Consider the following 271,231-nt stretch of genomic DNA (forward strand, 5'->3'; position numbering starts at 1 on the left):
GCCATTTGGCACGAGCACCGGCCTCGCGCATCCTCGCGAACGGTGGCTTGTGGCACAACTGCCACCTCCTTGCAAGTGGTCCCAGGAGGGCGAGGGGGGCTGCTTTGTACCCAGAGGTGGAAGTTTGTCCTCGCCAACTCACTTTGAGCTGCGCCTTCACCTCTCTGACACCGACCTCGTGGCCACAAAAGCAGGGTGGATGCGGATGGCTTAGCCAGGAATCCGGAGCGGATTGTGCCACCAGCTGACACCAGCCCCACTCAAAACCCTCCCGGGGACAAGCCCCGCCCTGCGGCAGGCACCGGCCCTGAGCATCTTCCTTGGTCCAAGCAGCTCCTGCAAGAATAACGCGGAATAACGGATACCTCTGAGGATATGGCACAGCAAAGGAACAGGGTACTCCGGGGCGGGCTGGCACTCGGCTCCGCTTCCCGCTCAGGGCTGGAGGTGCGGGGAGAAGCAGGGTATTTATGTGCTGCCTTGGAGGGATTAATTTTCATGGTTATTAGGGGCACCAGAGTTTTTCACTCTTTGTTGGTAGAGATTCAGTTTTGCAGGGGTTTGTGGTTAGTTTACGGCTTGCCCAGGCAGGAGGGCGGCTGGAGATGTGGTGTGGGCAGCATCCCCCGGAGCGACGCTGCCTGCAGCCGGCCAAGGAACGTGGATGGTTCCTGCAATATCAGCTGAAAACGGGAGCCCTGCGCAGCTCATCGCAGCTGTGCCCGGGGAAGGCTCTCGGCACAGCTCTCTCGGGTCAGCGCTTTAATGCTCTCGTGCCATTCTCACCGCACACACAACGCCCCTGCGCTCCCATTCCCGGAGCCCTTTCCAACTTCGCCAGAGTGGTTTAAGGAGCATTTTTGATTCCGTACATGCCTGCCTTTCCACCGGACCTCCCCTCCCCCCTCCCAGGGGGACAGCCGAGCCCATCCGATCGGGCTCAGAAATAGTTGGTGGCTCCTACCACGGCTCACAGCCTCCTCCCCGAACCCGCAGCCACAAAGCCGGTTGCTCAAGCGTAACATTCCTGCTTCCCTGCGTCCCGGGAGCAGCTGTACCGAAAAGATGCCGAGAATCCCTGCGAGGCTCCAAGGAAAAGATATTAACTCAGGAGGGGAGCAGCAGCGATATAATAAAAAGTCATAATAAAAGAGAGAAGCCACTGAGTAGATTAGCAGCCCGAGCGCTGCTTGGATTTGATCTCCTTTCCTCCAGCTTTTCTGTGCCGCACGGTGATCTGCTCAAACTCCTCCACCCCACCGATGCTCGGCTCCTGAATTTCAGGGAGATCTCCTGGACGCGTCCACGCAGAGAAGCCTGAGGGCATGGTTGAGAAACTGAGCTCGGTGTGAGCGCACGGGAGGGCAGGCAGGCACGCGTGGCGGGCGTCCGACACTGCCTCAGCCCAGCGCCCCGACGCCCGTGCTCCGCTAGGGCAGGGCCACCCGCTCCAGGTCTGCCCTCGCGGGAGAAATAAAAGGCAGATTCGGAGCTTGGTGTGTATTTCTCAGGTGCAGCAAAGGCAGCAGGATACGTCCCCCTACTTTAAAACCCTCTGGTACCTGCCACATACCAGTTCTTCCCTACTCTGTGCCAGCACGGAGCAGCGGATGGTTGTTCCCTGCCGGGCTGCTCCAGCAGCACTGACCCGCGGGGGCAGCGGGATGCAGAGGTGGGGTGTCCCCGTGGGGAGCAAGCAAACCCGCAGTCCTCACCCTCCGCACACCCCGGTCCGACACCCAGCACAAGGCGTGCAAGGACGACACTCCCCTTCGCTCCTTTAGAAACACCCGGGGCGATTTCGGGGGCACGGAGCATCTGCTGCCGGGAGCTGCCGGCTGCGTCAAGAATTTTGCTGTTGGTGAGAGACAGGAGCGAAGGGGGCGGCTGCGGCAGCGGCAGCTGTTCCCTGCCCACATAGGGCATTTAAATTTTAAAGCACACTTGCCACGGCTGTTTTCTCCACTGTCCTCATCCAGTTCGCAGAGACCCTGTCCCCGGGAGCCGCTGGCCCGCGAGGCACCCATGGGTTCACTGGTGGCCAAGCTCCTTCTGCCCACCATCAGCACCTTGGTCTTCCTCCCCACCATCAGCATCGCGGCCAAGCGGCGCTTCCACATGGAAGCCATGGTTTACTTCTTCACCATGTTCTTCGTGGCGGTAAGGTGTCCCCCTACCCCCCCTGCATGTTTCCTTCCCCCCCGAATACCCGCTGAGCCAGGTCTCCACCGGGAAGGGCAGCTGGACCTCACCCAACAGCAGTGAGCACGACCCCCAGAATGTCCATTTTCAGTTATTTCCCCACTATGTTGCAGTGCTGAGTAGCTGATTCTTCAGTTTAGGATGTCCTAAGGGGTGGCCTTACAGAGATTTAATGGTCTTTTATGGTTGTGAGGCTGGGGAGAAGGTTTGGGTGCAAAGCCACTTGATTGATGCGCAATGTTTTGGAGCCGGTTTTCCTCTTTGTTTTACAGCTGGTGAGTGGCCACGCTGAATTTGGGGTTTAAATTGTATCCAGAGCCTCTTGCTATGCTTCTGTTGTTTTAGCCAAAAGCACGTAGTCAAATTATTGATTTTGCAATTGCTAACTGGTGATGGGAGCAATGCTGGAGTCAGGGGAGCGTCTGCACTGGGAAAGGAAAGACTGAAACATGCTGCTGAGTTATCAAGAAAAATAACGATTAACCCTCCACCCTGGCAGAGCGGTTTGAAAACGTGTCTTTCACCAGGCTCGGAATCACCCTGCCTTCCCTCCTGTGGGAATAACGGGTGGAGAAAGTCAGTTGTCCGTACTTATACAAAATAATTCATATTCCTTCTCCCAGCAGTATGTGCTCTGTACGTCACGTCGCTGCTGAGTGCCTCTGCACACACACGGGCTGGGGACCTAAAGCAGCATCTGCACTGGAAAGTCTCCTATTTAACGCCATGGCAATGCTCTGCTAAAGGATACGAAGGAAATAGCCCAGCAACCCAACAGATATTGCATTTACCTCTTCTCCCCACCCATCTCAAGGCATCTCATGAGGGTTGTCGTGTCCCTTGTACGGAGTCAGAGAAACTGAGGCAGGATAAAGCACCTTCCCGGTGTGAAAAGCTCATCCGCGGCAGCAGGTTGGGTAAAGGAGGGCTCTGAACCAGGGCAGGCTCTTCTTCCTAAGGATCCACCACTCAGACCTCCAATTAAAACACAATGAGGGGGGGGAATTCTGCCAGTTCCATAAAACTAGTTATTAAAAACGTCCCAGCTGAGCGCCCCCCCAGCACCCCAGGGAAGCCAGACATCTAGGGTTTCATTTTGCACCAGTTTTGTGTCTGCTCCACCGCCCCGAGAAGCCAATAGGAAAATTGGCACGTGTTTTGACGGAAGGTGGAACAGGTCCTTGCCGAAGAGGTTGAAGAGACAAAATATCTGTGCGTGGGGAGGGGAAGGGAAGGGAAGGCAGCTGCCAGCATGGCCGGGGGGTGTCGGACGGGCAGCAGCTGCTGCTGTTGCCTTTCTTGTAGCATCCCACTTCTGCTCCCCCAGGAGACCTCATCAGAGCAGTGAAAGCATATGTCCATCGCAGACAAGTGCTGCGACGCCAGCCAGAAACACGCTCTTTGTCTTCCACCCTTTCTTCCCTCCCTCCACCCCCCGGCCCCGTCTCTGGACTCCCCGAACCCAATCTCAAGCAGAGAAAAGAATTACGGCCGTGGTGCAATCTTTTCGAGAAACCGCAGCGAGCCAAAGGACTCGCAGCAATTCCCATTATAAATAATATCAGCATCCCCGCTGGGCCGTGACAGCCAGGATTGTTCCAAGGGCGTCCTGCCAAGCGGCGAAGGGACTTCTTCAGAAACGGCGAAGGACGGTGGTGCTGCCACTGGAGAAGTCGCCGGGCTGAGTGCTCGGAGGAAAAGGCGAGCGCCAGGCAAACACTGGGAGCATTCCTCTGATCGCACTGGAAAATTTCTCTTGGCTTGGTCTGCATTTGTGTTGCATGACAATGGAGGGTTTTTTTGCAAATAACCTAATCAATGAGCTAATGGGCAGAAAGCAGCGGCTTTTAAGGGGGTGCACTAATGAGTGAATTCCCCAGTATTCAGTCTGGCCATATAAACCCTATTTAGCCTGGACAGTGACCTGGCACCCAGGCACATTTCATCAGGACACTCATTTTGAATTGTTTTACAAGAATCTTTCGCAATTAGACCCGTAACCCCAGAGTCCTCCTCCTGCTGGAGAGGACGTCCCTGCGCCGCCCGCGGCTTGGCTTGAAGCAGCTTGGCCATCAGATTGCAAATTCTGGCACAGACCAAGAGGCAAACTACAGCTCGTCCGCAAATAATTCTACTAAGAGAGAAGAATGCTGATTCTCAGGCAATTTGCAATCGGGAACGGTGACATTATCTCTCAAATACATTCATTACCGCCTATCGGTGACCCTGGCGTATTGGAGGCTGTTCTGTTCTGGCTGGCCATCCTCTCCACAGCCACGCAAAGGCTGTCTCAGGCCAGTTGATAAGAGCCTTTACCTTAGAAGCACAGAATCACAGAATGGTTCGGGTTAGAAGGGATCTTAAAGATCATCTAGTTCCGACCCCCTGCCACGGGCAGGGACACCTCCCACCAGACCGGGTCGCCCAAAGCCCCATCCAGCCTGGCCTTGCGTGTAAGGAACTAGTTTTCTAATGCTTTTTTCTCTTTTTTTTTTCTTTTTTAAAATAGTTTTACCATGTATGTGATGGCCCCGGCTTATCAGTGCTGTGCTTCATGCGCTACGATATCCTGGAGTACTTCAGCATCTATGGAACTGCTCTCTCCATCTGGGTGTCCCTGATGGGTAAGCACCGCTCTCTCGGCGTTCCTACCGGGCACCGACGTTTGCAGGTCGGGCAGGATCTCTTGGCATCGCTGCCGGGACGGTTAGTGGGTACAGCCCCCAGGAATGCTGTTGTCTTTGAGCTCCCGTCTGCAAGACTTTTAGCTCTGAGACAGTCCTTTATGGAAGCCAGCCTGTGCTACGGGTGAATCCATTTTTGTCTCGCTCATGCCTTGGGAAGCCATTGCACTCGGTGGGGCCCAGAACACACGTGAAAACTGTCCTGAGTGATGGCTGGGGTTTTGCTCTTGGAGACAAACAGAGCTCTGGCGCCGGGTGTTTGTGTCAGTCGGGTGTTCCTCTGCCTTCACCAGCGCTTACGCGTGTCCTTACAACAGCAGAACTATTTATATCAAATTGGCAAGTAACACGTGCAGCCTTGTGCTTTAGTTCAAGGCAGGACAGCACTATGAGATAACTCAGTCATAAACCTCGTATATCAGGGGATCTCCTGTTCCTCCTCGTTTTCCCCACACTGAGCCCATCAGCTCGTCCTGTCCGGGCTCGGGGGCATTAAGAAATGCAGAACCTGCCACTTCCCTCGGTAGCATGCAAACCAAAGTGCTTTAGTCAAAACAAATATATCTTCCTAGTTTATCAAAAGCCTAGTCTGGGCTGACGGGAAATATTAGATCTGCTTGGAAAAAGCAGAAATATATTTCACTTCCTTTTTATTAAAAATCTTGACGCTTTCCCTATTACTCGGTTTTCCTTTTCCCACATTCCCTTCACTTGCTTTTTTTCTCAGTTTGTTCCTCACTTGCCACTGAGACAAGGTATAAGAGAGGTGAAAAAAAATATGGCAGAAGTAAAGAAGGGGATGCTGTCCCAGGCACGGGTCTGTCCCTCCTCCGTTCTCTGCCAGGGAGCGCAGACAGCAGCATCCCCTTCCAGGGCACGCGACCGCATAAATCTTGCATTCAGGGAAAAAATGAGTGGGGGAAATATTAACTTTAAAAATGGCTCTGCTCCCCCAAGGCGCGAGACCCATGGTGGGCTCCCACACTGCCCACGGCGCTTCGGTGTTCCCTCTGCTCGGCTAGAAAAGGCAACGAGGCAAATCCCCTCCGAAGGGCGCTTTCAGTGGATAACGGCAGTGTCAGGGTAGGTCAGAGCTGATCCAGACACTTTGGCTCCTTGCAGCAAAATTCAACTTGATTGCTTCATTACTGCATTCAAAAACCTTGCGAAAAAATACAAATCCTGGACTACGATGTTTAAAATATTGACCCGCGGGGAAACAACAGAGATTAAAATACGGACATTATCCCTTAGCCAAACTCCCTATAAAACCACGATCCAAGGACATGGAAGGTGTGGTGACTGAAGCCCAGGGAAGCCTCTCGCCGTGGCTTGTAAAGCCCGAGCGCACATGTGCGGACGCAGACCCTCGGGCACGCTTCCCGGAATGCAAATCCAGGACAGCCATAACACAGCTGTGCGAGCTGGAAAAGCATGGAGCCCACTGGGATCCATAACTTTTATCAGTTATTACCCCATTCTGTGCTAAACAAAAGCCTCTAATAATTTACTCGCACTGGCGACTTCCAGCTTGCAAACCTCAGGCAGGTGCCGGCTCGGCCGGGCAGCCCGCTCCCCGTCGCACCGGCGAGCGCGGTCCCACCAGAGCGGGGTGATGGAGGCAGCATCGGGGTGAGCCGGAATGTTTGGGAGGGTTGGAGGTGTAGGACGAACCCAAGAGCCAACGGCGGGTGCAAGTCTTTGCAATCACCTCCGACTTCTTGGTCAAGGCAGAAAGGGGAATATGGGTGGGACATCTCCTTTAACTTCCACACGCAACACTGAGTGTAAGACCTCTAAAATCAGCTCCTCGACCTGCCACTCCGATTCCTCGGGACTCTTCGCCCCTGTGTGCCTCAGTTTCCCCAGCTGTGAGGCATAAGAAGGGCAAACGGGACCTGGATGCAATGCTGAGTGTCCCCAGGGCACCCAGACAGCCCCAGAAAGGCTTTAGGGGAGCAGGCGAGGAAGGGGGTGGGTGAGCTGATGCTCCCTGTGCTCGGTGCCGTGCAGCCCTGGCAGACTTTGACGAGCCGAAGAGATCGACCTTCGTCATGTTCGGCGTCCTCACCATCGCCGTGAGGATCTACCACGACCGCTGGGGATACGGCGTCTACTCGGGACCCATCGGGACGGCCGTCCTGGTGATAACCGTGAAATGGGTACGTAGGGAAGGGCACTGTGCCGGGGCTTTGCAGGATGCTCGTGGTGGGGAAGGGGCTGAGCCCTGCACAGAGGGCTCCGACATCCACCAGAGGTTTCCTCCTCGAGGACCAGCTCTCGCAGCACAGGCCATCGCTTCTCCTTCAGCCCGAGCAGAAAGCAGGCAGACAGCAAGCAGCCTTTGTGATAAACGCCAGATTCGATCGGTCTGAGCAATCTACCACATCTGTCCCTGCGTTTCTAATCAGGAGGAACGTATTTATGGAGTTTTTACAGCTACTCAGAGGCAGAGGGGTCTGCTAAACTGCCCCGGAGCCGGTGGAAGACGGGGATAAAACACCGTGATAAGGTGGGAAGGAATCTGCCTGTAGTCTGCCTGAATGTGGCTGGCAGCTCCTGGGACAGTGGGGCACCGTGCCACAGCGTGTGCCCCACGCGCAGCAGATGCTGTGACCTGGGTGGGAGCACGGGTGGCAGAGCCATGGGCAGGAATGGGCATGGCAATAAAAGGGAAAAGAGAAGTAATGGGGCAAAAATTGCAGGAAGATGCTGATGAGCATCATGGAAATGCAGCGATGCAAGTCCTGGCTACGGACTGTCCCTAAGCCCCGTCTACCACCTGGCCGGTAGCTAAAAGCAAGTGGCCATGACAGAGAGGGGATGGGCAAGGAGGGGACCAAGGCAGGGGACCACCCTGCTTCCCCCAGCCTGAGGATGCTGTGCTGGGATCCGCTCTCCCAGAGACTGGGATTGCGAGGGCACACGCTCCCTGAGCTGGGTTTGGGGCTGAATATTAAGAAAACGGGAACGAAGCAGGAGCAGCCCTGGCAGGAGGCAGGCAGAGGTGCTTCCCACGTGCGGGCAGGCCCCACAGCCTGGGGGGGCGGGTCTGCGGGCTTTGCGGGCTTTTATTTCAGCATTTATGGGATCTTTTGTATGCGGAGCAACCGGCTAAATCCAGGTGAATACACTTGGGGTGCTCTCTCTTTTCCTTCCAGCTACAGAAGATGAAAGAGAAGAAAGGGCTCTATCCAGACAAGAGCGTCTACACCCAGCAGATCGGTCCTGGCTTCTGCTTCGGGGCGTTAGCGCTGATGCTGCGGTTCTTCTTTGAGGTACCCGTTTGCGCACGCAATCCCTCTGACTTTACAAGGTGTAAAGGACGTTACCAAGACAGGAGACCTCCGCCTTCACACTGCCGGGCTGCATCCAGCCTCGGACAAAAACCCAGCTCAGACGCGGGTCTCCGGGCTTGGCGTGCCGGGGTCTGGTGGCAGGGACAAGGGCTTGTCCCCATCCCAGCCCCTGGCCCGTTAACTGCAAGTGACGCGCAGGGTGACGCTTGCCCTCTTTCTCCCCCGTTAAGTGAGTCACAAGGACAGAGGCCACGCTTTCTTCAGCCGCATGTGGTCCTCAAAATGGCTTTGTCAAATGCGAGCGGGGTTTTTTTGGAAACCGGGCGTGGGTGACTTAAGGACACCTCACAGAGCCACAGCAGGGACTGGATGTGACCCAGGCATGGCCGGATCCAAAGCTGGCTCACGCCAGAGAAAAGACTCTCCGTTGGCTCCCAGGGGCACTCGATCCCTTGTTTATAACCTTTTGCTCTCTCCACTTTGGCCAGTCCGCCCGTCCTGCGCAAAAGCGTCCGTCTGTCCCGCGCGGGGCCGGCGACCGCCCCCGGCAGCGCTGCCGGTCGCGCCTGCGCTCAGCCCTGCCGTTACGGCTGCTCTGTGCCTTGGGAGCTGCTAGATACAACCTCACAGTCATCCCCAAGGATTATTTTTCAAAGCATTTAGTAATTGCAAATTCTAGCAGAACATAAAAATGTCACTTAGCAGAAACCGCCTCCCCCCGCGCCCCGGCCTCGCCGCCGCGTCCTTTGCGGGGTAATGAAACACTTCATTCAAGAATTGGGAAATGTGCAAATTGGAATGTGTTAAATCCACTTTGACTTCTTTTTTTTTTTTTTTAAGGCTGGAAATCCTTTCTTCTTTGACAGCAAAAAGAGGCAGAATGCTCAGGAATTTTTTTTATTTTTTTTTTATTCCTTTCCTTTTGACTATGTGCAGAAACTTAATGTTTTGCACCTAACGCAGATGCCTCCCCAGGCACCGCTGCTCCCGCGGCCCCGGCAGGTCTCACTAACGCTCTCCCCGCTTGCAGGAATGGGATTACACCTACGTGCACAGCTTCTACCACTGCGCCTTGGCCATGGCCTTCGTGCTGCTGCTGCCCAAGGAGAACAAGAAGGCCGGGAGCGCCGGGACGCCCGCCAGGCTGGACTGCTCCACGCTCTGCTGCTGCGTCTGAGCCACCCGGGTGAGGGGGGCACTTGTTTTTCCGCTCCTAGGGTGATGGAAGGGCGCAAGCAAAAGCAAAATGCCAGCCCGTTGTGTTTTCCTCTGGGACACCGGCATCAATTCCCACCAGCTCCGTGCACACCCCGGGCTTTTCTTCCCTTTCCGCCATCAGCCCTAGCAGAGGTTGCGCTTGCAGTTTGCCATTTATCTCTGCTTCTCTCTGGAGAAGCGCTTCTCTGGGCTGCAACCCTCAGGAGACACTTCGCTCTCGGGCCATGTCACCACCTGGGCTGTCCCCTGCACCGTCCCCGGAGGACGTGAGTTGTCCCCCCTGTGCAGATTCTCCCAGCCTGAGCACACAGGGCTTCATTTTTCATGCCTGATTAACAGAACCTGTTATTTTTTGTGAGATGTTCGCTATTTTATTTATGCATTCTCTCGATGTAAATAATATATACTAACAAAGACTTTGCAAGTGTGCTGTGCCAGTGCCTCCTGCGCGGTGCAAGAAACTTCCCAGCTCAGGTCCCGCTCGGTCGAGGGCAGATGCCAGCCCCAAAGTGGAGCTCGGAGCACGGCCACCCCTTCCCCTGCCCGCAGCCATCCCCGGCCTGGCGGGACCTTCAACAGCGGGCACTTTGTCCTTGCAGACCTGCCCGGGCAGTGCCGGCAGCAGGTGCGCTTGCGGAGAGCCTCCTTAGTATGGAAAGTACATGGAAAATTAAAGGCAGAGAAAAGAAGCTCCTGGAGGGAGGGGGGAGGGCTGTAAGCCTATAACATCTCCTCTAACAGACTATTTACTATAGCAGAAGTGTATGATTTATTTAGACTGTCTGGGAAAAACGCCAAGACTATATGTCATGGACAATTAGAGCAGTATTGATATACAGTGATGTCCACAGAAAGCCCACATTAAGCCTGGGTTCCTCTGGAAGAGAAATCCACCCCGGTCATTCATCAGAGAAACTTCCTGCGACGGGGCAACAACCAAAACTGAATGAGCTTCCAACAAAAATATAAATGAATTATGAACCCCCGAGCATCCAAGAGTCACTGGCTAGGGGTGGCACAGCCGCCGCAGCTGCACGCAGAGGCAGCACTAGCAAAGAGTTTTCAAAGGGTTCCCCAGCACCTAAACCAACACAGCGCACCGGGGCTTGTCCAGCATCCAGCCCCCAGGACGTTCTGCAAGATGCTCTGAGGGTTTGTGTGCAACACTTCCCCCATTGCTTGCACGATACTGGGGTACTTTGCCACACAAGGACTGCTCAGGGCATCCCCAAAAAGCAGTCCCAAGTGCTTTGATTCCTAATTCAGAGCTGAATGCAAGAAGCACCTTGGCGCTATATGCAAGAGGCGGCTCCGAGGGTGCGCAGATGCTTCCCAAAGGGTCACCCACATGGGCGTCCCATAGCCAGGACCTCGCTGGCTTTCACTGAGTCGTCTCTCAGCACATCTCTCAGTGTGCGTTACCCCACGGTGTGCATTACCCCACATGCAGATCTCAACACTGACCCCCCCCCAGCAGCCTGACCAGCACCGCCAGCAGCCTCCATCCCTCCGCACACCCTCTGCTACTTGCTGCAGCGGCTGCTCAGAGGCACCCTGACCCCCCGACTCATTTGGTGACTATTTGGTCCCTCCAACGTGCCTGACCCTGCAGCAAACCGCGGCGGCTGGTGGGCGGCGTGGGCACGGGGGGAGCCCAGCGGATGAAGCGCTGGGAGGAGAGGCAGGGGGTGACCGCGATGCCTTACTGCGGCTGAGCGGGAGGGAAAACAGGTTGGCAAACCCCTTGCAAACAAGGAGGGCGCGTTCGCTAAGGCCCAGCTGAGTAAATGAAAGCTCCTGCTCCTACCTGCCATGCATTCAGGTGTGACGCCAAAAAAAAAAAAAAAAATAATCAAAAAAAGTGTATTGCATACAATAAAATCCCAGGCAAGGTTTGCTTTTTTCCCTCTCCCCTCTGATTCCCCAGGGCACCGCTCCATGCAAACCATCCGTCCCTTTGCACCCGCTGTGGGACCAGCGCCCGTCCTCGGGGCCGAATCGCAGCTGGGCACGTCCGCGGGGTCCCTGCCCCATCAGCCCCCGCCGCGGCAGCACCGGGCACCCCGGCACCCGGGAGGAAGGTGGACGGGGCTGAATTCGCTATCGCAGGGGCAGGATATCCCCTGCAATACAAACTGGGGGGGGGGGGGGAATATTATAAACATTTACAGCAACGTAGACAAAACAGTCTCTTGTAACCTTTTAGCCCTGCCGAGAGCTTTGCCTGTAAGAGCTCTTGAGCCCCTGCCAAAAATTCTTGCTGTTTTCATAAGAGTAGGTGTTTTCGTCTAAGGTGCAGTCTGAGTGCTGTGACCTTTGTCATGTCTGCTACTGAAATTTCCTGCTTCTCTGTTATTCTCTTCTTTGGTAAGACGATATGAAACCCAAAACTTTTATTGCCCCTTTTAAAGCGCCTTTATAGCTCCCCGTCTACTTCATATACTGTCTTATTCTCGAACGCTGGGATATTACTTATGGGATCCGGGCTTGATGCTGCAAAAGGCATTTGGGTTTTGCGAAGCCCAAACCGCCCAGGCTTTTTTTAAGATCATCCTGGGGGGGGGGAGGGGAAGAAAAAAAGAAGGAAAAAAGGAAAAAAGGAATGAGAGAGGAGGGACGGGGCTTTCTGCTCCGGAGGCATCGGCATCTGCTACCAGCGCAGCGGCAGAGAGCGGCAAGTAGGGCAGGCAGGAGCCTGCCAGCCTCCCCCCTGCTCCACCATGTCTCCCCAAGCACAAAAGCCCATTTGCCTCGTGTCTGGGCCGCAGTGACAGCGTGGGGTGCCCACTGGCCCCGGAGGGACGGCATCACACGGCCCCCATCCCCTGCCGGCTCTGCCCCGCAGCCAGCCGCTCAGATGTGGTGGGGCCCTGCAGCCAGTGCCGGACCCGGTGCTGGCACTGGGGGACGCCAGCCCTGCTCGGGGGGGCTCCTGCACACCCCATTTGCCCCCTGGGTTTCAGCGTCAGGACAGACCACATGAAGGATGCGTGTCCCCAGGCCAGGGCTGATGCAAAGCCACAAGAGCCGGGCGCCGGTGCCGAGGCTTCGTGCTCCCATCCCACCCCTCGGGCTGCGGGGCATCGCCTCCGCCACACGCAGGGACTGGGCTTGGAGGGGTCTCGCAGGACCTGGCTCCCCTCTGCGTGCTCCCCAGCATCCCCACGGCTGGAGGAACGGGGACCTGGCCTGCCGAGCGGGAGAGGGCTGGCCCCACTGGGATCTCGCAGCAGGCGCAGGGGCCAGCGCACAATGATGGGGTGGAACCGTCCCCTCTAGGGGACACACGTTCCCCCATCCTTGCCTGCAGCAGGGCCAGGATGAGAGGGGAATTAGGACCTACTCCTGCTCCAGGGGAGGCTTCCAGAGATGTCTAGTCGGGCTCGGTGCCAGCTAATCTTCCAGGCAAACTTTATCCAGATCCCTTTGGCTGCAGAAAGTGAAAAACTAGCCAGACCAAAACATAAAAGCCTGGTTTCTGCTGCCAGCTGTATGGGGCACTCCAGAAAATGCCTTATCACCCCGTGATTTTGAAAGACCGCTTCGGGTTATTTTCCACGCGCTGCTCTTCCCTCCTCACCCTCATTCCGCCGTTCCTCCATGCACACTCAAGTTGCGAGACAGCCTGGCCAGCCCTCCCAGGTGAACTCACAGACCATGGCTTTCCTTCCAACCATTTTTATGCCCTTTATGCCGTGCTGATGCTACCCTGCTTCAGAAAGTGCCGTTGCTTCAGCTTAAGGCAGATGTAGCTCATGGGAAGCGGAGATGGACAACCCAAGGAGATGCATCCACCAGGACTACCAGTGAAGTCCTGCCTCCCCCCAGGGAGCACCAAAGAAACCTGATTTCCCTGGAAATTCAAAACCGGTGATTTTTTTTGTGCAGGTAGAGGCAGGAGCTCTGTGGGGAGCCCAAGGGAGAGGTCTTGACCTGGGTTCCTCCATCACCCTCCAGTTGTGATGTGCAGGAGATGTCTGTCCTGTAACAGGGATGCAGGGGTGAAAGGGACTCCCCACCGATGTCCTACACAGACATTGTGGAGCCCTGGGACATGCTACAGATGCACTATGAGAAACCAGCCCCATCCATCAGCCTGGAAAAAAGGGGAGATGGAGCAACGGAAGCACCTATCTGGGACCACTCGGTATCTCTCAGCTTCGCTCCAGCTGCCCCAGCCCCAACGCATATCTTTTTCGGGGTGCACAAAGAAAATCTCCTGCACTTCAGAGGAGTCGGGGGGCAGCCAAGAATTGCCGGGTGGGATTTGCCATGGCTGGTGCTGCTCTGCAGAAACAACACCTTTCTGCAGCGGCGCAGTATGGAGTTAGAGCAGATGCAGCCGGGGGGTCAGTACAGCGGTACCTCCTGCGTGGGTGCAGAGCTGCCCAACCCAGCACCAGCAAGAGAAAAAAAACATCAACTCATCGGGATTTTGCTTAAAACAACGCCATACAAACATCCTGGGAGATTTTTCTTCTCCTCTTCTTTCCTCTCAGCCTTTCAGCAAGATTTCCAACCAAACTTTCCAACCAAACTTTCCAACCAAACTTTCCCGCCTGGTTGGCGCGGGCAGGGCAGCCCCATCCCGGAGCAGCTCGGCAGCCTCCAGCAGCGACGAGGTATTTTGGGGGCAGGGGGGAGCTCGGCTGCAGCGCCGCAGACGGGCTGAGCCGCTCGGCTCCCGGGGGGTCGGCCAGGGAGCCCCTCGCACACTCGCAGGTGTCCGCTCCCCCCCGGCAGCGCCGGAGACGGATGCGGATGGTGGACTCGACCCAAGCGAACAAACCCGAGCGCCGAGTCCCCGAGCCGGGGCAGGGGAGATGCGAAGCAGCCGGGCTCGCTCGGCTCTTGCGGGGATGCTTTCGCAGCTGCAAAAACTCGCTCCGGGTCCAGGTTGGGTGTCTCCAGCCTCCCCGCTCCTCCGGCGGAGCGGTCCCAGGGAACGGCGGTCCAAGGTTTTTGGTTTAGGCCAATCTCCCAGAAATTCTGTCATCATGCAGTGCATCACGCACACTCCCGGATCCGCATTACACAGAGGATGGCCCCGGTCCAGCGCCTCTTAAAGTCAGTGGAAAAACCCTCCCTCGCTACGATGGGAGCTGGCTCGGGCCGTATACGATCTGACAGACACCATGGAGCGAGAGAAGTTGTTTTAATCTGGGAATATCTTGTGGCCCCAAAGCTTCTTCTGGAGACAGACTGGGCAGCGCATCCGCAGAGCGGGTGCCGCTAAGAAAAGTTCCCAACCTTAACAACCGCCTTTAACGAACCGTCGTTATCTGATCCGCGTGCTCCGAATGCAAGGGAACCGCTCGGGTTTCCAACTGCACACATCATCTGATGCTCATAAAACGAACTGATCTGTCTGGAAGCCCCAGACCCTAAGAAACATTATTTCAACAGGGGGGAAAAAAAAGTCAATAATGCTTCATAAAACACCCGCGTGGGCAGACGGGGAAGGGTGGCTGTTCTCCCCTGCTTACCTGTGGTTTTCCAGCAAAGCAAATGTTCGCTGATAAAACTCACAATCTCCTTATAAAGGCAGGATCTGTTTTGCCTGTAAAAGGGAAGGTTTGGGGGAAGTTTTACACGCGTCTCTCCTCTCTTTCTGTGTCTTTATTTGCATTTTCGTTTCCACAGTAGTTGAGCTAATCTGAACGGAGCAGGAGCAAGGGCCCAGGTTATAACCAAAGTATCGGGTAGCACCTTCACATCTGGAAGGGATTTTGACACAAGTTCTCCCAGACTGTTACAGACAGTTTAAAAGCAAAATCTGATAAATAGCAAATGTTTAACAAGTCAATAGGAAGCTGCGTTTAGCGAGAACATGTGGCTCTAAAAACGGTCTAGCACCGCCGCGTTGCCAAGGCCCTCCAAACGCAGTCGCACACATACCTGCAGCAGGCGGCGAGGGTTTGCTGTGGCTCTGCCCGGACCCGGTCTCGCTTACAGAGGGAAGGATTAAAGACAGATGTGTCTTTGTACGTCCAGACATGTCCAACAGCCCTCCTCAAAGCCCGAGCGGGTCCGGAGCCTCCCTGCTTCGGTGGTAAGGGGCTTGCTTCTCCCGCCCAGCCTAAAGCCAGTCCCCTTCGCTTTCTGTATGCCCCCAGCCTGGGGTTTGGGGTGGGAAGAGGATAAAGGGAGCCGAATAGCTCAGGAAAGCCCCACAGAGCCCGTCCCTGCAACCCAGGCACCACTGCCCCCGGCACAGGAGTTTTGGGGCCCATGAGGACCCTCTGGGGTCGCTGCACGGAGGGTCAGAAGCACGCAAGGTCTCACCCTAATTTTGCACAGATTGGGGTCCATCAGAGCCCCAACCCAAAAACCAGAGGCATTTCCACCTTTGGAAAACCTTTGTCATCCCTTGAGAGCCGCAGCCTCCTCTGGGCAGAGGCCGGGGGCCGCCCGGGCAATGCCCTCCCAAGGAAAAGGGATGGTGCCAGCAAAATATCCCGGCACAAAAGCTCTTGCAGTGTTGCAACCCTGACTGGTTCAGGGAGACTTCATACCAATAAACAAATGACTACCCAAAAAGTGGAAAGAGGCATTAAAATAGAGAGAATTATGCAAGGAGGGGGGAGCGGAGGGGGAGAGGGAGGAATAAGAAGTGACCAGGAAAACCACCAGAAACCCTCCGGGATGCCTGCCTATATTTAAAGATAATGTGTCCAGCCGTCTTGCCAAGTCCCACTCATTTGGAGCTGGGCTCATGTTTTGGATTAATTTTAAGGCAGTTCCTAAAGCATCTCACTCGCGCAAGGAAGAATTTTTGCCTCCTTGGCCAAGGTGACCTTTTAAAAAATCTCACTCGCTATTTTTCAACATCTCACTCATTTAAAATTGTCATCGCCGGGGCGCTGCGGGGCACTCGGTGCAGACAATTCCTTTTCTGGTGCTCACCGGCCCCACGGTCCCGGAGCATCCTGGAGCGGGGCTGGGTGCGGGGCTGGTGGGGGGGACCATTTCCCTGCAAGTCGAGACCCTTCCCCTCCCCTGTGAGCATCACCCGACCAAGCGCCGAGAGCAGAAATCGCCCCTTCTGGATACGCGAGCCTCTCCAGGCCCCCCACCATGGGCTGCCTGAAAGTTTTCCACGGAAACTAGTCTTCCACAGAAAGTCAGATTTTTTTTATTTTTTTTTTTTCCTAAAATATTGTGTGGACGCACGCACACGCTCTCCAGACTGACGCCTTTGTTCGAGGAAGGGAAAAGTAAATTGCGAATATCGCCCCAGCCTGCGACTGCTCCATCGCACAAGGGTTTTCTGTGCAGCTCTTTGCTCAGAGCCGCCCCAGAAGAAGCCACCGCAAGACGTGCCCCGGTCTCCATGGGGAGGATGCACTCAAGAGGTGTCACCCCCTCCAGTCCCCCCAGCTCCCAGCCACAACACGGGGAGAGTTTTTGAGCAGAAACGTGAGAGCGGTCTCTCCCAGAAACACCACCCGGCCCACCTTCTCGCCCAGGCATCTGCAGCATCCTAATCACCCTGGAATCCAAAGCACGTCCACGGCAGGGCCCTCAGATGCTTCCCATTTAGCTTAAACGTTCGCAAAATGCTCAGCCACTGACTCACTGCAGGGCCCGGGACGAGCTGGCACGCCGGAGACGCTCGGCTGCCCTCGCCGCACCGCGGCAGGATCGTGTCCGCTAAAAAAAAAAAAAAAAAAAAAAAAAAAAGGGATTTTTCCAAAGTCGAGCATCCCTTGGTACTTTGCACCTGTCCCAGCACACCCAGAGCGCTACCAGTGAGCAAGCAGGATGTGGGACGTGCAAGCTGCTATTTGTGGCTGATGATCCCAGATGCCATGCTGGGGTTTTAAGGGAGCGATCGGAGCAATGGAGGAGAAAAGCGCCGTCTGCAAGGGAGTGGGAAGGGGCAGCCTCAGGGGCCCGGCTGGCAGCGGAGCGTGGGATGCGGAGCCCCTCAGCCCTGGCACCAGCGCTACGGGGAATCCAGGGGTTGCGGGTGGTCGGGAGCAACTCGGGATGCAAGATGCTCCGCCGCTGCCTGGGCTTTGGGGAGCCTAACAGGTAGGGCCAGATATTGTCTTTCCCTCACACCTCATGTCCTAAAGTTCCAGTGGCAGTATCGAGTGATAGCAGTGACCAGAACTTGTCCCTTTGGCTGGAAAAAAATAAATCACAAGATCTTGCTGCTCCCCGGGTCCGAAGGTACCAGACGCAGCACGAGGACATCCTTCCTGCGGCAGCTTTGGTACTTTAACATCCAGCCCTGGGGAACCAAGACAGAGAGAGGCAGCCACGAAAATGAGACAGACATTTGGGGTTTCAGTTAAGAAAATTTCCTCCAACCAGCAAGAAAAGTTGAGCTTGGGTTTGGCTGGATTTGGGAGATGAAGTTTTTGGGCAGCTCCGTGGCTTTATTTAAACCAGTTCAACCAGCCATCGCATAAGCTCATCCCAGGAGGGGAACTCAAGGTGCCTCTTGTGCAATAGATGCAGCTCTTTACCCAAGCAGGTCTGGGATAGCGCTCAGAGTTTTGCTCCATCTCTGTCCAGGCTAAAGGAAAGACCACACACAAAACGGTTTCAGGATGCCAGCAGCTGTGCACAAAGCATTTGGTTTACATTAATTATGTCTGGACAAAAAAAAAAAAAAAAAAAAAAAAGAAGAGGGGGGAAGAGAGAAGGAGAGCAAGCCGAGAAGAAAGGAGGGATGGAGGGAGGCTTCTGCATCGTCCTGATGAGACCTGCTCCCATCCCAAACGCAGACGGCAGCACATGCCGTGTGTCTTAACACCTCCTGCCCTGAGGGGCTCCTGCCACCCAGAGCAGCGCAGTCCTGCCCTGCGCGGTGCCTGTAAACGCCTTGGTGAATGAGAAGGACAAACGCAGCCCATAACGCTCTCAAAGACCCCAGTGGGACCCTTTCCTCCCAGCTTTGCTCCTCGCTCCGCTTCCCTCTTTCTCCTTTCCTGAGCAGAAATGGTCCCAAGAAAGACTGGGGAACATAAAGCAAATTCTGCTGCTGGCAGAGGGAGAGATGCTGGTGGTTACTGGGAAAGGAAGCAGCAAACGAGAGAGGAGAGTAAAATGTGGAGGAGGCGGATGGTAAGGGGAATCATTAAAACCAGAAAAATCCCCTTGGTTTCCCAGCAGCGCAGAGACCCCAGGAGTGGGCGAGCAAAGCCCGTCACCTCACTGGAGATGACCGTGAGCAGCAGGGACTCTTCCAGGGTCGGGGACTGCCACCCCCAGGGATGGACACCCTATACTGGCACAGCCCCATGAGCCCCCATCCCCTCCCCAAGGGCAGGAGGAGCCTGGTGAGGGGCAGGCTCAGCCTGAGCCTCAGCAACCAGCAAAGGGACCAGATTTCTGGGATCTCCACAAAGCAAAGCCCCACCGCGGCGGGTCCACGATGCCGCTCATCATGGGAGGGGGTAAGCACGGTTCCCACCATGGACCGTGCGCTGGGTTGTACCAGCATCACCCCACAGGCCCAGTTCCCAGGTGGGACACCCAGCCCCGAGCTCCCAGGAGCAAAGACCTGCCTGCGGGGACTGCGGGGAGGGACTGCAGTATGCTGCCTGTCACCTGCAGCAGCTGCTACGCCCTGCACATCTCCTGCACGCCGCACATCCCCGTCCCACGCAGCCTCCCCCGGGCCCTGCGTGCCCCCTGGCAGGAGGACTGCAGCAACCCCTGACCTCGCTGTGCCAGGAGCTGTACAAATCCTAAATACATCCCCATCTCCCAAGGGCCAGCAGCGTGCAGCATCCTGCTCCAAATCAGGCGATGAGCACTGTCAGGTGGCGGCATCGGCAGGCACACATATTTGGCAGGAGTCGTGCCACCGCATCTCCCGCAGCCGGCCATCCCCGGGGATCACGATGGCCGAGCCCCGCTCCGGCAATGTCTGCCCTCTCCCAGCCCGACCAAAACCTGCTCCTTCCCAGGGCAGCTGCTCCCGGCCCCGCTGCGTCATGAACTTTCGTGTTGCAGCAGCACCGTCTCTGCTCGGCGGCTCGGGGGGCCCAGCCCGCGCACACCAGAAGCTGGACTGACCCATGTCAGAGGTGATTAATTTATCAGGCTTTTGGCACCCACCGCTCCCCGCCAGAAAAACAATATCCCAAATTCCAAGCCCTCCCGCCCAGCAGATGTGTCTGCGGCGAGGGCGACCGTTCCAGCCCGTCTCGCAGAAGCCGCTGCAGGGGCACAGCACCCGGGGGCTCCTGTGCCGCCGGCCGCTGGCCCCATCCCCGCTGGGCATCTGCAGAAAAACCTCCCCTGGGACCAAAACCCCCGGCTTTGTGCCAGGCTGCCGTCCTGCTGGGTCCGGCTGCTCGTCCCATGTTGGTGTCCATGCTGCCGGGCCACCAAGGAGAATCAGGATGGGGGAACGGCCGGGGAAGGCAGCGGGTGCTGGGATGCCGCCCCTCTGAGCCCCTGCATCCCAGGGAGGAGCGGTACCATCCTGTCCTGGCGCTCAGCAGCCTGGGATCAGGGACCGTGTCTGTGTTTGAACCGAGCAGGCACTGATTAAGGCCTAATTAATGTATATCATCAGGGAAACACTCCAGGCCCTTAAGGGACAGGTTAACTAAGTTGTTATCATTAGTGGAGAGGGTCAGAGGACAGGGACGGGGCACAGCATGGCTGCAAATGCCAGCCGAGCCCTGCAGCTCGCCCTCCCCGCCTCTACCAGGGGTTTAAAGCGAGAAACCGAGAGGCCGGTGATATCACTCAGATACTGCAGAGCGCTCGGACATCGGGCGGCCAAGAAACGGGAGAGATTTTTCTTCCTCTCCCCCTGCCCCGCCACCTCCCCCGGGGTTTCGGAGGAGGGCTGGGAGCCCACGGGATCGCGGGGTCAGCCAGCCCCTCCGCCGGCCACGGGGAGACCTGCTGCCCGGCCAAGGCCAGCGCTCGCCCTGACGTCAGGGTGAGGGGTGAAGCGGGGGGAGACACAGGCAAACAGCCTCTTATTTATCCAAAAAGGTCACAAGCGCCTTGGAAGAGGCTGGAGCTGGATCCCCGCAGTCCGGAGGAGGCCAGCGTCTCCTAGAAGGAGAGGTTTCACAATTCATCTCGTTTGTTCGCTGTGGCATTTTCATCACGGTAGTTCGACTTATGCAATTACATAAAAAACATCTAATGAAATCTCGGTGACACAAAACATGAACGTTTATATTGGCCTCCCCGTGCCGTGGAGTTGATCTTGGCCGGGGCGTCCAGACAGACATTCTGCATTCTTCAGAGATTAAGCACTGAAACGCTCCGGAGAAACCCAGCTGCCCGCTCCCCCTGCAGCCGCGCCGCTAATTCCAACCACATGCTCGCCGGCCGGGGAGAGGGGAACACGTACCTTCTACACACACACGGGTACCGGCGGGGACCCTGCCCGGCGCCTCGCGCACCCCCTGGCTGCATCCCCATCCCCCTGAGTACTCACGGGTCTCCGTGAATAAATACACACACAGCAAGTGCGAGGGAGCCAGTGTTAGGTATAATTAAGGTACTGCAGCAAAATTGTTGATAAATAAGAAGAGCAGTGAGTAACCCCAAGTCAGGGATGGAGCCCCCGAGCCCGACCCCATGGCCGTGATGCCACGCTGCAGCACCTCCCCGATGCTCCCGGTTCATCACCCCGTGATATGTCAGACCCCAGTCAAAATAAAAGAGCCTGGGAGGCTCTGGACGGTGAAACCCTCATCCTGCTTTGGTTCCCACCTCCCTCCTTTTAAGAATTCGTCTGTCTCCCATTGAAAATCCCACTGGTCATTTAAAAAAGGAAAAACAAGGGGAGGGCGAGGCGTGGAGGGAAGGGACTTTGTTCTCAGCAGCGCATGGGGAGCCGGGCAAGAACCAGAGAGGCGGGGATAGGGGTGAGGGGAGCGGACACTCCATCCTGATGCTGCCCACTTCACCCGTGCGTGGGTTTCAGGCGTACCAGGGTGCCTTGAGCTGCCCCACGCCCCGGTGCCACCGGGCAATGCCGTCGTGGGTATCTGCAGCGCTGCCAAGCAGAGCCACCTCGCCAGCACCAGCCACGGCGCATCCCGCCACGCTTCCCTGCTCCCACCGCGGCCATTCCCATGTTTTAAGACCCAGGGCAGTGACTTCACTGCAAATCCCCATCCCAGTGACTGGGGAACGCAGCTCCTCCAACAAAAGCACCCGTGGACAAACACACTGTCTGGAAAGCCACCCGTCATGCCGGGTGACACCCAGGTGGCACTGCCAAACCAAAAGCCACCGCAGCGTTGTCTGCCCCACCCCGGTGCCTGCCTGGCTGCAAACCCTCCCTGCCATGGCGGGGGAAAGAGGGCCAAATCCTGGCCAGCACCAGCTCACGCCACCGGAGATTTCTCCAAATTCGGGTTGGTTTGGGGACAGGGACCAGCACCAGCTCACGGGGCCAGATGTGGCCACTGGGCTCCTGCCCCACACCACTGGCTGCAGCTGGAGCTCTTGAAAAGCCCCAAACTGTCTCTCTTGCGAGGATGGGGGGTCCAAAGTGCAAAACCCACTGGGGGACCCACCAGCCCCACCGCCGGTGCCCTCGTCTTAAGGGCTGAACATTTTTGACATACTACAAACCATCAGCAAAACAAGATGTCAGGGCTGTAACTGCTGCTGGCACCGATTCTGCCGGGGCGTGGGAGGGATCCAGGAATAACAAGGGGGGGTTCAGCGAGCAGCAGCCCCCCTCGCTCAGGTTGCAGCCGGGGCTCCGGCCCCGCGGGCGCATCGGCCGGTTGCCCGCACGGGATGTCTGCAAAGGCTCGGGCTTTACCGCCTTGCGCAGAAGGAGGAGGAAAGATGGGAGGAAAGGGGGAAGAGAGAGAGAAAAAGAGGAAAAATAGCCCCTTATTCCATTTTCATCAAGGAAGCATCCAGCCGTCCAAAAAATTTAATGTCATATTTTAGCAAGAAAAACAGCTGTTGTGGTACTTTAAGGCCCAGCATATTTTGGCCAGGGCTGCATGTTGTGGATATTGGCTGAGTCAAGGTTAGCTGTTAAAAGGCAGAAATTCTAGACCCATACGAAGAAACATCGCGTTCCTTTATATTCAGATAATATTTACTCCCAGGCCTGTTTTGTTTTGTTTTCTTCTCCCTCCTGGAGGGGGGCCCGGCCCTGGGGCTGTGGCTGCCCTCGGCATCGCCGCTCCGTGGGCTGGGGGGCGGCTGCGCCCGGGGCACGGCGCTTTGGGGGCGACGGGAACAAGGGGAAGCAGCAGGGCAGGCTCCGCCTGGCACCTCCGACTTGAGGTTTGCCCTCCAGTTTTCAGCGCTGCCTGGCGCGGAGCCATGCCTCGTGCGCAGGGAGAGCCAGCGGGGCAGGAGCCGGAGCTTCGCTGCCTGCTGGGGGGCCACGGGTCCCCCCCCATAGCGCAGGCACCCGGGTGCCGCAGGGAGGGTGGGGGATCCACAAGATGCCGGCTGGTTTCATGGCACAGCACCCACATGGCGTTTGCCATCCAGACTGGGTCAGCCTATTCCCCCCCAGGAATAACGACGCCAACGAATCCATGGCACACAAAGCAAGACCCGGGGGAGCGAGGTCCCGTGCCATCAATCCCACCCCCTGCCCCAGGAGGGGACGCTCTACCCTGGCTAAGGTGCCAGCGCACCTACAAAACCCCCACGAGATTAACCCCCCAACAATTAAGCGCCATTTTAATGCGGTGCTTTGCAGCTTTATCTGTTCCATACTTTGTCCCGTTAGAGCACGTCTATGTTCTTACGCTATCGCCTATTTAAACGCCGGTGTCTGTGCTGGTCCCCAAACCAGCCGTGCCCAGGCTGCCACACTGGGGACCCTCCAGTCCCCTCCAGAGCGTCTTTGTGCCGTGGCTCCTTCCAGCTCCCACCTGCGCTGTGCCGCGAGAGCCAACGGGTGAGAAAGGTGGGGCGGGGGGGTGCATTTGTGCTGCATGGAAATTAAACCCCCCCAAAAAACCCCCCCAAACTGGACACAAAGCCCCCCGGGCTCCACAGCCCTGCACCGAGCGTGATGCCACCCAGGCTGTAAATGACTCATCTTCTCGTAAAGCTGGTTTGCTAAGGAAGAAAGAAAAGCCTTTGCCCTGAAACAATTCCTCCGCGCCTGCCAAGCTCGGCAGGAGCAATCCACGCTGTCTCTCTGCTCCTCCGGAGTGCCCAGCGCCGGCGTCCCCCCGCCGTGGTGCCACCTCCAGAGCCGGACCCCCACCTCCCCCCGCAGCTCCGGGGCTTTCCTCCGTACCTCCCGCCCAGCGCCGTGCCTTACCCAACACGGAGCCACCAAACACAACCCTGCATATTTCACTAACCTCAGACGCTTGGACAGGGAAGGCTGCGGATGTAAAAAAAAAAAAAAAAAGAAAAAGAAAAAAAAAAGAAAAAAAAACTCCAAGGTGGAACCGCAATGTTTATAAAATGGGTCACTGAATTATACATAAAAATATTTTCCTTGTGGATGCAATTACTTCCTGGACTTGTTATTCCACAGATGCTTAAGTTCGCCTCAAGCAACTCCAATAAATGCTTTACAGTCTGCTAGATCAACAGTAGCAGCGCTGGAGAGAATTGAGCAGCGCTGTTTCAAATTTGTCAGAAAACCACACAGTGTTTTCATGCGCACGTTTTAGAAACCCAAACAAAATGATTCCCAACCGTCGTGCTCCCTTTCCTTACGCCTTTAATGGGTTTCACGTGAGCTCCTCCAGACACGGGCAGAGCCCCAGGGGCTCCGGACACCCAGGAAAGTGCTCCCCGAAAGCCAGGGAGCCCCTGGGAGGAGTCGGGGATTGAGGAGGGATGGCACCTCCCATCGCTCTCCCGTATAAACCCTGCTCGTCTCGCTCCCAAATTTTCCCATCTCATCCTCCTGCGAGGTCTGGCTCGCCCGTCAGGTACCCAGGGGGCAGCGGGATGTGTCACCGGCTTAGGAGGCTTTCCCAGGGGAAATGAATTTTGGGAGCGAGGGGTCAGGGCTGCCCCTACCTGCTGTGGGCGGGTGAGGGAGAGTTCAGGGGCTGGGGGGGGGACACACACGCCACGTTGGGTTTAAATGTGCAATGAAAAAACCCCAGAGGAGCTGCAGCAAAGCTGGTGGGAAGGGAAAAGAGCCACGGCAGCGGCCAGACGGCTCTCAACGTGGGCACAGGCCGGCTATAACAGTCTCCCCCCATGGCAGGGACACGTATTTGGGTTTTTTCTCCTCTATCCAGCCACAGATTTTCACAAAACTCAGAGAAACTCAAGGCCGTGGAGATGCGTAAAGATATTTTTTTAATGCATGTAGGGCTTAGGCCAATGGCCCCTGAATAAAATCCTGGTCCATCTGCTGCATCCTGATCTTCAAAAAACCTCAAAGCTCCTTTCGCTTAAGAGCAATTGAAAGTATTTAGTGCCACTTTCAATAGGAAAGCAATCGAGGGCCGGGGTGTTGGAGGACACCCCAGGATCACGGGGCAGAGTACTGTTATGCCAATAAAACAAATCAATATCTGCCCAGGAATACTCGAGATTCACTCCAGGACTAACAGGTGGCTGTAACAAGATTATCCCGTTAACAGATCGCCAGCAGAGCAGAAATGTGCTTTCAGGTCTCTGCTTTCACTCCAAATTTCATCCACGAGATTTTCTGTCGGCAGGATAAACGGGTTAAAAGGTGCCTGCAAAAATGGGCTTATAAAAAGCTCCTTATTCTCCTGCTTCGAGGATGCAGCTGCCTCCTGTCCCCCCCTTGTATGGGAATCCCAGCCCATCTTCGCCTTTTCATAGGCCACCGCAGCAATCCTGCTCCTCTCCTGCGCTTCTCTGCCAGCGGCCAGGTATCGGTGGCAGCTGGACGCCGTGGTGTCACAGCCCCTGACAGGACACAGCCATGTCCTCGTCCCTTATCCCGCAGGGTGCGGGCGGCGGCAGGTGCTTGGCAGATTGTGGACAGCACGAAAATCCCATGGGACCTGAGAGAGCATCCTCCTCCTCAGCGAGGGCACCCCGCAGGCTGCCATCCCCAAACTCCCAGCGAGACAAGTCATTCATGAGCGACCCCCACCCCACCACCGGTGGAAAACGCTTTGCCAAAGGGAAGGATCCGGGTTTCCCTCTGCCCTCGCTCCCAGCCCCGGGATGGGGATGTGTCCCCATGGCCGAGCCGCAGGCGGGGCTGCCCACCTCAGAGGTTAAACCAAGGGTCCCGCAGGGAACACACTGGCATTTTTATTTGGAATTAGGCCCCAGCACATCTTAATTTTCAGTTCAACTGCTACTGAAAAGAAACATGAAATAAAACAAGCGCCAGCGGTGGGGAGGGAGGGAGGGAGGGAGGGAGCAGGCAGCGCTGGGCCTGCCCACGGCCCCGAATTAGCTGCAGAAAAACGTTAACATTCCTGCGCTGGCCCCCGGCCAGGGGCTGGAGCAATTCAGGAGACGGCGATGCAGTCACTGCCCAACACACGCACGGTCTGCGCGTCCCGGTGCTGCAGCCGGCGCGCAAAACTCCGGGGAAACGGCTGTGGCCGAGGGTGGGGAAGAGCTTGGGCCGCGCTGCCCGCTCCCGGGGGCGGCCCCGAGGTGCTTTTAAATGCCACCAGCGCTTTTCTACCCAAGGCAAAGCGGCTGGGAAACGCCATGCAAAAGGTGACCCATACTGTGTGGGATTTCACCGTGGCTGGACACCATCAGGCTCCAGGTCCCCAGGCCAGCGCTGCCCAGGTTGGAGGGCTCAGATCCTGCCTCCAGATGCGCGAGTCGCTGCCATTTGGGGGTCACAGGAGGGACAACACGGTGACAAGCTCCCCCTTGGGGGGAGCACGGCATCCCACAGAGCATCCCCAGCACCCGCTGCCAGCCCTTCCTGCAAACCTGCATCAACTCGCGTGCCCCCCACCTGCCGGCGTCCCACCGCCTCATCGCAGACCCCCAGCGCCCCACCGCAGACCCCCAGCGCCCCACACAGCGTCCCCCCAAGCCCCAGCCTCGGCTGCGCCTGGCTGCCGGCGCAGTCTAATAACACTGGCCCGTACCCTGGTATCCGCCGGCCGCCCCAGCCCTCCTGATTTTGCCATTTGCCGGGCGCTGGAGGCAGCATGCCGCGCTCGAGCGCCGGCGAGGGCTCCAATCTGTTCCTCATTAGGAGGGGCAGACAGCCCAGCGCGGGAGTCTGAGCCCTAATCTCCTTTCCAGTTGGTATCCGTCAGCAGATGTACAACAAGTGGTCGGATATTTTAGTGGGCATGTGTGTGACAGAGCCATTAGGGTTTTTTTTCCAGCTGAGAGGGGGGGATAAAACGCCGTGGCTCGAGCCGAGGCTTTGCCGGTCGCACGCGGAGCCCGACGGCAGGTCCCGGCGCAGCAGCACGGCTGCCAGCTCTGCTCTGCTCCGCTGGCGTGGTGGTTTATTTTACCAAGGTCTTTCTTGGAAGAAGCGGTGATGAAGTTAACAGCCTGTGAGCCATAATTGGCTCACATTAAATCAAGGAAATGATATGTTTTGTTTTGCCCCCCCCCCCCTTTTTTTTTTTTAAATCATATTAAACAGGAAAAACCCACACGGAGCCAAGGAAGGAGCAGGCAGCAGCTCTCAGGAATCTGGGGGGAGATTTGTGTCCCATGCATAAAGAAATCCAGTCCTTGCCATCAAAGCAGAAGCAGCTTCACTCCAAAAATACCCAGCAGAAATGCCCATGGGCAAGGGAAGGGGGACCCAAAAAAACCCAGGTTATGGCACCGCAACAGGCGCCACTTCAAAGCCTGTCCCAGCAGCTCATGGAGTTCAACTGGACACACTAAAAAAAAAAAAATTTCTTAAAAAAATTCTTCTTGGAAGTGCTTTCATTTACCTTGCCACCTCTCAACCAACACAGGGTGTCAAAAACCTTGCTGGTACCTTAATGTGGCTCCCGACGTACAGGGTATTTCAGAAAGGAAACTTCCTTGTGCTTGTTCTTTACATTTGATTTTTAGCCCCTGTGGCTACGTTCTGGTTGTGAGCGGAGCCGGGTGATGGCAGAACCGTCCTCCCAAGGCTGCAGGGCACCTAAGCCATCGGGTCTCCGGAGGGACAACATCCAGCCCCGAACGCCTGCCCCCGAGATGTCCCCACAGCCCGGCAGAGCTCGGCTGCATTTCCACCCCGGCTGGCGCAGTCGCTGCGGTGCAGCCCGTTTTCACCCCTCACTCACCGAGTTTTCCCCCATCCCCACCAGCAGCCAGTGTCCTCTCATGGCTCAGCACAAAAGCACCGAGAGCCACCGGGGCTTGTCCCACCTGGAGGCAGCCGCATCCCAGCTTGTCCTACCCACTGCCGGGATTTGTGGAAAACCCGAGCTGTTTCCAAGGCTGGCCCATCCGAAAGCACAGCACCCTTGGGGATACTCAGCCCCTGCTTTCACGCAGCATCGCTGCACAGATGTGCATCAAGATCGACCGCATCATCCCAGCAAGGCAAGACACAGATCTATGGGGTGCAAGGACCGCGGGGGACCAGCTCTGAGCACCGCTGGCCGCATCCCTCCCTCTCTTGGGGGCCACCACAGCCCTGGGGAAATTTGGGCTCCAGAAGAGCGTGGCTCTGCGCTGCCTTGACACTGCTCGCACACACCGGCCCGGGCCAGCGGCCACCCAGAAGCTGTGGCAGAAGATGCAGCGAGTGACAAAGCCACCACATCGCACGGGAAGGACTGGATCCGCCCCCACATCCCCCGTTCATCCACTGACGCTGTTGCACTTACACCTGCAGGCACTGGAAGTTGTGGGTCGCAAGATTTCACGTGACTTGAAAAAAAAGCCCCACAAGCAGGAAAAACCATACCGCTTTTGGTAAATCCCCTGCCCAGCTGAAGATCACACACGTGTCTTGCAGCTCATCCCAGCTCCTGCATTAGCCAGGTCAGAAACGGGACACCAAAACCCCTTGCTCTAAGCATGGGGGGATGAACAAGTCTCCCATCTGCGTGGCAACCAGGAACAGCCCCCCCCCCCCAAATTCAACCCTTTTTCAACTTAAAAACAACAACAACAAACCTCAATGGGAAATTCTAATTTTGTTTGGAAATGTTATTTCCAAACTGCACATGAGAAATCACGCTCTGACCTAGCATTGCTGACAGGCAAATATTTATCCCCACAAAATTTCCACATAAAGCCATCACTTTTGTCAGTAGGTCTGGACGGCAGAAGCAGAGGGAGAAGGCAGCGAGAGGGGAGCCAGGGGGCACAGGGACCGGCAGCTCTGCCCGGCGGGTCAGAGCCACGGCCGGCTGCGAGGCCCTCGGACGGATGCCTGCAAACACCACGGCTCTCCTTGAGATTCATTTTGAGGCAAGACACAGCCTTTTCCAACACATTCAGAGCGAGTATCTAATATTTTTTTCAAGACTTGTACCTTTTTTTGCAATACATTAAACCAATACAAGCCTCTGCTCCCGCACCCCACAGCACTCCCCCATCCAGCGCCGCTGCCCTCACCCGTGGCGGAGCGGATCCCGTCCGACGAACATTTCTCAGTCTATTCGGCAGAGTTATTCTTTTGCTCTGTGTTTTGATACTTACAAAGCCATTACCATCCCTCGCATGCACATCCATCATCGGGCCTTCAAACTCCAGAAAGTCCCAAAAAACTATTTTCCACTCACCATGCAGCCTGCCAGGCTCTGTTCTTCTACTCTGCGTTGCTTCATCCATCGAAAGACATTTCAGCAAGTTCCGAGTCCAACAAAATAAACAGATGGCAGCCTGAAAAGGTGGTGATTTTTTTCTGTGAGGGGGGAGCCGGGGCAAGGGATGCAGCCGGGAAGAGCTGAATTCTGTCTGCCTGGTTGGAAAAGTTAATCTGGGCTCCGGCAACGATGCCCGTCTGGAGCCGGGGGTGCAAGGCAGCGCTTTGCAAAGCCGTGGGGTCCTGGAAAGCTGCAGGGGGAGCAGCCGTAGCTGCCTCCTGGGCTCAGGCTCCCCCAGGTCTACAAGCTCCACGCCACAGGGGTGCACCCACCCCGGTACCAACCCCCACCAGGCACCCACCTTCCCTCCGCGTGCCCCCAGCACCCTGCAGCCACCGTCCGCCCCCTGAGCGGCTCTGGAAACCCAGCACACGCTGTTTGCCAGCGTTTTGTGAGGAGCTGGTTCACCATCACACCTCTGCACCACCCCGACGGGGACCACACGCTCCCCAGGAATCACCCACAGAGCAGCACCCTGCTGCAAAGCACCAGCTCTGCTACAGCCTTACGGGACGCGGGCGACGCAGAGAGAAGCAACCCTGCCCCAGCGCAGGGCAAACCAGCCCCGGGGCTGCCCCCGAGCATCGCGGCATCCTGACCCAGCAATCACCAGGGCAGGCTTACGGGGAAGATTTATGAAAGGATGTGGCCAGATGAGCAATAGAGACGAATAGCCTTGAGGAGTGACTGATTTCTCCCTTACAAGAGGAATAGAAATTAATTTATGAATTGGGTTAGTTAAGTTGCCAAGTGGCTTTGATGCAGTTTATTTTTTTGCATATGTTCATGATCTATTGCACAGCTGTCAGAGGGGGAGGAAGGTCCTATTGAGCCGGAGAAATGCATCACTCTGGCAGAGGCAGCCAACAGCTCTCAGCAAAACCAGATTGCCCTTTTATCGGCCACGGGTTGGTCTGCCGCTTTCCCAAAGCGGGCGCCTCCTTCCTCCCCAGTTCACCCTCGAGGGCCTGGAGCGCCCTTACTTGCCGCAGAGGCGGGAGGGGGACAGAAGCCCCTTCCCCGTGCCGATGGCCAAGCACAGCCCACCAGAGACACCGCTGATACCGTTTTCTTCCACCTTCTCCTCCCCTTGCGTGTTTTGGTAGGACCTACAGCAAGTCAGGAGAGTCCCCACGGAGATGCGGAGCGGGGACAGGGTGGTGGGTGCTTTATTCCTTACCAAGACTGCACGCTTAGAAAGAAACCATGGAGGGCAGAGCGAGGATGTGGTGCTCAGCCAAAGCGAGCGCGGGGACCTGTTACACCATGGCTGAGGGACCCCCTTCCCTCCGGGGGACACCGTCCCCCTGTCACCAAGGGACAGACTTGCCCAGGGGCTCAGCCCCGGCTCCCCGAGCCGAGAGCAGCGCGGGCGCCGGCTCCCCCGCGCTCCCCGGCGTTACAGGTGCTTGGAGGTTTTTCAAGACACGAAGTAATTTCCTGTTTGAAGCAGTTGACAAATCTGCACAGAAACTGGATAACCCTTCGCGTCTCAGGGAGATCCGACGGCTGCGGCTCACAGCTCCCCTACAATGGACTTTTTTTTCCACAAAAGTGTAAGGGGAGGGAGGTTGGGTTGAACACCCCTCTCTGTCCCATGTCCAAGTGGTTTCAGGTTTAGGAGAGACACCGTGTCCTTCTGCGAGGTCTGTGGCAAGCACACGCAGTGGCCACGTGCCCAGGAGGTGCCCCAGCCCGCAGCGGGTTCCCAGCCCCGGCCCCATCCTCACGCCGCTCCCAGCCCAGGAAACGCAGGGGCCGCTGCCAGCCCTCGCTGCATCGCCCTGCTCCCTCCCGCAAGCCTCCCGCAAACAGGGCTATTTGGGGAAAAACCTGCGTCATTAAATTATCACATATATACAGCAAAACCAGCTACTGCACAGTTAGGGGCTTGATGACTCTTCAGTTAATAGCTGCTTTTTAGCCAGAGGCATGAGAATTAAAGTAGACCTCCTTCGGGGCAGGAGGTGGCACTCGGGGCTCCAGCCCGGTGTACCCCCATGCTGGCTGCACCAGCACGGCCGGGCTCACCCCACTGAAGCAGCAGAGAAGGTCCCAGGTCCCAGGGGCTACAGCAGGCTGTCCCCAGCCACCCAGCCCCCAGCCTGTGCCCCCAAGCACAGCCCAGCCCCAAGGAGCTGCCAGGGCCTGGGGCTCGGCACCCCAGCTCCTGAGAGAGCACAAAGCCGTGGAGAAAGGAGAGATGCAGATCCTGCTTTCTGCAGCCCCTCACTACAGGGTGCATTGGTCTCCAAATACAAACGAAAGGGGGGAGATGAATTAGCGAGAGACGTTGCAGCGCACAGACGGCCACTTCGTGTGGCAGCCAGCTCCGAGTCACCTTCTCCCTCTCCAAGCCACCAAACCGCGCAGCCAGGTCAGCGCTCCCACCCATTCCCCACACCCCGCCAGGGCACAACGTTTCTCCCTGCTTCTGCGTTGGCCTCTGCAAATGGGAAGCTCCCAGCCCTCATCTTTGAAGCATGCGACCATCCAAAGGATGCCCAGACAGCAGACCCACTAACAGGCACAGAAGCCTTTCTCCCCCTCGCCCCCAGGCACACGACAGCCCAGGGTTCACACCTTGGCTCTCAGCAGGGACCCGCACCCAACACACAAACCCCTCCAAGAGACACAAGCAGAGAGCTGGTGTGACCCTGCACAGGGCAGCACCCTCAGCCCCACCACCGTCCCCAAAAAAACCAGCAGCCAAGCAGCTCCATGATGGAACGAGCCAGAGATAACCAACCGGCAAGCCCACGGCTTCTTCCTCACTCGAGATATTTATCACAAAAACAAGAACAAGGGAGAAAAAAGAGAAAAGGCAAGCTCTTACCTTGCAGAAGCCTCAACCCCTGAAGACCTTGCAGCCACATTCCCCAGTGAGTCCCATCCTGCTCAGCACCTGCAGCCACTTTTCACCTGGACCAGCCCCACCAGCATCACCCTAAAGCCCTCCACCCCCAGCCTGCCCTCCCTCCACTACAGCATCACTGTTCTGGGGGTCCTTTTTTGTAACTTGTAGTGCTGAAAGGCAGCTGCTTTAGGGTGGAATGTGGCAAATATTGTATTGTAGAGACTCAGTATACCTGGTTTGGGGGGGGAGGGGGGAAAGCTGAGGCTTGGGAAGGGCAGGGGGGATAAAGAATAACTTTCTCAATGAGCAGCCTTAGGGAATTTGAAGAGGAAGGATGCTGCAAATTCACGCAGTGAATTTGCAGCATCCTTCCTCTTCAAATTCCCTCAGGCCACTCATTTGTAGGTTTTCCTTGGTCTGCAAGGTGCAAACGGCAGCGATGCTCCCCAGCCCCTGCTGCCCCATGCAGGACCATGACCTTGCACGGAGCATTGCCACCGTGGGACTGAACAGGCGCTGCCAGCCCGGAGGCACGGAGCAAAACGCACACGAGGGAGGTGACCGGTGGTATTTGCTGATGGAGGGGGTGCCCAGGGTGCAGGGACCAGCTCCAGGGGGACCAACGTAGCACTGGAATTATTTTTTTTTTTTTTTGGATGGGCTGGCCTGCCACCCACCCTGGCGTCCCCTTGCTCCGTGACCTTTCTTCCCGCAATCACAGCCCCGAGTGCCTGAGTCAGCTGTAAATCCCCAGCATTGATCAGACACTAAATGCGGCGCTTGGTGGTTGCAGAAGGGGAACCAGATTGCACGGAGGGAAGAACGTAACAGCTCCTGGCTGACACCAAAGCGTCACGTGGGCCCCCAGGCAGGCTTGGGGGTGCAGAAACCACCCGGGTGGTCACAAAAGCCCCAGGGACTAAGGTGAATGATGGAAACAAGAGCAGCACTACAGTAGTTTAAGGAAAGACATCTTTTGCTAATTAAATCCAAGTACAAAGCCAGGAGGTATATCTCCCCTCGCTTTCCTACAGGGTGAGTTTGTCCCTTGCAGCCCCCCAGGACCTGCAGATGGCCCGGCACAACGCTGCCCCCTGAGCCCCGTGGGGTTGGAAGGGTCAGAGTGAGAGGACAAAGGCACCCATAGGCAGCCCGGGGTCTCCAGCAGCTGCACCCAATGAAGCAGGGATGCCACCCTCCCCTTTTCCATCCTCATCAGCACTCTCCAACCCCCTCACCTGCTCCCTGTGCCCCCTCCATGTTCACCTCCCTCTTGTTTCCTCTCCTTCCTCTTCCTCGGCTCTGGTCTGTGTTGAAAACCCTTCCCCAGGGTGGCTGTGGAGGCTCACGCAGACACAATTTACCCTTGTAGAAAGAAGCAGCGTTTAGCCATTCCAACGGGAACCAGTGCCTTGAGGGGAGAGACGCGGCCTTGGCAAGGGGACGTTTCTGCCGGTGGGAACAGTTTCTGCGAGGATCATCCCTGTAAGTGCCGCTGCAGAGATGGGTTTTGGTGTCGATGGGGTCAGGGAGGGACAAGACCTGGGCGGGCGTGGGGCGAAGGGCACCGTCGTTTCCCCGTGGCTGTTTGTCTGCTGGTTTTCTGGCCCCACCAGTTTCCTCCCCAGAGGCCGGCTGGGCGCAAGCCCACGAGTCACAGATTTCTCTGATTAGGCAACGCCGGGGCAGCCTCTCCCCTTTCGCTTTCAGCTGCTTCTTCCTCCCCATCCCCGAGGCAGCCCCCAGCATCCGCACCCAGGCGCAGCAGCGGACGGGCACCGGCCACGGCACGGCCATGGAGCCGAGCGCCCGGGAGCCCCTCGTGAGGAAGACGAGCTTCTCATATCAGACCTTCCCCGAGAGGGCTGTCCAGAGGCTCGACAAGGAGTACCTGCGGTAAGGGCCGGGCTGGGACTGGCTGAGGGGTGGGCTGTGCCCCCCATCCCGGGAGCGCTGGGCTGGGGGGACTGGCGGGAGAGCGGCTTCACGCTGCTGTCAGTCCCGAGTTGCCTTGAGACGGGGTCTCATCCTGCCCAGGGCGCGCGGTGCTGGACGAGCCCGCCTGGCAGAGCTGTGGGTGCGCGCGTGTTTGGGCATCCAACTCTTGTGGGAGCATAAGATCCTGCTGGGGGCACGGGGGTCTTGAATGGAGCCCCCTCCCTGCTCCGCTGAGACGAGCCAGCTGCCGGCTGGGTCCGTGGTGCCGCCCAGCTCCGGCTTCTGCTTTTCTCGGTTTGTTCAACCTGCTGAAAACCGCCCGGCGCAGAGGAAACATCGGCGGTGCCCGGGGGGGGCAGGCTCTCGCCCCCCACCACAGGGCAGGAGCGGCTGCTGCTCTGCTGGGAGAAATCCCAGCAGCCGGGGGCTCTGCAGGGCCGTTCCCGGGGAAAATCCCCCCCCCGTGGGTGTCACGAGAGCCTTGGTGAAGGCTGGGGGAAGCCACGAGACAGAGTTAACGTTTCTGGCGGGTGCGATAAGAGCACCCAACACGTCCTTCTTGGTTGCTCCCTCCTTCAGGAGCCTCCACAACAAGCGGCTCTACCTGGCTGTGTTTGCCGCTGTCCTGGGGAATTTCAGTTTCGGCTTCGCCCTGGTTTACCCCTCGCCCGTCATCCCCGCCCTGGAGGCTCACCCCAGCCCTGCGCTGAGGCTGGACCAGTACACAGCATCCTGGTTCGGGGTAAGGAGCGGGGTTGTCCCTGCCGGGGGCCGGGGACGGAGGGTGGACGGGGGGAGCCCGGACCCACCGAGGCCCCTCTCCGCGTCTCCCCACAGTCAGTGTTCACGCTGGGAGCGGCGGCGGGGGGGCTCAGCGCCATGCTCCTCAATGACCGCCTGGGACGCAAGCTGAGCATCATGTTCTCGGCGCTGCCCTCCGTCGTGGGATATGCGCTGATGGCCGGCGCCCAGGGGATTGGGATGCTGCTGCTGGGACGCGTGCTGACGGGCTACGCCGGCGGCGTGACATCCGCCTCCATCCCGGTAACGTGCCCTGGGAAGGAGTTTGCCAGGGATTTGCAGGGCGGGAGATGGGGTGGTTCTGTAGTTGAGCCTGGGGCATCCCGCTGCTTTTTGGAGGCACCAGCAGAGCTCCAGGGCTGGTCGTGGTTGGGAATGGGGAGGATGCACTGGGTTAACGGCCCTGGCACGGCCAGCCCGAGCTGCCCCCATGGTGCTGGACTTTCTTGCCTGCAGAAAAGGGAAGGCAGGTCCTCGATCCCTGCCCTGTTCCACCCCACAGTTATTTCCTCCCATGTTTACCGAATGCGGACCGCACGTTGCACACAGAGGGGAAGGCAGCAATTGAGTAACCCCGGGGCATGTCTTTCCAGTAATGGGAGGCTGACCGTGCCGCTGGAGCACTTCTCCCACACTGGGGTGAGGGAGGGAAGCAGTGGTGCCTGCAAGGTTGTCCTCTCCTCCCACCAGGACCAGCTCACGCTGCTGGACTGGCCAGGTTTCCACCCCGAGAGGAAGTTTCTCAGCAGTTCGGGGTTCCCCTGGCTGCAGTGGATGACTGCGAGGTGACAGAGGACAGGTTTGGGTGGTGACAGCTGTATATTGCAGCTCGGTTAAGCGTGTGTTGTCCCGCTCCAGGTCTACATCTCAGAGATCTCCCACCCCGGGGTCAGAGGCATGCTGGGCGCCTGTCCTCAGATCATGGCAGTGCTGGGCTCCCTCGTCCTGTACGCGCTGGGCAAGTATCTCGGTGTTCGGAGGGCAGGAAACCCTCAGCGAGGCCTTAGGGGAGTTTATTTTAAACAACTTTCTCAGCAAGTTGATGGATTCCGTCCCCTTGCAGCTAGCTCACAACCACCACCGTGGGTGTGCAAAGGGGGTCTGGACAGGATCACCTGTGCATAACCCACCCTTAGAGGGGTAAATCCGTAACCTGCACGGACCCGTGGCCATCACCACGCCTGCAGAACCGGGTCCTGCCAAGGTTTCGTCAGGTCTGAAGGGCAGCACGCGATGGACTGCGTGCGTGTCTCCTGCCAGCATGTGCCCTGGTCGCTGCAGGGTCTTGCTGGATCCTCTAAGATTTGGGGGAGCTCGCTGGGATTTACCCGTGTTGAACAACAGCTGAAAATGCTTCTTTGCTGGGAGAAAAACATGGAAAAATCTGTCTCTAGTTTTTGGGAATTTTCCCCTGTGGATTTATTAAATCTCCACTGTTGGGGCGCCCACGTGGAGGCAAGGCCAGGACTCCTCTCCTAACCGTGCTGCTCCGGCAGGGCTGGTCCTGGAGTGGCGCTGGCTGGCCGTCGCAGGGGAGGTGCCCGTGCTCGCCATGATTGTCCTGCTCTGCTTCATGCCCAACTCGCCCCGGTTCCTGCTCTCCCAGGGGAAGGATGACGAGGCCCTGAGGTCACTGTGCTGGCTGCGGGGCAGGGACACGGACTACGCCCGGGAGTATGAGCAGATCAAGGACAGCGTGAGGAAGCAGGTGAGGAGGGGACGGGGCTCACCTCCAGCACGGGGCAGATGTAACGTGAAAACTGCAAAATCCAGGCTCCTTTGTGCAACTCCTGAGCCATCTTTTGGGTGCTGTGGTGGTGCCCAGAGGTGGTAACGCCTCAGCTTTCTGGCTTTGTCCCCTCCAGAACCGGCGGGTTTCCTGTGCCGAGATCAAGGACCCCTTCATTTACAAGCCCCTCCTGATTGCGGTGGGGATGAGGTTCCTGCAGCAGCTCTCTGGTGTCACCTGTGTCCTTGTGTACCTGCAGTCAATATTCAAGAAAACATCTGTCATCCTGGTGAGCCCTGGGGTCCAGCCCACGGTCGGACTGCTCCGTCTTCAGTGATGGCTGCCCAATGCTCCAAATCCCCTGCAGCTCTAAGACCCCAACTTTGAAGCCTTTTTTAAAGCACCTGGTTGTCAGCACTTGCCAAGCACTTGCCCTGCAAAAGGCTGCATGAGGACGGGGAGCAGGACTGGCCCCACTGTCTCCCCGCTCTCATCCTCTGAGCTTCAGGCTCTTCTCCCGTCTCTTGCTATGGGCGGATAGCTTTGACAAAGTCATCAGCCAGAGTCAAGGCAACGCAGGTAGGAACCTGCCCTGTCCCTGGCTCTCCCATCTCAGCGTCCCCACTGCTTTTGCCATTGCAGAAGCCAGAGTACGATGCAGCTCTTGTTGGCTTGGTCCGTCTGTTCTCGGTGGCGATCGCTGCTGTGTCGATGGATAAAGCTGGGAGGAAGATTCTTCTTTTTGTATCAGGTATGTCTCTCTCCCACTGTTGTGCAAGGGAAGCTCTTATTTAAGGATTTCCAGGAGCTCTGCGAATGTGCAGGAGTGGAAACTTCAGCCATACGGGACTTGGGCAGGGAGTAGGGGAGGTCTCTTTCCTTTGGTGGTGGCTCAGCTCCTGAGCAGAGGCGTTCCCAGGAGCTCAGTGCTTGGCACAGATGGGATCACTCACCCATCGATCCCACTATGCTGTTGCCTATCTCCACAGCTGGTGTCATGTTGATCTCCAACCTGACCATGGGGCTCTACATCCACTTCGTGCCAGCTTCTCAGAATGGCACCATTGCCAACAAGACACTGGTGAGCTTTGCCAACCTTCCTGCTGAGCCGACCCACTACATCACCCTCATCCCACTCCTGGCAACCATGTTCTTCATAATGGGTAGGTGCAGAGAGCGGGAGTCCAGGACCCACAGCACAGGGCTGGGTGCCAGCCTGGGGGGACGTTTGTTACCTGAGGCAGGGTGATACGGAGCAAGGAGATTTGGGGTTGGAGTTGGAAGGCAGGCAGTTGTCCCTGGAAGGCTAAGAAAGATGGCATCTGAGGTCACTTTGAGGAATGACAGCATGAATAGGGGAATAATGATTGACGGGGGAGCAGGGCAAGATTGCACAGGGCTCTTCTGTTGGCTTCGAGGCCTCAACAGTCTCACCTTACCCCTCCCTCCCTGCAGGTTATGCCATGGGCTGGGGACCCATCACTTGGTTGCTGATGTCGGAGATCCTGCCTCTGAAAGCCCGCGGGGTGGCCTCGGGTCTCTGCGTTGTTGTGAGCTGGCTGACAGCCTTCACCCTGACCCGGTTCTTCCTCCTGGTCGTGGTGGGTACTGCCCCAGGAGGGTGTCCCTCAGCCCCTCCTCAGACCCTCCCTGCACCAGCTCATGTCTGCTTTCTGTCCTGCTTCCCAGGAAGCCTTTGGCCTCGAGGTGCCCTTCCTATTCTTCACTATCATCTGCGCCGCGAACGTCTTATTCACAGGCTGCTGTGTTCCAGAAACCAAAGGCAGGTCCCTGGAACAGATTGAGGCCTTCTTCAGGACTGGCCGGAGGTCCTTCATGAGGTAGGAGCTTCCATCTGCCAGCTGCACAGGGCCACCAGTCCACGTGCATCTCAAACCAGGACAATGGACAAGAACGAAAAGGGTTGTGCTGCTGGAGGTGGAGGCTGGAGCTCTCTCCAAAGGCCATAGGAGAGGAATGGGCAGCAATGACCATCTTGCTTTGGATGCTGAAGTTGCCAACTGGAACTTTACCTTCTCCTCCCATCATTCAACACTACCTGTTGCTCTCTGGGCCACATGTCAACCCAAGGTATAGGACCAGGCAACCGGCGCCAGCCTGGGGACGAAGATGTCCTGGGAAACAGAACACGTGGCTGTGGGCAAGAGACCACGTGTGTCCTTCGCTCAGCAGCCACCAAAGCAGCCTGAGAGCCCGAGGGTTCGGCTGGAACAGAGTTAACAGCTGTAGCCATTTTGGCAAAAGTTCCTCATGTAGTTGTGAGAATAAAACACTTTTGCCTCCCAGCTGCAAGGTGTTGCCTTTATTCGCAGAGAAGGGAGCTGCAGGTGGGTGGGCTGGGAGAGGCAGACCAGGGCTGTGACAAGGGGACCACAGCAGCCTCCAGCTTCCCCGATGAGTCTCGGGTACTTGAGGACTTGGAAAGAGGCAGAGCCGGATATTTTGTATGAAAAGCTGCCACATTTTATTGCTCTAAAAACACACATTACACTAGAAGCCTAATGAACAAGACCAAATACAGTTCACAAAGAAAATCCAGGACAAAACAAAGAACAGGAACAGACAAACATTCAGCTGTAGTGCAAGTGATTCGCTGTAGGAAAGACACAGTGGGTACTGCCAATACTTTGTACTGGGATGGGTCCTTCCCACCCCAGGGTTTTACTCATCCACAACGAGGAAGGTGGAAGCGCCTCCGTCACAGCTGTGCCTGGAGCCTCCACCTCCATCACTCCGAGATTTCAGCTGCATAGTTAGTAGCAAATTGCTCTTACCCCTTTCCTGCATGTCCTGCAAGATTAAGGACTTTTAAAAAAATTTTTTAGAGCCTAACCTTAAGTAAAACACAGCTGCAGGAGGTGGCTATGGCTGCAAGGAACAAATGGTCTTGCTGAGTATCACGTCCCAAAAGGGCAGCACAACAAAGGCTGAGCTGGGAGATGGTTTGCCCAAGCTCCTGAAACGCACTTGGCAGCCCGAGGGCTGGTGGTGGTGCCTGTGTCCTCCCGTCCCTGGAACCTTCAGCCTGCTGTGACAAGGAAGCATGGGGTAACATAGCATATTTGACCTAGATCTCAAGATATGCCAGCTACTACTCAGATCCCCTGCAGGAGCAGATGAGAGAAATCACCTGAGAAGATGTGCTTTATCAGAGGATTAATTTAAAGCAGCCTGGGACAGAGGAGGAGAGATGGGCCAAAAATCAAAACGACAGACAAAACTCAGAATTAGACCTAACCTTTGCAGCTGAGACCCATTTCCAGAAAGATGTTCAGCTCTGGCTGGAATATGACTATTTCTAAGCATGGCCTGATTACAAGAGGTCTCAAGAGCCTCTGGTTTCCACTGACCTTCTGAAGATCAGGATCTCTGGCAGCCCTGTGCTAGAGCATTCGCTTTCTCACATGGCTATGGACCAAGTCTTGATATCTTCACTTCAGTGAAACCCTTCCCTGAAGACAAAAAAAATGACAGAGATAAATTGAGCTTCCCAGGGCTTGGCCTGAGGAGGAAATGCCCAAATATGAAATGAGGTTGGACTCTGTGAGAACCTCATTGGAGAAGTACTGTCGGAGTGACATCCTTTCTTCAATATAGAAAGTCTGAGCCTTTTTGCTACAACATTTAGAGTCCGAGAAACCACAGTGGCTCTTTCCAGAGGTAGAATGGTCTTTTTATTCACTGCACACACAGAGAATCAGTCGGTGTTACAAAATCAGCTCCTGCCCAGAGCCGCGAGGTCTGGGTACGCAGCAGAAAGTGAAGCTTCTGCTCTTCTCTTCACGCCCAACGGACACCCCCAGGGGACGTGCACAAGTGCTGTCAGCTTCACGGCTGAATGGGACAGGGAAGAGCCGCACGCTGTATAAATGCCCGTGGGTAAGGAGCGCACGGCTCGGGCGGTGCGTGGTGTAACAGTCCATCGCCAAGTGCACACACACTGCCAGTACCCAGGTGTCTTTCCACACTCACCAACAACTCGCTGCAGTCACTGCATCACCCCCTCTTGAGTTCCCATGTAACAAAACTTCTGTCCCATCGTCTCCCAAGGGGCCTTCCCAAGACCTGGCAAGCAGAACCTCTTCCATAGAGACCCCATGGATTAGCCATCCAGCCTGGATGCTGTCAGTGGGGATTGGGTTCAGCCTGCAAACTCTCTAGAGCAGGGCTTTTAAATCATTTATCCTTACACAGCTCCAAGCACCCTGATGGTGCCTCTAAACACAATTAATAACCACCATGCACTGTGAACGGGCACATTAACTACTGTGATGCTACTACTCTAAAGGTCCTTTCTATCTCCACAAAACCAGTGCCTGGCCCACACGGAGGTGAGACCATCCGCTAACTGTCACTACAACTCTACAAAGCCATAGGTGCTGTCACCAGGCCACGTCTGCCATGATGGCAGCTTCTGGCTTGGTTTCAGCTGCACCAGAGACAGCCGCAATTCCCAAGAGCTCCCACTCCAGACACGCATCTGTAGGAGTCGGCACTCTTGGAGCACGGATCTGAGACACCTCCTGTTGCGGCAGGCACAGAGACACTGAACAGTCCCGGCATCTTCAAGCGTTGCGGCCAAAGGCTCCAGCTCAGCTCTCGCAGAAGCGACCCTGAGGCCGATTTTCAACAAAAGCGTCGAGCTCAGAGCTGAGCTTTGCAACCCGGCAAGGGCGGCAGAGCTGGTGCGGATTGTTCGCTTGCCTTGGCCCCAGTGCCAGACCCAGCTGCCACAAAACACAGCGTGACAGCACTGCTGGCGTCCAAGGGACTTCTGCCGAGGGACCAGAGGGGATCCATCCATGCCCATGAGCCCTCCAGGTGACCTGGAGCAGCGTCTGCCTGTGCCACCCCCAGGGACTGTCCTAATGCCATAGACCAGCAGCACCAGGGCCACAACCTTTTAGGGTCCTACCAGGTCCACGGTTCATCCCCGCGGGCGTAGCTCAGCCTGCGGGCGCTCCTCTGTCGCCTCCGCTTTGCCTTGCGCCTCCTGTCCCTAAAGCTACCGTGGAACTACTCACAGAGCAAAGCAGCCACTACCAAAGACATGCTCGTAGCTACGTGCGTTGGTCTGCAACATTCCTCTACTACACGCTACTTAACGCCCCAAACCCCCCTGAAATCAAAGCAGGTGTCCTGTGTGCCAGGCAGGACTCTGCACGTGAACCACCCGGTAAAGGTACAGCGCAGGGGCACGGGCTCTTTTCACCCTGAAGATGCCGCGGGCTGCGGTATGTTCCTCCTGCAGCACCCCATCGCCGCAGGCAGCGTGACCCACGCAGGAGCCTGCGGTCCCCGCATACACACACACACGAAAGGCCAGTGCCCCATGCATTGCGGGGATCAGCCCGGAGCTGGGGGCTCTGAAATGGCTCAGTCTTTATTGAAACCAGCTGCACCTGGGCTGCGGTGCCTGTTCTGTGTCCCCGACAGGCCGGTGTCAGAGCAATCACGGGCCAGAGGCCTGGCGGGAAGGGGCTTAGCACAACATGGCTACGCAGCATCCAGCTGCACGGGCCTGCGTGTTTAAACAAACCCAAGCCGCGTTCCTGACTGGTGTAAATCCTCACGCCTCCCTGGGCTCCAAGGAAGAAACAGCAGCTAACGCGGGCTGGCAGCTTAGCCCCCCGTCTCCAGGGACCGCTCTGCTCCTGCTGCATCCCTACCCTGCCACCCCCTCCAGCAGCGGCTCCATCCCGGGCTCTGCCAGGGAGCTGCTGGTGTCGTTCTGCTAACGCGAATATGCACCGTGCCTAAAGAAAGGATTATATAGATATTTTCCAAGACAACGCTGCTCAGAAGCCGCAGAGTGGCTGGAGGACGGACCCTTCTGACAGACGGCGCTCAGCCTCCAGCAGCATTTCTCAGGCCACGGCACCACCTCTCTGGTACCCCCGTGATTTAACTGGGACCACAAAACGTTGGTGGCAGCGGGAGCTCAGCTCCCAGGGCAGGGGAGCAAGAACAGGCCGCGTTCCCCGCTGTCACGGCTCCCCAGAGCCGCTGCCTGCCGTGGCTGCTGAGCCAAGCACAAACCTCCAGCCCAGCAGTTACAGCCCGGTTTTCCTCCCTTCTCGGTCCCAGAAGAGGGGGGGAAACAAACTTCGTCAATACACTTTGTCAACGCACTTTCTAAAGTTTGAGAAATGCTCCCAAGGCTGAAATAGGATTTTACAGTATCCCAGTTATAGCATCCCAGTTACCGCAGCCAGGGCTCTCCCTGGGTCCGGAGACCCCCCGCAATGAAAGGAGGTGGTCCTTTGAAGGACAGGGAACAGAGCGCTCCTTTCTCCTGTGTCCGGAGAAAAGAAGTCCCATGAAAATGCTTAAATAACTAGAAATAAATTATTCCCCTTTTTCCTAATCAAAATAAAAAGCAATAATGTAAAATCAAATAAATCAAACCCAGAAGAAGGCATGACAAGAAAAGGGGGATCTGGACTTAGCGGTTTTGTTCTGCACGGTACAAAGCAAACAGAAAATACAATGCGAGAGCCACTGATGGAGCCTGGGATGGAGGCGCGAGACGCCCCAGCTGTCCCCGCTGAAACAGTGCGGACTTCTCTGGGTTTGCAAAGGAAGGACATGCCACCTTCCCACGCAGAACCAGCCCAGGACCGGCGCAAAAAGAACATGAGCCCAAAGAGAAAGGCCGTGCCAGGCAGCAGCGAGAGCAGGTCCCTTGCGCAGAGGGATGGGTCACGGGAGCAGATGCGGGGAGTGAGAGAGAACAGAGCAGAGGCCCGGGCTCAGAGCGAAGGATGCTCTTGCACATCAGTAACCCTTACACCAGTAAAAAGTCCCGCTTGGCTCAAGCAATAGCACAATTTTTTTGCTGAGGTAAAGCAATCCTTCTTTCCCTTCTTCCCCAGTTAAAAGAGTGAAGCTTAAGAAAAGTACCCTTATTAAGACAAATTAATTCTTAGAATTCAAGTAAATTGCAGTAACTGCCCGCAGCTGCACCCAGAGGAAGAGGGGACTGTGCTTCGCGGGTACCAGGATCCGCCCCAGCGCCTCCGGCAGCTCCTGTGCGGAGGCGGTTACTGTCTTTATTCACGTCGTTTGCTGGAAGCCCTTTCCCCTGCAGCGATGCCCCCGACACCTGGCCTAACTGGACCCACAGTAAAACATACTCAATGGAAGAAGACGACCAAGCTCAGGCATCACCACGTATTGTTAAACCCTGGATTAGTGTATTAGACCTGGGAAGGGCCACGCCAGAGAAGTTACTAAAAACACCTAATGTGCAATGGCAGGTTATCCCCAGGCACGAGGCCAGCGGCTCCCTGACTCCCAGGAGACCGGCGCAGGCACGGAGCTGGCACGGCAGCTCTGTCCCTCCTCACCCCATCCGGAGAGCAGATCCCAAATGAGCACCGCATCCTCGGCTCGTTATCAGGCGTCACTCCAAAGAAAGTCTACCTAGTCGGGCTTGTAAAGCAGCACACAAAGAGCCAGCACCTCTGCAGCAGAAAAAAAAAATAAATTAAAAAATAGAGGGACTGAGATATTTGGTTGAGGGTCGAGGAGGATGAGGTCTGGCTGCTGGTGTGAGAAGAGGGCACAGCCTGCCCCAGCCCCTGAGATTTCCAGCTGCTGCAGTGTCCGGGGAAATCATGGCGTAATGGAGAGGGGAGCGGGCAGAGGGAAGGGCGGAGTGGATTTCCATATCTTCACCATCTCAGTGTCCAGAAGAAGTTACCCCGAGCTTTCGTGCTTCAGAGAGCCTGTCCTTCCAGCGCCCCCGTGAGCTTCTCTTCATCCATTTGCTTCTGCTGCTGGTGGATCCGGGCATAGGAAATGGCGTCTCCCCTGCAGAGAGAAGGGACAGCGTGGGGACGTGAGCTCTGGGCACCCATCATGGTGGGTGAGTGCCTGGCACAAAGGTGTCCCAACCGGGGCCCAAGACTCTCCGCACCGAGGGATGCCAGGAATGAAATGAGACTTGCTGGCCCCTGTCCAAGCCCACCAAAGGTGCTCACCGCCACCAGAGCCGGGCCCCCCCATCCAACGGCTCCAGAAAGAGAGCTGGGACCCACCAGGCTGGACGGGGCTCTGAGCAGCCTGGGCTGGCGGGAGGTGTCCCTGCCCAGGGCAGGGGGGTGGAACTAGAAGATCTTTCAGGTCCCTTCCAACCCGAACCATTCTGTGATTCTATGACCCACAGGGCAACCTAGATTGAGCTCCCAAGGAAAAGCTCAGAGCTTCAGCCAACCCTAGCACCTTCCCTCCCAGGGCTTTGAGATGGTGGCAGGGAGATGTTCTCCAGCAGCATTCGCACCTGAAAGCACGGTTAGTACAAGAGGAAAGCGTAGCCTCAGGGAGGAAGATGGGGGTGAGGGCTGGAGGTCCACCTTCCCCTTCCCTCCCCCTCCACAAGCAGACAGGTCTCTCTTACTTTTTGCCGAGCGCGGACATGCCATAAAGCACCCCGGTGGCAAACGCAATGGCGTTCCCAAAGAGCGTGGTGAGCGTCAGGCTGAGCACAACAGGGAACACGGCCATCCTGGAAGACAGAGGCAGCCCTCAAAGCCAGGCTCCGCTCCCCAGGGGATGCGGGCTGCTCGTCCATCGCAGCACGCCCACGGGCACCCCAAGGTGATTCCTGGGATGGCTTCACCACCCACCACACCGCCCCCAGCAGCATCCTCACCCGCAGTAGAAAGCGGCTTTCTGCCAGGGCCGCAGCTTGTCCGCCCTCGCAGAGACGGCGTTTGCAAACTCGATGAACTGGCAGCAGAAGGGGGCTTCGCACAGGAACAGCACGAAGGCGTTGAGCCTCCAGACAGAGAAAACCAGAGTTAATCCTGCCCACAGTGACCTCGGCCCCCCAGAGACCAGCTGCCCCCCATGGCCAAACTCCGGCAGAAGGGAATGGCGGGGCTGGACCCCCCTGTGCTCCCTCCCCGCTTCTTGATAATTCCCAAACCCCGGTGCCCCAGACTTATTTTGGGTAAGTATTTACTGCAACCTGGTCTAGTGGGAGGTGTCCCTGCCCAGGGCAGGGGCGTTGGGACCGGGTGATCTTTAAGGTCCCTTCCAACTCTAATCATTCTATGATTCTATGATAGGGTAAAGAAAGAACACAAATAGAATAAACCCAGCATCTCAATCCACCCGATGGAGCAAAATCTGGCAATTGACAGAGCCTGACGGACGTTTCACTCGTGTCCACTGCCCAAGGGGGGCAGCTCTGCCCCTTGCCCAGTGGTGTCTAATTAACCAAACCTCCCTCCCGGCAGGAAAAAGAAAAGAAACTCTGCTCACATCATCCACACGCCGGCCGCGATATTTAGGGGGTTGATGGTGACACAGTTCCAGAGACCAGCGAAGGCACAGGCTGGAAAGCAAAGAGGCTTTCAGTGACGGTGAAGAATAACCCAGCGGTCCCACGAAGGGGTGGCTGCTCCTCCCGGCTCTGCCCCGGAGCTAGACCTTGCAGCCACACCAGCACGATTTCCATCTCCCGTATTTTGGGCTGTTTTGCAGAGCAAGGGCTGCCCAGAAGAGCCCTTGCCTTGGCCGGCACCTCTTGGCACTGCAGAGCAGCCTCTCCAGACCATCAGAGGAGGGTGGGTGGAAAGGGCTGGTGGCCAGAAGAAGAGCCGGGGGTGCAGGGCAGAGGGCTTCTTCCCAGCTCCTCCGGCCGGGTATCCTTTTTCTATGAACGTTTGGGGTCTCAGCGTGGCACTCGCACAACTATTTCACAACAGACCATTTGCTTTTAACGTGGAGTCATGTACACGGCACCCTAGTTTTTATTCGCTAAGGAATTACTGCTTTGTCCCGGCATGAGCAGAGAGGTCCCAGCAGGCCCCCGACTCGGAGCAGCACAGGGAACGTTCAGCAAAAACATGACTCGCAGCACCAAGGCACACAGGCAAACAACAAATAAAGCAGAGGTGAACCCGGTCTCTGCCACACGCTGCTGGTTCTGCGCTAGAGATGGGCAGAAAAGAGCCAAGTTTGGGTCTCCGCTAATACAAATGGAAGCGGATAAAGCAGAGCCCAAAATAGCCCAGCACTCCTGACTCTGTAACGCAAGGAGAGGAACCAGGCAGCGGCACCTGAGCCGAGGTGGCACACACCTCCCTCCTGCCTCATTAAACTTGCAGAGCAAGTTGATACGCCCTTGATACGGCCCTTTTCCTCCACCGATACCAGCGGGCTGCCACGGCTCGGACGGGAATCCGAGCCCGGCAGGGAGGGCAGCGAGACCCGGGCTGAGGCCACAGCAACCAACACCGCCCCACAGAACTCCAGCTAAAATTATATAGCCCTTAAAGGCTGTCTTGGGGATGTTTAGCAGCGTAACGTAGAGCAGCAGAGGCCACCTCTGGAAAATGAGACCAGCCTGGGTTTGGGTATTTGAGGTCTCTGCTCGTGTTTTGCCAAGGGGATCCCCGAGCAGCGCTGCCGCGAGCAGTCCTGACCTTCAAAAGCCTGGCACACCTTTCAAGGTTTCTTCAAAGCAATCACTGCTGAATCCTCGAAGTTCCCTTAAGGATTGTTACCCTTATTTACCGGATTGGGAAACACAGCTGCAGGCTCACATAAGACCGATCTAAAGTCATCCCACGAGCAAGCGACCCCCTGGTTTCAGGAAACAACCAAACAAGGTAGTTTTTAATGGCTTCCCAGGACTAGTCCACAGGACCCAAAACATTTCGGAGCATCCTGCACGAACAAGACCAGCCAAGAGAGGAGAAATGCCAGAGGACATGTTGCCGGCCATGCTCCAAGGGCACCTCTCATCTTCCCAATGCAAAGGCACCAGTGTCAGTGTCCCCACACTGCAGGGGAAACTGGGACACTGGGGTGGGATGACCCGCTCGGGGTCACGCATGAAAACAACTGGAGAGCTGGAAAAGCAATGGCAAACAGGATTGCTGGGAGCAGCGGGCAGCTCGGAGAGGGGGGCGCAACACGGAGGTTTCTAATTCTTCTCTGACCAACAAACCCTTGGATGCTGGTGGGAGAGGAGCTCAGGGGAAGCACCGCCGGCTTGTGACACTTGCTCTCACCTTCTCACTATCGTATTAAGTGACTTTCAGGCGCTTTAGCAGAAATCAGCTGCATCTCGACTACCCTCAAAACGCAGCCGGGGCTGGGGCAGAGCCCTGCCTTGTTTAACAGCACGGGGAGCAGAGCAGTCCAAGAGCTTCACAGGGCTACAAGCTCACCTCGGCCACACAACAGACCCGGGGAGGCAGGATTCTATGATTCTATGAATATTTTTTTTTTCAAGCAGGTTTTTGGCCCTAGTCTTTTTTTGCATCTAGCCAACCAGGGATAGTTTTGTCAGGGTTCTGGTTTGGTTTTGATTGCAAATGCACCAAAACAACCCCCGAGCACTAAGTCTCAGCTAAGCAACCGCCCTGGTTGCCAATGGACTAATGACCCAGCGAGCCTGAGCTGAGCAAGGCCCTACGTCAGCACGAGCGCCAGCCAGCAGGAAAGGAGTCAAAGGTTTATAATGGCAGGAACACTGCACTCGGTGGCGACTGCCAACAGCCACAGAGATAACGATTCGGTGACCTTCAGTCTCCTTTGCAGAGCAGCACATCCCACAGCAGCCTGGTACAGCCTTGTCCCACCGGGACGGGACCGGCTCCCGCCGCAATAGCCAAAAGGGGCTGGAGCTGCCACGCCAGAGACTTCTTTTTGCAAAACAGAGGCCTCGCAATAGGTTTAAAATGCAGATAATGCTCAATGGCACGTAAGCTATGGAAGACAGACAGTTCTGACATTTGTTTAACTGCTGTCCCATCTCGAATCCCTGAGGAAGCACAAACAACTGGGAGCTAAAATGGGGGGGTAGAACACCACCCCCCACAGAGGCTCTATTCATTTCAAGCAGCTGGTCACTCACTCTCCTCAACACAAGCCTATTTTTGCTCCCAGAGCATTTTACAAAAACGACAGACTCTCCTCGTCCTGTTACAAACAGGAACACAAGGGAGAGAAGGGACTTGGCCGAGGTCACCCAGCCAGCCTGCGCAAGAGCCGCAAACACAACCTGAACCTTGTTCGTCTTGTTCCTGCTCCGGCCCCTGGACCTTTCTGGCTTCAGCCAGTTGTGGGCTGCAGGTGTTTGCATGTGGTAGATGATGTCTGCCGGTCTCACCTCCGCTGACAAAGTTTCTCTTCCTTTTTACTGGGAATTTTTCCTTCTGTAAGAAATAATCCAGCCCCGTAGCAGGACCACAATCCAGTTGCTCAAAATCCTTATAAACTATTTCTGTTCTTTCATAGCAAGCTCTGAAAATAGCAGCCTTGCTGTGTTATTAGTCACCCCCTTCTCCAAACTGGCCACCTTCAACGAGGCGATGCTGAACAAGGGGCGTTTTGAAGAGGGCTGCCACCAGCACGGGGCACTGGAGGGTTGTCTCTTTCCACGGTTCCCCATTTCCCTGCTCGTGAGAGGAGCCCGTGTCTCTCGCTGCCCCATTCTCCGCCTGATGAACCTCATGAAGGGATTCTGTCAGGGCTACAGACCAAGCTGTCTGACTCCCCAAATCATCAGCGATCCTATTAAGAGCCTGGCTCTTCTTCCAAAAGCTGCTTCTCCCAGACTCACCCAAATACGTAAAACTCTCAGCTTTCCTTTAAAAACAAGCCATGAGTTCTCAGAGCTGCGGACAAAAGGTTGGGAAAATAATCCAAGTATAATTCAACTGCTCTGAAACGTGAAGACGGATAAAAAAATGTCTTCAAAGACTTGCACTTTTAAGCCACTCATGGGCTGCTCCAGCACGAGGTGGGCAATGCCACCAATGTCACCCAGGAGCCACCCTTCTCCAGCTCCTCACCCTCCATCCGCATCCCCCCGAGCTCTGCATGGGCCAAAGCCACGTAAAAGGCACCAAGGCTCCAGCTACAGCCCCAGCCCACGGGAAAGGCGCCGCTACCCAAACCCCCACCTGGGACCTGCGCTGAAGACACGTCCCAGCTGGTCTCTTGGCCGTCTGCCGGGACCAGAAGCGCTGGGGCCTCCATCAGAGCATGGCGAGGACAGTACGTTTTGCCCTGTGAGACCAGTCCTACCAAATCCTTTCACACCTCCAGAATTTCATCACCTAAGACGTAAAGCAAGAGCAGCTTGTGTTTGACCAGCCCAGCCAAAAAGGGCTGTTCCGAGCCTGACCAGCGACACCACCTTGCAAGGTCAGCTGCAAAAACGCCGTGGGCCTGTGCAGTCAATGCCGAGGCAAGAGACAGGCAGGGAGAGAGGGGATGGGACGAAAGGCTACAGCCGAGGGAATAAATCAGGGCTGACTGCACTGGCTGAGAAACACTCTTGTTTTACTAGAAGTCGTGGACCCGAAGCAGGAGAAATTCTCCATCCCGTGCTCTGCAGGAGATCAGACTAAACGGTCATAACAGTCCCTCCTGCTTTTAAGAGCTATTAATCTCTCCATAGAATGTAGCAAAACAGCACTACGGGACAGGCTGATTTCTGGCAAAGTTGCAAAGACTCTTTCCCTGGGAAAATTTTTTTCAGCAGCAGGTAATTCCGAGCGCAGCCAACTCGCTTCGCTGTACGCCGGCTCTCTTCTTCTGTCTGTCCAAGACTAAACCTCTTAAAAACACACAACAAAACCAATTCCGTTATTTGCCTTCAAAAAACAACACAGCCAGGCCCTCTGCGATCAACAACAGGAGTAACGGGAAACATGCTCCGACATTCAGGACGGGGAAAGAAAATAAGTTGCAGGAACGTACGAACACCTGACAGTGAAATAGGATGAACCAAATCCCGTGGCCCCTCTCCAAGCCCTGAACCTGACCCCGCTGAGCACCCCGAGCTCAGCGCTCGCAGTAACAGCATCGTCTGGTTTCTGTGCCCACAGCCCTCCCGCAGGAACGGGGCCGGCTGCTGCTCCCCCCACTGCCAGCGAGCGTTCTATATCCCAGCAGGAACTCGAGGATTTGCGGATCCCCCCGTGACGTCCCTTCTCCCAGGTGCCCAGGTTCGGTGAGCGCAAAGCACATCCCTCGTGCGCCAGATAAAACCGTCCCGCTTCAGGCACGTCCACGGCTCTTCCTCCTGCCCGCAACGCGGCAAACTAATGTCTAGAGCAGACGCGACTCCCATAACCCCAAACGATGGTTTCATGGCACAGCCCCCCCGGCACAGACATGACCCCAACACGGGGCAGGCAGGACCCCTGACCCGCGCTCCCGCATGCACGAGCGGCGCCGAGGGGGCACCTTTGGCTGCAAGGGAAGGGGATACTTACACAGGCCCCCGATGACCCCGGCAATCCTGCAGAGCCACCTGTACCACCAGGTCATGCCATCATCGGCGGAGGAAGCCGCTGGGTCAGGGGCTCCTGCTTGGAACTGCTCATCCTGAGAGCTCATCGCACCCCTGCTCCCGGGGGGTCAGGGGGCAGCACCCCGCTCCCCGCCTGAGCCCCAGCAGCGCAGGATGCCACCCCCCCCGTGACACCCCTCCCGGTGTTCCCCTCCGGCCAGCCCAGGGGACAGCCCCTAAACCCAGCCCCGCCGCTGCCGGGCCCCTCCCCGCACCCCCATGCAGGGCCTGGCCCCCGGCGGCCCCCCCAGGGCTGACAATGGAGGGTCTCTGCCTGCAGCAGCGATGCCAGCGGCCGTGGGAGCTGCCTCCACGTCTGCCTGCGTATTGCATTGTGGGTCCCCTCCTCCAGCAGGCCGGGCTTTGATGTCACTCTCATTAAAAGGCCGGTGGGCAGAGCCCGTCGTGTACATATTCATAAGCAGGCGCGCAGGAATGAACTCCACGCCAGGGTCTGGGGGGCACCGGAGCTCAGGGTCCCGCTTCCCCTGGCTAAGATGCTGTTATCCAGGCAGCCGGCGTGTGCTCAGAAGAAAAGGAAACGTGAATTTTTGCATTAACGAGAATTTCACAGTGTTACAAAATTCTGCCCTTGAGATAAGAGGGAAACACTCCCCTTAAATCTGAACGTAAACGGGTTTTCTCCCTAGAAAATGGGAGTAGAACTTTGCAAGTTAGAGATGTCCCAGTTGGCAGCCTGTTGGTATCCAAACAAATGGTCCAGGAAAACAGCCTTAATTCTCTTAAATTATAAAGACAACAGCTGCATTTTTTGCAAATTAACATGGAGCATACAGTCAGTAAGCAGAGCCCATCTCTGCAGACCAGGGACTCTGCATAGCTGATCTGGAACAATAAATAAATAGCAGTGAGACTTGGGATCCAGAGCAGAGTGGGAAGACAGATCCCATCTGCTAAAAGGTTACAAAAAAGGATTAAGAAAAGGATGTCTTTTCATTAACATCTCCTGTTCGACAGGAAATGAAGGCCCAGTGCCTGCATCACCCACGCACTGCAGCGGGATAACCGATACATCCAGCTCCTCAAGGATCTCGCTTCAAGAATCTACTTTCTAGCTTTCCCAGGAATGGAACGTAAATCTGGAGGCTGGCAAGCAAAAAACTCCAGGCTTAACCAGCACAAAACAACCATTAAGAAGACAGAAGAAAATAAGATTTTTGCGGTTGTTAAAAGATGTCAGAGAATTCAAATGAAAGAAAGCAGAAGCAAGGTTAAAACTGCCCAGGCAGAACCACTTACTGCATCCAGCGTGACGAGCGAGGGCAGGCGCGTCCAGCCCGGCTCCAGGTGCGGAATAGCCCCTAAAGCAGTACATTGTGATTTTGAGGAGGATGACAGATTTGGACCAAAGCATGGTCCAGTGTTCAAGTTATTAAATAAAAACAACTTTTAAACGTATTTAAATCAAACTTGAGTGAATATTTGCGACCGCTGTAAAATATTTCTTCCCGCTACAACTTGTATCATGCAGTTTCGACAATCTCTCAGTGCACAGTTCCTGTGAGATGAAGATACAAGCCGATTAATAGCACAGCTACTGTTCTTATCTAAGTAAATAATGACGGGTTTGGTGCCAAGACGTAAGAGACAGAATTATTTTATTTTCCCATAGAAAAGTAGTACTGGTATCACTGACACTTATATGATAGTAGAACCACAGAAGGGGTAGCTGGGGAGGGACCTCCGGATGTCACTTAGTCCTCCCATACAAAACCAGCTGTCACCAGAGGTGTACAGAGGTTTGTGATGGAGCACTGAGCCACTCGGAAATCAAATTACTATCCTAAAAGGTCACAGAGTACGACAGAAGCAGGACCCTGAGACTTCAGCACCCAAGTCACTAACTGCAGACATGTAAACGGCATTAATACCAATCAACGCAGACAGAAAATCCGTATGAGGACCATTTGCTAAATATTTCGTAGTTACATGTCTTTTGCGTAACCTTTATAGCTATTAACTGAGATCCCAAAGGAATCAGTAGGTATTATTGTTCTTACTCAGTAGATGGGGAGGCAGTTGCAAAAAGATTAAATGACTCGAACAGACACCAGTGACTAACTGGATCAAGGCCCTCTCAGCACAGTGGCCCTGGACCCTTTTATTTGGGCTCAACAGCATGATATTCAGCCCAGAAACTGTTTCGGCGATCCTTAACGTTTTCATGAAATTCAATTTCAGCTTGGCTTCCTGTTGATTGCCAGAAGAATTGTTGTTTCCCACGGAACACCATTGTCTTCATGGTGCTTACATCACGGACCTGCATAAGGCAAGATCAAACCATTACATCCTAGCAGCCTGCAAGTTAAGTACCCACAAAATACTGGGGGCTGGCAAATCAGTCACTCGGGGAAAAGCTGCCCTACACAAAGGTCAGAATAAATACAGCAGACATCAGGAGCGCTCGTTCACGTCTACATTTACAAAACAGAGATCAGAGTCTGACCCTCCAGGATTTGTGACTGAACTTTGCATCTGGATGGAAACGTCTAAGGAGGAGATGGGTTCATACCCATGGAAACTAACCCCTTTAGGTTTCTGACTCACCAGGACGTAATTAAAATGCGTGTGGTTGCTCTCATTGCCCAGGTCAATAGATAGGGCGCGGATAGCTATGCGATGCCGCGGGGCCACGTTGATGAAGGTCCGACAAACTACTTCTTCCCTTTGATCGGGCAATTGTACAGGATTCTCTATTTCACCTTGGGGACCAAACAGCTGCTTGTCACAGTCTGAGAGGAGGAAAGGGAGCAGAAAAGAGAATGATTTAGAGAATCAGCATCTCCAAGAAAGAAATCACTTAAATTAAACACAGGCAGAAAAGTTTCTCTAAGGATTTTCATCTGGGAACCTCCAAGCATCAGCAAACACCTGCAGAGGGCTTGCCTTTAAAACAGAGGGGTAATCCACAAGTAATTCCAACAGTCCTCAAGAAGGGGCTTATTAGATGCTAAGGATGAGTCAAGGTTTCCATAGATTTCCACAGGCAGCCATGATCCGTGGAATTCTGCGGGCATTGTCACGAGCGCCTTAATCTAAAGCAATAGCAAAGCTTTCAGTAGGGTACCTTGGTAATATTTTTTAGTTGCAGTTCTGCTGTTGTACTGAAGAATGACTCCATTTCCTGGCACCAAAACGCGCTGTTTCACAATCAGTGTATTCGTTCTGGAATTTATCAGTGACAAAGGGAGCTTCCTGCAGCCTGTCCGCCACATCATTCGCCCGGAAAACAGCACTACCTCACCTGGAATGGATGAGCACCGGGACTAGAAACACTTTTACTTTAAGTAAAAGGCTGGAACCTATTTTACATAGGTCTGGAATCAAGTAATTTCTGCATCTTGTCCCTATCTTATCAAAATCCATCATGAAAACAGCCCAGTTAACTAATCTAACTGTACCGATTCCAGCAAGAGGGTATATTACAGAGAGAGTTTATAACAGGCCAAAGCAATCAGCTTCTTTAAACCCATAAACTCCTTTCATCCAATATCTATCAACAAAACAGGTAGAAACCATTATACAGGGGGAGGAAAGGCATCACCTTCATTTAGTCCTGTCTGGCAAAGACTTGCTGGGACAGAAAATCTTGTAAAATGGTTTCAGAGATTACACAGGCTTCAAAGCAGCGAGAACCATTCAGGGCACCAAAAGCACACGGGCAAATGAGCTGCAGGTTTCCCAAAAGGAAATCCCTGGGCAGTACCTGCGCTGCAGTTGAGGGAGCTCTGCAGGACGCTGACTGTGATCTCCTCCCCGAGAGGACGTCCGATGGCCACAGTGCAGTCGCTGCTCTCTACACCTGTCATGTTGATGACCCCAGTGGCGTTAAGAAAGAGGTTTCCACAGACACCTGTACAACAAGAGACAGATGAGAAGCACATCCAGAAGGAAGGAGAGTTGCTGAAACACAGTTCCCATTTCCCTACTGGCACCGTGAACAGACAAATGCCAACAGCGTGCCCACCTTCCAGGTAAAGCACAGGAAGAGTCAGCTGCTGTCCCAAGGGGTCCCAAGTCAGAAGAACTTTGGGACGCCCAGGGAAGGGAGTCATTATTCCTAGCTCAGAGAACATGGACAGCTCATGGCATGCTGGAAGCAGCAGCATGTTGTCCCCCCTAACCAGAAGTATTCCCTCCCACGCTCCTGTCCCTGAATGGCAGGAGGGTCACCACAATCCAGCTGCATGCAGTAAGCACCCATCTCTACCTTTTGGAAGTGTCCTCCTCACCTCCACTGGTCTCCTTTGCCTGTTCCTGAGTCACAGCTGGCACAGCAGACAGTGGGAGATCCAGGTCCCTGTATCTCGCCTCTTTGGCGGCTGCAGCTGCCGTCAGATGTGCGGCTGGTGTCACTGTCTGCAGTTCTGCTCCATGGGACCCGGTCCCCAGTGCCTGCTCGGGACAGGGCCCTGCCGAGCAGCCACGTACCACAATGGCCTTGGGGAAGTGCCTGCAGAAGATGGGGTTCACGTGCTTACGGGTTAGCGGGTTGAGGCAGAAATCCTGCCGGGTCTGAATGCCATTCCCACACGAAGTTGAACACTGCAGAGGAAGAAACCCACAGGCCTTTATACATGTGTTTCAGTTGGTATTTAGAAATAAATACACTTATTGGCTCAGGCATGATCTGAGGGGCTGATCTTTTGTTCACCGATGGTGTCCTATCACTTGCCCTTTCAGTGGTCTGGTTTCATCGGCTGTAAGATGGCCCGCCTCCCATGGGATCTTCCAAACTATATCTCTGAATTGCAGAACCACTTCCCAAAAATTACAAAGATAGGCATTCCAGAAGAAAACATGCCAAAGACCATTTTTAAACTGCAGCCAAAACCCGAGAAACATGGGAAGCAAACCTATGGCTTCTAAACACAGGGCAGTGGAAAGGGTGGAAAACATCCCTAGAAACAGTTTAGCATTTCTGTGGGAAGTAAACACACAAGGCAGAAGTGGTATTTCTTCACCACGTGCTTTAGGCAAGCGGACGGCTATAAGCCTGCTGCACTAGACACCAAATGCTGCATCTGAACAGGAGCAGATACCTCTGTCCACTCACTGAAGCTCCATTCATAAGAGCACATTCGGATGACACAGGGGACGCTGGTAAGGGGCTTCTCTGCCACAGGACACAAACGCTCCTCCAGCAGAATCTCCTTGCCTTGGTGAATCTGCACGCAGGTGACCAGCTGAACAGCTAAGCCAAGCCCACAGCTGGAGGAGCAGGGGCCAGATGGAGTTACCTTCCATCTGACAGAGGACATGGAGGAGAAAAATTAAGTTAGTGATGAATCCCCACCCTCTACTATCTCTCACTGTAGAAAATGCACTGCATCCTTCCCCCTTCTGCTTCTCAGCAGCTTTCTTCACCCCTCCGACTCACACGCTTTGCTGCCTATGGCACTTACAAGGCAGCCTTCGAAACAAGGCTGGAGCAGCTTTGGAGTTGGACACAAACAGAGGGCACTCACATTTTGCATAAGCCCACAGACTCCAAAAATACATTGATTCTTACTCTGCGTCCATTACAGTCTTCCCCAGGGTGACATACACAGGCTTAACTGCAAAAACAATCTTATCTCCCTCCAAAACACACACCACTGAACAGTCAGATCAGAAACCGACCCGGGGTATTTCACCCTGGGAATGGCATCCTGTAGCACACAAAGAACGTTCAGATGCCAGTGGCTTCCCAGTTCCACAGCAAATTTATCAACCCTGAGCCATATCCTAGATCACACCATACATGTTCACAGACAACAGGGCAAATGTGTCACCATCTTTTGCAGTTATGGATTTGGGGCAATATGGGATCAAGAGGTTTTCAGTTTTTCCTTGGACTCAAACTCCAAAGACTTCACTTACTTCTGCCTAAGAATATACCAGCCCAGGAAAGACTCTCAATTAATTTGCTGAGTATGGATCAGTGTTACTGTTTTTGCAGCTGGCCGTGCTTTCCAAGCAGGGGAGAGGAAGATAACATCCTCAGAGTAGCCTGACCCTTACTTTGCCGTGTCCCTGGAGACAGAGAGAGGAAGGGAAGACCTCTCACTGGTTCGTTGTCTCCTGGTAACTGCTTTACCTTGGTGGGCAGGGACTGAGATCACAGACTTCCATCCTGCTCTCCGGCTTCGGCACTGGATGACAGTTTTCTTCTTGGGTTTCTTCTTTGGTGTCAAAAGCCACACACACATACTGTAGCTGAGTCTTACCTAGAAAGCAAAGTGATCTTACTGCATGGCATGCACGCAAGGCTTGAAAATAAGCCAAGGAGTGTCAGTCACATCTGCGTGCACAAAACAAGTCAACCTTGCCCAAGCCCCAGGCACACTTATTGCACTCATCCCCCCAACTCTGAAACAAAGCAGCAGCCAGCCAGCTCCCTAAACTATTCCCTCTCTGAGACAAACTCCCTTGCCGCTTCCAGACTCAAAAAAATTGTGGGCACAGCTACACATGCACTTAGAACTGTAGGGGGAAGAGACCAGGTTCCTGAGGTTCCTAGGCACTGAGCTCACACCTACAGCCAAGTAACATTTCCCTGCAGCACTGCAGGATCTCACCTCTACCACAGGAGACGGAACACTCTCCAGCTACAGGGGTCCAGACATACACGGTCTGATTTTCCAGTTGGATATGCCCAAGTGACTCCGAAGTCTGAAGTAAGTGTGCATCTTCCTCCTCAGAACAGAGCAAAAAGACCCAGACTGACATTGGCACCTGCTTTCCACACTGGTCCCGATCTAATGAAGGCAGAGGATACTTCCAGATCAAGCCTACAAGATATTTGCTGTCACTGAAGACAGAGGCACATTTAAGCACTTTCTCCATTTTTGCAGAACATATAAGTACCACGAATAGCTAAGGACATCCAACAGCCAAACCCTGTCTAATTCACACTACCTGAAGAGAGATACCTGAGACTGGAGATGCCTAAAGCAGTATCTTCCCCACCTCTAAATGTAAACCTGGCAGTGGCTCCCCAGTACGGAATTGCACCAGTGATCCTGAGCTGAGAAGCCCTTTTCCCTGCTAGCAATCCTCCCCACCATGTCAGAACCTCTCTGTTTGCCAGTGAGGCATCTCCCAGTAGACCAGGGGTTATTTCTGTTTCTGGTTTTGTTGGACTTTGCGAGGAGAAATGAAGAAACATAGTCAACAGCTGCCCTACACAAACCACCACTATGAATTGATGAATCCAGCAGCATAAATTAAGAGGGAAATAGCTGTCTAAAATGACAGGAAGAACCTTTAACTGAGCAGACATCCTTGGTGTAAACCACCCTCCCAGACTCCAGTAATAAGGTGGTTCTTCCTACTGGTAGCCTCCTGTGGATCACAAATGGAAAGCTCCCAGTGAGACTTCCGAAATAAGCCAAGCCAATAAACTCACTTTGTCCCAGCCCAAAGGGCAGATGTTAACCACACACGGCACAACGGAGAGAGGTTTTTCTTCTGCTGGACACAAGCTGTCATCCACAGCAGTCTCCAATCCATCACGAAACTGAACACAGGTCAGATTCTGCTGGGCAACTCCAGTTCCACAGACAGCAGAGCATTCATCTACCTGAGACACCTTCCACCTAAACAGGAAGTAATTGTATCACCCTATTTCTCATCTGGATCATGGAGGTTTATTACTCATGCCACTGATCACAGAATTGGGTCATACAGAGTATTCAGCTTCTCCACTTCAAGAGCCTTATCTGGATGTGATTGAGAGGACAACTGCTGGAATTGTAAGTCCTTGCAATGACAGCTCTCTCGGGCTAAAAGCTAAGGAGCTATAATTTACAGTGTAATCACTTTTTATTAAACACTAAAATGTCTATGAGATCAATGCCTGGGCAGGTTTGGCTCTTGGTTCTCTTTCCAGACTAATTAACACAAGGGTCTCCTCCAGAGTAAGATCAAATCTTTGATGGCGCAATCTTGGAAAGAATGTGAGCAGACATCTTCTGGCCATGCCCTCAAAGTATCTTCATTCAGCAGACTACTGTAGAATATTGGAAGGACTATCTCCCGTTCATTCAGCTGACATCTCAATTACCTTATGCGACCAGGAAAGACAGAACATGGCTTGGGATCCACTAAGCCATTATAATTAGGAAGAAACTACGTCATACCTCTCCTTTTTTTTCACCTTGCGCAGTGCAAATGAGACTGCAGAGACGGGGTTAGCTGCCAGAGAAAGGACACGCGAAGCAAGAATTCAACTGAGCTTCCAGGAACACCAACCTGTACAGGCATGGCTCCATGGCACAGGGCTTGTGCCCCGAAAGGGGCTGTGGGAGCCCCAGACACCATTCATCTTCTGTTGTTTCATTCTTTGTCTGGTCAAAGCACACATGATTCACTGGTCGTGTCCCTGGGATACAAAAGGAAAAGGAAAGGAAGTCATCAACAAAGCGAACAGCTCACCTCTGTTACGCTAGGCCGATGCAGTAATATCGCTTTACTCAAATCACCTGTCTAGGAAAACGGCGTATTTGGGAATACAGACTTTCTATAAACACAGAAGCACCTTCTCTCTGGTATAACTTTTCCTCAAGAGTTCTAAAGTGACTTTCCAAGATGAACACCCCAGAAGATGAGAAGTTTGATGGATAATCCACTGCCAAAATGGAAAGACTGCTCTAAACTGGCCATTTGCTAGAACAAGCATATCAATCATAATTTGGTCCAAATTACTTCTAATGATCTTGATGTCTGACTGATGAGGGACAGGTTGCTGAAAATAAGCTCTAGCAGCGAGCCATTTTCAAATGACATTCAGTAGAACTAATCATGTAATAACATCACGGAGCCTTTGTACCCAGACAGCACCGTGCCCACGTCCTCAAAGTGATCACCAACTTCCAGAACTAGACTAGAGGTACTGGGAGAGAAACTGCAGGCTTGCATCGCCTGTGGCATGCAAAAAATGAAATATTCATAAACTACAGCTATAAACAAGATTTTTAACAATACTGAACTTAACAGGTTAAGTAGGTAAAAATCCAAACTCTAAAAAGTTACAAGTAAAGCCGTAAAGAGTCGCAGTGACTGAGCTACCCACACAGAGAGACAGGCATTCCTGAATCTCAAAGAGCGTGACCCTGAGAAGCACATGTCAAGAATCAATCAGCAACGTTATCTTTTCACTACCCTCCTGGGTTTCGAATAACCTCCATTGGTAAGGAGGGCCTGAGCATCACTTTCAGCTCTCAAGATGCCATTTCAACTTGGATCCTCAACTTTCTGTTATTTTAAGTCCCAGCTTTCATTTTCTTGTTTGTGACCGCATTAGCTGGGAAGCCCTAGAGCATTTTGAGCTCCTTACTTCAGGGTTTCAGCCATCAGTTCACCTGGGGAACCTGCTGGAGAAAAGCTCTCCAGACATAACCAGTCCTATAGATTGACTTCCGTAAGTATTCATTAATGCATTTTCTAAATCCTTGTCACAAAAATCTTGCAAGGCTTGCCAGTGTCATCTGTACTGTCTGGTAAACAAGATGTCAGGCTGTCTACCAGAGTGATCTGTTACAATCTGCATTATGATTTCTTCAGGGAGACAGAAAGGATTAGCCACAGCACAGGAATAGAATTCTAAGAAGGAAGTTTCATAATTAGCTCTGAGGCTTTAGTCAGACACTAGATACCACTCTGGTCTGAGACTTTTGATGTTTAGCCAACTTCAAATTACAGTCTTCAATAACTTCGAAAGATCTGAGAAAATTATTTAGTCTTAAAACCAAAAGTTTGGTTAAAACCTATTTAAAAATCCTCTTCACAATCAAACATTTTCACTATCATTTTGATGATTCGTCTCATTTGCTGACTTGCTAATTCAATTCAAAAGCTGTACCACTCTCTTCTTTGGTTCAGTTTAACACTGGCAACTGCAGCTCACTTTCTGCAATTTGCTTTTAAGTTCAGTTCAGTTGTTTAATAAGTTCTAACGAAGTGTCTATCACTGATGTCACTTTTCTTTCAGTCGGGAAGAAAGAAACGGCTCTCTCCACGAGAGCCCATGGAGTAAGATCTAGGTGACTACCAGCCAGCCAAACTAGAAGTCTGCCCTACTTTTACTCCGTAAAAAGTAAAGATTGAGTACTGCTGTCTCACCTTCCCCACAGGTCACTGAACATGGCCCCTGCTGAGGAATCCACATATAAGTCAGATTCTCTTTGGGGACAAAATAGCTGAAGGTGATGTCTGGGTTGGTGGCATTGCCATATTCTTTTGCATACGTTCGATAGACCTGGTGAAAGAAAAAGTTGTGGTCAATGCACCAATCAACTCAGACTTACTTCTCAGGATGGAGACAGGAGAAAGTAGTCCCCCTTTTCCATCCAATCCTGAGCCTCAATACTATGACTCTCAGTTCTTGCCAGATGCAGTCAGGGCACTCACTCTGTGAATTCTGTGGACGGGACACTGAAAAAAAGAGCAGCCCAAGTAAAAGGTTTAACTCGGCCTGCTTCTCCCCACACAACCATCCGCCAGACCTGCAGAAAGCCTACAGGCAGCCAATCCTCAACCTTTCCCAAGAAGAGCAACGCCATCACTCTTAGTTAGCACCACCTCCGCTGGCCTTGGACATGACGCGTACTACACCTCGATTCTGCACCGCAGCAGAGCTACACAAACTCAGCCCGGCCAGTTCTGACTGACCCCTTTCCAACTCTGCTATTCTAATTTACCTGTATTTCAATTTCTTCTTGTGTCGGTCCATCCACATGGACTTCCTCCAGGCTTGGCAGGTTGTCCTTGGTGAGAAGCACTTTGTATTTGATCTGGCTGTCCTCCAGAACTGACGGATAGGTGACATTCAGCGATATTTTTCCTTTTCCAGCAACCACATATACTCCTTTAACCTTCACAGCTAGAGGAGCAAAAGTAACAGTGAGGTTAAGGATCGCCTCGTGCTGGCAACTACAGACTGCCCATTTGCTAAAAACCAGTTTGATCTAAGTCGGGCTTCCCAAAGAGCATGGCTTCTACCACTTCTCACTGAGAAGTGACAAGTTGAGAAGAAACAAGTGACTGAGAAGAAACAAGTTGTGTCATCGAGAACTTTCCTCCTGAATTCCATTTTCGTGTTTTTACAGGTTTTTTTCAGCCCTGCCTGTAAGTCCCTCCTCTCCTTTTCATCCAACTCACCCAAATGCGTGAAGAGCGGTCTCCGATTGGTAACATGGACCAAGGTGGTATTATAAGGCAGGGAGAGAAATGTAACGTACTCTGGAAGGATGGAAAGAAAGAAGATATGGTTGCCTTCCATTACTGTACCTCTGTTAAAAAGGCTGGGGATTACCGATCAACCCCTCTTTACCTTACTAGCATGCCATCCATTGGAGGACAAGCCTTGCAGGCAGCACTGGTTTAATTGCAGACAGGGGTTATATAACTAATGTAAAAAAAATAAGGATACAACAGCGATGGCCAGCAGGCGAAATTCACACTCACCTTAGCTCTATCAGCTTGGCTTGAACACAGGGCTGGTGAACACAGCAAACAAAACTGAACTGAATTCTGCGTCCCGTTCTCATTTTTCTTTTGTTCTTTTTATGTTCTCTGCTAATATCTGTATGTGTTACTGCAAGAGCCAGATCAGTTACCAAATGGATGTTTAACATCTCATGAAGCATCTGATACAGCTTCCAGCTCCCAGTACTTTGCTGGATTTCCCAGACGGCCACATTTCTGGTCCATGTCCAGGGAAGAACTATGACCAAAAAAGTCCCTCTGCCTACACAACAGCTACCTCCCTGCTGCAGATCTTAGCTGTCTTCTCTGTTGACTCCCCAAACTCCACCACCATATCCTCCATAAAATAAAATCAAGCAGAACCAGAAACAAGAAGTCACATACAGAAGATTATGAACACTGAACATTAACACAAGTATGTATCCTACAAACAGCACCATGACATTGTGCCTGAGGGTAAGGACTACACACCTTTAGCTTTTCCTTCTGTGTAAGATCCACTCACTTTGGTGCAAGTGGTATTATCACCCCCACACACCTTGCAAGAGTCCATTATTTTCTTGGAGTCCATCTGGCCATCACACCCGAAAGCCTGAGCAAAGGGGAGAGTTTGTCAAGATTTGCCTATTCTGAGAAGAAAATAAGTGAATGAAAGCAACATTGCCTGAATTCCTGAAACTGCCTTTTTCATTTGTAATTCGAGTTTAAGAAGCCAACACGGACAGAGATTCATTTGTGCCTAGATCTACCGCTGTACAGCAGTATGCAAGGCCAGGGACTGGAAAGTCTTAGCTGAGAGCACAAGTTTCATTAATTGTGTGACATTTTCCTTCCCATATGAAGTAGCCCAGAAAGATTTCTCCTGTGGCCTAAAACAAAGGCTCTGCACTCCCTCTCTTCTATGAACTCTTTCTGGAGGTGCAGGGGGGGAAAAAAAGCCCAGGAGAACTGTAAACATGAATGGCAGGTTCTAAAGGAATCATTAGCTCCCCAACCCGCAAACCCAAATCTAGCTCACATCCTCCAGCCTGGCCTTCAATCCCACGGAGCTCAGAAAAGAGATTCTACCCTCATTCCCATGAACAAGACTAATTTACACAAAGCTACAGGAGGATCTCAGCAGGCTTAGCAGCAGAACACGTGCAACTGCTGAATTTATGCTAGAGGAACGGATCCCAAGCTTTGGATGCTGCCGTAACATACATATTTATCACTGTCGCCAATAGAACAGCAGAAATCAGAATAGATTATGCCTACACCCTCTGCTGTTCATTAGGTGGAAACGCATTACGAAACATTGTGAACACGAGGATAATGAGAAAAACATAAAACGTTAAAAGTGTATTCTGGGAATGTAAAGAAACAACAGAAAACATACAACCAGGGCAGCATCGAGCAGTTACTAAAATGCAGACAGCGCGGGGGAGTTATGTTCAAGTTCATCATGAAAGAATGCCTTTCTCATGTCCAATCCAGAGGGGGGAAAAGTTAACTTCAGTTTTGATTAGCGATACCGCAACAATCAATTTGTTGACTTACGATTCCCAGGTTTTACTCCTCATTTTGCCACTGACCTGTATGTTCCAATCATGTAACTTTTCTCCAACAGGGTCGGCATTTTATAGGGTTATTTATACCACGCAAACTGAACAGCTAATGAAGTATCCTCAACCACTGCACAAACCAATTGCTTCTGGGATTAAAGATGAATAGCCTTACGTACTTACTGCATAATTAGCAGAATGCCTTATCTAGAGGGCATTGGATGCACAGATAGAAGAGTAGATTGTTAGAGTCCATCCAATAAGCTAAGAACAAAACTCTCTTCATTTAAGAAGAGCTCGATCTGTTGTTTGGGACACTGGGGTTTTTTCCCCTGCTCCTAGTAAACTGACCCCTTTGGTGCAGATTACACCTCAGAGGTTCACGGGGATTCCCCAGTCACTTACTCTGCAGCTTCCCATTACACACAGACTGAAAGCCCCACGGTGCTCAGAGTCATCCTGCTCGCATCTGGTTCCATCTACGAAACTGTCTTCGCGGCTTACCATGAATTCGTTTCCAAGGGCCCTGCACATGTGCTTGCACAGCATGTCCCCTAGAGGAGGCAGACAGAAGAAAGGAGTCACTCTTCCACAAAGGCACGTGGCTGACCATCAAGTAACGGAAAGGGTATCCAGGTTCCACGGGAAAACTAAAACAATCAACGAAACGCCCTTTTGACTTCACAGTACGGACAGGTCCGTGAGCGCTCCCCTTCACAAAGAAACCACAGTTTCTCAGTCTTTCCTTACCTTTGGCAAAGCCAACAGCAGAAGCCCAGGTATAAAAGGATGGTGCTTCTACAGTGAGATACAGTGGCTTTAGATTTGTTGCTGCACATTGTTCATCCATGAAGTCCTGCTGGGTCATCAAACAGGCCTACATCCCCGAGAGAATCGTATGGGTAACGAAAGGAAGTGACTGAGCACAGAATCCCAAACAGCATTTTACCCACTAGCTAAGGGCAGAGAGCTGGTAAGTAAAACACCAAAACAACTGCAAATAAAGAAAACCTCTTCAAAGGGAGGCTGCGGGATATGCAGAGAATTGTGTTTGGAAGCTGATATCTTTGCTATTTATACAAAATAAACGGATAAGAAAAACAGGAACAATATAAGAATGTCCCTCTGAAGAAAACTATCATTAAGTGAGTCACTGTTTTCTCAGTGTCTCTCCTGCTATGAAGGCATAGAAAAAACGCTTGATTACATGTGAACAATGCCATTAAATAATACTGCTGTCTTCAGACACAGTGGAACAAATATCCCTCCTGTTGTCAGACAGCTGGCGGCTGTAATACAAATCTTTAGTCCTCCTTCCCACAGCAATCAGCTGTGAGAAGTAAGTCCCAAAACCATACAGCTCTCAAAGGGTCAAATGGCATTAAGAAAAAAGCTTAGAAGATGCAATCAGCTCCATTACCTGAGTATTGCACATCTCCACTTGGATGCTGGTGCCACGGCATTCCTGTCCCCCAAAAGCAGGCCTGGAAATGACAGGAAAAGTACTCCTCAATAGAGGCGGGTTTGTCCCAAGCAAAGAGCAAGACTCAGACCCTGTGGCCCTGAGTCGGCCAAGAGGCACTGCAAACGCCCAGCTCCCCGCCTCGTACCTGGGGTTGTTACAGAACCGCTGCCTTATCACGACTCCACCTCCGCAGCTGCGAGAGCAGGAGGAGAAGGGGCTCCAGCCAGACCACTGCCCATGGACTACAGCCATTGGGTTCAGTTCTTCCAGAGAGCTGCACTGTCCCTTGGAGCACCACTAAGACCAAGAATATACAAAATCGGCAGCAGCACCACAGTGAAGCCAGCAGGGCTGGCTGGGATCCACAAGGGTGACACAACTCCCCATCTTTTTGCAGTTGCTGTTAACAGAATCGCAAGATGAATGAGGCACCTTCTCTCAAAAGGCTAGAAGAGTCTCCTTCCTAATTACAGTCTAACGTGAGGTTGGGATTAAAACAACGACCTGAGAGGCCATTTCAAGTAGAAAGCAAAGCCCTGGAGGAGAGCTCAGATGTGAGGCTATAGACCCGCAAAGTAACTCCAGAGATACAGACAAGGTGGAAACAGCAAGATCGGCTGGTACTAGTTTGTGACCGGAGTGCCCGGCCTTAGCTCCCTGGCCAAGGCAGGGAGTGCCACGTACCTTCCAGCCACCACCAATGTCTTGCTCTCTAATGAGCTCCACAGCACCCACACCCACTTCTGACCATCAGATCAGCAGCCTCCTTACCTTATTGATTCCACACTCAGTACCATCCAAGAGGGGGACAAGAAGCCGAGTACAGCTGGATTTGTCTCCTGGTTGTACATGGCATGAGAGAACTTCACATATGTCCTGGTGCGACAAGAAAATCAGGGAGTTCGGGGAGTCACTCAGGCTCATCAACACAGCAGTCCCAAAAGCTGCTCCGTTTAAATGGTGCCTGTCCCAGATGTTTGGTTTCCCACAGCTACCCAACAAAGCAAGCAAGTTCCTCCATTTCTCCTGCTATTGGGCGAAAGTTGTGGGCATGTCAAAAGACCATCACTGCCAGCTGTAATACTAGGAGATGATCAACTGAAGCAATTAAATTTTCACCCACCTTAGTGCTTCCTCATTAACAAAACATGTCCAGATGGCAGCTATTAGCCATGCTGCATTGCTCAGACATGGGGACTTGGGCAGTGGCAGGGAAGCTGAAGGAATTCCATGAACAAAAGCTCCCTAAGACAGGGCCCTGAGTCGGTGTACCCAGCACTAGTGCCACCAGGCCCCTGTTCGGACAGAAGGCTCTGGGCACTGTGCAAACCTTAAAGGAGACTTATGTGGATGAAGGAGTTGATGGAGAGAGGGAAGCATTTTAAAATCCTTTCAAAGGTTTGTTTTTTGCCAAGAAATCTGTGTCAGGAAAGCACCTTCCATCCCTTTACAGTAAAAACATTCCCAGCTCCCTCTTCCTGAATCTCAGTTCCAGAACATTTCCCTGCTGCCCCTAGCAAGACAGACCAACTTTCTACCTACAACATTGCTGTCAGCAAAGGTGCATGCTGTGGCAACACTCCCAAAGGCTATTTTACATTGCTCATCTGCTCCATAGTACAAGCCAGGCTTCCATCCAGGGATGCTGCTGTCCATGTCCGGCAGGTCATTTAAGCAGTTTGTTTGGCCTGTGCTGATAGAAACATAAGAAATATCACTTTCCCAGCTGTGGGCAGTAAGGACAATGACATGTTTGCAAACTTGTGCTGAGTTTCATTCTGGGAGTTGGCTGTTGCTTTCCCAGACAACACATGCTTACTGTGGGCTGTGATGGATTTAGCTGCAGCAGCTGCCTGGAGATGCTCACAGTTCCCTGCTGCTGAAGTTAAAACAGAAACTCATGCCTGTTCCTCACCCAGCCAGCTCACAGCCCGCAATGCGTGTTTAAACCTAGATGCTCTGACATTTTAAATAAAATTTCCAGGCTGAGCTAGTGTCTGAGAAGTCCAACACAGCACAGGCATGTTACTCTGTGATTTCCAGTTACTTGAAGCAAAAACTGAGTTTAACCTCAGCAACAGACACAAGTGATAAGAAATAAACAAACCCCAAGTTTTTCACAGTTCCTCATTTTCCAAGACTGTCCTATTTTATTGCCTTTCCCTGCTCTCTCCTAAGCCCCCAGCACAGGGAACCTCTCCCACAGGGGCGCACAGAACTGGACCATTCCCCTACCTGACAAAGGCCAGGAACTCTTCTCGGCTGCACTGTGACCAGGAGAGGTCGATGCTGTTGTGGTTTCCTGCTGAACCCATGATGTAACCGCTGCTGCTGCACCCATTCCCCTCGCCATCGTGGGGAATTCCAAGACTGTAACAGAAGCAGCACAGTGCCCTGAGAAGAAACCCAGAGGCCGGGGTCCCTCAGAGCCTCTTTTCTCTAAGCAAGGGCTGAGCCCCTTCTGCAGCCTTCCCTTCTACCGTTGTCACAAAGGTTTTCTCTCCTCTTTGCAGTTTCTAATTGTCATAGAGCATGCAAGAATGCAAGAAATGCAAGGAACTCTTTCCAAAAGTTTTGCATAATCTATGGAAAGCCCCCTGTTATGTCACGAGATCCTTTAAACTGGGGAATGTTTTTACCCGAGTAAAACATAATGGGCTGCTCTGGGGCTTTCTTACTGACCTGTGCCCAATCTCATGGGCTATGGTGACTCCAAGGTCAAAGCCAGTGTCCTGGGTAATAACACAGCTCCAGAAGGAGGAGCAGACTCCACCTAACTGAGTCACTCCACGTAGCTCCTTGTTCCCATCAGGTAACTCCAAGTCAAACCTAACATAAGTGAGACAGATAACAGAAGAAAACGCAAAGAACCACTGCAGCTAATAAAGTCAGGTCCAGACGTTCAACTGAATTTATTTGCACTTTCCTGACCTAACTTTGCCAGCTACCTAACATGTCTTTTGCCACACGGAGCTCCCTGGGGTAAGACTGTAGCAGTAGGGTCCCATGAGTGCCCACTATTCAAAATTTGTGGTGATTCTACATTAAAAAATCCCCATCACCCAGACAAGCAGAACGGAATAAAATGACCTAATCCTATTTGCAAAAGACAGAGCAGTATCATCATCTCTTTGAAGAAAGAGCACCAAAACAAAGCCATTACACTCATAAAAGTTTGCCTTCGATAAATTTAGCCAAGGCAATTTAAAGCAAGGAGCCTGCAAGTCAGACAAAATGTCTGAGTCAGAGTAGCATTAGAATCTTCCATAGAAAATACCAATGGGTTTTCACTTCCAGTTACTGTTCGCTTCTCTGCCCACAAAAAGCTGCAGTGGGTTTGGCTGTGCTGCTCTGGAAGCACACAACGTCCGCTCAAGTCTGGCTGGTCAGAGCTTGGGGAATAGTCCTGTTCCTTCCGAAACTGAAGAAACCGCACCTCTGACTAACTGCGTTACACTAAGGACAGGAGAATGAACCCCAAACAGGAGAATCAACCCATTTCCAAAGACTCTGTGATACCCAACTGCTGGAAGACCCAGTACAAATCATTGTCACTGCGCTAACAGCTGGACACCATCAGCCCTGTCTCCGGTCCCCTCCCAGGGCAGGGCAGCTTCGGTACCTGGTGACGTAGAGGACAATGTCAGCGTGCTGGGGGTCAGAGTCATTCTGGGGGTTGACCTTCTTGCTCCACTCACAAACACTGATCAGCGAGGAGGTGACATTTGTTGTGATGTTTACCTCTGCCTAGAAGGAAGGCACATGTTTGCGCATTTCATCCAGCTTTTAGCAACCCCTTAGACAACACTTGAACAGAGGCCTCCCTGCTCACCTCTGGTTCTCTCAAAACAAGCATTTGCATCAGATGAACCCTGAAATGAGCACCCAGCGAGGCATCTCTCAGCAGCTCTGCCCCCTGTTAAGAGACAGAAAGGATTCAATAAAGAAGGCACCTCGGTGACCCCCACTACCTGTTCCCAGTAACAGGGCTACATTCACGCCAAAGGTGACACACCTGGTAACCACAAGGGGCAACTGTAAAATCACTGGCAAGTACAACATTAAAGTATGCACTACAAATGTAAATAAATCTGTCAACAGATGAGAACTGTTGATACACTTGTCAGATACACTGAAGCGGAGAGAAAAATCTGCATGGAAAACAGTTTCATAGAGTAGGAGAGTGTATGCTAAAGACTTTTTTGCAATACACACACAGAGAATGCATAAACAAATTCTTAATAATAGCAAAGGGAGACAGAGAAATTCTGTGACAGAAATAAAACATTGACATGTAAAACGTAAGATTAATTCAGTGGATCTGAAAAGGTACAGGGACTGGATCAAGGAAGGCTCTGGTGATAAAACTCTTGCTGCTGGATCTGGCATGTAAGAATATTAGTAATGCAACAAAGAGCTACGTTTTCTACATGGGCTTTAAGGCTACAACCCCAAAGCTTCTAACAACCACTTTACCTCGTGCAGCTCCTTGTACAAGGGAAAGCCTGCCAGGCAGTGCCAGAGGGGAACACCCTGCACATAAGCAGCGCTTGGTACTAGCAGCAGGTAACCACAAACACCTCTGAAAGGGCAGAGAGGCCCGTCTGCCCCTGACACAGCCTGTGAGCTCTCACACTGGGACAGCAACCCAAACAGAAAGCTACTCACAATGTTCAAGTTGGTGAGAATATATCGCTCTGTGTCCTCTTTGTGGTACAAGTAAACATCTGGACCTGCTACGACCATCAGCTCCAGATGTTTGACAGCTCCCTCAGCCCTCTTCTGCAGGCGAGACGGAAACCGCCCTGCTGAACAGCACAAAGGGACACAGAGTTTAAAATGCAAGACAACATAAAAGGTCCTACAGATCCATTCCCTTTTCCTGAAAGACTGGAATAATCCAGCTGGAAGACAGCTCCTCCAGTTGCTTGCTCAGGTTTCCCACTACTCTTGGTTTCTTTTGCCTGCCAGCATCCTTAATAACACACCTATGATACCAAAATAGCAAATACCTAAATGAAAACACACCAGTTACACCTCAGTGAGGAGAGAAACATATTTAAGTATACTCATATATTTGCAGATACAAATTTTTCCTTTGAGCCCATGCAAGCAACCCCATTACCAGGAGATAGCTTTTCCAAGCAGAACAAGCCGGGCTTCCTCTCCACGTACATTACCTCTTGCTGTATTTGTCTCTCTTGCCGCACTTCTGAAGACAACGTGGGGTCTGGAGAAGCTGAGGTCCTTCAGCAGGGCCATATGTTTGCTTCTGACAGGCCTGATATGAATCTTTTCCTCATCTGCAACAACGACTCCTTGCTAAAGGAGATGAAATTCCATCTCTGAGTTATTCCAAAGACATTTGCTATCAATGGACAATCGTGTGCCATATCCTTCCTGTTTCTCCTTTGCAATGCTCAGATTTATTAAACGCATGGTTCACACATGTTTAGTGCATCAAGCTGCAAACCTACAAAGGTTATGCACGCTTGTAAGAATAAGTTTAGTCCATACTCACCAACTGCCCTTCACAGTAAGTGACTCTACACTTGGCCCCGGGAGGTTGCAGTGGGTCTCCACCTGCAAAGCAGCTTCCTGAGAAGCGCTTCAGTAAGCTAAAGGAAGAGTTCACCACTTGACTGCTCACAAAAGAAGAGGAAAGGAGGGCATGGTCCTCTCGAAATTCAAAGGCATAGAGTTCCCCCCAGGCCTCAAGGGAGCAATGTTGAATCCGACAGGACATCAGCCCAATCTGTTCTTCTTTACAAGGACAAGTTGGCTCAGCAAAAACAAACTCAGGCACTGAAAGAAATGAAGCAAGACCAGAACAAGGGGAACAGTTATGAGAAACAATGATACACAGAAAACAAATGCAATGATCTATCTCCCCAGGAAAAAATACTCTCCAAATGACAACTGTGGCCTTTCAGGATCATCATCAACATCGATCAGGTCAACAAAGAACTTCTATGCTTTCATGTATTCCAAAACGAGGGTAATCTGCTTGGGAACAAATAACAGCTTTGAAACTGGCTCCTGATTTATTGGCGCTTTTCCTCTCTCGATAAGGAGAACAGTTCACTTAACAAAGGCTGAGACAGTTTCACTTCCTCAGACGTTAAGTATTACTGAGTGAGAATTATCATAATCCAGACAGAGACACTGGGATGAGCACTTGGTGAACACACAAGTAGACAACATTCTTGCTTTCAGGATTTGAGAATTTAAAATGCATCTTTATTCTGAACTACCATCAACCCAGACCCAGAATATTAGTCTTTCCATGTGTTTATTTAAAAAAAAAAAAATTATCAAGTGCACTTAAAGCTATTCTTAGTCTAAAGCTACCCCCTCAGCAGACCTGAATATGTTAATCTCATAGAAAAATACCAATACAGAGAACGAGGACCGCAGGAGAAATGTGCAAAAAGATTTATCATACCTCCTTGGCAGACTTTAAATACTGACCCAGTTCTTCAACTGCTTTCATGCCGAAACATGGATTGCCTCCCTGAGTAATGTGACTCAGAAATGCTAAATGCTTGTCAGATCTGGGTTCATTAATAAATGTTCTTAGCATTATCAAATGTACAGGATTAGAAATAAACTGACAGATGCGTTCCAAAATCAAGGAAGGAGCCCTGCATACCATCAGACACTGAGCTGGTTCCAAAATAAGAGAAAACATCTTCTGCATCCAAAGCGCTGAGAAATTTCTGCAAGAAGAAGAAGAATAGCTTTACGTTTTTTTAGGAAAAACAAATGGATACAAGACTATCGCTTAACTGAACCTAACCTGGAAGGAACGCCAGCAAACAACAAGTACCGATGCCAAGTTCTCATGGCTTTATTTTGCGCTAAGCATGGGCTGCGCAACAGCCACCCAGAGGAAACAGCTTTATCTTCTTGATTAGTGAGGTTTGATGGATTTTGGCTTAGAACACACTGTGTTGTCTCTTTTCTTTTTTTTTTTTTTTTTTCCTAGAAATACAAAAGGCTTCCTGGAAACTGAGTTTTCTGGAGGTCAGACTCACCTCTTGGAAAGCTGACGGCCAGCAGAACCCCAAGGGGAGCATCACGAGCGCCCGGATCGTCAAGCTGACGACGATCATGCTGGAGGAGTCTCGCCCAGCGCCGGCCCAGGGGTGATGAAGGCGATGTTTGGCCCACGGCATCACGTGGAGCGGAAGGGAAAAGGGTGCAGGGTTTAAACAAACAGGGGAGCTGATCCTCTGCAGAGAGGGGCAGCCGGGGGGGGAACGGCCTGTGAAGAACACAGGAACAGCTGGAAGGAAGGGAGGCTTTGCGCAATGTTTGCAACTTTACTGCAGCCAAAGAGCGCCGGCAATAACGAGCTCTGAGCCAGTCTCAGCAGCCAAACACACGTGGGGCGATCGGCGGGGGGGAAAAAGGGCTCCGTGACCTTCGGCCCGTGCCCTGACAGGCCCCACAACCCCGCCATGGCGGCGGGGTAAACCCCCACCGGCCGCCCGGCCCCCCGCGGCCCCGGAACCCGAGCGCGGGGTCGCCGTTCCCCGCCGGGCCGGTGCGGCGCTGCGCGGTCCCGGTCCCGGCGTGGCTGGGGAGCGGCAGCCCCGGCCCGGTTGAGCCGCGTTTGCCCCGGGGTCGTGCCGCATGGCGAAGCAGAGCCCCGCGGCCGGCGGGAAGGGCGGGAGGAGGAGGAGGAGAAGGAGGAGGAAGGTCGGGAGCGGGGAAGCGGCGGCCGCGCCGAAAGGCCCCGACATGGCGGCGGCGGCGGCTCCCCCCCGCAGCCCCCGGGAGTTCTCCTCCAACTGGAAGGCGCTGCAGGAGGTGAGGGGGGCGGCGGGATGCGCCTGGGGACAGCCGGAGCCATCTGCCCCCAGCGGCATTGGGCCGGGGAAGGGGCCCGGGGCGGGCCGCGGCCATGCTGCCCCTCTCTGCGTGCCGTCCCGTGGTGTAGGTGGTGATTTTTTTAAAAAATAATAACCTTTACGCCAATAAGTAAAGTGGTGCGGGCAGGGATCTGGGATGTCCCGTTGCAGGTTATTCCCCTAAAGCCAGCTAGAGAGTCCAGGGCCATTTAGCACTGAGACAGAATGCCAGGAGCCCTCAGGACCTCCAAAAACAGAGGGAAATAATCCTTCTTTCCTTTTGTTTTTTGTCTCTTTAGCTACTGAAACAAAAGGCAGACAGCTCCAACAAGTCTCTCTCTACGTGTCAAACAAACAGCAAAAAGAAGCACCCACTCAAGGCGGGCAATAGCCAAGAAGTCCCAGCCGTCAATGGGAAGGGGAATGGGGAGAAGGCCAAATCCACAAGTAAAACGGACAATGGTTCTGCGAAAGACAATCCTCCTTCGGCAAAGCCGAAAGCCAACAGGGTTGCAACAGATAAGAATTTAAGTGGCACCAAAAGCGGTGGAAAAGGCTGCGAAGAAAAAAAGAAAAACGGCAATATTTTAAAGGAGAAAGGTGATATAAAACATAAGAGGAGGAAAGCTGAAGAGCAAGCGGAGCAGCAACCCAAAGAGTGAGTACTTGACGCATCGAACACCTGAGTATTTCCTTTCGGAATTGTACCTCAGGAGCACCAACCAGTACATTCAAAACAGCTGCACTCTTCCAAACTAAATTTTGGGAGAAGTAAGATGCATGCTGCCACTGCTCCTCAGATACAGAAACAAACTTGCATAAGTGACAGTACTAGACTAATTTTCACAGAGCTGATTTCTTAATTTAAAAAATAAATAAGCTTTTCCTACACTATAAAGATTCAAGGCAGCTTTAAGACCGTTAAATGTAATTAAATCTGTACTTACTAGGGCTGAAATCTGGTTTGATGACGTCGATCCAAAAGATATCGAAGCAGCAATAGGACCTGAAGCAGCAAAAATTGCCAGAAGAAATCTTGGACTTGAACCAGGGCAATCCAAAGAGTCTGTGGAGCAGGTGCTGGTTAAAGAAAAGGCTTCTGAAGGGTGAGTGGCATTCCAGCAGGAAGGAATACAGCAGAGGCATTGAGATTATCTCCTAGTAACTGTGATTTGCAGGTACACAACGTAAGCTGACATCTCCCTGGGTCTGCTGACAGACAAACTGCCGAGTTTTTCCCGTTTGTATCAACGCGTGAACCTGGTGAATTCCACTGTGTGGTCCCTGTGCCAGAGGTGTCACCAAGCTGTCCTTTCTCTTTCAGGCTGACGCAGGCTGTAGCCATGGACTGTGAGATGGTGGGAGTGGGACCCAAGGGGGAAGACAGTATTGTGGCTCGGGTGTCCCTTGTGAACCAATTTGGAAAGTGCATTTATGACAAGTACGTCAAGCCTACAGAAGAGGTGACTGATTACAGAACAGCTGTTAGTGGCATACGCCCTGAGAATATAAATACAGGTAGGAGCTGGGGGTTGGGTTTTTTTCTGCAAAAATGTTCTTTAAGGAGGGAGAATTTAACAGGCTATCACAGAAGCCTCATCATCTGAGCCTGGATAAGCCTTAGACTTAATGAAAAACAAAATGAAATCTGAATGCTAAGACAAATTGTGAGAAGTAGTCGTCTTTAGAGAGTGGTCGCTAATGCCCTAGAAGAAATTAACTCATGGATTATGGTATGGGAATAATGGTAAGTACATTTCCTTTTAGTGCTGTCCTCTTGTAACAAGCAGAGGGTTTAGTGTACCGTACAAATTCGTGTAACCGCAGGCCCAAGGATACAATTGCTTTCACCAAAAAATGCAGTGTTATAATTGTAGCTTGCTTAGTAGTCTGATGTGTCTAATGCAAAGTGTTTCCTTTGGTATTTTTAGGTGAAGATTTTCAAACCGTTCAGAAGGAGGTCGCTGACATCTTGCATGGAAGGATTTTAGTTGGACATGCTTTACGCAATGATCTAAAGGTACACGGCTGCAGATTTGTTATTTTGAAGACAAGGCTCCAAAAATTTAAGATTGATTAAATTTCTAATACATCTTTCTGGATCAGATGAACACACCTGAACTCCTAGAAACTACAGCTTTATCGCTCTTCCCTCAGTTTCTTGTCATTTCATGCTGCACCAAGTATAGCCCTAGTCACTTGCCCACTGAAGTTATTCCACTTCTAACCTGTGCTGCTAATAGCACGGATCTCCTACTGAAGAGCCAGGAAAGAAACAGAACGATGAAAAACTCTGCTGTTTGCATGCTTTGCTTAGCGCCCAAAGCTCGGCAGTCTGGTCATCGTTACAAGAGACAGGCATCATGTCATGCTGTACCAGCACTGCAGGTAGTCTCTGCAGGTGGCGCCTCCAGATTCATTTCTATTTCTTGTGCAAAGTAGAACTGTGTTTCTTGAATCCAGCCATTGTCTGGATGATCTTGGTCTTGCCCATTCATGGTTTTGAACTATCTCTTATAATGAACGGAAGGAAACAGCAGGAAGTTGTACATTCAGCTGTATGAAGTTTTATGCAACAGTACACTCTGGACTGGAACTCTGATCTCTTCTAGGTCCTATTTCTTGATCATCCTAAGAAGAAAATACGTGACACGCAAAGATACAAGCCCTTCAAACAGAGGGTCAAGGTAAGAAACGGTTGGGAAGGTGCACCTCAATTAACCGAGTCCCAGCTGCTAGCTCTCTCCTCCTGCACTTGCTTCTCTCTGACCCTGTTCCTTCTTTCCTACCTGAAACAGGGACGCCTGCTTTTTGTCCTTTGAAAATACTAGTCGACTTGAATGCTTACTTAGTGTTTGAAATACATCTGTAAGTTACTTAGTTCAGTACAAACATTACCAGTAATACCTGTGCACAAAACTCAGTGGCTCTCCCATTCTTTAGCACTTGCATGGTCTTCATAACGCTTTTCTGGACAGCAAAATAAAACATTAGAGTTCCACTTACAGTAAGGCTTATCATCTTAATGGTATCTTTTCCATAGTGATATAAAAACAGATGGCTTCAAGTTTCTGCTTAGACTGGTGGAGTAAAGGTTCGGATTATAGGGAGATATTTTAAGTTTCGTAACTATATAGTCAGGTTTTCTTTTTCACAACAAAGCACCCCGAACAGAAATCTTAGGGTTATGGTAATACACATAAAATCCTCTCGGCAGTGCATGCATAGATCTCATAATTCATGAGGTATTCTTGCCAGTTCACCAGCAGAAGCTGAGATGTGCTATACTTTATTAAAGAATACACCTAAGCTAATATTTTTTTAAAAATATATATATATACACACACATATATTTATCAAGTAGTGCAAGACAGCATGATTCTATCTTTTTTATTTCTAGTCTGCACGGCCATCATTGAAACTGCTCTGTGAGAAACTGCTAAATGTTCAAGTGCAGACATCAGAGCACTGCTCGGTACGTATCTCATCAGAACATACATGTTTGGGTAGGTCAATAAGGTACGACACATTAGCTCCAGGATCTGGGCTCAATTCAGAATGCTGTGGCTTCATTCGAATCTCGCAATGAAAGTTAGCAGGCTCTGCTTGGACGCCAGCACGCAGCAGGATGCCATCTAAGCTTACTTACTGTTACGTGTCTCATGCCGCTTGGATTTTATCCTTATTTTCATAAACTTTTGCACAAGTCAACTCTATTCTGTTTAAATATTAATTCTTGTTATTTTAAGATCCCCAGGGGAAAAAAAGTAATTATAAAGTATCAACTGCTTACCTTAAAAGCAGCGTTCTGCGCTGTTGTACTACAGCAGGTGGGATAAAATAGCGTGAGCGCCTACTACTGAATCGCGGCAGTTAGATATAATAGGGGAATTGCCTGAAGAAAGAGGGGGAATTATGAGGGTATCCCCAAGATGCTGTATCAAGAGTATTTTTTCATGATGGCTTTCCAAGTCACGATCAGAAAGGGAAGTGCATAGCCTGGTGGTGGCCCATGCATTCTGAATGCATATTCATCCCCTTCCACTAGGCACAGAACCTAAAGCTAGAAAGAGATTATGAAATGTTAATTGAAAGGATGCATTAAAATGATAGAAGATTTAGCTGCTTCTTAACAAGAATGTTCTAAAGCCACGTCAGCTATGTTTCATTAACCCTCCTGTTCTGTTCTTTTAGATTCAGGATGCACAAGCAGCTATGAGACTGTATACCTTAGAGAAAAAGAAATGGGAAGCTGCTGTTAAGAACAAACCTAACAACAAAAATTGTAAAACTTGAATGGTTTTTTTATCTGCAGCGTTTGCTGGTTTCATGTCACATTCCAGGGCAAATGTAGAGGTAACTCTGAACTGACAGCAGCTACTTTGTAAAATCAATCAAAAGACAGTACTTCCTAACCGGGTACGTGAATGCTGCTGACAAGAATCCTGGTAATATCCCCTTTCTGGATGATACCTAAGCCTAATGCCCACTACTGTGTTTAAACAATACCTGTAACGCACACCTGCATTTGTGAAGTACTTCATCAGTTCGATTTCTGCAACGGATATACACACTGAATAAGTTTTAAAAAGTGGTTTTTAATTAAGATAAATGAAGGAAGAAACTGTCATTGCTTTGCTGAAATTCCCAAGACTAAAATCTTTATTTCAAATATTTTAATGTCTACAAAGTAAGGCGACTTCTTAATTATTGCTGTTAGTCTCACAGTTGTGGTATCTAAATCAACAGAATATGTAACTGTTTATGTATTATTAATGGCCCAACTTTAATCTTTCTGGTGAGAAAAATCTTTTAAAGTATTTCTGGAGGATCCAGACTTTCATATCTGAACCAGAAGTGAACAAGTCGTGTTCTTATACAAAAAGTTGTTCTTTTACTGCTGCAGTTTCAAAAGTGCTGAATCCACAAGGGTCGTTATCTCCTGGAGAGAAATGGGAGAATTGTCAAATACAAGTTTACCTTGTTGCTTCACTTATTTTTATATTCCTTTATTAATAAAAATGTTGTGTTTAATATAGGCCTTTAAAGTGAGTGGTGTTTTAAACATATGTGGAGTCTGATTCCTCAAAATCCAAAGCAACTGTAATTACTAGATTGAATATTAATGCTGTGATTTAAATAATCTAAATAGTTGCTGGAAGGTAACAAGGAATGGGTTTCAGAGATTTAGCAGCTGCACATCACACACTGCACTGGCAGAAGAGCAGCGTTCTGGTCTCGTCTCTGCTGTCTCAACAGGGGACAGGGAACAACAAATTACATTCACAACAGAAGAGGGAGCTTTCTTCTCTTTTGTCATTTTTTTCTGCACTACCTTATAGCTGCATGTCCGTTAAAGTGGTGCAAGCAATGCCTGCAGGAGACACTGAGGAACAAGTTTACATGCAGCTGTCTTTGAGGCAAATTAGGTAAGCAGGCTAACTGCGTAACTAAAAAAAGCAAAGTTATAAGACAAACCACTTTCATTGATTTAATGAGAACACTTGTAATTACTGGTTTCTTGACAGCAAGTCATTGCAAAGGAAATACTAGTGTAACACATTAAATAGCTTGAATAACTTTACTGTTTCTGGTGTTTCAACAGTTTATTCCTGTAAACTTTACCCTGTTTTAGTATGAAGAATGTAGTAAATTAATGCAATGCAGTGTCACAAGAGACCAGAACATAGGGTTGTGGGGTTTTTTTAAATTACAGCATAAAGCGTGAAGGAAAAAACCTTCCAACTACTTGTTTCCAGTAGTTAGAAATATTCTTAAAAACTCACTCTTCACCCCATATACATATAATTCTGTAAATTTTGGCACTATGTAATTCCAGATATTTGAGAGTGATGAAGTCCACAACCAGAAATAACGTACTAAGCATCCACCCTTTGTTATCACAGTGACTTCTACATACCATGCTAGATGGAAAAGAGCTTTTTATTTCAGACAGCAGTTCTTCCATTTTCTGGGACAGCGTATTCGGCACAATGTCATCTGTAATGCAAATGGACAGAATAATTGCTGAAATGGTTTCAGCAGGAGCTAAAGTGGAGCAGGGAGGGGACAGATCTACACAAAGAGAAGGCCAGATGAGATGAAGTTACAACATTATAACGTCAGGGAGGCATTTATAATTATTCAAGAACAAGTGGGATAAACTCTTAGTTCCGATTTATCCTCCTTTCTCAGGTACACAGTAAGTCTCCTGAGAGCAACTAACACATCCCTGAGCAGCTGCTGTTATGGTTTTCTTTACTATCTTTTGGGGTTGGGGGAGAGGAAGAGACTTGACAAACACCACCATCATCTCACCATACTGAACCATCTCGTTAATCAGCATACAGATATATTCCACCACTTTTGGATCATCGAAGTGAAGGTGGTAGGCATATTTGATCAGGTTTATTCCACTGCCTTTTGGATCCATTATAAATCTCAAAGCTGATATTTCTGAAAGGGAGACAAACACTGCTAAGCTAAGTGGTAGCTGCAGACTGAATTATCTGCTTTCCAATCCCCTGCTCCAGCTAGCACTACCCATTATTTTCAGTCTTCCTAAAAGCTATTCTAAAGCATATCTGGGCAATAACTAGAAGACCATATACTCAGCTGACACCCTCATGCACGGCAGAAGTGATATTTTAATGTTTATTGTTTTCACATTGATTGTGCATTTCCCTTTTACACAGTTGAAACAACTTCACCGTAAAATAAGTACCAAAACACACTCTCAAGTTATTAATAGATCAGATTATGCTGATCTAGTACTTCTCATACATGCACGGTGGGTCCATGGGAAGAAAAAAATTCACACCTCCAATTTTACTAATTCCTTTTCCAGTCCTGCAAGAAAAGATTAATTTAGGAGAGCAGATGTCAATCCCAATCCCATTATGAACTCTTGAACTACATAGAAACATCCACTTCTGAGCTCATTTGCAATTAATAAAAAAAAAAAAAAAAAGAATTGCTGAATGTTACCAGATAGCCTTAGAAGGCTTGCTAATGCCAGGCAGGCGTTCTTCACCAGCACTGGTCTTTCTGGGTTCATCCTGAGCGCATCCAGTAAAAGTGCTGTTGTGGGCTCATAGTCATTTTCACTCAAGCAACCTTTAAGAAAAGAAAAAAAAGCAAAAACAAAAAAAAACACCCACACAACAAAAATCTCAAAACTTCAATATACTGAAAAACCTTTAAAATACTCATCAGCTTTTCAACTTCTGCCCCCTGTTTCTGGAACAACTTTTAAATTATGTGATAAAATTACAAAGAAAGCATGTGAAAACCTGCATTGCAGTAAAAAAATGCCAAATAAAGTCTTATCATGAGTTGATCCAGGGGTCTAGGAGAAATTTCTCACACATCTTCTATGTCAGGATTCCCTTTCGTTCTCCAAGCCAAAAGGAAGGGAGAGTCCTGAATACTCAACCTATTCTGCTGGTGGGTACTAGAAATGAAATTGCTTGGGGTGTTTTACTCTGCTCTTCCCAGTGGAACGATGGCAGAAGCGCAGGGCAATAGATAAACATATTCTTGCATGAGGAAGAAATAGGACAGAGTAGTACTGCGAGGATACATTCCTTAGTGCACGATAGAGATTTGCGTTTTATTTTTTAATCTGAAATACTGTTCCCAATTTGCAAAGCAAACAGCATAAAAACAAACCTCCCAGGCCGCGCTGCACAACACTAATGCTGTGTTCATTGGAGTAACACAAATGGGATTTCTTGGTCTTAAGAGATAAGCCAGAGATAATGCTCTGCACAACAAGGTTCTTGTAGCCGCCCATTGTTACAGCACCCATCAGCAGCATCTAGTTATATAATTGCTACGGCTCGTCAAAAATAGCTTCATTAGGGAGTGTCAGCGAGCAAGTGTAGGGAAGACTGGTTAAGAGGGATGCAAGTTCCTAACTCTGCTGCCATCTGCAGAGCCTGCTAAGGCCAAGCAGCCTGGATTTCAGGGATCACCACTGACAGACAGACGTGTTTGGCGTACGAGCCTTCTCCGTGCACAAGGGACAAGGGGACTGGGAAAACACACCTTGGAGTGACAACGCCCATAGAGCCGAGCAAGCAGACTCCGTAACTGTTCCATTCCGGAGGTGCTCCTGAAGGACCGCAGAGGTAACAGGGACAGCACTTTTCATCACTGCTTGGTCCACGTTATTCTCTGAATTACCATAACGAAAAGGAAAGGCATCAAGCAGAGTTACTTGATCAAGTAATACTATCATAAGCACATTGTATGTCAAACTGTATCAGTAAAACCTTAATGCATGATGGCATTGGAGTAATGCAACATTATTTTAGTACAGACAACAGCAGAGGGAATGAACCTAATATGTATGAAAACAAATCGCATTTTACAGGACTAATAAATAGTATCATTTATTGCAGAAAGCTGAACTGCTCCAAGAACTAGTTTTCTCTGCCATTCAAATTGTACATGGAGATCACAGCAAGAAACCTCCAAAAGTAGCCACCTTTCTGACAGAATACGGTCTGCAGGATGGCTATTTAGCTGGTCACATAAATCAAGTGGGTGGTTTGTTGCACAGAAGGAATAAAACACACAAAGTGCAATCGTGCACATTTTGTGCTTTCAGCCTTCCTTGATGATTAGAACACCATACACTTACACAAGAACATGTCAAAGAAACAAATCCCCTAAAAACCTCCCAGCGTGGTCTCATGAGAAGGGGTCATCTCAAGCAACCACCCATGGCTCTCCAACACTGTGGGGATGATGCTGGTTTAGTTCTAAGGCAATGGGAAGAGCACACTTGCCACCTTGTCAATCACAATTCTTTTGGAAAAGCGATTCTCTAGGAGATGTCCAACTCAAGATTTAGCCCAGTGCTGCCAAGAGAAGTGTGATGCAAAGAAATAAGATGCTATTCATTCCAAATGCTGTTCTGATACCTAATCTAATATGCTGCTTGCACTGCACTCGCTCTGCTAAGCGCGGAGCAAAACTACGCGACTGACAAAGCAGAAACGTGCCTGTACCCTTTTGTTTCTGACAGTCTTCATAAGACATATCTTGGCCTAAACACTAAAGATTTGACTTTGACACCTTATCACAAAAAGGGTTGCTAAAAAGTCTAGATTAGTTTTTAGTTTTATCTTACTTAACTCTGGATCACTTAAAAGTTATTCTAGTAGTGCTCTGAAGACAGCTCTCCAGAACGGGAGAAAGAAGAACAAACCACTCCCAGCAACAGGAATGTGTGAACTCAATTAGGCACAATACCTGCTGCCTTTCAGTCACATGAACCCAGGCACAATACTTGCTGTGTTTAACTTACCACTCGCAGCCAAGCTCCAGAGAACTCCACAGCAAGAGAGGCAGATCTGTTCATTATGAAGAAAATTTCTTAAAATTGACAGAAGGTCTGGAATTACTCCAACTTTCCTTAGATTCTCTGCAGCAACTTCTGAAAAACACAGAAAAAGAAATTCTATACAATCTGCTATTTTTGTGCCACTCGCTGTTCTCGCAACGGACAGCACTACTAACCATATTTAAACAGTGATTACAAACCAGTAACATGATACCATCAGCTGGACAAAAGAAAGTAAGAGAACAGACTAAATTCTTTAACAAAATGCACTTGAGCATAGTGTTTGGCACAAGTGACCCTTTCAAATGGATGTTTACCCACCCTTTTTCATTACAGACCTGAGATTTAGGGCAGAAAAGGAACTGAAAGGGTATACAGTACTATTTTTCAAATGTTTGCAGTTTAGCAATTCAAGTTACCTCAGCTTCAGAATTAGGGAACGCTGTTTAAAAATAGTTTGGTCTTAGACGGTAAGTTTATCTGTACATGAAACTTGGTACTTTTTTTTTTTTTTAAGATTATCCCCTTGCTGCTAAATACTTCTGTGACCATTTATAAAAACAATCTTCTGATGACTGCTGAACTGACACTGAAAACAAGTAAAAATTACTATAAATATTTGGCAATTACAATCTCAGGAGAAAAAAACAAAGTAGCAAAATTAGGTAGAATGGTTTCAATTCACCATGGCACAGACAGAAATAGAATCCAGGTTCTATGCCCTCATTTTCCCAAGGGCTACTATTTGCATAGTTTGTGCTTGCTTCCAAAACAAAATTAAATACAGGACCACTCTAATAGATATATTTTTGTAAGCACCTGAAGCCTCTGCAGTATGTCTTATACTTTCAGGAGTGTTATCTTGCCAGTATCTAGTCAATCTTACCAATATTACCACTGTTACACTAATACCTACAGACATCCACATCTCTCAGTGGAGACATGAGTTCTGCATTATATCTTGGATTAGATTATAAAAGTAGAAATGTAGGAATGTTCCCCTAAAATGAACAAGGCAACCCACCACTGGCTGAAATCATCATCAATAATGTGCAGACTAACGAAAGTAACTCTTCATTTTCAGAGTGTTGTCTCACTGTCTCTAACAGAGAGCTGGTCACATTCGCATCCAGGGCCACCACCACATCCTGTTCTAGAGCTGTCAAAGGTAAACATTTGAACAGAACACAGATTTCAGTGGCTTTGAATGAAGTCTGAGCCCCCTGATGTCAGCACATATAAAACATTCAACTAACAGCATTTCTTCGCATAACATATCCAAAAGTTACTTTCAGTTTTCTTTTTCTGAAACACAATTCTTGCTATTTTCAAGCTGTTATCATTATCAGGTGTTACTGGGGTAAATTGCCAAGAAAATGACAGCAAGGACCACACAAGAGACCAAAAAACACTTTTATGGTTTGAAAATCAAATACCAGAACACTGAGAGTCTCTTATTTATACATTCTAGCAACGCTCTACATAACATGAAAACAAACTTGGTCGCCTAAGACCAGCGGCCTGTATTTAAAATTAACACCAAATTCACATATGCCAGTCCTGAAGAAAGTCCATGAGAATTCAGACTCTTATTAAAGCTGTTTAAATTCCTCTACTGCTTTAAATTTGTTTCCTAAAATCACCACTGAACCTATTTCAAACCTTATCTACTACATCTAACTTCACAAGAAATAGAATGTACTACCCAGCGTAAGTTGGAAGTCTTATGACTGTACCTTGACTAAGGATTTCAAGCAATAAACTGCAACCATCTACTTGTATCTTGATAGAATCTGCGTGAGTCTTCATGGCAAAAGTGATCAATTCCGTGAACGTTAGCAAGTAGGGCAATGCTGCAGGGAAAAAAGAAGATTTGAGATAACATTCAGTTACACAGCTTAGAATGCTCAGTGGTTATCTATACTCCAAAACACAGGAGTTCCAGTTTCAAATAAATTTGAGTCCCTATGGGTAACGTGATACAGCAGAACAACATTCCTGAATCAAAGAGAACAAAATGGAAGTACAGATGGAACAATACAGAGTGAATTTTGTAGTCTCTATGGGAAATGTCTCTTATTAAAGACAAAAAAAAGCTATGCAAGCTAAGTGCAGCCAGCAGCTTCCTCATTAAGTCACACCGGCATTGTTCACTGGGCATGAAGCAAGTTGGGGGGGTAGAACATTGTGCATGAGTCCAAAACCACGCTTTTCAGAACCTGTGGGGGGAAGTATTTCACCAGATCTCTTAGTTCTAAGAAGACTGTGAGTTTTTGCAATAGCTAATACAGCTATTCAGTGTAACCACAAACATACGGTAAAATGTTGAGGAAAAAAAAAAATGTTTTTTAGGGATCCATTTTGAGCACCTTCAAAGATCTGCGCATCAGTCACAGCAAGCCATGGTGCAGAAGCGCTAATCAAGTCAGATGTGTTCATGGCCTTGTATCACTGTCAATAGGTTTGGAATGAGAAATGACAGACACATTGATTTTGTTATTGATAAATCAAAGCCCACTGTATTACTGAGTAAAGACTTCTTCATGAACAGATCTGAAGATACAGGTAACTCTAAGGAAAAAAACAAATTATTCTTTTTCCTTATCAATTACAGTTATGAGCACCCCTGTGTTTTAACATCTAAGCCAATGCCAGCATTAAAATGCTACCACTACCAAATGGTAGTGCGTTTTGTAACTGAGTTAACACGGTGCTTTGAAAATACTAATCTTGATCTGAAAGAGTAGTCTGAAAAACGTGCAGATGCTGGGAAAAAATACACAGTCTTCACTCACGCAGCTTTACTGGACACACAGAACACAGACACACATAGCTTCCTTTTGCTCTATCAGTTTTATAGCCCTAGGCATTGCCTGCAAGTTGCCCAAACACTGATATGAATTACCTTCTTCAAATGTCAGTTTGCCAATTCACCTTGGTTCCAATTAAAATATCAGTAAGTTTTTTTTCCAGTGCCCGTTTTTCTTACCCAGCAAAACAGCTGCTGTTCAACATAAGCATTTACAAAACAAGCATCAACACAGTCACATCAACTAATGGTCTATTCCAGTACGTTACCAAAATGAGAAATAGCATGAGAACAATTTCATTCTTATTTATTTTCATAAGAATTTTTTTCCTCTTCCCATCATCTCAAAATGTAAGAAACGAGCAGAATAAATACATAAATAAATTAGTGCCTTACCACTTTTATCTCTTACAAAGCTGGCAAGGAGCTGAATGGCTTTATCCTGTGCTGCTTCTATATCCCAGAAAGCCTGCATGAATTCTACATAAACCAAGAAAATTCTTCTGTTTGATACAAACACTTAGAAAAAGCACTAAAATTTTCTGTTTTGTGCAAGATGTGAATTCATATAAATTAAAATAATATAATTTGTGATTGTTGAAAAGAGAAAAACTTCTCCCCTAATGCATCAAATATTTTAATATTACAAAATATTATGATTCACCTCTATAATCTAAGTTTTTGGTATTATATATTTTGGAGACCTGATGGAATATTAAATCAGGGCAGGGCTATGCATTAAATGGATTAAATTTAAATGCATTATTCCAATAGCCTTTCCAGATGAAAAGAATATCTTCCTTACTCAGAAGGAAAATAACGGAACAGGTCCTTTGTTGGCATAAGCTGGCAAACATGTTAGAAGGCCAACCAAGTGAGGCTCCCCGATTTTCTAAGAATGATTTCTGACTCCATTTCACTTCTGCAGTCGGTATGGCTGGTAAGATTACCAGTTATAGAAAAGGCTGCAGAGTGATCCTTCCTCCAAATAGCATCCCATTTTATTTCAAGTAAAATGAATGCCCAACAATTCATTTTCAAGTAGAATATATGCTGACTGGAAAACATATGAGTTTATTTCCTACGAAAATCACCATAATATTAATCTTACTTTCCTTATTACCTAGAACACTTTCGATTCCTCCCTCAAGGAGTGCATCTATTATTCTAGGAGACAAAGACTTTTTCAGTTTTACTGAAGAGGCACGAGCAACAGTCAGGCATTCCCTAATAAATGGAACATCAGTCAGATCCCTAGAATTACAAGAGAGAAAAGCAGCACCAATGAGTTAGAACTGGTAAGTTAGAAAAAAAAATTTCTACAGGCTTTGTTTCATTTTGATATAAAAAGCTAGTAATACTTCTTTGAAGACTGGGTTATTTTTGACAGAACTTAAGCAATTTACTTCAAAACGGCTAATGAAATAACTTACAGTGGAGAAGCCATGCTTAGGCTTCAAGTTAATGGCTTATAAAATTGTGTACAATATGAATTTATAATCTTCAAAAAAGGACATCTACACGTATCAGAATGCCACTTCTGAATGAACACCAAATGTTTGACTTTCTTAATAACTCAATTTGTCAAGGCAGTATATCAGCAATCTTAACTCAATCTCTTTTAAAGAGTAGCTAACACTCCCATCTTTGTGACGGTAGGTGAGGTTTAGGACAAAAAATAAAGGGAAAGCATCCAGAGCTCACTCTGTTGTGGGTCTCATGCTGGGCTCAATCTGTAGCATCATAAGTAGAACTGGAAATAAAGGCAAAGAGCTGTTATCTCCATTTTGTGTTAGTGCCAGAACTCCCTCAAGGCGGCTGGTATCCTGTCTGATGTTCTGCAGTAATGAAGTTATCTCTTCTGCCTGTAAAGAGTAAGTAACAGTAGAGCTTTCACACGCTTGTTTAGAGATATCCTGGTGGGCAAATGACATTTTAAATCTATAATAAAACATTATTACATACATTCAGAACAAAGCAGGTCATCATGTCCAGTAGAATACAGCCTAGAGACCAGATGTCAGATTTCTCAGTAAAAGAAAAACCAAATGTTTCTGGAGCCATCCAAGACTTGCTATCTGTTGAAATAAGAATCATATGGTAACATTGCTGACACTGTACTATACAGTTTTTGCTTGCACATGCATGAACTGCAGGCAATCATTTTACATCTAAAAATAATTTAGAGATATTCTGCAGAGATCAGACAATTTTTACTGGTGATATGCCACAAAAGACTAAGAAACATGCTCTAACTAATGAACAATTTTCTAAGTTGTTACGGCGTATGTATCAAGCTAAAAGGATTCCAGCTGTATCTGTTGCAGAGTTCCGAGACTCACAGACACATCTATAGTTTTCAATTGTGAACACAGTTAATGCTGCAGTCAACTGCCTATGAATATACCATTCATACTTCAGTAGACAAATAGTATAACGCAGAGAAAGGGCAGGGAAGATAATTTTTTTCCTCTTTGGCTGATTTTACTCTGAGAACTAAAAATATTAACCATAAGTGAATCTTTTAAACATAAAGTAAAAAAAAAAAAAGTAAAACAAGTATCTACTTTCTTCCACTCTTATTTTCCATTTCATCTCATCTGTCATAAGTGTTTCTGTACTGAAGTCGCTAAGCATGAAGGATGCTTCACCAGTCACAAGAATGTTTGACGGCTTGAGATTTCTGCAACACAAATATTTTCTGTCAGCCTGTGAAATCAGAGTCTAATGCTACATAACTACAGGTTCCCAGCCTCCTCACACATCAGAAGGTTTGGGGTATTTTGGGGGAAGAGTAGATGGAGTGGTGGTGAGGGGTCTGGGGTTTTTTTTGTTTGTGGTTTTTGATTATTTTTTTTTTATATAGAAGTGATAATCAAGTGCAATACAATTATTTTCTTCTATTACTGTGAAATGCTTTAAAATTTGTGATTGTGACACAAATTTATCCGAATATGGAATGCAATGGCTGTCTCTTACTTTAGATACACCAAGTATACCTTGTCCATCACAGCCACCAAAATGTATGCATTTACAGATACGGTCAGTATCCTAATATTAAAATTAGTATTAGATTTTTAGCACAAACAACAAAAAACAAACAGAGAGAACACCTTGCTCAAATGGATAATCCTAGAAAAAACTCAAGAAACAGATGATCTCAGAAGTCACAGAAAATGAATCTATATATGAAGTCTGGAATTTCTACCTCCTACTCGCCCTTTTGGAACTGTAAAATTCCCTGCCTCCAAACAGCTGTGCTGAACCAACAGTCACTGCAACGAACAATGACCTATCAGACAAAGAGAACAAGATTTCCACTCACCTGTGGAAAATATTTTGTTTGTGTATATAAAACAAAGCATCCACCATCTGTCCCAGGAACTTCAGAATCACCTGTTGAAGGAAATATACATGAAAGTCTAACAAACAGAATAACTTCCAAATATCTTTTGGAAGATAGCTTCTAAAACCACCCTTCACTAAAACACTGTGCTTCCAATATTTTGGGGAGGACTTTGAGAAAGAGGGAATACAAGGGAAAAAATATAAAAGCAGTGAGAGACTGTCAGTTCAGTCAGATGCCTCTTCTGTACTTTTTACCACGTCTGTTATTTTTTCTGACTTCTGCCTTTTTTCCTTGATTACAGATGAAAGATCTCCTTGGCCCGAGTGCTGCATTACCAGACAGAGGAACAGAGATGATATCTGTAATAAAACATTACATCAAAATTGTCTAATTGTTCGCAGGTAATAACATATCCAGTAAGAGAGATAAAACCGAGCACTTGGCCAAACCGATGGGTGTGATGTTCACCAATACCAAGGTGTTCCAAGATGATTAATCTCTCCCAGAGGAGACAATAATTACTTTTTTTTTTATTAAAAATACAGCATGTTTGTTGTTTTTTAAAAGAAACACAAAACATTATCAAGCATCTTATCCGAAGCCATATGGGACAATTCAAGTCAAATATACATCCGTAAAATCAACACAAATTTTACTTGAGCACTGAATAAAACCTGCAAATAAGTAAGTCAGGGCTTTCAGCTTCCTATAGTCTCCCTATAAAAGGGTTTTCATGCGAACATGAAAATCAGTATTGCACACTCATTCACATCAGAATCCGTGAGTCAGGGTGCAATACTGCCATGTGATGGACTCCAATCCATGTATCTTCACAGCTTTTCAGCATGTTTATTCAGGAGTTAAAAAAGCAGGTTTGTTTCAAATCTCACCTCATTATCCCAAGTCACAAACAATTCCTGGTAAGCACAGATGTTTGAATGATGAAGTTTTAGCAAATCCATTGCCTGCATAGGTTTAAAAAAAAAATAAACAGAGAGAGCTTTTGAAATAGCTATACAGTCCTTCCCACTGAACAGGACCTTTAATATCCTAAGCCAGTTCTGACTTGTTCATGTTGCATGTTTGATCAAATCCTTTCAATGTGCAAGCTCTGTTATATATTTGCATGTACAAGTGTCAAGTTAAGGAAAATATTTCAGCAAGACTCTACTAAATGTAATGCCAGAACAGCCTTGTAAGATTGAAGGATATAACTGATCCTTAGGGAGATGATACGTAAACAACCCTCTTCATCAGTTCCTAACATCCAAACCTGAAAACACATCTTAGAATATGAAAGACAAGATGATTTTTCTAGTGTAGACGTTATTTCCAGTAATCCCTATGCAAGCTCGAACCGCAGAAAATATGATGACACTAGTGAGATGCTTATCTCCTTGACACTGGTTTCCGTACGGGGCTCTAACAATTACTTTAACAAATTTGCTGATGATGTGAAAGGTAAAAGGAATTCAACTCACCCTCCTATAGTTGTGTTTGTGGTTGTGCAGACACCAGAGAAAAACTAAGAAGAGCCACACTCCCAGCTGGCACAACTGCATTTATTTCAATAGATATGTACATCAGCAGAAAAACTGAATCAAACTCTTATCAGTAAAGCCAGTCTCAGTGCCTAAAGAGGTCACCTCTCCTGAGTAGGATGAAGCACCTGTACAGACATGTATTCTCATTGATTTTCAACTGCAGACGTCATGCATACTGGAAATGGTGAGACTAATCCATCAGGTGTTACTCCACATATTTTGTGGAAGCAAATTGTGCTATTTTAATGGTATTTCTGATGTTGCATGTTACCTGAGGTATTGAAACAAGTTTGCACAAAATTGTAAAGGCAGAAAACTAGTCAAATAATTCACATCAAAAAATGTCCATCTCTAAGAAATTAATACATAATGAAATATGTTAACTAGAAATCGAGTTATTAATAATAAACTATAAAGAGACGAAGGTTCTCCTTCAGCTTAAAGGCCAAAAGGATGAGCTTTGCTCTTTGTCTTCATCACAAAACAAATACAAACCCTGAAAAAGGGCTATCCTCTGATAAGAGCTATCCATTTGAATCTACATAATCAAATACAGGAACAATTAATACAAAATCCTGGCCTGAGCTCAAGCAGAAGGCAGGGAGAACACCCCTCAGTCCTACCTGATTTACATCTTGACTATTTACTTAGTTAATCCTTGTAGATAAAAGACTTTGTTCTGTTAAGACTTTGGTCTTTGTAAGCAAGGTAGTAAAGAAAAACTGCACTGATACCTCCTTCAAGGCCTCATTTGCTTGGTTTTCTTCAATGCATTCAACCTGCACCAAACAAAATACAAGGATGAGATTGTAATATAGATACAGCCAAACTTTAAGCCAGAACAATCTTGCCAAAATGACTGGAACTGCAAATTGTGTGTGAACTAGCATAAATTTTCAATGATAGCTCCAATGTCTAATGTTTGGAGCTGTCTTGCTGTCGGGAGATGGCCAGAAACAGGGCTTTAAATGAACCCGCAACAGCTAGCCAGTCTTTCTCCTGCATGGTCAAAGTAGCAGTAAGCTAAGATGAAAACACACTGGATGGCCCTAAATAAGCTGCTCCTCTTTCCCCACTTCTAACCTCAATACTCTGATAAACTGATCTGAATCTTCTTATTTCCAAACAGCAGCACAGTAAGATGTAAGCCTACTCTTACCCAGTGGCCAAGCTGCCTAACATGTTTGTATCTGTTTCTGTCACAATGGCCCATAGAGATGACAAACATGCTAATGGACTCTCGTTTTCCTAGCAACCACTCTCTCACCTGCTTTATTATATATTTATTCTCCGCACCCTTTTCCGTTTTCAATTCAACTACCAGCATAGTGCCCAGCGCCCCAGGCTGGAGCTGCTCCAGCACCTGCAAAGCAAAGGAGAGACACCCATCTTTAAGAAGTGGAACAACCAAGGCAGAAAATCCCTTCAAACCACTTTCCCACAGACACCCTCCACACAGCACACACCTCCAGTCCAGCAGCAGCATCACAGGCACCCCCATCTGCACCCCAACTCCAGAGACACACAGGCCTTCCCCTCACGGACATTTCCCCTCACTTCCCCCCTGCTGACCACAAAACCCTCATCTCCCCAGGGCCATCCACAACCCAGCAGTTCCCTCCCTAGGACCTTGTAGGCCCCTTTCTCAGAGCAGCTTACACCCTCACCAAGGCCACACATTCCCTCCTCAGGGCCACCTGCCCGCACTCCAGGCCTATGCGCCCCCCCAGGGGTACCTACACCCCCTCCCAATGGTCGTGTACTACCCCCGGGGGTACCTACGCCCCCTCCCCTAGGCCACAGACCCCTCCCCAGGGCCATATACCACACACACACACCCAGCACCACCCACACCACCCTACAGCACCGGGAAGGGCTTGGCCCTTCTAGCAGCACCTCGTATTTCTCCATGATGGGACAGGGCCTAGCCTCCTGGTGGAGGGACCCCTAGGGCAGGGGCGAGAGCAGCCCCTCAGCCATCAGCAGCAGGCATAGGGCAGAAAAGGGACGTTTCCCCTTTCTTACACTTTCAGACCAAAAAAACCGCCGTTACAAGCCCCTGGGGCAGGGACAGAACGGGGGATGAAACGCCCACCCCACACCTGCCTCGCGTCCCTTCACCGTAGAGACGAAAAGGGGGCGGGCGGGCGCTTTCAGTGCGCGGCGCGGGAGGGGCGTGTCCGCCCCGCCCTCCCCCGTGCCACCGCCCCGCCCCGCCTGCGCCGGCGCTGCCGCCCGCGCGGCGCCTTTAAGGGCTGGCCTACGTGGCAGCAGCAGCCGAGCGGCGGCGCGGCCCGGCCCGGCGCTCCTTCCCTCCGCCCGCCCTTCCCGCCGCCGTCTGCTAGAGCCAGGCCGGGCCCCGGGCGCGCAGCAGCAGCAGCCGGTAGTACCCTCCTCCTGCCGCCGCCATGGGCCAGAACGACATCATGAGCACCGCTGAGGACTTCGCGGACCAGGTAGGCGCCCGCCCGAGGGGCCTTTGTGTGCCGGGCCGCTCCCTCAGGCTCTGGGGCCGGCTGTGAGGGGGCGCCGTGGCGGGCCCCAAGCTGAGGGGGGTGTTAGGCCGCTAGGCCGCCGCCCTGAGGGGCCTAGAGCTAGGGCAGGCTGGGATGGCGGCGGCGGCCTGGTGTGGGGTTGGCTTGTCCCTGTGGTGGGGCTGTGGGCTCTATTAGCCGCGACGCCCCTGAGGGGGGGACCCTTGGGGCTCCGGCTCCCAGCTGGGTCTCTGCGGGGGTGGTTGCCCTCGGCCGAGCTCTGGGGTCAGTCGTACAGCCGAGCAGGCGGGTTCTCGGGGACTGGGCTTTTCCTGGGGAGCGAGTAAACGGAAGGAGGGCAGGAGGCCGAGCTGCTCTTGTCTTCTTGCAAACCGTCCAGGTTGGTAATTGGGGCATAAAGGGGAGTGGGGACGTGGGGTGGGGGGGAGGCGGCAGGGAAGCTACAATCTAAATCCTGAGCTATCTCTGGAAGAGACTTGCCAGCACCGTAGTGCTGTGCTTAGAACTGGGGCAGAAGGAGAGCAAGCAAGCTGATGTTGTCTTGTAATTCTTTTTTTAGATTTATTTCAGTGGAAGTCCTTGCAGACTTTTCTTTTAAATACAAGTTTGTGATTTCTTATTATAGGTGAGAGCAGGAATATTTTGAGTGTAAGTAAGTAGATCTGATGGTGATGGTGTTGGAACGATCTTCACTGTCATGGTGATTCATCTAATTGAAAATAAGAGGCAGCATCTAATCACATTTAGCAAGTTTTCTGGAAAATCTGATTCTGCCTGGCTTACAACTCTGACTATTGAAGCAGTGTGAGTTGTGTGGTGCACCATAACACGTCACAGCTCTGAGGGGGCTGTGCTACCTCTGTGTCTTTAACTGAGTTTCACTGGGAAAACCTGTTCTGCACTTCCTCCCCAGCCCCAGATGGAAGACCTGTTTTAGAGACAGAACTTCTTATGGTGTGTGGTAGTACTCAATTTTAAGGGGTGTCTGGATCATCTTTGTCATCCTCTGTTTACCTTCTCCTCTCACTCCTTTTAGAGGAGAAGTTAAACTATCACTACAGTGTTCAGATCACTTGCCAAAATTTACAACACTTGTCCTGACCTCTTTATAACACTTCTCTATTTATTCCTGTGTGACTATTTCTAGATGTCTTTAACACCCCTTTTTTCATAGTACTGAAAGCTCTTTTGTCTAGCTAGAGTGCGGTTTGCTTCCTGCTGAAATGAGTTTTAAATGGTACAACTTTATTTGTGCTTAGCCACATTCTATTTAAAGACTAGTCTTCCCTTTAGCTGCGGAATTTGGGGTGTTTGCAAGCACTTACCCATCAGATTGCAAAACAATTTTTACAACTTTCCAAGTAACTAACTCCTTTGATAAATCTGCCTCCAAATAGCTGCCTTATAGCTCAATCAGATACTTTCAGTACTGTATAGGTGGCTAAAACTCAGTATCACACCAGTGTAGGAGTGGAGAGATTTACTGAACACTAACCTTTGGTATATATTGCGAAGTTAACACTTGGCATTAAGGAAACTGTTAGTTCATCTTGGATTTAAAAAAACCCCAAACTTGGAACATTTGAACTGAAATTATGTTGAAATTCCCCTTGATGGAGGCGGAGGAAGTGAAGCTGGACAATGGCAGTCCTGGAAGCTGAATGCGTTCCCATTGTAACCTTGCTTTCTCCACTCCCTGTACTAGTGCTCAAGACCTAATGAGTCTTAATTTCTGTAGCATAAAAGCCCTGTGGGAAAGTGTCACACTACTTCCCCGGTTTATCAGTAAGTACTGAATGTCTCTTACAAAAAGTAAGAATAAACTGTTCCTTAAACTCAAACACTAAAGCTTAATTTTTCTTGAATACTACAACTTCCCTTTGAATTAGTAGATTGTGCCTTAGATGCCAAGACTCTCAGTAGTAACAAGTGGCTCTTAATCCAGAGGAGAACTAGTGCACTGAAGACATGGTTTTACAAGGCAGCTAAGCTTGCCTGACAGCTAACTGTCAGTGAAAGGGGTTGTCTTACTTCTTCCAAGGCTTTGTTCCCCTTTGCTCTCACACTGGAGCTTTTCTGTCACAGGACTGGAGAGCTGAACTGGTCGGGGAGGAAAAATTGAGTTTATTTTTTCTGTTAGTTCAATTATCTCATTGTTTAGGTCAAGTGAGCACCAATGCTGGTGGTGGAACCACTTGTGATGAGAACTAGCTATTAGTTTAGCTTGGCTGTAGCAGGAGTTTGTAGCCTGCAGGTGTCTAGTACGGCTGGCGAGCTGTTCTGCTCTCTGCGTTGTTGGCAGTTTCAAGGGACTGCAGTGGAGGAGTCAGCTACTCGGTAGATGCTGGGGGGTGGTCCTGTTGCTTTCAGAGAAGGCAACTTACTAAATATTGGGGAAGGTGGGAAAAGCTACTAAGGGTTCTCAAAATCTAGGTGATTTGTAGTCCAAGGAAATCAGGATATTGGTTCAGAATGATGCCCAGCTACAGGTTTTGCAGGGTGGTTTGCTTTTAAGCCCCATAATACTAGCCCAATGTTATTAATTAAATAATTTACATACTCAGAAGTTAAGCCCTTTTTTAGTGATTCTTGTTAAAATGCTAAGCCTTTCATTGCAGTCATGTATTGCTGACATTATTGTACTGAAAATAGCTGTATCTGGAGTCTGTATTGATTGTTTATGATTATAGCACTGGTTGTCTCTCCCGTGATCCCCATAAGAGGGAGCAGATCTCACGTTCTGGTGTCTCTAGTAATCTTTAGGAATGTGGGTGCCTGGTATTTCTGCCACTCTGAAAAAAATTATGGACAAAAATGCAAGGAAACTATTGAGTCATTGTACTGCAGTGAAAGGGCTGTAAGGGAGATCCAGACTCTGGGGGTTTTATTTGATTTTCCAACATAAATGCTGATGCATGTTGTTCAGCTAGTTCTGACATCTCTGTATCCTATTTTGCAGAAAATAGAAGGAAGAGGAAAACATTTCATTGTTAGTCTGAAATTTTTTGTGTTAAAAAAACCACGAATTTGGGAACTCCCTTGATAATGTAGCTATGTCAGTGCACTGATCCTTTATCATTATAAGTCAAATAGCCTATTCTGGTTAGGTGGGGAATCTTCCAATGAAGAGAGATAGCAAAATGTAATACATGACTAATAAATCCCATTTTAAATACTTGATTAATAAATAGCCTTTTGGGAGAGGAGACTGGTATAAAGCACACTTTAGGAGTGAGAAGCATTGCCATGAGAAATTGTCCTGCAATTAAAAACCTGCTTAAGACCACTGGCAATGTTCTGGTGGGTCAGAGCTCTCTTCTTGCCTTTTGAAATAAGTGGGAAAGCTTCTGTTCCCAGTTTTCACAAATAACTTGTAGACATTGATTAGCCCAATGTGATGGATGCTACTGTCATGATTTTTTTGTTAATTTTTTTTCTGGTGGTATCTCTTTAAATGGATACATTGGTGAAAGGAAGTGATTTTTCTCTCTACCAGAGGATTGAGCATTGTACTGTGGAAAAGATCACTGGTGTCACAGGCTGCTAGAGGTCTGTGTCCTCCCAGAACACAGCAATCCCTTAAGTGAATACAAGCTAGATACTTGAGATATGCCTTTATCAAAAGCTCTAGACTAATAAAGCTGTGCAGCCCACAAGAGGGCTTTCTGTGTAGATTAGCAGACTGCTGCTCATCACCATGATCATAACTTCTCTGATGCAAGAACATATGTGTGTACGCACACAGAAAAGTCTTCTGTGTTTGGACAGAATATCCCTAGGTGACAGCAAAAATTCCCAACTCCTGGCTGTGTTTTGGTCCTAAAATACCTGTAATTATGCTTGGGTATGTATACTTTTCAAACAAAAGGACTGGATTTTTAACAAATTTGAGGCAGTTAGAGGTGGGATGTAGTTTAGAAAGCATGATAAGAGTCAAAACAGAATCACTTCACTTTGGGCAGGCCTCTATGGATTTTGACTATTTCAAGCTTCCTTTTGAAAAATAGGTTCTGAGCAGAGATTTGATTTTTAGGGATCGCTGGATCCTCCTGTGTATCTTTGCTCATTAAACTGAGAGAAGCATTTACATTTATCTTTGCGTTTATAATCCTGTTAGAAGGGGAAGTGCCAACACAAAGTCCCTCTGGTGTATGTTAGTGACTTGGCTGCCAACACAGAACCAGCTGTTCTTCTTTAAAATAGTTTCACTATAGCATTCAGTTGTCTTTTCTCAAGATGCTTTGCCTCTTGCAAAGAGGCAGTATGTGCTAAGAACAGTTGATGCAAAGCCCATAGCAGAATAAGCCCTTCAGTTACTTCATGTCATGAGTTTAGCACTGCTGTTTCCCCTCAATCTCAACAGTTTTGTTTTGGCTTACATGTAATTGTGCTTAGTGGAGTCTGAGTTTCAAGTCCCATGTCTTAGCTGGACATGTTTCTTAACTGCAGCTACCAAGTTTCCTGTATGTGCCGCTTTTATCTGTGTGAATCATAAAGGAAGTGGTCTCAGGGTGCAGTGAGGGAGCCACATGTTGCTAGTGATGTGTAGGGACAAAAACAGGGTGTCTGGTACTATTAGTTTAGTCACACTTCTAGAGATCTCCTGTTCTTAAAGTCACTCAGTCCTTAGTTAAATTACTTTGGTGATTTATACCTGAATTCTCTAATTGTAACATTGCTTGGTGTTTGTTATGCTCTCACGTTGTTATGTAATTGTTCTCTTTTTCTCTATGAATCTCCATAGCTAGTTCTTTTGGCTTGGATTTTTGTTCATACAGTCTTTTTTTGAAGCTTGCTTACTTTAAGCTTGCTGTGTCCAGGGGTTTCAGCTTGTGTGCAGCTCAGTAAATGCAGATGCATGAGTTACGGATGTCCGAAGATGATGTGTGTCATGATAAGGTTGCTTAGCACTGCAGCTGCTTCAGGCTTCGGTCTTTCTGACTTGTCTTAAGCTCATTGGATGTGCACACTCATGTTTAATAGATAGTATTAAATTCCCTCTATATGCCACTAGAACAGGTAAATGTTAAATGTCTTCTCTGCCTGGACTGTTGGCAGTTATGTGGTTTCAGGGAAGGGGAAGATGAGATCAGCTCACGTGACCCACTTCAGAAGCAGCAAAGATGAGGCCTGGAGGCAGATACCCTCTCTAATGTTTGCTTCTTTTTTTCAGCTCTTCCACAGCAGTGTGTTTTCCCTTTTCCTACAGATGCCCAGCACTTCTCTTTAATTTCCTTCTAGACCAAAGTTGCCTGTCCTGCATCTTGTCAAGGCAGACTTAGTTTACAAACCAGTCTTGGTTTTGCACTGTTTCCAAAATAACTTTATCCTTGGTATTCCTCAGCAAGTTTGCCCAAATGCACAGTGAAATCTAGGAGAGAAGAAAGCTTTAAACCAAGATGTGTCTTGTTCAGTGACAAAGATCACAAATTCTCCTCTGACTCATTCATTCAACTGTTGACATGGCTTAAAAAAAGCCTGAGGTGGCAGCCCTGAGTCAGAGTACAGCTGCACTTAAAATGCACTTGATTAGCTTGGATCTTGACCCTTAGACTCTAGATGCATGCAGTACAGCTAGTGTAGTGTATTCTGATATTAACTGTTCAATTAACTATTAAGCATGTTTGCTGTGTTCTTTTCCATGTTATAATATTCTGTTACACAGTAAGCAAGGCTTTTCATTTGCATAGGATTTGGAACAGCCTTTAGTATTTACTAATTACTGTGACAAGAATAAACTTTCAGGGATGGCTTTAGTCTCCTTTAGCGCTCCCATATATGCTAAAAGCATGCAAAGCTGCCAAAACTTAAAAAAAAAAAAAAATTCTGCCCAGAAAGAAACAAATCAGCTGTATTGTTTAACCTGAAATCAATGTTAATACTGAATTATGAAATAAAAGGTTTGTGTGGCTCTTCTGTCCATTTTATTTTATATAATACAGTTCAGTGCTGTCTGGAAGACACCTATACACATGTCCCCCACACCTTTTCAGGCTTGAAGTATTGTGATATTGCATAAACTGCATGAATCAATGTGCCTTACAACACATTGAACTTTGTGTGGGATCATGGGGTTTTGTGCAATGGCTCCTCCTAGTTCTAACGCAGGGATCGCTGTGGAGTCTGGCAGCTCTGCATGAGGGCTTGCTACAAGTGTCAGCCTGCCCAAACTGTGCCTGTCAGCTGGAGGTAGAAACCTGCTGGATAATCTTGTGGATAGTTTTAGATTAAACTTAGGTTGGTTTCCTACTAGATTGCACTTACTCAAACAGTAGCATACACTGACTGCAAGCGTGTCCTTCTGGTGATCTGCTGAAGCCAAACCTGTGTGTGAAACAGGCCAGCCAGGTGCCAGCTTGCATTCAGAGTGACAGTGCAGAGCCTGGTGGAAGTCTCCATTAAGTAATAACCAGTGCTGTTTAGCAAACTGGGTGACGGTTAAGAATTTATCATAATCCAGAGGCAGGAAGTTTTACTGTGCACCTCGCAGTCTGAAAGAGCATGCTGGTCTAGGCCCTGTTTGGCAATTCTGTATTTGTTCCTTTATAGTTATTGTAATTGTAGAGCAAACTAACCGATGGGCTTGCAGGATGAAGGGGTATGTGGGACCAGATACATCTTGCATTCCCAAGAACTAAGGCTCAGCATCTGTTGCATGATGATATAATTTTCTCTTAACTACTATACTGAATTGTATACATAAATGCCTATTTTCTTTCTGCAGGAGATGCTATTTTTAATGGAAGTAGAAACTGTACACTTGCATAGAGGATAGAGGGTGCAAATTCATGCAATGTCTACACTGATCTAACAGCTGCTGCTACACAAGTACACGTGCCTTGCACCATTGCTTTTCTGAGCTGTTGAGGGAAATAGCTTGGCAGAAAGTTTATTAATGTGTTCTAATTTGTATGGAATTAGTCTTCTGTCAGCCTGACTCCATAATCAGTTTGCTACAGGGTGTTAAGTGCCTGAGCTTGTGGGTGGGAGTAGGATTGCCCTTTCGGCTCCTGGCTATCTGATAGTTGAGCTGTAACATGAAACCCTGAGATAGACAAACTAAAACCAAGGTCAGCCTTCAGTTAGAAAGATCTCCCTCAAAACACCGTTCCTGTTATGTAGAAAGGTGCTGGCTGGATTCTGCTTTTCTCCAAGTCCTTGTCCAAAATGTTCTTTGGGTGGAGCATGACAACAGGTTTCCCCCACTGCTCCCAAGTGTTCTTAAACTGGAGAAGAATTTCGTTAAATCGAAGTCCCAAATGCGTGTTTCTCTCTAGATGTTGATGACCCTGTGTGCGTGAGAACTGCTGACCTCAGTCTGCAGAGTGCGTGGATCTATTATGCCTTGAGATTCTACTTGCCTTCTTTCCCTGCTAACGATGCTGTCTGCCCATGCAGTTCCTGAGGGTGACGAAGCAGTATCTCCCACACGTGGCCCGCCTGTGCCTGATCAGCACCTTCCTGGAGGATGGCATCCGCATGTGGTTCCAGTGGAGCGAACAGAGGGATTATATTGATGGCACGTGGAACTGTGGCTATTTCCTGGCCTCCATCTTTGTGTTCATAAATCTCTTCGGACAGCTGAGTAAGTGGCTTTAATGCTGTTAAGGTGGATGCCAGAGCACTCCAGTGTGTCAGCCACTGTGGCTTGTTTGAGCCCTGTGAATCATGTAAGCACGGGATGCCTCACTGATTTCTTAATAGCCATTGACAGATTAGAACTGATAGTACTACATGGGCTGAATGAAAGGAACTCTTAATTCACCTGCTTCAGCCTTTCCTGGAAATAGTCCTCTGAGTCAGAGATGCCAAGAGTCCATTAGGACAATCTGTTTCAATTCTGTACATGGATCTATAAACACATACTACACACCCTGAATTCTCTAAATTAAATACTCATATTTTCTTAAACTGGGCAGTGTTAAGACTTTCTCAGCCTGCTGGTTTTATGGGTATTAGTCTCAATGGCAAAGTCTTATCCTGCAGCTGGTACGCTTAAGCCTGAGAGAGGTGCTTGTGTCAGACCTTCAAAGCCCAGGAATCAAAGTAATCCCAGAAGCAGAGCTTCTCTATTTGTGCTAGGCGGAATTAGGGTATCAGAAATGGAAAGAAGTAAAATTCTTTTTGGTTTATGTTATGTGCCTGATCTTGATTCTGAGTTCTTGATTACTCTGCCAACTCCTTGTCTTGTGTTTACGGTTGGTTGTTTTTTTTACCCTCATATTTTCGAATTTAATGTAGTTACCAGTCCTCATGTCAAAGTGGCAAAGGCTGTCAGTGCTTTGTGACAGAAGACTTGAGGAAGGATATAAAGCAAAAACTTTCAAGGAAAAGGAGTGCAGCATGTTTGCCCTAACAGTTACCTCATTTAAAAATAAAAAAGAAAATCCACAATGAGTTGGGTTTCTTTTTAACACCTTTTAATGCTTTAACACTAATAGCTGCTGTACACTGCTGTGTGTTGGGGACTGCATTCAGCATGTGCTTACCCTTTGTAAAATAAAAGATACTTCTGGAATTAGAAAACACTTCAAAATGCACTAAAACTTTTTGGTTCTCAAACTGATTTGTGACAATGTGCCATTAAAATTTCCTGCCTGATGTTCTCTGTGGCACAGTTGAAAAAAAACTGGAGTCTGCTAAGTTCAAAACAAGTTAGCATTCCTGCAGCATCTCTTCCTGCGCAAGCCAGAAGTGTAACTGTGTTCAATTTCCCCAACTCAGGCGGCTGTATCCTGGTGCTGAGTAGGAACTTTGTGCAATATGCCTGCTTTGGACTGTTTGGAATTATAGCATTACAGGTAGGAGGCTTAAGTCTTCAGTCCTTCTAAATCATATCTTTCAAGTCTTCTCTCTTAGCCCCAGTACTACCAACATATGTAAATACAACATGCAACCCTGGAATTTTTCTCCACCCTGGCCTAGTGCCAGCCTTCAGTGGCATTGAACTGCTTCTGATCTTCTGTGTGCCCAATAGATACTTGGCTGTAATTGCAATTAGGTAGCTGGAGATTTGATTTAATACTTGCCCTTGACCAATTTAGCAGAAGTAGCTTGCAGTTTTTAACTGTATGTCAGTAATGTGCCAAATGTGGAACTTGTAGTTGCTTCGGCCTTCAGCACACAGCTTCTATAAAGGACTGTCCCCATCACGGAGGGTCCTAGCTAACAGCATCCTTCCTGTTCAAAACTGATGAATTTTTGTGGGCGCTAATGCACAAGTCAAATTCTGGCTTCCCTTCCCTGTTTTACATTGACTCGTCGGACCACAGTGATGTAACCCACCTTGTTTGCTTCAGTATAGTGTACTTCTAATTGACTTCTGCTATGGATAGTACAGGCTTGAGATCATAGGACAAATTCAGAACTTCCCTGTAACTTGTGGTGTTTTAATCTGTTTTCTTCTTTGCCTAGACTATTGCATACAGCATTCTATGGGACCTGAAGTTCTTGATGAGGTATGTCTACTTCTTAAAGTAGAAATGGAAGTAGAAAATGGAATAAAAACTGTTGTGTCACTGCCAATCTCTGACAGGAAATGATCTTTGTACATAGTATTTACTAGAAGGATGTTATAGATGATGCACTTACATTAAACAAGAAATGACAGCACTTAAAAATAATATCCACACAGTTAAAACGCAGACAGCAGGCTCAGTGCTGTAGAAAGGAAAGACTGATCCTAACCCACCAGGATCTAAGTGCTTCAGGTACTAACCTCCTTGTTGAGAGCTCACAAAAATTGTCTAGACTGGATCGGTGAGCTGCTATTATTTCCTAAATGGCTAAAGTAGGAGCTGTGCTTATGCATGACTGAAGCCATTTTCCAAGAAAACTAAAGCACATAGATATTAGAGTGGTTTCTGGGATTTTAAATGCCTAACACCTTCTCTCTAAGCAAAGACAGGGTTTTTAAATGTGAGCTTTCTTGTCAAATCCTGAGTGATGGCTGGTTGTTGTTACCTCTTCACCCCTCTCCTCTGAGGGGAGGGCAGGGGCAGCACAGGAACTGTACTCTGGGCTTACTACAACCCTGTAAATGTGTAACTTCTAGCAGTGCTGCTGTTCTGTTTTCTCAAAGCAACCTCTGAACTACTTTGGCATGTGTGGCTAAACCTGAGGTACAGAATAACTTCAGCACAACTAAATTCATGCTGTAACAGATGCTAAGCTACCGTGCCTGAGCTGTGGGTGCTGGACTTCTCTGGCAGGCTGTACATGTCTACACAAGCTTGTGTAAATCATTGTGGACAATGCTGCTGTTCCAGCTGTGAGGTCTAATGCAGACACGCATTGCAAGGTGCAGAGTAGGTCACTCCTCACTAGCATGCAGATTCTTACTGAGTTGAAATTGTCAGATAAGACTTTAAATCTATAGATCAGTGCAAACTGTAATAAACTGGAATTTTTTCGCCATTTCTGTCTTCCTGTAGGAACCTTGCCCTTGGGGGAGGCTTACTGCTGCTTTTGGCTGAGTCGCGCTCGGAGGGGAAGAGCATGTTTGCTGGTGTCCCCACCATGCGGGAAAGCTCTCCTAAGCAGTACATGCAGCTGGGGGGGCGTGTGCTGCTGGTCCTCATGTTCATGACACTGCTACATTTTGATATGAACTTCTTTTCTGTAAGTATCCAAATATAAAAGTATGAGTTAAGGAACTAAAATATAGTGGCAGCTCCCAGATTGCCTGCAGGACCTACTCAATGCTTATCATTAAAGTCTACTTTTTAGTAGAATTAATATTTAGGAAAAGCTATTAAATAATCTGTGCCATGACAGCTTGTTCTGACAAACTTATCCATGCTCTGTTCTGATGTTTGTGCATCTATTTAAGACGCAGATGTAAGCTTGTGGGGTTTTTTCCTTGCAGATTCTGCAGAACATTGTGGGCACAGCTCTGATTATCTTGGTGGCAATTGGCTTCAAGACTAAGCTGGCTGCCTTGACTCTAGTCATCTGGCTGTTTGGCATCAACATCTACTTCAATGCCTTCTGGACCGTCCCAGCCTACAAGCCCATGCACGACTTCCTCAAATACGATTTCTTCCAGACCATGTCTGTAATTGGAGGGCTCCTCCTCGTGGTTGCACTGGGCCCTGGTGGAGTCTCCATGGATGAGAAGAAAAAAGAGTGGTAACCGGAATAGCAACACTTCTTGGGACATAATGTATTAAGTCCGGAACTGATTCTCTATGGATTCAACAAAAACTGCCAGCATTTTACACGTACATGCCCCCTTCCAGTTAAAGGCACAGATGTTTTGAATTTGATTTACAGTGGCACTGGTAATATAATAGATAAAACCCTATTTCTTCAAGGAATGTTGCCTAGGCTTATTCTAACTTCCTAGATTTGGAACTAACCCAAGGAACCTGCATTTTGCTGATGCTTCAGTGAGTTGCAGTAGAACAGTTGCTGTCTTTAATGTCAGCAATGTTTTAAAATTTGAAATACTGTGAGCAGATACAGCTGTATCATTCAGTGTGCTGTTGGGTTCTAGCTATAACTAAAAAAAGTGGATCCCCTTTCTCACCCTCATCAAAACTGTCTTGTGCATAAGGAGTTCCATTGCTGGTTATAGCATTGCTTATCAAGGTGGAAAGCAGCATCAAAAAAATATATCACTTCTTATTTTGCTGCTCAGAGACCTGTAATTCCATTTTTGTTTAACAAGAGATGAGGTCTTTCCTGCCCCCAAATAAAAGGCAAAAAGAAAACCGGAAAGTAATTGAACCCTCCTTGAGGTAAGAAAAGGGCGAGGGTTTTCTAACATGTCCCAGTTCTGCTCTTGAGGGGAACAAGGGAGAATCCTATATTGCTAATTGGGAATCCTGTATGGCTAGTCAGATTTCAAGAAGTAAGGGGGGAGATACTCCTGAAGAGACAGAATGTTAGATTCTGTTAAAATTCTGTGCCAAAAGAATTCTTTATTTCAGCATTCTTTCCCCAACGTTGCCCCTCCTGAATTCCCAAGAAGGGAGCCGAGTTGTGCTGCAGGTTCCATAATAAAAGCTCCTTTCTGCTATTAACCAGCTTCCATCCATGTATGCCCCAAATTCATATCTGAATTGCAGGTTATTGGTGAAAGTGTTTTCAGAATTGCAGAAATTCCCCTTTTTCCCTGCACTCAGATGCAAGATGAGAGCAGTCAACCTTCTAATCTGTAGTCTTTGCTTCTTAGGTTCACTTCCGTCGGCCTCTCAGCTGTAAAAGTCCCAGGTGACTGAACAGTGGAAGAGCTGGGGTGCAGCGCTCTCGAGTGCAGCCCCTTCTCTCTGCTGTCGCAGACTACACCTGGGCTGCGTAGGGAGGGGACGTGGAAGTCAGCTCTGTGCTGCCACAGCCCCAGTTCTCAACTCCATATGCAAACGGTTATAGCTGAAGAATGCAAGTGCGAAGTCTGTGCAGCGAATAAGTAGCCAGGGATGTAACTTGCGTGTTCAGAGGGAGGAACTCCTCAGCGTAGTGGTGAGGAGAGAGGAAGGCCCTGTTCTCACCTCTCAGTGCCACGACCTCTGTGCCATGAACATGCTTAGTGCTGCTCAGAGGAGGTGTTTTGTCCTCTGCTAGTCAACTAGGTGAACCTGTTTCACTAGATTATGAGAGAATTCTAGAAAGCATGAGCCCTACCAACTTGCTAACATTACATTGATTCCTTGCACTGTTGTCTCCCTTGAGAAAGCTGCTCAACCGTTTGTTCAAGGAGTTTTTCAGCTGAACACCTCCAGCAGGAGCTATTTACCAGGGTCTCCTGGTAAGGACACTAACCTGGACAGTTCAGCTTAACGGTTGCATTTTAGGAGAGAAAACTAGGCTGAAAGAACTGATGACAAATAGAAGAGCACTGTTGAATGTTAAACCAGTGATTTCATCATCTTAAGGGGAAAATAGCCTATGTCATAGCAAGACGTGCTGCTGCTGAAGGAAATAAATTCGTATGTGGGGGTAGGTGGGAGGGGATGCCAGCATTTCAGTTCAGGTCACATAGAAGGCTTCCTGTTTAAATAGGTTTTGTAAGAGAAGTTTTCGCTTCAAGTGTTCACTGTGCCTGTCTCTTCATAGCAAAACAAACTGGTCCTTTCTGTTACGGATGCGCAGCCCAGGATGCTTTTGCTCAGTTTCACTGCAGATCCTAGAACGGTTTTAGGCTACATCAAGGCAGCCACTCTCAGATATCCCAACTGCTGTTGATGTTCACAGTGTTTATAAACGGAATGACAGAAACAACTCCTGTAAGTAGCCTTTAAGTTGATTTTTCTCAACTTCGTGTCCTGTCTAACTATGGAGCTGGGTGATGAAATATTGACTGGTTTCCTCTGTGAAAATCGAGTCCCCTTCCCAACAAAAGACCCTAGAAAAGGAACTGATACTGTCCCTTGCAGCAGAAATACTTTGGTACTAAAGGGGCCCAGTTAGGTGGAGGGCATTTTAAGATATTCCTAGGCAGCGCAATGTGCAGGCTTACTAACTGTGAGTCCTGATGCAGAAGATTTTTGGTTTCCTACATACACTGCTGTATTCATGCATCTCCAAAAAATACAGTGACCTCTCCCTGTGGCTGAGAAGCTCCCACAAGCAGGATGTCAGCTGTCAATTGGCTCTGCAAAGTGTTCTGGAATTCATTCTGAATATATTTTTGCTTTCTATGTGGAAAAAGAAATAAGTATAAATTCTCATTTTATGCTGTATTTTGTACCTTAGTTGTGTTTGAAAAATGTTTTGATTTTTGGAAACAATCAAAATAAAACAATGGCATCTTTGTATCCACTTGGCGTGTGTGACCGGTGACGCTCCAGATGGGCTACGTGGAAATGGTGGTTAGTGGTCTTGGGTGCCTTCTCTCCCACCTACTGAAAGTCATCTTCCCGTAAAGGTCTGAGCCCTGGGCTGCCTGTTCTTGACTGTGGCCATCATCCTTCCCGTGGTGGTGGGGGGTAGCACAAGGCTGTTAGAATACAACTTAATTCCACCCGCCTATTCCCCTTCTCAGCTGTAACTGTTAATGGAAAGGGTAAACACTTCAGCCAGCCTTGTGTACCCTCTAGAATTATTATACAACAGGCTTCAGGCCATATATTTATCATAAAATTTATTTGCTGTTGGTTATTTGCCGTTGGTCGCTTTCTTGAAGTTCTTGGGTTTTCGATGATGACACTTGAATTTCTTCTTTAAAGGGCCTGACTGTTTCTGTAGAGAAAAAAAGTTAATCAGCTTTTTCTAAAACCCCAAATCCAGCCTTGCCCAAGGTAGCTTAAAGAGAAACTGAGTGTGGTCTCCCGACAGCGACAGAGGGAGCACAGCCCTGGTTGCAGAGACAGACAGGATCTCTCCTTGCTCTGTCCTGCAAGCAAGCAGCCCTTTCTCTGACAGGCAGGTGCTTCCATTAGATACAGCGACGGCCCCCTCATAGAAACAAACCTAAACTTCAACCACTCTTCAGTTTCCAGTTTGATCTGGTTATAAATGATCCGCCCCCTCCCTCAGGTGCTGCCTTAGAGAGTTAAAGGTTTATCCATCTTTATGTCCGTAACATCTGCCTGCTTCCCAAACTGAGAAGGATCGGGGTATGTCCTGTAAGGCAGGACCTGGCCAGCTTCTCAAAAGAAAAAGGGTCTAGAAGGACCCTGTGACTTCAAAAGGGTTTAACTCGTGCGTGTATGGGGAGGAAGATCACAGAACCCCGTTAAAGGGGATCACACCAAAGATGAGCTGTTTATACAGGCAGGAACATCCCTGGCTGCCAGACAGGATAAATGTTTACTGGCAGTAATTCGCACCTCACAGGATGCAAGTCAGTGGCTGGCACACGGGGAACGTCTGTTCTCCTGAACAGCTTTGCACCTTCTGCTGGTTCTTAGGCAGGAACAGATCAGACAAACGCCTACAGGATGGGATCCCAGTCCCACGCTCCCCTGCTGCCGCACACAGCATGTGACTCCCACCTTTCCCCGTTTGTTGCCAACTGCTCTGCTGACATCCATTCTTCCACCAGCCTCTCCGTTCATGTCACCATTCTGCTTGGTCCCGTCATCCTCACTGTCTGTTGCAAAGTCATCACTGCCCTTTGTCATTTGTGGAGCTGCTGGGCTTTTTTCTGGGAAGAGTGCAGCTAAAATACAAAGATTTAGCTCAGGATCAGTTCCCTGTGCAGACAGGCTCTGCCTGCCCCTAACTATGCTTTGAGGGCATCTTAAAGGTGATTTGCCAAGCTATTTCCAGCCTCTGAGCATATACGTGTCACTGCTGAAATAGCTGGGAAATAAACACACTGGTGTTTTATTAGAAATGTGCCCCGTTCTGGGAACCGTTCAGCACAGGCGGTGCTGTGGTGTTACACCTCTGCTCTTCCTGCAGCAAGGCAGCACCTCCAGGTGTAAGTCGGCACAATGGTCTGACCTACTTCTGTCAGACTCAAGGACTTGCTGAGAAATGAAGAAAGTAGATACCTAAAGCAGCAAATCCCCGTGATATCCCTCCTCTCACACCTCATGTGATCCAACTCTGGTTATTTCTTAGAGATAACTGCTATTTCTTATTTGGTGGTGGTAAGCTTTTCCGAACCCAAGAACCCCCACCTGGATGGAAGTCACATGCCTCCGGCACATGAGCAGCAGCGAGCGGTATAAAAGAGCCAGGAGAACATGAGCCAACAAACTCCTTTCAGGTTGTAGATAATACCAATGTTCTTACTCACGTGGGTACAGGTCACTCATGCTGTCGTCCGTCTCCTCGCCATCCTCATCGCTGGACTTTGGCTCCCAGAATTCCTCTTTTCTGTAAGGCTGCCTGCTCCCGTTCATTTGGTCATCGGGATGCTGCGTCTGCTGCTTCTTCTGTCGCAGGCAGGCAGGGACGTACTCCACTCCTGCCTTCTGGCACTCCTCATCTAATAGTGCGATCGGGCAGCACTTAGCAAGGCCACCCAGTCACCTTACTCCTTTTAATTTCCAGCTCTGGCTTATATTAAATGCAACTCAAAAGTATGTCGAGCTCCAACTCTAACACACGTTCATGTAATCTGTCACGATACTATGGGCCACAAAGGACGGGAAAGATGTTAACACAGAGACTGTGCTGGTTGCGTGAACCACCCTCTCTGGGGAAGCTCTAAAACCACTCCTCTCAAATAAGGATGTTCCAAAGTATTTGCTAGAGGCCGATTGCTCCCTATACCTGGGATCCTCATTCCTACCACACACAGCAACAAGAGTACATTACTGTCAATCTAGAGAAAATGGATTCCCTTCCTTCATGTAGAGCTACTGGAATCTCAACAGCTGACGGAAAAACTCAACTGGTTGTATCTTCAGAAAAGCCACTTACATGTTTTTAGGGCCTTCTGATAGCGCTTCCCTTGGACATGACGCAGCACGTGCTCTGGAAACTTGTTGATGTGTCTGAGAGTCAGTTTGCAAAACAGCTGATGTCTGACAGACACAGAAAGAAAGAAAGAAAATAAGAAAGAAAGAACCAGCAACAGAGTTTAAGTATTTTATTATTTAATAACTTTTCACTTATAAGCACTGTGCTCAAAGTTGATAAATACTTTATAAAGGCTTTCCCAGTCTCCCAAAACCCATAAACACTCAAGAAAGCTCAACCACTTTATGTCTGAGATTGAACAAGTGTGAAGCATAACACACAAAGAGGAAAAATACGTACAGATTCTTTGTGCTGGGCACTATATGGGGCTCAAACTTGCCATAGTCAAACTCCCTGGCTGTCTTTATCAGCCGCTGATACCTCTTGCCATTAGTATAAGCCTGCAGCTCCGACAGCCGACACGGCATCTCGTGGCCTGTCAGCCTGCATCTCACCTGAAGAAAAACGATCTCTGGTCAGGGAAGTTCAGGGGATTACCCCAGCGCAGGGGAGGGCAGGAGGGACCTCAAGAGCCCGCCAGCGTCCCCCCCCCGGCCCTCCTCTGACTGCCACGGCGGGAGAAAAGCCTCCGGGCCAGGGAGCTCCCCGGGGCCGAGCCCATCTGTCGGAGTACCCTCCCCGGCCTGCTACCAACCACCTCGCCCCCCCTGACGGCCCCCTCAGGGGACGCGGCCCCGGCATCCCCTCACGAACCCCTCAGGGAGGCGGCCCCTGTCCCCTCGCGGCCCCCTCCGAGGACGCGGCCCCGGCACCCCCTCACGAACCCCTCAGCCCCTCATGGCCCCGCCCCAGCCGCACCTTGCCCGGCTCCGCGAGGCTGAGGAGCGGGTGCTGCCGCAGGAAGAGCCGCTCCTCCTCGGGCACCTCAGCCATGGCCACGCCGCCGGCCTGCCCCGGCCCCGCCATAGAGAGGCGCGGCCAGAGAGGAGCTCGCTTCCACTTCCGGTGCCGGCCCCGCCGGGCAGCAGCCGGCACCATAGAGAGGGGCGGCTAGAGAGGGGCCTGCCCGCCCACCCGCGCCGGGGCTGTCTGGGCCGGAGGCGCGCGGGGAACGGTGGCGGCGTTGCCATGGCGGCGGGGAGGCTGCTGCTGCGCGCGGGGCCGCGGCTGCTGCGGGAGCGCCGGGGCCGGGTGAGGGTCGAGGGGAGCGGGGCCGGGTGAGGGCCGAGGGGAGCGGGGCCGGGGCCGGGTGAGGGTCGAGGGGAGCGGGGCCGGGTGAGGGCCGAGGGGAGCGGGGCCGGGGCTGGGTGAGGGTCGAGGGGAGCCGGGTCGGGGCCGGGTGAGGGCCGAGGGGAGCGGGGCCGGGGCCGGGTGAAGGCCGAGGGGAGCGGGGCCGGTGAAGGCCGAGGGGAACGGGGCTGGGCCGGGGCGGGTGAGGGCTGAGGGGAGCGGGGCCGTGACCGGGGCCGGGGCCGGACCCAGGGGAGTGGGGCCGGGTGAGGGTCGAGGGGAGCGGGGCCGGGCTGAGGAGACAGGGCCGGGCGAGGGGAACGGGATCGGGCTGGACCCGGGCCGGGCCGGGCCGAGGGGAGCGGGGCCGGCCCGGTCGAGGTCCCGATCCTGATCCTGTCCGGAGCCCGTCCCCCCGCGGTGCTCGGCGCTGTACCTGCACCCGCCGGGCTCCCCCCTTCCTCTGTAAATGTGTCCCTGTGCGGCTCCAGCATGGCAGGAAGGGGAGGAAGCGGGAGGGCAGGGGCTTGGCTGGCACTTGTTTCAAGACCAAATTAAGATGGTTGTACGTTGGCTGATAGCGTGCATGGAAAGGGAAAGATCATTTCCTGGGCTATCGTCAGCTCTGTAACTCGAATGTGATTTTATTTTTTTTAAATTATAACCTAACCTGTAGTGTTTCCCCAGTGGTTGCTCAGATGAAGATGATTGCATGAAATTTGGTTTACCCATTGATATGTCTCGTTGAGACAACTCATATCATTTAGATATACATTTTACAAAGCAGAGATGCTACAAAGGATGTTTCTTATTTCACATAGGTGTCACATTGCTTGATCAGAAGAACATTTTTTGGGTATCCCTTAACTAAAGCAGATTCTGGTCTGGTCCAGAAGACTAAAGGTAAGAAAATATTTGGATTTCTGCCCTGTTTCAACTTTATACCAAGAGTTGACATTCTCTGCAGGAATTTGGCATCTCCTCTCCTGTACAAATCCTGTTCCTTGTTCTGTTTTTCTCTAGATATTTGTTTAAGGTTTTGCAGACCACGAACTTCTACAACAGCTGCTGGCACATCTGGAGAGGACATCGTACTCAAATGGGGCCTTTTCCTGGTCCCTCTGACCACGTTCTGTCTCGGCACTTGGCAGGTACAAACAAATATTTCATTTTTTGAAGAGATGAGCACTTGAGGGCTATCAGATTTTTCCATCTCTGGCTGTTTAATCTAGTTCAAATCACATACAGGGTAAAGATTTGCTCTTATTTTACCTTTCTGTTTTCCAAGTGTACATTTGTAAGTCTTTAAAGGAGAGAGTCTTATTTTTTACACTTTTATTTCAGTTTAAGTATTTCCTCAAAATAAAGTCAGTAGCCATTTCTGTATCTCCAATTACCCTGGCCCAGTTAGGCCAGGTCTGAGGAGAAACTTATGATGATTTTAAGGCTTGCTGGGGTTATTACATTGCTCTGTTCTACCATAAGCAATTGCTTTCATGTTTGTGTACTTTCAGGTTCAGCGACGAAAGTGGAAATTAGACTTGATTGCACAACTGGCATCAAGAATTACATCAGAGCCCATCCCTCTGACATTAGAGTAAGGAAACTGAGACTGTGATACTATCATTGTGATAGTAACAAAATATTAAGCCAGCTGCTTATTCCATGAGGTGTTTGTGTTCTGTTTCTGTTTGCAACTGGCTCTAGAGTGAAGCATTAGGGAGAAGGAGAATCCCAACATAAAATCCCCTAGTTTGATTTGCCTATCACAGACACCATTTTGTTTTCCTCTTGTTCCATGCAGCCCCATGGAACTGAAGGAACTGGAGTACAGACCTGTAAAGGTCCGAGGGCATTTTGACCACTCCAAGGAGCTCTATATTTTGCCACGGTCACTTGTGGACCCTGAGCGAGAAGCCAGAGAAGCCGGGCGTCTGACATCCCACCCGGAAAACGGAGCGAATGTCATTACTCCTTTCTATTGCACAGAGCTGGGGTAAGGTACTGAAAGTCGAGCGTGTGAGCAGCTCGCTTGTTTTGAAAAGCTGAATCATGGTGGTTGGGTTTATATAAGTCATTCTCTACCTTAAAAGGCATCTCTCACAGTCTGTTATGTCACTGAGGCTTGATTCAAAATTGTATTTAAATTCCCTTATAATGTGCACTCAGATGACAAAAACCGTGCCACCAAACATACGGGTCGCTTCTTTCTTTGGTACCTAGTTCTCGGCAGCGGCAAGAATAAATTTCCTTTCACTCATGAGCCATACTTCTTTATGTAACTCCAGGGTCACGATTTTAGTCAACCGAGGATTTGTGCCCAAAAAGAAATTGAAACCGGAGACCAGGCTGAAGGGACAGGTAAGGGGGGATACAGGAAATATTGGCGTATTACTTTCTGCCCTGTGATTACCCAGAGGCACTGCTGACAAACCAAGAAAGGCGGTGGGCGTGTTCAGCATCATGGGAGGCTACTTATATAGTCATTGCACTTGTCAAAGGTGGCAAACCTTTTCTTCCCACCTTTTTGTTAGGTAAACGATGTTTTTCAAACCAGGAGCTGTTCTTGATCTGCCTTTTTCCCTGCTGTGTTACAGCCCTGCCCCACTGCAGGGCACAACCAGTAGATTTATGATCAGACCCCACAAAGTGCTGTATTTTTCTACCAGGACGTGGTATGCCAGAGTATGTAATGAGTCTTGAAAAATTCCTTTTTTCTCTTCTGCGCTTCTTTTCAGATTGAAGATGAAATTGATCTCACCGGGGTGGTGAGGTTATCAGAAACCCGGAAACCTTTTGTGCCTGAAAATAACATTGAGAAAAACCGCTGGCACTACCGTGACCTGGAGGCTATGGCAAAGGTGACCGGCGCCGAGCCCATCTTTATCGATGCGGATTTCAGTAAGTCGCAGAGGAACCCAACTCCACCTCCAATTTACATCGCTCTCCCCGCCTTTCCATTCAGTTAGTTATTTCCCCATGGCATTTGTAAAGGTAGAATCATAGAATCGTTTAGGTGGAAAAAGACCTTTCAGATCAAGTCCAGCAAGATATTGCATCTTTCTCTTACCTTTGTGTACTCTGCTAGGTTTACTATTTTGGAGGTGGTGGGCAGCCAGCCCTGGGAAACGGTAGGATGCTCGGAGGTGCAGGTGGTGTTCGCTGCCTCGAGCACAATCAGCCACTTGCCCCACGGATGTGGGGCAGGTTTCCTGAGGAAGAGGAGCAGAGCATTCATATGACTGACCACCTTCATCCCGTTTCTCATGGCAAGGGCAGCTCTTCGCAGTGCGGACTGGAGATCTAACTTGTGCGCTGTGTTGTGCCTGTAGGAAGCACGGTCCCGGGGGGACCCATTGGAGGCCAGACAAGAGTGAGCCTGAGGAACGAGCACATGCAGTACATCATCACCTGGTGAGTTACCCAGACAGCGTGACTGACCTTCCGCGTGTTTCTTCTGAATGTAAAGCTTTGCCTGGCATTCTTGCTCCTGCATCAGTGAGGCTGGATGAGCTTTTAAGCTTCAAGAGCCTAGTTTTAAGTAACATTTACACAGTGATTTGAAATAGTTGTGTTTTATTGCACCACAGCCGACTTAGGGAGGCTCAGTCCATCTTGAAATGAAGATTTAAACATGTGGTTTTGTTTTCTTTCATAGGTATGGCTTATGTGCTGCAACTTCATTCTTGTGGTACAGAAAATTTATACAAAAAATACCTCTGTGAGGGGAAGGGCTGACGACTTCTCTTCTGTACTGCGGTCAAGAGCAGACTTTTATAGAAGCCAGCACTCTGATCAGTCCTGAACTATCTGAAGCACGCAGAGTTTCAGAGCAACATGTTCAGTCAATGCGTGCAGCTCTCAAGCTGCAAATAGACTCTGAGCTCCTACCGGTGCGATTCTGGCTGCAGCTTGGAAGTATTAAACTTCAAAATTGTACATGGCTGTTGAGACTTCTAGTGAGGCACATTTATGCAGTAATCTCAAGGATATATTTTTCTATTGTCATTGGTTTTAACCTACACCACTTTAACTTCTCCACGGCTGTATTTTCCAAAAGCTGGTGAGGGATTTTGTGAATCCAGGTTTCTTTGCACTGCGTAGTCATTCCTGAGGTCAGGAGTGGTTCACAGCAGTTGCATCAGAATAAATAAAGAGGGCTTAGAGATGCATGCCTTGTATTGCACATCTTGCATCTTAACAGCCACACACCTGAATTAAAGGTTACTGTGGATACTCAAGTCTAGCTGGGTAAGGTAGCCTGTGGCTTCATGAGAGCATAAGGGCTACCAAACCCAAGCAGGAGCTACCTCCAATGGAGCCATATCAAGCTTTGTAACCTCCCACACCACCACAAGATCCAGTCACAAATCAGGAAAGAACAGAAGGACAAGAAGATCTAGATTCTTCCCCTACCCTTCAGCCTGGAGAAGAGGCATTACAGACTTCCTCACAGGTCCCTACCTGGTTAGCCTGGTAAATGCTGTAATACCCTATACAACCCATGGATGATGAGAGGTACTTGCGTAAGCAAGCCAGGCTTAAAGGCAGAGCTAGCCCAGCCCATCCAACTTGATGATCACACACCACGTGCTGCTGAGCTCCTGCTGATGGGCTGTGTGTTCAAAGGAGAGGAATTACTACACAGGACTAATTAAGGGCAGTCATTCCAAGTAACAACCTGCATGCAATCATTTGCTGGAAAGCCATGCTAATCTGCTAACCACTGCCTGGAACACTCCCATTAATAGAGACCACTGAAACTTAATCTGGGGGTTTATTCTTTTTATGTACAGAAAACACGGTAGCAATCCAGTACATCTTTAGCCCAGCTTAGTAGCCAGTTCTTTAGCCTTTGCTTTTTCAAGCTTAGCGATGCGAGCCACCGATTTTGGACCCAAGACGTTACCACCCCAGTGACGACGGATCTGCAAAGAAGTAACAACAGGTTAGATGCCTCATACAATCTCTTAATACATCACTCATACAACTTGCTTCATGACACTCCTTTCTGCACAAGGGAAAGAGCTCCCTCAATGTGTAAGTCCTACATATTTCAAGCAGTGAACTACGTTTCGGGGCAGCAGAGAGATACAGGAGTTTAAAATCTTTCTGCATGAATAGTGTTGGATTCAGACGTGACACATGGGGTAAACAGTTGAGCCTCGCAGAAGGTGTTGCCCTCTCTACAATCTTAGCCCTGCGATAGCTCTGTTTACTCGTAACTTGTGACAGCATTCACATTTTACCCCATCCTCAGTTAAATAATCTGTATAAACTGTAAGCAAATCTACGTACAACACAACCAACTCGCTTAAAGGTGATGTCATGATGTCACTATGTCTGAAATGACATTTCATGGGCAAGCTTTCAGGGATGTTTACAGTACAAACTAAAGACAAGGCTAGCAGCAGAGAGAATCTTACCTCATCATATCTGTCATTGTAGTTGGTTTTGACAGCCTCCACCAGCTTTGCAAGGGCTCCCTTATCCTCCCTGTTGGTGACAGTTTTAATTCCTTTAGAGCCTCAATTTAATTTTTTCCATAAACCTTTTGCCTCAGGATTTAAGAGCTCATAGTGGCAATGTGATTTTTCTGGTTAAGCATATTGCAAAGGGTTAATCATTCCAACCACCAGTGCTTTAGGAACTTGCACTGCCATTGCTCAGATCAAGGTTAATAGTTTCATCTACATATTTTAGAGTAACTATGCTTTTTGGTAAACCAAAGTAATCTGTATTTTCAGGACCAATAGAGCTCTTCATGCAAAAGAACATCTATATAGAGACAGTATTTTAGTTTTACTACTTCAAACTAGAGACCCCCAAGTTTGCTCTCTGTCTGCCCTGCAGTCTGTGCTGACAGGCAGTTTGCGTTCTCCGCTACAGCGAATCCAGTCAGCACACAGAACACTTACGGGTTAACCTGGGTGAAAGCGACACAGGTACAAGTTTTCCTGTGGACCAGTCGCCCCAGTCTGGCTTTGCCCTTGATGACGCAGTATGGCACTCCCATCTTGCGGCACAGAGCTGGCAAGAAGACCACCAGCTGAAAAGAAAGGGAGCATGCCGTGTAACTGAGGGAGAACACCTTTTTATTCTTTGAATCAGTCTGGGCTGTGGCAATTGCTCAGTGTTAAAAAGCTCGTTTTGCTCTTCACTGTTGATTCAGGTGAAGAAATTCATACATCATTGCAAGGGCCAAGCCTCACTGTAATGCCAGGACAACTACAAACATACATAGCTAAGTAAGTCTTTTTATGCATTCTCTTTTCATGCAATAAAATTGTCCTAAAATGCATTTTCACCCCATGCCCAGTTCTGACCTCAGCTTAGGTCACACAGGTAGCCTGTACCAGGTACCAGCAAGAACACTTACCTCAATGGGGTCTACATCATGGGCAATCACCACAAGCTGAGCTTTCTTGTTCTCTACCAGAGTTGTGACAGTGTTAATACCTAAAAAACAAGTAATAGAAAAGCTTTGATTCCGGTCAGTCTATTTCCAGAGCTTTCATATAAGCCTCATACAGCCAGCTCAGACTCCACAGCACAGCTTCGTTATGAAAACTTCTCACATCTGTTCAGTAACACAGAGAAGGTATTACATGGACAATTTGCTAAAGCTCAGGGTTAAAAAGCTCGTCTATTTTGCTCTTCACTTTGAGCTCAGGTGAAGAAATTCATACATCATTGCAATAGCTTGTCCAATCCTGTTTGGCTGGAGCAAAGCACCAACTCTTCTCATCGGTTTTCTCTCTAACAAAGCACCACACTCCCACATACGCCAGCAGACAAGTCCATGTACAAAACTACCTGCTCGGAGGACTGGCGGCCGCTTAGTTGGAGTATCTCCCTTTCCTGCAGCTTTCTGCTCAGCACGAGCCAGTAGCCTCTGCTTCTTCTCTTGCTTATTTTCTGGCCTATATTTGTGCGCCAGCTTCAGGAGCTGTGTAGCTGGAAGAGAACATCTACTAGTTAGTTAGTTGCATGGCCTGAACATCTAAACATTACTTTTTAAAATACTGAAGTGCATCAGCGATCTTGGTGGTTGTCATCAAGTGTAGTTAGATGGCAAAAAGTCAGCATCATTTGCACAGTGCAAGAGCAGAGCTAGCGGAGCACCTCCAGAGCCCACATTTACCTCTGCTGGCAGTGAGAGCTCCTTCACTGTTTGGATGAGGAAATGCCTGTGGACCCCCACAGCAGTTATCCTTAGAGGTGAGGCACCTTCTCCTTTAAAACAAGCAACTTGTTTGGCAACATCTACAAGGGAGTTATTCTACATAGGCTGAAAGTTTCTTGCACAGACACTGTCACCTGAAAAATACTATTTACTGGTTCACAGAAGACCCTGAAGTTTCTTCTTCCCCCACTTCAATGTCAGTCTGCAGGATGCTGGCTTTCCCCCCAAAGCCTGCACTCACACAGATTTCTCAAACTATCTGTTTACACAGCTAGAAAACCCCTTTGTGTTTTACAATGGAAACATACAGTTAAGATAACTCTGGTTTGGTTCATTAAGTGGGAGCTCTGGCATTTTCTAAACCACTTTGCAAAGTACATAACAGCTATCAAGACATAAGTCAGCAAACTGAGACTATTAAAGCCTCCCTAAAATGCTTCCAAAGACACCTTCCCTTAAGTCTTTATTTTGGTTTCTTTCCTCTTTTGAGGCATATTCCATTAATTTTGTGGGGCACATCCTTACCTGTCTGGCGGTCCAAAGCCTGCGTGAACTGGTTAATGGCAGGAGGCACCTTCAAGCGTTTGTAAAGAATGGACCTCTGGCGCTGCAGCCTGATGTAGCGTGGCCATTTCACAAAACGGGTGAGATCACGCTTCGGCTGGATATCCTGTCCTAAAAATACAGACTTTTAACTCAAAGCTGTTCCAAACCCACAGAGCAACAGCATGGAACAGGCACAGGTGCATCAGTGATCTTGGTGGTTGTATGTCAGCACTATCACTCAGATAGCAAATATTCTTTCACATCATCTGCACACTGTATAAAAATAGCACTAGAGAAATCCGAATTGATTTACCACACACAAAACAGCAAGGTTAATCACAATAGAATTATATAAGGAATCTTCAGAATATGGGAAATTCAACAGATTGTCCATAGCCACCTTCATATACATAACAAAGGACAGCACTTAACTGCAAGTCAACTGCCTCCATCACTCTCTCCACTCCATAACTTTATTAAAATACCCTTCTGTTTACAATTTAGACATCTGCCTATAAAACAAAAAAAAGTGTTGAGCGAGCAGCCCAATATCCAGTTACTCACCAATGCCAAAGTTCTTGGGCCTCTTCTCAAAGAGGGGGTTGACAACCTTCTTGGCCTCCTGCTTCTTGACTACAGCAGGGGCCGGTGCCACCTTCTTGCCCTTGGCCTTCTTTCCTTTCGGCTGCAAGTAAGAAACACACTCTTCCTTCTTTTGCCTCCAATACTCGTGTACTTAACAGAGATTTCAGTCCAGCTTGAAAACGCATCTCCCCAGCCTGGCAGCCTCCCAGCCTTGCCTCGCTTTTCCTCGGAAAGCAAATCCTTTGCTTTAACTTTATAAGGCTTATGAGCCTCCTAGAGAGCGAGGCCGTTTAAAACCGCACGTTCTCGCCTCGGCCCGGCAGCAATCGTCCAAGGAGCGGCTGGCGCCCCGCTGCCCCGCGACACTCCCACCGCAGGTTACCGGCCACCGAGCCCGGCCCGGGATCCGCCATCCACGGGGAAAAACGCTGCGGCCTGCCCGAGCCGCCCCGCTCCCCGCACTGAAGAGCCGGGCGGCGCCGCGCAGCCGGGTAGGCCCAGACCCGACCTCCCCGGGACCGGCCCCGGACCCCGCAAACCGGGCACGAAACGCTCCTCCACCGCCCCCCCGGGGCCACCGAGCACCCGCGCGGCGCTCCCCGCCGGGCCGCGGCCCAGCGATGGAGGCGGATGGCGGCGGATGGGCCCGGCCCCCGCCCCGCGCCCGCCGCCACTCACCATCTTGGACTGAGGAAGAGAAAGGGGGAGCGGCGCATGCTGGGAAATATCTACGCGGCGCGAGGTCTCGCGAGAGGACGGCGGCGTCGCGCGCGGCGGGGCGGGGCCCGGGGGGGCGGGTCGAGAGGGGCGGGAGGGCGACGGGGCGCCATGGCGCAGCAGCGGGTGCTGCCGCAGAGCAAGGAGACCCTGCTGCAGTCCTACAACAAGCGCCTCAAGGATGACATCAAGTCCATCATGGACAACTTCACCGAAATCATCAAGACGGCCAAGGTGGGCCTGGGCCTGGGCCGTAGCCGAGCCCCGAGGGGCGGGGGCCGCGCCCGCCGGAGCGGCCGGGCTCCTGAGGGGAGAGGGGCGGATTTTCCCCGGGGGTAGCTTTGAGGAGGGACGAGGGTTCCTGAGGGGAGAAGGGATGGCTGTGAGGGGGGAGCAAGGCCCCCGAGGGGAGAGGGGCCAGCCCCGGGGGGAGGTCGAGCCCCTGAGGGGAGGGTGGGAGGCGGCAGGGGGACCTTTCTGCCGGTTCTGCTGAGGGCGGCCGTGAGGGAAGAGGGTTCCTTCCTTCCCCAGGGCAGGTGGCTGTCAGCTCTCAGCTGCTGCTGCCTTGGCCTCTCTGCCTCTGCGCTTCGGGCAGCCAAGCGGTGCTGCTGAACGCGGGAGAACCGCAGAAGCAAGCAGGGAGGGTAGCAAAGACGATCTGCGGGTGCCTGTAAAATGCAGAGGCCGCTCCGGGGATTCCAGGTGTGGATTGAACTGAAATGAGAAGCCTTACAGTGTAGTAATCACATACCATGATTTTAGTATGTAAAGGTGGATACGTATACTTTTTTCTTTAGATTGAGGATGAAACCCAAGTCTCTCGAGCAACCCAGGGTGAACAAGATAACTATGAGATGCATGTCAGAGCTGCAAACATTGTGAGTAGCACCCTGCTGTTCAAATTGGTGGCAGCACATCCTTCAGGTACCGTTGGGTTCATTATTGCATCTAGGGCAGCCTTTATAACACTCACTAGGGCTGCTGCTGGAAGAGTAATCTGATAATTGGAGTGGCTGTTGGGCGATTTCCTTCTCTAGGGGGAAAGCTGGGTAGCCTGGCTTGTCAGCTACAGGCTTCTGTCAGAATGCTCACCTAATGTGGGAGTTTCTACTTTATTCAAGGCTTGGGCTGAAGGAGCAGCTTGGGAGATCTTGTTTTAGAATTGGAGCAAAGCGCTGTTTTGATATACTATGTGTTATGTGATTTTTCTCTTTGCTGCAAGGTCCGAGCTGGTGAGTCCCTGATGAAACTTGTGTCTGACCTGAAGCAGTTCTTGATCCTCAATGATTTCCCCTCTGTGAATGAAGCTATCAACCAGCGCAACCAGCAGCTGAGAAGCTTGCAGGAGGAATGTGACAAGAAGTTGATTGCGCTACGGGATGAGATCTCCATTGACCTGTACGAGCTAGAAGAAGAATATTACTCTTCCAGGTACAAATAGGGCAGTGGACTTCTGCCTGATGACTCCAGCCCTTTTGGGGTAGTTAATCTAGACAAACAAGTAGTTCATAGAGTATAGGTCTTCAGAATGTTCCCAACAAAATTTCACTCCTGTTTTTAATTAGGTCAGAATCTTTTTCTGCAACTAAAGCAACTGCCTTTTCCTTGTAGATATCCTACAGGGTATAAGTGTCATGGTGAGGAGGTACTCACAGCATCCAGCTCTAGGTGCTTGCTTTAGTTGGGTAGATTTGACAGATAATTTGCTTAGGCTTCCTTTGTGATCATTGTAAAAGGAGGTGAATTTCCTTGTGGGTATAGGCTTCTGTCTGAGTATCCCTCTGGAGGAGCCCCTCTCTCTCTCCCTAGAGAGACTAGCTTGCTGAGCTGGGTCCTGATCTTAGATGAGATCACCATGTCTTCGTGGTGAGTTCTTCCACAAGTGACTTGGTTTCACCATGTGCCTTTTCCCTTGTAGTCGGCTGCCCCAGCTGCCTGGAGTCCTGTTGGGGTGAACATTTGAAATGAGCAAAAAAGACATGCTCCATTTCATTGAATTATGAAGTATTGTGATAGGATTTTCTAAGGAAGACCTAATAGTGATTTCTGGGATTTTTAATATTTTTAAAAGACTCTTAGAAAACAGACTTTTGAGAATTCAGACACTTTATTTTTTTAATTTTATTTTCTGTCATGCACTCCAGCACTTATAGTTGATGATGCAGTAAATGAAAGCAGGAGAAAACAAATGAGAACCTGATTGGGGGTTGGAACTAGATGATCTTTAAGGTCCCTTCCAACCCAAACCATTCTGTGATTATTTTGGCTGCACTATCCAAGCTAAGTGAAGTCAGTGCAATAATGCTATGACTTCTAAACAGAAACTTAACTTTACAAAATTTATTTAAAATTTCAGTGACCAGCTTTTCTATTTTTGCCTTTCCCTTCTTTCTAAAAATGCTGAATGTCTGTAACGCCAGCTAAGTCAACTAAAACCTTAAATGCTCAATATCTTTGGAAGTTAGGCCATTATTTATGGATAATATATGTATTTTAAGAGTAAAAAGATACTGATATTACGTAGTTTAGGAACTGCAATGACATTGGAAGAAAACTTGAGGTAAAAGTTTACAGTTGCTTTTCAAACTTTAAGAGGTTTTTGGGGGGTGGCAAGGGATCCTAGAAGTATCTCAGAATTGGAAAAGGGATGGTCGCAAACCCAAGCACCAGTCCAGGCCCTGAGAGGTCAAGATGCATCCACTACCTAGGCTGCATACAGCGTGGCAGTGAGCTGTATCCAAAACGATGCTGTGTGCGATCACAGTGCCTCATGCGTGCCACACTGTCACCAGGCTGCCACCACTGTGGGTCAGTAGCTTTAACTTTTGGACTAAGGTGCTCTGACCGTGGTCTGTTCACCTGCCTGGCACCAGATGCCTTGTAAAGCAACCCTTTGTAACAGAACATCTAAGCACAAACGTAGGCATACACCAAAAGGATTTGCCTTCATGCTCTTTCTTATGAGTGGTCACAAGGTAGGAATCTTGGCAGCTCTACAGAGCTATGATCCCTCCGCTGAAACCTGTTATCATGTAGCACTTAGTCATTTGCTTTTAGCACTTACTGCCTTCCTGTGCTCTTTCCTGTCTTTTTCTACACCAAAGAAATTGTGTGTGTGTAAATATAGAAACAGTGATTTCATCAGAATCCTTTTATAATTAGAGCACTAAAATATTTTTAACAAAACCTTATTGTCTCATCTGGGAAAAAGGGTTTTTGTTATGTCTTGAGCGATAATCATGTTTAAATGGCTGTAAATGCGATATCTGGTTTGCCCACAAATGGGCATTCTGTGCTTTCCTGGGAGCCCAGCTGGGGTTGCCTCTCTGCACCATCTGTTACTTTCTCATGGGGCTTGATCCCACAGGATTTCTAAAGAGGTGTGCAGTCCTGTGAGGCCAGGACATGGATTCCAAACGGCTCTCCCACGCTCCAGTTTCCCTGAAGCTCACTGGTTAGTTTATTTTAGGTTGTCCCTCCAGGGAAGGCTGTAGAAAAGTGAACTCCCTGGCGCAGCATAGCTGCAGAGCTGAGAGCTGCTGCTGCGTAGCTTGTTTGGCTCCTGTGCACTGCTCCCGGCTGCTGTGAAAAGCCAGTGGCAGGGACTGTCTCCTGCCCAACGTTTGTCACTGCCGTTGTGTTAAAGGGGCTTAGACAGCCCCTTGCCCATAGTGAGTAACTAATTGGATGTGCCTCAGGTGTAGGTTTGGCTTTCATTGCTAGGATTTTTATGGGTGTGTGGGGGTTTTGAAGAGACCTGAAAGCAGGTCCCTGAAACTAAAGCTGAGTAGATTGTTCTGAAGGAATCTTTGCTTTCAGTCCCTGTGTTCAGGTAGTTTTCTAGAGCTGTTCCTCTGCACGTGGACTGCACTGTATGCCCTCAGGGCGATAGTGAAGGAACCTTCCGTCAAAGGACAGAGTAGCAGGCTGGCCAGTGCTTTTTGTGGGCTGTGTAGTAGCTGCTCATTCGCCCTGACTTTTGAGGAGTGGTACGTGAGAAGCAAAGCGTAGGCTTTTGGGACTGTTCTAACTGGGGCAGCAAGAGAAGCAGTTATGCTTCTGACGCAGCTGAAATTTTCTTAGTAGCTCACCTGCCAAGATGTGGTGGATGCTGTGGCCAGGTTCTCCTTGGAAACCATGGCCTGAGGTCTAAGACTGACAGAAAAGGAGTCGTAGTTCTGGTTCAATCCTCAAGGTCTTTGCTAATTGAACCCAGCTTCACTGTGTGTTTGGGACTGTACGGAAGGGTGATGTTCCAAGGGATTTTACAAAGGCCCCAAATATAAAACCTGTATCCACTGCCTTCTTACTTCTACTGCAAAACCAGCTGGGTGATGTTGCCAGAAAAGAGCTCAAACATAGATGCTTGCAACTAGTGCTTTGTGCGCTTACTCCCCAAAGTGGTAACTCCAAGTCCAGCTTGCCTTCTCTCATCCTAAACCCCAAACTTGCGTTTATGTTCCATTGCTCCCTCCTCTGAGATCACAGGAGCTGTCTTGAGTGTGGGGTTAGATCTCAACATGTTTCATGTTTGTGCAATTTGAAGTGTCTCATATTTATACACTTAAAATATTTTCCAAAGCATCTATTCAAGTCCATACATTAAAAATGTAAATAAAGCTGCAACAACAAAATCACTTGACCCATTGGGTTTGTTTTTATCTGAATGCAAGCTGCTTTCTGCTTCAGCGCTCTTTGTCTTGGGTGTCTCTTGTGTGTGCAGCTCCTTCTTCTCTTTGGAATTTGTTTTGGTTTTGTTCCAGTTTCTTCCATAATTTTTCTTTTTAGTTTTGGCCCTTCCATGTTGCGTTTTCCTCAGAGAACAGGCGAGAATTAGACAGTTATTTAAAAACACTACTTTCCCACTGGTTCATCCAGCTCTGTAGTCTACGGTGGTCAAATCCAGCAAGCTGCTTTTAGAAGAACTGTTAACTCAGCTTCTGCTGAAACCGTTAGGAGCCATCAGTACTTTGTAGTCAGGCTGGGGAGCTTCCAATAGAAGACTCAGACCTTCTGTGAAGCACTTTTTTGAAAGGGCAAAGGTGCAAATAGGTTTCTTCTTTATCATGACAGGGACAGGCCCTAAAACAATTGTGATAGCTTTTTTGCTGAACTGAAATTTAGAGCAGGATTTACATTTTTTTTCCTCACATAGGATGTGATCTAATTCCAAGTAAAATAATTATGGATGAGGTCCTTGCCTCACTCAGTATAACTCCCATCTTTGGGGTGCCAGGACTTCGGCCCAGATCTTCCCAGGGACTAGGAGCGTCTGGATTAGAACTGAGCCTCTGTTTGAATTTGTAGCAACGGTTTTGACTCTGAAATTCCTGTGATCCTCACCAGGCCCTTGAGGTTCAAGACCAGTCCTTAAGGGGTGTCTTAGGGAAGGCCAGTGTCACAAGACGTGTGATGAATTTCTGAACACAGACCTTACATCCATGAACGTCTTTTTGCCATTTTCTTAATGCTTTGCTTCTGTCTTGCTCCCCCCACCCTTCCCCTAACTCCCCTCCTCTCTTATTGCACCCGCTGTCTCTCCTCACTGGGGTTGTTTGTTCTGGAAAGCTACAGTCTGTGTGACAGCAATGATCTTCCACTGTGTGAAGCCTACTGGAGACAAGACTTTGCCACGCTCTCCCCTGAAAGCCTCTCCATGCCTCTGACAGCTGCCACAGCAGAGCAGAGCGTTGCTACCTCCCAGAGCTCGACACCATCGCACCCTCACGTGAACGGGCACGGGGCAGGCCCCACGGAGCACTCCTGAAGAGGATCCTCTCCTGCCGAACCTCTTTCTCCCAGCGGCACTGCGCTGCTGGAAGTCTTCCACCTGCTGTACTGAGCAAGCGTCTCCCACTGTCAGGAGAAAGCACTGGAGCTGTATTTGTAGGTTTCTGCTCACTGGATGGCCACAGTGCTTTCTCCACCCCCGGGACGTTGCCATGAGTGTTACTCTCCCTTAAGAGAACGTGATAAGTAAATACAAAGTTGATCTAACAAGTTAGAGTTAGGTTTGCTTTTACATGATTGTTACATGTAGAGTTCATTAGAAATCCAGTTTGTTTCCATGTGTATCTCAGTAAGTACACGCTGGAGCGTTGGGAGTTGAATTCCTTTGGGATAAACTTGAGCCAAATGTGGGGGCAGTGAGGGTGTTGGGGTTTTTACCCTGCTTCCCAAGGTTATTGACATTCTGGCTGCTTTGAAGCTCTCTCAGGATGGCATCTGACAACCTCCGTTCTACTTAATTAGAGTAAGAATCTTGTAGTATTTGTTACACAGCAGTCTTCACTGTCAGAGTGCTTCACAAACTTGAACTTTTACTCGCAGTCGTTTGGGAGGAGGCTCTTAGGAGACCCTTATGGATGAGTGGTATTTTCCTGTTTGAGGAGAAAAGGGCAAACTGAGGAATCGGACTGAGGTATTGGTGCCGCTTGCCGAAGGCTGCAGAGAGAAGCAGCGACACCTTTTAGTCTGGTTCCCTTTCCAGTGTTAACACAGCCTGTGCTAACGTGAAGCCAGCATTGACGTTGGCTAATAGTTTTGTCTAACAATCTCGAGGTGACTGGGGTGTACGGAGCAGTGAGGGACACTCAGTTACTCTCAGTTCCCTTCCCGAGAAATGTATTTGGTGCTTTGTCTGCAGCTGGTGGCAGCTTGGTGCGGCTCCGGCCCTTCTCCTGCGCGGTGGGTCTGTGTGGCGGCTCCAGGGGTTCTGCCTCGCCCCAACCCGAGCAGGGAACAGGGTCCGGGCAGCTTGCTGTCGGCATCGCGGGCAAGCCGAGCTCCCCCAGCCTCCTGCTGTAACGTCTCGCTTCTTCAGATGTGAATTTCGGTGTAATTTTTTGTTTTATTTTTCTTCCATTCCATTTATTTTTTTGTAATTAGGTGGTTTAATAAAACTAACTCGTTTGTATAATTTTTAAAGCGTGTGTTTTCAGCCGCGAGGTTTTGTGAAAATACGACAATATTGAGCGTGCGCTAGGCCGAGTGTCCCCCCACGGGTTTTAAAGACACCCCCGCTCCTTGGCTGCCGCCCTCCCGGTGCCCCGGACACCACCGTTACCGGTAGTTCAACCGGCCGTGTTTGGGGCCGCGGGCCGGCAGGCGGAACCGGGGCGGGTCTCTCTCCTCCGGCCCCCTCATCGCCCGTAAGGGCTTCTGGCCTCCAGACCCGAGCTTCGCGGGGCGGGGGAACTACCGCAGGGCTGCCTGCCGGGGCATGGCGGCGGCGGATGGCGTCACTTCCTGCCCGGCGCGCTGAGGCCACTTCCTGTCGGCACTCCATGCCGTGAGGGGGGAACGGCGTGTCAGGTGCCGGGCCGGCGCTCCGCGGCCTGCCGGCGCTGAGGGAGCCGGGCCCGCCGAGGATGGCCAGCCTGGCCGCCCAGGACTCCTACCTGCAGGCCTTGGCGAGGAAGGTCGGCGTGCAGCACTCCCCGGAGTCGCGGAAGAGGAAATTTGGTAATGGAGATGCGGAGTTTCGGCTTCTGTCTCTCCCGGTGCGTGGGGGTGTGGGCTGGGGACAGGCCTACCGCGGGGTGCTTGGCCTGGAGCAATGCGATGTGCCGCTTTTTAAGAAAAAATAATTTCTTCTGAAATGCGGGGCTTCTGAGCACTTCTGTACACGTGGTGATTGGATGTGGGAGAACTGTGGAATTTCTGAAGATTGAGATGTGGCGTTGCAATGCTGGAACTTAAGCCTTCAGTGGTAACTGAGTGTTATGAAGTGGGGATGTAGCGTTGTCCTGTTTTGTCATAGAATAGAATCACCTAGGTTGAAAGGGACCTTTAAGATCCTTGAGTCCAACTATCAACCTAACACTGACAAAACCACCGCTAAACCACATCTCTCAGTGCCACGTCTACCTGTGTCTTAAACTTCTCCAGGGATGGTGATTCAACCACTTCCCTGGGCAGCCTGTTCCAATGTTTAATAACCCTTTTGGCGAAGAAACTTTTCCTAATATCCAATCTAAACGTCCCCTGGTGCAACTTGAGGCCATTTCTTGTCCAATTGCTTGCTACTTGGGAGAAGGGACTGACCCCCCCACCTCACTACAACCTCCTTTCAGGGAGTTGTAGAGAGAGTTGTTTGTGTAATTTGTCTTTTGTCTTCTAGTGTCTAAACCAGGCCAGTCTGAGGATGCTGGTGGGCCACCCAAGAAAAAGAAGAGGAAGAAACCCAGGAAGCAAGCTGAGAAGATAAATGCTTCTTCAGTCAAACAGGTGGTCTCTAACACCAATAAACCTACTCCAGGACAGAAAGCAGCGCCTCAAGCCAGCAAATCATCTCCACAGGGTGTTGCACAGAGCAGCAATGAGAGTTTGGTTACAGGTAAGAATACCAGTGTTGCCGTGGTCTGGTTAAAGCTCCCTGAGCTGAGGTGGCTGCTCTTCACTTTCTTCACATGTGTATAGTCTGGAAAACCTTTAAGAAGTCCAACTGCATTGAAAATATCTTTGCTTATTCTGTGTGCCCTAAAAGCTTTTTCATATGTACATACATTTGTAACGCCACCACTGGGTGGCTCTCTGGAAATAGCACTTAGCCTGAATCACAGACTTTGTCACATCACTGAATCACATCACTTTATCTGGGTAACTTCTGGGAATTGTTGTGTGGATGCAATCTCTGTCATGCCAGGCCGGCTTTCCATTGTGAATCTGAAAAGCCTGATCACAAAGAAGAGATGTCTTTGTCGTCGTTGTTTCCACAAGCTTGGTACTTGTCTTCAGGCTTGTTAGGCAGCCACAGGGCATGCCAGGCTACTCTGGCTGGCAGTGTTGAATGATAATATGGATAGAAAAGGGGGAATTTTAAAGAAACCAATGAAATAGAAACTCTTGGTTTCTTTAGAATTGCTCTTCTTCTATTCACAGCATCTAAAGAGTTCTCAGAGCTTTTTCTGTAGCCGTAGAAAGTTCTGTTTACCTAGTGCTCTCTTTTCAGTGTCTTTATTTTCTTCTTCTTGTTTTCAGGGAACAAAAGTGAGCTGGGTTCCCCTTCTTTTTCTGCAATTAATCTCTTGCGTCAGAGACTACATGAGAAGATTAAAAAAGCATCTGGACAAGTACGAGAACTCCTAATGCTTACCATGTGTGTTTATGCAATATAAATTCTCCCTAGCCTCCCAGGGGATGTGAGGACACGACTATGATCTGACAAGGCTCAGGGTCTGAGCTAATTCCACCTCCTAAGGAAGTGTCTGTAGGTATTGCTGGGAGACCTGTGTATGTTCGGTGGTCTGGAAAAATGTGTGAGAAGAGGTAGGGCTTGGCCTGGAGGAGAGTGTGGCTCTGGGGGGGCGTAGGAAAGAGAATAGCACTAAGAGCCTGGAAGAGAACATAGGTGCGGGGTGCTGAGAGAGAGGAAAGGGTTTGAAATGCCTTTGCTGTTTAGTATCTCTAAAAACTGAGCCTGTGGCTTCTTAAGTAGTGTGTTTCCTAGGAGAAGTTTCAAATCAGGAACTTGAGGACATCCCACTTTTAATTCTGCTTTATCCCTTTAAGGCTCCTGACTCATGTCGCTCCTCCTTTTTAGGATGATGCCAAAGAATTGTCCCCTGCAGTCCTAGAGAAGAGGCAGCGAAGGAAGTACGAGAGAGAGAGAAAGAAGCGCCGAAGGAAGGAGTTGAAGATGAAGGTGAAAATGGAGAAGAAAGAAACTGAGGAGGTACCAGTAGAGCCAGAAAGCAAAAAGGAGCAGAGCACAGCTGAGGTTGTCTTTAACAGGGTTGAAGTCCATGAAGAGAATGAGTTAAACAAGATCCAGAAGAAGAAAGAGAAGAGGAAAGCGGTGAAAGGCAATATCACTCCCCTGACGGGCAAAAACTACAAGCAGCTGCTGAGCAGGCTGGAGACCAGGAAGAATAAGCTGGAGGAGCTCAAGGATAAGGACCAGAAGAAAGCCGAGGAGCTGGAGAACAAGATGAAATGGACAAATGTTCTCTATAAGGCAGAAGGTGTGAAGATTCGTGATGATGAGGAGCGTCTGAAAGAAGCTCTGAAGCGTAAGGAGAAGCGTAAAGCTCAACGCCAAAGGCAGTGGGAGAAGCGTACAGAAAGAGTGGTGGAAAAGATGCAACAGCGTCAGGAAAAGCGTCGCAAGAACATTCAGAAGAAGAAGAAGGACAGGATAGAGAAGAAGAAAGCCAGGGCCCGGAAGAAAGGCCGGGTTCTGCCAGAGGACTTGAAAAAAGCTGGTTTAAAGTGAGAGCAACACAACTGGTCCCTGCGGGTTCTGCCTGGGGGGGATCCGTGGGGAGCTGTGGGAGCATCTGGGCTAGTGCTGCCGGGGCAGAGGCAGCACCTGAGGAAACCCACCTGCGGGGCAGTAACTGCTGCGGCCTCCCAACTTATAACAACAAAAAGCCTGCTGTATGTTTGTTAATTAAATTTCCCATCCCAAAGAAAAACCTTCTGGTTGATTTATTGTAATAATTATTATTTTATAGAATCACAGAATGGTTTGGGTGGGAAGGGACCTTAAAGAGCATCTAGTTGCAACCCCCTGCCCTGGGCAGGGACACCTCCCACCAGCCCAGGTTGCTCCAAGCCCCGTCCAACCTGGCCTTGAACCCCTCCAGGGATGGGGCAGCCCCAGCTTCTCTGGGCACCCTGGCCCAGGGGCTCACCGCCCTCACAGTGAAAATCTTCCCGATATCTCACCTAAATCTCCCCTCTTCCAGTGTAAAACCCATCCCCCTCATCCCATGGCTCCCCTCCCTGCTCCAGAGTCCCTCCCCAGCTTTCCTGGAGCCCCTTTAGGGACTGAAAGGGGCTGGAGGGTCTCCCCGGAGCCTTCTCTTCTCCAGGCTGAACCCCCCCAGCTCTCCCAGCCTGTCCCCACAGCAGAGGGGCTCCAGCATCTCCGGGGCCTCCTCTGGCCCCGCTCCAACAGCTCCGTGTCCCTCTGCTGTTGGTGTCCCGGGGCTGGAGGCAGCGCTGCAGGGGGCGCTCCCCAGAGGGGCGCAATCCCCGCCGTTGCGCCGCAAAGGCTGCAGCCGGGGAGGGGGGGGGGCGTGGCGCACCTTGGCCCCGCCCCCCCGCGCTGCCATGGCGACGCCACACCCCCTTGTCGGTTGCTGCGCGGCGGGCGCGCGGCTGAGGTGAGCGCGGCCCGGGCCCCCCTCGGCTGCCCTGAGGGGACGCGGGGGCGCCCCTAAATCGTCACGTACCTATTTTTTAAATTACCCGAACGCTTCGCCTGCGGTAGCGTTAGCGGAGAGTGGGAGCCACGCGGTAGGCGCGCAGTGTCGCCCTCCGGGAGAAGAACTTTGCCGAACCGAAACGTTTCGTCTCCCCTTGGCCCGCGGCTCGTAAACTGCAGTTCTGCTGGGACCGGGCCTGGGCGGCATGCGGCGGGCGGGGGCTGTGCGCCTCCTTCCCAGAGGGAAAGTCTACAAACAGATCTCTGAGGATGAGGTAAAAGAAAAAAAAAACAAACAAAAAAACAACGGGTAAAAGCCAAATGAGTTAATTTTGTTGGTCAGCTGTTTGCTGGTTGTTAAAGTGGTGACCTGAAACCAGAGGTCAGTTGCAACCTTTCTGGTTTTTGTTTGTTTTACTAGAAAATAATTGTGTGATCTTCAGCATATGCTTTCCAATACATCTGTGGGTGTTCCTGTGTCTTTATTGTGTATCGGGATTTATTAACTGAAAGCAGAATGATTATAATTACAACCCAGTAGTAGAAAATAACTTAGGCGTAATAAGCCAGATTCAGGCATTTCTCCCTCTGCTGTTGACTTTCCTTGTAACCATAAGCAAGGCACAAAGTCCTGTTCTCTTCAATTTTCCTTTCTGAGGAAAGGGATTTTTTTTTTCTCACTTTGAAAACAGCCTTGGATGAAAATTGTTATGCACTTGCCAAGCAGTGTTCATTATTTTATCTTTCTCTTCTGCCGCCTTTCCCCAGCGGTTTCTCTCAATTATTTTGTTATTATTCTCTGTTCAGTATGTTGGAAACAATTCTAACCATTTTGATTACGGTTCTTTGAAGGTTCGCTTAGTGTGCTCTTTGGATGAAGTAAGGAACAAGACTAGGTTTTCTACAAAGAGTGAAAGGCTCGCTTTGGTTAGGGATTCAGAAATTTCTACTGATGCCGGGCTACTACCATGTTACCAGCAGAGGCGGGTTGAAAGAACTCCCTACAGTGACTCCACAGAAAAGCCACCACTGTACAGGTAGAGAACAGAAGCGTAAAACCTCAATTATATATTCATGACTATAGCTATGAAGTTGTAAGATTTGAACTGGGAGCTAGACACTCCTGAATTCTTGGTCAGAGCACTGATTTGTAATAGACCGTCTCCTTGCCAGATGTAAATTGAGCATAATGAGGTGCGGCCTGTTAAAGTGCAGATTAACAAGCCAATATTTGCAATGGCATGCATATTGTATGGCTTTTCTTTTTATGTCTTTTTTTATTCAACGCAATCTAGATATAAGCCCATTCCGATACATGTTTTTGACCTATATTTTAAACTATGTTAATGGTTTACATGGTGATGCAGTAACGATTATGTAATGAGCAAGAAAAGAAATTAGTGTGTCCATCCTTTTCACTCTAACACTTCTGCTGGATGACAACACCATTATTCTCGCTTCTCCCAAGTAGAAACACAGTGCCCAGCAGATGGGAAGAGCAGCGGGCATATAGAGGTGAACTCCGCATTTCTTGCTAGTTCTGATTTAACGCTTCATAGAGTTTTATACCTTTTAGAGATAATATGTGTGTCTTTGTAGTTTACATGTATTTAATCTAGCATTTATTTCTTTTGTGCCATCATAACAGATTTGAGGTTGTGATCAACCCAGGCTAGATAATTACTCAGTTCAATTCGTTTCAGAAGTAGCAACATTGATTCTTTGAATCATATTCTTTGAAGTTAGAATGATCCTTATGTTCACTTAAATGTTACGTTTTGTTAATTAAATTGAATATCATATCCATTGCAAGTCTCTCCTCTTTCCTATTTAGTACAAATCAAAGCTTTATTCTCTTTGGGTTTCAGAGAAGCCACAACATTTCAAAAGGCTTGGAAAAGTGTAGATGTAAATGCAGCTGAGGAAGTCAGAGCCCTACCTGATTTTGTTGGTAAAAATTATTTCCTTTAATGTCCAATATTTTAATTTGCATTCTTAGGAGCCACCATTCTTATAATGGTTTTAGCTGAACAAGGTATGAGATCAAGCGCAGAAGTGACCTGACACATTTTTGATGATTTGTAGGTAATTTTGAAGTTGAAGAGTCTACGCATAGAAAAAATGGTTGTAAAATTGGCAATCAATCACAGTTCGTGTTTAGATGGTAAATTCCAGTTACGATGTAAGCAGATCTCATTCTTGGAAGTTGCAATTTTTTGCATCATACTTGAACTTAATTCATAGCTTCCAAGCTTTTATCCTTCTGAAAATCACAAATTACTAAAATCAAAGGAAATTTTAAAATATGCTTTACTATTTTTAACCTACATTTGCATAGGTTTCCTTTCCCCAGGAAAGCTGTCGTGCACTGTAATAACCGCACAAACTGCAGGGGTCAGAGTGTGGATTTAGTGATTCATTGTGCATGCGTTATGTATTCTGCAGCAACAGTTCCAAGCTACATCATCCTCATTTCTTTCGTGGCAGTTCCTGAGGAAACAAGCAGTAATATCTTGGAATGCCTGTCAGAACACCGGCGAGGCCGTCACAATGAAGCACTGACCACAATGTATCGTGAGCTTGCCTGCATTGCCAGGGTAAGACTGGATTTTGTAATCCAGGTAGCCTAGAGTGCTATATTAAGGTCAGGGCCTAATACTCAAAAGATCAGACTGACCTCTGTACCTTTTTAGGAGCTGGAGCCCTTTGTTTTGGAGCCTGGAAAATTCCTTCTGACAAAACTGATGGAATCTGATAGAAAAATTGAACTTCTATTTAAAAAGATTGAGTTCGATGCTACTCTGGAAGGTTTCTCGATTGAAGTAAGGCAGCTCATGCCATTGTCTCATCTTCAGTTATTTGTACCTGGCCTGTATAACATAGCTTCTGATGTCTTGCTGTAGTTTTAAGATATAAATGCTTATTTGGTTTTGGGGTGGGGTTTTTTTTGTTTGTTTGTGGGTCTTTTTGACATTACTTTTCAGTGAGATTGAGAGTAAATCCTTCTTGCAGGATTTGAAAGAACTGTGGAACGTCATCCATCAGGAATCCTTGACCAGAAGGAACTGGATTAGGGAAATGGATGAATCCTTAAAAAAGGTTGAATGGAGTCGAGCTGATAAAGTGAGCTGCAGTTTTAATAGGTGTTAATTAAGCATAAGATTATTATTTGCTCGTAATGCTGGATGCAGAGCAAAGAGAGGCTAGTTTCCACAGGAGTCAAAGGGGTCTGCCAGGATTTCTGTTGTGTAGGTGATTACTGTCTTTTCCAGTTACAAGGTGTTTGTTTCTTCCATAATTACCTATAATAAAGACACAAAGAATATGTGATCTGCTTTTATTCTCCTGCAGGGTTATTTAGGTCAAACTGTCAACAGATCTAGTGTTATTTTGTTGGGACATACCTATTCTGCAGCTGAGAACGTGCACAGATGTGCCTTAGCTAATTTTAGTTTGGCTAGGCTGCGTATCCATAGCAGAGATGCTGCAGTTATGTAGGGTTCAGCCTGACCTGTAAAAGTCATTGGACATCACAGTAAATGTTTGGGTGAATAAACGGATAGTCCGTAAGAAAGTCCTTGCTGCTTTGTCCTTGTAGGCAAACAAAAGCTGAAGCTGTCTGTTATACCTGTGTCAGTTTGTCCTCTCTTTGTAACGTCCAACAGCATCACCAGTAACTTCTCCCTTTGATTAGTTATGAAAATACCAGAGATGAACACACTTGCTTAAATTTTGTGTCTGCTAAAACAACCACCGGTGGATTCACTGCAGATATCTGAAAGGAAATTGTTTTGATTTTTAAATTCAGATTGCAGCCTGAGGAGCCCTCTATTATCATTAAAGAGAAATCAGTCGAGTAGTAACCAAACGGAATATTTTAGTTACTATTTTTATGAATGATTAAAAATTCAGTATTTAAGACATTTAAGATAGGTATTTTAAAATTAATTTCTCAATCTGTCTATCAGCCAGTTGAATTTATTGTAATGGAAAAAAATTGTCTTCTTCATATCGTTGCTTAACTTGGGAAACTGGCGTTTGAGTTATACAGATTTATTTTTTTTCTGTATTCTTTTATTGCACAGATAACAGATGTACTGAGGAAGTATACTGTGAAACTGGAGGGAATTTCCTTCTTCTTGTCAGCTGACGTTTACAGGCTCATGAATGATGAGGCCATGGTAAATCTTTTATTTTGAGAGTCTGTTACCTGTGAGAAGATCGCAATCTGAATATTCCCAGAATGTCTTTTTTTCCAAATGTAATTCATTATTTCTACCTATCAATCACTGCAATATAGGAGAGTTTTCTGTTTTGCAGAGTGTTATTTATCACTTGTATTCCTTTTCTCTTGTTTTACATAGAACAGACAATTTTTTTTTTTGCATGTTATATGCTGCTTTTATTCCTGGTTTTATTTTTTTTTAATATGCAGCTGATTAACAGAGCACTGTTGGCTAATCAGAGGGCAATTGCCAAGCTGTTCTTTAATCTAATGAAATCAGAGATGAAGAGGGAATTATCACATCGATTGAGATGGCAAGATAGAGTCAAGGACTGGAAGCTCATACATAAGAACTCTTTAGTTCACGCTTTCAGGTCAGAAATTTTACAATTATAATTTGGAGTATGAATAACACAAAGTGACTAGTGTTCACTTGTGTTTTCTATAAGCAGTAATATTTCATAATTTTTCTGTTATGAAACCAAAAATGCTAAAAGAACTTAGCATTCATTTTTTACCTGGTATGTATAAAATGTAGTTTGTATTTGTATTTCAAATATGAAATTTTCCCAAACATATATTTACTTCAGTGTATTCTTCCATCCTACAGAGAATTTATGGCAAATGAAGAAATACAGAATCCCCCAACTGTGAAAACAGAAATGGAAAATATGATAACAGAACAGATTTTACTTAGTGAAAGGAGACTGGAGTTTCTGCAGCACCTTGGGTATGACAAAAGAGAGAACAAGAACAAAGGAAAACAGAATTCTTTCTAGAGTTAAGAGGGACTTGACTACAAAGTACACTTTGCTCCCTTTCAGTGTGCGATTGTACAATGTAGCAATAAGGTAGGGCCTAAACTTCTTTTAATGGAAAAGATGCATTCTTGGTTTTCAACGCCCCATTACACTAAACAGGGGGTGATCAAGGGCTAGAAATGCAGGAACAGAACAGCGAATCATACTAACATTTGAAACGTGGTAGGAAGGGGCAGACAAGGATGGGTAGGTAAGTAAAAATTAGTGATCTGGTCAAGGGATCATTTCTGTGTGGGAGTTTAATTTGTATAATAAATTAAGAAAGGAGTCTTGTTAGAAATCTAACACTGCTATGTTTGAATGTCCATCCTGACAACAAGACGATGGTTTGTGTGCAATGCATTACGATATTTACAGTTTTTCTTTTACCATCTATGTATCAACAAGATAAATTACAGCTAGTTCCTTGTCAGTAAACAGCGGCCTTGAAAAACAGCAGTCATCTTGTTTTATTTTCATTGCCGACATGACTGTAAATAAAATAAAGCACAGTAGTATGGTTACTTTGATTCATAATTTTATCCTTTAAGAAGTGACTGCATTATATTTGAAGATATCTGACTCTTGTTTCCTATTTTGGTAGTGATTTGTTGCCTCCAACACACACGAAAGCTGACATAAATGAATGGTACAGATCTTTGGTGAATTTAAACAAAAGTATAGGTAAGATGGGAAATCAGAAAAACAATCTGGAATTCAAGCAATTCTTTCTTCCTTTTTTTTTCCGTGCAGTAATGAGACAGAGGGTTGCTTTGAAAGTGTATGTTTGCTGTATTCTGTGTTCCATGTGTTTCCATGTACCTTCTAAGTCGCTTTGAGCACCGATACAATCAAAATAAGCTGTCTATTGCATCACCTCCCTTTTGCCAGCGCGTTTTTGCATGGTGAGATAAGTCAGGAGGTGACTTGGTTAGAATTCACCTGGGGAAAATAGAAGGTTAACTTTAAATCAGATCATTTCTCAATCATACAAAAATACTCCTTTTTATCTCTTGGAGAACGAGAGGGGAAGTATTTCAGATGCTTCCTTTCTCTGAGTCCTGTAGTGTGCCTTCCCCCTGTGTGTCTGTCTTCTGTTTCTCCAGAGCACATCCTCTCTTAATGTTAGCAGCCTGTATAGTATCAAGGTAGTTGCTAGCAATTGTAAGTAAGTCACTACTTGTAAGCATAATGATAAAAGGATTTGTATTAAAACATCTTATTTTATTGGTTGGTAGTGTGAAGACACTACTGGGAGGTATCATCTGTGCTGAGACTCATGCATGTGCTGAGACAGAGGTCCTCTGTCGTGTTTCCATTTCACACTGCGCTTACAACGGCCTGTTCTTCCATATCCTTCAGATACCCACAATGTGCAGTGCATGATGAAAATACACACCCAGTATGAGAGGGGCCTGGAAAAATGTTTGGCAGAAATGCAGTTATGCATGGTTAGTATCACAGCTTTGCGAAATCTTGGAAGGATTGTCGGTAACTGTATAGAATGTGTTGTCACAGTAATATGGGTTTGAGGATCCACCAAACATTGAGATAAGGAATGAAATTACTTTTTAACCTTTGTCTTATTCTGTTAGAAAACTTATTGTCCATTTTGCTTCATAGTAGGGTGTGGTATTTGTACCTGAAATGTGTAAAAGCAGTAAGAAATACCAGTAATGAAAGGAGTACTGTCCCACATTTAGGTAGACAACTCGGGGTCAGAACCCTCAGCCTTTGTGATGAATCTGTCTTATTTTGGGAAAGAAATTCCACCTCCCTGCTTCAGTTTCTTCCTTTGTGTCCAAATAGAATTGTATTGCTTACTCACAGAATGTGAGATCTAGGAGGCTGAATTTTTCTCTATCCGTTCACAAGAAAAGAAGAAACCCTAAGTTTAGCTATACTCTCTAAAAGCCACACAGCAATTTATGTTATGTTATGTTCCTGTCAATAACTTCGCATTCTTCTCATTTAGAATAACCTGTTGAACTTTTGCACAAAAAAAGAGGCTGAAGAAATTGTGAGTTCTGAGTTACTTCAGTTGACTGAGAAACTAAAAAGTCAGTTTGAAGAAGAACTGGAGCATATGGATGTACGTTTATTACATCTGGTTGTATTACTCATGGGAGTAGTGTGTTCTTCCTGCATACTCCCTGAGATGCCATATGCATCTTAGGCTATTGGTGTCATGTTAGAAAGAGGTCCATAGTGTGACTGGACAAAATCCCCACAAATGAAGGAAGTTTGGTGTGATTCAAGGAGTAATTGTTTGGAGTAACAAGGAGTAACAGTTCCTAATTGTTTGGTTTATATTTATAATAGGTTGTCAGGGATGAATTAGGTATAGCTCATCCTGTCTGGAGGCAGAGGGATAGATTTAAATGATCTCCCAAATTTCTTTCAATCCTATCTTTTATGATTCCATACATGAAAATGACTGGTCAGTTGTTCCTAAAACGATAGATCGCCATAATTCAGGGCAGATGCAGAACGTAGTAATTCTGCGCTTCACAGTACCAGAAGAATAAATGAAAGTTTTTATACTCAGCTTCTAGAATAAAAATCCGCATTCTTATCCAGCTTACTTGGACTATTTTTTCCTCTCTAAATATAAGAGAGTGTGTTGAATACTGATATTGTACTTCCAGACAGCCTTTTATCATGTCATATGTCCCCTTACGCGTTCATTTCACCTTCCAGCAAACGGTTTAATAATAACTGTTTCACTTATATGTATTTCTTTAGAGAGACTTTGAGGAGCTGGCTAAACACAATGAGCAGAATTGTGAAGACTTGGGCAGCTATTTTCTGGAGGTGATGGGTCTCTGGGATGTCCATCAACTCAAACTGTCCCAGCAGGAAGGTGAACTTCAGAAGAAATTAGATGAATGCAGATGGAAACAGCATAATTTAATACAGGTATAAACATAAAATTTAGGATGTGGTATGATGTAAAGAAAGGGCTTCTTAATGGAGAGAACCCTCTGGAATTCGAAATAACCTGGTATAAAATTTAAATGTATTCTTTGGCATTCATACTGGAATTTCTACAGGGTAGTTTCATCCTGTCAGGTGCATTTTTTGCGAACTGCTTGATTGACACTTAATGAGCATTCATATCTTATTCTTGATATGGCAATGGTGATAAAGATTATATTTTCTGTATTAAGTGTCTGCAAGTTTTTATTACTCATAAGATACCGTGCAGGTATAGAATCTTGTTTGTATGTCAAGTTCTTATATTATGGATCTATCATGCAACTTGGGGTGTCAATGTCAAAGATGTTGTTAATTATCTATGAAAGATCTTCATAATAGACAAGTTTTGGTAAGGTAGCCTCCTTTCTTGATGTAGAATATATGTACATAGTTAAATCATTTGTTTTCTAAATAGTTATGAAGCATTTTATTAATTACTAAATCATTTTTACTGGTTTCTCTTTATATGGCCTTAGGTGATGGAAGATAATCTGGCTAAAATTTTGGATGAAATGAGAACAGCGAGCTCTGAAGAAAAGCTGAATAAATATTTGGAGAATGCACTTTGTTCTTTAGATGACATTAGAGCTAGGTATGAGATTTGTACTGCAAAATTAGGAAGTAAAGCATATTTGAATGTTGTTTGTACTACTTAGGTCTTGTTTATGCTGTAGTGTAAAGGTGTGGAAAAACACTGCTTGATACTTTATGTAAGAAAGTAAAATAAAATTTCCATATTGAGCATATATATATATATATAAAAAATACACACATTTTAGAAGTAGAGCTAAGGAAGACCAAGGAATACTGGTATCATTTTAAAAAGATACCAGATAAGTATTATTATGTAGTATAACATGTCACCCATGCCAATAGTATAATTATTTTCAGAAGGAAAAAGTAGTAGTTCAGATTCTTGAATCTCAGGAATCAGAAAGCACAACACCTGTGCTCCCAGATTTGATCCCTTTCAAAGTTGCAAGGACTAGAAGTTACTAATAACTTTGAGATAGCCAAAGATTATATTTTGGTAATCTTTCTATTGCATTTCCCACGATCAAGCATTTGCATCTTTAAAAATGACATCAAAATTGGCACATACCACTCTCAGCTGAAGATTGTAGCAGAAGGTTTGAGGATTAAATAGTGAGAGAGGAAGCAGTTATATTTTCACACCCAGCAGGTGTTTTCTGTCTGTCTGATTGGAGGGACAGTAGAAGAGTGGTGTTGACCTGAGAGTCAGATGCACACACCTCGTGCTGTAACTGTGTTTAGAGCTATTGATTCAGTAGCCTTTATAGTCATTAGGAGAGATTTAAAAGAAAACACAAAGGTAACGCACCTTTTATGTGAGTGAAAATACTGAAAGCATGAAAGATCTGAAATACTTAATTGTGAATATTTCTTAACTTCTGTGCATTTATGTATTTGTAATGATCTAATCTCTACTAACAAGCCAGGATGTGACTGTATTCAGGCTAAACAGATATAGTGCAATGTTTAGCCTAAAGGTTTTATGAGATTGGTCAAAAAGCTAAATTTGGATTTAAAGACACTGTAGTCATATTTGATTTTATTTCTATATATATTTGAGTCTCTTAAACAGTGACCTTAAATTTGACAGGTATGAGACATTCAACCAAGTTCTAATGGATAAACTTATGGCTTACCCAGAAGCTATTTTGCAGAAATTGATTTCCTATAGTATATCCATCAGCCAATATTTTAACGTAAAGGAAATCTTCAAACAGGTATAAAGAGAACAAACAACTTCTGGTTTAAAATGGTGTATTAATTTTTCATTTTTGGGAAAATTTACATTAGCTTTAGAATTTAGATTATATAAACTAAAGCATTATTTTAGCCATAGGACTGAAGTACTTTTGGTAGAAATAGAGGGGAGGAAACACAAAACCTTTCTCTGTCCCACAGTTTTAACTCTGTCCTTGTTACAAACAGCATTTCAGCAAATTCCCATGCCTTTTAAACAGAAAAATGCAAAGTAACAAAATTACATTCATCAATTTGAGTGTTACAGCTCCTTTAGAAAGTGATCCATTCAAGACTATCGTATCTTATTGAAACATATATTTTGAGAAGGAATATTAATTTATTCTAAGCAAGCAAATCCTTATTTTCAAATTGTATGTGGTTTTTGGTTGTTCTTTTTCTTCTAGAACTTGCAAGGAGAGATAGAATTCACATTTCAAGATCAAGGTAATACCTCAATGGTACAAACAGGTATTTTTGCTTGTTTTGTTTTTCAATCTGTATTTCTTTGGATTGTGACCAGTAAAACTCTGCTTTAACTGGAAAGAACTAGTTAAGGCTTCAGAAGCTGAACATCTGGTGGAGCAGCAAGCTGAGAGCATTGTGCAAGAAAATGAAGGAAAGCAAAAGATGGATAGTCATCAACAAGAAAATGAAGAAACAAACATAGCTGAGAATGAGGAGATCTTTGCTCAGGAAGCTGAAGAAACAGAGGAAAAAAAATATGGGGAGAGTATTCCTCATGAAAGGGAAGGAACTGAGCAACCAGGACAGGGGGTAAGCTTTACACAGGTAAGTGAACAAGACAATAAATTGGAAGGTGAAAGAATTCTTGCACAAAATAATGATGCGTAGGAGATCTTCTTTTTGCTGAGGTTAAGTCTAAATTCCTTAAAGTACATTAGATTTAGTTTGTACACAAAGTATGCAGGAATCTATTGTTTTCATTTATTTCTGGACTATTAGAGCTTTAGATCCTTTTTATGGGGAAATGGAGTGTATAAAACAGTTTAGAACAATTCCTTATGCACTGATTTTGCCCTTGTAAAAACATTTTCCATATATATTTTTTTTAAATACCTTTCTTTCTTTCATTCATCATAGCGTTCTTAACCCATGGTGAATGATTTAAGCTGTATTTTTATCTAAGTATTAGTTTTTCAGGTCTTTAGTTACGTGAATTTATTACCATACAAAAAACTTCTTAAAACTTTAATGACTCTGCCTATTGAGACTTGCAAGCGTGTTCTCTGTATGGATGTTGTTCAAATTGAGAACCAGAACACTATTCTTAATATCATTAGGGTTCCTACAGTAGCTCGTGCACTGTTGATTCTATGCTTATAGCTTTAAAGATAACAGATGATGATTTCCAGTTGTTTCCTAGGCTGTGTTTGACAGCAGCAAGGCAGAAAGCCCTGAGATTGATGTTGAGACCTTCTCCACTTCTAGTGGAAACACTTACACAGTTCTTGGAGTTAAAGAGACAGAAAAAACTGACATCCAGGAGACTTATTTTACAAAATATGAAAAAAAGGAATCGCTTCCTATGTACCTGAAATATGTATTTATCAAAGAAAACGTGTTTGTAGAGCTGAAGAAACGGTTAGTAGAAAACAGTTTACGTTCTTCATTTCCCTTTAGGTAATAGTCAAATTTCAGCTGTTTGGAAGAAATATTAGACTAAAGATGCAAAAATTATCTAATTATTTTGATGTTATTCTTCCTTTTAAAATGATAAAAATAAGAGAATATTTTTATATTGCTTTTCATCCATGGCTCTCAAAGTACCACACAAGCATTTACCTCTTACAGAACATTTATATTTTACAGATAATTATTTAGTGACAAAACATGTTACAGAAAGGCAAGTAATGTGCCCAAATTCTCTGCAGAACCGTGAAGGTAAAATGCCTGGTATTCAGTAGTATGCAGCCAGCTTAAAAATTCTACTAGTATTGTGCAAATGGTAATGAAATTGTATCTTCCTGTAGTCCTAAGTTAAATTCTTAGAATTAATATATTTAATAAATTCAAATGTATTACTTACTGTTCCTCAATGTAATATTAATTTTTTAATCATAGAATTCGCCTCTGCTTTTTTGAGCACTTGGAGAAATGGTTTCCGGAGTCCTTATCCAACTCCTGTGCCATTGTAGCTGCCAAGAAAGAAGAGCTGAATTCAGAACTTCAGCTGCGTCTCCACTTGCATCAGCAAAGGCAGGAGGACATAGAGATAAAGATCTACAACGTTAGAGCTGGTACCGACTTTTTTTTTTACTCTGAGCATTACACATCTTCATTTAGAGATGATCATAAGTGGACCAAAATCTGTTTCAGCATTAGTTGTCTCAGTAGTAGAGGACAATAAGAAGCAGTTGAGACTCTACTAATTCCTAGTATAATACATTACGCATATATTTTAAAAAGATGTTTGTTTTCTATAGCTCATACTGGTTTCTGCGTTGTTATGTTAGGAAAATATCCAGCAGTGCCTTGATCGGTGACTTGACTGTAAAAGATATAGAACATTCACTTTCCACTGCAAATATTTGTGAATGCTCATTCAGCTTGAAATTATTTAACAAGAGTTTGCAACGTACAAAACATAATTTTTAAAGTGTTGCAGAAAAAGAATTAGCAAGTGTTGGAAGAGACAAAATGCAAGGGCTTGGCTTCTGAATACAGGAGAGGAAGGATTTAGCTGTATGAAATATTATGGAGCAGATACAGATTGGCCACTAATCAGAACTCTTTTTTTTTTGTATGAGAAATGACAGGTTTTTCTGGTGGAAAAAAATTATTTAAGACAGGTTTGTTGGTCTTTAACATATAAACGAAAAAATTCTCTTTTGGGAGAACAGGAAAATAATTTTTCAATTCCACCTTTTCCTGCAAAGAGGGCAAGTGCCTTTTCTGGCAATTTTCTTGAGGTTGATTGTCTAGTTCTTGATTTATCCAGCTATCATTCCAGAAGGGAGACCAAAAATTATATAATTTTTTTTTTCCATAAAAATAGGGAGAAGTGTATTTTCCATTTAAAAAAACCTCCTTTACCTTTGCTTTTCTTACAAGACTAAGAACAGGGAGATAATAGAGGTGTCATCAGTGACCAAAAATAAAGGAAAAAGAGGGCTTAGAGCAAACAACAGACATCTGTGACTTGAGTGGATTAGGAGCTACCAGGGATATATGTCAAACACAGGAGAAAAGTCAAAGAAACAGAACCAGATTTTTTTTTTTTTCTAATGTTTTAGCCACTCTGAGATCTGGCTTGGTTTATTTTACCACTGCTTCTGATAATAGGTTGGCTGGTGGTCGTGATAGTCTACAGTCAACAGGGAATAATGACCATATGGTAAAATTTCTTTTCTTATCAGCGGAACTGTTGCTTCACAAAGAGCGTCTAGAGTGCCACTGCGCTGGGGTGGTGGAAGCTCTGAAAAAGGAGAGAGCTGATTTTCTCAAATTTTGTGATGGGCAAAATAACATCATCAAAAACTTACATTCACGAATATGTGACATGGAATCTGTCTTCCTCAGTGCTCCTATGACTGAGAAGTAAGTGTGCTACAGGTGTTGCTGGCTGCGAATTTCCATAGTTAAATACTGCTGATTGCTCTCTGTCTGTGGATTGGATTCTGAATCTGGTTTATGTCATTACTATTCAATGATGACTGCTTCATGAAACTTAAAAAATGTAAAGAATTTTTGTTTCCTTTATCTTTCCCTGAAGAAATTAAAATCACTACTGAATGGATGATAATCTTAATATATTTTCAAAGTGCTGGCAGTCTTAAAGTAGAAAAGATGTTTCGTCTGTTTAGATTTTATCCAGTTTACTGAACCTGCACAGTAATAGCAATTGACTAACTGGTTTTGAAAGATCCTCTTCAATAGCTTCAACTGATGGCTGATATCTTCTGAGCATCCATCCAAACAGTCGCAGTTCAGTCAGTTGCTTTCAGAACACTAAAATACTCTTGAGTTCTCAGATTTTGTTCATGTCTTTACAGCCATCAGTCTCTGAATCGTAACATATGTGCTTCTTCCTATATGTTTTCCCAATCTTTTTATTGTTTGCTGTTAGGTTAGTTTCTTTCAGCAGCAATCTGCACTCAGAGCTACATAATCATCTGGAAATGATCCATGTTTCCCTGAGGAGTTACCGGAACTATTTGGAGGAAGCTTTAGGAAAATTAAGGGATTCAAACGTGGATTTTCTCAGAGCTTGCAGGTATAAAGATTTCATTGGAGGGCTGTCTATAAATAGTTAACTGTTTCTGGGCTTCAGTGTTTGTTGCATAGGCAGAACGGTAAAATTAAAGTTTATTTTGTTGTTCATCTAGTTTGCTATTTAAAAAAAAATAAATTGTTAAGCCACAATTATTAAATTGTTTTCATCACATTTGTGTTGATATCTATGTTTTAGAGCTGCTTAGCTAAAACAGTCTTTGAGAAATGGAAGACTCATAGCCAATTGCTTTTACTTTGTTTGTTGATTTCAGATTATTTTTGGAGGGAGGTAACTTTTCTCCCGAGGAGGTAAAGTCTTTCAGCAAGTGTCTTCAGGAAGAAAGTAAGCGTATTGACTCTTTTGAGAGTTTAATCAAGACAGATTTGGAGAAAATGGAATCAAGCTGCTTGGAGCAGGTGTGCAGAGTTTTATTCTTTCAAATTATGTATTATATTGGCATACTTGGCGTCGTTTACAATCAACCTGCTCCCAGATTGTGACTGTAAGGCTGTTCTGTATGGCAATTACATGATGGAAAAAATAAGTAGAAATGGTGAGTTCTATTATTTAAGTTTTAAAAAGTGAAAATCAATTAGTACTGTTTCTTGTTTCTGGCATTCTTAAAGGCTACTGAACTTATCAACCAGTCTGAAGCAAAGTTCGGTTATCTCTTCATGAATCGAGTCTTTATGGAGAAGGTCCGACGATTTTTGACAAACCTACAAGTGCAAATCAAATCAGAGGTACAAACAGAAACATCAGAACTTTGTTTAAATGAATTATAATAATTTCTCTTTTATTCAATTGAAGAGATTTTTGTCTGAATTTGGAGTGGATAAACGTTAAGTGACTTTTTATATTGATTCAAAACCTGCTTTCTGTCATTATCAGCTTAAAACTATGTTTTTACTACTGCTGCAGCTATGCTGGAACACTATGGTCTTGCAGCATGTTGAGTACATACACCTGAATATACCAGCATTTTTGTGTGGTGCAGTAAAGGACATGAAGTGTTGCTTTTGTGAATTATTGTTTTCAGCTTCTTTGAGTACCAGTGATTGAGTGCTTTTACCAGCAAGTCTAGTGGTTTCAAAGTGGAGCCTCTGAAAATTCCTTGATTGAGATTTCACTTCACCAATATCTGCTTTTGATTTAGGTAGCAAAATCCAATTTGCAGGCAGTGACATTAAACTCTCATCTGGAGAAGCTCCATCAGAAGATAGATGCTTGTGCTCATCCTACTGCGGTTAAAGAAGTAAGTTCTAATCAACACAAAGTAGTATTTAATTTGACTTGGTATTTATTTGACTCACTGTGCGTGTTTGTGTAATGTATAAACTAGTAATTTTCAGGCAGACTTATGTTTATACATATCTGGGGAGTGGGTGGAAAGAAGTACCCTGCCACAGAATTTTTGCTCAGGAAGGTCCTGTAGCTGTTTTCCTGTTTGCCAAAGAAAAACCTCAGCCTCTATACATCCGTGTAAATAAAATGGTGACAGAACAGAATCAAGTGATGTTGTATGCAATAGTCAGCATATTTGAAAAGTCTGAAATAGCTGGCTTAGTAAATACCATCTACATTATCATATCTTTCAGGCTTTGACATCTGAAGAGTGGTATGATTTTGCCAAAGAAGTGTTGAAAGAACTGAAAAAGAGGAGCCAGTATCTTGACTGCTTGCTAGTAAAAGCAATGAGGCCTCATGATAATGTAAGATAGCACTTAAATTCTCTGTATTTTATTTATGTGTATATGTTTTTTAAAGTTTTTTTCAGAATCTGTGTTTTGAATTTTTGAATGAAGATGCTGCATTATGCCAAGCTGTCCAAGACATTGTAATAGTAGGTCAGCTTTTTCAAGAGGCTGAGTAAATCAGTCAGCACTGAGTTTACTAAATGTTAAAGATGCGCAGGATCGCAATGAGTTGTGATGCTCAGTCCTTTGCAAGAGTTGATTTTCAAGGTGCAGCACTATTCATAGGTACATATTTCTTGGGTTTCTTTAAATAATTTAAAAAAACCCAAACAAATGTGTCCTGAGGAGATTTATTTTTTTCAAGTGTTGTTGTTTTGTTGTTGTTTTTTTTCCTTCCTTGTCTGGAAAGTCTGTCTTTATTTTGTGCATCTTTTTTTTAAGGGTATATACTTAAATACTGCTTATAATAATTATGAGAATCCACTTGTAACTACTTTTAAGTGTTTCAGAGTTGTATAGCTCTAACAACATTACTACTAGAATTATAAAAAACTTTCTTTCAGCCTGTGAAGAAAAATAATGTATGTTTGGGAGATCTGCTTTTGTTATCAGTAACTACCTGTAATGCTTTCACTACTTTCCTGCTACGGTCAACAGGGTTTCATTTTTCTTCCCATTTCAGGAGGACTTTACCCCTCCTGCAACGGATGTTACATTACAAGGTCCAATTGCTGTTGCCATTCGAACAGAGCGTGTCAGAGATGAGAACAAAGCGATGGTGATGGGGCTGGATCCTGTCAAATATCCTTTGTTAAATCCAAGCAGAATGGGAAAGTCTGCAGTTGATGATTTATCGATAAGCATTATCAAAAATTTACTTGAGTAAGTAGTTGTTTATCTAAAGGTATTTTTCTGTCATTGTCTTTATTTTCTTTGCTATATATACATCTCTTCTATTCATGAGCCTCATGATAACACTACAAAGGGCTTCACTACAGTATTTTTTAAAATTTATATTCCAGAAGCATATCAAGGTTTTTCTGAATTCATATTTTGTGGTTTACCTTTGCCTATACAGAACAATTGAATGTATTTTTCATAGGTAATACTAGTAAATGCTTTCTGATCAGTCTCGGTTTAAAATCAGTCTAGCTGAGACTACTTTCTTTTTAAAAGCACGATTTCTAATAGTCAAAAACACCCCATTGCGAGTAATGTGACATCTAGTTAATAGCATTATGATAAATTTTACGTATTAAATTTATGTCTGCTATAGTATTATTTTAGTTAGAAGGTGATTACATGCTGCATAGTTGAATGAACATGAACAGTGTGAAATGAACAGTATGACAAGCATATGACTTGCAAATAAATATTTTAATGCGGTTTTGCTTGTAGAAATTCTGAAATTCCAGTTAAACAATTAGTTACTCCCATCAAGGTACTCATATTTGCACTGTCAGTTGTAAAAGTTATCCTATCCGTTAAGTATTATCGTAGAAATTTAACTTCACTTAGCACATGGTAGGGATAGAGAACTTACATAATTCTCCATATAGTCTGATGTTTAACATCAAATGGCAGGGTATTCAGTAGCCGCTTTCTTTGTTTCAGAATTCAGCCATACAGAAAATCTTCAGGCCTAAATCGGGAGAGAAAAGATCATTCACATTCATTAGGACCAGGTGTGTCAGCATTTCTTTTAATATATTACTTTAATCTAAACTGTGGTTCCTAGCATTTCACTGAGCAGGTCTAGCATGCCCCAGGCCAGGGGCTTACGTGCTAGGTCTGAGAGAGCTGTGGGTCCCAACTCTTCTTCTTGGATGTCTTTACTTTGCAGTAAGAGGATTTTTGGCTCTTAACCAATGAAAGCTGCAGAATGAGATAATAATTCTGTAAAGAATACCCACATTTGTGATAGCAAAAGAGAAAAGGGGTGGAGAAAGGAATTAGAAGTGAAGTAATGAAAATATGTAGGGGATCGGGGATCCTTCTCAGTGTATTATCATTCACTCAAAGGTGAGTGCAGAGGTGGCCCCAACTTCTCCCTAGTGTTCCCAGTTCCTCATCTCTCTTCTCCGGAGCTTGACTCCTCCAGTCACTTCCAAGGATATTCCCCTCTCTCTTCCACATTCGTAAGTCCCCATCACAACCGAGACTATGAATGGAGCCCGTTCATTCTCCTTCTTATTCCCCGCCTTTGAGTTGTTTTAAATCTCCTCCCACCTACCATGGATTTTCTATGACATTCCCATTACTCATGCCCCAATGCACAACCTTTGTTGCTGTTGCCGCTAATGAGTTACTTCAGTTCTGTCTGCCAGAAATGATTGTTCCTGCACTTGTCCCCTTAATGTTGTAAGGAAACATTATGGAAATGAGAACACAAAGTATATAACTATATAAAAAAGACTTCAGGTGTCATTTTTACAGTGTTCTTCACCTTTCTTTGTTAAATATAAAGCAATTCTTCTCATATCAAAGAAGAATTCTCACTTAAATGTATCTGATTAAGGTCCTCGGAACTCTGCAGCTCAGATCACCAAGAAGTCATCTTTTATGAAAAAGATGCCAAGAGGAAGGTAAGAACTCTGAAAGGAGAAATTCCACTTACGATATTCCTGTGCAGAAATTTACCTAAACTCTGTCCACTGCCTGTTCCTTGAAAAATTCTTCATGCTTTTTTGTATTGGCCTTCTTTCCATCTGTGTCTACCTTTGGGATCCCTTTGCTGTTTATGTCCTCATGATCAGCACTGCATTTTTTTCCAGATTTTGGCTGGATAAACACTCTTCTTTTTTCTTTCATCTTCTGTTGTTCAACAGTGAACTTGTTGAAATATAGACTAACCCCACACTCAGATCAATATGGCTTAATTTTCAGGTCTGGTGTCTAAATAGTATGTCTTCAGCTTAGGCCATAGATAAATGAAATGAGCTACTGTAATAGTGAAAACAACAGAAAAGATTTGAAGAGCTTTTGAGGAGAGAATCCTGAGAATTTTTTTCCATCAAAAAAAATATTTTCATACACTAATATGAACATAAACATAACACTAGTTTTAGAGCTACATTTTTCCCAGTTTTCCTTCAGTGTCATGTTCGTCTGTCGTGGTTTAAACCCAGCCAGCAACTAGGACCACGCAGCCGTTCGCTCCTTCACACTCCTCTTCTTCAGTAGGGTGGGGAGCAGAGGGAGAAAAAGGAGAAAAAAGCCTCATGGGTTGAGTTTAATAGAGCAGTAATGGAAGAGAGTAATAACAATGATTTAAAAAAATACAAAATAAAGGGATGCAGTATTGATTGCACTCACCACCCGATGATGGATTGCCCAGCCTGTCCCGAGCAGTGATTGTGGATTCCCACCTGGCCAACCCCCATTTATATACTGAGCGTGGTGTCTGTGGTATGGAATATTCCTTTGGCCAGCTTCTGCCTATGCTCTCTCCCAGCTTCTGTGGGAAGCTGAAAAAGTCCTTGACTTAATATAAACATTATTTAACAACCACTAAAACAATATTTATTATCAACATTATACTCATACTAAATCCAAAACACAGTGGCTGCTAGGAAGAAAATTAATTCTATCCCAACTGAAACCAGGACACTGTCATATGACTGACTAGCTCAAATAGTCAGAGAAGGGAAATGCTTGTAGATGATAGTTTCAAATTCGTGTTTTGCCTCCCTAGGGTACAGAAAAACACCAGACCAGTCCTCAGTGAGAAGAGATTCCAGATATTTGGAGAGAAGCCTCCAGAGTCTGAGTAAGTCATGTGTATTTGCATAAATATAAGTTAATCTGCAAAAAAACCCTACCTGTGTATCTTTTTATCTATTTATTTATCATTGTGAAGTACAGAGGCGCACCATTAAATTTTGAGGTATTTAACCGTGATGTTTATGGGTCAAAGTGGTTACAGGAAGTTCCTTTTTGCAGCATAATAATAGTGAATGGAAAAGTCATGCATTTTATTCTGTTTAATGTCTGAAATGGAATGGGTGGCATCATTGCAGTCCATTTTGTACATTTACAAAAAATGGGTTGGAAAATATAAAACAGCCTGCCTTTCAGTTATTTTCACCTCTAAGAAGATCAATAAATTTTATACTTACATTCTTGTGCTCAATATTACATTGAATATGAAAACTATGATAGCAAAACTATTAAAATTAATGCCTAAGATGCCCAAGATGTTTAAGTGGGAATTTTGTTCCACATTGTATTTAAAAATAATTCCAGTAAAGTCCAGACCTACCTTCAAATATTTTTGGTTTATCTAAAATACATAGTAAGCTCTTAAGGTAAGTTTTCAGCACAGGAAGTTGGCTAAGATTGCTTTTTTTTCCCAGTGATGTGGAGATATTCTCTTGTAAGCATTTACAATGTCTCAGAGTCCTTGCTTCTTCTGAAGAGAAGCTGTTCTAATGGGAGTGGTGGTTCTTAGACATTCTGAGTATTTGTTTGTGTAAAAATGTATTATAATAAGCCTGAACAGAATATTTGAAAAACAGTAAATATTGCCAATGTGATCATTTTACAATGTGGTTGTCTTTTTTTTATTATTATTGTTTGTTTTCAGCACTTTTAAGGGGATTATGATGAATATTCTTTGGACGGGTAATGACAGCTTGCTCTGTCTTGCCGAGGTAAGAGAACCCAGTGTTCTTCAGTCACTTTTGCTTTCGTAGGTCTACTCCTGTGTCAGCTAAATAATTTGGTTCTTTGCAATGTTTGGATGGCCATCCAAAAATTTTCCTGTCTTCACCAATGCATTTGTTGTGTAGTATTTGGCACAGCATATTTTTAATCACAGATTTCTTTATAAATATAAACTAGGCATTTCAGAATCAGAGGAAGAAAACTGGTCTCAAATACGAGGATGGTTGATAGCCTTATGTATCTCTGCTGCTGTTATATGCCTAGAAGTGATTTGTTTGACTATGTTATCAACCACTTCTCTGTTTTATCTTTACCTCCCGAAGGAGTTCTACCAAAAAGAGAATCCTCAAATCGCAATGCTTGAAGATCTCCCAGAGACATTTGACCATTGTGCAGAAGTGTTCAAACAGAATCTGTTGTCATACCAAAGTCAGACAGATGATTACTACAATTCCTGTCTTATAGGTAAATTCATACAGTTAAGACTTTTAATTTCTTGTGTATATAATTTTTCAGTTATGTAAACTGAAAATTGAAGTGATCGAGAATTATGTAGCTTTCTTAATCCATCACACTCAGTGGAAAATCTGTTGATTTTACTGGAAATTGGACCAATATTCTTTTTTATATATTACCAGCTACAAAAAGCGTAGCAGAAGGGTCCTTGAGTAAACTGAAAGACCTGCACAGGGTCACATCTTTTAGCAAGTGTATGTTTCTCAGTCAGGGACAGAATCTCCAGGTTGTTTCACCCTTGCAGTGTATGTTCAACTCTGCTGAGTGTTTGGCTTTTTTCCTTGCAATGAATGTTTCTGTGTCACATAAACACCTTGTCTTTTCCAAAAGAATTTCAGGATCAGCTGAAGATGTTTGAGAAGGAGCTCCCTTATATCTCCCAGTTGGCAATTGATAGTCTTTTAAAAGAACACGAGCAGAAGCTCAGCTATTCCACTGGTCAGATTCAGCATCTCTTCAGTAAACAGCTGGAAGGCTGGGAGAATGTAAGGGTATGTATCATGGACATATTGGAATGCTTCCGGTGTAAGCAATGCTAAATGCACCAGAATTATAAAATTTTCTTTTTATTAATCTATTTACTTAATGACTCGCTGCTGAGCTAGCCACAGTTTAGTTTCTGTGTTTGCAGTTAGTCTGTGTAGTTCTTACTGGAAGCTTTGTATTTCTAGAAACTCAGTCCCTTCTCTCACTGCTTCCAGCATTGGGCTGCCTCTTTATAGTCTTGTACAGCTCCACCGGTCATCTTACACCTGGACTGTAAACACTTTAAGGGCTGTGACATTGTGGTATGGCTATACAGCTCATAATGTATGGGTGCACTCATTTGTAGGTACTATGACATACGGATAATGAAATATCATTATTTACTGTCTTTCAAAAAAGAGGTGTATTTTGTCCATTAATATCAGAACTAATAATAGAATCATAATGGAGATTATGCAGAAAATGTTACAGAGTAGTATCTTGAGATCTGAGTATTAAGTTAAAATCAGGACAAAATACGCATATAAAGATATCAAAAATATCTTGTATACCAGTTGGTAGGAGAGATTATTTGTTGTAAACAAAACCCAAGATGAGATAGAGGCCCTGTTCTCCAGCAGAAAGGCAATTTGGTATATATTTATTGCACTGCCAGGTTTATCTGTAGACAGCCACAGAATACACTAAGTTGTCTTTCTGAGTATTTTTATACTTCTTTCTTACTATGATTCAATTGCACATTCTCTACAGAAGGCATTTCTTTGTTATGTATTTACTTAAAGGCTGTGCACAAGAATCGATTACATCCCTCTCTGGGACATCCAGACAACTTACCTCACCTGGACGCTTTGTGCCAAGCGGAAATAAAAAGGCAAAAAGAGCAAGCTGATGGTATTCGTCTCAACACACAGATGCTGCAGGTAACTGGAAAGCCATTCCACAATATGAACTTGGATGTTGCATTTGGAAAGGAGAGTAGATCTTGGATACATTTTTCCTCCCCATCAAAAGTAAACTGGAAAATGTTTTCAGTTTTAGGCAATCCCGTTCATATATCTTTTAACTTTAAGTCATGCATTATCAGCATTAGACCAATAAATACATACATCATGCATAGATTTATTGTGGAACTAGCTAATCTGTTGTATCATTCATAGAACACACTGAGGAAGAGATGACATATCTTAATGGTAGAACTATTGGATATAAGTCTAAATTGCGAGCAACAGTGACATCCTCTGGTTAGTTACATTACTTTGCCAACAACAGACGCCTGGAAAGGTTCCTTCTATCTGCGTTTCATTAGTGCAAATAATTGACATTTTTCTACACAAGATTAAAAACTGGAATAAGCATAATTTTACAGGAGAGATTCAGGAATCAAAACTCTTTTTCCTCTCCATCCTCTAGGGTTATTGAAGGTCAGTTCCCCAGTATTAAAGCTCTTTTTTTACTTCTCTCATGCCACTTAATCAAAATTCTATACTGTCTGCAGAGCATATATATTTTTAATTCTGAGGTAATATTTTCTTCTCCTCTTAGCTCTGCATACACACACAAAAGCCCACATACCCTGTTTTAGAATAATACCTGGTCAAAGCACTTCCACCCAAAGTACCCATATTCCAAAATGGCCTTTGCTTTGGGCGAAAGGATGCATTTACAGGTGCATTCATCAGGTTTAGATGCTTAACACAAATATACAGCTACTGGGAAATATGCAGAGAACTCTAAAGCTTTTTGTATTTTACCTTAGGTATCGGGTAGTGTTGAGAATACTACAGAGAGGCACTTCTATGTGCAACTTAGACCTTATGTCTGTTATCTGCAGCTGTTGCAAAATGTCAAGGTTGGATACTTGCGTAGTTCTTTCGGAGATAAACTAAACGGAGAGGAGATCGAATTATCACAGGAATTTCTCTCACTTGTCTCCAATATCCCAACAGGACTGTGTTGCTGAGTGTGCTCAGAGCTTTGTTTCTGCACTAGCTGCCTTCACCGAAAAGCTGCTTCTGGAATTAGATGAAAGTATCACGGTTAACGATGTACAAGTAGCAAGTAAGTAAAGAAGAGAGTGCTTGTTCAGGCCTCCAGTTCCTTCTCAAAGATTGCAGCAGACTATCCCTAGGAAGAGGAGACTTTTATGTGCTATGGTAATTTAAATTGAAAGATTTGCACGATCAAGCATGCAGAGCTATTTCTTGAAAGTGAAGAGCATCTAGCTGCTTACAGTTACTTCAAAGCAATGCTATTACTGCCACTGTTTTGTTGCTGCTGAGTCTATCTTCTATTATCTCCCAGAAATTGATATACCAAGAGAGAAGACATCCACTTTAATTCGTCGTAAACAAGCAGGACTTCCTCTAGAAATCTGTGAAGTTAAGCAGTTAATTGACCGTGGGAGCAGGTAATATTTGAAGATACTGAACACTGTTCTATGTAATTTCTCTTCTTTAAACTGGTATCAGAAACTGTCCTCATAGTTTCTTGCTGCCTTGTTGAAACTGCTGAACACTATGTTCATCATTAGTGATGTCCTTTAACCAGCTGTGGGGCAGCTTGGGTGGGTAAATGATCTTAAAGAGAGAATAGCAATGTATCCAAATAAATAAAAGTGAATTATCTATTATATTGTAAAGCAATACAATTTCAGTATTATTGCTATGCTACTTTGTTAGCCAGTATTTTTCATTTCAACGCTTTCAAATCTATGAATATACTGTTTATTTTCACTCAGAAGATATGAATTATATTTACTGTGCAAAGATCCTGAAGTTTTAAAAGAATAGTTTGTTGTACTAAAAAGTTTGTTGTACACTAATTGGGTAATCCTTTTGTGGAGATTAAAAAACACATTTAATCTTTTGTACTTTAAGTGCAAGTAACATGAATTAGTATAGTCTGCTCTTGTATCTAACTTTCTCACGTGGTTTTTTTTTGTTTGTTTTGTTTTTTTTTAAAGGACTTGGCCAGGAATACCCATGACTGCTCTTACAGACAATTCAGACTATATCCTTTGCAGAGAAACTGCGTCAGTTACAACAGCGAAGACTACGCTGGGCCACGTAGCAGCAGTAGAAGCAAGAGATGCGGCGTATAAGGTTGGTCTGTGGGAAAGGATTGTGAGTGGGGCTGCTACTGTTGTGGATTTGCTTTGTTAAGAAAAGTATAGCTATGTATAAGTTTTTAATATACACAGTGTTTTCAGATCTTAAAGCCATATTAACCGTGTGCAGAAATCCTCTCTCATGTCCGTTTCTTTGTGATGTTGTCAAAAGCAGACAGTTGGTTTCTCAGGGAGCCCTCTCACTCAGATACATTACAATGGGGAATTGTTTCAGCAGAGAAGCACGGATGGTGTCAGAAACAGAACACTTCATGCATTTCAGCAGCATCACAATACAAAAAGTAGCTGCTGCCACAATGCCGTTTCAATACTGCTTGCTTTCACTCACCTTTCTTTCTAAAGCCTGCAGGTCTAGCCTTAGATCACAAAGGCTGATTTTTCCATAAAAGGTGAAGCTCTGTAAGATACTTACATCCTGAACCATCACAGATCATTGTTTCCACCATAAAAATGATCACTCTTTCTTCACTAAGTCTGCTAGCAGAATGAGCACATTCCAGACAGGTCTGAGACTCTGCCTGGCACTGACGATAGCTTGTGAAACAGTAGTGTTCAGAATTTAGGAGAATATTCTTACAGTAAATAATTTGGAAATAAATGGTCAGAATTTATGCATCTCGTCCTGGAAATAATTGTACTGCCTGCCAGTGAACTGAATTAATTTTTCAAATATATATTTTTATTGGGAAATATAAAATACACTGTCAACAATGGCAAATGCCATCAAAACTATAAATTTGCATGAGTGTTTTATGTATCTAGTTATGGTACCTAAGCACTGGTTACAGTACAGTTTTGAAGTGAACGTAGTTTGTCAGCAGGGTGTGATACAGCAAATGCATGCCACAGAAATATTTTCTGAATGTATGTTGCATTAAAAATACAGTATTTTATGTTTTGGAGCATGGACTCTTCAATTAAAGTGCCTTGAAGTTTTCATAGTAGTCTACAAGTTTCTGTTTAGGTGAAATACCTTTTTAGCAGCTTTGTAATAGTTCAGTTCATACTTGTGACTTAGAATGCACTCTGCCTCTTGCTGGAACTTCTGTGTTTGAGATGCATGCTCTCCTCTCTCTTCTCTAGAGGAGGCAGCTCTTTAATCTTAGGAGCTAATGGAAGTCAGATGAAGATCTTGCATTTTTAACAAAATTTAAATATTGCAGATAATTTAGTTTCAGAATTCTTTAAAAGGAACACAGAAGGAAGGCAGTGAATAATTCATTGTCCGTATAGTTCTGTTGTCAAAGGCAGAAAATAAGTGGCCTGTATGCAATCTTCTGATGCAGTGGATCAGGACCTGGATTTAGACAAAATAAAATTATACTTCATCACTACCAATTTTACCCTTTGTTGTTGTTGTTTATACAGAAATACAAATGTAAACTTGAGCAGGAGTTTGCCCAGATCAAGGAAGAAAGTACAGCTCAGCTGCTGGCAATCCAGCATTGGGAAGAATGGTGGAAACAATCCATCCAGAAGATTAAGCAACTCTATACATGAGCTCAATCAACAATCAAATCTTGCTGATGTCCTTCTGATCATTGTTGGTGTAAACTGACAAGTTTGTATTAATGTCAGTGATTTAGTCCAACAGGATTGTCTATTTTTTGTTTTTTAAATTTCTGTTGCACTGAACAAGTGCAATGGTGAAAGGAGCTATTTTTTGCCTCCTGAAATAAAAAATCTGACGAATGTGCTGTAAATGAAATGTAAACTCTGTGCAGTGCTTCCTAGTTGGATCTCAGCCAGAGTAAAATTAACTCATTATGGTTCTGGCTGGAATAGGAGAATCTGGAAAGCTGGAAGCCCAAGCAGTGGATTTGTACGGAAGTTCACGTTCTAGACTCGGGCATGATTGAGTGTGCCTGTGTCGTGGCACAGTTATAACGGTTAAATGCAGCCTGTTTAATAATGGAGTCCAGCAAGGAAACTTTCTTCAGTGCAGATGAAGCCCTTCCCACGGATATCCTCTCTTTCTTCACATTGTGAACAACACTGTACTCGCAGCTCACTACTTCAGTTTTAGAAATATGAAAAACAGGTTTAGAAATCCAAAATAGTTGATCTGCAAAGAATATTTTCCACAGAATGGTCTACAAGTGAGGTATTTATCTGCAATCCAGAATGCTTTCCAAGGCAGGGCTTGAAAATAAAGTACAGCTTTGTTCTGGGAGGTCAAGCGAGTTCATTTGGGAGTAATATAGTTACTTTCAACCATTTGCTTTTAAAAAACTCTCTGAACAAATTCAAGGAACCTGATAACTATTAAAACTGCTTTAGCTGTTTTTCTGTTTGTTAGGAGATTCTGTCACTAACTGCAACCACATCTATTTCATTTTTGTTTGCATTCATTGTGAGCCCTAGAGTTGTAAATCAGTTGAGGACAAATACGGTAAAAGTCAAAGAGATAGTTTTAGATGCCAGGAGATGTTCCAGACTCATCTGGCTCCAGTGTTCTTGCAGATTTGTAACAGAGAGATTGAAGCAAGGGGGGAATGCATCAGCTGTGCTCCTAATGATGCAATATTTCAAAATATGTGTATTACTTTTCCTGAGGGATTAGATGTTTACTCTGTAAAGACACATGGAAGAACACTATGCCTATTAAAATAGCTGAAACTGCACTAAAATAATCAGAACGCCCATGTTTTCTTTTATTTTGTGTTAACTGTACTATTAAATTTGAGGATAACTTTTATTCTCCTTTCTTCTATCTGTTCCTTATCCTCTGTCCTTCCCCATCACCCAAGTGCTGTGCTCTCTCTCTCAGTACGCCATGGCGATAAGCGCATGAGGATGGTCAGGTGCAGGAAATGAGAATCCCCAGGAGACTATCTGCAAAGTGGTACTGTCTTATGTTTTCATTTATGCTTTGGGAGAAAATTTTCAGAGGGTGTTTATGAAATTGAAGAGTGGTATCAAGCTGGGAGGGGCTCAAGCACCACAGAAAATAGAATTCAGTCAAAGCTTGATGTTTTAGAAAAACAAATACCCTGAAAATGGAGTACGGTTCCATAAAGTCAAGTACAAGGTTTTATGTGTCATAGACCTGGCTAGGAGAGGTTCCGTAGGAAAGATGTGTGGATTACATTTGGCCACCAACTGAATGTCATCACCGTGCTGTGTTCTTGCAAAGTAGGCAAGTGTCATAGAGGAATGTATGAACTGTCACGGCACTTCAGTTTTGTGGGGTAATCCTGCTTTACTCAATACTGCTGAGGGCTCAGCAGAAGTACTTGGTTTGGGTTTGGCACCACGTTTCATGAGAATGGACTGATTAGAGATCAAACAACTGACAGAAATAATCAATCACGTGTCTTGAAGTTAACAATCTACAAAGAAAGATTGAAGGAGTTGTGGTGGTTGAGCTCACAGAATCGAATAGGGAAGGAAACATCATAAAACTTCAGATGCGTAAAGGGAACCTCCAGGTGCATGAACACTGCCATGAAAAGGCACAGACCTAAACTGCAGCGAGTGAGATCCTGGTTGGAAATGAGGAAGCCTCGTGATGTGAAGGACAGTAAAGCATTGGCATAGGTTGCCTACCCACCCTATCTCTAGCCATCTCTCAAAGAAGGATTGAAAAGCAACTGTTTGAACCCCCCTCTGCACACTTGTCCATTTTGCGTTTGCCAAAGGCATCAAGCACAAGGTCAGATACGTGGCACTGGAAAATCCTGGCCTTGGTGTCACAGCTCTTATTACAGAATTAGCACAGGAATTAGATAAAACTAGTGAAAGCATAGGATAACAGCTGGAGGGGAAAAGCTGGTTGCAAATCCTTCTACATTTGTGGATCTGCAGCATTTTTAGGCAAGAATCCAGAACTGCTCAGCATGAATCCATGAAGGCTTTAAATGGTAGAAGGCCTTGAGATCATTTTTTTTAAGTTTTTTTCTGTCCTTTTTTTTTTTAAAGTGGGGTTTTGTGGTGCTTCTTGGTGAAAGCTGATTAGATTGGTTGACAGGAAAGTGAGGAAGAAGCACCAGAGCAGATTTCTATATGGCATGATAAAGCAAATTAAAGAACACTTTGCTACGTGTGTTTTAATAACCAAAGAAATTGAAGTGGGAAAATCACCACTGACTTTTCAGATGCATTGTCACTGTTGTGTGCCTTACCAAGGGCTAGGGCAGAAAAGATCTCTGTGATGCTTACTTCGGCCTCCCCTAAAGAAGCACCCTGTACCGGTTCCTCCCACCAACATCAGTGCTACTGACTGTCTATAAATAGGACTTTGACAAACAGCCTTACTTTTTTTTTCCCCCAGGCTCCAGTCACATGCTAGAAAGTGCTTTCCTCTAACTCGAGACTGCATTACAGTCCCCACAGCAGCAGCCTGGAAGGGCCTGCTTTGCAGAAGAGCCCTTTACGTGGACACAGAGGATGCTGCGGAGACGGAAGTGAGCTTGCACACGAGAGACTCATCTGCAGCACCACAGCCCTGCGTTCACTAAAGGTAATAATGAACGTAGCCTGTAACAATGTGCTTGTAACAAGCCCCTTTGGAGGCCACATGCAAAGGCTTTGTGCGTTTGTCACAGGGCCCGTGGTTCATGCTCTGGGAACCTTTACTTCTCTGTGAACAGAAAAGGGATTAATTTGAGCTTTAAGGTGAGACAGCTGAGCTAGGGGAAGTTGATTTTTATGGCTGTTGAAAAGGGAGTAATTTCTTTGACTTACAGAGAAATACTGTTACCAAATATGCATTATTATTGTCATGTAATGTTTCTTTGCTTGTATCGAACCTCAGTTTACCTTTCTTCTACATGCACCTTTGGAGGGAGCTGTCTCTGGCAGTTACTTTTGTGAAAGATGGGGTTTATCAGCTAAAATGGTAATTGTATTAGCTCTACATATCACCTGATCTGATTTGTTTTGGTGAGTTTATTAAATTGCAAAGGGTGTGTGCTTTAGACGAATAAGTGGAATATACAGAAACTAGAATCAAATCAAAAAGGCTCCCCACGCACTTATAACTGTGATTAGATCTCACTGAAATGGAGAGGTTTCTCAAACGGTTTACAGGAACTGTCTCAGTGATAACTGGCCTGGCTTTTACAGTCTGGTTCCTTTGGCGTTCCTGATTTCAGAAAGACTGAATTAAAATGAAACTGCTTGGGGAACCTCATGCTTCTATAATAAAATAATCCTTTTCTCTTATAGTGAGATATGTATAGCCAATTTCCCTTGCTTTTTTGTTCTTTGCAGATTGAAAGCTGCTGGGAGTAAGTGGTTGCCCTTCCTTCCTCTATTCTAGAAGACATGATTTCCAGGAGAGTGTTAGGGTCTCTTCTCTGTCTGTCTGTTGTTACTGTGTTTATCTGGTAAGCATTTGCTGGCAAGCTTGGTCATATTTAAAACATCCTGCCTATGTCTATGCTGTGGTAAAAACCACAGCAGCAGAAAAATACGAGCAGTGCATTTTATGGAAAGTCCCTGTTAGAGCTGTAAGAAAGAACAGTAATTCGTACAATACGCAAAGTAACACTAGTAGAGGGAGAAGCCTCTGAAGGGAGAGAGAAAAAAAGACCAGTTGTGTCTAAATTACAGTGCTAACACTGTATCTGACTCACAAACAAATGTTCAGGTGCAGAATATTCCAGTTACGTTTCAGTTCAGGCCTTAAGAGATGATTACCTGTCTCTTCAAACAGTCCAAGCTTACTCCAGTGTAACTAGGGATAGCTTTGTAGCTATCAAACGTTGTTGCTTTCAGACACTGAGAATGTTTGTAGCTTCGAGCATGCTAAATACTGAGTATGCCTCACAGATTCTCTTGAGCAAATTCAAACATTGTTTGAAAGGAGTCTGAGATCAAACATTTCTATTAACTATTAAATTATTCATTATTAATTGTTAAAATAGTCTTAATTCCACTTGTTTTGTCCTGAGCTTCCCATTTATGCCTTAGCAGCAATATATTACATCAAAATGTGAACACACTGGCTCCTACGCTAATTAGTAAAGTAGACAATCAGTTAGCTAGAGTTACTTCTCAAAATCGGTGCCAGATTCTGAGATCTTGCAAAATCCTAGGAAGATATCTTTCAACATTACTGATCTTAAAATGTTTCTTTGCTATCCCAGGATTACAGTCGGGAATGGAAAAGTACGCTACCTCCCATATTACCTTCCTTGCCCGGAAATCTTGTAAGTGTCCCATTTTGTATGTAATTAATAACACAGATCGTTGTTACAGGAGCTGTACTTCACTGACAGTATAAATAGTTATTAACAAGTAGTCACTTGTTCTTTATTTTATGCGATGATGAATCTGTAATTAGTCAGTCTCTTAAAACTACATGGCTCTAACGCAAACTTGTCTGCTTGCCCTTCAGGACAGCTCTGTATTTGTACAGCGTGAGTGAGGCCTTGTCTATTGCAGATCACAGAGGCCGTGACTAACAGGTTAACATTGGCTTTGTTATCAGGGTGTAATTACACACGTGCACGTGTACACACAGGATCTCACTGTGCTTTGAGACGTGGATCAAGTATCCCAGCTCACAAGATGGAGAAACACAGGTCAGAGAGGTGACATGAACGATCCTATAAGGAGTTCTGTCAGAGTTAGAAATAATCCCCCAGTCTCCTAATCGTGTTCATCTTCTTCACTCTATGATCTGTGCTTTTCACTTGCTTTATGAATGTATTTGCGTTGTGGCAGCACTTGAGTCATGGACCAGAAGCCTATTTTGAACAAAAAGAAAGGGAAGATGCTTCCCCAGAAATCTTACAGTTTAAGGGGTCAGCTTCATTGCATCACGCAAGCTAATGTACGGATAGCTGACTTAGCATTGGTCCTAAAATCTGCCTCAAAACTGCATAAAAGAGAATTTACACTGTGGAGGAACAGGTTATATGGCCTAAGTGACTTCACTGCCATATCCAACCGTAACTGTAACATGACAAGCCACGGCTTTTCCCATCCTTTGTCATGACCTACTAATCTTGTAAAAACAAAACAAAAAGATGCAAATAGGAAAGGTGATCTCTTACAGAAGCATTCTGATTATTTCAAGTCATTAAAAAACATTGTGTCTAGTAAGATGCTTATTTCTGTGAATGCTGTTTAAAGTGTGATATATTTCAGGTAGTTCATCCCTCCGGGTGAACAGGAACAGGTATGCAGGGAATGCAGCACGTATGTGACCAGAAGTGGCAGTCCCCAGCAAGCATGTGCTTCCCTTGATTTTCACCCCTAAACTCTGACTTGACTTGCCTAGACGTGGAGAGCTGCCAGTTTCTCTCTGTCCCTGTTCCGTTGTGTGCTGTTTCCAAAGTGTTACTCGCCTGACAGCCCTTGAAGGTGCGTACAGGCAGCGTCTAACTCTCTGTACCAGGCAGAGTAGCGTCCGCAGCAGCTGGAGCGAGAACTTGGACAGCTGTCGGTACACCAGCAGGTCCTGAAACTGAACCAGGTTCTTGTTTTTGGAAAAGTGTTACAATCCCTTTCTTTTCCTACCTCATCATGCAGCTCCATGAAACTCCAATATACAGAAGAGAAGCCAGTCCAGCTTTTTCCCCAGTGAGTACTGGCTTTTTATGTCCTGACCTTTCAACTGTTGTTCCTCTCTTCTGGGCATATTCGTGTATTATTCAGTGGATATTTCTTCCTTTTTACAGATTATTTTATCAGCAGCCAAGAGTGCTGGCTCCAGAGTAAGTTTCTTTGTTTGAACTTTGTTGTTTGTTTCTGCGGACTTTTTGATTTGGGTGCTCTGTGGCACTCACAGTTTCAAAGTCCTGGTACACACTGAACAGTACCTTGTTCCAAGAGAAGCGTAACCGTATGGGTATTCTACAGCTGTCTATGCTGCTATAAGGTGAAGTTTAGTCACTGTATACTGCTAACACACCTACTGTAAATTCCCAATTAAAACATTAGTACACACAGAGCCCTGTCTACGTGGTTGCTGCAGGGCCGCCTCTTGGCATGGGAGAGATACAATAGCTGGAAGACATTGAGAAACACCTTCTGGAACTGTGTCGTAATTGTTACCAGCTGTGGGAGAGCTTTGAATACATTTCAGGGCAAAATCAAGCAGGTGCCTTGTGTGACCTTCAGCAATGGTTTCAGCTAACCTGCTGGATCATATGCTGGAACAAGTTGCAAGCACTCAGACAGACAAGTCTCTATGAGAAGCAGTCAAACCAGTGAGTTTAAACAGACACGGAAGGTTTCAGGCAGTTAAGAAGTGACTTAGGCCAACACTCCTTGGCAGCTCGAGTTTGTTAGTGGTCTCTGTTGGTCCAGCTTCTATGACCTGACTCTTATTTCTAGCAGTTCACCTTCAACAGCCACCATTCTTTTGCATGTTAGTAAACACACCCTGTTAGTGCGTATCCTGCTGTTTCAACAGGACATGCTGAATATTTCTCTCTTCCGTATTGCAATAAATTAATGTGAGAAATCAGCTAGTATATGCTGGACTAAATGAGGAGAGAATCATGTAGCTTTTAGTGCTCTGTGTCTTCTGAAGTGAGTTCACTAGCACGCACTGAGAGGATGCATACCATGGGAATGAGTCATTGGAAAACCCAGTGCAGCCCTGTAAAATGAAATTTAAAAAAGCCCTGCTTAGAGAAACAAACTTGCAGTTTTCCTTCTCTCTCCCCTCCTCCAAAACCAGATAATTAACCCAGAAAGAGAACAGTTCAGTTAGTACATTTTCTACAAACCAAATTCTTTTTCCTGTATAATTTAATCTTTTAATCATATGGATTACTATAGGAGGGAGTGAAATTTTTATTCTCGTATGCATTCAGACTGAAAGTATTAAATCTGGGTTGAAAGTATACTGCTGCCTCAGCTCCCCACAGGTCCCTGGGTTTGGTTTTTATGCTGTTATTGCCTTGGGACCATGTCAGAGGGGAAACTGCTTCAGTCTCCAAGTGTGCCCCTGTGCCATGCATGACAAATTTCATTAGCAGAGTGCTACAGATCACGGTCTGGGGCGAATGTGAGCGGGCTAGAGTAAATTACACATCATAAATGACATCTTGTTTTAAAATCAAAAGGGTAAGAAAGAAAACCTGAAAACAAAGCAGAAAGTTGAAATAGCATTGCATAGCTGTAATAGGGCATAATCAGACTCTGCTGCAGGTATATTCAGTATTTCCGCTACCCACACAGCAGATTAAGGATTTTCTATAGCTTTGTTACACATTTGAATGCTGCCTCACGTACAGAATTTTAAATTATATCTGAATGTGTTAAAGCTATATATAAATACTGGAAAAAGAAACTTTCATGCCACAAGCTGTGTTTCAATAACACAGTAATGGGGTATATTTTTATAGTAATTTTCATATTATTACTTGTGTTTTAATCTGTATGTAGCAATATGCATCAGACTGATAGCAAGCACACGTAGCTTCTCATTCTGTGAGTTCAGTGGTCATTAAACTCCCCTCAGCAGAAAAGCCCCGTGAGCTTAAGTGAGATTTTAGTAGATCCTCGGGTTTTGCCAATTCATTTAACAGTGCTTAATTTCATCCCAGGAACTGAAATGTCCATGCTTGGTAACCTTAAATAAGAGGGCAGGGGAAAAAGATCTGAAGAGAATACCATCCGTAATGAGTTACTGCTCATACTCACACTCTTCTTCTAGCTGCCTTTTTAGTGTTTCTTTCCCGTTTACTGGCCTTGAAACCAAAAGGAACAGTTACGTTTCATTAACATTCCCTTTCTTTTCCTTCAGGCGTCAGGATGTGCTGACAATCACGCCATGGCTGGCCCCCATCATCTGGGAAGGAACCTTCAATTCTGAGATCCTAGACGGTGCCTACAGGCCGCTGAATCTCACCATAGGGGTGACAGCCTTTGCCATTGGAAAGTAAGTGAACTACTCAGTGGGCCCAGTTCTTGGGTTGGTGTACTTCCTCTGTGGAAAGACCATTTTGGCTTTTGTTGTCTTCAGCAGAGCTGAAATCTGTCCCAATCTGTAGTAAACTTTTATGCTCGTGTGTCGTGTCCATAATCATACAGGCCTATAAGATAATAGACTTGGCACCCAAGGTACCTGAAGCATGGTCAGTATTTTTGAGGAACTAGCATGTGTCTTGGGAATTAGAGCTGTAGATAGGTAGTTGGTTGCTCAAAGCAGAGATAATCCACTTGTTCCTTGTCTTCCTCTGTACTTTACCTGTTGCATGTATAGCGTTTGCATCCTTGCAGCAATAGCTAGTCAATACTCTTCATCCCTTGTCATCTTCCATTCATTAAAGCACCCTTCATGATCCACCATGCGTCCCTTTGTCTATGCTGGGCTATTCACATGTTGTGTCTGCACAGATATACAAGGTTTGTGGGCCGCTTCTTGGAGTCAGCAGAGAAACATTTCATGAAAGGCTATCGAGTGAACTATTATATCTTCACTGACAACCCTGAGACAATTCCCAATGTCCAGCTGCAGCCTGGACGAAGGTTTGTCATTGTCCCCATCAAGAAATACCCTAGCTGGCAAGCGATCTCCATGCGCAGGATGGAGGCCATAAACAAGCACATAGCGGAGACGAGCCATCAGGAGGTGGACTACCTCTTCTGCCTGGACATTGACATGGTGTTCTACAATTCCTGGGGGCCTGAGACCCTGGGTGATACAGTAGCAGCCATACACCCTGGCTATTTCAATGTCCCTCGAAGCCAGTTCCCTTATGAGAGGAGGAGCTCTTCAGCAGCCTACATCCCTGATGGAGAAGGGGACTTCTACTACGGAGGAGCCGTGTTTGGAGGGCTGGTCAAGAAAGTTTATGAGTTCACCAGGACTTGCCACATGACCATCCTGACAGACAAAGCCAATGAGATCATGGCAGCCTGGCAGGAAGAAAGCCATCTCAACAGGCACTTCCTCTCCCACAAACCCTCCAAGGTTCTTTCTCCAGAGTATTTATGGGATGACAGGAAGCCAAAGCCCCCTGAAATTCACCTCATACGTTTCTCCAAAGTGGATAAGAACTACAAAGAGATAAGAGACTGACCACCTGATCCCTGAAGAGATGTTCTCCACACCACCAAACCCACTGAATATTAGCTCCCACAGAATATGCCCCACCATGAAGTTTTGTTCCCAGTGTGAACAAAGTGAGAAAGGAACATGTGGATAGTTTCTCTGGAGAACAGGAGTCTTAATGCATTTCAGAAGCAGCAGCCAAAGTGGAGGTGAGAATGAAAAAGTTTCCAGGTTCCTAATCTTTGGAAATATAAGCATCCCACTTCAGGCTGCAGCACACAAAAAGGCACCCCAAAGGCCCATTATCAAATGCAAGGCTGTCCTTATAGCAAGGCTGCGGCGTGTTTTCTTGAGGCCTAGCAAAAACTTATGAAGATCAAAACGGTATTTGACATTCCTGTGGAGAAGGAGAAGACCTAGAGTTTTAGTAAAGACCTTTTCACTTAAAAAAAATTATGAATTTGGCAGGGCAGTGAATTTTCATGCAGTGTGATTTAAAATCACACCCTTTATCAGGATCAGGAGGAAACTTGCACTCAGAGCAAGTTATCCCTGATTAGTTTATAGCAGAATTTCTTGGACCTTCTCAGAAGAGAGCTGAGGGCTGGTGCCAGCCATTACCAGTAAGAACCCTGGTCTGACAGGACAAATAGTGTGAATTCTTATAGCAATTATCTTCCAAATTCCAATCTGTGTTACGGAAACCTGCGTTTAGACAGAACTGGCACAGCTCAGACCCAGACTGAAATTCTTTGGGTTTATTTCAATCACAGATGTGCTCTGAACCTTTTCCCTGGTTCACGTGTCTCTGTAGATCATGTAATCTTTTCCAACACAGAAAATCTGGGATTGAGAGGTTCATGTTCCTATTCATTGCTTCAGTCCTTCCCAACTTTTCTAAGCTCCGTGAAGTAAATTGGCTAGAAGCTGCTGGAACCGACAGTAAGAGCTGATGCGTTTCCAGCAAACGGGGTGATTTCATTTTATAATGAAATGCTCTAGTGAAACTGTGAGTTCAGTCTAGAGCTGGAAGTAAGCTGGGGTTAACATTTTCTTTGTGTGAATGCGATGAGAAGCTGAACCGGGCATTTTGCAGCCTTTAAAGCCTGACAGCTCACTCGTGTGAACAGGCGAGGGGCGTCCAGACACAGGGGAACAGCCACGGCTTGCCAGTGACGACTGTATAATTGTCAACTGAGGTCACAGCATGGAGGTTCATGTGCCACCTCCCTTGCCACAGCACGGCTGCCATAAACATCTCCTCTGTTATCTCCCGAGGCGTGCTACCAAAGGGCTGTGCGAGTCTGTGCCATGCTCTTTTAATGTCAGCAGGGAGAGAGAGCACAAGGAGCAGTGGGGAATGGCCATGCTGAGCGCTGCTGCCATGCTGTACGGCACGGAGAGGAGAAGCGGGGGTGAAAGGGCTAAGCAGACTGTTTCTAAGGGAACAGTTTTAAAAAAAAAAAAAAAAAGGCTCATTTGTCAGAGAGAGAGAAAATGGGGAAGAGGTGCCTGACTGTTCTTGCTTCTCCTCACATGAGAAAATTGCTGTATGGCAGTGTATCAAGTATTCAAAGCTTTAGGGCCTCACCACTGATTGCAGATGAACTTAACGAGCCATTTCATTCCTGTGTGAGCAGGCTGAAAATGGCACTTGCCAGTGTCATTGTAGGCATTTCATCTTCCAGATGACTAATTAGAAAAGCTTTCACGGTATCCATAATATAGATAAGGTACACAAAATACCTCCAGCCCAAAACCCCCAGTGGCAGATGGGTCTGCTTTATCCCGCAAAGGGTCTGCCCTATTATATTTTCTCCAGACTGTTCTTAGTGCCGTGCTGCTGGAGGAAGATACCCCACTTCATAACTAAACCAGAACTGAATCTCCCGTGAAGATGTCTGCCTTTGGTAACCAGGCAACTCAGTTAAGCCAAAAGGGTGAAGAAAGATCTTTATCCAAATATTTCCGAAAAGATATATTCTGACTGAAGCCAGGATTAATACTGTATATTTCTTACTCGTAAAACAGTTGTGTCTGAAGGCCATGACCGAAACCAGGGTCTCATTATGCCAGTTGCTATATATATATGTACACGTATATGGATTCTTTTACAAGCCAGAAGGAACTGTCTAGTCTGATCTCCTGCACAGGACAAGCCAGATAAAATTATCTCCCAATGTCAGTATCAAGCTCACAATATATGGCTGGGCTGTGCTAGCTTAGAAAAGCCTTCAGACCCATTAAAAACGTGAAGTGATGTAGCAGCCACAAGTCCACAGATCAGCTGTGCCAATGGCTAATTCCCCTTATGCCTTAATTCTGTTCTAAATTGGTCTGTGTTTGCAGCCTGTATTCGCAGCCGTTGGGCTTCATTCTGCCATACTAAATGACTTGAATTCCTGTGCAGGTGGCCATAGCCTATACTAAATCCACCATGAGAGGAAGTTCTCCAGCACAAATGTTGTGTGATAGAGAGTGGGCTGTATTTCTGGGGTACCTGTTCTGAAAAACTTTTGTGAAAGGCTTGGTCTCCAGCTCTGCTTCCGACACCTTTTGGCTGAATCCAAGACCGTGTGATTGACGTGATAATGGCCTGATTTGTGCAGTGCCAAACATGTTTATTCTCCTGGCAGGCCCGCAGCTTCTCCCCGGGGGAAGGTCTTATGTCACGTTACCTGACACAGTTCTGCTCGACAGGGCTGTGATTTGAGGCAGTACCGAGAAACTCCCTGTGTCTCCAGGGAGCAGCAGAATGTGACTGCAGAAACACACTCCCCAGTGCAGTGTGGGAGATGCTCCCTGAATCAGCTCATGCCCTCCTCTAATTAATGAAAGCCTGGACTTCTGTTGTCATCCCCTGCTGATTAATCCCCTTCCCCCAACACCAGCGGCAAGCTTTCCTTCTCTCATTTGGATTGTGCAGCCTGAGACTTGTGGGCAGTGTGGCAGCTTCACAAGGACCTACTTTCTGATCTGAATTCCCCACCAGCATCCATTGCTCAGTGGGGAAACTGAGGCAGACAATTAGCAAGGGAGCAAATTGGCACTATTGCATCTGGGGTCTTCCTCCATTTGCTACAGGGGGTCAATGCCATCTCATGTGTCCCCGTGCAAAGGGAATTTGTACTTGGAAACACGCACATAGTACTGCATGAAAAGGGAATCACCACATGTAAATAAATCATCGGCCGATTTACACTGCCTGAGGATCTGATCGTGCTTTCGAGGTATTTCTGACTCAAGCCCTGTTTGTCCTTAACCAAGCCTCAGATCAGTAGCTTGTTGCCTTCCCAAGGGCCCCTTGTTCCATCCGTCCCTTTCTGCTCGGCTGGAACAGACTCATCATTCATTGTCCATCTAATTTAAGAACCCATCTGACAGGCTTTTTCTTTCCTTGTCCCAGCTGGTGACTTTCCTTTCCCCAAAGGGAAAACTTCTCTGGGGGGCAAGATACAGAAACTTCCAGCACCGAATATGATCCTAGGTGGGGACAGACCATGATCCTCTCGTTTCCCTGCTGATAGAACAAGAATCATTTCCACAAAGCCAGACTTGCACCCTTTTTCACTCCTGTTTGGATTTCCCTTAACCCTCCCACAGGTGCTGCTGCCTGACATTATTGACCAGAAATGTCATTTTGAACCACTTTGGTGTGCAGCAATAGTTAGGAAAGGACTGGCCCAGTCAAACCTTCTCTGGGTGAGATCTGTGGCTGGGGGACACGGAAATGAGATGGTCTTTGAGCAGGCACAGATGAGGAAGGATAAGAACATCAGCTATTCCCCTGCACAAAACCAGGCTGGGGAATAGCTGTGTGCATCTGGCTGCTTTAACACCGCAAAAGCAGCACGGTGGTGGGAAGGAGCTGGAAGGCTGTGAGCTCCCTGCCGGAACGGCTGGTTTTAGTCTCCCACCCTTGTCTTACCTGTTTAGCCTGTGGCTTTCCAAGGAAGGGACTGTCCCTTGTTCTCTGTCCGCACGGGGACTAGTCGTGGTTGCTCACTAGTGAATGTGAGATACACAGAATGAGTTTCTTCCTCAGCAGGGGTTTGCTCTGGTCTCAAAGGGCAGCTCTAAGCACCAGGGTTACTATTTTCTCCACCCACTGCTCTGCTTCACCTCACCGCCACAGCGAGTCCCCGTGGGATCCCCAGGGGTGAAACATGTGGAGAGCAACTCTGCAGGCGGAGTGACAATGACAGTGACGGGTGCTTTCAGGAACAGCAGGAACTGCAGAAGGAATTTGCAGGAGTGGGTTGCGCTTTACTCACACTAAATCCCCAATCCTGCAGTTCTGCTCCACACGTAGGTCCACACAATCAAATAATTTAGGAAAGCATTGCTAGCAAAACGCATCGAAGAAGTGACTTTTAAATGTCTGCCTACCCACCCGACTCCCTCCTTTCTCTAAGAGTAATGCTGTACTGACTTGACTTTTCTTGGGCTATATTTAGATTAAACATAGATTCACCAAATGTCACTGTTTCATGTAAAACTAGTATAAAGCCATATGAATAGAAAGGCAGTTCTAACCAGAAATCTCTGCTGCTCGTATGCCCACCTCATCACCCCTGCTCCCCTAGCTGAACCTTTAGCTAATTTAAAGCAAGTCAGATGAGTACAAATTACTTTTTAAAAGTGCTTCATTCTGGGTTGGTTTTTTTTTTTTTAGTGAGTTTTGCCAGCAGCAAATTACATAGTTATAGACCTTTTGAAGTATGTATTTTTCCCACCGTTCAGCACTGACACCGTTACTATAATTAGAATGATGTTGCTCTGTAGCAGCATCTAGTGCCAGAGCGAGAGGCCTGACAGCACCTTTTCCTTTCCTGGCTACGCTCCCCATCCAGAGCTGCTGGTTGTGCTGGCCTGGAGCCACGGCGGAGCGGGACGGCCAGATGTGATGGACTGTGCCTTGTCACCAATTCCCACCGCGACCCTGGCAGAGTTGGTTCTTCCCGCTCAGTGGCTGCTGGGGCGGGGGGCTGTTAGACACGGTGGCACTGGTGTGGGTGCCGGGTGTGTGTGTTGGTCCCCAGGACTGCAGTGGCCGGCGCTGCACCCCTGAGCCGGGAGCATTGCACCGGTTGGGTGCACTCGGCCATGGAGAGTGACGCAGCCTTCTCTCAGCTCCTGCTTCTCCTGACATCACTCTGCAATGGCAGATGTCATCGGCCTCATAAATATAAACTGTGGGTACCGGAGCCGTTCACATGCAGCCTCTCTGTTTCCAGGGCAACCCTGCTCGCTCAGCCTGCGCTGTCTCACCAGCTCACGCTCCGGCACACCGACTGTGCACCGAAATCTCCAGCAGCTTTTTCCCCGGCTCCCTGCGTGCCCCTGTTTTGAGTGTTGGGTTGAGCAGAGAAGGGGCAGCCGGGGGTGGATGTTTGCGCAGTGGTGTCCCAGTCCCCATGCGGCAGGGTGCCGGGCTCGCCTGGTTAGAGGTGTCTTGCTGGGGAGAGCTCGGTAGCGGTGCGCGCAGAGGGATCTCGCCCAGCAAATGACCCCTTTCTCTGCCCTGAAGCTCTTCTCCTATTTATAGCTTGCACAGCTATAAAAACCCTCCGAACCGCTCCCCGCTCCCCGGCGAGGCCTGCAAGGTGCTTTCCCACGGGTCCTGCTCCCCCGGCGGCACCCGCAGCACCCCCCAGCACCCTCTCTGGGGGGAGAGAGGGGGCACCCTCCTAGAGGTGGGGTGCGCGTCTGGAGGGGTGCCGGTGTCCGTGCGTGCGCCCACGGCTGCAGCCGCGCACCCACCTGCGGGCTGTCAGCGGGGGATGCGGGCGGCCAGGCCGGGCGGAGCCGGGCAGGGCCCCCGCCCTCCCGGTAGCGGCGCGCCCGCCCCCGCCCCGCACGGTGCCGCCCCGCCATCGGCTCTCCCGGCCGCGCTCCGCGCTGGCGGCGGCTCCCCGGTGGCGGCGGGGCCCCATGGCCGGCGCGGTGCGGCCCCGGCCGCCGGGCAGCGCGGAGGGGCGGTGAGCCCGGCCCCGCGGAGCCCCGCGGCGGCGGCGGCCAGCGGCTCTCCCTGCGCGGCCGGCGGAGGCTATGCGCGGGGCATGATGATGATCGACACTCAGGTGAGTTGCGCGTTGCGCCCGTCGGCTTTGTCTCTCCGGAGCACTTTCACGGTGTCCCCCCGAGCTCCGGTGCGCGGCTCGGGCTCGGTCCCCTTCAGCGCCCCGGCGGGCAGGGGCTCACGGCGGCCCACGCGTGCCCGCGACGGGGGACGAATGCGTGCGCGGTGCCGGGGGGCGGGTGGGCTCTGTCGGCGATTTCCTGGGGGTCTGTAGCCGCAGGTGCCGGTCCCTTGCTGCCTGCTGGCGTAGGGGGACATTGTACGTGCCAGCGATCCTGACCCCTGGTCTGCAGCGTGAGATTTGGCAAAGGAGAAGCAGCAGACTTTGCGGAGGGGGGGGAGAAATTTTAAAATTTTTTTTTGCTTTCTGTCTGCGTAATGTAGAAGTGGGGCTGAAGGATTGAGAACGAAAGCAAGACAGTTTGGGACAGGGTCTAGCTGCCGCTGCGATGCTGCAGCCGTTACTGAGCTGTGTGGCCGCTGGCAGGCTGCGAAGCTGCTGCGTGCGGTGCCAGCGAGCCAGGGCCGCAGCGCTTAGGCCAAGTGGCACCAGGAGGTCCCTTGTCTCTGCCTGGTGTGTTTATGAGGCTAAATGAAGCTAAATTGAGCTGAGGTGGACAAAAATCCTACCCGTAAACCCACTGGTGCTTTTGAGGCAGAGGAGGATGAAGCAAAGGCGTGAAATTTGGGGTGGCTCTCTGGTCCTGATGCTCATCTGACTTTATATTTTCTGTTCCCCTTGTGTTCCCTTCCTGACCCCAACCCTGGGAAGGGAAGGGGGGGTCTGTGCTGCTGCCCTTGTGGGGGCGGTGGGAAGGTAAATGGGCAGCAATGGCTCCTGTGGGCCCAAGAATGAATACAGGGAAGGGCTGATGCTGTGATGGAAAAATAGGCTGGGATCCATTTTTGGATTGGAAAATGCATGCCAGAGCCGCCTCCTGCACCCAGTGGGTCCATTTGGTCTGAGTCTCATTTGCCTTGATCCAGCCCTATAAAAAAAAAAGCTAAATTAGCTCTATTGGGGGTGAGTGTGTGTGGCAGCAGCTAGTGACAGCGTGCGTGCATGCTGGGCTGTAGCATGTCTCTTTGGGAAAGGGGGTTGGCAACCAAAATACTGGGGTTTGGATCCTGACCCTGCTGAGGGTCAAGAACAAGAGTACTCTATCACCATGGCTGTGGACTGGGGTGAATAATTTTGCTGGGAGATCCAGAAAATTATAGGTGTAAAGCTGTGTAGAAAAAATGTCCAGAGCTCAGTTTCCCTTCCTTGTTGGGGAATGCACGTTGCAATTCCTATGGAGCGCTTTGTATTAAGGTCTCAAATTTAGCCTTCCTGTCGCTTTTTATACTTACCCTCATTTTATATATGGGTAAACTGAGGCACGTAGAGGTATTTGTTACAAGGCTAGGATCCTGCGTGGTTGGTAGTAAGGTAGAGAGCATAGGTTAGTTAGAAGTCCTGATCTGCCTACACGTCTTGCTCGAAGAGGAGGAGCCACGGTGCTGTTTAAGGGGTGCAATTCATTGAAGTCCCATCGTTTGTGACTACCAGTTAAGAGGAATTTCCAGCTGCACCCGCGGCCGCACCCTGCCAGTTCTTATGGCTGTACAGCTACATTTTTCATGCCTCATAAATGTGTCTCTCCCTGGTTGCTAAGGGAAAGACCCACACAAACAACTGGGAAAACTGAGTTGCTGCAAAGTAAATAAGCTGAGCAAACAAGGAGATTTTTTTTCATCTCTGATCTAATTGCTGCAGGTGTGTTGTTCAGGGTGTCACGACATGTGAAAGCAAAGGTTCATGTGCAAGGCTGAATTTCAGCCTTTAAAACTGAAACCTGCATGTGAGCTGAGTCAAAAGGTGGCTTCCATCCTGAACCACGCTCCCAGACTGTCCCCTCTCCCCCTTGCTGGCCGTTTGGGCTGGAGAAGGGAGCAGATGGTGGACAAGCAGTCTTGGGGCTGGCTGAGGGCAGGATGCTGAGAGCCCGAGGCAAGCAGGGCTGGACCTGAATTTGTTTCTGTCTCTGTCCTGAATTTGTTTCTGTCTCTGTCATCTGCTCTGAGGCAGAGAAGGGAGCTGTGTCTGAAGTGACTCCAATGGCCAGGAGTTAACTCTCGGTGGTGCTTTGCCGCGAGTAGGAGGGCAAGTTGGCAACAAGTGACAGCAAGCGAGAGTCCAGCTGGCAATAGGGTCTGGGAGGAAGCGGGTGGAGAGATGCAAAGTCCCTCCTCAGCGTGGTTCAGCTGCTCCATCTGGAGCTCTCACTCATGCAAGTGTGTATGTGCCCGCAAATAGGGCTGATCAGACGTGAACAGAGGATGCAGCGACTGCTGTGGGCTCCAGAATAAATCTCTGGGATACTGTAATGATTGATTTGACATCCTGTAGCGCAGTGCAATTTATCTTTGGGGTCAGTTTGCTTTGAGGTGGCTCTTTATGTGAAGAAAGCCGGGGCCTTTCAGGAGTTTGTTTATTCCGAGCATCTTTGGAGTTGTGTTTTTCAGTTCCTTGCAGTGTTTTCACTGTGCCATTCCCTACATGGTGCCTGGCTACTGGACTTCGAGAAGCAGGAGTCCTGATCTTGCGTGGCAATCTTAAAAGCAATCTGCGCTATCCATCAACGCTCGTTTTGCTTCTGATACCTTTCCCATTGCTATAGCAACACATGTCTCACGGAGGATGCCAGCACTCTTTCCAGGCGGTGTATGCAGAGAAACTGCTTCACCTGCCACCAAACCGCGATCACTTGTGGAGCTGGGGTGGCTAATTGGCAACTACCCACAGCTGCTGGGGCTGGAGGTGCAGAGAAACTGCTATTAGCTCCCTCGGGCTGACCCTGCTCTCCCAGGTGGCCCCACTACCTGGAGTTTCCCTGGGATATCATGGTGACAAAGTACATGTGGTATCTAATGCCAGAATCTGGGATTTCTCTCCAAAGGAGAAGCTTGGCATGGTGTCAGCTGTCTCGCCAAGGCTTGGTGGGTGTTAGGGGATGTTTGCCTTTTTCTTCCTCCCCTCGCCTGTAGAGAGGCTGGAAGGTGTGCTTCACCTGCAGGGTGCTTTCCTCAAAGGGGTTGTTTGCCTGCTTTTGCCAAGTGAGCTTGCCTCTTCTTCCATCTCCTTCACGCATTGTGGTCACTAAATGGGCTCTGGGGCACTCTCTTGTTCTGCTCCGCCTCCCCATCCTGCTGTCCTTAGCTCTTCTGTGCAAACCAGAGGCTGTCCCCAGTCATTCAGCTGCGGGTAGCCATCAGGACTGCTGCAGGGTTGCCTTCCCACTCCAGTGATGCTTGCTGCTGCCTCCGTGCCTGTCTTGGTGCTGGTCGGGGATGCGTTTCGCATACTGTTGTGAGCGGTATAAGCCTGTGCGAATGCCTTGTGTGGGCAGGCCACGGCCTGTCCGGCTGCTCGGGGCCGAGCGGGGCTGTGCAGCAGATGGCACTGTTGTTTTCCCTATGAGCGATTGGGTTTTGCCTTCATCAGTGCTCAGAAGGGTCAGTGGTGATGGGAGCCGGGGCATGGCAGGCGCCCGGCTCTCTTGGAAAGCAGCGCTCGCCAATCTGGGCTCCACTGCGGGAGCAGATCTGCTCAGCGGAGCTTGGTGCTTGCGTCTTGCTGGCCGAGGAGGAGCTGTGTTTGACTCCTTGGTGATGACTAATATGAGCCAGCTCCATCCTTGGTGACCTGAGGTCCGATCCCAAGGCCACCGTGGGCCTGCTGTTAGACCTCAGCAAGACCATGTCAATCACTGTGTCCCTCCTATAAAAAGAAAACCCTGATCCCTTTTGTGCTTGTTCCCACTGTCACCAGCCAACCCATCCCCCAGCTTTCCCTAGTGCTCAGTAAACAACAGGCAAACCCGTGACCTTTCCATCAGTAGTGGTTGGGAGAAGTGCCTTTGCTGCTTTCCAGGCTGCCACATCTGTGCTCTTTGTGTTGGTATAGTAGTATTTAAATACGTGCGTGGGGCAGTGTGGTTGAACATGCTCTGTTGATGGCCCTGTGGCTGGAGTGGCCATGGCAGCCGCTGGCAGGCAGCTGTTTGGGTGCTGAGCTGCCCCACGTCTCCCAGATATCCAGTGTGCTCTGCCTGGGGCCAGCCCCTGGCTGCTGCAGGATCCGCTGGCAGCGGCAGAGCCTCCAGATGTTAGCAGGTTTCCCTGCTGGGACTGCCCGAGTCCGGCCTGCGTGACCTGTAGTGAGGGTTCACCCATCCGTTTTCCTTGGGGATTTGCATTTCAGATGGCTTGATTTCTTGGGGCCCTTTTGGCTCCCAAGTCACCCCGGCTGCGCCTGCGCATTTGCCCTTGGCCCGCTGCCCCTCGCCACCCAGCGCTCTTGGAGCAGGCTCTCTGCGGGGTATCTCTGCGGATATTCGCTTTCTCCACTGATTTTCCCCTGCATTGCAAGTTTTGGCCGTGGGTCAAAGACAATGTTTGTAGACATGAGCTGACGTCAAAGGCAGCTTGGTGGTGGCGTGCTGGGGCATCACAGGCTTCCAGGACAGAGTTTCTGCTCCCTCGAGGCCCGGGAACGCAGCGGGAGTTCATCCTCTGCAAAGATTTACACCCCCTGGGTTCACTGAGCTGTGCTCTGGCATGACCCTGCAGGCTCCTGCCCTCCTGCGCTTGGGGCTAGTGAACATTGCATGGTCCCTGGAGTAGCTGTAGCTACAATACAATGTCCTTCACCACTCTGTGGAGAGAAATTTCAAAGATGGGGGGAAGGAAGGAAAGAAGCAAGGCGAGGGGGATGGGGTGAAGGAAGGGGCGCAGCAGTGCCCTGATGGGTTGCTCGCCTGCTGCAGCTCAGAGAGGGTGGAGAAGCCTTCCCTTGGTCTGTCATGCTGCTGTGTAGGATCTGGAGAAAATCAGCGAGGCTTTAGATGTGGCGCCAGAGCTCTGGGATGTCAGGGCATCCCAGATAAGGCTCCACAGCTCCCTGTAGGGTCTAGAAAAGAAAGGGAGGAGGGGGGAGAGACAATGGGTGAGGTGTGGTGCAGGCTGACCGGTGCTGTTGGGAGGGATCACTTGTGTGGCTGGAGAAGCACTCCTGGTGTTACCAGAGCAGGGGATGTGCGGCTGGGGGGCAGGTCGCTGGCACAGCCTAAAGGCAGTGCGGTGCCCGGGATTCATGATGTGGCCATGTGAACCTGTTTGCAGCCTCCCCGAAGGCACGTGCTGGCTGATATTACCCTGAAAGCTGTGTCTGGCTTGCACCCTTGTGGGTTTCTCAGGACATCCGCTGTTCCTTTTCATCTTTCCTCCTCCATATTGCCCCAATCTGTTTCCCACTCCCTTGCTATAAACTCCCTGCCCGGCCTGAAGGCAGGAAGCAAACACTGCAAAGGCCACGGTCAGCACAAAAGGAGCCCGCCTGGCTCCGTGCGGGCCATCGGCACGGGATGGGGAGGTCAGGGTCGCTTCACAGGGCAGCCCGTAGGCCCCTTTGAAATCTTTGGCAGCCGCCCTGCCCTGGTCTTTTGGCCCCGCTATCTCCCTCTCACAGCGGATTTCTCACCATGTGTTTCCTGCCCATCCTGCTCGGTGCCGTGTCCCATGCGGTCACGGCTCTTCGCCTCCCTGGAGGAGACAGCAATGGCGTGAAAAACGGCAATGGGTGGCGTGGCAAGGTCCAGGGCAGGAGGAAACACCCTGGTCAGGGTGGCTGCTGCTGCGTGTCCTGCTCCAAGTTACAGGAAACAGGAAAATAGCGTGCCCTTGGCTGCTTTCTAGTCCCTCTCCAAAGAGGCTCGGCAGCCCCAGCGGGAGGGCCAGTGATCAGGTCTGCCGGGAGGGGATGGGGGAGTCTCTCACGGCAAATGCGAAGGCATTGGCTGGACCTGGAAAACCTGTGCAGACCTGGAAAACCATTGCTGCCTGAGCTGTGGGGTGTCTGCGGGGCAGATCTGGTGGGTGCACACTGGGAGAGGGCAGCTGGTCCGGGGCAGCAGCAGCTGAGGGATGGGGCTGAGCTCTGCCTGTGTGGAGGCTGGAGGAGCAGGGGGTGTCCTTTCTCTGGGCGGCTTTTTTCTTGGGAAAAGTCCCGCGTTAGCTGCCCCGTGCTCAGCAGGCCAAGGGGAGCACAAGTCTCCTCCTCATACAAATGCTGAGGGCTTGCGGTTGTTTAAGGGCCCTGTTTTGCTTGGCAGAGGTTGAAAGTCCCAGCAGGCTTCAAACCCTCCCGTTCAGCATTTCCATGGTGACAGGCAGGCGCTTCTGGTGGCTGTGCTGTCCTCAGTGGCACCAAAATAACGAGGCTGGTACAAGCGCTGTGCCTTGGTGTGCAAGCCGGAGCCTGTGGCCCCACAGCCTTGTCCCAGTATTGGGATACACTCCTTCCCCAGTGCTCATGGAGGGCAGTTTTGTTTTGGGATATGCACTGAGAGGAGGAGGGGTTTTGTTTAGGAGAGCTGTGCCTGGCCTCCTGCTCCGTCACTGCGCGTGGCACCGATGGGGAAGCCTGCAGCGTCATGTCCCCTGACAAAGAGCTCAGCCTGTGCCTCTGCATTCATAACCCGCTGTGGAAAATATTAGGCCTGGAAACTTGCAATGCTGTGTGAATAACTAATTAATGGGAAGGGAAGATGACTGATTAATGCTTCCACGATCCGGGGAAGGTGCATTTCCGCTGGTGGAAAGGCATTTATCTCCCTCCTTCCACAGCACAGAACCTCCTCCTCAGGCTAACCGCTGCAGATATCCTGACCGTGCCGCTTGGAGGAGATCTGGGCCCGAAGGGCTTTTAGTCAGATGAGGCATCAGCCAGGGGTCTGCGTCTTGCACAGCGGCACAGCCCTTCCTGTGGCACTTGGAGGGAGGGCTGGCCGCAGGGCCCACGGCTGCTCCGGTCTCCGTCCCTGCGTGTGGCTCAGCGACGTTTTCGTGGGGCTCACCGGAACACGGAGGCTTCTCGTACGGAAATGCAGTGGAGTTCTGGGGTACCGGGGGCTGGGTGGGAAATTGGGATTGTACGTCCTCTATGAGCTTGATTTATTTATTTCTTTTCACACTGGCTGTTTTTTCAAACTAGGGGAGACGGATACAATCTTGAAACATTTTGTAAATAGAAGTATTCTGAAATAATCCTTTCTCCCTAGGAAGTCAGAGTGAAATTCACATTCTTCTGTGAAATGTTTATATATTTTGGTCAAAGCAGTGTATCTTTTGCTGGGCAACATCTGTAAGTATGACCAGGGTGGTGATAATTAGGAAGAGATCGAAATGCAATGATACCTGTCAATATTTCGGGGGCCAAGTCTTGTAAGTTTTCATGTGTGGGCACCATTTTCCTGTGCAAGGCCTCCTAGCTCCTTCGCGCTCTGGCCAGTGACCTGCAGCCGAAGCACGTGTTTCTTGGCAGGATCCAAAGTGTCTTTGCGGGGGCCACCACCGACACTGCGCCTGCCGCTGCAGGTGTCGCAGCCCCGCTTTTGGGGAATTCGCCCAGCACCTACCGGAGCCAGGCGCTGCACTGGGTGGCTCTAACTGCTTATACAACTCCCCTTTGTGCTGTTCCCAGGGCTGCTTGAAAGGGTGTTTAGTTAATAGGATTATAAAGCTTTCCTGTCGTTAGGCAACGGAAATCAATGGTGGGCCTCCAGGGCTGAGTTTCATCCGATTTGCAGCGCAGTCACTAGATGGCTGTGCTGGGTGTGCGGCAAGACTGGTCCTACCTCCTGTGCGGTGTGCTGCTCTGCTGGGGCCTGCTGCAAATGCAGAGGATGCTCTCGGTCTGCCGGTGCCAGCCACGTGTTTCTCCTGCTGCAAAGGGTCTGGGACCACACGGGTGGTCAGGATGCTAACGCAGCCCGGCAGTGCGGGCCGCACGTCCCAAAGCGCTGGACGGTGTTTCCCAGCTTCCACGTCCGCTGCTGGGCTGGTGCGGGAGACCCAAGCGTTTTCCCTTTCTGCAGCCAAAAATGGTGGCTTGGCCTAAAAGCTGAGAGCAGGCACTGCTCTGCAACGCCTGAGGGGCTTCTCTCTCCTCTCTGCTGTAAGAAAGCATCTGGAGACAGCAGGTTGGTAGGATGGCTCATTAATCTGTGCAATGCGAAGTGAGCTCAGAGCTCGCTGTCCCCAAAATGCAGCAGGCTCCCAGCCCCCAGGGGCTGCAGAGCTGGCAGGGGATGGGGCCGGGGGGGTGCAGCCCCCTGCATGGCAGGCTGCACGTCTGTGCTGTGCGGGGGCCAGGCCTGGGAAAGCTGAGCTCCGACTGCAGCCCTCGGGGAGGTCAGGGAAGGGCCTCTGCACGCTCTGGACTGTGTCCACCAAAGCTGACAGCCTTCGGGTTTGGTCAGTCCCGCCCTGCCGTGTCCTTGCCCCCCTCACCCTCCCGCCAGGCGGGATCCAGGCTGAAATGCCTCTCCTGCTCTGACCCGGGGCCATGCCTCTTGGGAGAGGTGGGCCAAAGGCATTGGCTCCCCTTGCAGCCGAGGAGGCAATGTCGAACCATTCACTGTCATAACAGGAGGATGGGGAGCTGCCGAATGGGAATCCTGAAGGAAACTTCCAGGAAAGTCAACCTCCTTCAGGAATCTGTCCATGCAACAAGTGTTTCCCATCCCCTTGGCTAACACAAGCTAGTGGAGAGGGGACAGCACATGGTGGAAACTTCTTTAAACCCTGCAAAGCAAGCATGAAGGGGGAGGATCGTGAGAGTCTTCGGCTTGGTGCGTAGGGCTGGAGACCTCCGAGCTGCCACAGGCGTGTCTCTTATCTCTCTCAGCCTGCGGTTCGTTGTCTGCTGAGTGACACCGAGCAGTGATGTGGATCTGCAGATAACCTCTTGGCCATGTGTTATGTAGGCTAAAGTCTGCATGAGGAGCTGAGAGCGTTTTAGACCCCGTGGCATGGCGTCCTGTAGACGAGAGCAGGCTCCAGGGATGAGGGCACAAGAACCTCCTCCTTCGGGTTTGTTTAAGCTTCAGCTACACTCTGGAAAATACGCTGAAGGGAACAACCCTGCGCAGTGCAGGAGGCTCAGCCAGGTGCGTGAATTAGTGGATGCTCTGTCTCTGGTAAATGCCCCAGGTAGTGTGTTGTGCTGTACAACACATCCGTGTGCCCTCTCTTTGCATGCGGGGCTGGATGCATGCAGACATATGCCTGGAGAGGTGCCCCGGCCTTGCTGCCAGCCTGGTCTCTCACCGCAGACGGCTGCTGCTGTGGTCTGGTTGGCAGGTGGAATAAACCCTTGCAGAGAGATTATAATTGTTAACGGCGGGGATTGTCGCGGCTTGCTGGTACCCTCAGCTCTGTTTCCCCCGGCACTTTTCTCCTCTCCAGCAAAGACTTTGTTTGCGGTGGGAAGTGCCTAGCCACGCTGCCAGTCCGGTGCGGGGACAGCTGAGCTCTAATGTGCCCTGCACTGTGCCTGCCCAGGTCCCAGTGCGATGGCTGGCTGCACCGCCAGGGCATGGTCCGGAGCTGGCCCTGGAGGAGGCACGGTGTGCTGGTCTTTGGGAGCTTATTCTTGGCCCCGTTCTCTCTTAAAATCTGTTTGTGCTGGAGTGCTGTGGCCTCCTGACAGGCAGGTATTTTGGGAGATGATGGGGCTTTTCCTCATGTTTGGAGCTGGCAGGGAACAGCTGTAAAGGGCACGTGGCAGTTTGTGGCATCTTGCCACGCCGGTACCTCTGCAGCCCTCAGCTCCTAAGCCTGCCATGTATGCCCGGCCTGGGGAGCTGGGCACCCGTGCATGAACGCGGTCATCCCAACAAAATACAAACAAAGAAAAAAGAAAAAAAAAAAAAAGAAAAAGGTGCAGGCCTTGTGCCAGGGATTTCCCTGCCTGAGCGCTGTGCCCAGGTCCTTCTGGCAGCACAGAGTGGGTGCGTGTGGGATGGGGAGGCTAAGGGGATGTTAAATGGCCTCAGTCTAGCAGGAAACCAAGATTATTTTTGTGGTGTGGATGGTGGGGGCAGCTGTGAACTGCAGGAGTTACATGGTGGCTGTCCCGCTTGTCCTCCAGCAGTGTGGTGGTACAGGGTGCTGGTGCCACTTGGGGCAAGAGGGGTTGGGGAGCTGCTCCGGGATGTCTGCCCAGGGATGGGGTCCTTCCTCCACCTGGTGCACGGGCAGTAGCGCAGTGGTTGGAGCGGCGGGCACCCCTCCTTGGGCAGCTCTGCCCACCCTGGACTCCCCAGCCCTGTGCACCTGGGGCCGCTGCATTAGTGCCCCCGGCCTGGGCTCTGTCCCCACCTCCGGTGGGAGGGCGGTTATGGAAACTCAATAAACTGTTGCCATGACAGCCTTGAGCTCAGCTCCCTCCCGATGCCGTACCCACCGTGACAGCTCGATGTTACCAGCTCCCGTGGGACTGATTTTAACAGGATAAAGCGCTTTCAGCATGGGATGAGGCAGCTGGATCACAAGCGGCAGAGCCCTTTTATCCTGGCGATGCAGGGAAACAGTCTCAGAAGCAGAAAGGAGGCGTGTGGGTACCTCACGGTCCCTCTCCAGTGGTGGAGAGGTGGTCCTCGGTCTCATTTGCATCCTCTCGCAGCCCCATCAGCTGCACCTCTGGTCTCCGTTGCTGCAGTGACCGTCTCCATGGAGACCAGTCCAGCACAGCCGCATCATGGGACCACAGAGGGGGAAGCCGTGGGGAAGCGTCCCCACCCCATGGGGACGTGATGGCTCCCAGGGTGCGCTCTCGGCCCCCAGGGGAGCGTGAAAATTGAAATACCTCCAGTGGCAAATGTGTGGAGGAATCCCAAGAAAACTAATTGGTTTTCCCCCAACTCCCCCTTTAATGCTTGTTGGTTTTCACTTTGCATTGGTAATTGCTGCTCTGCACCTATTAAAAGGCTGTCTCATGCTTCGTGCGGGCTTGATTGCAAATTAATTTTGCATACATATCTATTCTGGGGAGCATGGGAATTTATTCGTCTCATGATGCTGAATGCCAGTCGGGCTTTCCAGAGACATGAGGTGCAGCACAGGCTGTGGCCATTATTGGGAGTAACTTTGAGGGAACGAGGGCAGCTTCTTCAAATTAATGCCTAAAAACAAGGGTGCAGTTACAAATCAATGGGGTTTGTTCTCATCGCTCGTTTGTGACAAGACAGACAGATTTCGAATGGGATATACAGAAGCACCCATGAGCTTAGATACCAAGGTGCCTTTGATTTTCACAGGGAAATAGGTGTCCTACCTGCTCGTGGTCTCCTGGCAGTCCCACCAGGCATCCACCTTCACGTCCGCGCCTGTTTCTGCCTCTCTAAATCTACCCGTAGGCTTTTTTTAAGTGCCAGATTCCTTCAGAGGGATGCCATCAGGTTGGGATTTCTGTGTTTTCAAAAGCAGATTTCCTCTTTCTATTACTGATAACTATCAAAGGGGAAGAGCTGTTGGGATTTTCCATTTGCCTTTCACTCGTGCTTTGTTTCCTCTTTGCCTTTCTGTCAGCCTCACGCAGTGAAAATAAACCAGTCAGTTTTGTGTCGTTTCTCTTCAAGTACAGCATCCTTGTGCATGTACAGGATGCAGCGATGTTTGGGCTTGCGGACAACACATGGAGTTGCAATTTCCTTTGAAAAACAAACTCGCCATTGTTATTTCTGTGGAATTTCTTTAATTTTGTGAAAGTCTTTGATGCTTGACTGCATCAAGCATTGGAGTCAGCCTTCCTTAGGTGGGCCTTTGGCCTTGCGAGTCACTTGGTGTAAGGAATGGCCAACGTGGTGAGAGAGGTTGGTCACCGGTTCTCGGAGCGCTCTGAATGTTTCCGCTGTAGCAGCTAGGCTGGGTACTGAGATCCTCCAGTGCATGAGTCTGTGCCTGAAGCCTGCATCCACCTGTGCAGAGACTCAGCTGTGGTCCGTCACGGTGTGCCCAAAATTATGTGCTTGCAGGGTAGCGGAGGCTCTTCGGACCTTAAGGAACGGTTGCACTTCCCAGTGCAGGAGTTGGCATCTCCCTGGGCGGCAGTGGAGCAGTTTGGAGTTGGATGCACCCAGCCCAGGGATTGCAATTTCTTTGCCCTGCAGTTGCTCTGTTCCTGCCAAGACTGTTACTGGAAAACAGTGTTTTTCCAGTAATGGTTGCTAAGCAGTGAGGTCTCATGATGGGCTTTATCTGCTCAGCTGTATCTGCAGGAAACAATAAACCTCCAGTGCAAAATGAAATGGGGAAGAATCGGTGGCTGTGCTGGGGCTCCCCTGTCTGCCAGAAGTGGCTGCTGGGGTAAGGTGATACCAGGGGGAGACTTCTCCTCCACCCCTCGCAGGGCTTCCCCGCTCCTTGGGCTGGCGCCTGCTGCCGTTGGGCTCCAGCAGTGTTAGTCCTGTGCTTGGGGGCATGGCTCTTCTGTTACCCATGCGGCGGTATGTTTAAGGTGCTCGGCTGCTGTTGCTGGAGGATCTGGGATCGTAGCACGGTTTCCACTCGTGCCAGCCAGACTGGAGGAGGAGTAGGATGAGGCTGTCGTTCAAATATCTGCGTAGGATCGGCCTGTCTGGGCTGGCTTGCTGGGGGAATCTTCACCTTGTACTTCTGCTGAAAATCTCCCAATGGGAAATTGTTCAAAACCACTTTGCTGCTTTCTGTTGAAGGACCGTTACGTTCCCTAGGGACTTACGCAGGTGTCTGGGGAGACTGGTGGGTGGACGTGCACGAGCTGGCCCCTGGTGGGGAGGGGAAGGTTTCATGCTGTCCCTGGGACTGTGCGAATGCCCACAACATCTGGCTGGTTACCTCTGGCTGAAGCCTTCCACACACAGCAACTCTCGCGTCCCGTCAGCCCCTGCGTGTCCCGCTGCTGTTGGTTTGAGATGGTTCTCTGGAGCCGCTCTTCTTTCATCCAGCCTCTTGCTGCTGCTCTGCCTGGCACCTCTCCTGGGACTCTGCACTTGTTTTGCTTTCCTGCACGGTCTGCCTGTGTGGCTTGTGACTTTTCCAGAAGGGTGATCCCCTTGGCATCTTTACGGCTGCCTGGTGGGAGATCGCTGGGCTCTGGGGACCAGCAGGGCAGACTGAGCCCCTGACAGAAGTGCGTACTTTGGGGTACCTCTGCCCTCTATCCCTTGATGTTACCGTGAGGTCTGGGGGAGCCCTGCAGACCCAGGCACCAGCAGATGATGGGGCTCCTATACCTCCACACCACCTTTGCAGACTCTCCTGTTCCTATGGGAAAGATTAGCTGCCGAACAGGATGATAAGTGGGTTCCTGGGGATGGTGGCCCTTGGAGATTCTGGCACAGAGTGCCACAGATTTCATCTGTGTCCTTCTCAGGGTGTTGGTGCAATCCCAGCTGGCCAGCTTCTTACTGGAAAGTTGTTATTGGAAAGCTGTGCTCTGCCGACCTGTTGTTGTGGGGAAGTGAGTAACCTGAGCTGGGGCTGAAGCACGGGTTTGAATCACCTTCCGTGGAACCAGAGCCATGGGTGCTGCCTGTGCTGGGGGCAAATTTCATTGCTGGTGACAGCAATTTGAAATGTGGGACTGCCCTCCATGGGAGTGCAGGTTGTATTGACTCACTAAGACATCATTTACGTGGAGGGGCAGTGACTGGGGATGCCAGGGTGTTTCCTGGGCTGTGGCACTACCTCTCTGCCATGAAAAGAGCCAGACAGTCGCCAAAATGCTGTCGGCCAGAAGCTGGGAGATGGACCTGGAAATAGTGCTTTGTCTGTGGACGTGCTGTGATTGTGACCTCCTTTCACTCCTCTGCTGCGAGGCCGTTCCCAGGGCTGCTGCAGTGCTGCCCTCTGCATCCTGTGCTGCTGCTCGCCTTGACCACGTGGTGCTTGGAACTTCTGTCTAATTTCCAGTTAAAAATTATTTATGGTGGGTTTATCCCTACCTGGTCACGTTCTAGGCTTGTCCACTAGTTCCCATTCCTGCAGCATATAAGCACTGGTTTTCTCACCCTTGCATTTCTCCTGGGAACGCTGGGCTAGACCCCGCTGCAGTCCCACGCTCTGCCCCAGCGTGCTGGGCAGGTGCCCAGCTCTGACTGCGAGCGGCACGAAGGGTCCATGTGTGTGCGAGACCTGTGTGACCCCAGCGTCTCGGCCGGCTCTGGCTCCTGTGCGAATGACTCAGCCCAGACGGGGAGGCCAGGAGGATGCGGGGCCGGTGCTGGCTGGGCGCTGAGCAGGGCTCGCCAAGCCCAGCTTACCTAATGCCGCAGGAATGCCCGGCTCAGCAGGGCTCCTCGGCGCTGCTCTGAAACCCAGGCATGCCATGAGCTGGGCTTGTGGCCTCGGGCAGCGGCTGGGTTTGGGAAAGCCGGGACAGGGCTGCACCGTCCCGGAGCTTTGCCCTGCGTGCAGCAATGGGCAGCCCCAGAGCGGGACCCACTGCTGCCTGCAGACGTGGGAAACCACCCAGAAATGCCTCAAGTGGGGGCTGTTCCACCCCATTTATGCCATCCCAGCTGAGCCCAGCAAGAAGGGCAGCTGTAAGGGTGTAAGCTCCTGTCTGTTTGAGGGCAATGAGGAGTTCTTGTTGACTTGGCCTTGGCATTTCGTGTGGCCCCTCTGTTGGGTATTTAGGTGGCCCCAGTGACTCACCTCGCTGGGTGCAGCTTGATGAACCCACCAAACTGCTTCTCTCCTCTGCTGCTGCCCCCCCTGGAGAGAGACACCTGGGGTGCTTCCCCCAGTTATTAAGCCTGATCTCTGGAGCTGATGAGGGTGAGAAAATGGCCCATGGACTTGGCCCCGGGTTTATTCTTGTTAGTGAGAGCAATAACGTCTGTGCGATGTGCGTGTGCAGGTGATGCACATGTTGCTCCATGTCAACTCTCATCCTACTGCTGGTGCAAATTCTGCAGAAAGATGCTTTTTGTAGCAAAACCACTCCATTTTGTGCCATACTTCCTTTAGCAAAACTCCGTTTCAGAGCCGCAGGCTCTCTCTGGTGGAAAAGGCAGCTGGTGCCATGCTCACCTGGGCAAAACTTTCCACGCAGAACTGATCGGCAAACAAAAGAATCACCAATATTCACTGCCTTTTAGTGCCACGCTGTATTTTTAGTGCCATAAGGTTCCCAAGCACTCTCTGGATGTGAATTATTTAAGCCCTACTGTGGTCCTTGGAGTACAGGAAGGCACTGAGCTGAAACTGCCTCCGATGATGGAACGCGGGGATGGGAGAGGAGAAGGAAAGAAAAGGGGAGGCTCTAGCTCCGATCATTCATGCTCTCTGTCTCACACCCTCTCATCCTTCCAGCTCTGCTTGTTTGTCGGCCACAACAGCCAGAGGGAAATGCTGTAGCTGCTGCAGACACAGTTTGATCATAATCAGAAATCCACAGCAGGCAGGACCTGTTGTGTCTCTGAGACAATGCACGGGGTTTGCGAGTGCCACGCATGTAGATGAGGCTGAAAACCTCACGCCAGTGCAAAGCAGCAGCTGGAGCCAGCACCGAGATTTCCCTGAAAGAAAGGAGAGGCAGGGGGACGGCAGCGTGCCGTGGCATGCTCGCAGAGGGCTGTTTCACCGACCTCAGGAGCATCGCCGGCTGCACGCACACACACACACACGCACACACACACAGACAGGCGCACTTGCTCACACACGCGCACACACAGCCTCTTGGTGCAGCTCCTCGCAGCTCTTTGATTTGCAAGGAAGGAAATAAGACCTCTTAGAGCAGCAGAGGCAGCAGCTGTTGGCAAGATGTGCTGACAAAATTGAGCAGGGAGAGGTCTCCAATCTGTTTCGCTGCCTGGGCTGGACTTGCTCTTGGAAGAGGAGCGGCAGAGGAGAGAGAGAGGAGAATGAGCAGCCCCTCCATCCCCGGGAAGATGGAGGCAAAACCTTTGTTCAACGTGCAGAAGGCTCTGGTGCAGCCTGTGCAGATGTGCATGTTGGATATCCCCCTGAGCGTGCAGGACGATGATGTAAGTAGAAGGCAAGCGAGCAGCCAGCCCGTTTTCGGCTCCAGGGACGGGGTGGGTGTGCGAGGGGCAGCGAGGTGCCGTGACCCCACCCCGGCGCTATCCGGGGGTGGTGAACTTCTGGCAAAGTTAAAGATGCCAAGAGCTGGCACCGCCTCCAGATGTGACTGTTTCCTCTCTGAAGCGTTGTATTTTGAGGCAGACCATGTCTTGCACCTGCCAAATCCAGGGTACCAAAATGAAAGGAGGAGTTTGGGAGGGAGGGGAAGCCTTCCTATATGGAACAAGACTTGTGTTGTCTCTCGGTGCAAAAGGGAGTGTTTGCTGTGTGTGTCCTGGCTCTGCCGCGCTGGGGTGGCTGATGGGTGTGAAAACCCAGGAGGCAGCGACGGGCTGCGGAGCTCAACTCTGCCTTCACACACCTTGGTGGCTGCCCTGCCCCGGCCCTGCCCTCCGTGTGGGCATCGATCCTGCCCTCTCGCTCTGCTGCTGCGCTGCAGCTGCAACGAGGTGCAGGGTTTGGTCTATGATGCAAAAATTGGTGTTGGTTGCAGCACTGAGGCGGAGGTTTCCTGATGTGCTCGGGTCAGGGGATTCCTGGTGAAGGCTGCCCTTGTCACCTTAACTCTGCCCCTCGCAGAAATACACCACCAATCTGACGGTGCAAGAAGGGACCCTGAGATAAAGCTTTTAGAGAACCCGAAATAGGGGCAATGCGTTCCCGAGGTGGTGGGTGGTGAGTGGTTGGTGTCCTGCCTGTGCAAGGGTTTTGAGTGTGATCCAGGTGCTGTTAAAATTTGAGGCAAAACTTCCTTTGATTTTGGAGCAGGGAAAGCCCATGTTCTTGCTGTGTGTACTCAGTATTTGTACTGTCACTGCAGGAGCCTTAAATCTGAATTTTCTTGATGGCAAACGATTAATATGTCATGGTTAATGTTATCTTGTCTTCTACGTTGTGCGTGTTTAAAGAGGTGAAACGATGGTACAGAACTGAGCTTTCTTCCCTTGAAGGAAGGAGGACTTTCCTGCAGGGTGATGTATTGGATCTCAGCAGGGGCGGGAAGCCCCAGCCCCGGCTCAGCAGCCGTAAGTGTCTCTGCAGGGACAGGGGACTTGCAGGGAGCCTCCTATATTTAGAAACACCTCAGGGCTTTGCTGGGATCTGCTGTGTTGCTGCACTAATGAGGATACCTCTGATGGACACTGCAGAGCTGGTGGGGTGTGCCGGGGGTGGGAGACGCTCCCCGAAAGCGCGGGAGCCTCCTGCAGCATGCGTGGGAAGGAGAGGGGGCAGGCGGGTGCTGGGAGGCGGCTGGAGCATGGGATGAAGCGGGTGAACCAGCGGCTGGATGCTTTATTCTCATTTAGCTTGCTTTTCAAGCAGCAGATTTCTCAAGGCTTACGCTGTGTGATACCCGTTCCTGCTCAGTAGTGCAATCTGGCGCTGGATTTCCCTGCGGCCCGTGGTGCGGCGCAGGGGATCCTCAGGGTTTGCCCGACACAGGTGGAGGCTTCCCTGCCTGCAGAGGGGGAAGCCGGAGACCTGTGCTCACCCGGGCAGCGTCTGCCACTGGCCACGGGGGATGATGCCCTGGCCTGGGTTGCTTGGGAATGATCTCCGTTTGCCAATCTTATTCCTGGTTTGATTGCAGAAAAGAAAAATGATTTTTAAGGGGGATGTACACTGCATCAGAGGTGGGGTTTTTTTGTTTTGTTTGGTTGGATGGGTTTTCAATGAGTCCCACTAACCCCTTGGCAGCTGCTGGGTCACGGCCAGTCCCGGGACCTGTGTCGTGGTGAGGCACTGGTCAGTAATCTGGCACATTGGGGTGTCCCCAGCCCTCGGGCCATCGCTGGGGCGTTAGCTCCATTGTGCAGGACGGAAAGGGTTAGAGCTTTCCTGTGGAAACTTGAACTGCCATGGGGCCAGGCTGGGAGTATGGTCTCCAGCATCCACATTTCCACTTCAACTGAGGCTCCGCGTGTGCTCTGTGTGTGTTTCCCAGCCATGGTCACATACCCCAGCCCAGGGCTCCGCTGGTGCTTTCATACCCTGCCCTCTCCTGCACTGGGCAGAGCAGGATGGGACCGCCGGGGCGAGCATTGGCTGGCAGCACCCGTGAGCAGGAGGTGGATTAGGGACTGCTCCGCCTCTCCATGCTCAGGTGCTGCCGCTACCAGGCTGAGGATGCTCGCCCCATTCTCCTCTCCTGGAAAGTGGGGGTGTAGCATCTCACGCACCCCCGCAGAGCTGTCACCTCCCTCTACTGCAAAGCATGGACCAGCGGGGAAATGCCACCGGGGAAGTCCCGAGTAGCATTTCTGTCTGGAGCATTGGGGAAACTCCTCTTTCTCAGATGAAAGGTTCCCCCAGCCAGGCAGGGTTTGGTGTCTCACGCCTACCCGCATGCCGGTACCTGCTCATCTCCCCGCCGTTGCTTCTGCCAGTCTGCGTGGGCATGGTGGAGGGAGCCGTGTTGGCATTTCCCCCTCTGTATCAGGACTTTCAGGCTCGCAAATTGTCTTTCTTCTTGGAGATGGCACAGCAGGTTGGGAAAAGTTTAGGAGCTGTGTTACATGAGGACCTTTGGGTGCTTGCACCCAAAGGAAGCTCTAATAAGACATGAGGGTCCAGAAATTGATTCAGCCAGGGAACCCTGCCTGCGCCACACTGGGCTGGCCTCAGGCCAGTGCTGCCTTCCTGACCCATTGCAAGTACGGGAGTGCTCGAGCAGGTCTGCGGGAGGCAGGGAAGACAGAGAGAGGGTAAAACAAATCAGCTTCACAGGAATGGAGTCAGAGGTTTTCCCAGCACCATGGGTCTTGGCTGCATCAACCCCTGCCCCGAGTCCCGCTGCCCTTTGCAAAGGTGCTCTGGGGTGGCGGGTGTTCCTCTGCAGTTGAGTTGGCACTTTGCAACCTGCTCAGCCCCTTTCTGCCCTTTGCAAAAGGAGCCCCATCTTTCCAAAACACCCTGCAGCCCTTGTGGTGAGTCCTCCCTGCCCTCCTCTCCCCGTGGCTGGTACCACTACCAGAGGAGCTGTGCCATGTGCTGCCATGTGCTTGCGTGCCATGCTCTACGTCAGAGCCAGCTGTGCTTCCCGATCACTCAGAAACCTTCCTCCAGTCAGGACCCTGCTTGGTTTTGTGGGTGAGGATTCGGATAAGTATTTTGCATCTCCCCGAGTGGGAGTTGCCTTGCAGGCTCCTGTGGCAGCGAAGGGACAGGGTGGCAGAAGGAGAGGTGGAATGGAGGTGTTGCAGCGGGAGGAGGAGGGCGCAGCGGGCCAGGATGTGCAGAGCAAAGCTGAAAGCTGTGGAAGCGGAGCTGCGCTCTGCTGCATCCCTGATTCCCATTGGCACCTGCTTTGATGTGGCCACATCTGGGCACCCTTGCATGTGCTCCTGCTGAGACCTGACATGCCTGGGTTGCTGTCAGGTCTCTGCCTTCCCCAGGAGACAAATCCTGCCATCTCTCTGGCCTGGATCTCCCGTGCCTGCAAGTCACGGTACGGAGATAACCTCAGCGGAGCTCTTCTGCAGGATCCTGTCTGTCAGTCTCCATCACCAGTTGGACTGTAGCTGTGGGAAGGTCTGGCTTGAAAAATGGGCTTTCTTCGTGCTGCAGATCCATTCCAGGCTGGGCTCCCAGGGGAGCAGGGCTTTAGCCTCGAAAAAGAGCAAGGGAGCCAGGCAAAGCCTAGAGCCGGGACATGAGACCCCAGCTCAAGCCTGTTCTCCCAGGACAGCAACTCTGTTGGGTCAACATCTCATACTCCTGGTTTTTAGGAAAACTGCCCTGCCCCAGCATGGAGCGGGACACCTTTGGGGAGTGTTTCACCAGCTGGCAGCAGACCGTTGGAGGTGATGGAGAGATGTGGGCTGCTTGTCCCTGTGTTCACTGGGTGGTCAGCTGGAAAGGGAACAACCCCCACAAGGCTACCCACAGCGTGGTGGTTCGTGTGGGGCAGAGGAGGCTCTCGTTTCTGACTCCCTTGCTAGCTTTCGATGGGGCTGTCAATCCCTCTCTTTCATAACTCAGCCACAGCAGTTGCAAAATTTCCCAGGGTACCTTTCTTGCTATTATGGGTAGGGATTTCCAAAGCTTTGCTAATAAAAGAGCAACAATTTCTATATCTGGGAAATGAGGAAATCAATGAACGGACTGTTGCAAGTGATATAACGGCTTTTTGTGGCATCTCGGGCAGCTCCCTAATGTGATGGAGCTTGATGGCACGCTGTTTTACCAGCTTAATTGGCAATTTCCGCTCCCTGCGAGTGGGAGCCGTAGGGCTGGGAGGGACAGTGAGCTGATGTCCCGCGGTGGTGGGTGCTGCTGCCCGGGCCCATTTCGCACAGTCCTGGTGCATCCTTCCTGCCCCGCGGGTCGGTTGTGCGTCCCAGGGCATCCCAGGCTAGTACCGCGCAGCTGACCCAGCCCTGCGTCATGGGAAGAATCACTGGGAAGTACCGTCTTGTCGCAATGTCCAGTAAATGGCAAGTCAGAGGGGAACGCAGCGCAGCCTTTGGTCTGCTCCAGCCCAGCCGCGTCTGAGCTGGTCACTTAATGCAGCTCTACAGAGTGAGAAGGAAAGAGAAACGATTAGGCGAAATTCTCAGTGTCCTGCTTAGGCACTTGCATCCTCCGGAGCCCGTCCTGGAGATCTGCCCCCCTTTGCCTCCTTCCTTTCTCCTCTCTGACGTCCTAGTAAGTGCAGTAGGTTTGACTTCAAAGTGGTTAGCAAATATTTTCCACTCCAGTGGGCTAATTAGTTAAATTACATTTCACATGCTAATTTATTCCTCTAATATTATTTTTTTCCCAGTGTACCAGAATACAGGAGAGAAGATAAAAGCTTAGTTTGACCTTAGAGCCAGGCTCAGAGGAGCTGGAGATGGGAACAAACGATTATTTCCCAGGTTTGCTGTAGCACAGGCTTATCCCCTGCCGCATTCAAGATCTCATTCAGTTGAGCTTTAAGTGTTTTAGCTGACTGCAACCTGGGCATCTTGGGTGAAATGTTGTCCTCTGGCACGTAGAAGAAAAACTTCCGATCAGCAGTAACGAGCTACTGATTTCCAGCTTTGTTGTTCCTGTCTGCAGCACAGGTATCACCTTGGAGTCCTGCGTAAATGGCAACTAATTAATCCTCCTGGGAGTGGGTGGGAAGGGTGTTACTTCCCATGCACCAAGGGGTGAAGGGACCTGCTCAGGCAATGGGCACCAGAGCCAGCCTTGGGCTTCAGTCCGGCATTCGATGGTCGTGTCCCACAGCGGGGATGACGGCTGCCCTGTTGATGGCACTGTAAAGGGACTGGAAATGCACCTTCCTCGCCAAGCTTGGAAGGCTGAATCCCCAGGACCGGGAGGCAGACACTTCCCCCGTGCTGGGTCAGGGGGGCTCAGCTCCCTCCCGGGGGATGCACGTGGGGCACGGACGCAGCGGGTGCCTTCGGGTGATGGGGTGAGTTGGTGAGCGGGGTGGGTTGCTTGGTGCGAAATCTTCTTGTCCCGCTGTTGAACGCTTGCTGGCAGCTGAGGTCTGCCGGGGCCAAGACGCTTGACATCTCCTGCCGCCCCGACAGCATCCCTCCGCTCCCTCGGTGCGGCTCTGCCAGCCTGCGTGCGGCGGGGGTGGAAAGGCTTCACCGAGAGCCAAGCGGAGCCGGGGAGTTGGTGCTTGCGTCGATCGCAGGTTGAAGCCACGCACCAAGCGTTGGGGTGAAGCTGCAAACAGCCCTGCAATGAATCAAACTCTGTTGTGTTTATATCAAAGGCTGTTTCTTTTCCACTGCCTGCGTATGGTAGATGTTATCGAGAGGAAGGAGCTGAAAATGAGCGCTGGGACTGTTTCCTGACCACAATTACAGTCAAAACCAACAAATCCCTCCATCCCTGCTCTTGGCCAAGCTCTCCTTTTCCTTGGGGCAAATGGTCACTTGGTTTCTTTGGAGAAAACTAGAAACTATGGGAAGTGTCACCCAGGTTGAATTCTCATCTGTAAGGGCAGAAGTTCAGGAGCGTGCTGTAAAGTCTTGGGATTTCTGGGAACTGCCCCAGCAAGGCTGAGGACTGAGCCCATCCGACACCTCGTGTGCATGTACAGGGCAGCTTCGAGCCTGTTCATGGCTCCCTCATTAGTGCTGTGAGGTGCTGCCACAGCCGCCCACGGCAGCCTGCGTAACCCTTCTGCCACGTCCGTACCTCCGTGCTGGTTTTATCAGTCCTGGGGGAGGGTATCGAACCAGTGCCCCAGGAGCTCGCTAAACCCCAAGAGCTGCAAATGTGAGCGTGCGAGGTGATGAGTGCTCTTGGATGCAGCTTTGGCTGGCCGGTGGCAGGGGCAGTGTCTGCGAGTGGCTGTCCCAGGAACTTTTGGGGTGGTTGTAGTCCCCACTTCCAGCCCTTGGTGAGGCTGCGGAGGGGGAACGGTTGGTGCGATAAGCTGAGCATTTACACTGGCTTAAAGGGATGGGGAAAAGGGTCACTGACTGCTGCTACGTTTGGTTCACTGGTACTGAAGTGTCCAGAGTCTTCACTTCTGCTTGTGCATATGTTCACCAACCGAACAAACAAGTGAAATGCAGCCATGGGAGTGCCAGGCCAGTAATATCAGGGTTACACTTTAAATAAGCAGTTAGCAGGGCTGTGTTGGTGCAGCCAGGCAGACGAGGGTTGCCAAAGCGAAATGAAAACCCAGACCTCTGGAGCCTCGACCGGTGTCTGACACAGCTCCCTGGGATACAGCCTGCCCAAGGCTTTGTCATTACAGCCCAAGCACGATCGCCTCTGGCAAGTCCCAGTTGCAGATTTTGAGATGTGTGGTGGTCACCAAGCATCCGTGCTTGGCCCACGTGTAGCTGGCAGGTTGGGCTTGTCAAGCCAGTGGCATCTGGGGTTGTTTAGTCTGGAGAAAAGGAGGCTGAGGGGAGACCTTATCACGCTCTACAACTACCTGAAAGGAGGGTGTAGTGAGGGGGGAGGTCAGTCTCTTCTCCCAAGTAACAAGCGATAGGACAAGAGGAAATGGCCTCAAGTTGCACCAGGGGAAGTTTAGGGATGTGTATTAGGGCGAAACGGTTATCAAATGTTGGAACAGGCTGCCCAGGGAAGGCATTGAGTCACCATCCCTGGGGGGATTTACAAGATGAGCAGACGTGCTGAGGAACATGGTTTAGTGGTGGTTTTGTCAGTGTTAGGTTAATGGTTGGACTCGATGATCTTAAAGGTCCCTTTAAACCTAGATGATTCTGTGATTCTGTCTCCAGGCAGCTGCCTTGCGTGTGCTGCCGCGCTGGGTGCTGGGTGCTCGCCAGCGCTCCGTGGCTGCAGGGGCAGGAATCGCCCAACCAACTCTTGCTACCACACTGATGGAGTGATCGGTGCAATTAAAGCAATGCTAATTCTCCATCTATTGCAAGTGCAGAAGGAGCTGACGTTTCCAGTAATTGTTCAATTGATCTGTTTTCAATATATCTTTATAAGTGGCCTGGCTGGATCTGTGCTTGCTAGCACTAGCTGCGTGTCAGAAACTGCAAAGAAAATTAGGTAAAATACTGTGTGCTCTATCCTCTACTGGTGTAAATCAAGGCAAACCCACCAATTTTGGTGGTGTTACCACCTATCTCCAGCTAAGGATGTGAGCTGATGTTCGAGGTGACATCCTAGAGCGTTTCTCTGTTGCTTTGCTCTTCCTCCCCATCCTTCGGCACCAGCTGAAATCTGAGGGCGAGCAAGAGCTTGCTCCTCTTGCAGCTTTTCCTCTGTAGACACGTATCTCCAAGAGGTACAGCCTCTGCCCCTTGCGTTTTCCCTTTCTCAAGTGAAATGGGATCCCTTCTCTGTGCTTTAGGCTTTCTCACTCTCTGCTCTCATTTTTCATCCTGATGATACCATGGGGACCCTCGAACTCGGCAGAGCGTTTTTCGTGGCTCCAGGCGCCGCTGAGGCAGATGCACGGTCGGGTCCCGGTGCCCACGTGTGGCTGTCGTTGGCTCCATCCCTGCACCCGGGGGCTGGGCATCCCGATGGACGGCAGATCGGCAGCGGGCTGCAGAGCAGCTGCCTCCTGACGGTTTGATTCAATAAGGGCCCGTCAATACAATTTGCTGTCATCTGTCACTTGGGGCTCAGAGCAGCGCCTGCAGAAGCAGCTGTTGCGGGAGCGTGCTGCGAGGGCTGCCAGTGCTGCTCGGTGCCCACGTGTGCTCAAATAAGGCAAGTCCGGTTTACTGACCGGTTTGGCACGTTACAGGCAATCAAAGGCGGGTTGCGATGCCCTCGCAGGGTCTTTTCAAGAGCACGGGGCACTGTGGCCCTGGCTATCCTGCCCTCCCTAAGCAGGGATCATGGGTCGGTGGGTGTGGGTGTCTCCTGCCTCCCAGCGCGGCCCCATCCCTCCTCTGCCCAGCTTCCATGCAGCGTCCTGCAGCAGGGCTGGCCCGGGGATGAGGCTGTCATCAATACAGCCACTTGATTTGGAGTATGCCAGCTGCTGCAAACACAGGGGAAATGGAAGTTTTGCCCCATTCACAGCCACAAATGTGGCAGTAGAGCATGGATGTAGCCCTGGGTATCTCCCATCCAGGGGCTCCATCAGAGCTGGCCCTATTTCAGCAGCAAACGGTGAGCCCTGGGGCCGTGCTGCAGCTGAGACAGCCAGGAGTGGCACTACTGAAGCAGAGGTGTGCCCTGTCTGCGCTTGACGCGCAGTTAAGTGCCTTGAGCTGGACCCTGCCTGCCTTCAGATGTGGCTGCTGCCGCAGACGCGGGTGGCACCGCTCCTTGCTGACATAAGCTCCGCTCCTGCGGTCCGTGGTGCTGCTGAAGCGTCCTCAGGTCAGCAAACAGGTGGTGCATGGCTGCTCCTTGGCCAGCACCGACATGCCTTGGGGCTTTCAGCACCTCTCCAAAGCCAACGCGTGGCTCCAGCGGACCCACTGACCCTCGCTGTGCCCTCGTTGTCCCTATGCGTAAAACAGCAGTTTTGTTTTATTTAATCATCTCCAAGCACAGGTGGGTGCTGCTGTTGTATTCAGATAGGGCTGAACTCAGCTGTGTGAGCTTCAAATAATGCTAAAGAACTACCCTGCCAGGAGCCCTGCCCTGAAACAGCTTTATTTGGCCACTGTGCTGGCTATTGGGTGCCATTTTAATGCAAATTGCATCTTTGGTTTCACTGCAACATGCTTGTGAGGTGGTAAAACACTACAGTAAGGGAGGACAGCCAGATGCAGCTTGGTGTTGGCTCTGTCTAGTGTGAACCTCGACTGCTTTAATTGCGTTGTTTTAGTATTAATATCGCTGAAAGGATTGGCTCCATCTCGCCCCAAGGAGATGGCTCTCACCAGGTCCTCCTGCCTGGCGAGCTGTTCGCTCTGTCATATGACAGTCTGTAACGTAATGGGCCAGGCGGGCTGGTGGTTCGGTTTGGGCAGAACTTGTGATAGTTGGTTTTTTTAACTCCCGGCTCCTAGAGTCACGTGCGTGGCATCACGCATGGTGTCTGGAGAGGGGAGCGCGTTGCTGGCGCGGCAGCGTGCACCCTGGTGTCGCCCATGGCTGAGGCTTTCAGGCATTACCTCCACGCAAATGCTGGTCGTGAGCGGCGTCTCAGGTGCTCGTCCGCCTCTGTGCCTCTATGGTAAGAAACGTCCTCTGTCTTAAAGTGAAGTCTTGATGCGATGAACCCCAAAGGCTGTTTACATCCAAAGGCTGATTTATTGATTTTTCTTGTCATCTGATGTGCGGACTCATGCAGGCATCTCCTCTGCCCTGTGTCCTTGCTCCTTTCCTGCTTCTCTGGGCTTGTGCTGGGGCTGCATCTGGGTGTGCCGGGGCTGTGGCAGCGCTCAGCAGCTGGGCACCTCGGGTCTTTGCTCCCGTGGGAGCGGGGAATCCCCGATCCCCTCCTGCTGACAGCGGACATCTGCCTTTTTCATTTGGGGCTGGGTGCTGCGAGCTCCAGAGAACAGCCAGCAGGATCCAGACCCTTGACTTGGAGATGTCAAGGAGCTGTTTGGGATGAGCAGTGTGACAGCCTCGGCAGTGCCCGCCTGTGGTGTTGGTGACAGGGAAACAAATGCAGGGCAACACCCCCAGTAGTGCTGGTGGCACGAGACAAGGGGGCTTGCCCTCCTGCCTGCCAGGAAACAGCACCCAAAAACACACCTTAAAAATAGCCCGTTTCTGCTCGTCCTTTTCTTCTCCCTTTAGGCTACGATGTGCCTTGCTCTGTGAGTCTGGGGTTTTCCTTTCTTTCATCATAGTACCCTCCCCAGCACTTCTACTTCCCATGCTGGAAGCTAAGTACAAGTTAGAAACTGCAACCCAGTGAGGAAGGAGGTGGTTTGTGGTGCCAGACCCGGGGCTGACCGACCAGAGCAGCTGGGAGGCACGTCGGGGGGCTCTGGGGAGATGCGCCGCGGCCGGGGGGAGGCAGGATGGAGACAGCTGTTGCAGCGATGAGGGGTCCAGCAGCGTCGCGGTCGTGGGTCGGGGAGCCCCTGCCCGGGGGTCCCGCCTGGGCAGCGCTTTGAGCTGGCTGGAGCCGGGAAATGGAGACTAATCCCTTCCCGCCCTGCTGTGTGCAGAGCAAGACGGAATCAAAAGCAGCTGAAAATCCCAGATTTCCCTTTTCATTTGGTGGAGGGATGGGGGGAAACACAAGGGAGGGGGCAGACGAGCTACGGGGCACAGCTCCACCTTTTCCCACTGCACAGCGCTTGATGCCTCTGCACCCACAGCCCGTGGCCCTGGGGGTACTGGCCCTGCCCATCCATCCCCAGTGATTTTGGAGTCAGCACAAGGCGGGGCCCTGTGTCCAAGCACCGGAGCCCTGGCTGCTGCTGACAGTCCAGCCGGTTGCATCGTGGCACCAGACTCCATTCGAGACCTAGAACAAACCTCAATTTCCAGAGGCCCTCGATTGCTAAACGTACCCACTGCCCCGGCCCTCTCGCCACCAGCCCGCTCCGGAAAAGATCTTTGTAAAGGGCGGTGAATCTCCGCCAGGGCCCGGGGCAAGAAAGGGGGGAAAGGGAAGCTCTCCGGGGGTTTGGCTTTTGCAAAATGGTGACTCAGTGCGTGTCCCGGCTGGCGTTGCACCTGCGTGCCACCAGGTTACGCACCCACGTGTAATGGAAACACTGACACCGCTCCTTACCAGCGCATTGCAAATAGCAACGGGTAATTAAACAGTGATACATATGTGATGTTCACTGCTGAGATTAAAAAAAAAAATTGACCTGCAATGATGATCGCCGTTCAGGAACGGATTAATCGGCCCATCCTTTCTGTGCCATGAGAGCTGAAGATGGGAGAGCCTGCCTCGCTGCTGCAGAAAGTCTTGCTGAAGCTGGATGAGACCCTGAGGGAGCAGCTTGTTTCACTCGCTGTCTGGTCCCTGACCCTCCTCCCGATGCTCGGGTGGTGGTTTCTAGCCTTTTTCCCCCTGCAATTAGAGGGGCAGAAAATTCTTAAAATCCAATTTCCCACCAAAATGAGGCTAATGCTGTCATGGTGTCTGTCTGCCTGGGTCCTCTCTCCCCAAATGACTCCTGAACCTGCTGGCCTGCTTCATGCAAATTTGGCCGAGGGCTCGCAAATAATTAAGTCTGTGCAAATATGATTAAACAAGATGGCCGAGAGGAGGAAAAGAATCTTGTAAATGCCCCAAAACATCTGTAGCATGAGTTCATGTATTATTAGACACCAGAAAATCCACATGGGAGATGCTTCTTACAAACACTTTAACCACAAAAACAGTTTCATTCTCAGTTCATACATTTTTAGGCACCAAAGACTGTCTCAAGACACAAAACCGTAGGAAACAACACAAGTCGTTTCAGTGCTCACGGGATGACCTTTTTATTTTAATGAAAACTAAAATTCTTCGGCACTCAACGTGATCCCCGGAGCCAAGACTTGAAGGAAAAACAGCATAAATCATGGAACTGAAGGCAAAAAGTTGGGAGGGTCATCAGTGCCATGGCCGGACTCAGCGACATGATGTGACTCAGCGGCACTTGCCGAGTTTGTTGATATTTGTGCCACTGTAACAGAGAGATAAATCTGGCCCTTGGCCACCGGGGTACAGTATTGTTTGGAAGAACACTGCTCCTCCATGCCAAAAACCCACAACAAAAAGAGTTTTGCTGGCCATTGAGAGAGGCGCTGGAATAACTTCCCCGCTAAAACAATGTGGAGCGGAAACCTTTTAAAGTGGTAATTACCGAAGGGAAAATTATTTTTTTTTAAACATCCTTTGTCTGAGGGTCTAACAATACCTGGGAATACTAAAAGACTTTTACAATTCTTAATTGACTTTTCAGCCATGTGACTGTTTGTTTCATCTCTGCAGTACCCGGCTCAGGGCTGGGCGATGAAACTTTCCCTTTCCAGCTCTTGCCAGCCCCTTTTCCTGACTCTCACGTGGCCGACACCAGTAAGCATGTACTCGGGATGTTAAAGCAGAACATTTTCATGTCCACTCACTGCGTCCCAGCCCAAACTGAGGTGAATTTGGCCCAAATGACTTGGCAGGGGCCGCACAGCGTCGGCGACTGCTGGTTCAGCTGCTGGATGTCTCTCCCACCGCGCTCCTGCAGCTCCTCTCCCGCGTCCCCGTGTCTGCTCCAGGCCCTCTGGCTCCTCTCTCGGCCGCTCGCTTTCAATCACATCAGCTCTTCGCTCCGCCGGAGCCTGGCTCCAAGGTTTCACTCCTCACTTCAAATCAAATCAGCTTTCCTGCGGCTTTCACGGCGGCTTTCCGACGCGTCTGGGTTTTGATGTATGCTTTCCCTGACGTTTGTGCAGCCGAAGGAGATACAGGACCATTGTTGGAACATCCTTTTCCATATCCCCCATTAAGGGGCCTTGTTCCTGTTTAACTGGATTTATTATTTTAAGTAACCTCAGCTATTTACTTGTGTTATTAACCTCATGTGTGTGGTACACTGTACTGTTGCTTCACTTATTTTCAGGATCTGGCATTTAAATCTGTTCCACCGTATTCCTACACTGGGCTAACTCTCTGTGCTCAGCATAGGCTACATGTGAATCTGTTCTGTTCCGCTACCTGTAGCGCTGCAGCCCAGCATCTTGCAGCCTGTTTGGCTCCCATGTTTAAGCTGGTTTTTGGACATAATTTAATCTCGTGCAGTGTATCAACTCTATGTGCTGCTTCCCTGTGCTTGTGCTATGGCATCGCCTTTCTCTTGGACTTCTTAGCAGCTTTGTGGCACCATTCCCTCCCCTACGTGTGTGTTCAGAGGCGTCGTTCCAGCGATAGGGTATGGTGCTGATCGGGTTCGGGGAGCTGAGCCTGAGCGTGGTGGGGCAACGTTTCCATAAGTTGCGGTAGTCACACAGATGGCAAACCTGCATCCCTGTCCCCAGGGAGAACAAGCAGCGCGGGGTCAGAGGACGTCCCCAGCTATAGCACAGTGCAGGCGCTCAGCGATGCCCCATACGTGCTGGTAGGAGCTATGGCCCGGGCAGGCGGCCGGGGGTGAGCCTCTCTCCACCTTCTCTAGCCCAGGAGGAGAGCCAGAGGGGTGACAGCCAGACCAAAGCTGCCCTCCCGCTCCCCTGGCTGGAGAGTGGGACCCGAGGCCGGTCCGTGTTCCCCGTCTGTCTGTCGCCTGGTGCAGGGATGCAGCTGCTCGTGTTGCTTCGTGGCTGCAGCAGCGCAGCCCGTCTGCCTTGGTGAGTGAGAGCAGGGCTCGAGAACGTGCTGGCATAGGAGCTGAAGATGGGCACTCTGTGAGCAAAGTTTCTTGGTTATCCGCTGGGATTCCTGTATTGATCGGTTGCCAGGGCCTCTTGTTTCTGAGAGTCTCCTTTTACACGATTCAGCTGAACGTGTCATTTTGGCTGGTTATGGTTGGTGGAAAGATGTACTGCCTGCCCTTGAATGTATTTTTGAAAGGTGAGCAGAGCCAGAGCTTCGTTGTGTTTCTTTCCCACCCCGGCTCAGGAGCCTGGCCAGGGAGGGCACTTGCTGCTCCCCGGGGGATTTGCACTGGGGTGAAAGGGGGTTTGGGGAGGGATGGGGCTGCTCAGCCCTACGCAAAGCAAAGACACGAGCATCCCAAAGCCATAACGGCGGGTGATGCTGCTCCCTGTTCCATAGGCAGTCACCAGCTGGGTGTTGCAGTACGTACTCTGCGTATTTATCAGAGTGGTGTTTTGGACTGAGCTAGCGCACAGAAAATCCAGCACATAACCTCCCTCGCCGAAGGCTGTAGTGAGGGGAATGTTATGCCCGGTAAATTCCTTGATAGGTTGAGTTTCTTTTGGGAAGCGATGCAGCTGGGAGGCAGATGGACTTTGCTTCGTGCATCTGCACAGTCGCCAGCCGCTCTGTGTCTGAGCACGGTGGGACAGGGGCTGGCAGGGCTCGGGGTGCCCCCCGGGAAGCGAGGGGCTCGGGGTGCTGCGCTGACGGCAGGGAAGCGACTGCAGCTGTTGGGGACTTGTTGAGGGACCCTGTGAGGCTCAGGCTGCTTTGCCAATGAAACCGCCACCGCTGGACCTTGCCCAACATCAGCAATAAGATACGTGTTTCCAATATATAATGAAATCTCACTATGTCATTTCATTTTTTTGGTAGATAAGAAGGGCTGTTTTGATTTCAGAAAGGAGTTTCCTCTATCTTCAGGGGCTACACCCATTCCCATCTTTCCCTGCCAATTTTTGTGGCTTCATAACCTTTCTCCTCTTCTCTGCCGGTGATTTTTCTTTCCCCAGCTGTTGTGCAGGGGACCCATACAAGCAAGGATGGAAATTAGAGTAACTCTGAGCGCCGGGGAGACTTGAACTTGTCGTACGCTGATCGCTAAGCAACACAGAAAAATGTTTTTCCTGTTTTTCTTCCGGTTACAAGCACCTTAGGTGGTATTTGTTAAAAGAGCTGACTGAAACGTTCTGGCAGAAAGGTGATAGGGAGATAAAAGCTGCCTTTAAAGACAAACAGCTCAAGAAATAATAGTCTTTACCAGAGGAGCTCTGGCGTGTCTGCGGCATGTCAGGCTTCAGCAGCTTAATGCCTGCTGAACTCGGCACTCGGGGGAGCGCCGTGGCCGAGAAGCACGTGGAGAAGGAGAACGCTGCGACCCGGAGCCGCGGCTGCAACTCCCCCTCGATGCAGGGATGGTCTGTAACAAAACTCGCTGGGTATTTTACGATCCTCTCAGAACAGCGAGCTCTGGGCAAGCTTTTGTGTTTCTTTTGCTGCATCCCCCTGCCACCAGTGCCCTGCAAAATGCTGTAAGGTCTCTTTGTGCTTTTCAGAAGATGGACCTTGTTGTTTTGGACTTTTTGAGCGTATTTTGTTAGTAGTTATATTTTGCCTCTTATTTTTTCTGATTATTGTCACTGTAAATGGCTGTGCAGCACTTTGCTGCGAAGGAGTCAAGGCACCTCAGCCCAGAAACGCCCACACGAAGCGTGCTGTGGGCTGTTGTTTCTTAGAAAGTGTCTTGATTCCCCCAGCCCCCCCACGTTGGCCTTGTTCTGCGGAGTTTTTTAGAGGTCAGCAAGCTCGAAAACCAGAGCTTTGTGTTGTTACTTGCTGCCCCGATGCAAGATGCTCAGATACTACGCCCAAATGGATGGCATGAGAAGTAGGATCCAGGAGGAGTATTCCTGCAGGCTCTTGAGACTTCAAGGCTTGTGGCATAATTGCATCGCCGTTGCTGAGCTTCAGGAGCCGGCAGTCTCGGCAGGAGATGCCGTAGCCCAGCTGTGCACAGGGGCTGCAGGAAATGAAACACAGAATAGCTGGATGGAGACTTTTAGATCCTAATTGCCTGGGGATTTGGTGTGCTTCCTTTGCTAGGAGCTGACAATAATTAGGAGCTTGCCTTGCTGTGTTAGACATTTGGCGTGTTTCAGAGAGGCTCGGGGAGAGCTGCGTTCCTGAATTAACCCGGCACTTAATCGGTAGCTGCCCATGGGGGGCTGTTGGGGGGCAGGGGGGGGGTTGCAGCTGGAAAACAGGTGCCAGCAGCAGAAGGGGCACAAAGTGCAGCAGAGCCTGAGTCAGCCTTCCCCCTGCCAGCACAAAGAGTTCGCGGTGCCTCACCGCAGGGAAACGGCTCCAAGAAACACCCAAAACCTGGAGGCAGAGCGAGTGATCCAACTGCCCTGGATCCAAAACACTTGGCGGAGAATTTTCTAAAATCCATTCTTCCTGTAAGCTGTGGCAAGTGGTGTGTGGCTCACCCCTAAAATCTGGTTAAATAGGGGCATTGATCGTGTTTGCAAGTGAGAATTGGGTCTGTGAGGGACTGAGGGCTGGCTGGGATCTCTTGGTCCCCAAATTTTTGGAGCAACTGGTCTAATCTGACATCTCTATACAGATTGTACTGAACGGAGCGTTGGCATCATTTTCCCTTCTTGCACAAGCTTGGAGGTTTTTTTCCTGGTCCTGAAGCGGAAGAGATAGTACTAATTTATTATTGTTATAAAATAATCTTCCAGTTGAGCCTGAGCAGTGGAAATGAAAGTCTTTCAAACTAAAATCTGAATGCCCATAAAGTTTTGATGTCAGTGCAAGTATAACGAACAGCCTGACTTTTAGTTAATAATTCTGTTCTATCCGTAGCGCTTTTCCTCCAAAGTACCTTACAAGCAGTGACGAAAAGGGCTTCCCCAGCCCCTACAATAGAAGGAAGTGTTATCGTCTCCATTTTATAGCGAGCGGCCTGACACAGAGCTCTGCGGGGATTTACCCAACGCGCTGTGTGAGTTGGTGCCAGAGCTTGGGCCAGAGGCCGGGTAATGTCGCAACTCCCACATAAACCAGCCCGGTTCCCATCGGAGGCTGGGGTTTGGGTCCCGGTTGACTCGCTTGTGGAACAGCGAAAGCTGGTGGTGCGCGATGCTCCCAGAGGGGCTCAGCTAGAGGCCGGGGGGGCTGATTCTTGGGGTCTTCTGTGGTCGGGGCTGAGATCAGCTTTTTTCAGTTCTCTGCTCTGGCATCTCTCCCGCTGGAGGTTCACCGAGGCTCAAAGGAAACACGTGTTCGGGACGCGTGGTGCCGGTGTGTGCCCTCGGGGTGGTGGCAGGAGCACTGAGGGTGTTTGCAGGCAACCCGACGCCGTGCAGGAGGCGGCAGCCCCTGTGAAAGCGTTTCCGAGTGGTGCTTTGGGGCGGGCAGCCTGGCTCGCTCAGCCCGTGGCCTGATGGAGGGGGGGCGGGGGGGAGCCCCAGCAATATAGAGCACGGGAACTGGGTCACCGTGAGTTTTGTCCTATAGGAAATATGCTGGAAAGCCCTTCTCGGAAGTGGAGCAGTGAGATGAAAGCGAAGGAGGGCAGCTGCTGGGAGGGCTGGAGGATGGAGCGGAGGGGGATGCTCAAAGGCTGCGTGTACGAGCTTGTACGTGCTGGGGAGAGACGACTCGAGGTCCGCGCTGAGCCCTGTTGTTAAGAAACAAACTAAGGTCTGAATCTGCAGGTGCTGGCCCAAATGGACTGAATCGGGAAACCAGCTGAGAGTTTGCAAAAGCCCCTCTGTGTTACCTGCTCTGCATCACTTACCGCGCGGGGAAGCCTGGGGGCTGTGGCAGAGCAGCGTGGGTCTGTGATCTGTAGAGGCTCCGCTGTTGGCTGTGCGGGCTTGTATTTATTCAGCCAAGCGCCGATTGCAGAGTGGTGAAAAGAGATGGAGTAAGGGGTTTCCTGCAGCACCCAGTTCCTGCGCCCACCTCTGCTCCTGCGCCTGCTGAAGTCGATGGGACGTTTATAGCTGACATCAATGCAAAATGCTCAATGTGTTGTGAAAAGCTCTCACCGAGTTTGCCAAGTGTAAATTAACGATACTATTTTTTTTAACAAGTCACTCAATTGTTGGTCGTTTTCTTAAATCCCTTGCTTCTGGAGTCACGTGCATATAAAATAATTGCATTTTTCCAACAATTTCTAGTCCTTCAGGGGTACAGGAGAGAAACCTTGAGGGTATGATCTGCATGTTCCCTTTCGGCTCTGTGCTTAGAGGTAAATAAGTTATTTGTTTTGAATCTCACGATTTTCAAGGGCCTGGCCCCTGACGGCTGAGTGTTTGGGGTTAGCTGCGCTGAGCAAACATCCTGAGCTTGGGCTCCTGACCCCGCTTTGAGGGTTTTGCTTTTCAGACCCAGAAGGTTCCCAGGAGAGGAGAAAGGAAACTGGCGGGCTATTTTTAAACCCTCACAGTTGCCTTCCTGCCTTATATTATTTATTATCCATTATCAGAAGTGTTTCTCCCCTGAAACCATCTTTAGTGGTCAACCAAGGGACCAGTGAAAATTGCCCATCAAACAGAGCTGCATCTTTCTGTAGAGGTCAGACGAAGCTGGAGGATTTTCAAGGGCTTTGCCAACTGAAAATGAGTAGTGCTTTTATTTATTACGTGTACTCAGCCAGTGCCAAGCAGTTCCAGTGATGGGCCATAATTTCACTGCCCTAAGAGATAAACACCGAAGAAAAGCGTGGTCTCCCTCCCAAAGTCCATCCCTACAGCCCAGAGAGGTAACACCGATTTCTGCCAGAGAACCGGGAGCTGCCTCCCACTTCTGTATGTACCGAGTGAAACAGTGCGTGCAACCGATCTCATGTCATAGCACTTCTTGCACTGTCACGCGGTTGCTGCGTGGCGCGCCGGTGAGTCTAAGGACAGCTCTGTGTGGAGCATCGTCACATCCTTGCTGCAGCGGAGGCAGCTCCGGTGACCTGACTGGCACTGTGGGGAAACCTGGGCAGGGATCAGGGACGCGGCTCGGTGCCCGGGCAGTGTCAAAACCTGCATCGCCTCCAAGAGAGCATCCCGAAGGCGCGGGGCTGCCTCGGGCAGCACAAGGCCCTGGTGCAGGGCTGGGTCCCCTTTCCCAGGGTGTCCCGGGAAGTTCCCTTGACCCTCTGCCGCTCCAGATAAGCAGGAGAATAGCCCACATTGTCCCCGCTCATCTTCCTGCCTGGTAAACTTTCAAGTTTGAAGCATATCTCATCCCTGGCAGCTTTGTTAATCCTTTCCTGCCCGGGCAGGAGCTGCTGGTGCCCTCGGCAGAGCTGGATGTGTGAGCCTGGGCTCCGTGTTCTCATTGGAAATAAAGCCGCGGGGCTGGAAGGCCCCGGGAGGGTGATGTTATTTCAGCTGCTCGGGGAGCTGAGGCGTAAAAGTCTGGGTTTTGGTGTTGTCAGCAGCAACTGCCTGGACCCTGTGATACAGTTTATCGGCAGCGTGTGAGGAGGGGAAGGGAAGAGCCAGGGGAGGGTGAGAGCACGCTGTGCTCTGTGCGGGGGGATGATGAATGACAAAGTTTTGCCTGTTTCTCTTTGCCTCTGGAAACAAAATTATGTTGAGGGGCTTCAGCATCACCTCAGAGGCTCAGGGCCTCTTTAAAGCGGGATCTGCAGCCCCCCTGTCCCCCAGGCTCATCTCGCTCCCTGAGCCCCTGCGGGGCTGAATGCAGCTGCCCTGGTCCCTGCCGCCCCTTTGCTGCGCATCGGGGTCCTGGCACAGGGAAGGGGTCAGACCCTGCTCCCGGCACTGACTCGCTGCGGGGCTTCGGTCATGTCCCTTCATCTCCCTGGGGGACGCTGGCTGCTGCCCCCACGCTGACCGTGACCGTGTCACCCCCTGGAGTCCCCAGCTGTGGAGTGCGAAGGGACGGGCAGTTCTCTGAACACTGCGGCACTGTTGGTGGGGGCTGAGCTCATGTCATAAGATAAAACTTGTCTGTTCAGACAAAAACACGTGCTGTTAATATTCACGCACTTGAATTTAATACTTTTTCTTCGGGTGGTGGTGTGTGACCCCCAGACCGAGGTGCTGTCTGAACACCTGGTGAGACAAGGTGCCTCTTCCAGAGCCGCTGTCACCTGTGTGGCTTTGCTCCCCCCTGCCCCGAGCTAAAACCCCGGCCCTCGCCCCTCCAGCTGGCTCTCCAGCGAGCGTTGCCCCCCCTGTCCCCATCCCGGTGCCCCCCCGAAGCCTCACTCCTCCCGGCAGCTCCCCGTCCCCGCCGCCCGCAGCTCCCGCCCGCGTCTTTGTGGGGTTTTTCCCAGCTCGGCCGCCTCCCGCGGCTCCGTGTCCGCCCCCCCGCGCTCCGGCGGGGGCAGAGCCGAGCCGGGCCGGCCCCCGGGCGGGCGGAGGCGGCGGGAGGAGGAAATCCAGTGCCTGGTTTTGCAGCCTGGCCGGCTCCGTCCCGGCCCCGCGGTGACATCAGGCTGCTGGGCGGCGGGGGCGGCTGCGGGCTCCCGGCGCCTGCCCCGCTGCTGCGGGCGCTGCCGCCTCCCGACCCCGCCGAACCCTTCCCCCTGCGCGGCCGGCTCCCGATTCCCGGGAATCCATCCATCCGTCCGTCCGTCCGTCCCTCCCGTCCCCGTCCCGGGCATCCCCCCGGTGCTCCTCCCCGGTGCATCCCAGGGGCGCTGGCGGAGCGCGGCGCGGGGGATGCGGCGGTGCTGCCCATGGTGAGCCGCCGGCGGTCCCCGCCGCACCATGTCGCCGCCGCGGCCGCCCCCGAGAGGATGTTCGAGGGCTGCCGGCGGGCGCGGAGCCTCTGGGGCGGCGTGAGGCTGGAGGTGGCCGGGGAGAGCAGCCCCGTGGTGCTGCACAGCTTCACCCAGCTCGACCCCGACCTGCCGCCGCTGGAGGTGAGTGCCGGGGAGGGGGGTGGTTGGGGGGCATCACTGCTGCGATGAGTTTGGGGGGCTCAGCCCGCTGCATAGCGGGCCCCGGAGCGTTGCCCCTCTCTGTTTTGGCGTTCTCCGCCTCGCTGGCGGGCTGGCTACAGCAGGCCTGATGTTTGGTAAGGGGATGGCTGTGGGTAATCTGCGACACGCAGCACTCTTTCGTTTTAATAAATGGGTGGCCCCTGCTCAGTCTTTTTGCTCCGTGTCCCTGTGCCATTGACTGGCAGGCAGGCAGGCTGCCAGGCTCTCTGCTGGGAGAAACCAAAGAGACGCTCTCCCTCAAGGCAACCGGGGAAGGGGGCCAGTTGCTAAAACCGGGGGATTTTAATATTTTATTTGAGACTCTGGCTGCTGGAGGCAGGAGTCTGCTCAAATCTGAGCTGCTTGTAAAGGCTTCAGGCTTGTCCAAACCACAAAAGCGTCCTCTGGGAAGGTTACGATCACTGGGAGGACTTTGCTGGAGGATGCAAAATATTTGTGCTTCTTTGGATTCAACCTCGGGTGGTTCAGAGTCGGACTGGTCCCCTGGAGGTCTCAGCCTGAGCGGTTTGTTGATGGCAGTGGCGTGCGGCACCCGAAGGAATCTGAGTCAGAGCTGTGCCTTTTTTCTTAGTAATGGATGATCATCTTTGGCGTGCCAGGAATGTCATTGATTCTGAGCAAATGGTGTGTTAGGAGAAGCCTGGCTGGAGGAAGGTTTTGGTGTTCAGCGGTGGTGCTTTAACGGCAGGGTCTGAGCCCTGCGGGCTGGTGGTGCAGGGGTTAATATCAGCAAGGGTCAGCCAGTCTGGCTTTGCTGGGATTTAGAGCCAGCTGCAGATGTGCTTCTCTGCTCTGGATGCTTCCCGCTGGAGGCGGGGGGAAACACCACTAAACCCTTTTGAGTTACTCTGCAGATATCCGGGGAGGGCAGCCAGCATTTCAGGGGGCGATGGCTCCTTGTCCCGGTGCTAAACAATCTACCCCATAACCTGCGATGGAAAGTCTTGGTCAGCCAGGGACGGGAAGGGATTATCTCAGGCTCCGGCTGTATCGGTTCACCTCTGGCCTGGTGGCAGGGGCTCGTCAGCTCTGCCGAGAGTTCATGAAAACTCCATCCAGCTTATTTTTCCCCCTTTCCCCTCCCTGCTTCTCTCTCCTGGGGGTGGGCGTTCTGACATTGTTTGGAGTACATCATCTGGTTCGTGTTATGCCTGGCAGGAAGTCCAGCCTCTCCGGCCGCCGCACTCCGGGAGGCCGAGGGGGCCGCGCTTTTGGCAGGGAGAGCGAGAGGAGTGGGGAGGAAAAGAGGGGGTGATGCAGCGCGATGCAGCGCGCTGCTCCTCTCACCCTAGGCGAGAGGCTTGACACGCACGAGCCCACCCGTGCACCCCGGCCGGAGGCGGCTCCGGAGCTCAGGAAAGGTTTGGCAGCATCTTGGGTGATGTGGGCTGCAAAGGAAAAGTGAGGTGCTGAGGGTGGCTTTGTGTGGCCCCCGCCGGCACTGAGCAAGCCCCCGCTCACCTGAGCATGGCAGAGAGAGACGGCTGCCTGACAGACCTCCTCTGAAGTCGTCTTTGCCCACATTTCTGCTCTGTCTGTGGGTCTGTGCTGCGTAATGGCCAGAGCACAGGCCCAGCATCTGACCGCTTGGGCTTTCCTCCCGGCCCTGAACGACTTGCAGACAAATTCCTCCTTTCTCTGCACCATCCATTTGCAGGAAAAGGTGCATCCCAGAGCTGGGTATGGTGACCTGCTGTCTCCTGAGCAGCTTTGAGATGCTCGGAGAGCCGCTAAGCTCTAGTGTGTTCTCGTGCAAAGGGCTCCCCGTTGCTCTCTAAGTCCCCCCGGAATGGGTTGCGCTTGCCGGCATTGCAGTGCACGACTGGGGAAAGGAAAAAAAAATAAAAGAGTGTCAGTGTTGTGACAACTGTCCTGGCAGCAGCCTGGCGTGGTTATAATGCTTGGGTAGAGTTACTCTGCAAGACGCGCGCTAGGAGAAGAAGGGAGATTATTTGAATAAGAAACCCCCCCAGAGACCATCAGTGTTTTGCTAAGCCCCGTTAATAGCCCCGCAGCGCTGCCGCTGGTCCCTGGGACAGAGCTGGTTTCAGTGGAACTGGGCCAGCTTATGGGGTGGATGGTCAGGTCCCACAGGGAATAGAGGATCCCTGGAAAGCTGCTGGGCAGGTTGCAGGGAATGTGGATCTCGTCTTCCACTCCTCGGGCTGAGCCCCTGCGGATGTCAGCAGGGCAGACCTTTGCCTGTATCCCACAGCAACGGTATCGATCTCCCAGGCATCGCTTTGAGGTCCTGCTCGAGGTCTCATGGCCACGTGTTGCCAAGTGCTCTCGCCCTGATTTTAACCATAGGGAACGGAAAACTTAAGCTGACTGTCTCAAGCGACGGACCGGCTTTGCAGACCTTTTGCTTTGACCTTTCCAGTTCCAATCCATCCCAAATCAGCAGCGAGTGTCCGTCCTTCCTGTCCAGTGGCAGCTGCAAAGTGAATTTGGTGGTCCTCCTCCTGGACCTCCTGGTCCTTGCTGGATGAGCAGGCCATGGACCCCCCTGCAGATGGCACAGACTGAAGCTTTCACGAGGCTGATATTGCCGAACCTCTAGATAAGCGCCTGGGATGACAGATCCAAAAAAGCTTACGTCCTTGCTATTCTGGCTCCATTTGTTTTCTGAACAATTAGGAGATTTTCAGTTGCTAAATGCATCCTCGAAAACTTGAATTGCTCAGCCCAGATGCTTTGGAGGTCAGTGCTTGTTCTTTACAGCCGGGAAGGAGGCAAGGGAGGGGCAAAGATATTTCTTAAAGGCCATTTTCTTTTAGCTTCCTATGGTGCCTTTGGAAGAAGATCGTTTTCTCCCAGCCTGTTCTCCTCCCCCAGGCACAACCTGATATGGCCCTTGCAATTTGCCAGATGAACATCATCTGTTGGTATTTCTTGGATGGGGACCTACCTTCTGGCTCCCTTCCAGAAGGGTTTGGAGCCGGCAGTGAGGCCGGGAGCAGGCTGAGATGCTGATTGTTGGTGGCTGCTGCAGGATGGGAATAGCAGAGGTGGGAAGGATTTTTTAATTATTATTTGATATGGTTGGAGAGAAGCTGGAGAGACGTTTCTAAATGTGTTTGCCTAAGGATCCTCTTACTTGGAGGCTGCCGTGCCAGGTTTCCATAGGGGTGGGAAACCTCCAGCATTGGGATCTCGCTGAGGTTTTAGTGGATTCAGTACCAGGCTGGCAACCCTGGAAACTGAAATCTTTGTTTATCCAGAGACCAGATGGTCAACAACCCCCCGCCCCGGGCCACCCCCACGCCCCGGCTTCACTCCTGGGGTTCCCTGCAATGGGGGAGGCAGGAGGTCCCGTGCTGCAGTTTGGGGCGTTCCAGCCCCCCCCGATCACACTATTCCTCATCTACAGCCACCTGTTTCCTAGCCGTCGGGGTGGGATTATGGGGCAGGGGCAACCGAGTGCAATCTCTGAGGATTTCCAGGGGAAAATTGCCTGGATTTGGGGTGCGGCGAGCAGAAAGAGCATCAGGCCGGCTACGCCTGCGGGGACGGGTCTCACTCCGCTGGCGCTGCTGTTTCGGAGCTGGGGGGGTTGGCCGTGACCACACCACAATGGGGGCCAGAGCACCGTCTGTTTTTAGGGCCACCTGAGTTGGTCTGGCCGTGGAAGGGACTTCACCACTAGCGGCTCCTCCATCACCCTTCCCGGCTCTCTAGTTGCCAGCCGCTCTGTCCCCTGAGGCGTGTGTGATTGAAGGAGCAGGGGGCTCATTTAGGTCACCCTAGACCACATTTAAAGGCTGGGCATCCCCTGCTTGTACGTTCTCTAACGCCGTTATCTCCAGAGCTGCCTAGCGGCTTGTTTTCAAGCGGCTGTGTTCCTTTTATTTAAATATCTACTTGTGGCAGGGCTGTTTCAGTTCTCAAATATTTCCTCATCTCCCACGGACCCAGCAAGAGGGGGGAAAAAAATGCCGTTGCTAAGGAGCGGGATTTGGATACAAAGCTGGCCGAGCTGCTGGCGGGGGGCCCGGGGGGCTCCTGCGCAGCTCGTGGCGGGTCAGAGTTTGTGCATCCCTTCGGTGGGACGGCACCTGCGGGGTCTTGGGTGGGGGTGGGTCCGGATTTGGAGCATTGCTTGGGTTTGGGGAGAAAGAGCTGAGTTGTGGGGCTCATACCCTCCGTAGATTAATTTGTTTGTCCCGCGTGGGGTGCTGGGTTAGACCCGGCAGCAGCATCCTTGGCCTGTCCAAAACGCGTGTCGTTTGCTGCGGGGGTCTTTGGGGCCTTCATTCTGCAGCGGGAAGCATCCGTAGGCTGAAGGATGAAGCTGGCATGAGGGCTCTTACGAGGAGGGACTTGGTGCCCAGGGAAACCTGCTGAACATCACACGGAAACTGTATTGCAGCCTCTGGCTGGAGCGAGCCTGCCCGGGAAAACTGGCAGCAGGGGAAGAACCGAGCTGTTTGGCTACTTCAGTTGTCGGTTTGTCTCGCTCCTGTCCCCGTGTGGGGACTCACCCGCACACCACGGCAGCCCCAGCCCGCCTGGCTCGCAGAGCTTCCCTAAAGAGCTTCCCTAGAGATGCATTTGGACTTTGCTCTGGAGTCGTTAGGCAAAGAGAGCGCTGAGCTCCGGCACGGAGTAATCCCGGCCGCTCCCCGGGGACTCTGCCTCCCAGGCTGGCCTTCTGGATGGAGACAGGGGAGGGGACGGGAGCAGGGGCAGAGGCGCGAGGGAGCTGCACCGCGAGCCTGCCCTGAGCCCACGCCGGGGCTGCCACAGGGGTGGCTTTGCTCGGTGTAATTTGGTGTTTGCAGAAGGGCTTTTGTGGATGGGCCTTTTGTTCTTTTCACACCTGGGAACAGCTCTCCCAGAGGTGAGAAGTCCTTTCCTAAACCTCTGCGTGGGCCATGCCGCCGCGTGGGCTGTGCCAAGCAAACAGCGGTCTCTTTTGGTTACGGTGAAGTGACAACTCTGCAGCACCTAAAACCTCTGTCCCTCCTCAGCTGATTTTGTTTGTTTTGTTTTTATGGTGTTATGCAAATAAACTCTCAAATCTTCGGTTATGTACCTGGGGCTGCGTTGGTACAGGTTCTTACAGGGCAGCGCTTTTGCATTAGGTAACCGCCGAGAGTTTCTCTCCCGCATACCTGAGGGTCAGGAGTTATGTGACAGCTAAATGTCAGTGGAGATTAAGCGCGGGCAGAGGCACATGCGTGGCCCATTTCACTTGCATAGCTTGACAGCAGTGGGTTTGTTTCCATTGCACGGTTGGTATTTCGATGAGCCCTGCTGTCAGAAACACGCTGGGATGGGGCAGGGCACCTGCCCGCTCCGCGCGTGGGGTGCTGGGTGCCCGTGGAGCGGGGCCGGTGGCCACGGCTGCCTGGCGAGCCCCGGGGTCGGCAGAGGCAGGATGGAGGTGGCTCCAGCTGCCAGGCACCACCCGAGTCCTCCGAGCTGACAGGGGAGGAAAAAACTTGCTTTAACTTGCAAACAGAGCAGATTGGAGAGGAAACTCATCGGAGGCAACTTCATCTGGAATGCTGAGGCATTATTTTTAGAGCGGCTTTTCTGTCGGCTAACCACACTTTAACAAACAGCAGCTGAGCTGAGGGCCTGTGTGGAAACCTGCTTTTCAAAGGGTTTTGCTACCCATCTTACCAGAACTTCTTTTCATGCGATGGAGCAAAACCACGCGGCCTTTCCCCGCTCTTTGCAGTGGTCGGGTCTCCATGGAGACTCGCAAGCCGAGAGCTGTGCGAGGCTCCCCACTCCGGCCTCCAGCGTCCTCGTTTGTGAAGTGATGTGTTTGGTTTGGGTTGGCTTCTTAGAGTTGGAAGTAATTTCAGGAAACCATCGTTTGGCCACGCTGGGCAAAGCGAAGCACGTTGCCCGAGACTGGCAGGGTCAAAACTCAGCTGCGGGAAGTGAACGAGGATGCTGAAGCGCGCACCTTCGCGTGGTAGCGGGGTTCGAGTCCCAAACCTCACCTTCCAGTTTAGGGCAAAACCCCAGGGATTTTGTTCAAAGACACTTGCCTAAAAGGCTCAGCGGGTGGCTTGCTGCTGGCTAGGTCTGGCCCTGTGCATCAGAGCAGCAGCAGAGACAGTGATCTGCGGGCACTGGAGGATGTGGGGGGTGTTAACTGGGGCCGATGGTGTCACCCCCATTCCTCCAATGCTGCAACCCCAGTGATAACTGCAGGCTTTTCAGAGCAAGGCTAATGCTTGGTTTGGTTTATCACCTTAAAGCAGCCCAGCTTTTCTCCAAACGTTGCTATTTGTTTGCTTTTGGTTCTCTTTTTTTAATGGATATTTGGTTCCAGCTGCAGTTCTGCTGGTCGGGACCCCTTGGCCGGATCCCCGCGCTGAGCAATGCGGCGGCGGTGCCCGTTGCTGGTGACTGTCACTGGGATTACTGGGTTTCTAGATGATGCCGTTTACTAGATTCAGTCCCAGTTGCGACAGTGGGAACTGGCATTAAGACGGGCCAGGCTGGTCCCTCCCTCGCAGCACGCTGGGGGTGACTCAGAGCGTAGCTATGGCTCACGCCAGTGTCATAACAAACACGTATTCCCTGAGGTGCTTCTTGGGGAGGGGGGGGTATCCCACAAACTCCATCTCTCCCAGTCCTCATTCCTATGGATTTCAGCATGTTCCTCAGCAAAACTCGGCTGTGAGAGGATGGGGCTGTTTGAGGCTTGGCCTGTCTTAGTCCAGGCAACGTCAAAGGAAAGGAGCCGGGAAGGAAGGTGGGCACCTCTGCCCCCTTCACACTGATGTTGCCCCATGGTCATTGTGCACATCATCGTGCCCCCAAAGCATTTTAAATGGGAGGGCGAGCTGCAGGGATGCTCAGCTGCGGCTGGTGATCCCGGGGGATGAACGGGGCAGGGTGGCAGGAACAGACGAGTCGGGGTGGGAGCGTGCCTGTGCTGGCTCGCCAAAGTGCCATGGCCAGGGGGATCAGGCTTCCTCGGGTGGTGTTTCACCTGCCATGAAAGAGCATGAGGGAACGCTTGCCTGCAGACGCCTGCAGTGACCCAGTGATAGGCTGAAATCCCAATGCCCGATGTGCCCGAGCAGATGCAGGTGCGCTGCTGCAGATGCTGGTATGTCTCGTCATCAGCCATTGCTGGAGAAGGGCTGTGTCTTCGGGAGAAAACATGGTCCCACAAGTCTGTGCTGAATCAGGGTCGGTGGGAAGGCGGAACAGCCCTGCGGGCAGCTGCCTGCTCCCTCCCTGCCACCCCCGGGGTCCGGCTGCCTGCAGGTCCCACTCTGGCTGATGCTTGGACGTGGTCCACGGCAGGACCCTCACCTGCAAGTGCAGGGCTGAGGGTGCGAGGAGGGAACTCATCCCACCATCCTGGCTGCCCGCGCCCTGCCTGGACCCACGTTCCTCGTACCACAGCCGCTCTCCACCCTCTGGATGTGCAGGATCCGGCACACCCAGCTCTCAGGGCAGGGCTCGGGTCCAAATCTCACTGCTTGGGTTCCCGGTGTGCATGTTCAGGCACTTGACAACAGCTGGATTTTTTTTTAAATTTTTTTTTCAGTTGTTTTCTCCCCAAAGGTGCCAATTAAACTGAAGCTCTCAGTTGCTTTAGCTGTGGAAATCAGACTTAGTTGACTGAGCATCCTGATTGCAGGCCCCCCAGGTGTCGGCTTGTCGACTCCTGCCCCTGTACCTGCTTGTGTAGCACCTCCTGCCTCGTGTACACCTATTTGAGTAATGCTCTGAAGGGGAGATTTTCTTGATTACAAAGCAAAAGTGCTTGCTCTTCCCCCATCCAGCTTCCCACAGGCGCCCCGGGGAGGGGAACAAGTAGGGGGTCCATGCAAGAGGAGAATCTCTCCCAGCCCTTCCCCGGAGCGAAGGGGATGCCCTGAGACCCGCAGCTGGGATGCGGTGGGACACGCTGGGGTGGTGGGTGTCAGGAAAAGGCTGGGATCAGCCGGGCTGAGCTCGGCGCGGGGCAGCCCGGGAACACACCAGCAGCAAATGGAGGGCTCCTACGTCATCCCGGCCGGGGTGGGAGTCGGGCGCGAGGGACACGGCCGCAGAACAAAGGCTGGCATTTATTGCTCCCGTCCTTTCACCGGCAGCCCCTCGCTGCCTCCCCGCGCTGGATTGTTCCTGCATTTTCTCTGCTTCAGCTGTTTACTGGGTCACCCTGATGCAGACACGCACACAAAGAGCGAGCCATCCGGCGAGGCTGTGCCTCTGCCACCGGCACCACGAGCCCCTCTCCGGCCCCGGAGCACAGTGGTGCCATTGAACCGGGCTGGGAGAGAGCCCGAGCCTCTGCCCCGGGGTCAGGCTGGGCCGGGGGCATCCGGAGCCCCCCCGGCATCCTCCTCTGCAGAGACTGGGGAGACGGGATTTTCGGGAGAGGGACCCGAGAGGTCTGGGCTTGTCGGCTTTGCCCACGCTTCCATCGCACCAGCTTTAAACAGAGGGAATGCGAGTTGACGTAAGGCAGTGTAAACACATGGGTGGACACATTTATTTCTCGAGGGCTTATTTTGGTTCAGCTTATCTAGAGGATGTGTCTGAGCTAAATCGAAATTAACCTTGTTCAAATTGAAACGCAGGGTGACGGCACAGTTACCGTAAGCCAGACTGCAGCCAGACAGGGCCGTGGCTTTTGGGCAGCCTCCAGGGTGTCCATCCCAATCCGTGCACCGTCAAAACGGCAGAAAGACAGGGCTCTGCTTTCTCTTCCCTCTGTAAGCTACAGCAGGTGAGTTAGCGCCTAGGCAGTCGTTTACAGCTTATCCAGCCTGCTCGGGAATGGTGTGTGGTGAAGCTCCCTGGGAATGCTGGCGTGGGGCTGGCGGGATGGTTCAGCCCAGCACAAGGAGCTGAAAGCCGCCTCCTGATGTTTTGGGCTGATGTTTTACGCCTGGCATTTGCTGGAGCCGTGGTTGTTGTGCTGCTGTTTCTGCATATCCCACAGGCCTTGCTGGTGCCGCAGGTGTGTGCCCAGGTGTGAGCTTCGTACATGCGGGTCAGGTACGTGCTACGGGGGAGGTTTGACAAAAGAAGGTGGGTTTAGAGCGGCAGATACTTCTTACAATTAAATTTTTGGCTGGCTGGACTGGCACGTGGGCTACGAGCTGAGAGCAGGAGAAGATTTATTCAAGGCTTTGCGTCTCTGAGAATGTGAAGACTGGACTTTTGGGGTAGATGAACTCACTAGCTTGCAGGGGCTGATACGTGCGAGGGACAAGCGCTGCCCTGGAGTTGCGACAACGGCCAAGCCTGTGTGTTCTGGTTAGCACGTGTAAAGACATAGCTGGCGTTTCAGGAGCGAGCGTACCAGTTGGTTTCAAGGTACGTCAGCTCTGAATGCCAACCTCATCGCCATCCCTTTCCAGATACATACAGCAGTATTTCGTGCCGCAGAAATAACACGCCTGGGGTAAAAGGGCCCAGATTCAGCAGTGGAATCAATAGGGTAACACTAGATCAGGAGGGCTTGAACCGTACCCCTTTGGGACACGCACCTGCTTTTCTTTGCATTTGAACAGGGCACTGTAGAGCCATCGTGTTGCATGTGACTTACGGGTGGTACTGTACGCACACACACAATCCATTTTTGAACTTGTTTCCATTATGCTTTTTGCAGATTTTTCTGTTCCATCTTGGTAAAATACAGACCTTTGTTCTGAGCTGAAATGACTTACTATGAACCGCTCTATCTTTATTTAACCTTACAAAGCAATATGTATTAATTTTTTATACGCCAGTTTTCACCAGTCATGTCGTTATGGTTTCACTTCCAGTAATTACGCTCCGGGCTCTAGGCGAGTTTGTAGCGGAGCAATTGCTCTGTAAGCGAAGGCCAGCTGCGTCCCTCGTAGGCAAGCCTGACGCTGTGTAGGCGTTGGCGCTGAGCATGGATGCTGCCGAAACGCACGCCGAAGCGCTCACGAACACAAAGCTAAGGACTGTGGAGCAAGAGCTAGAAGTGCTGTGTCGGCGGGATCTTTTTTCCATCAACTTAGAGAGGAAGCAAAACCTGCTGCACTCAGTTTTCTTCTAACCTTCAGCAGCCTGCGAAGGGAGCCCATCCCAGCACATCCCCTGCTAGGAAACACAAGGGAAGTCCTGCGCCGGTGGGGTTCTCACATAGGATGCGAATGTCTAGAGGTGCTGGTGGTCTTTTCTACTCCCGGCTGTAGGAAACACAGGGTTTGGAGTTAAACAGTCATCTCTGGCATCTGTGGCACTGCCAGTTGCAGATTAAGTTTGTTTTTCCCCGGGGAGTCTCTGCAGCAAGGCCGATCCCCCAGCACCAGCATCAGCCCCTGCGTCAGGGGGCCTGATCCTGCCCCTTGGGGGCCGGGAGGCGTGGAGTGGACACGGAGCGACTTTGCAGATCTTTGACTCTTGGTTTCCAGACCATAAAAAGAGCAAAAAAGTCTCTATGTGTGAGAAGGCTCTTAGTTTTCTTTAAAAGCAAAACAAAAGCAAACGGGGGAGGAATCCTGTGTATCTGCTCTGTCTCTTTTCTGGACCCGAGCGCTGAGCTCCTAATCCTCGCTCCAGCCACTGACTCACTGCGTGCGAGTCACAAGATGCCTTTGTAACCGATCCGCCAGCCGCTGCTTTCTCTTATTCCTAAGCTGCGAGGGTGGAGGAGGCTGCCTTTTAATATTGTCTCTAACCCCTCTGGGTTACGGACCCAGGACCCCAGCAGGTTACAGACCTGCTGCCAACCTCGGGCAGCCCCAGACCCCGAGGGGGGAGGTGTAAAATCCCCACAAGAGGGGTGACGTGTCCCCTCCCTCTGCCCCGTCCCGTTGGGTGATGCACGGCCCCGGGGCTGTTCCCCGCGGGCGCTGGGTGCAGCTTTCCATGGCTGAAACACCTGAAGCAGAGGGAGAGCGGAGCTCAGGGTGTCAGGAAAGCGCGGGTGCAGAGCCCAGCAGCTGATGGGGCGAGAACAGGCTCTCAGCTGTCGCCGCTGTCTTGGTGTCCTGGCAAAAACACCCCCTTTTCATAGCGGGTTTAAGTTTAGCTTCTGGCCCTTTTTCTGTTCTTTTCCTGTTTCCCCCCTTTGTCGCTGTGTTTTAATGGGCTGTTGGAATCGGTCCTGGTTTGAGGCGGCTCTGGGCAGGCAGGAAGGAAGGCGGAGAGTGCTGAAAAGCCAAAGGAACCACGTCCATCTGCCGAACAGCCCTGCGCAGGGAGCAGTGCCCAGGGCAGGGGGCAGCCGAGCTGCCGCGGGGGACTCGAGCTCTGTGGGCAGCAACAGGAACGCGGCTCGGTGGGAATGGAGACAGCGGGACGTCAACTTGCCCGAGGCCAGCGTTGGCTGGAGAGGACCATCGTACCCCAGTGCCACCACGGCCATTGCTGGGATGGTGTTGGGGAGCAAGAGTGCTCCTGCCCTCCATGGGGCTGCTAGTCCAAAGCACGTGCCGTGGGTCACCAGGGTAGGCGGGCGCCAGCACGGGGCACCTTTCATTCCCCTGAACACAGCGGGTATTCGGCAGCTTCCTCACTGGCCTTGGGTAGTCTCTGTCACCTTCCTGAGCGCAGCTGGGGGAAGGAAACTGCCGAAGAGTGTGCGGAGCGGACGGGACGATCGTGACCGGCGGAGCCGTGAGGGAGCATCCACTGTGGGGCTTTTTGCCTGGAAGTCCCCGTGAGGAAGGGTGTTGTGCTGCGTGCACTTATTTTGGATGCGTAGGACAGACGGTACTTCTGCTTTTGCGGTCTTTATCTTTGCTTCACGGAACTGCAGTTGTTTTCCTTTCACTAGATGGGGGTGGCTTTTTTCCTGTTTCCTTTTACATAAAGCCCTACGCTTCGGTTGACATAAGAGGCCCCAAAGCGACTGCAGTTCGTTGCACGGGTTCGGGATTTTCTCCCAGGAGTGAAACGAAAGTTAATTCGGGGTTTGTGTCAACTGTGGAGGACGTGGTCCTTGGTGGAGCCGGTTCCTTTCGTTTCTGGAAAGGCCTGTTTCCCGTTACCGGTGGGAAGGGGTTGTTCTGAGAAGGGACTGGGGATTGCAAAGACCAAACCCCACTTTCTGTTTCTGGCTTTACCAGCTTCCATCAAGTCCTTTCAAACTTGTGCAAACACGGAGCTTCAGTGCGAAACTCCTGGTGATGTCCCTGAGGCTCCGCTCTGCCTTTTCTTGTCTCATTAGCCAGCGAGAGTGTTAATTCCCAAGTGACGCCGGTTCCCAGCTTCCCATGGGCAGGGTTAGCGTCTGCTTCTCTCTCGTGGCTGGTAGCAACAGCCCTTGAAATCACAGTGCAGAGATGCTGTGGGTGCCGTGTTGTACCTGTCTGTAGAACAGGCGTTTTGTGTAGCCCAGCCGAAAGGGAACAGAGCAACACGAACATCTTGATCTTTAAACCAGCTGTTGTCCAGGGAGCATCAGTAAAAGCACTTTAAGCAGTTTTGCCTCTTCCACGTGTGCTGAAATTAATACCTTTTTCCAATCACAGTTCATTATTTTGTGTCTTTGGAGGCCAATGTGCTAACCCAGGGCACGTGGGACCAGAGCGCTTAAGTCCTGGTAATTGTTGGATAATTGTCTGTGTGTAACGTGCAGGGATGCTGTCATGCTCACGCTTAATCCCGTACTTTGCTCCTGTCTTACTAAAACCACCTTTGTGACTGATCTCAAACACTTTCTAAAATGCAGATCCCTAGCCAATATTTTGCTTTGCTGCTTGGCTTTCGCGTTTTCCCCTCCCTTCAGCCGGCGAGAAGAGTCGAAGGCCGATTCCCTGCTGCTCTCTGCCGGGCTCCTGCGAGGGTCCCTCGCACCGCAGCCCTTCCTCCAGGCTCGCAAACCTTGGCTACGTCTTAGAGCTCGTTATTAAACCTCCATGTGAAGACGTGGGGTTCGGCACCACGCCGTGTACTAGAACATTCACCAGAGAGTAGAGGAGTTTATTGCACGGAGCAGGAATTCCTCCCCGGTGTAGTCACCAATGCTTTGAACTCTCCGTGGGGAGCTCGCTCACGCAGCCCGGGGCTATCTGCACTTGGAAGAGGCCCTCTCTAAAACCAGGCGAGCCATCTGGTGCAGACCTCCAGTTTCATATTTCAGGGGATGAACTCCCGCAGAGTTCACTTACGGCTGCTTTTGCAAAAGCCTCCGACTCTGCAGAATTGGGCGTCTCATACCCCTAAGTTAAACATGTGGTTTCTCCTTGTGCCCCTCCATCGAGAGGCCTTTTCCTGCTGCATGGAGAGGAGCAGGATTGCACACTGAGCTGGAGAAATCATGGTCAAATGTTCATTTTCTGTGTCATCCCTTTTGTGCTGCCCATCTTGGAATGCGTTGGATCTCACTTTCCGGGCTGCGGAGTCTGTTCTGTATGAGTTTGGTGGAAGGTGTCAATGCCGTAACCGTCGACATGCTCCAAGTTAGTGCTTTCACAGAAAAGCTTTACTGGATCTTGTTGCAGCCATTTAAAGCGCTGTCGGGGGCTGCTGGACGCATCTCTCCTACCACCGCGATGCAGCAAGCAGAAGGGACGTTCAGCTGTATCTCTGCCGTGGCGCGGTGCTCAGTTATTCAGGTTGAACCACTGATGGAGGAGGGTTTGCACGCGGGTGCTGGGCTGTGGTGGTGCTGGCTGAGGCCCGACTCGCTTTCCCTTCTGTTGTGAGGGGCAGAAAACTCTAGCAGATGTGTAGGGCAGACAACGGGGAGCTGTAGTGGTAATATTTACCCACACTTGTCTGTCAGAGCTCTTTAGAGACTATTTTGAAGACATTCGTCTTTGGTTGACTTGCTGGAAACCCTTGTGTGCGTGCCAGACTTAGGATCGCAGGGTCCTTGGTGGCCAGCACGTACGTAAGTCACAGGCCGAGGTTCTGTGTCTCTCCCCGCCCTGCTCCCACCCCGTGTCTCCTCGTCTGCGAAGGCAGAAACGTGCGTTTGGGGCAGGTGTTGGAGTGGGACTTCACTGGCTCCGTCCTCCTGCTGCTGCTTTTTGCTTCGTTGGTTTTTAACCAACATGTGCGGAATGCACAATCAGCGTCTTGGAGAAGCAGCGGTAGGAAAGAGGAAGCTCACGCAGAATATAAATAGCCAAATTTTAAAATGTACCAGTGTAGCAGCTCGCCTGGCTCTTGGCATGAGCCTGGCTGAAGACTGCTGGGAAGCCGCGTACTTCGTGTGTGGTTTGCAAAGGGGGAACTTTGGGGGATATCGCACAAGTCAGCAAGACAAAAAATGAATGAATCTGACAGTTTTGAATATGGGAAGGAAACAAAATTTGCGTCTACGCACATCAAAATTGGGTGTATCCGCTGCACGTGACACGAAATACAGAGTGAAAACCCCTGCACGGTTACGGCAATACTTTCCACTGTAGTTGCACAGCAGCTGCCAATGATTCATGGGTTGATCCTGGGACATTTTGTCCTCCCGTATGATTTGATTTCTTTATTAATTTAATTGCATCTCCCCCAACATCAGATTTTTCCTGGTATTTGTGCCTGGGGTTTACAACTGCCCGGCTAAATCTCTTTTCTGAGTTAGGCTGCACGGGGGTCTGGTCCCGCCGGACCCAGAGCTTTCCTCCAGCCCAAGGTCAGCCTAACGGGAAGATCCGCAGGGTAGGGCTGCTCGGCAGGTTGGGCAGTAAAGCCTGGGAGAGAGCACGGGAGGGCTGATGTGAAGCACCGTCGGTAGCGATCCCCCTTCTCTGTCACCGCCCCTTGGGCTCGCGCGCTCAAGAGGCATCTACTGCTGTCACTTCTGGAGGGCAGCACATAGCTGTGGGCACCAGCGTCTGGGGGTCTCTCAGGAGAAACTGGGAAGAGTTCCCACAGCTTTTCTTTCTTTTTGTTGGAAACGGCACCTCTAGCTGGAAGAAAGACAACTTGACTGACTTGGGCTCAAGTTAGGTACCATCACTGTAGGTGGCTGATCCAGACGGACGCGAGGCGTTGCCAGTGCCGGCAGCTCTCCCGAGGCCGTGCCAGGCCCTCGATTCCCAGCTGAGGTGTCTCTGCTTGTGGGGTCGGGGGTGACTCACCTGTCTCAGGAGCACCTCGTTCCTATGAATTTTGGTGGAGAGATTGAGAGGTGATGGGGGAGAAGCCCAGCTCTCTCGGCTCCTGGTGCCTTTAGCTGCACACCAAGCTCACCTTCCCCTCGCTCGTGTGTTTAAATGGCTTCGTCTTCCCTGCGGCCATGGGCGGCCGCTCTGGGGGGGCTCCCAGCGTGGACGTGACGTGGGGCTGCAGAGGAGTGGGGAGCGGGGTGGGCTCAGAGGTTTGTTCGTGCCACTGTTGGTGTTTGGGCCGGGTGGTGCCAACCATGGGGGCTCAGGGCTGCCAGCCCCTCTGCGCCTGGGCCAGCTGAGCTGGGGGAAACTAGCCTCAGATCTGCACTAGCCCCAGCAGCCAGCATCGTCAGGCCGGGGGGCTTATCCAGGCAGGAGGGAGATGTATTTTCATGTCACGGTGCCTATGAAGGCACAGGGCGTGCTGTGCTGCTGGGTGCCTTTTCCATTCTTGAAGTTCAGATCTGTCTATACTTGAACATAAATCTATGAACAAAAATGCTATAATTTATCCCAGGGCAAAGAACAAGAGGGGGCTGATGCAGACGTCCAGAAGGATGTCTGTCTGTCCACCACCCTGCACGGGTGCTGTCAGGGTTGGTCCGGAAGGCGGCGCAGCCCGGGAAGGACTTCCGATGTTCACAGCACAGCTGGAGTTAGGAGCTTCACACCCCCTCGAGCTTCAGCAAACCAAACCTCTCGGTAGTCTGGCACGAAGTGAGAGGAGCAGGTTCAGCAGAGAGCGAGGAAGAAGCCCAGTAACCCTGCCCAGGGGCATTCTCTGTCCTCATTCATTACAGCCACGAATGAGAGGCTTTTTAAAGCTTTCCCCTCACTCTTTGAGCTGGCTGCGGTTCCCTGCCTTAATTCCTTGCTCATATCACTTGACTTGAGCAGGGTATGATAACAGCCCGGTGACCGCTGCTGTGATGGTGACGATAAAGGATGGTTAAAGAGTGTGTTAGGTGCACATCAGCTCAGGGTCATGTTCAGCGTTGTCTGCTCAGTGTCTCTCGAGATTTGCAGCGTTGTCTGAAGCCGGGGCCCTGGGTACGGCCATTCCCATGCTCGTGGGGAGCAGTTTGGGAGGAGGATTTTTTGCAGGGAGCAGCGGCGCTCCTGGGGCTCCATCCTGCGTCACCCCATGGCAGCTTCTTCCCCGGCAAGCCCTACGTTGGTGCCGTTGCTCGGGGGTTTTGTGCTCCTGAGAGGCAGGTTGCAGGTAGAGCTGCGGGCTGGCTCTGGCCCCTGGCGAGCAGCGTGTTACGCGGGGGGACTTGTCCCCGAGCCCCTGCGCCCCAGTGCATCATCACCTCCCCCCGCTAACCGGCTTACTGCTTTCGGGCATTTTCCCCATCTGCTGAGCAGTGGGTTTTGCCGCATGTTCCACTGCGTCCCGCCATTTGGCGTGGGGGATGGAGGGTGGGGGAGATCCCCGCGGTGTTTAAAAGGATCTGAATAAATCCTCTTAAGAGAGGCGCTGACTCAGCAGAGCGTGGTGAGAGAGGAGGAGGAGGAGGGAGGCGGAGAGAACCGAATTATCCTTGTGGGGCTGGAGCAGCCACCAAGCCCCACGCTGGCACGCGGAGCTGGGGCAGGCAAGAAGCCTGCCCCAAGAAGCATCCCCTCTTTCCTCACCGAATTTTAGATTGTCTCCATCTCCCTAGAGCAGAAACGTGAGCCTCGTAGCTCGGGCTGTGACCCGGAGGTGCCTGTCCCCAAGGGTGCAGGGTCCTGTCCCGGCTGTGCCCGAGCCCACCCCAGTGCCGCTCCCTGAGGTTTCCCCCCAGTGTTGAGCTCCTCCCTTGGATTTCTGCCTTGTGCGCGTGGCCAAAGCTCATGGGCGGCTCGCTTTCATGGTTAGTATTTATTACCGAAGGTGCGCTGAGGTGCTCAGTTCCTGCAGGGGCAGATTACCGAGATTATGGTCAGACCGGGCGGCAATGTCACCTTACGGGAAAGGCAAAGGCTTGGGGAGGGGGAAGCAGCCGGGGCTGGGTGTGGGGGTGCCACCCGCCCCCTCGCTGCCTGGCAAGGGGTCCCCGCTCTGCTCGGCGCCTGGCGCTGCGGCGGTTTGCAGAAGGGCTGAGACGCAGAGGCAGGGGACACGGAGCAGACTGAGAGCGGCTTCCCGAAGCCTTGGCTCTGCCTGTGTGCAGGCTCAGGTGGGCCCTGGGTTAATCCGGCCGGGAGGACTGGTGTCGCCTGGTTTGCATTTCTGAGCAGGCAAGGGAGACTCTCGCTGCCTGCCAGCTGTTGCCTTTGGCTTGCTGAGATGCCTCGTATGAGCCGCAAGAGCACCTCTGCCACACTTCACCCTCCTTATCTCATGGTGTATCTTGTCCTCCCATGCAGAGCTCCACACAGGAGATCGGAGAAGAGCTGGAGGATGGTGTGATCTACAGCATATCGCTCCGGAAAGTGCAGCTCCATCACACGGCCAACAAAGGGCAGCGGTGGCTGGGGGTAAGCTGGGCACTCCACCAGCCTGCTGCCACGGGGCGTTCTCAGATACACCCTGCCAGAGGTGTGGTGACCCGATGCCAGGGCTTGGCAGGGTCGATCCCAGCCCATGTACTGCCCTCTTCTCACTGCCCCGTACGCTCCTGTCCTGGGGGGTCCCTCCACGCCTTATCTGGGAATCATGTATTTATTTGGGAGCACCTGCTGGCCTCTGCCCCATGGGAAAGGGCATGGGGGAAATGAGCTGAAGCCCCATTTTGCAAAATAGGGTAACCCTGATTTACATCTAGATTTTTGGCAACCTTGAGACCTTTCCTGGGATTTCCCAAATGCTCAAGTCTTCTCAGCTGCGTTACTGGTATTTGGTGTCAGAGGAGACCCAGCTTCCCCTTCCCCAGGCCCAGGCACTGTAGGGGGTCTCTGTGGTCCCAGCCTAGACCCAAAAGCAGCTTGCAAAGCTGGTGGGACTGCATTGCGCTTGAACGTGCCTGTCTTCATCCAGCCCCCTGACTTCTGCTCTTGTCCCGGCAGTTTGAGAACGAGTCGGCCTTAAACCTCTATGAGACGTGTAAGGTGCGGACGATAAAAGCTGGGACCTTGGAGAAGCTGGTGGAGTACCTGGTCTCAGCCTTCAAGGGCAATGACTCCACCTACGTCACCATCTTCCTGTGCACTTACCGGGCCTTCGCCACCACCAAGCAAGTGCTGGACCTGCTGCTTAACAGGTGAGGCTGCCCTGAGCCCCGAAATGCAGCTGGGGGTGGCCGCTGTCTGAGCCCCTTTGACCAGGAGAGTCCCAGCATCTTCTGCTGCCATGCCTTGGAGGGCTGGTGGGCTTCTCCGACCCCATCAGCATGAAGGTTTTGGGGTAGGGCAGGGAGGACACAACTTCCCAGTGAGCTGGAACACTTCCAGTTGGTGCCCCGCTGCAAGGTGGCCAGTGCTGGCTGCTTCCCTCTTCCCCTAACACAGGGGCCGTGGCAGACCAGGGGAGCAGGACAGTACAGGAGACATTCATCCTGACCCCCTGGTAGAGCGGAGGGTGATGTGGAGGGAGCTCTGAGACACAGCTGAGTCCAGGATGCTCACTGCCTCCTCTTTGTGCCCCACCAGGTACGGCAAACTCCACGTGCAGGCAAATGGGGACCATGCCAGGCACGCTGTGGACGAGAGGATGGAGCTGAAGAAGTAAGTCTGTGGCTGAACAAGATGGGTGGCTCTGGTGGTAGCTCTTTGGTTCTTGTACAAAGGCATGTGCTGTCCCAGGGGTGCTTCTGATGCCTGGGGCTCCGGGTGCACGCGGGTTTCTCCTGGCACCCGATTCTCCTGCAGGCTTGCCTGAGTTTCCCCCCTTCCCACAGCACCATCTCCTCCATCCTGGGCGCCTGGCTGGACCAGTACTCAGAGGACTTCCGCAAGCCCCCGGACTTCGCTTGCCTCAAGCAGCTCATCTCCTACGTGCGCCACAACATCCCCGGCTCGGACCTGGAGCGCCGAGCCCGCATCCTACTGGCCCAGTTCCAGCAGCAAGAGCAGAGCGAGTCGGAGGCGGAAGGTGGGGTCCTTTCCCTGCTTATGGGGGGTCGTTTGGGGCTGCAGGGGGAGGGAGTGCAACTGGTTGGCATCGAGGGTCTCCAAAACCTTGGGTCTCGCCGTGGGGCCGACCCTCATAAACCCTGCCTGCGTTTACATGGAGGTATACTGGGAAGCTAATCCAACTGCACCAGAAGTGGGATCTCTAAATGGATTAGCTAATCTGCCTTTAATCCTCTGCAGACACTTGTGCCCAGGTTTAAAATGACCGTCCTTTTATCTGAGCCTCGTTTCTCGAGGCGTGAAGCCAGATGGGAATTAAGAGCCTGGGAGGTGGGATGTGGTGTCGGCAGGGGGCTGGCGTGGGTCAGGGTGGGCCCCGGCTGGCAGCAGCGATGCGGGGCTCAGCTTTGCGCCGTCTCTCATAGCTGTGGACCACGGCGGCTGCACCTTCCAGCTGGTGGAGGAGAACGGGGTTGGGGACGGGAAGCCGGATTTCCTCTCCTTCTCCCCAGAGATGGTGGCAGAACAGTTCACGCTGATGGATGCTGTGAGTATTCATTCGACAGCCGGGTCGATGGTGCTCTGCCCGTCTGCTACCTACCGCTCTGGGCACAGGCTGTCTCTTCCCTTCCGCCTTTTCCTCCTGGCCCGTTCCCTTCCCAGGGCCCCAAAGAGACCCATCTCCATCCCTTTATCTTCCAGGAGCTGTTTAAGAAAGTGGTGCCTTACCACTGCCTGGGCTGCATCTGGTCCCAGCGAGACAAGAAAGGCAAAGAGCACCTGGCGCCCACCATCCGTGCCACGGTCTCGCAGTTCAATAGTGTGGCCAACTGTGTCATCGCCACGTGTCTCGGAGACCGGTCCCTGAAGCCGCAGCAGAGGGCTAAAGTGGTGGAGCGGTGGATCGAAGTGGCTCGGGTAGGACAGCCCACCATCCTGCTCCCCTCCCACCCCAGCCCAAGGGCCGAGGGTTTTCTGTTGTGTGAATCCCAGCAGATCCTTGGGCTTTTTTTGATGCTGAGTCTTGTCTTCCCCTTGTCTCCCCCCAGGAGTGCCGCATCCTGAAGAACTTCTCCTCCCTCCGAGCTATCCTCTCAGCTCTGCAGTGCAACGCCGTTCACCGGCTGAAGAAGACCTGGGACGAGGTCCTACGGTAAGCAGCACCTGCTGGGCTTCTGTAGCCATGGGGAAGTTTCAAGGGGGAGGTTGTGGTGTGGCCCTTGAACATGTAGATGGGATCATCTTGGCTCCACCGTTGCCTCTTGGAGTGTGCCCAAAACCCAGGGACCAACATAAGGGGTCAGGGACCTAAGGAGGGTGAGGAAATAGAAGCACCACGATCTCCTCCTCCTTTCCGTGCGAAACACCCTAGAATAGACCCCAAAAGCAAGGCCCTGCTGGAGCTGTGAGCATGGCGGGGGTCCTTTGGGTGAGCAGAAGAGAGCCCAAGGAGGAGACCCCAGGGTGGCACCATTGCTGACTTATCCCCGTGTTTCTCCCTGAGCAGGGAGAGTTTCCGCACTTTCCACGAGCTCTCCGAGATCTTCTCCGACGAGAACAACCACTCGCTGAGCCGGGAGCTTCTCATTAAGGTATGGGGAAGCGGCACCCGGGTCGCCCTGTCCCCGGCAGGGAGCTCGGGCTGATGCTGGCAGCAGTTTCTGCCCCAGCCCTGGCAGCGCCGCCGGGGTTGCTGGTGTGGGTGCAGGCAGGGCCTGCTGAGTTTGGGGAGCAGGCAGGGATTTCGCGTCAGGCTGGGCTTTCTGCTTCTCCGCCCAGATGTCGTCATTGCCTGAAGCTTGCAGAGCAATTCAGCAAGCAGAGATAAGCAGGGGGATAGGATCCAGTGCACCAGGTGACGGCTTCTCCCCAGAGGCAGCTGCATTTTAACAGCTCAGTGCAAAGTCCTCTTGATTTCAGGTGGGGTTTTAGGGTTCGTGAAAGGCTGCAGGAAAAATGTCCTTCCTCCCAGTGGAACCTCTCCGTGGCTTCCCAGCCTAGCTCCCGTTTGAGGGCTGAGAGGACACAAAATGCAAAAGGGAACAAAACGTCCCATTGAGGAGCCATTTATACAGAGCTGGAAATGGGAGCAGCGGTTCCTATTCACTAAGCCTCTCCTCCCTGTGGGCCACAGCTCAGCTGTGATTTCCTCCTCTTCCCCTCATCCCTTTCCCTCTACAAGGAAAGTTGTACCGATAAAAACAGGGGTGAATTTTAGCTCCTCTATTAGTGCAGTTTCCCACCCGCGCTGATCCCCGCCTCTCCCCACCATCCAGGAGGGCACATCCAAATTTGCCACCTTGGAGATCAACCCAAAGAGGGCTCAGAAGCGGCAGCAGCAGCAGCGAGAGATGGTGAGTCTGGCACAGCCGCCCCCGTGCCCCCTCCCGGCGGCTGCCCGGGCTGGTCCCGGCGCTCTGCTGACCCCGCTGTCCCTTGCTGTCCCCACAGGGCGTGATGCAGGGCACCATTCCCTACCTTGGCACCTTCCTCACGGACCTGGTGATGCTCGACACCGCTATGAAGGATTTTCTGGACGTATGTACCTCCATCTCTACCCTCCCCTTCCTCTCCTTCCTCCGCACAGCCGCCCCGGAGCCCGGGCTGACAAGTGGAGGGCTGGTCCCCCACGCGTCCTACATTGGACACTGCACCCTGCACACCCTGTATCCGACACTGCACCCTGTGCACGCTGTGTCCGACACTGCACCCTGTATCCGACACTGCACCCTGCACACCCTGTATCCGACACTGCACCCTGTATCCGACACTGCACCCTGCACACCCTGTATCCGACACTGCACCCTGTATCCGACACTGCACCCTGCGCACGCTGTATCCGACACTGCACCCTGCGCACGCTGTATCCAACACTGCACCCTGCCCACGCTGTATCCGACACTGCACCCTGTATCCGACACTGCACCCTGCGCACCCACCTCTGTCAGCCCATGGAAATGGGGTGCTCTGGCTCTGCCCCTTGGCCGGGACACCCGCACTGCAGTGGCAGCGAGCGGGGGGCAGGGAGGCATGGGAGCAATATTTTTCTGCCTGCTGCACGCTGACGTTCGGCTCCTTGTTTTCCAGGGCGGGCTGATCAACTTTGAGAAGAGAAGGAAGGTGAGAGCTCTGCCCCGGCAGCAGCACAGCGGGGTGGAGGGAGGACGGTGACTTGGTGCAAGCCCAGGCTGTGCCAGTTGCTTCAGGGTTGATCCTTCTCCTTTTTTGCTGCCATGTTCTTCATTTTTGGGGAGGATTCTGGTCCATCATAGAATCGTCTAGGTTGGAAGGGATCGTTGAGTCCAACCATTAACCTAATACTGCCAAAACCACCACTAAACCATGTCGCTAAGCACCACGTCTACCTGTGTTTTAAATCCCCCCAGGGATGGTGACCCAACTGCTTCCCTGGGCAGCCTGTTCCAATGTTTGATAACCCTTTTGGTGAAGAAATTTTTCCTAATATCCATCCGAAACCTCCCTGGCATGACTTCATATCTGTCTCTGTGTATGGGGGTGGGCAGTTCATGGAGGCGGCTGGGGCTGGCAAACAGATCTGGTCTCATGGCTTCTGTTCACTGTAGGAGTTTGAAGTCATCGCCCAGATCAAGCTGCTTCAGTCGGCCTGCAACAACTACAGCTTCACACAGGAGGACCAGTTTGTGGACTGGTTCCACAGCCTGGAGCGGCTCAGCGAGGCCGAGAGGTGAGTGTGAGCGGGGTCCGGGGCCGTGCTGCCGCTGGTGCATCGGGAGCTCCCACCGCTGATCTCCAGCTGCTGAGCAGCTGCCCCGAGCTCCGCTCCCTGCCCTGCCGGCACGGTGCTCACCGCGGCAGCACACAGAGCTCAAACCCTCATCTCTCCCCTCCCAGCTATGGGCTGTCGTGTGAGATCGAGCCGCTGTCGGAGTCAGCCAGCAACACATTGAAGGCGAAGAAAAACACGGGCATCATCAAGCGGTGGAGCGAGTGAGTCTGCTCGTCCCTGGTGGGTGCGGGGTGGAGGTGGGGGCCAGCATGGGGCAACTGCGGCTGAGGATTGCAGGGGACGAGGCGTGGGTGGCCGCTGTCCTCGCTCTGCGCGATTCTCACCTGCCCCGCGTCTCTCCTGGCAGCCGGCAGCCGCCGAGCACCGAGCCCTGCGCCAGCGGCAGCTCCCACTCGAAATCCTTCGACCAGCTCAAATGCGGGCAGTACCTGTGCAGCGGGGACGCCACCGACTCCGTGAGTGTCACCTCTGCCGGCTCCAGCAGCTCCGACGTGGAGGAGATCAACATCAGCTTCATCCCCGAGTCTCCCGACTGCCAGGAGAAGAAGGTACGGGGCAGCTCGTGGGGTCCAGGCCTCCGGAGGCAGGTGCGGCCATCGCGCAGGGATTGCCCACCTCTGCCCTGGCACTGGGGCTGGGGGGAGTGGGTGGGGGTCCCGGGAGCTGTTTCTCACCCGCCGGGGCTAAGGAGGCCCCTGCCCTTTGCTGCTCCGGCAGCGTGGCAGGGCTCTCGTGCCTCCGGCGGCTGTAGTCGTGTCGGTCCCCCATTGTCACAGGTCAGTGAGATTCCTCTGGCCTCCCTCCCCCAGCGCTGGTACGCCCCGTCTGTGGCCGATGGAGAAGCTAAAACCACTGTGTCCTCCGCATCCCCTCTCCTCCCTGCCCTCCAGTTCTGGGAATCCACCTCCCTCTCCTCCCTGGACACATCGGGCATCGGCTCAGGCTCCAGCAGTGCCTCGTCCTCTTCCGTCTCCTCCACACCGGTGACTGCCTCACGCACCCACAAGCGCTCCGTCTCCGGCATCTCCAGCTACTCATCCCTCTCGCTGCCCCTCTACAACCAGCAGGTCGACGACTGCTGCATCATCCGTGTCAGCCTGGCTGTGGACAACGGCAACATGTACAAGAGCATCCTGGTCAGTACGGGGCACCCACGGTGATGGGTGGAGGGGCGGCTTGCCCTGCTGGGATGCAGGCGTGGCCCATTGTGGGAGGCGACGGTGGTGGGAGGCTTTGCAGTGTTTCGTACCCCCTGGGCTAATAACACTCTGCGTTCACAGGTGACGAGCCAGGATAAGACCCCAGTCGTTATTCGCAAGGCCATGGCCAAACACAACTTGGACGGGGACCGGCCTGAGGACTATGAGCTCGTTCAGATCATCTCAGAGGAGAGAGGTGTGTGCTGGGGAGCGGGGGGCTTTCCTGGGGGCTCTGTCCCCAGCCGGCCACGCAGCCCTGCAGTCTGGGCAGCAGCGGGTCAGAGCTGGGCTGGGAGGTGACAGCAGAGGGGTCTTTCAGGGAAAGGGTGCCTGACTCACCCCCTTCCTTGGTTATTTCCAGAGCTGAAGATCCCCGACAACGCCAACGTCTTCTACGCCATGAACTCTGCCGCCAACTACGACTTTGTGCTGAAGAAGCGGGGCTTCTCCAAGGGGGTGAAGATCAAGCACGGCTCCAGCTCCACCCTGCCCAGGATGAAGCAGAAAGGCCTGAAGATCGCCAAAGGCATCTTCTAGCCTCAGCCCCACTGCCACCCATCACCGACGGGGCCTTGGGGGCAGGCTGCTCCGAGCTCGGCTGCGGCCGGTCCTTGTGCCGCCTGGCACGGCGAGAGGAGCGACCCTCGCCCATGGGGGACGGCCGTGCACCTCCCTCCTGCACCGAGAGCTGGGGCGCTTTGGCAGCCGGTGTCGGCCTCCGCCTCTCTCTGCACAAGCTCCCGTTTCAATCAGGTCTTTTTTTCTACACAGGAAGGCAGCGAGGGGGGATATCTCCGTTTTATTTTTCTCTTTTTTTTTTTTACGTTCCACGGTGCGACACTAGTCCAGCCGCCGGCCAGCCCAGAGCTGGAGCCCGCCTCTGCCGTAGGTGCCTTGTGTCCGAGCGAGCCGGGGAGCGGTGACTCGCAGAGGGGCCGTTTGCAAGGAGCAGAGCACGAGCCATCACCCCGGGGCTGCAAAGCCTCCCACGTGGCGGGGTGCTCTCCTTCCCCGCTTTCCTGGCGTTGTTTTACCGCCACGTCCTTCCTCCCCGGGATAACGGGCATCGCCACCGCCGCGCATCTCTGCCTGTCCTTCCCGTGGGAGGAGCCGCGGACGCCCCAGGCTGGGAGGCGAGCTGGAAGGGATGCAGCCCCGCTCTGCCCTCGGAGCCCATGGAGGAGGGCTGTGTCCGCGCTGCGATGGAGCGGGGGCCTCATGCTCTTGACAGCTGGAAGCCTGCGTGGTCTCGCTCCTCTCCCCGATCCAGCGTGTCCTCCAGCTGGGCTTCGACGGCCCGCGTTCAAACTTGCACCAAAGATCAAACGCCAGTGTCTCTTCTGCCGGTGGGGGAAGCTTTGCGCTGTGCCCCCAGCGCTGCCAGCCTAACGAGGAGGAGGAGAGCGAATTTCTGTCTGAACTTGTGTAAATAGAGACCTTGGGTCTGCGCAGGCGGGCGAGGAGCTGGAGAGCTTGGGGTGCTCCGGGTGCCCTGGCTGCCACCGCCTGACCTGCAGAAAGTGCCACTCACCTTGGGCTTTAACCGGACTTTTTCAAACACTGACCATGGGAGAAGCAGCAATGAGACTTTTTTTGTATAAAACAAAAGTTTACTGATTTTTTTTTTTTTTTTTTTTGGCAATATTTATTGGTTGTAAATAGAAGAGACGAACTTGTACATTTTACTAATCCAGCCTCCCCCGACCCTGCAGCCCAGTCCCTCTCCTCTCCCCACCCTGCTATTTAAGCCTCCTGGGAGGGATGTGGCAGCAGCAGCGTTGCTCTGCCGTGCTCGTGGGGCGCAGACCCGCCGGCCCCCCCCTCCCTTCTTTCTCTACCACTAAGTCGCTCGAGCAGGGGCAGAGATGCTTGTTTTAATCATTGTAGGAAACACTAACCGAAGGGGGACTTTTTTTTGCTCCTGGCTCCATCTCTTTTTTTTTTTTTTAAGCGCTTCCTCCCAGCACATCTTTTCTCTTTCCCGTCTGTCGGCGCTGCCGGGCGGGTGCAACACCTTCCCCGGCTCCAGGAGAGGGGCCTGGGGGATGCAGCAATGCTGCACGGCCACACTCGGGGGGCTGGTGGCAGGAGCTGGGCTGCGGGCTCTGGGCGGGGAGAGGCTGCTTGGGTGCGAGCGTGGCTGGCACTGAGCTCTCCCAGCCCCGTGTCCCCTCGGGTGGCGTCGCCCATCGCTGCACATGATGGGAGCCCCTGGCTCCCTGACGCAGGGGCAGCCTCCTGCCTCCCACCCTGCCTGGAGCCTGGCTCCTGCCCTCGGGCATCAGCACCCCAGGGTCCTCCCTCTGCTTCGTGCCTGCCAGCTCCTGCCCACCCCGGGGCCACGCTGTTTCCCCCCCGTTCCCCTCCCACCAGTGTCCCCAGCAGCCCAGCGTCACCCAGGGACTGGCTGTACCATATGTATTTTGTACCACTTCAATGAAGGAGCACACTGCCTGGTGTGACTTGTACACAGCAATGTAATTAGTCTTTGCAATAAAATACTGATGCTCAAATGTGTCTGCCCCAAGGCAGGGGTTGTCCTGTCCTCCTTCCCCAAAATGCCGGCACGTTCCTGGAGAAAGAGGAGTGGACCTGACTGCAGGAGGTGGCATTTCGTACCTTACGTAAACTGCGGAGTTGAGCTTTGTTTTGTGCTTGAATTAAGATAGAGGCTTTTTGTTTTGAGGGACCAGTACCTGATTTTCAAATGAACCCTGTTCATTTGAACCTGCGAGTTATTGGGACTGTCACGTTTTCCAGTTGCATAAATGTGACATCCAATTTACTGGTTTTACTACTTTTGGTATAAGCAATGGTTTTAAGAGCAAATGCAATGGCTGTTCCTTATGGTGTGGATACGGCAGTCTGCCTTGGTTTGAGGCAGCGTTGCTTTGGTGCTCAAGGGCTCGTTTTCTCACACGGCCAGCGTGTTTATTTTCTATGTTATAATTGCACAGACATTAGTGGAGATTACTCAGATGGTGTGGCGATTCTGAGTGTGGCTATTAAAGATGCAGCTGCACTATCCAGAATTTCTCTGTGCCTTTGGCTACGTAGATTAGTTTAAAGCCTGGGCTATTGGAAATGAAAGGGTGCATTGTACAGACAGGGCTGGTAATGCCGTTACCTGCTCAGGCCGAATTAAACATCCAAGTTACTGCAGTCTTCCCAGACAGAGGAATTTTGAAAACAGTTGGGAAGTAAATGAACTCTGGCACAAGTGATTTCTGGCTGCTTTGGCCTTGGGCCTCCTGTTAATAGAAAACTTTGCTTCAGGTGTTTTTTGTAACATTTCTGAGTGTTTATTCTTGGTGCCTGCTAATACCTGAGCACATACATACCACTGTCCACTGCATCTCTCCTTTTTTCTTAGTTGATTGTTGCATTTCACTGAGAAGGGCAAGTCTGTGGCAGAGCCCCTCATGCCTCTGGATTCCCACGTTGCCAGGACCTACACCTTACCCTGGGGGGAGGCGTCCCCAGACAGACCCATGGATGCCCAGCCTCCCTCATGAAGACTTGAGGCCGTAAGAAATGGCTTTGTACTTACGGTTGCAGCCCGTGGTACCCTGAGGTACAAGGCAATGCGCAGGATCTCCCAGCGAGCCGTGGTGACTGCACTCCTCAGGAGCCAGTCCACAACTGCAGCTTCTGTGTATGTACGCACGTATCCAGGAGCACGGGATGTGTTACCGTATGACAGCCCTGCAGATGTTGCCTTTGTGGGCTGGAGGCCAAACCCAAGGAAATATCTCAGTCTAACAAAACTCCAGCAAACGTTAAAAAATGCTGAAGCCTTGAGAAGCGTCTCACAAGAGCAGGAGGCTGAAATCAGACTGAACCATGCCTTAGAGCGTATTATCAGCCACTAACGAGAAACCTTGCACTCGTAACACACTGGGGAATACACAAGGTTTAGAAAATGCCAGCAGATCCTTAATCTCTGTGATGGGGTGGTAACAATCCAGACAGCAATGGCAGACTAATGAGTGGCCAACCTCTGTGGGCCTGAAGCTCTGCCCCATTGCCTGCTTCCTTCTGTCCTTGCTAACTACTGGGGAAGTCAAAATGGAATTGAGAAGTGCAGCAGCTAGTGAGGACAATCTACACTACATCCCGCAGAAGGAATTATTCTCTGACAGAAAACATTTTTTCCTGCTGGCTTTATTTCTGAGATCACGAGCAAGGCTCGATGCTGACGTCATGGCACAGTATTTCATTCCCCTTAGATGAGCAAAAGGGCAGCACCCGCCTTAGGGCCGCCAGTGGCACTAGACTGCTGCCCCAGCACTCTGCAGGCACCTTTTCTGTTTTCCACACGGCCACCAACCCAGCCAAGGTGAACTTCCCACACATGGAGAGATCCAGGAATGCAACTTCTCCTCTTTTCTGGTGTGTTACCAGCTGGTTTGGATTCAGGGATCTTTCCTGGGAGTTTGTTGAGCTTGCCTGAGGGCTTATTAGCCAGCAATTATGAAAGCATAGACACTGGCTCCCTAACATTTGGAATGACACCCCTCAGCAGGCACCACAGCCAGTGCAGACAGGTCATCGGCATCTTAGTGCAAGTTCTGCTTTCCCATATCCCAGGCATGGTGGCTGAATCCTCAGCACTTAAGGAACAAGAGCAGAGACGATTCTGTTCCAACAGCAGCCAGACTGCTCACTGAGTTCACACATAGTCCAGAATTTCTGTCTCCATTTCATTTTCACTCCCATCAGAAGGCTTGAATTCCTCTTCCTCCTCCTCTTCATCATCCTCATCCTCTCCAGACTCATATGCCAGCTGCTCTTTGCCATCTTCACTGTTTGTTGTGTTTGAAAAAAGAGCTTAATTGGGAAGAATGAAAGAAACACACTGTGATGCCTCTCTCAGTGAAACCTGTGGGCATTTGCAGTAGAGTTCATAAAACACGTGAGAGGAAGGCAGACGCCAGAGGGCCACAGCTGATGTTGCACATCTTAATAGAATGTGAACAAGCCTAAAGCAATCTGTTTTCATACTCCCAGAACACCTGCAGAACAGCAGCGGATCTGCAGTGCTGTGCCTCCTCTCCTAGCTGATTCTCCCCTAATTCACTGGGATACCGCTTTGGCCCAGCATCGTGCAAAAATTATTTCCTCACTTCTTGGACAATTAATAACATCAGTAAAAAGTAAAATGCCACCAACAGATACAGCAGTAAGAATAAGATCTTAATTATCACTATGCAAAGACATTTAAAACCTGAAGGCTGTGATACTGGAAAGATGAAAGAGAAAACCTTTACTCCCAGCCATTACTAATCTCAACCCACGCTCATGCTGCAGGACAACAGCCTCAGCTCACGCACTGCAATGAGCTACAGCACAAAGAACACCAGATGTAGCACAAAGGAGGAGGCAAATACAGGAATGCTACTGCCCCAGTGCTGACTGCAACATCCTTATTCAGCCCATGTCGTCTCAACACCATCAGGAAGGCAGCAATACACTTTGCGATTTAGAGGCATCCTTACCGGGTCTTGTGGATCTGATTATCTGCTTTATCATCAGAGACATGCTATCTCGCAGGTCATCACTAGTCTTTGGAAGGCACCACCCATCCCGCTCTGTGCATTCTGACTCTGTGCCATCATTCCGATGTATGATTTTCTGAAGGCTAAAAAGGAGCAAAAGGGAAGGAAACGCTAGCCTTCTACATTCAGATGCAGGCTTCAAATGAGACAGACTATGGCTTACTTCCATTTTACTTTACTGAGGTGGAATAGCAAATTTGGTTATTCACGTAATTGTCCTATGAGAAATGTTATAGCTCTAACAGAAAACTCAGATGACAGCGTGCAATACCTTTCCACATTCAAGTCACAGAGCTGGTAGAACATCTGCCGATAAGGGGGTAAGGCTCCTTCTCGGAAAACGTAGATGGATTCCTAAGAGGAGGAAAGAAGGAAAGGATTAACATGCATTTTGTGGTGTAACAGGACAACTCTGGTTTAACTGAGAAGTACTTCCGATGGGCTGATTCAAGAACAAGGCAATTCCAACACAAATCAGTTCCAAGGCATAAGTCTGCATATGGCAAAAGATAAAGCTGAATGCAGCAAAATTTCACTACAGTCAGTCACAACAGCAGTTGTGCAGAGGACACGCTTCCTCTCGTCAAACTGTGGCTCTGTCTGCAGCCTGTTACCGTGTAACAGTGGATCACAGGTTTCATTCTAGCAAAAAGGGAAGAACAAAAGACTCCTGTTTATATATTTATTTTGCCCTGCTGGATTTTTCAGGATGGCCTGATAAACACATGGTGATTTTTTGCACTTCACTGCCAGTAAAATTCCAATTTTATCAATTGAAACAAAATGCTCATAACATATGAGTGCTGAGAGTACCAATCCCATCTTGCAGCACGTAAGAATACATTCAGTGCACAGCAGGTGAAGTTCTGTAGTGACATGTACAACTAGCAGCTTCCCAGGTACACCTGAGGACATCAACTCACTCACAACTGTCGCCTTAATGACTGACAAAACAGGAAACACACCTTTTTCACTCAGCTATTTCAAGATTCTGGTAAAAGACAGTAATTCTTACCTTCAGTTTATACCTGCTGGAGGCAGGCTTTTTTGCACCGGATGCACCAGACGTACCAAGCCCCTGTTTCAGATCGTGTACACTGACTGTGTGGCTTACTGAAAGACACACACAAAAAAGAGTCCTTATTAGGGACATCTTTCACTCCGTGGTGTTGTACTGTCGCTTCTCCATGTTAATACCACTTCGCTGGTCAGCAAAAAACAGACCAACCCAGCAGCTGAGCACGTGTTGCTCATTCTTCAGAGACAGTAGTGGACAGTCACAGGAAAGGTGGTGAGTTTGGCGGCTTTTTCCGCAGTGCATTTGTTCATAATTTTAACCGTTTCTACTCTCCCTTGACAAAGAAAAAGGAACAGCTCTCCCCTTACTCTGCACCATCACCAAACAGAAGTGAATGCTGAATTCCCACAGCACTGCTTGCAGACCTCCCTTCTGTCTGCTAACACATACTGTGGCTCAGCCAGACATGCATCCAGGACTCCCACATTTCCCAGCAGAAAATTCTTCTTCAGGCTTTAACAGCAGCACCATATTATAATGGGAAATTAAGCTCCAATTTTGTCTCAGCTGGAACACAGGAAGACCCTTCGTTACCTATTACTAGGCTGGGGTAAACAAAGAAACAGAAGAGCCAGACAGCCCTTCTGCTGGCACAGCATACCTGGCTTCTTGACAGTGATGGGCAGACTGTAGTTATACGTGCTGCGTTTCGCCTTCACAGGCATATCGTTAGGGGCGTAACCTAGAGGTGAAAAAAGAAAACCAACAATGAACGGAGGGCAAGCACCCTGCACAATATCCCTGGCTCAGAAACAGAGGTGCTGGACTGGTGTGTGAGAGGCAGGGTGGTCTTTGGGCTATGCTGACTTGAGCAAGGTGGGGAGAGGAGAGCTGTCACAGCAACCAAACCCTTTAACCTGGAAAGAGGGAGATGTGATCTGCTCTTAATGACTGGATGCCAGCTCTGTCACGGATTTATTAGATGACCTCAGAAAGTCCTTTCCCTCGCCTTACTCTCTGCAAAATCAGAGCAGGGGAATCCTCTGTCCCAAAGTCTGAGACCAAGCCTCCTGCACAAGATCCTGCACAAGGTCCTTGAGGGAACGCTACTACATAAGCATCAGAATCTACTGCTCAGTGCCTCCCCTGAGCGAGAGGGAAGATGGTCATCTGCATCCACTTCGGCTTTGAACACATGGAGGAGGAAAGTCATCGGCTGTCCACTGGGTTTGGAATGTGCCACATGAGGTAAGACATATTGCATACTGTGAAATAAAATATTAAAGGAGTTTAAGGAAGAAATACTGTAAGCAAAGAACTCAAAAGATGTCATCTTCAACAGAGCAGAAATATGGCAAAAGAGTTTGAAAAACAAGTAAAAAGAAAAGTACTACCAGGATTAACCAGAAAGCAGAGGGAGCGTTTCTGTGGTTTGGGCCCTTTTACCATATTTCATTCCACAGCGAATTCGGAAGTCCAGTACTTGATAAATCTTTGCTTCAGGGTGTTTTCTGGGGTCATACCCAAACCTAACCCATAAGCTTCTCCAAGGACCTGTTAACTGCATAAACACACATGGGGGAAGATGGTTACAAAAAACAGTACAGTGTTGCAAAGTTTCTTCAGTACAGTGTTGCAGTTTCTTAGAAAATTCTTGTATTTCCCCTCATTGCCCCAAAACTGGTTTTTTTACCAGCTTCTTCCTCACTTGCCACACCAGTATTTACAACTGAAACCTGGGCAATCAGTGCATCAAAGCCCAAATATTTGCATGCTTTTACAAACTAACTTGCAAGGTCACATTAATAAAGTTTGGAAAAATTCTGCTATCATTCCCAGATGGACAGTCAATTTGAGTGTCTGACTGAAGTGCAAAACCAAATCGAACCAACGGAGCGAACAGTTACTGAATCCTCCATGGTTTTAACTTCTGTTAAAAAGCAGAGTTTTTCATCTTTCTCTCAACATAACGTGAAGCTCAGATACTTAGTGGTGGGACCTCAGAAACCGCGAAGAACCAGGAACACCCAGGTGACGCTCCCTTGCTCTGCCTCCGAGCAGCCCCAGACAGGCACGGGGCAGATGTACAGACTCACCATGTAATAGGCCAAATACGGCAACAGAAGTTTCAGCTTGTCTGGGTGAACGCTGATATTGGCTTTTACTGCATTCCGAGACCAGACAGGACGGACTTCAAAGAGCTAAAACAATACAGAAACAATCATGGAAATGGTGGGAAGTGGGTTACACTAATGGCAGTTCAGCTCTGCAAGTAGACTTTCTTTTGTATCAGGGCCTTTTGCCCTTAGAATGAGCTACCAGAACGGTAACATAAGAACTAGTGGCACAAAAAGGAATGTAACTTGTGTTGGCTGCAAAGGCAGATTCAAATCTTGACTTGCATAACCGAGCTTAACACAGCAGTCTCGGTGATGTCTACTGATACTTGCTCTATCATTCAGTCGCAGTCAGCAAGAATTTCTGGGGAACTCAGAGAAAATGTCTGCGAGCAGTTTTTTCCGGCACAGCATGTCACAGTACCGTGCTCAAGGGAGAACTATGGCACGTACCTTTCTCAGCTCTTCCTCCGCCTTTTTGTCCACAGGGTTGGTGCACACTTTCTTCCAGGTCTGTACAGCAGCATCCAGGGCTTTAGTTGGGATTTCTTCATCATCAAAGTTCACAAAGATAGCGTTGTGCGGGCGACGGGCCCTGCTGAGGCCAATCAGGTTCTCACCAGACACCTGGGGATTGTTGTATCCCTCCCTAAGAAAGGGGGAAAGGATCGGGTTTGCTTTCTGCCTGTGGCACACATGGATTCGGGGCCTTCACGGGAACATGCGAAAATGGAAGTTTGTGCCCCAGATTTTGGAAGAGAAGGGACTCAGCCACGTGAGCAATGGGTTGGTTTATCTTTGGCCACACCTCCCTATGGATTTTGGAATCACATCCTGGTACCGTAAAAGACTCCTGTGACATCACTGAGGCAAGAAAATTTAAATTTGAAGAAACCCCAGCAAAGCTACATCCAGTTGCACAATGACAGAGGTCCCCTGTACTATCCGACAGAAAACCCTCAGGCAATCGGCTACTGGTTTGTATGAAATGCGTTTGCAGCACAAAAGGCTTCACCCTCTGCATTTCCTCTACTGTAATTACTGCAGCTCAGTAGGGTCCAGGGACAAGCCAAGATGGAAATGCAGTTTAGATTAATTTTTTTTTCTTGTAAAGTGCCGATGAAGGACTACAGTGAGAAAATGAAAGATGTTTCTTGTGGGAGATCTCACAGATTGTTCCGGCAAAACCAGCCGTGGGCCAGGAGGGAACAGGTCCCATGAACGTGGTCACAGGAGCATATGGCATTGACTCCTGCACGTTCCAGCCCACTGGCAGCAGGCAGAGAGCCGGGCTCACTGCACCCCACGCTGCACATGGTGTGCTGGGGGAGGCAGTCATCTTCACCACATCTCCAGGTCCCCTCACCTGGCAAGGCCTCAAGTGGACTTTTGCTGAGGTTTCTGCTGCCAGGCAGTTTCTCAAGTGTGCCCGCCTCTGTTGTGCCAAACCAAGAGGGATAGAACAGAACAGGGCGGCAGCTTAAAGAGGTAAAACACATGAATGATGTAGTTAGTGCTCCTGGGATGCTTCAAGAGCACAAATCCTGTAACAACACCGAAGTCAGAATGGATTTGATGCATCTTCAAGCGATGAAAAAGGAAATCTTAACTTGGAGACTTGTCTCTTACAAGTGTATATCAAACCAGCAGAATGTTTCACGCCTGTCCATTCCAGAACCAACACAACTATTTACTACATTATGAGAAAAGGCACTAACCGGTGCTGTATATCTGGCCGATAAAAATAGTCAACAGGAGTGTCCAGACGTGAGAAAATTGGTGGCGGGATGTAGAGAGGTAATTCTCTATTGAAAAATTCTTCCTTCTCAGGTTTGAGCATTAGGACTTTGTCATACATGGAGGTTTGCTTGCCATCGGGACCAGAGTGCATTGCCAGGTACTGGAAATCAGACATTCCTGAGAGAAACAAAGGTTAAAACATTGTGAAGTTGGTTGTGAATACCACAACATCTCTTACAACACTCAACATTCAGGAGCAGGAGTCCGGTACTTTTATGCAGCGCTTTATACAGCAAGGAGACTTGATTGTCCTTCCAGTCCTAAATTCTTAGAGGGAAACACTTCCCTTTCCCATCAGACATAGCTGTCTTTAAGCTACGTGGACACAAATCCAAGTACTACCTTGGAATTTGTAAACGGTGGTGACAGTCCCAAGAATTTCCATTTCAAACTGGACTTCTGGCTGGATTTGTTCTTCGGTGTCCAACTGCTTCTTCTTCTTGGTCCTCCTCTTCACCTTGAGCAGCATGGTGGAGGTGGGGAAGCGATTGGCACATACCGGGTGGCAGTAAGGATCCTTGGGGCGGAAATACAGCTCCAGCCTTTTGGCAGGGTCCGCGTAGATCTGTCGGCAAAGGTAGGCACCGTCCCTGTTAGCTTTGCACCCGCGCAGCCTGTCTCCCCTGGACCCCCTTTGGCACCAGGCCACCGGCCCCACACCCTCAGCGGTGGGCATCAGCCGTTTCCTCCCACGCTGCCTCAGGGATATCAACCCCCGCTCCGCCAACACGGGCAGCACATCATGAGGACACACAGCCGCTGCCATCCCGCCCGACACCTCCCGCCCCATCGCCCACGGACGGCAGCGGCCCAGGTGAGCTGTGTCACCCCGAACCCACGCGTGGGGCCTGTGTGGAGCCTGCTGGGCCCCTGTGGCTCGGACAGAGGGGTCCCACAGCAGGGGGGGCTCCCTGGCGCCGACAACCCCCGCCTCCAGCCCCCTCCTCAGGGCCCCAACCCCTCGCCCTGGAAACCCTCCTCCATCCCCCGGCCTCCCCCTCAGCCCCCCGGGCCCTCCTGAGCCCTTCGGGCCCCCCTCACCCGCGACACCCCCTGCTCTCCTCCCAGGGTCAGCAGCATGGCCCCGACGTCGCGCACCAGCCCCGGGTACTCCACGCACACCATCCGCGGCGTGCGGGGCAGCTCCAGCACGGCCGAGCCCCGCTCCCTCCACTGCTTCCCCGCCGCCATTGCTCCCCTGCTCCGGTCCCTCCCGGTAGCGCCCCTGCCCGGTCCGTCCCGGCCGCGGCACAAAGGTTCCGCCGCAGAAAGGTTCCTACTGCGGCGGCGACAGGCCAGGCCGGGCCGCGCGGGGTCTCGGGTGGGTCGAGATGGAGGAGAAGGTGGAGGTGGAGGCCAGCGGGCCGTCGTGCTCCTCTGCCAGCTCGGGCTCGGAGCTGGAGCTCCCTAGCCCAGCCCAGCCTCTGCCAAGCGGGGACTTGTGCCCATAAATCAGTGTGGAATAATACCCTTTCCCCCTTGGGTTTATTTTCCCCTCTTTGAGTTTCTGAGCTGCAACTGTATGGCAAGAGTTCACCAGTTGGTTTGCGTGCATATATTACAACTGTAATTACCTTAGAGCTGTTTGTTATTAGAGTGGATGTAACCCCAAGCACAAACCCAGGCTGGGCAGAGAATGGCTGGAGAGCAGCCCTGAGGAGAAGGACTTGGCAGTGTTGGTGGACGAAAAGCCCAACGTGAGCCGGTAACGTGCACTGGCAGCACAGAACCCCCCCCCACCAGGGGCTGCATCCCCAGCAGCGTGGGCAGCAGGGCGAGGGGGGGATTCTGCCCCTCTGCTCCGCTCGGGGGAGAGCCCCCTGCAGCGCTGCCTCCAGCTCTGGGGCCAACCATAATGTTAGGGAGAAAATCCTGTCACGGCAAAGACACAGAGAACCTGGAATCGCTCAGTTACAAGCAAGCCTTTAATGAATTGGGCCAATATTTAAAAAGTGTTTTTTCTTAGTTCCACAGCAGTTCATTAGCCAGGGAGATGTTGGCAACCTGTGGCAGACTCTGATAGACCGTGTTCCAGAAGGTCACAAACCGGCTTTTCAGATTCTGCTTCACAGAGTTCTGGCTCAACTTGTTGTTGATTTCCAGGTAGTTACTGGCCTCATTGGTGTAGGGCGGCCAGTTAACGGGCACCTTTGAGTTCCCTTTGTTGGGATCACTGGGGAAAAAATGAGAAATAGAAGTTCAGTTTTATCAGGGAAACTTGTGGACACAGCAAGGTTCGAGGAGTTTGGCAGGGCCCGCATCTGCTCACGTGAGGCTTTAAGCGAGTGCAAAGAGAGAGTCTGACATTGCCAGAGAGAGTCAAGCAATAGCAATTCTGCCTGCTAGGAGTGACTTGCTGACCTGCAGTCTCCTCCCTTGGTCCCCGCTACCATCGTCCCTAGCTGCAGACAGGGGCTTAACTCCTGTCTGAATGTCAGGATTCAGAAACAAATATCATGATTAAGTTTAAGCAGAGTTCACAAGTTCTGGAAATGCTTCTGCTGTCCCCAGGTGTTCCCTGGATGAGGAGGACCCAGAGCAAACGCCACCCCTGGGAGACGAAGAACGAGACTCACAGCAGAAGTACAGGCAGAGGACACCCCGCTTTGGGAATTGCTCCTGAGAAGTTAATAGGCAAAAGCAGCAGGTTGAAGTGCTGCAGCAAGCCTGAAATACAGAACTGGAATCACTCACCCTGTCCTGGCAAAGTTGGTCCAGTAAGCAATCATGGCACCTGAGACAGTCCTGTGCTTGGGCAGGTAGCCCAGGGGGGTGGCAAAGGGTTTCCCAAACACGTACTGCAGGTCATCAGCATGGTCTGCCCCTACCCAGCTTGGGTAGACGGGCATTCGGGATGGCTGGGAGAACAGGTAGCTGTACGTCTTGGCATTCCTGGGGAAATAAAAGAGACTGGCTAAGCAGCTGCGAGCAGAGAGCACAGAAAGGGGTGCAGATTCATAACTATGCTAGAAATACCAGCAGAGGCAGAGATTCAGCCTTGGAAGATGCTCACATGCATCTAAGAGGTGGTCTCAGGACCATCCTTGAGAGAGAGAGAGAGAGAGGTGGGAGAGAGCATCTGTCGTTCGTTTCAGTGGCCAGTCCAGCGCAAACCACGACAACATCCTTCTACCTGATAATTTTTAACTTCCATTTGTGATTTTCACCCTAACCGTGGTATCATCCAACTGCCACGTCTCGTGGCATCAAACATTGCTAGGATGAAGTCTGAAGTTTTTAGGAAGCAAACACCTGTTTGAATGGGAATTTAAAACAAATTCCTAGCACGACTCCCTTTGCAGCATTAGAGAAACAGTGTTTGTATGAGCCCTGTGTAAGCGTGTACTCAGTACCAAAAAGCTCCTCACCGGGCATTCTGCAGGTGCAGGTTCAGTGCCCACTGTGTGGGAACCAGGAAGATGTAGTCAGTAATCAGGTCCACCACTGTCTTCTTTATGAGCTCCTGGCTCGGGTTGTCACCCCACGGTTGCGTATAGATATTGTATGTCGCGTTGGCTCCGCGCTCGCCTCTGTCCACAGTAAGTCCTTTGATCAAATTATAGACCTCATCCCTGGAAAGACAAGTAGTATCAATGAATTGCAGATCTGCAGCTTCAAGGGGGTCAGGCCTCATGGAAACGGATCCCAGCTCCTGTTGACGTTCACATCCAACCCTGTGGTTAGCAATGGTTTGGTGGAGTAAAAGCCAGTGATTTCATCCCTAGTCTTAGATGGAGGGCATGTGCTTCCCAGCTTTCTCAGTAGAACAGCTTAGGGCTGAATTGGCCATAAGCTCCTTTTGTCCGCAGAAAGGAGTCTTGTGGATGGGTATCCAGCACGTTTGGCACGTACCGGCTCTGGCCAGAGAGCATCAGGGCTGCCAAGCCTATCACTGGTGCTGAGTTCAGGAGCACCTTAAAGGTATACGGGGAAGCTTTGCCACGAGCTGGTCCTTTCTCTTGAAGGCTCTGGATTTGGCAACATATGCCCTGGGCACCCTGGCTTAGAGTGACATCCTGTTTTGAAGGTAGTGCCCTGTCCACTCAGGACTAAGTCCTTGGAGTTTGGGGACTACGTTAAAGATAAGGTTCCTCCTGTTAAGAGTTTTAAGAGCATCCTTCACTTACGCAGTGACTTTCACAAATGGGCGGTTGATAGCAGGTAAATCAATGCCAGCAAAGATGTGCCCATCCATGTCATTGACCCCAGCAATGTAGTCAATGTCAGCAGCGTTGGCAAAGAGGTTCTCTGGCATGTCTGGAAGGAAGTCTCCGTCGACGACAGGAGTGATGGCGAGTGTGTGAACCAGTGGAACTGCAGCAGGAGACAAAACCAGAGTCTGTTAGGAGCTGAGAAAAGGCAGATGTGTAGCCTGGCGCATCCCATGGCTCGAGGAACTGTGGAAGGAATAGGCTGAGGTGAATGAGAGCTTGGGTGGTGCCTTCAGCATGACCACAGGACCACGTTTGGTAAACCTCATGCCTGTAGGTGAGGGAGAAGAATGAGAGATCTGCCAGCCAAGTACCGGCAGGTAACAACAATGTCTCTCCTCCTTCCTGCAGCCTGTTCCCAAAAAGCCGGGGCAGAGCAGAATTCCCCATCCCCGCTGGCTACGGACAACCCGCTCAGGCCAGTGCAGCTGCACAGGAGTTGCTTGGCCACTCTCTGTCCTGAGCAAGGCTAAATACTGGGGCTATTTACTAGGGGCAGGAGGAGAGCAAGCGGAGGAGAGTCTTGTTGGGAAAGAAGTTCTCACAGGCAGCAAAAGCGGAAGCATTCCCTACCTGCTGTGAGAAGTCCTACACTCCACCCAGCGACTCAAATGAAAATAGCAGGGTTGGGGTCAATTATCTTTTTTGTAAGCTGTGTTCTGGAATTGCTCTTGCTGCTTTCACAGAACAGAAAGCCCAAAGAGCTGTTTGGAGCTGAGGCATGGCCCTTGGCTAATTCCTCTGCCACCGCTGCCGTTGCACGACGAACAACATTCATTCAGCGCAACGTGCACCTGCCTGCGGAAGGGCAACTGCAAGATCTGTCATTATTGTCCCCTTTCTGAAGGGCAAAAGCATGGCTTCTAACTCCTGACAGTCGCCCCAGTGTCCCATCAAAGGCATGGTGAGCCCTGGGTGGGTAGGGGACCACAGCACAGGCTGAAGGACTTACCGGGCAGGTTGATCAGATGCAGGTGGTAGGCCAGCGTCAGAGTTTTGGGGTCGGAGGTGCGCAGGCAGTCAGCCAAAACGGTGGTGTTGTCAAGGGGGCAGCCCACTTTTTGTCCAAGCTGCAGGAGGAGAGAGAGAAACCTCCCAGCACTACCCTCTGAAGCCAGGCTTCGTTACCAGCTTAACGGGGCAGAGGCTGGTTTTATCTCAAAGCAGCGTCTTTCCAAAGCTCTATGTTTGGCAGCATGACTCCTGACGAATCCCTTGCTAGTAATGCTGTTCTCTAGGGAATCCCTTTTTTTGTTTTCCATTCTCTCAAGCAAGACTTGCACGTTACCTTTTTAGCCCAGGCGAGTGGGTCCCTCTGGATGGCCCAGCTGCAGAGACCGACACCGCTCTGGCTGATGGCTCTCTTGAACAGACCCTTGTTCTTTGGACTCAACGTCTGTGGAGCAAAACAGATATAAGAGAGTTTCAGGTACAAACTCCTGAAGACCCCATTGCCTGCCAGACCCGGCCGATCGCCTCACAGCTTCTGCACAAGGCCCAGGGAAGCCACCAGCTCTCGTGCTACTGAACAGTCTCAGCAGTTAAAGTTAAAAGGTGGCAGGGTGAGAAGAGGAGCAGAGCAGGGGGACGTGGCAAGTAAATGCTATTTCACCAGAGGTCCCAAAAGTGAGGACACATGCCTGCAGTGGTGAGACTGATTGAACTGAAGAAGGAGGAGCAGCTACAAAGCAGAGAGGTTGAGCATTGCTGTCCCCAGGCAGAGAGGATGTTAATGGGGAAGCGTGTGTGGAGGAAAGAGGCAGAGTGCCAAGGGGACCACCTCTCCCATTTACAGAGAAGAGAAGTGGCTCTGGTAGGCTCTGACAAGAACAACACACCTGCAGGGAGACACTGGCGGCACCGGCTGATTCCCCGAAGATGGTGATGTTTTCCGGGTCACCGCCAAAGGCCTTGATATTTCTCTTCACCCAGGCAATAGCCATGTGCTGGTCCTTCAGCCCATAGTTCCCTGAGTAATAGAGAGCACCCACCATTGAGCAAGGGCACAGCAAAGCTGATAAACTGGGGACCCATGACAGGGTCCCCTGAAGAGGGAGAAGCTACAGTACCTGGCAAGTTTTCATCTCCAGTGCTCAGGAAGCCCAGGGGCCCCAGGCGATAGTTGACGGTCACCACGATCACGTTGCCCCGCACAGCGATCTCCTCACCATCATAGAGGTAGTTACTGAGGAAGTTGGCTCCCTGGCTCCCTCCTACAAGGAAGCCGCCGCCGTAGATCCAGACCATCACCGGCAAGTTGGTAGAGACTGGGAGACGAGGAGAAAAAGCAGTGTGAGCCACGACATAGCTAGAAGGCGCTGCCCATCCATCCCCACACCCACTCGCTGAGCATCGCTCCACCTGGGCATGAACAGACATGCTTTGCAATAGCCTGTGGCCAAGAAAGTCCACGCTCTGTAGAAGAGGCTGAAACTCCCAACAGGCTGCAGCTGAGGGACATTGGTTGACATGGCTCCTACCTTTCCCTCTCAAAATCAGCGCTCCGGCAGTTGCCCACTATGGCAGCGTAGCCGCTGAGAGACGCTCCAGAGCATTGTGTCTACAAAAGGCAACTGGAAATCTCCTCCCCGGATCTCTGTCAAGCACATACCCTGTCTCTTCCCTTGAGGGATCCAGATGTTCAGATAGAGACAGTCCTCCGTCCCGCGGACGTCAGATTGTGTGAGCGTCATCTGCATGCAGCGATTTTTGAATTCTTTTGCCTGCAACGTCCCTGAGAGGAGAGAGGCAAGACGGCAGGTCCTAGTTAGAGGTATCGACTCCATCCTTTGGTTGCAAGCTGTCTGTCCATCCATTCTCTCCTCTGTGAGTCCAGTGCAGAGGCAGCAACGCTTCCCCAGCCACTGTGACCGGTCTGTGACCGGACAAAGAGGGATCCCTTCCCGTGTGAACTAGCTCTGGGCAGCAGTGGCATGGGGAGGGGAGATGCAGGTGCCATGCTTTGGGTTTGTTACTTCATGTGGTTACTTGCATTGCTTGGGAACACTTAGACAAAGACTCTCACACCCACCATGAGACTAAGAACTTTTTCTTGGCACTGCTTAGTAGATGAAAGCAGGCAACAACATCTTTGCTTCTCAAGAATGGACTAAAGAGAGAGAAGTGAAAATAAAACCCCAAACCAAAGGCATTCAAAAGTTGGATCTTACCATCCCAGCCAGGATGAGGTTGGGGGTCTTCCAGAGTCTTTGGAGGGGCAGCAAAGGGGATCCCTCTGAAGATGTCGATGTAACTCCCAAAGAGTCCCAGTTTTTTACTCTCGCCTTCCACAAAACCGCCCTCGGTGTGCACCACACCCAGCTACACGTGGTACCATTGAGAAGAGAAAAATCCATTGCACAGTCCTTCATGCCTCTGGCTTCCCCTGTTGCCAGCACACACACTTTGCCCTGCCCAGTTCCCCAGATGGACCCACTCACAGTCTGCCTTCCCCAGCCGTCCCTTTGGACCCTTGTGGAAAGCCCACATGTGTCTGCCGCTGGAGATGTGCCCATGCGGATGTCCTGCAAGCTGCCCTTTCAAGCAGACAGGCAGCAGCAATTCTCCTGCGCTCCCAAAGATAAATGGCAGAAGACCTTCAGTCTTAAGATGTAAACCAGGCCAGACCTGACACAGAACTGTGCAGGGACTTTTGGAAAAATGTTGGTGAGAGACTTGGCCGTGTTTAGGGCAGGAGAACACCCTGCCTTGGCTGTCACGGTCTGCAGGCCCTCTTTCATGGGCTCCAGACCAGACGTAGCAGGAGTTTGCGTCTTCAGAGAGGAACAGACAAAATGTCTTGCAAAGCCTTAAGAAGTGCTGTTGTACTTACGGTTGCAGCCCGTGCTACCCCGAGGTAGCAGCACAAGGCAAAGCACAGGATCTCCCAGCGAGCCATGGTGACTGCACTCCTCAGGAGCTAGTCCCCAGGTGGAGACTTACGTATATATAGCTACGAGTGACGCTGTGTGTCAATGCCACGACCCAGAATTGGGTCTAAGGTAAACCAGTGGAGCCTCTACACGCTTGTCCTTCAGTAGGCTGAGGCCAAACCATGGCTGAGGTAGACTGGCGTCACTGTGTGAGAGCCCTGCAGATGTTGCCTTTGTGGGCTGGAGGCCAAACCCAAGGAAATATCTCAGTCTAACAAAACTCCAGCAAACGTTAAAAAATGCTGAAGCCTTGAGAAGCGTCTCACAAGAGCAGGAGGCTGAAATCAGACTGAACCATGCCTTAGAGCGTATTATCAGCCACTAACGAGAAACCTTGCACTCGTAACACACTGGGGAATACACAAGGTTTAGAAAATGCCAGCAGATCCTTAATCTCTGTGATGGGGTGGTAACAATCCAGACAGCAATGGCAGACTAATGAGTGGCCAACCTCTGTGGGCCTGAAGCTCTGCCCCATTGCCTGCTTCCTTCTGTCCTTGCTAACTACTGGGGAAGTCAAAATGGAATTGAGAAGTGCAGCAGCTAGTGAGGACAATCTACACTACATTAGGAGTGTATCCTAGAGGTGAAAAAAGAAAACCAACAATGAACGGAGGGCAAGCACCCTGCACAATATCCCTGGCTCAGAAACAGAGGTGCTGGACTGGTGTGTGAGAGGCAGGGTGGTCTTTGGGCTATGCTGACTTGAGCAAGGTGGGGGGAGGAGAGCTGTCAGAGCAACCAAACCCTTTAACCTGGAAAGAGGGAGATGTGATCTGCTCTTAATGACTGGATGCCAGCTCTGTCACGGATTTATTAGACGACCTCAGAAAGTCCTTTCCCTCGCCTTACTCTCTGCAAAATCAGAGCAGGGGAATCCTCTGTCCCAAAGTCTGAGACCAAGCGTCCTGCACAAGATGAAGAGAACCAGGAACACCCAGGTGACGCTCCCTTGCTCTGCCTCCGAGCAGCCCCAGACAGGCACGGGGCAGATGTACAGACTCACCATGTAATAGGCCAAATACGGCAACAGAAGTTCCAGCTTGGCGGGGTGAACGCTGATATTGGCTTTTACTGCATTCTGAGACCAGACAGGAGGGACTTCAAAGAGGCTAAAATATTATAGAAACAACGGTGGAACTGAATACAGCCGTCCCAGTAGTGTCTACTGAGACTTGTTATATCAGTCAGACTTTGCATTTGCCCATTGTTATCCTCAGAAAAACAGACAATGTCCACCCAGCAGCCAGACTATTCTCCAAAAGGGCTGGAGAGCCCTGCAGAAGGCACATCGCATAATTCGTTTTCAGAACACGGACAACTCTACGGTAGAAAATTTCACAGCCCTCAGTGGCATTTCAGATACATGCCACTCACTCACTTTGCTGACGTGACATTGTCATGCCTTGACAAAGTCTTATCCCATCCATCATTTCAAGGGGAGCTGCAGCTGTTCAGGACACCAAAAATTCCTGTATCCCTGGCAGAATATGCCAGTAGAGCCCTTCTCGTTTGATAGATTAGAGAGCAGAAAAAGCAAATGCGTGTTTTGCTAAGGGCAAAGGACAGCTGATATCCCACTGGAGTGGAACCCAAAGGCCTGGATTCAGGTTCCTGGCCTAATTACACAGGCCCATATCTCACTTGTTAACAAGGTTAAACAGGAAACGTAAACACAAAACGTTCAGAGAAGCCAAGACTAGTTACAACCACAACAATTTTCAGCAAGGTCTGCATGCCACAGTACCGTGCTCAAGGCAGGACTATGGCACGGACCTTTCTCAGCTCTTCCTCCGCCTTTTTGTCCACAGGGTTGGTGCACACTTTCTTCCAGGTCTGTACAGCAGCATCCAGGGCTTTAGTTGGGATTTCTTCATCATCAAAGTTCACAAAGATAGCGTTGTGCGGGCGACGGGCCCTGCTGAGGCCAATCAGGTTCTCACCAGACACCTGGGGATTGTTGTATCCCTCCCTAAGAAAGGGGGAAAGGATCGGGTTTGCTTTCTGCCTGTGGCACACATGGATTCGGGGCCTTCACGGGAACGTGCGAAAATGGAAGTTTGTGCCCCAGATTTTGGAAGAGAAGGGACTCAGCCACGTGAGCAATGGGTTGGTTTATCTTTGGCCACACCTCCCTATGGATTTTGGAATCACATCCTGGTACCGTAAAAGACTCCTGTGACATCACTGAGGCAAGAAAATTTAAATTTGAAGAAACCCCAGCAAAGCTACATCCAGTTGCACAATGACAGAGGTCCCCTGTACTATCCGACAGAAAACCCTCAGGCAATCGGCTACTGGTTTGTATGAAATGCGTTTGCAGCACAAAAGGCTTCACCCTCTGCATTTCCTCTACTGTAATTACTGCAGCTCAGTAGGGTCCAGGGACAAGCCAAGATGGAAATGCAGTTTAGATTAATTTTTTTTTCTTGTAAAGTGCCGATGAAGGACTACAGTGAGAAAATGAAAGATGTTTCTTGTGGGAGATCTCACAGATTGTTCCGGCAAAACCAGCCGTGGGCCAGGAGGGAACAGGTCCCATGAACGTGGTCACAGGAGCATATGGCATTGACTCCTGCACGTTCCAGCCCACTGGCAGCAGGCAGAGAGCCGGGCTCACTGCACCCCACGCTGCACATGGTGTGCTGGGGGAGGCAGTCATCTTCACCACATCTCCAGGTCCCCTCACCTGGCAAGGCCTCAAGTGGACTTTTGCTGAGGTTTCTGCTGCCAGGCAGTTTCTCAAGTGTGCCCGCCTCTGTTGTGCCAAACCAAGAGGGATAGAACAGAACAGGGCGGCAGCTTAAAGAGGTAAAACACATGAATGATGTAGTTAGTGCTCCTGGGATGCTTCAAGAGCACAAATCCTGTAACAACACCGAAGTCAGAATGGATTTGATGCATCTTCAAGCGATGAAAAAGGAAATCTTAACTTGGAGACTTGTCTCTTACAAGTGTATATCAAACCAGCAGAATGTTTCACTGCCTGTCCATTCCAGAACCAACACAACTATTTACTACATTATGAGAAAAGGCACTAACCGGTGCTGTATATCTGGCCGATAAAAATAGTCAACAGGAGTGTCCAGACGTGAGAAAATGGGTGGCGGGATGTAGAGAGGTAATTCCCTATTGAAAAATTCTTCCTTCTCAGGTTTGAGCATTAGGACTTTGTCATACATGGAGGTTTGCTTGCCATCGGGACCAGAGTGCATTGCCAGGTACTGGAAATCAGACATTCCTGAGAGAAACAAAGGTTAAAACATTGTGAAGTTGGTTGTGAATACCACAACATCTCTTACAACACTCAACATTCAGGAGCAGGAGTCCGGTACTTTTATGCAGCGCTTTATACAGCAAGGAGACTTGATTGTCCTTCCAGTCCTAAATTCTTAGAGGGAAACACTTCCCTTTCCCATCAGACATAGCTGTCTTTAAGCTACGTGGACACAAATCCAAGTACTACCTTGGAATTTGTAAACGGTGGTGACAGTCCCAAGAATTTCCATTTCAAACTGGACTTCTGGCTGGATTTGTTCTTCGGTGTCCAAGTGCTGCTTCTTCTTGGTCCTCCTCTTCACCTTGAGCAGCATGGTGGAGGTGGGGAAGCGATTGGCACATACCGGGTGGCAGTAAGGATCCTTGGGGCGGAAATACAGCTCCAGCCTTTTGGCAGGGTCCGCGTAGATCTGTCGGCAAAGGTAGGCACCGTCCCTGTTAGCTTTGCACCCGCGCAGCCTGTCTCCCCTGGACCCCCTTTGGCACCAGGCCACCGGCCCCACACCCTCAGCGGTGGGCATCAGCCGTTTCCTCCCACGCTGCCTCAGGGATATCAACCCCCGCTCCGCCAACACGGGCAGCACATCATGAGGACACCCAGCCGCTGCCATCCCGCCCGACACCTCCCGCCCCATCGCCCACGGACGGCAGCGGCCCAGGTGAGCTGTGTCACCCCGAACCCACGCGTGGGGCCTGTGTGGGGCCTGCTGGGCCCCTGTGGCTCGGACAGAGGGGTCCCACAGCAGGGGGGGCTCCCTGGCGCCGACAACCCCCGCATCCAGCCCCCTCCTCAGGGCCCCAACCCCTCGCCCTGGAAACCCTCCTCCATCCCCCGGCCTCACCCTCAGCCCCCCGGGCCCTCCTGAGCCCTTCGGGCCCCCCTCACCCGCGACACCCCCTGCTCTCCTCCCAGGGTCAGCAGCATGGCCCCGACGTCGCGCACCAGCCCCGGGTACTCCACGCACACCATCCGCGGCGTGCGGGGCAGCTCCAGCATGGCCGAGCCCCGCTCCCCCCACCGCCTCCCTGCCACCATCGCTCCCCCGCCCTGGTCCCTCCCGGATGCGGCAGAAATATTCCTCTGCCAAGCAGGGACTTGTGCCCATAAATCAGTGTGGAATAATACCCTTTCCCCCTTGGGTTTATTTTCCCTTCTTTGAGTTTCTGAGGTGCAACTGTATGGCAAGAGTTCACCAGTTGGTTTGCATGCATATATTACAACTGTAATTACCTTAGAGCTGTTTGTTATTAGAGTGGATGTAACCCCAAGCACAAACCCAGGCTGGGCAGAGAATGGCTGGAGAGCAGCCCTGAGGAGAAGGACTTGGCAGTGTTGGTGGACGAAAAGCCCAACGTGAGCCGGTAACGTGCACTGGCAGCACAGAACCCCCCCCCACCAGGGGCTGCATCCCCAGCAGCGTGGGCAGCAGGGCGAGGGGGGGATTCTGCCCCTCTGCTCCGCTCGGGGGAGAGCCCCCTGCAGCGCTGCCTCCAGCTCTGGGGCCAACCATAATGTTAGGGAGAAAATCCTGTCACGGCAAAGACACAGAGAACCTGGAATCGCTCAGTTACAAGCAAGCCTTTAATGAATTGGGCCAATATTTAAAAGGTGTTTTTTCTTAGTTCCACAGCAGTTCATCAGCCAGGGAGATGTTGGCAACCTGTGGCAGACTCTGATAGACCGTGTTCCAGAAGGTCACATACTGGCTTTTCAGATTCTGCTTCACAGAGTTCTGGCTCAACTTGTTGTTGATTTCCAGGTAGTTACTGGCCTCATTGGTGTAGGGCGGCCAGTTAACGGGCACCTTTGAGTTCCCTTTGTTGGGATCACTGGGGAAAAAATGAGAAATAGAAGTTCAGTTTTATCAGGGAAACTTGTGGACACAGCAAGGTTCGAGCAGTTTGGCAGGGCCCACATCTGCTCACGTGAGGCTTTAAGCGAGTGCAAAGAGAGAGTCTGACATTGCCAGAGAGAGTCAAGCAATAGCAATTCTGCCTGCTAGGAGTGACTTGCTGACCTGCAGTCTCCTCCCTTGGTCCCTGCTACCATCGTCCCTAGCTGCAGACAGGGGCTTAACTCCTGTCTGAATGTCAGGATTCAGAAACAAATATCATGATTAAGTTTAAGCAGAGTTCACAAGTTCTGGAAATGCTTCTGCTGTCCCCAGGTGTTCCCTGGATGAGGAGGACCCAGAGCAAACGCCACCCCTGGGAGACGAAGAACGAGACTCACAGCAGAAGTACAGGCAGAGGACACCCCGCTTTGGGAATTGCTCCTGAGAAGTTAATAGGCAAAAGCAGCAGGTTGAAGTGCTGCAGCAAGCCTGAAATACAGAACTGGAATCACTCACCCTGTCCTGGCAAAGTTGGTCCAGTAAGCAATCATGGCACCTGAGACAGTCCTGTGCTTGGGCAGGTAGCCCAGGGGGGTGGCAAAGGGTTTCCCAAACACGTACTGCAGGTCATCAGCATGGTCTGCCCCTACCCAGCTTGGGTAGACGGGCATTCGGGATGGCTGGGAGAACAGGTAGCTGTACGTCTTGGCATTCCTGGGGAAATAAAAGAGACTGGCTAAGCAGCTGCGAGCAGAGAGCACAGAAAGGGGTGCAGATTCATAACTATGCTAGAAATACCAGCAGAGGCAGAGATTCAGCCTTGGAAGATGCTCACATGCATCTAAGAGGTGGTCTCAGGACCATCCTTGAGAGAGAGAGAGAGAGAGGTGGGAGAGAGCATCTGTCGTTCGTTTCAGTGGCCAGTCCAGCGCAAACCACGACAACATCCTTCTACCTGATAATTTTTAACTTCCATTTGTGATTTTCACCCTAACCGTGGTATCATCCAACTGCCACGTCTCGTGGCATCAAACATTGCTAGGATGAAGTCTGAAGTTTTTAGGAAGCAAACACCTGTTTGAATGGGAATTTAAAACAAATTCCTAGCACGACTCCCTTTGCAGCATTAGAGAAACAGTGTTTGTATGAGCCCTGTGTAAGCGTGTACTCAGTACCAAAAAGCTCCTCACCGGGCATTCTGCAGGTGCAGGTTCAGTGCCCACTGTGTGGGAACCAGGAAGATGTAGTCAGTAATCAGGTCCACCACTGTCTTCTTTATGAGCTCCTGGCTCGGGTTGTCACCCCACGGTTGCGTATAGAGATCGTATGTCGCGTTGGCTCCGCGCTCGCCTCTGTCCACAGTAAGTCCTTTGATCAAATTATAGACCTCATCCCTGGAAAGACAAGTAGTATCAATGAATTGCAGATCTGCAGCTTCAAGGGGGTCAGGCCTCATGGAAACGGATCCCAGCTCCTGTTGACGTTCACATCCAACCCTGTGGTTAGCAATGGTTTGGTGGAGTAAAAGCCAGTGATTTCATCCCTAGTCTTAGATGGAGGGCATGTGCTTCCCAGCTTTCTCAGTAGAACAGCTTAGGGCTGAATTGGCCATAAGCTCCTTTTGTCCGCAGAAAGGAGTCTTGTGGATGGGTATCCAGCATGTTTGGCACGTACCGGCTCTGGCCAGAGAGCATCAGGGCTGCCAAGCCTATCACTGGTGCTGAGTTCAGGAGCACCTTAAAGGTATACGGGGAAGCTTTGCCCCGAGCTGGTCCTTTCTCTTGAAGGCTCTGGATTTGGCAACATATGCCCTGGGCACCCTGGCTTAGAGTGACATCCTGTTTTGAAGGTAGTGCCCTGTCCACTCAGGACTAAGTCCTTGGAGTTTGGGGACTACGTTAAAGATAAGGTTCCTCCTGTTAAGAGTTTTAAGAGCATCCTTCACTTACGCAGTGACTTTCACAAATGGGCGGTTGATAGCAGGTAAATCAATGCCAGCAAAGATGTGCCCATCCATGTCATTGACCCCAGCAATGTAGTCAATGTCAGCAGCGTTGGCAAAGAGGTTCTCTGGCATGTCTGGAAGGAAGTCTCCGTCGACGACAGGAGTGATGGCGAGTGTGTGAACCAGTGGAACTGCAGCAGGAGACAAAACCAGAGTCTGTTAGGAGCTGAGAAAAGGCAGATGTGTAGCCTGGCGTATCCCATGGCTCGAGGAACTGTGGAAGGAATAGGCTGAGGTGAATGAGAGCTTGGGTGGTGCCTTCAGCATGACCACAGGACCACGTTTGGTAAACCTCATGCCTGTAGGTGAGGGAGAAGAATGAGAGATCTGCCAGCCAAGTACCGGCAGGTAACAACAATGTCTCTCCTCCTTCCTGCAGCCTGTTCCCAAAAAGCCGGGGCAGAGCAGAATTCCCCATCCCCGCTGGCTACGGACAACCCGCTCAGGCCAGTGCAGCTGCACAGGAGTTGCTCGGCCACTCTCTGTCCTGAGCAAGGCTAAATACTGGGGCTATTTACTAGGGGCAGGAGGAGGGCAAGCGGAGGAGAGTCTTGTTGGGAAAGAAGTTCTCACAGGCAGCAAAAGCAGAAGCATTCCCTACCTGCTGTGAGAAGTCCTACACTCCACCCAGCGACTCAAATGAAAATAGCAGGGTTGGGGTCAATTATCTTTTTTGTAAGCTGTGTTCTGGAATTGCTCTTGCTGCTTTCACAGAACAGAAAGCCCAAAGAGCTGTTTGGAGCTGAGGCATGGCCCTTGGCTAATTCCTCTGCCACCGCTGCCGTTGCACGACGAACAACATTCATTCAGCGCAACGTGCACCTGCCTGCGGAAGGGCAACTGCAAGATCTGTCATTATTGTCCCCTTTCTGAAGGGCAAAAGCATGGCTTCTAACTCCTGACAGTTGCCCCAGTGTCCCATCAAAGGCATGGTGAGCCCTGGGTGGGTAGGGGACCACAGCACAGGCTGAGGGACTTACCGGGCAGGTTGATCAGATGCAGGTGGTAGGCCAGCGTCAGAGTTTTGGGGTCGGAGGTGCGCAGGCAGTTAGCCAAAACGGTGGTGTTGTCAAGGGGGCAGCCCACTTTTTGTCCAAGCTGCAGGAGGAGAGAGAGAAACCTCCCAGCACTACCCTCTGAAGCCAGGCTTCGTTACCAGCTTCACGGGGGCAGAGGCTGGTTTTATCTCAAAGCAGCGTCTTTCCAAAGCTCTATGTTTGGCAGCATGACTCCTGACGAATCCCTTGCTAGTAATGCTGTTCTCTAGGGAATCCCTTTTTTTGTTTTCCATTCTCTCAAGCAAGACTTGCACGTTACCTTTTTAGCCCAGGCGAGTGGGTCCCTCTGGATGGCCCAGCTGCAGAGACCGACACCGCTCTGGCTGATGGCTCTCTTGAACAGACCCTTGTTCTTTGGGCTCAACGTCTGTGGAGCAAAACAGATATAAGAGAGTTTCAGGTACAAACTCCTGAAGACCCCATTGCCTGCCAGACCCGGCCGATCGCCTCACAGCTTCTGCACAAGGCCCAGGGAAGCCACCAGCTCTCGTGCTACTGAACAGTCTCAGCAGTTAAAGTTAAAAGGTGGCAGGGTGAGAAGAGGAGCAGAGCAGGGGGACGTGGCAAGTAAATGCTATTTCACCAGAGGTCCCAAAAGTGAGGACACATGCCTGCAGTGGTGAGACTGATTGAACTGAAGAAGGAGGAGCAGCTACAAAGCAGAGAGGTTGAGCATTGCTGTCCCCAGGCAGAGAGGATGTTAATGGGGAAGCGTGTGTGGAGGAAAGAGGCAGAGTGCCAAGGGGACCACCTCTCCCATTTACAGAGAAGAGAAGTGGCTCTGGTAGGCTCTGACAAGAACAACACACCTGCAGGGAGACACTGGCGGCACCGGCTGATTCCCCGAAGATGGTGATGTTTTCCGGGTCACCGCCAAAGGCCTTGATATTTCTCTTCACCCAGGCAATAGCCATGTGCTGGTCCTTCAGCCCATAGTTCCCTGAGTAATAGAGAGCACCCACCATTGAGCAAGGGCACAGCAAAGCTGATAAACTGGGGACCCATGACAGGGTCCCCTGAAGAGGGAGAAGCTACAGTACCTGGCAAGTTTTCATCTCCAGTGCTCAGGAAGCCCAGGGGCCCCAGGCGATAGTTGACGGTCACCACGATCACGTTGCCCCGCACAGCGATCTCCTCACCATCATAGAGGTAGTTACTGAGGAAGTTGGCTCCCTGGCTCCCTCCTACAAGGAAGCCGCCGCCGTAGATCCAGACCATCACCGGCAAGTTGGTAGAGACTGGGAGACGAGGAGAAAAAGCAGTGTGAGCCACAACATAGCTAGAAGGCGCTGCCCATCCATCCCCACACCCACTCGCTGAGCATCGCTCCACCTGGGCATGAACAGACATGCTTTGCAATAGCCTGTGGCCAAGAAAGTCCACGCTCTGTAGAAGAGGCTGAAACTCCCAACAGGCTGCAGCTGAGGGACATTGGTTGACATGGCTCCTACCTTTCCCTCTCAAAATCAGCGCTCCGGCAGTTGCCCACTATGGCAGCGTAGCCGCTGAGAGACGCTCCAGAGCAATGTGTCTACAAAAGGCAACTGGAAATCTCCTCCCCGGATCTCTGTCAAGCACATACCCTGTCTCTTCCCTTGAGGGATCCAGATGTTCAGATAGAGACAGTCCTCCGTCCCGCGGACGTCAGATTGTGTGAGCGTCATCTGCATGCAGCGATTTTTGAATTCTTTTGCCTGCAACGTCCCTGAGAGGAGAGAGGCAAGACGGCAGGTCCTAGTTAGAGGTATCGACTCCATCCTTTGGTTGCAAGCTGTCTGTCCATCCATTCTCTCCTCTGTGAGTCCAGTGCAGAGGCAGCAACGCTTCCCCAGCCACTGTGACCGGTCTGTGACCGGACAAAGAGGGATCCCTTCCCGTGTGAACTAGCTCTGGGCAGCAGTGGCATGGGGAGGGGAGATGCAGGTGCCATGCTTTGGGTTTGTTACTTCATGTGGTTACTTGCATTGCTTGGGAACACTTAGACAAAGACTCTCACACCCACCGTGAGACTAAGAACTTTTTCTTGGCACTGCTTAGTAGATGAAAGCAGGCAACAACATCTTTGCTTGTCAAGAATGGAGTAAAGAGAGAGAAGTGAAAATAAAACCCCAAACCAAAGGCATTCAAAAGTTGGATCTTACCATCCCAGCCAGGATGAGGTCGGGGGTCTTCCAGAGTCTTTGGAGGGGCAGCAAAGGGGATCCCTCTGAAGATGTCGATGTAACTCCCAAAGAGTCCCAGTTTTTTACTCTCGCCTTCCACAAAACCGCCCTCGGTGTACACCACACCCAGCTACACGTGGTACCATTGAGAAGAGAAAAATCCATTGCACAGTCCTTCATGCCTCTGGCTTCCCCTGTTGCCAGCACACACACTTTGCCCTGCCCAGTTCCCCAGATGGACCCACTCACAGTCTGCCTTCCCCAGCCGTCCCTTTGGACCCTTGTGGAAAGCCCACATGTATCTGCCACTGGAGATGTGCCCATGCGGATGTCCTGCAAGCTGCCCTTTCAAGCAGACGGGCAGCAGCAATTCTCCTGCGCTCCCAAAGATAAATGGCAGAAGACCTTCAGTCTTAAGATGTAAACCAGGCCAGACCTGACACAGAACTGTGCAGGGACTTTTGGAAAAATGTTGGTGAGAGACTTGGCCGTGTTTAGGGCAGGAGAACACCCTGCCTTGGCTGTCACGGTCTGCAGGCCCTCTTTCATGGGCTCCAGACCAGACGTAGCAGGAGTTTGCGTCTTCAGAGAGGAACAGACAAAATGTCTTGCAAAGCCTTAAGAAGTGCTGTTGTACTTACGGTTGCAGCCCGTGCTACCCCGAGGTAGCAGCACAAGGCAAAGCACAGGATCTCCCAGCGAGCCATGGTGACTGCACTCCTCAGGAGCTAGTCCCCAGGTGGAGACTTACGTATATATAGCTACGAGTGACGCTGTGTGTCAATGCCACGACCCAGAATTGGGTCTAAGGTAAACCAGTGGAGCCTCTACACGCTTGTCCTTCAGTAGGCTGAGGCCAAACCATGGCTGAGGTAGACTGGCGTCACTGTGTGAGAGCCCTGCAGATGTTGCCTTTGTGGGCTGGAGGCCAAACCCAAGGAAATATCTCAGTCTAACAAAACTCCAGCAAACGTTAAAAAATGCTGAAGCCTTGAGAAGCGTCTCACAAGAGCAGGAGGCTGAAATCAGACTGAACCATGCCTTAGAGCGTATTATCAGCCACTAACGAGAAACCTTGCACTCGTAACACACTGGGGAATACACAAGGTTTAGAAAATGCCAGCAGATCCTTAATCTCTGTGATGGGGTGGTAACAATCCAGACAGCAATGGCAGACTAATGAGTGGCCAACCTCTGTGGGCCTGAAGCTCTGCCCCATTGCCTGCTTCCTTCTGTCCTTGCTAACTACTGGGGAAGTCAAAATGGAATTGAGAAGTGCAGCAGCTAGTGAGGACAATCTACACTACATTAGGAGTGTATCCTAGAGGTGAAAAAAGAAAACCAACAATGAACGGAGGGCAAGCACCCTGCACAATATCCCTGGCTCAGAAACAGAGGTGCTGGACTGGTGTGTGAGAGGCAGGGTGGTCTTTGGGCTATGCTGACTTGAGCAAGGTGGGGAGAGGAGAGCTGTCACAGCAACCAAACCCTTTAACCTGGAAAGAGGGAGATGTGATCTGCTCTTAATGACTGGATGCCAGCTCTGTCACGGATTTATTAGATGACCTCAGAAAGTCCTTTCCCTCGCCTTACTCTCTGCAAAATCAGAGCAGGGGAATCCTCTGTCCCAAAGTCTGAGACCAAGCGTCCTGCACAAGATGAAGAGAACCAGGAACACCCAGGTGACGCTCCCTTGCTCTGCCTCCGAGCAGCCCCAGACAGGCACGGGGCAGATGTACAGACTCACCATGTAATAGGCCAAATACGGCAACAGAAGTTCCAGCTTGGCGGGGTGAACGCTGATATTGGCTTTTACTGCATTCCGAGACCAGACAGGAGGGACTTCAAAGAGGCTAAAATATTATAGAAACAACGGTGGAACTGAATACAGCCGTCCCAGTAGTGTCTACTGAGACTTGTTATATCAGTCAGACTTTGCATTTGCCCATTGTTATCCTCAGAAAAACAGACAATGTCCACCCAGCAGCCAGACTATTCTCCAAAAGGGCTGGAGAGCCCTGCAGAAGGCACATCGCATAATTCGTTTTCAGAACACGGACAACTCTACGGTAGAAAATTTCACAGCCCTCAGTGGCATTTCAGATACATGCCACTCACTCACTTTGCTGACGTGACATTGTCATGCCTTGACAAAGTCTTATCCCATCCATCATTTCAAGGGGAGCTGCAGCTGTTCAGGACACCAAAAATTCCTGTATCCCTGGCAGAATATGCCAGTAGAGCCCTTCTCGTTTGATAGATTAGAGAGCAGAAAAAGCAAATGCGTGTTTTGCTAAGGGCAAAGGACAGCTGATATCCCACTGGAGTGGAACCCAAAGGCCTGGATTCAGGTTCCTGGCCTAATTACACAGGCCCATATCTCACTTGTTAACAAGGTTAAACAGGAAACGTAAACACAAAACGTTCAGAGAAGCCAAGACTAGTTACAACCACAACAATTTTCAGCAAGGTCTGCATGCCACAGTACCGTGCTCAAGGCAGAACTATGGCACAGACCTTTCTCAGCTCTTCCTCCGCCTTTTTGTCCACAGGGTTGGTGCACACTTTCTTCCAGGTCTGTACAGCAGCATCCAGGGGTTTAGTTGGGATTTCTTCATCATCAAAGTTCACAAAGATAGCGTTGTGCGGGCGACGGGCCCTGCTGAGGCCAATCAGGTTCTCACCAGACACCTGGGGATTGTTGTATCCCTCCCTAAGAAAGGGGGAAAGGATCGGGTTTGCTTTCTGCCTGTGGCACACATGGATTCGGGGCCTTCACGGGAACATGCGAAAATGGAAGTTTGTGCCCCAGATTTTGGAAGAGAAGGGACTCAGCCACGTGAGCAATGGGTTGGTTTATCTTTGGCCACACCTCCCTATGGATTTTGGAATCACATCCTGGTACCGTAAAAGACTCCTGTGACATCACTGAGGCAAGAAAATTTAAATTTGAAGAAACCCCAGCAAAGCTACATCCAGTTGCACAATGACAGAGGTCCCCTGTACTATCCGACAGAAAACCCTCAGGCAATCGGCTACTGGTTTGTATGAAATGCGTTTGCAGCACAAAAGGCTTCACCCTCTGCATTTCCTCTACTGTAATTACTGCAGCTCAGTAGGGTCCAGGGACAAGCCAAGATGGAAATGCAGTTTAGATTAATTTTTTTTTCTTGTAAAGTGCCGATGAAGGACTACAGTGAGAAAATGAAAGATGTTTCTTGTGGGAGATCTCACAGATTGTTCCGGCAAAACCAGCCGTGGGCCAGGAGGGAACAGGTCCCATGAACGTGGTCACAGGAGCATATGGCATTGACTCCTGCACGTTCCAGCCCACTGGCAGCAGGCAGAGAGCCGGGCTCACTGCACCCCACGCTGCACATGGTGTGCTGGGGGAGGCAGTCATCTTCACCACATCTCCAGGTCCCCTCACCTGGCAAGGCCTCAAGTGGACTTTTGCTGAGGTTTCTGCTGCCAGGCAGTTTCTCAAGTGTGCCCGCCTCTGTTGTGCCAAACCAAGAGGGATAGAACAGAACAGGGCGGCAGCTTAAACTGGTGAAGGTCTCCATCCCGCCTTCACCCCCCAACCACTTCTGCTCAGTCCCTGCGCTCCCCCTTTCCTGTGGGTGCCCTGCCACAGCCGCCAGGGTGTGTGGGACAGCCCCCCACCTCAGTCAGGGGTTCTGGTGTGTGGGGGGTGTGCATGTTCCTGTGTTGGTGTTACAGCCGCTGCTGTTGCCCCTGCTCATCCCACAGGGTGGGCAATGGGTGTGTTCGTTCTGTGAGAGATCCGCGATGGGGCAGAAGCGAAACCCCCAGTCCCAAATACCTGGGAGCCAGTCTCCCTCCTCAAAGTTATGAAACTGGCTTAGAAATTGTGATTTAAAAAAATATATAATTATATATTCGCTGTTTTCAGCCTGTAGGGTGCAGTAGTACCACATTTTTATTTTAAAAACCGTAATTCCCTTGGCTCTGCCACTCCAGGTCTAAGAGCACACCTGATTATTGTTAGAGGAGAGAAACCCCCAAACCTGTGAGCGCAGGTGGCAGCACTACAGAGGGAAAGGCTTTAAAAGGAGACATCCCCAGAATCATTCATGCATGGCTTAGATGGTGTTAGCTCTCTGGGTGAGCTTGAGAGGTCTTCTGGCTTGTGCTGTGGTCGCCTCCTTCATGTTTCCTGGGGAAGAGCAGTAGGCGCTGTAGGTATGTACACGAAGACCCTGTTCCCTTGGAGAAGGAGCAAGGAGGTTTTGTGAGCTGTAAGTTGTTGGTGGGGTGAATACATAAATATTCATGGAGAATGTACAGACCTATAGCAGGGTAAGTCAGTCCTGCTTAGCTGTACTTTAGCGTCAAGTCATTGATCTCTGTGCTGGTTAGTGAGGTAAATCAGGAAAAGTATAAAAGCAATATGAGGTTAAAGTCAGCTTCAGTTTATCCATCCACAACAGACAGTTCCTGAGCTCCTCTTCTTTTTGCGCTTATTTTTTGTGTTGTGTTTGATCTAGTGGAAGGCTGTATCTCTTTCTCACAAATATCAGAGACCCACTGGGCTGAGAGGCTCCACAAGCATGACGTGAGCTCTCCATGAATTGCAAGCACCCTTATTTTCATTAGGCTTTCATGGCATTCTTGCAAGGCTGGGCTGTGACCGGCGTGTCTGGGCTCAATGCCATTAGGGGAAACGCTACGCCTCCTCGCTAAGGTTTGGCCAAAGCTTCTCCTTTACTTTCTATTCTATAGGCTGTGTACCGTGAGCTGCTAAGCTGTTACTGTGTTCCACCTCAGGAGCAGTTAACAGCAGGAAACAAAATTTTTACGGAAAAAGGTTATAATATATAAAGATGATACAGTGGCCAAAACTGTAGCAGTTAAACGTTGTTTCTAACTGCCCTGTGCTATGTCTTAAATACCAAATGACACAGAATGTTCAAAATAGTTCAAACTATTGAAAGTCTTGGTTATGAAGAGCAGAAACTCCTTCTGGAAGTAGTTTGCTTGAGGGAACTTTGTTCCAGTGTAAACCAGAATGGACTATTCAGCTCTCAGCTACACCCGTAAAAAATCCCTATCAGCCCTGTGCAATACCCAGATACCGGAGGGCAGAATATGCTTCATTTCCTTCCACGTTGTGTTCTCTTTTATTGTTAGCAATGTTTCGTGGGGTAAAGACTCCAAATTACAGTCTTATTTTTCACATTATTATTGCCTCTTCTCCAAAACCAAGTCTTTGCCAGGCCTTTCAGTCCTTGGATCGTGCGACTTCACCAGCTCTTATCTCCCTCCTTTGCGCTGCAGGTTTTCCCCGCTCATTTTGGTAATCTGACATTGTGATTTGTTCACTTGTGCGCTTGTTTTTCTCCTCAAAGAAGATTTGCTGAATCATTGGGGAGGAGGCAAGAGCTCTAGAGGCAGCTGGTGGCCAGTGATAAAACCATGGCCACATCCAGTCTTCAGGGTTTGCAGATGACAGCGCTTCAGTTGAAGGCCTGAGTCACATTCCCTTCCGAGCTAAGATTGCTGGGGACTTTGGGATTGTGGAAGTGGGGCTGAGGAGGTGGTGCACCGAAAATATAAATTATTGATTCTGACAACCGCGAGGTTTGTGTTGGATCTCCTGCAAAATTCATAATGATGCTGTAAGAGGACTTGCAGACCGGGGGCTACATCCTGCCAACATTGTGCCCACTTCAGTGGGAACATCTAATTAAGAAAATAGGGGTTTGGCTTGAAATAGGTGATGGTGTGTAGTGGCTGCTTCCGGATGTGCAGTGGGAAGGTGTAGTGTGAGCAAGGACATGCCAGGGCTCCAAGGCACTCGTGCCTATTTATTTGGAGAGGATACACCGAATTCCACTGGTACAAACTATGCAGCTGTTTTCATCACAACGGGTCTGGATTTTGCCCAGTGATCAAATTGCCTAATGATCGAAATAAGAGCTGGGAGCTAAAATGCCTTGGTTCACTTCTTAGGTCTTTCACTCCCTCTCTGTATGACCTTGAGTTACTTCCTCTCTCCCTGGCTTTTGGTTTCCTTGCAGTTAAACAGGGATAAGATGCTTCCATCTTTGTGGAACATCTTGAAATCTTTAGGCGGAATGGGCTATTTAAATGCAAAGTATCACTGGTATTTCTGAGTCCTCCAACACCACTGTTGTGACACTATGCAGCAGGCACACAGATATGGCTCTCTGACTTTCTAACTAATAGTTTTCTTAAATTCCAGTTGAGACAGCAAACCTAAGCTGAAACCAAAGTCCTTCTCCTGCTCTGTCAGTTCTGCCCCTTACGTAAAGCCCTAGAAAATCAGTTTTCTGTATATTTTTGTAAGTATCTTCCAGAACTTAGAAATAAAATCTCACCAATAGTACATGATACTCTTCCTAAGAACACAGTTTTAATGTGTGATATTCTACTGAGTTCTACTTCAAGGAGGTAAGATAGAAAGTTGGTTAAGAAGCAAGACCGGAAGTCCAGGTGACCTGAGTTCCATTTCTAGTTGTCCTACTCAAATTTGGGCTAATATCTTAAAGTGGGAAAACGCATAATCAGGTTGGCAGATCACAATGCAGAGACTTTGCTTTGATGCTTTGTGCATTTTCTGTGGGATTTTTCACAATGATATCTGCTGTTCCAGTATAAGATGACTGTGCATGTGAAGCAATTCTACTTTTCTATTACTGTAGATCTCAGAACATGCCTCTGTTATTCCCACTTTGCAGATGGGAAACCTGAGATAGAGAGGGAGAATGACTAGCTCAGATCAGCTGGCAATGGCAAAGCCAGGAATACAATCCTTCTTCTTTGAGTCTCGTATTTAGCGTTGTCCATGATGCTATGATGTCAGAAAATGCATCTGCAGCTCCTGGCCTTCCTTTTCCAGGTGGTGTCACACCCGAGTGTTCACTGAGCCTGACTGATTTACAGTCAGGCTACTAGAGGCTGGATCTAAATAAGGAGCTGGGGCAGGGATGTCTGACTGACGTGCTGGTTCACCATGTCCACACTCAGGATGGGCCCCTTTCAAGAACAGGAATGCTCCATCATCTCTGACTTCCCCTTCCCCAACTGAGACAAGAGATAACTTCTATTTTATAAAGAGAAGAAACCAGCGGACTTGACCACTGCCAAAAATCCCACCAAAGCTTCTAATATAGAAGGGCCTGGGATGTAAGATAAAGTCCCATTGCCTTAAAATTATTTGAGAGGAAGGCAGAATCAATGGGGTAGGGTTTTTTTAACTCCTCATTCTTCATGAGGAAGCCTTGAACCTCAGAGTTGCGTTGCCAGTGCTGAATGTGGCTGTTGTACTTGGAACTTGCTTACAAACCCTTGAAGCATAGAGGAATTAAACAGCTTAGAGGTTGCTCATGGCCTGGGGAGGAGGAGATTATGGGTTGGAGCAGAAACAGCTGTGAGAAACTTGGCCTGAGAGTGGTGCAGAAACCACAGGGGTGTGACTCATCTCATGTAACTCTAGATGTCTACAGATACTAGGCTCCCATTCTCTTCAGTGAGAGAAGTAGGTGCATTGAAGGCATGACTTCTGTTGTATTTTAGATATGTGCTTTAGGAAGAGCTGAATAACTCCCCAGATATGTTACTTACCAGAAAGGAAGCCTTTGAGTGACTAGCTCACATCGGAGATACATGAGCTGCTGCAGAAGGCTTCCTGCCTCATATCCCTTGGAGGCCTTGGGACAGCCCTTGCACCCAGGCAGCCAAGAGTGAACGTGTCCTCCCAGCACAGGGTCAGGGCTTGCACTGAGGTCAGCTCTCGGTAAAATCCCCTGATATAGGCAGCTTGAACACAACCACAGACCCAAAGGTGGGCGGGATGCAGGATGACAGCTGTCCATATGGTCTGGATGAGCAGCGACCCGCTAACAGCTCGGTTTGACAGACTGAAGAAACACAATGTGTTGAAGTTGCTGATATTACACTGGTTCTGTCCTGCATGGCACATCCTCAGCAGGGAAACCAAGCGGAGGGTGTGCCATGTGGGAATCTTGTATCGCCCTCCTTGTCATGGCTGAGGTACACAGACGGGGAGCTTGCACAGGCTGTACTTGTCCAGGGAGGTCATATAAACATGGGAGAGTCTCTCTGCTACGATCTTCAGGTGTATTGATTGGGTTATTGCTGCCCCAGTAGTCGGTGCAAAGGGGTATTTGCTGGCCCATACTTTTGCAGCCCAGATGCAACAGTTACATTTTCCCTCTTCTGTTCACTTAGGGGTTTTTTAAACTATTTTTCAGAAACAGTAAAGGGAAAACAAAGTGAATATCTGTATGCCAAAACTTAGTGGCTAGTGTTATTTCGAAATGCTAGATTCTCCTCCCCCTCCAGAAGCTAGGGAAGGCAGCATGGGGGAGAGCTGCTGCTGCTCAGGGCACTGAACAGGAGCAGCTTGCTCCGCAAGCACCTGAATTGTTTGCTGTAAATCTGACTCCCTGCTGGGCAATGTTCCTAAGAAAACCTGCCCCGTGCCTTCCCTCAGGCCCCTGCGTTCACATTTGCAGCTCTCATGCTGCACTTACCAGGGTTGTTTGCATGGATGGGGGCTCCCTGTTGACGCCTGGGTGGCAGAGCGAAGGGCTGACAGGCCTTTCCTGCCAATCTGTCTGTTGTTCAGATGAAGTGGTTGGAAAGTGCTCACTCTCCAGTTCCCTCTTTGGCTCAGGCACTCCGATAAGGCATGGGCTGTCCTATCTTGCCCTGGGAGCTGTTCCTCCTCCCTAACAGGCTTGCTTTGCCGGCTGACAGTTAGCAGCCGGCAGCGCTTGATAAACTTATCAGACCAAAGCTGAGCCCAGTACGCGCTCAACTTGTCCCCAGCCTCAGATTTCCCCATTCCTGGGGACTCTTTGCTCTCTGCCCGCCTTGCCGTCTGGTACGGTGAACACAGATCACCCTGGGGCCAACAGGTCAAAATCAACCCAAGGACCAGATTGAAAAGTGCTTGCCTTGAAGCCACACCTTTAAAATGAGGGTGTCAAGTGGGATGTTCGTAGCCTCCATACCCAGCTCTGTCCCTCTCCCTGGAATATTATTCACCAGTGGAAACATTGCTCATGTCTGGTTTATCCCCTCAGTGTGTTTCTGCTCGCCCTGTTTCTCCTATTGTTTGGCAATTTAGTGGTTTTAATGTAGGGGTCTTGCTGTGTACATTTGGAGGATTGCTTTCTAAGCCAGTTCCAGAATTAGTTTGCTTTGCTGAATTAAGTTTCTATCACTCATTATTAGTATTGCAGTAGCACTTAGGCGTTCCAGCTGAGATCAAGACTCCATTGTGCGTGGTGCTGTATGTAGAAGATAAGGAGGGGCAGTCCCACTCCTGACTATCTTACTGTTGAAATAAACAAGTGAAATGAAGGAGAGAGAGGGAATTATTATCCTCCTCTCGCAGATGGAGTGAAGCTTTCTGTGAGCTTTGTAGTGCGCTAAACAACTTCAGAAATCCAGCGCTCACGTCTTGCCCAAGGTCATGCTGGAAACGCATGGCAGATCTCAAGTCTCAGTTTGGGGTTGCAGCCTTAAGATCAGCGTGCGTCCGTGTGACTGTTAGTTGAAAGATGGTGGGTCAGGAACTCTGCAGGGATCTGCACTTTCTTAGGCCTCATCCAGCACAGGGGCAACCGACTGATTTAATTATCCTTGTTAATTTTGGTGTGTCTGTTCTGGTTGTCTCCTCTATGCGCATGTGCTATTTCAGGGCAAAAGTGGAAAAACATCTCT

At 49.8% G+C, this 271,231-nt stretch overlaps 18 protein-coding genes and 4 non-coding genes across 46 annotated transcripts; 10 read left to right on the plus strand and 12 right to left on the minus strand.

Moving 5' to 3' along the window:
• Positions 1-2,025: 2,025 nt before the first annotated feature.
• MYMK (myomaker, myoblast fusion factor) lies at positions 2,026-9,738 on the plus strand. The gene is made up of 5 exons (XM_063353330.1): positions 2,026-2,160; positions 4,712-4,826; positions 6,900-7,048; positions 8,048-8,164; positions 9,216-9,738. Exons 1-5 carry the CDS (start codon positions 2,026-2,028, stop codon positions 9,360-9,362), a joined length of 663 nt encoding a protein of 220 aa, XP_063209400.1. The 3' UTR covers positions 9,363-9,738.
• A 23,925-nt stretch (positions 9,739-33,663) lies between these two features.
• Positions 33,664-38,630, plus strand: SLC2A6 (solute carrier family 2 member 6). Of its 2 annotated transcripts, XM_063353175.1 has the most exons (10): positions 33,664-33,844; positions 34,466-34,628; positions 34,724-34,930; positions 35,546-35,645; positions 36,184-36,395; positions 36,553-36,705; positions 37,059-37,167; positions 37,406-37,579; positions 37,872-38,017; positions 38,106-38,630. In XM_063353175.1, the coding sequence occupies exons 1-10, from the start codon at positions 33,744-33,746 to the stop codon at positions 38,259-38,261; spliced, it is 1,521 nt and encodes a 506-aa protein (XP_063209245.1). In that variant the 5' UTR covers positions 33,664-33,743; the 3' UTR covers positions 38,262-38,630. The 2 variants fall into 2 exon arrangements, with proteins under 2 accessions (XP_063209245.1, XP_063209243.1); XM_063353173.1 differs by lacking the exon at positions 33,664-33,844 and having other exon boundaries at positions 34,003-34,628.
• Positions 38,631-43,978: 5,348 nt separating this feature from the next.
• Positions 43,979-51,079, minus strand: CACFD1 (calcium channel flower domain containing 1). Its single transcript, XM_063353196.1, has 5 exons — positions 50,684-51,079; positions 45,708-45,780; positions 45,094-45,219; positions 44,839-44,946; positions 43,979-44,252 (listed from the first exon to the last, which is right to left on the minus strand). Exons 1-5 carry the CDS (start codon positions 50,805-50,807, stop codon positions 44,159-44,161), a joined length of 525 nt encoding a protein of 174 aa, XP_063209266.1. The 5' UTR covers positions 50,808-51,079; the 3' UTR covers positions 43,979-44,158.
• A 1,268-nt stretch (positions 51,080-52,347) lies between these two features.
• Positions 52,348-72,583, minus strand: ADAMTS13 (ADAM metallopeptidase with thrombospondin type 1 motif 13). 4 transcript variants are annotated; one of them, XM_063352914.1, is made up of 29 exons: positions 72,297-72,583; positions 71,912-71,978; positions 70,781-71,064; positions 70,440-70,581; positions 69,928-70,064; positions 69,092-69,175; positions 68,882-69,006; positions 67,942-68,088; positions 67,495-67,629; positions 66,802-66,952; positions 66,031-66,135; positions 65,405-65,556; positions 65,215-65,278; positions 64,545-64,671; positions 64,200-64,348; positions 62,722-62,842; positions 61,924-62,004; positions 61,464-61,645; positions 60,886-61,021; positions 59,017-59,146; positions 58,172-58,361; positions 57,342-57,459; positions 56,861-56,990; positions 55,824-56,028; positions 55,014-55,326; positions 54,488-54,634; positions 53,849-54,025; positions 53,329-53,513; positions 52,348-53,041 (listed from the first exon to the last, which is right to left on the minus strand). In XM_063352914.1, the coding sequence occupies exons 1-29, from the start codon at positions 72,435-72,437 to the stop codon at positions 52,883-52,885; spliced, it is 4,284 nt and encodes a 1,427-aa protein (XP_063208984.1). In that variant the 5' UTR covers positions 72,438-72,583; the 3' UTR covers positions 52,348-52,882. The 4 variants fall into 4 exon arrangements, with proteins under 4 accessions (XP_063208984.1, XP_063208985.1, XP_063208983.1 ...); XM_063352915.1 differs by having other exon boundaries at positions 57,342-57,456; positions 69,928-70,067; XM_063352913.1 differs by having other exon boundaries at positions 69,928-70,067.
• A 76-nt stretch (positions 72,584-72,659) lies between these two features.
• Positions 72,660-78,149, plus strand: REXO4 (REX4 homolog, 3'-5' exonuclease). The gene is made up of 8 exons (XM_063352919.1): positions 72,660-73,074; positions 73,415-73,773; positions 74,066-74,221; positions 74,440-74,633; positions 75,047-75,135; positions 75,728-75,802; positions 76,516-76,590; positions 77,310-78,149. The coding sequence occupies exons 1-8, from the start codon at positions 72,898-72,900 to the stop codon at positions 77,409-77,411; spliced, it is 1,227 nt and encodes a 408-aa protein (XP_063208989.1). The 5' UTR covers positions 72,660-72,897; the 3' UTR covers positions 77,412-78,149.
• On the minus strand, positions 77,941-92,304 carry STKLD1 (serine/threonine kinase like domain containing 1). Its single transcript, XM_063352918.1, has 19 exons — positions 92,066-92,304; positions 91,437-91,532; positions 90,904-90,948; positions 89,516-89,590; positions 88,880-88,984; positions 88,602-88,672; positions 87,844-87,959; positions 87,242-87,354; positions 86,981-87,141; positions 86,400-86,530; positions 85,673-85,756; positions 84,204-84,320; positions 83,492-83,626; positions 82,432-82,560; positions 81,165-81,293; positions 80,103-80,231; positions 79,434-79,571; positions 79,036-79,115; positions 77,941-78,057 (listed from the first exon to the last, which is right to left on the minus strand). The coding sequence occupies exons 1-19, from the start codon at positions 92,078-92,080 to the stop codon at positions 78,010-78,012; spliced, it is 1,917 nt and encodes a 638-aa protein (XP_063208988.1). The 5' UTR covers positions 92,081-92,304; the 3' UTR covers positions 77,941-78,009.
• A 90-nt stretch (positions 92,305-92,394) lies between these two features.
• Positions 92,395-106,428, plus strand: SURF4 (surfeit 4). The gene is made up of 6 exons (XM_063352704.1): positions 92,395-92,625; positions 100,063-100,249; positions 101,389-101,465; positions 102,079-102,122; positions 103,098-103,284; positions 103,532-106,428. The coding sequence occupies exons 1-6, from the start codon at positions 92,578-92,580 to the stop codon at positions 103,796-103,798; spliced, it is 810 nt and encodes a 269-aa protein (XP_063208774.1). The 5' UTR covers positions 92,395-92,577; the 3' UTR covers positions 103,799-106,428.
• A 284-nt stretch (positions 106,429-106,712) lies between these two features.
• On the minus strand, positions 106,713-110,038 carry SURF2 (surfeit 2). Its single transcript, XM_063352703.1, has 6 exons — positions 109,843-110,038; positions 109,324-109,478; positions 108,985-109,088; positions 108,356-108,547; positions 107,604-107,770; positions 106,713-106,848 (listed from the first exon to the last, which is right to left on the minus strand). The coding sequence occupies exons 1-6, from the start codon at positions 110,020-110,022 to the stop codon at positions 106,765-106,767; spliced, it is 882 nt and encodes a 293-aa protein (XP_063208773.1). The 5' UTR covers positions 110,023-110,038; the 3' UTR covers positions 106,713-106,764.
• A 6-nt stretch (positions 110,039-110,044) lies between these two features.
• LOC134523624 (surfeit locus protein 1) lies at positions 110,045-114,386 on the plus strand. The gene is made up of 9 exons (XM_063352706.1): positions 110,045-110,175; positions 111,036-111,117; positions 111,238-111,365; positions 111,729-111,811; positions 112,019-112,210; positions 112,503-112,575; positions 112,953-113,115; positions 113,547-113,628; positions 113,873-114,386. The coding sequence occupies exons 1-9, from the start codon at positions 110,113-110,115 to the stop codon at positions 113,937-113,939; spliced, it is 933 nt and encodes a 310-aa protein (XP_063208776.1). The 5' UTR covers positions 110,045-110,112; the 3' UTR covers positions 113,940-114,386.
• A 586-nt stretch (positions 114,387-114,972) lies between these two features.
• RPL7A (ribosomal protein L7a) lies at positions 114,973-119,255 on the minus strand. The gene is made up of 8 exons (XM_063352705.1): positions 119,210-119,255; positions 118,511-118,631; positions 117,926-118,075; positions 117,031-117,171; positions 116,594-116,673; positions 116,133-116,263; positions 115,641-115,710; positions 114,973-115,142 (listed from the first exon to the last, which is right to left on the minus strand). The coding sequence occupies exons 1-8, from the start codon at positions 119,210-119,212 to the stop codon at positions 115,038-115,040; spliced, it is 801 nt and encodes a 266-aa protein (XP_063208775.1). The 5' UTR covers positions 119,213-119,255; the 3' UTR covers positions 114,973-115,037.
• LOC134523951 (small nucleolar RNA SNORD36) lies at positions 116,340-116,412 on the minus strand. Its single transcript, XR_010073444.1, has one exon. It is a non-coding gene; the product is annotated as a small nucleolar RNA SNORD36 (small nucleolar RNA).
• Positions 116,837-116,913, minus strand: LOC134523958 (small nucleolar RNA SNORD36). The gene has a single exon (XR_010073451.1). It is a non-coding gene; the product is annotated as a small nucleolar RNA SNORD36 (small nucleolar RNA).
• LOC134523960 (small nucleolar RNA SNORD24) lies at positions 117,246-117,311 on the minus strand. Its single transcript, XR_010073453.1, has one exon. It is a non-coding gene; the product is annotated as a small nucleolar RNA SNORD24 (small nucleolar RNA).
• LOC134523959 (small nucleolar RNA SNORD24) lies at positions 118,145-118,217 on the minus strand. The gene has a single exon (XR_010073452.1). It is a non-coding gene; the product is annotated as a small nucleolar RNA SNORD24 (small nucleolar RNA).
• Positions 119,256-119,330: 75 nt separating the features above from the next.
• MED22 (mediator complex subunit 22) lies at positions 119,331-126,169 on the plus strand. Of its 3 annotated transcripts, none has more exons than XM_063353036.1 (4): positions 119,331-119,482; positions 120,046-120,126; positions 120,471-120,679; positions 124,918-126,169. In XM_063353036.1, the coding sequence occupies exons 1-4, from the start codon at positions 119,360-119,362 to the stop codon at positions 125,192-125,194; spliced, it is 690 nt and encodes a 229-aa protein (XP_063209106.1). In that variant the 5' UTR covers positions 119,331-119,359; the 3' UTR covers positions 125,195-126,169. The 3 variants fall into 3 exon arrangements, with proteins under 3 accessions (XP_063209106.1, XP_063209107.1, XP_063209108.1); XM_063353037.1 differs by having other exon boundaries at positions 124,817-125,158; XM_063353038.1 differs by having other exon boundaries at positions 124,823-125,158.
• Positions 126,170-126,301: 132 nt separating this feature from the next.
• SURF6 (surfeit 6) lies at positions 126,302-129,598 on the plus strand. The gene is made up of 4 exons (XM_063353035.1): positions 126,302-126,712; positions 127,371-127,586; positions 128,231-128,322; positions 128,793-129,598. The coding sequence occupies exons 1-4, from the start codon at positions 126,619-126,621 to the stop codon at positions 129,462-129,464; spliced, it is 1,074 nt and encodes a 357-aa protein (XP_063209105.1). The 5' UTR covers positions 126,302-126,618; the 3' UTR covers positions 129,465-129,598.
• A 755-nt stretch (positions 129,599-130,353) lies between these two features.
• CCDC180 (coiled-coil domain containing 180) lies at positions 130,354-157,643 on the plus strand. Its single transcript, XM_063353056.1, has 37 exons — positions 130,354-130,675; positions 131,253-131,437; positions 132,269-132,351; positions 132,888-132,997; positions 133,094-133,222; positions 133,413-133,523; positions 134,486-134,581; positions 134,836-134,999; positions 135,236-135,355; positions 136,030-136,109; positions 136,788-136,876; positions 137,401-137,517; positions 138,171-138,344; positions 138,881-138,996; positions 140,029-140,155; positions 140,582-140,621; positions 140,722-140,966; positions 141,562-141,779; positions 142,260-142,435; positions 143,555-143,735; positions 144,265-144,411; positions 144,683-144,827; positions 145,038-145,154; positions 145,568-145,666; positions 146,010-146,123; positions 146,791-146,990; positions 147,723-147,793; positions 148,627-148,693; positions 149,803-149,877; positions 150,694-150,760; positions 151,097-151,238; positions 151,620-151,780; positions 152,558-152,695; positions 153,722-153,833; positions 154,077-154,182; positions 154,738-154,876; positions 156,271-157,643. The coding sequence occupies exons 1-37, from the start codon at positions 130,607-130,609 to the stop codon at positions 156,400-156,402; spliced, it is 4,662 nt and encodes a 1,553-aa protein (XP_063209126.1). The 5' UTR covers positions 130,354-130,606; the 3' UTR covers positions 156,403-157,643.
• A 1,470-nt stretch (positions 157,644-159,113) lies between these two features.
• GBGT1 (globoside alpha-1,3-N-acetylgalactosaminyltransferase 1 (FORS blood group)) lies at positions 159,114-170,295 on the plus strand. 5 transcript variants are annotated; one of them, XM_063353057.1, is made up of 7 exons: positions 159,122-159,364; positions 160,117-160,232; positions 160,995-161,057; positions 162,385-162,435; positions 162,534-162,569; positions 164,612-164,746; positions 165,205-170,295. In XM_063353057.1, exons 2-7 carry the CDS (start codon positions 160,171-160,173, stop codon positions 165,887-165,889), a joined length of 1,032 nt encoding a protein of 343 aa, XP_063209127.1. In that variant the 5' UTR covers positions 159,122-159,364; positions 160,117-160,170; the 3' UTR covers positions 165,890-170,295. The 5 variants fall into 5 exon arrangements, with proteins under 5 accessions (XP_063209128.1, XP_063209127.1, XP_063209129.1 ...); XM_063353058.1 differs by lacking the exon at positions 162,534-162,569 and having other exon boundaries at positions 159,114-159,364; XM_063353061.1 differs by lacking the exon at positions 159,122-159,364 and having other exon boundaries at positions 160,179-160,232; positions 162,001-162,435.
• Positions 170,296-171,630: 1,335 nt separating this feature from the next.
• RALGDS (ral guanine nucleotide dissociation stimulator) lies at positions 171,631-235,028 on the plus strand. Of its 6 annotated transcripts, none has more exons than XM_063352933.1 (18): positions 171,631-171,945; positions 225,904-226,014; positions 226,543-226,736; positions 227,125-227,199; positions 227,373-227,566; positions 227,973-228,094; positions 228,250-228,465; positions 228,597-228,700; positions 229,055-229,139; positions 229,824-229,901; positions 229,999-230,085; positions 230,635-230,667; positions 231,132-231,253; positions 231,421-231,516; positions 231,663-231,864; positions 232,093-232,452; positions 232,597-232,711; positions 232,877-235,028. In XM_063352933.1, the coding sequence occupies exons 1-18, from the start codon at positions 171,646-171,648 to the stop codon at positions 233,050-233,052; spliced, it is 2,670 nt and encodes an 889-aa protein (XP_063209003.1). In that variant the 5' UTR covers positions 171,631-171,645; the 3' UTR covers positions 233,053-235,028. The 6 variants fall into 6 exon arrangements, with proteins under 6 accessions (XP_063209003.1, XP_063209004.1, XP_063209006.1 ...); XM_063352934.1 differs by having other exon boundaries at positions 232,126-232,452; XM_063352936.1 differs by having other exon boundaries at positions 232,207-232,452.
• Positions 235,029-235,069: 41 nt separating this feature from the next.
• Positions 235,070-244,225, minus strand: GTF3C5 (general transcription factor IIIC subunit 5). 2 transcript variants are annotated; one of them, XM_063352941.1, is made up of 11 exons: positions 244,129-244,225; positions 243,351-243,573; positions 242,927-243,125; positions 241,662-241,857; positions 241,188-241,292; positions 240,538-240,652; positions 239,753-239,833; positions 239,089-239,186; positions 238,345-238,427; positions 238,014-238,156; positions 235,070-237,345 (listed from the first exon to the last, which is right to left on the minus strand). In XM_063352941.1, the coding sequence occupies exons 2-11, from the start codon at positions 243,475-243,477 to the stop codon at positions 237,188-237,190; spliced, it is 1,305 nt and encodes a 434-aa protein (XP_063209011.1). In that variant the 5' UTR covers positions 243,478-243,573; positions 244,129-244,225; the 3' UTR covers positions 235,070-237,187. The 2 variants fall into 2 exon arrangements, with proteins under 2 accessions (XP_063209011.1, XP_063209010.1); XM_063352940.1 differs by having other exon boundaries at positions 244,050-244,221.
• Positions 244,226-244,970: 745 nt separating this feature from the next.
• LOC134523857 (bile salt-activated lipase-like) lies at positions 244,971-255,466 on the minus strand. Of its 2 annotated transcripts, XM_063353291.1 has the most exons (15): positions 255,317-255,466; positions 254,618-254,840; positions 254,194-254,392; positions 252,928-253,123; positions 252,158-252,262; positions 250,390-250,540; positions 249,831-249,953; positions 249,289-249,486; positions 249,058-249,188; positions 248,508-248,615; positions 248,172-248,289; positions 247,136-247,322; positions 246,377-246,580; positions 245,703-245,900; positions 244,971-245,181 (listed from the first exon to the last, which is right to left on the minus strand). In XM_063353291.1, exons 1-15 carry the CDS (start codon positions 255,464-255,466, stop codon positions 244,971-244,973), a joined length of 2,502 nt encoding a protein of 833 aa, XP_063209361.1. The 2 variants fall into 2 exon arrangements, with proteins under 2 accessions (XP_063209361.1, XP_063209362.1); XM_063353292.1 differs by lacking the exons at positions 252,158-252,262; positions 252,928-253,123; positions 254,194-254,392; positions 254,618-254,840; positions 255,317-255,466 and adding an exon at positions 251,052-251,860.
• Positions 255,467-256,004: 538 nt separating this feature from the next.
• LOC134523709 (bile salt-activated lipase-like) lies at positions 256,005-270,691 on the minus strand. 8 transcript variants are annotated; one of them, XM_063352991.1, is made up of 14 exons: positions 270,034-270,164; positions 269,102-269,740; positions 264,008-264,203; positions 263,238-263,342; positions 261,470-261,620; positions 260,911-261,033; positions 260,369-260,566; positions 260,138-260,268; positions 259,588-259,695; positions 259,251-259,368; positions 258,215-258,401; positions 257,456-257,659; positions 256,782-256,979; positions 256,005-256,260 (listed from the first exon to the last, which is right to left on the minus strand). In XM_063352991.1, the coding sequence occupies exons 2-14, from the start codon at positions 269,350-269,352 to the stop codon at positions 256,050-256,052; spliced, it is 2,181 nt and encodes a 726-aa protein (XP_063209061.1). In that variant the 5' UTR covers positions 269,353-269,740; positions 270,034-270,164; the 3' UTR covers positions 256,005-256,049. The 8 variants fall into 8 exon arrangements, with proteins under 8 accessions (XP_063209061.1, XP_063209067.1, XP_063209066.1 ...); XM_063352997.1 differs by having other exon boundaries at positions 263,238-263,343; positions 264,008-265,720; XM_063352996.1 differs by having other exon boundaries at positions 263,238-263,343; positions 264,008-267,110.
• Between the last annotated feature and the right edge of the window lie 540 nt (positions 270,692-271,231).

This window comes from Chroicocephalus ridibundus, chromosome 15 (assembly GCF_963924245.1).
Source record: "Chroicocephalus ridibundus chromosome 15, bChrRid1.1, whole genome shotgun sequence".
NCBI lineage: Eukaryota > Metazoa > Chordata > Aves > Charadriiformes > Laridae > Chroicocephalus > Chroicocephalus ridibundus.

Bases quoted from the DNA above. Each gene is read 5' to 3' on its own strand.
- MYMK (XM_063353330.1), top strand. From the start codon at position 2,026: ATGGGTTCACTGGTGGCCAAGCTCCTTCTGCCCACCATCAGCACCTTG. The intron at 4,827-6,899 runs GTAAGCACCGCT...GGTGCCGTGCAG, and splicing joins CATCTGGGTGTCCCTGATGG to CCCTGGCAGACTTTGACGAG. The intron at 8,165-9,215 runs GTACCCGTTTGC...CCCCGCTTGCAG, and splicing joins TGCTGCGGTTCTTCTTTGAG to GAATGGGATTACACCTACGT.
- SLC2A6 (XM_063353173.1), top strand. From the start codon at position 34,095: ATGGAGCCCCCTCCCTGCTCCGCTGAGACGAGCCAGCTGCCGGCTGGG. The intron at 35,646-36,183 runs GCAAGTATCTCG...CTGCTCCGGCAG, and splicing joins CCTCGTCCTGTACGCGCTGG to GGCTGGTCCTGGAGTGGCGC. The intron at 37,168-37,405 runs GTATGTCTCTCT...CTATCTCCACAG, and splicing joins GATTCTTCTTTTTGTATCAG to CTGGTGTCATGTTGATCTCC.
- CACFD1 (XM_063353196.1), bottom strand. From the start codon at position 50,807: ATGAGCTCTCAGGATGAGCAGTTCCAAGCAGGAGCCCCTGACCCAGCG. The intron at 45,220-45,707 runs GTGAGCAGAGTT...CTCTGTCTGGAG, and splicing joins GCGGCCGGCGTGTGGATGAT to GCTCAACGCCTTCGTGCTGT. The intron at 44,947-45,093 runs GTGAGGATGCTG...TCTGTCTTCCAG, and splicing joins AAAGCCGCTTTCTACTGCGG to GATGGCCGTGTTCCCTGTTG.
- ADAMTS13 (XM_063352913.1), bottom strand. From the start codon at position 72,437: ATGCCGTGGGCCAAACATCGCCTTCATCACCCCTGGGCCGGCGCTGGG. The intron at 56,991-57,341 runs GTGAGATCCTGC...TTTGCTTTCTAG, and splicing joins TTCCGTCTCCTGTGGTAGAG to GTAAGACTCAGCTACAGTAT. The intron at 53,514-53,848 runs GTACCCTACTGA...TCCTCCTCTCAG, and splicing joins AACTAAAAAATATTACCAAG to ACTGTGACAAGCAGCTGTTT.
- REXO4 (XM_063352919.1), top strand. From the start codon at position 72,898: ATGGCGAAGCAGAGCCCCGCGGCCGGCGGGAAGGGCGGGAGGAGGAGG. The intron at 74,222-74,439 runs GTGAGTGGCATT...TTTCTCTTTCAG, and splicing joins AAAGAAAAGGCTTCTGAAGG to GCTGACGCAGGCTGTAGCCA. The intron at 76,591-77,309 runs GTACGTATCTCA...CTGTTCTTTTAG, and splicing joins AGACATCAGAGCACTGCTCG to ATTCAGGATGCACAAGCAGC.
- STKLD1 (XM_063352918.1), bottom strand. The intron at 84,321-85,672 runs GTAAGGCACTAA...TTTTCCCTGCAG, and splicing joins CTTTGTAAGAGATAAAAGTG to CATTGCCCTACTTGCTAACG. The intron at 81,294-82,431 runs GTAAGTTAAACA...ATGGTAATTCAG, and splicing joins CTGGAGCTTGGCTGCGAGTG to AGAATAACGTGGACCAAGCA.
- SURF4 (XM_063352704.1), top strand. From the start codon at position 92,578: ATGGGCCAGAACGACATCATGAGCACCGCTGAGGACTTCGCGGACCAG. The intron at 92,626-100,062 runs GTAGGCGCCCGC...CTGCCCATGCAG, and splicing joins CTGAGGACTTCGCGGACCAG to TTCCTGAGGGTGACGAAGCA. The intron at 101,466-102,078 runs GTAGGAGGCTTA...TTCTTTGCCTAG, and splicing joins TTGGAATTATAGCATTACAG to ACTATTGCATACAGCATTCT.
- SURF2 (XM_063352703.1), bottom strand. From the start codon at position 110,022: ATGGTGCCGGCTGCTGCCCGGCGGGGCCGGCACCGGAAGTGGAAGCGA. The intron at 109,089-109,323 runs GTACGTATTTTT...TGTGTCTGTCAG, and splicing joins GTGCCCAGCACAAAGAATCT to ACATCAGCTGTTTTGCAAAC. The intron at 108,548-108,984 runs GTAAGTGGCTTT...TCGCACTATTAG, and splicing joins TCAGAAGGCCCTAAAAACAT to ATGAGGAGTGCCAGAAGGCA.
- LOC134523624 (XM_063352706.1), top strand. From the start codon at position 110,113: ATGGCGGCGGGGAGGCTGCTGCTGCGCGCGGGGCCGCGGCTGCTGCGG. The intron at 112,211-112,502 runs GTAAGGTACTGA...ATGTAACTCCAG, and splicing joins TTCTATTGCACAGAGCTGGG to GGTCACGATTTTAGTCAACC. The intron at 113,629-113,872 runs GTGAGTTACCCA...TTTCTTTCATAG, and splicing joins ATGCAGTACATCATCACCTG to GTATGGCTTATGTGCTGCAA.
- RPL7A (XM_063352705.1), bottom strand. The intron at 118,076-118,510 runs GTGAGTAACTGG...CTGTATTTTTAG, and splicing joins GCCCAAGAACTTTGGCATTG to GACAGGATATCCAGCCGAAG. The intron at 115,143-115,640 runs GTAAGATTCTCT...ACTTCTTTGCAG, and splicing joins ACAATGACAGATATGATGAG to ATCCGTCGTCACTGGGGTGG.
- MED22 (XM_063353036.1), top strand. From the start codon at position 119,360: ATGGCGCAGCAGCGGGTGCTGCCGCAGAGCAAGGAGACCCTGCTGCAG. The intron at 119,483-120,045 runs GTGGGCCTGGGC...TTTTTTCTTTAG, and splicing joins AAATCATCAAGACGGCCAAG to ATTGAGGATGAAACCCAAGT. The intron at 120,127-120,470 runs GTGAGTAGCACC...CTTTGCTGCAAG, and splicing joins ATGTCAGAGCTGCAAACATT to GTCCGAGCTGGTGAGTCCCT.
- SURF6 (XM_063353035.1), top strand. From the start codon at position 126,619: ATGGCCAGCCTGGCCGCCCAGGACTCCTACCTGCAGGCCTTGGCGAGG. The intron at 126,713-127,370 runs GTAATGGAGATG...TTTGTCTTCTAG, and splicing joins GTCGCGGAAGAGGAAATTTG to TGTCTAAACCAGGCCAGTCT. The intron at 127,587-128,230 runs GTAAGAATACCA...TCTTGTTTTCAG, and splicing joins CAATGAGAGTTTGGTTACAG to GGAACAAAAGTGAGCTGGGT.
- CCDC180 (XM_063353056.1), top strand. From the start codon at position 130,607: ATGCGGCGGGCGGGGGCTGTGCGCCTCCTTCCCAGAGGGAAAGTCTAC. The intron at 132,352-132,887 runs GTAAAAATTATT...CTTTCGTGGCAG, and splicing joins AGCCCTACCTGATTTTGTTG to TTCCTGAGGAAACAAGCAGT. The intron at 142,436-143,554 runs GTACCGACTTTT...TTTTCTTATCAG, and splicing joins GATCTACAACGTTAGAGCTG to CGGAACTGTTGCTTCACAAA.
- GBGT1 (XM_063353057.1), top strand. From the start codon at position 160,171: ATGATTTCCAGGAGAGTGTTAGGGTCTCTTCTCTGTCTGTCTGTTGTT. The intron at 162,570-164,611 runs GTAAGTTTCTTT...CTTTTCCTTCAG, and splicing joins CCAAGAGTGCTGGCTCCAGA to GCGTCAGGATGTGCTGACAA. The intron at 164,747-165,204 runs GTAAGTGAACTA...GTGTCTGCACAG, and splicing joins ACAGCCTTTGCCATTGGAAA to ATATACAAGGTTTGTGGGCC.
- RALGDS (XM_063352933.1), top strand. From the start codon at position 171,646: ATGCGGGCGGCCAGGCCGGGCGGAGCCGGGCAGGGCCCCCGCCCTCCC. The intron at 231,517-231,662 runs GTGAGTCTGCTC...CTCTCCTGGCAG, and splicing joins ATCATCAAGCGGTGGAGCGA to CCGGCAGCCGCCGAGCACCG. The intron at 232,712-232,876 runs GTGTGTGCTGGG...GGTTATTTCCAG, and splicing joins GATCATCTCAGAGGAGAGAG to AGCTGAAGATCCCCGACAAC.
- GTF3C5 (XM_063352940.1), bottom strand. From the start codon at position 244,199: ATGGCGGCGGGGAAGCAGTGGAGGGAGCGGGGCTCGGCCGTGCTGGAG. The intron at 243,574-244,049 runs GTGAGGGGGGCC...CTTTGCCGACAG, and splicing joins GAGAGCAGGGGGTGTCGCGG to ATCTACGCGGACCCTGCCAA. The intron at 243,126-243,350 runs GTAGTACTTGGA...TGTTTCTCTCAG, and splicing joins CACCGTTTACAAATTCCAAG to GAATGTCTGATTTCCAGTAC.
- LOC134523857 (XM_063353291.1), bottom strand. From the start codon at position 255,466: ATGGTGGCAGGGAGGCGGTGGGGGGAGCGGGGCTCGGCCATGCTGGAG. The intron at 254,393-254,617 runs GTAGTACTTGGA...TGTTTCTCTCAG, and splicing joins CACCGTTTACAAATTCCAAG to GAATGTCTGATTTCCAGTAC. The intron at 249,487-249,830 runs GTATGTGCTTGA...CTCGTCTCCCAG, and splicing joins CCCTCAAGGGAAGAGACAGG to TCTCTACCAACTTGCCGGTG.
- LOC134523709 (XM_063352990.1), bottom strand. From the start codon at position 270,347: ATGGGGAAATCTGAGGCTGGGGACAAGTTGAGCGCGTACTGGGCTCAG. The intron at 261,034-261,469 runs GTAAGATCCAAC...CTCTCCTCTCAG, and splicing joins ACCTCATCCTGGCTGGGATG to GGACGTTGCAGGCAAAAGAA. The intron at 260,567-260,910 runs GTATGTGCTTGA...CTCGTCTCCCAG, and splicing joins CCCTCAAGGGAAGAGACAGG to TCTCTACCAACTTGCCGGTG.